This window comes from Toxotes jaculatrix, chromosome 23 (genome assembly GCF_017976425.1).
Source record: "Toxotes jaculatrix isolate fToxJac2 chromosome 23, fToxJac2.pri, whole genome shotgun sequence".
Lineage (NCBI taxonomy): Eukaryota > Metazoa > Chordata > Actinopteri > Toxotidae > Toxotes > Toxotes jaculatrix.
In genome coordinates, this window is record NC_054416.1 from 2,242,783 (window position 1) to 2,531,140 (window position 288,358).

Sequence of the window (288,358 nt, forward strand, 5' to 3'; positions counted from 1 at the left end):
GATCGGGGAACGAAATTTGATCGGGCACTCGAAACTGCTCGATTTCCTCCTCATTGATGTGGATCGCCATTTGTAAACAGTTTTTAGACTTTTTAAATTCCACGGATTCTGGGTTAAAGTTTCCTAGAGCAGTAGATCTATTTTGATCTTTTTCATTTCCACCCTTCACGCCCTAAGAAGTGCGAACTACTCGTGTGAAAAGCTGAACCCTGATCAGGACTATTCCAGATGGAATTAGAGAAATATGACCTAAAATCTACTCTGAGATTAACTGTCACATTCACCTCTGTAACAATAAACATAACTTTTTATTTACTTACGGAGATGCTATGTTCCTGTGTCAGAGCCAGAAAAATATCTATTAAAATGAATATTTCATCTGATCTTGAGGAATTTTTAAGACATTTGTTTTATTTATATATATTTCATTTTTTATTTATTGCATAACCAATAATCCAATTAAAAGGGAATAATAAATATTATCGTGCACCTAAACTGCCAGTTACTTACATGTATGTACAACATTTAAAGAAATTTCTTATTTTCTTACATTTTCAACATTGTTTTCGAAGGTCTTGTAAAATAAGTGATCACTCTTGATGGACACACAGAGACCTTTTTTTTGTTAAAGTATTCAGATTTTTTCGAGATGTTTCTCTCGAAATAAAACATCTCTGAAGAAACGTATGATGTCCACAACTTACTGCAGAGTGTAAAGTTTTTGATTTGTTTTATTCAAACTGTGGATTTTGAAAGGTCAACAAGAGCTGGGAGATGACTGCAACTGAAAGGACGAACAAAGGTGTGTGTTAAAACGTCTGACGCACACGGGGCTGCTCTCAAACACAGGTCTGCACACACACACACTCAGGCTTTGTCTAATAAAGTTATCTAACGTCACATTCCAGTAAGTCGAGGGGTACTCTAGTAAAAATCCTGCTTTATCATTACCGTGTGTCTGAGGGAGGCAGCGAGACAGAAAAAGAAAGACAAGAAGGGAAGAAGAAGAGAGCCAGAAAGAAAGCAGGAGGGACATGAAGGCAGAAGACACATAAAGAAGAAATGGGAGCTTCTGCATGTTTGAGAGAAACAGGAGCCTCACTGATTGAGTAATGCTCCAGACCACCTATGAAATCTACACTTAGAGTAACTGAAAACTCACGGAACAGTGAGACCACATAGCTGACGGTGTTTAGGCCCATTTATTACTGATGAGACACAACATTTCCCTTTGAGTAAGCACCGCAGGAAGTTAGACACACAGCTCTTAATCACCGCCTGTGACTTTATTTAATTTGCACGACTCGACAAACTCTCATGTTCAATTTACAGTTTTCAAAAAGCTGAGACAGGTCTCCGGCTCTGACGACCTTTCCATGGAGGAGAGTGACAGCTCAAAACAACCATCTAAAACAGGGCTGCAACTCATGATAATATTCTATAGGTGTGTTTTTTTAATTATTAATCCATTTGTTGTCAAAAAACAGCTAAAAGTGCCTCATAAGTTTTTCCAGAGTCTAAGACGACAAAGTCAAATGTCCTGCTTTGTTTGATAAACAGTCTAAAACCCTGAGACATTCAGTGCACAGTGATTTAAACTCTGGAAAATGCTCTAATGCAAACTCAGCTGTCAGAAACAAATTCCTAATAATCCTTTAATTCTTCATAGGTCAGTTACCAAATACCTTAAACTTCCTTGAAAAGCAGAAAACCTGAAATTTAAAACTCTGGGAAAAAAACTCCTTAAATTCTTTAATACTGGGAACCCTGCTGGCACCAACATGCCCAGGGTTAGGGGTTCAATTCTCTGTTTAGCTCGCCGGACACCAACACTGCCAGGTTTACAGATTCCCATGCTTCTCAGTGAGGGCCACCCATGCTAAAGGCACATCTACCATGTCAGTGCTTAGAATTAAGGTGCTCATCAAACACTCATGTTATTTTAGGATTATTTATTCGCTAAATGGACACTGAAATGGGCACAGCAGGAAAAAGCTCAGCCTCCGGGGGGCTTTCAGAGATCCACAAATACTTTCCTGTGACAGTCAGAATGGGCTGCTTAAGATCAAAATTGCTTTGTGTGCATGCATGACGCTTAATAAGTCTAACATCTGTGGGCGTACATATCTGGCTATTTAAGAGAGAGAGAGACCTCTACATGCAACGCACACACACACACACACACACACACACACACACACAGCAAAAAGGGGGGGTCCTGTTACGAGCAGCGCATGCCTCCGATCGGCCCATAAATTCATGTCAGGCTGGAAATAGACCTGTAAATATAGAAGGGCCTGGTCGTGGAGGTGGGAACGAGAGAAGGGCAGTGTCGTACCATCTTCACTCTGTGCCTGATAACCCTGCCTCACACTCTGAATAACCCTTTACCACCTCATATCCACTTGGCCGGGACACTGGGGGGGGGGGGGGGGGGGGGTGAGAGGGAGAAAAGGGCAGGTTCCCACCGCTGGGACTACTGCCGCTGCCTCTCCTGACCTAGGTTATATCCACCTTTTCAATTATCAATTAACCTGCCGATTACTTGATTAAATCATTTGGTCTGATCGAAGCTTGACAGATCCCAAAGTTCTTCTTTTGTCTGACCAAACCCCAAAATCACAGAAAAGGAGTTTTCTTTTCCTTTCTCCTCTGACCAGGAGCATGAGAACAACTAACTCCATAACAAAAGAGAAAAAAAGCAGTTTGAAAAAGGTGCTTTATCCACACATGGTTTGTGAGGGTTCTCTGGCATCAGCACAAGTAGGTCTAGCGTCGGTGTGAAGAGAAAAAAGAAAAACACAAAGCAGACATCACTGGGTCTGAGTCACTGACTAGTCACTGTCTATGATAAGAAAAGCCTGCAGCAGAGGGACGTTACCCACACCATAAATGTGCATCTACGTAGAGACACGCTGCCCTTTCCAAACCATTACTCACACTTTCTCAGCTGGACTCTTTCAAAAACAAGTGAAAACATAAAAATCTCAAAATCAAAGCAATTTGTTTCCTCACAACTTTACCTGATCAAAAGGAACAAACACCTGCGGCTCAGCTAACAGAAACACCGGTTTGTTGCAGCAGATATCCGGTTTTATCAGTGATTACAGCGGGACTGCTAAAAGTGATTATTCTCATTATTGATCAATCTGTCAGCTACTTTTACGCTTAATCTCTAAATCACTAAGCCTTAAAAATATCAGTAGACAGTTAAAAATGCCCATCATATGTTCCCAAAACCCAGATTAACACCTTCAAATAACTTGATTTAATGACATTTGGAGATACTCTTTAGAAAATAATACAAACCTAAGAAAATAATTTTGAGAAGCGAGAAAAGCAGAAAATGTTCAGCATGTTTCCTTAAAAAATGACTTACATGTCAAATCACTTGTCAAATTTCTTGACCAATTTTATGATAACTAATCGATTAATAAACTAATTGTTTCAGCTCTTGATAAAGAAAAACCCTGGCTAAAATTCCCTCAATTATGCATCACAACAGTAAAGAAATTCAACATTATAAACCATTTAACACTGAAGCACATGCAACATCACGGCAACCTAGATCAAACACAAGCTGAAACTAACCAACAGGGAAATAACAGAAATAATTAGCATTCACAGGACTAATAAATACTGGTAATTAATAAGCTGAGCCTTTAGAGCTAAAACAATTAGTCAATATAATGGATAAAAACTTAACCTACTGTTTTTATGATAATAAATAGCCATTTTCCAGCTTTTTAAACATGAAGATTTGCTGCTTTTCTTTGTCATATATGAGACTAAACTGATTATAATAAAACCAGGAATTTAAATACACCATCCTGAGCTCCAGGAATCTGCAACAGGCATTTTTCTGTATGTTTTGACAATTTATAGACTATACAATTAATTACTGATCACAGAAATAATCTGCATCTGTTTTATCCATAATGAAAACAATCATTAGTCGCAGCCCGCAAACTTCAACAGAAAGTTGATTTAGTTTCTTCAAAGAGCTTTGAATTATGTTCACACATTATTTTAGGAGTTTTAGGAGTTGAGGTTATTTCCTTTACACACCTGACTCATGTTTTATTTCATATTTACACCAACGTTTCATGCACAAAATTTCCTTGACAGCTGGACAGAAAGCTCATCTCTCCCTCCTTCCCTCCCTCCTTCCCTCTCTCCTCCGGGTCAAGGATCCAGGTGTGCCTCTATCAGTTCAACACCGCAGCTGAGAGGAAGTGCATTCCTGAGTGATGATGATGCGTTTCCTCTCGGCCCCGCTGTGTGCCTTGACATGCCGCCGCCGCAATTACAGCGCCACATCAAAGGCTGCCTGCCATGACTCAGTGCGCACAAACACACGCACACACCTACACACCTAGATGCACTGTAAACATACACCATCAGACACAGAACACGCACAGGCCACGACTGATCATGGTCCCATAGTCCGTGTGTGTGTGTGTGTGTGTATGGGTATGGATTAACATTTCTGAACACTGCATGAACCAACACTTCACACACACACACATTGCACACAAATGCTTAATGAACCTGCTGGCAGCGGCTGAAAACAAAAGTACACACAGACAGACGGACAAACACACACAATAGGATGTGCTTGAGTGCTTTGAGTGTCAGTTGATCTCCTGTGCTCGCAGGCACACATTCAGCACTGCAGCTTTACCACACACACACACACACACACACACACACACACACACACACACACACACACACACACCAGCTCTTTCATCTCCGTTCAGCGCCACGATAAACAAATGAGTCAGTCGGCGCTCGCAGAGAATCCTGACTCATGCACACACACATGCAGCGAGAAAAGAGACGATTCGGGGAGGAAGCGAGGGAAAGAGAATATAAGAGAAAACGAGTGGGTGAATGAGAGACGGAGATGATCAAAGAGGAAGTGAAAAGACTGAAGACGGAGTCAAAACATCCTCTTTTCGTGCTCTTGATCCTCGTGCATGCTGTCTGCGACTCTGACCGTAGACCTAACTCAGCACTGTCAATATCGCACCGTCTCTCACAAGCACACACTTGTCTGTGTCATCCTGTAGTCCACGTACACAAAGAGCTTGGTCTCATTTAAAGCTCACCAGTGTAACACCGGAGCTGAAATTATTTGTCAAATAATCTTATTACAAACTGATTAATTGAGAGAATGAAATGATAATTTTTATTTTAATTTAATTGTTATCATTTAATAATGTCAAGTAATATTACAAGTAATTTTTGTTACGTGGCAAACTAAATTAGCACAGAGTGAACTAACACTGACTGAAAGAAAGTTAATAGATAATTTTTTTTATAAAGAGAAAACTAAGAGCTTCACTGAACTACTGGCAGGTTACAGCACCGTAAGGTGTTTCATGTGTTTTGCCATCATACTAGCTGCTCCTGTTGGGACTGGATTTCTTCTATGTTTTGTATAAATAAATACATTTTTTCAAAGGTGCACAAAAGTGTCTCAGGTAACAGCCTTACAACAGAAAAAAAAAAAGAGTCTAAACACACAAACACCCACACATCAGTACACCCTGACTACAGTACATGCTGACACAAAGAAAACAGCGGCACATGCTCAGACAGGCACAGAGAGACACCACCAGCTACAAAGACAGGAAGTCAGGGCCACACTTGGGTGATTCAGTCCACACTTGACCTCAGATAAACCTCTGTTCATTCAGCAAGCTAATCGTCTACTAGTCTGCTGGCACACAACACGCACACAGACCTCAAGATGAACCGCATATTGGTGCCACTTCCTGTACCAGCACTGTTATAGCCCAGACTTCAGCTCCCTGGACAGATGCCTTCAAAGAACGCGGCTGGCTGCTCAACGCGCCTGAACGCAGCCTTGTCAAGATCACAGAGACTTGATCCAAAATAGATTCACTAGAAGAGCTGCAAATTGATATTATGTGTCTAATAATAGCATACAGCACTTAGGGTTATTTTGGATTTCAGTGTGAAGAAAAAAATATCCCTAACACTTATTCTCTTTTACTCACACATGAAAGCTCATTCTCATGCACGCACACAAAGCAGGAAAATGTTTTTCCATACACCAAGTGGCTGCTGTGGCTGTGTAAAAGATTTTTCCAAAGTAGAAAAGAGCCTTTAAACAATGGCTGTCAGAGGCAGGCAAACAAAATTTAGTTTCCCAACCTGACACACAAATACACAATCATACATTTGTATTAACTCACCCTTGGTTGTTGTGGTGACTCCATCAGATTTGGTGAAGTCTATACTGGCGTAGGCGCCGTTCTCTGGCAGAGGCACTGTCCCCACCGCTGCTGAGCCCCCGTTGCTGCTACCAGCTCCCGATGTTATGGCTCCCACATTACTCGCATCGTCTCTCAGCTCCAAGGCAATGTAGTTGAGGCCGTTCTGGTAGCCCACAGACATGTTTCTGCACATTCTACCGGCTCCGACCCCCGAGGATGAGGAGGACGCTGAGGCCCCAGAGGCAGTGCCCATTTCCATGGCTCTTGCTGGAGCGTGGTGAGCCGGTGAATCCCCAAGACCCTCCACAGACATCCACACACTGTCAAAAGATGCTGAGCTGGCCCATCTGGAAGCCTGACCTTCCGTCAGGTAAGACCCATTGGGCGCTGTGGGGTTCGCCAATGTGGGGTGGGTGGCTGAAGATGAGGCGCCAAGTCCTCCTCCAGAAGGAGTTGAATTAGAGGAGGAAGTGGAGGAGAATGTCTCCGAGCTGTGCCTCCTCCTGCCTTGGGGGTCAGCTCGAACCACCTTTGGCTCCAGTTGCTGTGTTGGCACCCTACCTGGGCTCGACGAAGGGAGGGGCGGGGAAATGGATGAAGGGGAGGCTGAGGGAGCATGACCGTAACGTCCCTCAATTACACAGAGATGCTGCAGCATGGCTGTGGGGCTTGTTTGCGTCCTCTCACCTCTGCTGAGGTTAAATGTCATGTCCGTATAGTCATCCCCCATTGACCTCCAGTGACTTCCGGCAGGGACTCCAGGGGAGGCCAGCGCCCCAGGATTGCTAGCCAGGGGTCTGATATAGCTGGGTGGGTTCCATGGGGCAACAAGGCTGGGCCTGGGTGACTGGTTCTTACCCAGACATCCAGCACTGTCCTGCTGGTCTGCCTCTACCTCCACACTCATATAGTCCTGGTGAGTTTGGGGCTGTGGAGGAGAGTGACGGTGGTCACTGGATCCCAAAGAAGGCGTTTCATCTTGAGCAGAGAGAGGGTAGGCGGGGGGCTGTTGTTGGTGGGGGTAGTGATCGCCAAACTCAATGTTAATATATTCTCCGGGACTGGAAGGCCCTTCAGATGAGCTACCAGTGACGGGGACTGAGGCCGAGGTGCCTGCAGGCGCTGTGGAGGGCTCACTAACCCGCAGTGGGCCGTGGAAACTCCTTCTACCTAATGGGAGGCGGTTAGGCCTCACAACGCGTCTGTCAGCCATTGCTGCAGTTGTATGATGAGCTCCATAAGGCGGTGGTGGATGAGAGGGGGTGGAGGTGCTACTCCCTCCCCCACCCCTCTTCTCTGGTGTTGACACTGAAGCTGCAGCAACTGATGAATAGACTGGTTTGGCAGGAGAACTCATAGGAACATATTCCCCATACTCTTTCTCATCCCTCTCTCTGGTGGGGGCCTTGTAGGAGCGAGGGAGGGAGAAATAAGGGCTGTAAGACTTTGGGGTGTTCTCAGGTGTGCCAGGTGTATAATAACCACTACTCCCTTCATTAGAGAGCTTGCGCCCCCCACTGCTACTGTACGACATGTCCATATATTCCCCATTTTCAGGTCTCTCTGCTATACTGTCACTCCCACTGGCACCTGCCAAGCTGGAGGTACTGTGAGGGCTGGGAGAGGCCTGCACCGGGGAGGGGGAGCTGCCACTGCCCCCTGGGAGCATCATCATATAACCGTGGGAGTCTGTGGAGGATTGAGATTGGAGCTGGGGATGGGCTGAACGGGCACCTAAAGCTGGACTGTGAAACTGAGGGGAATGGGAGATGTGATGGGAGTAAGAACTGGGTTGCATAGGCATGTAGTCGGGGGGAGTGTCCCGTGGTGACGCAGCCACGCCACACATCATGGGCATGTAGCCGCTGTCTTCCTTGGCAGAGGAGGATGATAGGGAAGGGCGCTCACCACTGGCCTCCGTCCGGGAGAGCGTGGAGGGGCGACTCTGCTGGCTGTGCTCGGAGCAGGAGCTGTAGTCAGAGCGAAGCGAGGAAGAGGAGGAGGACGGCCCACCACGGAGCAGCCCACTGCCAAATGGTAACACGACATCTGACCCCTCGTCCAATGAAAAGTTGGTCTGGGTCATTTTCTGGTAAACTGCCACTCCAGAGCCACCAGTTGCACCCCCAGCAGGTCTGGAGAAAGAATGTGTCCTCCTCCTCAGCGATGATGATGAAGAAAAGCGTTCATCCTCTGTTGTTGATGTGCTCTCATCCCGTGGTGTGTCACCTCCACTGTTGTTTCCAGACCCCCCACTGGTGCCAAAGACCTCTCGGTTCCAGCCCATGGCCATGTAATCATTTAAACAGTTCTCCTCTCTGATTGGTGGGGTGTTGCCAAGGGAGTCTGGTGTGTTACTCCGCACCCGGAAGTACCGGAAATCACCAGGGCTGGAGCCATATTCATCTGAGGAGTTGAAGCCGCCATCAGACGGCGAGCCGCATATCGAGGCGCTTGAAGGGCGGGTTAGTGTGTCAGAGACGGAGCCGTGGCCGCTGCTGGAGGAGACGCTCACAGGACTTGTGGTGGAGGGGAAGTGGGAGACTGGGAGAGAGGCGGAGCGGGCATGGTAGGTGGATGATGACCCCTGGATGGCTCTGACATAGCGCCCGCCACTGGTGCTCGTGCCAGCATTTCCTGTGGCGACGCCACTACCACTGCTGCCTGCACCACCCTCCTGACGACCATGATGGGCCCGTGCTGAGTTAAGGTGAACCAGACTTCCTGTGGCGGAGCGGAACGGCCGGTTCATCGTTCCTTCGCCCTCACTGGATGTACGGAAGCGATAACCACTAGCCCCAGAGCTCTTACTTGATGGTGGCGTGCCAACGACCGACTCCGTTCTCGACCGCCGCTGCAGTCCAGTCTGACTCGGTGGCAGGTTGCCCAGGTGGCGCCGTGTCGTGATAAATGGCATGGGGTTTGAGCCCGATGACTGGCTCTTACTCCTGGGCCGAAACTCAGCAAAAGCTTTTAGGGCTTTCATTGTCTCCAGGATGGTCTCGTGCATGTTCTGGGCCACAACAGAATCATCCACTTGCATCCATATCTCCCCGGGCCCAATCGAGGAGGAGCGACCCACCTCAATGAAAAAGAAGCTTTCTGAATGTCCACAACGCCTGATATTCATCAGCTGAAGGTTAACACAGGGGGTTTCAGAGTTCAACTTAACGAGGTGAATGGTTTTAGTTGAGAGGCATAGCCGGTAAACACCAGTGAGGTTTTTAGTTTGACCCAGTCCTTTAGGTTTCACATTCACCTGCCACACCTCTTTAAAGACAGTACCAGGGGTGACTGTACCATATCCATCATCTAAATCATCAGAATCCAAGTGCCCTTTTTTGCCCTCACTCATCAACTCGCTGACAGCTACGTACCAGTCCTCTTGCTCCTGCTCGTTTTCAGCCACAATGGCAAAATACTCGTCCTTAGTGTAAAGAGCAATGAGGTGTTTGTTTTTGGAGTCCGCCCTTTTGTTTACAGTGAAGCACTGGTAGAGGTAAATAACCCTTTTCGGGGGAGAAGGGGCGACCGCTCCGCCGCTGGCGACGGCCGCGGCAGCAGAGCGCAGGCTGTTCCTGAATTTCTTCTCGCTGTCGTAGTACTCCAGGCGGCTCGGCCCGAGGTGGCTGGCAGCCCGGAGCACGAAAAACCTCTTGTGTCCGTGTTTTTGCTTTCTTAAATAGCCACATTTTCGAATATCATCCACAACGTCCGAGGTATTGGCGACGTTCACAGCCGCGTATACATGGCTGCTGCTAGCGGCGGAGGAAGCGGCGTGGTCCTCCGCCGTGTGTACCTGGCTGAGAGAGGAGGAGGAGGAGGAGGCTTTCCTGCCCGGGGACTCTGCGATGTTTTCCCCGGAAAGATGCTGCTGCTGCGGTGCCAGTTGGTAGTGATGGTGCTGCTGTTGATCCTTTGGCGGTTGATGGTGGCCGAGGTGGTGATGGTGGTTGGAAGGCGGCAAATGTTGATGGAAACGAGAGCCTCCTCCTCCTCCTCCTGCTCCGCCGCCGCCGATATTAATTAACGGGGAAGGGGGTTCCCCGACCGAGCCGTCTCCGTTTGCGGTGGCGGCCGCAGATTTCGTCCCCATGTCCCTCTGCTGCGTCTCCACCATCAACATTGCTGCCTTGCCTTCCTGGTAATTCGTGAAATTTGCCATCAGAGAGTACAATCAAAGGTCACTTTACTAGCAAGCTAATCCGAGTGGACCTAGACCCCATTCTTGTTTTGGGAGACGAGCTCCCGAGTCCGGCTAGGCCAGCTAATGTTGACTCGCACGGCTCAGATTTGCAATCCTCACAGACCGGCTTTGTTACTCCTCCGAAAAACAAAACGAGCCCCTTTGCCCTTTTAGCAGCGAGGCAGGTATTCCAGTGCGGGCTTGTTTTTCACGAAATGAAGCCTACCGTGTGCAACATGACCACGCTCAGCCGTGTTTCTATAATCGGGAGGATCCGGCTAGCTCTGTTAGCAATCCGCTCGCCTCTCCGCCTGTACACATCTCTACGGGCCAGAGCACAAACAACACATGACCCCCTGCGTCACCAAACGGGAGGAACAAAGAGTCAAACACGGGCTCTGATTCGCCTATCAGTTTAACTGACATCCTCTGACAGGCGTGTGGACCAATCGTGGCCGGATATTAGTGCTTTGCGTCAATAGCTCTGATCAATCACATTGCAATGAGTTTTTACTGGTTAAAAATAGGCGGTGACTTTGTTGGGCATATCTGGAGTCTGTTGTTAGGTTTTCCAGCAACTGTTTAGACGTAGAAAACTGTTCCCAGACCTGTAGACAAGCCAAAGTGCCGCCCAGAGTCTTCTCCCTGTCGCTGTGGGCAGACACAAGACTTGGGTCAAGTTTTATATTTTGTCCTTTTATTTTAGACCTTATTATTAAACCTTATTCAAACCGAAAAGGCAATTTTATATGAACCATTGCCCTGGCATCAAATCTTCTGTAATTTCTACTCTCAAAATGACCCATTTCAGACACTGACCCACAGTCCAGATACACTTCTAGGTCTTTATCAATGCTGGAAATGCATTTATTTAAGTACTGTAGTTAAGTACAAATGTGAGGAACTTGTATTTAACGTGAGTATTTCCATTTCATGCTGCATTACACCAATTCCACTTCAGTGGCAAATATTGTACTTTACATACAACAATGTTTATCTGACAACTGTAGGTAAGCAAAACATAATCAAATGCAAAAAAAGGAAGAAAAACAAAATAAATGAGAGACAGGAAATAAAATAGATGTTTAAAATGACTAAAATTAACAGTAAATAAATAACAAATTAAACTTTAGGCTTGTAAAATATTTAAAATTTTTGTGTAACCCTGCAGGGAGTACTTCAGTGTGATTTACACCACATATCTAGATTAATCTCTAAACAATGTATACATGTAAAACCTTATTCTGCAAAGTAACTAAAAGCCATTTTGTCAGACACACATAGAAAAAAACAAGGTTTTGAAATGCTGAGAAGTAAAAGTTGCACAAGAAAATTACAAGAAGTACCTCAAGATTGTCCAATTGTCCATGAGCATGTGCGCTTTTTTTCTTTTCGTTTCTTCATCAGACACCGCATCCTGTACTCTACCCTGCTAATTAACAAATGATTATCATCCCTGTTCCGCTCATTGTAGATACCTGTAGATTAAAGCTTGTTTAGTGTCTTCAGATCTTTTCCTCATACATATACGCTTACACAAAGTGATGCTAGGAGCTCTCCATTCTCTGGACCTCTTTCCTGCAGGGCCTGAGGTTTACTAAAACACATTGCTGCTCTAGTCATGTGAGAACCCACTGGTGATTTTGGGCTCTGGCCAACTACAGTGTCAGCAAGGGTCAAGCCAGCAGGGGTGACCTCACACAGCCTTCATCCTCTGTGCCTAAAGCTAAAACCAAACTCGGCTTTGGCACAGGTGGCGAATTCAGATCAAATCCAGGTTTGTTTACTCCAATGCCATATATGGCATCTGCCGTCCAGCTCACTTGGACTCCCTCTAATCCCTGAGAATGATATTAACTTTTTTTTTCTTACCTCAGAGCAGCTACATGCAGCACTAAATGCTTATTAAAAGAAAATGCTTGCGCGACAGCGGTGATTCAAGACCCCGCTGAGTTTTCCATGGGAACCTAGATAGAGTAATCGAGGAAGACTCCCCCCTTTGCCCTGGGGAGGTATCTGTGATCTTCCACGCTGCAGAGAATGCCACGCTCGGCTTTCAGAGCCTCTACTACAGTTTGCATGCAACAATTTGTTGGACCCTTTTATCCCCAAACACCTTTCAGTATCATGAGTGGTATCATGTGTAGAGCAGCTGGCAATCATACCCTTAGTTTTACCCATGGAGCTATGCTGGGCCACCTGTCTGTGTCTGCCTGTGAATCTGTCACTGTAAACGAGAAAGACCTAAAAAGTCATTTATGGTTATTGCCAATATACTTCTGCCCATGCATGCTGTGTATAATTAGAACCCTTCACAGTTATACAAACAAAGGTTTTCTCTGAATTTTGGGGAACTGTGTTTTTTTGCTTTTTGTCATATTTCATGGCTTTCCTCTGCAGATGGAGTTTTCAGTTGTTCAAGTTCACATTGAGGACTTCTCGTCCATGTTGGTTTAAAAGTTGAGACAGAAAGTTCACTCTTGACCTTGACCCTGGTCCAGAAGCGTTGCCCTTCTACTCCACTGCATTTCATCTTCATACATAGCTAGAAAGCTACCTGACTATATCCATGATAAACAGCAATACAACAATGGACAAACATTTTGTTGACAAGTGTTGGCAACATCTTCACAGCCGTATGGAGCTGGTATTTATGTGGATTTTGCAGAGAATCATGCTACAGTTTAAAGAACCTTTTGCCATAAAAGGTCGAAATGGTGTCATGATCCATTAACCCTCTTGTATTGGCCCGTTTCTCTCCATCGCTCTTTCACCCCTTTAACCTCTCGCTACGGAAAAAGCGGGACAGCATTGTGACAGCCGGAATACCAGCCTCCAATCTCTCTTACAATGACGGCTAGCTACCAGTCGAGCCGATGGGCAACCCAATTCTTCCCGGGGGAAATATCAGCTGCTTTTCAAAGGAAGCCTGGTTCTGCTAACCTCCGTCTGGCGTGAGACCAGTCAAACGTTCGAAATCCCCTCAACCTTTCATCCTTTCATCTGCAAACTCTGCTGCTGAACTCATGTAGCCTCCAACCTTTTACCCTGTTTCTGTCTCACTTTTGATATTTAATGGAGAAGCATTTCAGATTCTGCAGAAATCTGAAAGCTTACCCCTAAAATTCTCCAGAATCCCAACTTTTTGCCTTCCTCAAGGTTGAAATAGGAAATATAAAAATTGATGATGAGGTACTGCATATGTATAGCCGTGGGTGTGCGTCAGTCTTGGTGCCAGTCAAACTAGTAGCCACAGTCTATGCTTAATGATGCAAATTTGGCCTGTGCTTTCACATCAGGTTATTTATTTGGTTGATGTGCACTGGTGCTTTGGATAATGACTGACGTCAGTTGTCTGGGTCTGCAGACACACAGGAGGGACTTTAGCTACTGTAATATGGACTGATATTTTCATGACCAAGCAGCCTGGAACTCCAACTGAATTAAAAATCTAATATAATACGAAGGCAGGAAGAACGTGATACCAACACCTTATTGAAATAAAAGATGATAATGTGAGCTGCTTTCTCTGGTGTGAACTGAGCAAATGAAACAGCCGTTGCAGGTTAACAGTTTAGTTCGACGTGGAATAATTTAGTCAATGTTTTGTAGTTTGTACTTTCCTTGAAAATAAGTGGATAGGGCGCCATGTTAACCTGGGAGGTTTTGCTGCTTGTAATGTTAATTTGTGTTGTATTGTGCTTCTACCTTACACTCAGGCTCAATTCTTTGTAGTCATCTTCTCTCCTCCTCTCCTGATTGGGAGTTACCGTGGCACAGCACCCTCTGCTGGTCTGGATACGGCCTTACAGCAAACCCTCTGCTGCTATTGTACTTGCAACAAAGGAGCTGAGCCAACAAAGCTGAAACACACACACAGGAAACACAAAGGAAAGCATGCTTCCCTTTGTTACAGACTCGGCCTGTTATTTCAGAACAAGCACAGTTGCGACATTGCTGCTGTTGACATTGCAATTTAAACAGACGCACACAGACAGTTTATTTACACAACTGAAAACAAATTGTTCAAATCTGTGCACGTTCAAAAACACTCAGCCCTACTCTATTTGTGATCAGTATTACTGAAACAAATATAGTTTCAAGACTAACTTTGGCCTCTGTACTGTATCTGATACTGGGTGCACATCATGGAGTGTATATAAAGATCCCCAGACACAGTCCATTGTGCACATTCAGCTGTATTTTCTGTTAATATTATTACTATTTACCAAATACCAGTACCCTTATTGTGTTCAGAAGCACTTGTGTAAAAGTTGTAATCAATGAACTGAACTTCTCGTTTTTCTTGCAGTAAATATGTTGAAATGTAAACTTTCAGTCTGTTTTGTGGTTGTTTAAGCAACCAAAAAAAAGTTGTTTGTAGGGAAAATGTTATTTCCTTCCTGTTTTCAGTGTCTGCTAAGAAGAAAAAAAGAACATGTTGTTACGCTCACAAGAACAAGCTCTAACAACATGAAAACAAATTCAAAAAATATGAATTTTGCAAGTCAGTCTGCCGCTGCCAATTGTTACTTGAAACTCATCAAGTCTTTGATTATTTTAAAGGACTTATAGACATCTGCGTATAGGTGCATAGCCTGCAATGAAAGGGGTCACATCATAAATCTGAGAGGGCATACGATGATCAGTCGGATGAGAGAGAATCTTTTCTTCCACACATTGTAATTACCTTATGATTTCTATTTTCCTGTGAAATACTAAATAGTTTTAGCCTTTCAGACCTAGAAAATTATTTAAACTAAATAATTGGAGAAGGAAAAATCACTTTGGTTGAACTGCACACGACTTACAGACACATTAAACCAGGGCACACAGACACACTGATTCATTTTAAGGGGAGACAGTGCTACAACGCTCTCATACCTGTGTGAGTAAGATAAGATAAGATAAGATAAAAATACTTTATTGATCCCAAACTGGGAAATTCAACTGTTATAGCAGCCGTGTACAGGTAATAAACACAATAGTACAATGGTAACAAGTACAAAAAATAAGGAGATTTGCCCTACATAAATCTGCAGTAAAAAAGCTAAATAAAGCTAAGTATAAGTAACAGTCAGCGGTAACAATAAGTTAAGTTTGTGAAACCAGAGTACAAATGTACAAAGTAGTACAATGAATTCTCCAGAATGTGCATAGTAAGAGTGTACGGAGTCCATTTGGACAAATGTCTTTACAGTCAAGCTGCCTACTCGTTTATGGATTACGAACACACACACACACACACACACACACACACACACACAGGATCAGCGGGGATAATCCTCCAGAGCCTGCAGGAAGCAGTTTGTTCTGTAGCTTGAACAAACTGAGTTTATTCTGTGTTGAACGACTAGAGGGCGCTGTGGGATTATTTTAAAATAAGCTTCTCAGTTGCACTAAAAAGCAGTAAGGTGAGGGGGAACCTAACCTTAAATGCCAAATAAAAGTCTTTGCACTGTATTCAGGCTTTATTGAAATGTTTGTTCGGCAGGTTTGGTTACAAAAATAAAGCAGGCTCAATGCTGCTATCGACAGGAAAATCGAAAACCTGATTATTCTTTACTTACTTTTAAGGATTATTTTCTATTATGAGAACAAAATTAAACTGTAAACTCTAATATAAACTCTTATAACTGTCTGATTCTGAAATTTAATAAACATATAAAGTAATATGTACAACAACACAGGTCTGTAAAAGACAATAAAACATTAAAACCGAGCTATAAGATGGAAAACTGCACGTCGAGAGGATGAACCCTCCTGGATAAAATCTGGTATCATACAGTATTTAAATGCATACACCTAAAGAAAAACACTGACAATTATCCAATTCCCTCTCTATTTAACAACATACATTTCTATTTCTTTTTGCCTACATAAAAAACTCTCTGCTCAAGTGACAGATTAGAACTTGTCTTTTTCCATCCTGGACAAAGACATGAAGCACAGCAGGCAGACCAGATTTAAAGAAAAAACTTCTGTATGTCAAGTTTGTGATGATACAATAAAATGACAGAGAAAGAATTTCCTTCCTGCTGTGGGATGGAAAAAAAGATGAGATTTGGTCATGAGAAAGTAAAATAGCAAAACCATCTCCCACTATCTGCACTATTATTAGCCTTTAATTACCCACTGATGTTTATTCAGTTACACACTTTCACATCTGGCAGCATGTCAGCCCAAACTGAGGAGCTGAAGAGAAACCCTGAGTACTGCGTTTAGTGAACTGAGATTTTCATTTTGTGTAGTGAAACCTTTATGGGAAACTGTCACTGGTTTAACCTCAAAAAGGAAGAATTCACCACAAAGCTATTCATAATTCAGGGACATCGGTGTTCACTGTTTAAATAAAGGCAAAAATGTCCAAAAAAAAAAAAACAACAACAAAAGAAGGTAATTATTTTTGTTTAGAGTAGATTTTTCATTCTCACACCGTGGCTCAACAAACAGGATGGAGAACAAAGAGAAGGTGAAAGCAAAAGATCTTTTCTTACCCTCCTCCCTCTCACCTCTCTGTTTAATCTCCTCCTCAATTTCCTTCCCTCCTCTCCTGTTTCCTCGCACCCTCTTTTCCTCACCTCTGTCTCCTCCTCTCCTCTCCTCAGCCGGAGAAACAGGGAAGCGAAGGAGGAGGAAATGAACGAGAGATTAGCTCCGTTCCTCGGCTGCTGACGGGCAGTTTCTGTAGATCCCTGCTTTGCTGAGTCACCACCTCACAGCCTCTGCACAAAGTTCCACACAGGACTTCATCTCCTCAACACAAGCTGTTAATACACACAGACACACACATACACACGGTGACTGCTTTTAATCCGAACTAACACTTTCACTCGCCCCTTTCTGCTCCTGTTAACTTCTCTCAGTGGATCATCACTAGCAGAGAGTTTTGTAAGGAAACATCTGGATGATGTTCCACAAAAATACTGAAGCTACACTTCAGACCTTGGTCTGATGTTTATCACTACTTTTTCTCCAACGTGATGGGGCAGACTTTGCACTGTCAGCCAGGACTAGTGAAAATCCAATGAGAGGTCCTGTCCAGGTAAATGTACGAGTTACAGGTCAGCGTCAGTGGTGCAACATCATGACGTTCTCTTCGTCTTCGGGCGCGTAGAGCTGAGTCACGACGCGGACGTGAGAGATCTTCTTCACCGCCTTGTGAAACACCTGCTTCATGTCCTTTGACTCACTTGTTGCGATGCTGATTCGCGTGCTGAAAGGATGGAGGGGAAAGAGAATGAGGGGGAAGAAGGAAGGAGGAGGGGAGGAAAGATGGACAGAACATTAACGCAAGATGGGAAAGGAGAACTGCTAACCTACAACACAAGAAGAAAGGATTCATTAGGGGAATAGCTCGACATTTTTGGGAAATACACTGAATAGCTTTCTTGCTGAGAGATGAGAAGACTGACATCAGTCTTGTGTCTTTCTTGTGTCAGTGTTTCCCCGGTGTACAGTCAATTTAGAGTTAGGTCTAGCAGGTCAGGAAATCTATAGCTGAGAAAACTCTAGAAGCAACTCACTACAAACACTGGAGAGCAAGTCTGGACAGCTAATCACAAGGAAGCTTTGGTGCTAGCTACCTGTTAGACAAGACACCACGCTGAAGAAAAGCCTCTTTTATATTCAAAACCATTGGGATGAACATGTACACCCGATGAAGATCCTCTTAACTTAACATTTTTAATGCCGCAGCAGAGGAAAGTGTTGCACCTGTTCATCAAAGTGGACTTTTTAAAGATTTAAAGAAACACTACGACATTTTAGACTTTCCATTGCAGCCCAGGTTAACCGGTGTCGGCACGTCGCTGCTCATTTTGGTAAAATTCTCACTTCCTGTGGTTTTGAAGGTGCGTCACTGAATCCAAAGACCTTTTACTGCAAACAGAAAGTCTAAAAATCAAGTGTATGATCAACTGAAACATTCTCATGAAAACAGATTTTTGAGGTTTTCGAGCGACAGCAGCGACGTGGCGAGCAGTCGACATGTGACTATGTTTTTTTTAAACTTGTAAAGTAGAAGAACTGAGTTTTGTAAGTGACAATTCAAGACGGTGATTTTCCCCCCTCTGATGGAAAGAGATGTTTTTTATTTTATGGACAATATCCCCACATCCCTCGCTTGGACTGTCTCTAGATGTCGCTGGTTTATTCTTCAGAATAATTTATTTATTCTTCAGAACCTACAGCAAGAAGCTGCTGGTCAGAAACTAGTTCTGTTAAACCAGTAAAAATGACGTCTTTTACAGGTTAAAACTACAATCTTTTTTAATTTAGCTAAAATCTAAAGATTCTGACATTTAGCACATGAAAGTTACCACATGAAAGCAGATAAACTCTGTCATTTCTAATAATTAAAAAAAGAAGTTAAAACATAATGTTATTAGTTTAAAGAGAAAGCCATAGCACCAGAACCCTGTGTCTGACCCGCTGCTTCTTTCTGTGGCCTCCTAAACTCTGAGTGAGTCGTGTTCAAGGTGCAACGAAATGCGAACAAACTGCAGTGACATCTCGAGACAGTCTTTGCTAACAAGTCCCCAAACTATGTTTGCCAAAGGACGAGTCATGTTGCCAACCAAGCCAGTAATGTTATACATTTTTTATAATGCATAACATTACCTCAGTTTTTCTTCTTTGCAAGTTGTTCCTGTTGTTGTTTCTCGGCTTTCCGTTTCTTGTACTGGGCTATCTCGGCCATCTGCAGCCCGTGGGCCATTTGCCTGTTGGGACGAAGTAAACAGCATGAACACAGCACGCACACACACACACACGCACGCACACACACACAAACACACACACTCATGAGTCCTGCAATGGTTCGGCTGCCGGCTCTCTGCAAACTATCGACTAGATCAGATTGTAGATCTTTCTTTCTACCAGCTGGGAATGAAAGAGAGCTGAATGGCTGTTAAAGGTTCCAGGTTCACTTTCATTCATCAGTTTGTTGTTAATAAACGATTAGCTTAGTAAAAACTACAGTGACATTGTTAGATGAAAGCGACCAGTGCAGGACTCAGAACTTAGACACTGCTGGGTGAAGAAAATTGAGGCCAAAGGGGAATATGGAATAAAAAAAGAGCAACAAAGGAGAAGGACAAAGGACGGTCACTCCTACCCGGACTTGAGCTCTGGAGGAACAGGCAGAGGTTTGGTAAATCCCTCTCTCCCTACAAGCCAGTAGGTCTCCTCTATTCCTTTCCCCTGAGAAAAAGAGGAAGAAAGATATTGAGATACTATATTTTGCTGTTACCTGATTGTGTTGTTCAAATCTTGTACCAGATAAAGGTTTGTACCTTGATTTCTGCCCTGCCTCTTAATTCTAGTTTGTAGCCGAGATTTAGGTCCCGCAGGACCTTCACTGTACTCTGGTGGACGTGGATCCTGTAGGCTTTCACAGTGAAACACGAGAAGGTGATGTTATCACACTGATCGCTTTATTTTCCCAAAAGTCAAAACCCCCTAAGAATTGTAGTTGCTGATTGTTTTAGCTTGAAAACGTTTTCTGGTTTTAGCATCAGTGTGATGAAGTACTCTTCCTCGTCCAGCCCAGAGTAAGCCCAGTAATCCCAGCCCGGCTGTGTTTTCCAAAAACAGATGCACGATACATTTTTCAGTTCTGTTTTTTGTTGATCTGTAACTTACGCAATCCTCCGGACTCCATTCGAGAGGCAGTGTTCACTGTGTCTCCAAACAGACAGTAGCGAGGCATGGTCAGACCCACCACACCTGCCACGCACGGACCTACAACAGACACACACACACAAACACAAACAAACAAACAAACACTCAAATGTAAATGTAGTTGTTGTAGTTTTACAGCATTTTCAAGGTGATAGTACACATGTACCCATACTTTACTAAGGCTAATCATCATCTGTCACCTGTGTGCAGTCCTATACGTATCCTGACAGGAACATCAGGCATGTGTCTCATTTTGAAAGTTCCCACAGCGCTCAGGATGTCGAGAGCCATGTTCGCTATTTCTGCAGCATGGCGGTTGCCATTAGGGACGGGGACACCAGATGCCACCATGTAAGCGTCGCCGATCGTCTCCACCTAAAGAAGGACATAACAGAATTAGCAACAAAGAGATTTAATGTGTGAGGATGTCATATAACAGAACTGAACAGAAGACAGAGGTTAGGAGCACCTTGTAGACATCGTGGTTTCCTATGATGGCGTCAAACAGCGTGTAGAGGTCGTTGAGCAGGTCGACGACCTCGATGGGTTCGCTGTTGGCTGAGATGGTGGTGAATCCGACGATGTCGCTGAAATAAAGCGACACGTGGTCAAAATACTCTGGTTTAACTGTCCCGCCCACCTTCAAGGCCTCTGCCACAGATCTGAAGGGAAGAAGAAGAACACAAGTATGAACCATGTAAAGTGTCTTTAATTAAATTACATTTGAGACTATTCTGTACTGCACTGTGATTATTTTGTACAGTTTCATCTGTTTTATTCCATTTTAGTTCGTGTGTGTCTGTGCGTGTTTAAATTTGTGCATTTATGTGGGTGTGTTTTGTACGAGTGTGTTCACATTAACTCACGGAGGCAGCATCTGTGTCAGCAGCTTCTCCGTCTTCTGCTTCTCGATCTCCAGCTCCTCTGTCCGCTCTCGGATCAGCTCCTCCAGGTTAGACGAGTACTGCTCCAGCATCCGCAGCATGGAGTCTATGATGTTGGTCTTCTTCCCCTTGTTGATGTTCTTAAACTGAGATAAGAAGAGATGAGACAAAAGTACAGAGGACAAGAAATAAGAAGCAGTTGATTAACCAAGTATGAGTACATAATTCCCTGATAACTACAGTAATTATGACATAAAAGTTCCATAAAACGGTTCCTTGTAGAAGCTGACAAGCTGTCAGTTTTTGAACCACTGCGTGAATCACCTACAATCAACCAGCGCTACCTGGTCAAAGATGTCTTCAAAGCTGGGCCTCTTGTCCGGTTGTTCGGTCCAGCACTGTTTCATCAGCTGGATGCACTCTAACGGAGCATAGTCCGGACTGACCACCGGCCGGAACAGAGGAGGAGGCTTACAGAGCTTCTCTACAATTTCTGAAACACAGAGAAACATCAGCTGTTGTGTTGTTGTCGCCATGAGTGAAAACATCTGCTCTTTAGGAGGCAGTTTGGATTTTACTTTTCAAAATTTATTCTGTCTGAATTTTCTGTCTGCCTGCATCGGTGTGTAAAAATTCCTGGACAGATTAAATTTGTAGTGAAATGTAACAGCAATTGTAAAATTAAGAAAAACTGTAGTGCACATCTATCGTCCTGCATTTTCAGGTTCGGGAGGTGATTGTCTTGCCTGCAGCAGAGAGGTCCATCATGCAGAACGGCGGCCCTCTGATCACCACCTCCTGCATGATGATGGCAAAGCTGAACACGTCACCGGGCAGAGTCCCGTGATGCCCCGGCTGCCCAGTCCTCAGGATTTCTGGAGCCGTCCACAGCAGCTCTGGAACACACAGAACTGTTAATGCTTCTGTAATGGCAACCTGCATAAACTGTCTCCACTGGGACAAACTGAGTGTGACCCTGGTTCATAATCTGATCTGTTCTCTCACCTTCTGCAGGTGGTTCAACATAAGGGAACCTCTGAGACTCCAGAACCTCATTGTAGCCGTAATCCGTGACCTTCAGGACAAAGCGGCCGTCCACCACACAGTTACGGGACTTCAGACGAGTGTGCGATATGCCGCGGTGGTGGAGGTATTTCATACCCTGAGAAAGAAAAACAAACAGGTTGGTTTGTTTTCAGTGGTCCAGCAGTCTCCTGGGTCAGCTGCACAAGGGCAATATTTTACATATTTTTACAACATCAGTTAGCAGCTACACTGGAACTCTTTGGTAAACCATGCAGGATTCAAATGTCACACGTCACTGCAATCTAGTTTATATTAACCTTAATCAGATCCAGCAGCAGAGAGGATTTGAACATCCAGTCGAGTTTGACGTCTTCGTTCAGCAGCAGGTCCTCCAAGCTGCCCCTGGAGCAAAACTCGGTCACGATGGCGAACACGCCACAGTCGTGAAAGAAGCCCAGGAAGGGGTTGACATTCTCATGACGCATGTCCTTCATCTGCAAATAAAAAACACTTTGTTGACTTAACACAATTGTTCAAACTAAAAATGACACGATGAGACTTTGTCTCACAACGACATCACATACCAGTTCAAACACATCGCTGGTTTTGGGGGTGATTCTGCTGAACGTCCCATCAGGAAGCCTCTTCAGCCACGCCCAATCACCCTGTAGGAGAGAAACACCCACCAACCAAACATAAGCAGTTACACTAATCTTGTTTCTTTTCAAGATACTAAACTGACGCTGCCACATGGACATTTTCATTTGAGTGATAATATTTGTGCTACAAGTATTAAACTGGCTCGCATCACCTCATAAATGACAACATTGGTGTTCTCATAGGTGGCCGGGGACTGGGTGGAGACCGGTGAGGCAAGGCTGCGGTCTGACACGCTCCTCATGCCGCTGGCTCTGCTGTCGGACAGACTCAGCTTCTGTACAGAGTTAAGTGTCAAATCAGTTTTGTAGTTTCAAATAGTTGACTGTAACTTCAGTATCTGATGTAACGGTTGAAGAAATGTTTAAAACTACAAAGTAATATTGATTTATTGAATTAATAAAATATCAATACATAAAATTTGCAACAACTTCTTGTTGTGTAGTTTTTTTTTTTTTTTAATGGATACAAGTTGGACTCTAACAAGTTGTCAAACAGAGGCTGACCTTGTTGCTAAGTGACGGGTTTATGAATGTGACATCTGCCAGAGTCAGCAAGATCTTGTTCGGACCCCTGACCAGTCGAATCTGATTGATGCGTCGCCTAGGCAACAAGAGACAAGGAGGAGACAGATAGGAATAAGTGACAAACTAACAGCTGTAGGACAGAAACAGCTTTATATGAGATAAATCGTAAGAACAAGACTTTTCAGGTCAAACAATACGACTTTGCTGATTTTGTACCTGATGCAGTAAATCAGTGCCACAGCAAAAACACAGAAAGCGATGGCCCCGAGAAACATGCTGATGGTCATGAACAGATCCACACCTGGAAGAGAAAAAGAAGAGTTTTGACTGAAAACATTGAAGTGAAGTATAACTAACCCTATCTAGACAAGATGCATTTAGCTGAACATTTATACACACTGACATAAACAAGCTAAGGGAGTGTGTATGCAGGAATATGTTTATCTGTAGAGATTACCCATAAAAGCAAATCAGAGTATATATTTGTGCGTGCGTGTGTGTGTGTGTGTGTGTGTCCTTACCCCCTGAGCACATGACTCCAGGAGTAAACCAGCAGGAAGAGTCCTTCCTGGGTCCGTAGCCTCGAGGGAAGTGGATGTCTCGACCCAGGAAGTGCACCATGCCGACTTCCATGTCGATCCTGTCACCAGTCAATATGATCACTATTAGAAGTTATTAATGAAACTCAGAACTTAACAAAAATGCACTTATCTGTTTGAGTGTCCACTCCAAAACTTATTTGACCCCCCTCACCTGCCTATATGAATATTATATTACTCAGTGTTCTCTTGTTTCTCACTCCAGTCTCCTCATGTACCTGTACACTGGCTTCAGCTCCCAGGAGAGTCCGTCTGTGTCCAGTATGAGGTAGTCCAACAGAGCTGCTCCAGAGCCGTTGGTTTTGATTGGGTGGCTGAAGCCCTGCAACATTAGTACAATATGTAGGTGGAACTGCCCTTTTATCATGAGCATTTTTATTTTGCCAGGAACCTTAAAGTTGTGAGTCTGGACAATCACTCTCAGTACCTGAAAGGCCAGGTTGCGGGTGTGTCTTGCCAGATTTCCGCCAGACATCCACTCCCCAGACTGCCGAACACGATGCACCGCGTGAGCCATGAAGACGACAGAGTTGTAGATGGTCCCGAACAGAGGAGACACCTGCAGGACACAGATTTGAGGTCAAACTGTTGTATTCAGGGGCATCTCAGCAGCACACACTTCTAATGAAAAAACATCTTTTCCAGACTCCTTGGTTCCATGCATCACCTGCTGTGGCTTCAGCGTCCTTGCCACCTCCCCCCTCTCCATGGCCTCTCTGTAGGCCTCGTAGAACGACGTCTGTGGTGAGTTGATGGTGACGGTCAGCACGGCGTCGTAGGCCCGCAGCAGTTTGCTGTTGCTCTTCAGAGCCGGGTAGGAGACGTTGCGGTGGGGAAGGCTGTAGAGCAAGGTGTCATAGGGCACAAAGACCAGGGAGCCATCGATCATCTGCATGTCGTAGGCAGTCTCCAACAGCAGCTTCTGGGCTCCACCACCGATCAGCGCCGAGTGCATGCAGAGGATCACAACTGGAACGGGACATGACATTAACATTTTGTCATTGTCTTAAAACCCAAGAAATAAAAGACATATAAAAAAAGTATATGGTAAAAAATCGATACGTGGATACACGTTGTAAATCCTCTTCTGTGGTAAATCAGTACGCACCCCGTATTTCTCTCATCTTGCGAACTTTGGCCAGGGTTCGCCTGATGCCGTGAGGTGTGTTCTCCATAAAACTGACCAGTCTGACTGGCAGACCGTGGCTTCTCAAGGAGTCAGCAACCTGACCAGGGCAGAGACAACACATGTACCGACCAGATGAAATCCATGAACTCAACAAAATAGAGCAAATGCACAAAATCGTAACATTTTGTGCACCTTTCCCCTAAATTTCTTATTTAAAAAATGATAATTTGTTTTGGCTTCATCATTAGGTATTTTAGCTGGCAGGAGCTGTTGTTTGCAGTATAAGAATAGTGAAAAACAAAGCAAATTCACACCTTCGTGGCCGTCTCCACCCAAATGTCTTCTGAGGAAGAGATGATGCCGATGTGGGCCCACCTGAAGTAGTTCATGACGCTGAGCAGCACCCAAGTGGGCCTTGCCATGGAGCGGGCAAAGGTCGGGTGGCTCCGGACATCGTCCAACTCGTAGCCAACACAACCCCAAGGAAACAACGCCTAGAAGAGGAAACAAGACAAAAATGGACATGTCAAAGCAGGAAAAGACAGGAAAAATAATTATATCATGGCACTTCTAATGTGTTTGCACAAATCTACACAGCCTCTAAAATCACCTACTTTGTTCCAGCCTTTGCTTAGCATTGAAGCAGCATCACAGTAGCTGGGGTTGGCTGGTCCAGTGTACCCTGAGGCCTTGGTGTGGAAACCCACAAAAGCCTCCAGCGCCCTTGATGTCTCACATGGCTCCTGAAGAGAGAGGACCAGTAAATCACAGTTAAATGAATGAGTGAAATTACTTTTGTACATCACCACACATAATGCAGATGAATGCGATGAGGCGTGTACCTGCAGCACAGCATAGTCGAATGTTGCAGCATAGGTCAGCGAGGGGTCCTTGTTGATGCGGTTGACGGCGAGCTGTGCCGCCACACTGGGAAGGGCCTTGGCAAACAGAGGGTCACATCCCCACGGTCCCACCACCCCAACCCGAAACCAGGCTCCTTCAGCTGGGCAAGGCAGTAAACACACGGAGGCCAGGAGAACCAAGAGGAACCTCAGGGGGCCACGGAGGGATGGATGGAGTGGAGGAGAGAAGGGAAGAGGTGAGGGAGGATGAGGAAGGTGGGGTAAAGTAAGGGAGGTTTTGTCTGGAGTCTCAGGCCATGTTTGAGGTATGGAGATGAAGGCACGGTGCTGTTGTTGCATCTCAAGGCTCCCAGCCTCAAGAGCTCACAAGGACCTGGAGGAAGAAGGTCTGACGGTGATGATGCTGCTTCCCTAGGAAAACAAGGGATTTGGAGAAAAGTGATGGAAATTATAAATGGAAATATGAAGAAATGTTGTACCACAACATCTGCTGTATCCACTTTACACTTCTTTTACTTAGCTTTTTCTTGTCTTTGTTTCACCCCTTTTGTTCAGTTTTCTCATGTTAATTTTATACTTCAGTACACGTAACTTGTTTGCATTTTAATTTAAATTTAAACCACACAAACAGTGCTATCATTTTCATTATTATTACCATGTTTATTTTATTAAAGGTTTCCTACCATGCATGGATGAGATGGACAGATCTTGCTCCTTCTGCACGAAAGCTCCACGGTGAAAATCAGTTTCATCACTTTCCCTTTTGTTCACATCCAATGAAGAAATCCCTGAAAAGCGTCTTCACATTCTGGAGCCAGCACAGTGCCACTGCATTGTGAAAACACATACATGTAACGCAGCTGGTGGCGAATCTCAGGAGGGTTTACAGCTCATCCTTGCGTATGTGTGTGTGTGTGAGATGACCTAGAACAATTGTGTGACCTGTCAATTCAGATTATATTAAATCCAATCAGGACCTTTGCAGCTGTAAGCCACACTGACCGAGCAGGGAAAGTGAAAATGATTAATATTAACATCGTTAACATCACAGCAGAAGCCTTGCAGCCTAATAACAGAACAGTAGTAGTTGTATGTAGAGGATGATCCATAGTACTCAGACTATCTCAGACTCAGCAGCTCAGACTTTTTCAAAATGCAAACAGTACAGTGTCTCTCTGAAAGCTAGAGGGCAGCACAACACAGAAACACCACCCTGCTGCTTCGTTCAGTTTCCTGCACAGAAAACTGTCCTGTGGTGTGTGTGGTGGAGTGTTCTGGAAAAAAACAAAGGATTCTGCTTGAACCCAAATGGGGCCTACATGGAGCAGATTTTGGATTCCTCTGCTCTCTCTCACTGAGTCCTACTACTTCAGCTTAGAGGTGATAAAAACTTACAAGGCGTTGCACAATGTGGCAGAGCTAACTGCACATTTCTGCAGGGTAAACATCACTGCTCCGGCCTTTTCATGTAGCTGATGGATTCATGTTGATAATCTCATTCACTATTTTGCCCTTTTTCTCAGACTCACCTTCTCTTTTGCTCTGATTCAAACACACAGTTTAACTAGTTTTTCCCCAAATGTTTTCTGAGCATCTGCATGAGACTAAACTTCTGTGTGATTCTTGTTGTCATCAGTGAAACTAAAGACAACTTTCTAAAATGTTATGTATCCCATTTTATATCTTCTACCATACTTTCTCTCTATGAACCTGACTCTACCAACATTATGTCAAAACCAAGACAAATCAGTCCAGATGTGAAGTCCTGATCCTGCCAGATGAACCCTCTGACTCTATTACTGTAACACTGCAGCACACATTGAAATGCATGCTGCCTCAACACCCTTTAACACTCTGATATTTCACTTTTTAAAATGATCTGTATATATAAATTTAAAAAATATATAAATTATATATATAATTATCTATTTATTTTCTATCATTTGTGAACATTGTTTTTAAGTAAACAGAAAGGCCTAATTTATTTGAAATGTCTTTTTTCCAGATCTACACAGGTAGCACTAACACTGACAGCATCAGACAGGTAACAGAAAATAAGCCAGGCTCCACTGCAAGTCTACAGCAGAGTTCACCCACAGGTGACTGTGCCATCCAACCGCGCTACTTATATCCAGGTGTTGACAGTGTCTGCCATAAGCAGCTCTTTGAATTGAATTTCTTTTCTGAATGGCACTTATCTTTATGAAACAGCCACTTAGCAGTCACTGATGAAGGGCCCCTCGGTCTCAAGACTGACCGGCACCGCAGTGTGCAGAGGTGGAGGGGGCTGGAGGGAGCTGGAGGGGGCTGACGAGGCCCCGAACAGGACAAAACAAGTTTCCACATTCCATCAATGAAGTGAAAATTTATCCTAACAACTAATCACATTAAACTACTCTGTATGGGAGATTTAAAGACGCAGAAATCTGAATTTAGTAAACTGATATTTTCCAGGACAATTCTGAAATTACAAACTTGTGGCTGGTGAAACTCACTTAATCGCAGTCAATTCCACATTGACATGTGTTGAAATATCCATTCAGTGCCTTTCTTTTCCTTTGCCATCCCCACCTCAGTCAGTCTAAAAATTTTCCTTATCTGATGTGGTCTGCAATTTGACCACACATCAAAGGAGGGACGATGAAAAGTCAGAAATGCACAGAACAAAAAACAAGAATGAATAGGATAAAAGAAAAAAACGGCCCTGCCACCCAGAAACAACCACACACAGCCTGAACTTATTTTAAAACATTAAAAAAAAAAAGTTTAAGAACATGTTGAAGTAACAGAGGTCACATGAGCAGCCCAAAGTCGAGCCTCATCAAATGACTTTTGTCATGTCGGTTTAGCGAACTTCTGTCACCCTCTCTCAAAGAATTTCCTCTTTCCTGTGGGATGTGTTTGCAGTGTTGATAAATCAGTAAGCGTGACTCATCCCCTGACTCCTTTCTGCCTCCCATCTGCCTGTTTATCTTGGACAGGCAGAAAGACAGAGGCGTGTCGAACTAATAGTGTCGCTGGAAAAGACACATTTATGAGCGGTAAACTCCCAAACTAGCTGAAAAACATGCACTTTTAAGAGTTTCTTTCTCCGATGCACACGGCTTCTGTCTTTCATTCCTCTTTTTGTGATGCTTGACTTTCTTTGGCTTATGAAGCTGTATCACTCCATCAGATAGTGTCCAGGAGGCAGCGAGCATAAATGGCTGGTGGTTGCTGTTTATTTGTTATGGCAACTAGAGGATCTGTAGCTGCACTGAACATAATTCAACATTTACTCTTATGGGAAACACATAGACAAAGCACTGGCATATGTTATAATCTAAACTGACTTATCTGATGGATCTTTTTGATGTGACTGTGTTGAAGAGAAATAACATCTCCTGCTTTGGGAATCGTATGATGTAAAGATGGTTTATGCTTAAGAATTACCTGCATTGCTTTCAGGTTTTTTTCCCCCCCGATAATCTCCATAGAAAAAAAAGAAGCTTAGATTAGCTTAAAATCTAGAGACAGGGAGAAACCATGCAAAAGCCGAAGAGTCAGGCTAGCTGTTTCCCCTTGCTCACGGTCTTTGAGCTAACCTAGCTAACGGGCTGCATAGTTAGGACACATACTTGAGAATGGTATTGAAGTTTTTGTTTTTGCTGACCCCAGATGTAAAATATTGTTAAAAGATAACACTGAAGCTAAATATTTTCACATGGAGGCTTGAAAACATCAGCTACATTATGTCAGAGAACTTTCCTCGTTTTTCACATTAAAACTCTTAAAGAGAATATGAATGTTCGTGAGATGCAGGTGGTCTAAATCTAAATGGTGGCTGAAGCAGACAGTTATCCACCAGCTATTTCACATGCTTCGATAATCGATTGATCAGCCTCATATTTGCATTCAAGAACAACATCGGAGTTGTTCATCTTGAAACCGCTCCAGTGAGTTGGTACAGAACAGAATTTGTGGTGATGAATCGGGGTATTTTAAAAAATCATTAGCTTATCTTGAAAACATGATGCAAGCCAAGAAGAAGGAGTGTGACGCGGTGGGAAATAAACTGTCCGGGAAGAAACGGATACGAACAAAATATAGTAACCAAACTACAGCATTAGAAAAAGACCAGAATTTCCCCTTCAACCACTGTGGGAAACAGTCATGGGCAAGGTCAGGTAAATACATGGTTTGAATGTCCTGCTAAGTCTCAGGAAATGCTGAAGGAAGAGGGCAAGAGTGAGAAAAAGGGCAGTCAGGAAGAGGGGCGGGAGGCTAAATGAGCAGCCCACTGGGAGCTTTGGAGCCAAAAATAGAGACAGAACTCAGATATTGTTCATGCATTAACTCTACGTTTTCAGCCATTTAGATAGAGGCAGGACAAAATTCATAAACAAAGATCAAGACTATGACAATAATTAATGTGTAAGCAGGTGCAAATGAGAATCAGTGAGCAGTGATGTTCTTGATTTTAATCATGAAAAAGCAGCGATGGCCTTTTCACAGTGACATTTAGCTGCTGAACATTTACGATCTTGTCTCGTGCTGAAAGCTGACGTGGTCGTTAGTTTTAGGTTTGGACAAACAAGCTGATAATGCTCCTGTTTCCATGTTATTCTGTCTCATTTTTATCTGTCTGACTTAGTCTCCCTTCAACGCCTGCTATCTCCTCTCTTTCCCCATCCTCCCTTTTTCTGTCAGCTGTCTCTGTCTCTTTACAGATTATTTTTTCAGTCTCTTTTCTTAGATTTAGTCTTGCGTCCTCCTGGAACAGTCCTCTCCTTCCTTTGTGTCTTGCTCTCTGTCTCAGTTTAGGTCTTGACTTCATCCCAGACGGGACCTTAACTTCCTGCCGCATACTACAGATAACAGAATGCGGCATTAACACACACACACACACACATGCATGCATGCACACACAGCTGGTTTATGTCCTCTACACTGCTGCTGATGATGAAGAGCTTTCCCATAGTGGACACCAGAACAAGAACACCCACATACTTGTGCTTGGTTGCTTTGGGTGGGGGGTGGAGGGGGTGTAGCTGCTGATAAGATGACTGATATCACTTACCTTAGTCTGGTTCGCTCTCTTCACTCTGCTCTCTTTCTGCTTTATCTTTAGCATGTTAGTTAAAGTGCTAGCTGAAGTTAGATGGATTCTTCATTTTTCTGGGGGTCAACAACAAACAACAACATTTTACCTACAGCGGCTACATGCACAGGATGCAAAGTTAGGTCAAAATGCACAAATAAGTACAGATTTGTCTCTAATGTCAAAAACCCTCAGCTATGCTGATGACATGAGATTATATTTTATACAGCGACCAAGGTCTGGAGTTTAGCTTTAAGTAGCGCCTTTGTTATTCCAGCGAGATCAAAGAAAGAGTCTGTTTATGTCCAGAGTCACAGACTCAACAGACTAAACAAGTCAGAGAAGTTGGCACATCAAGAGCGTAACGGGGGATTTTTACCATTTCTTGCTTGTTTGTATTCTTCAGTATTGGACAGCTTTCCCATTTGGGACACAAAAGATTATGCCAAGCATGCTCATAAAAACACTGCATGGAAAAGGGCAGATATCAATGAACACCTTATTTTTGGTTCTCATTGTTTGCACATCTCCTCACAGATGAAGCAAAGCGTCCACGTGCCAACAGCTGGCGGTAACATGCTTTAAATCGAACACTAAATTCTCTGAAAGCCACATAAAACAACAGTGTGGGGAACAGAGGGGGTAAAGTCGATGGTACATACTGGACTGGAGTGGAAAAAATTCACATATGGTGCTTCTTCTGTGACACACGCTGGGAACTCCAAGGAAGACCCAGTGTACTTTATCTCACCTGGAAAGATGAATGACTTCCATATGCTACTGGTCCACTGACGGGGTGTGTTTGTGTGTGTCTGTGTTTCCATAGACTTCAGTAATGTGGAAACAATTGTAACTCTAGCCTAAATACTCCCTTGCTCATATTTCTATACAAGCACCACAGTGCCAACTCAAACTAATATTAAAGAACATTTAGCAGTTCGACTTTGACAGATTTATTTTTGCTGTGATTTTTTTTTATGATCGTCTGGTCACAAAGGTCAGCTCTCGTCCTCTGTGTGTAGTATAGTACTGTGTATAACAAAGGACTTGTGATATGTTGTTTAAAACTACACTTTTTATTATTTCATTCCTTAAAATTAAAAACTAATTATGGCTTCTTTCACACTTCGCCAAAGTCCTGACTGCAAAGAAACCAAACAATCCAGCTCACTTTAATCAGTGATTGGTGTTTTCCTGGGTTATGTTTACATAAATATGGTGACTTTGATGAATTTGGCTTGATGAAGGTATAATGACTGAAACTAAGTTACTTTAGCGAGTACATGTAATCAGCAGTGTGCAGTCAAGGGTGTTTGATCCTACACGCCTGTCTGTAAGACTTTATGGTGTGCATAAACAATTTCCGACTTAAACTCAGTTCCCTCTGAGTTTAAGACAGAAATCTTAGCTTTGTGATTAAATATCTGCATGGACCTAAGTGTGCAGAGCTGTGCCTTCTCAAGATATGATGTTTTTGGCCTTCTTGCACCTCAACACGGCGATCCTCTCAAAAACACCCCTGTCTAGGCAACTGGAGTGAACTGCGTGACATACTGTTGGGCAAGATTATGTTGAAGAAATGAGTATTTAATATTAATTTCAGTATTATTTTGATGTTTTCTTACTTCTAGAACAGAACCCATAAATTAGCTTCAGCTTTCTTAGTCCTTACCGAAAAAGGGAACATTTCGTTAAGGCTCCATTTTCTAAATCTAGCCTCATAAATGTCACATTAGCTCTTCATCTATCAAATAAACTCACATTTAAAGCATGTTACAAGATTACTGGCTTCAAGGGAAAAAGGGAGGATTTCATCGTTCATTTGAGAACGTTGGAACACTTGTTCCAGTGGCACACAGGAAAGAGGTCTTTAAGAGCGACGTGGTGTGTGTGTGTGTGTGTGTTGTTGTAGAAGTAGTAGAAGTATGTTTGTGGGAAGTAAAGTTGTGTCTCAAAAGAAAACACAAGAGGAAATTGGACTTAAAGTAGCTAAGTAGCTGAAAATAATGAGAAACCTCATTTTCTCCCCCCACACACACACATTTACTTTTTCGTGCACACGTTATTTTTGTCTTTATCAAATACCATCACAGAGCAACACGACTGGCTTCGTCTCATCTTTTTTTCCAGACTCTGATGGAGCCCTGCTGCTTTTTAAAGGTCAGAGGGCAAAAGGTCACGAGTTGGGGTCAGCAGACATTTTGTGTGTGTGTGTGTGTGTGTGTGTGTGTGTGTGTGTGTGTGTGTGTGTGTGTATAGAAGGGTTAGAGTGGTGGTTCAGTGACCAAGAAAGAAATTCCAGATGCTGAGGAATTTATCTTTACTGGGAATTTTGTGTGTGTGTCAGTGAGAGGAGAGGTCATGAGAACAGCAGAAAACACACACACACACACACACACACACACACACACACACACACACACACACACACACACACACACACACATCCCAACTTCCCTTTACATACTTGAATCAGTTCTTTACCAACAGCACAGACCATATCTTACACTTACATGGATTCAGTGGATTCGTTAGCAGTTTTGGGTTTTGACCCATGAACAGAACTGGACTAAGACTCTGTTTCTGACAACTATTCAAGCTCAGCAGTGTTTCTAGACAAAGACAAGAAGCTGCAACTCGCCCAGAAATTTCTTCTTGTCAGGAAGAAAAAGCCTGCGGGGCAACATTAGCTCCACACAATGTTAAAACCAATAGAAAAGAAATATTCTCCAGACTGTGAACCATTAAAGGAGAAGTCACACCTTCAGTTTGGATTCTTCGGGCTGAGCTATAGTGGAAAACTTTACTTTGTCACAGTTACAAGCAAACAAGGGCTTGTAAACGAGAGTCACATGGATTCTCAAATATGTCGTTTAGTGGACAGAGTTTTGCCACGTGTGAGTACAAAGATATTGGTGATGAATTTAGGGCTTTAAAACAAATGTGTTGAGAGTTTCTGTAACTTTAGGAACACATTAATGAACTGGAACACATGGAACAGCTGCACTGTATGGAAGTCTGTGGCCACCAGTATTAAAATGAAATCATGTCACCAAATTTTAACGTGATTTTCCATTTGCGTGCGCATGATGTGTGACAAAGTGTTTGTTCACTGGACTGTTGAGGGAATAATGGAGTTATTCTCTGGACGGCACTGAAAAACATTTGTCAATTAAAGTTTCTTTCTGTTTTTATTTTTGAAGTATTTATGCATTCTCAAACACAAAGTGAAATTCAGTAAAATGGAAACAAAAGTGATTTTACATTTTTCATTTTATCGCACATCATGCAACGGAAAATAAATCTCAGTCTGACTGCATTTTCTTATTGGCAGCCATAGAATTCCATTTATATATCAGGAGTTGCCGCTTGCTTTGTTTTGTTACACCAGGCTTCACTTCCAGCTGTCAAATGTCAGCATTTGTCTCAGTGTACAGCCTCTAGTACTTTCATCTTACGGTCATTTCCTGTTTTGGTTCCGACTGTTCTGCAACAGAGAGGACAAAAGCTCACATTTCATTTATTTGATGTCAGTAATGCTCAGAGATGGATATCTGATCTGATATTTCACAAGAATGAACCTGAATTGTACAAAAAAAAAGTCCACATCTTTTGAGTATCATTTAGTTTCATAAAGAAAGACAAAAGACAAATGAACAAGAAACAAATCGGGTCTGAAATGAGAGACTCCATATTTCACAACAAGTCTTTAGCAACACCTGCTTTTTCTTTTCTTGACTGACTCAATAATTCTTTATTGATTTGATTTATTTTCAGCCTCAAGAAAAGTGAGACGTGAATTGTGTCAGTGTTGGTTTGATTTCTGTATGAACTGGGCTCCTAATCTGTTCAGAGGTTTACAGTGACCCTGTCAGTGACGTCTGCTGACACACTCAATATCCATCATGGTAAACATGCTGTTTGTCTAGCAGGCTTTGACGTGTCCCCTGTGAGCAGCATCCTTGTTGTACTGTACTCGTAAGAGGTCGTGTTGACCGTGACTCTCGTCCAAAACACAGAGAAGAGCTCAGCTGCCAGAAAGCTCCATTTGGTCTTTGTCTTTATTCATCCACCTGAAGACAACTACTTGTGCTCTTTGATCACTGCAGAGAAGTTCATCTGTGCGTTTTCATGACGTTAATGCCACGAGCTCCTCTTGTACTTTTTCTTCATCCTTCCACGAAAGAGAGTCCAGGACTTTTATTTTGTGAGGAATCTCTCGGATCAGAGAGTCCTGTGATCAGAGAGTGGTGGCTGATTTGACCTTCGAGGAGAGGACCTGTCTGAACCTCCTCTTCAGCTCCTGCATGTTGGGAGACTTGGGTCTGGCCAGGTGAAGGCCTCCTCTCCTTTTCTCCCCGTTACCTCCTCCTAGCGCTCGGATCACCTGGTATAAGGTCAAATCACTACATTTTAGTCAGAATAATAATCCGTACCAACTCAATTTCTGAAATACTACTACAATAATGCTTTGTTTACATTATTATGGATGTCATAACTGCAGAGTTATAGGATAATTCTCAGGGGGTTGCTCACTACAGGCGATACCTTTCACATTACACACAGTCACTGGCTCTGTTGGCTGTGCGAATAAAAATTCATGCAGCTTTAAAGCACCTCATTAGTTAAAACATGCTGACATTTAACAGAGCGAAGGTTTGAGAATCTGCTCCCTTAAATACCAGAAAGGAAACAGACAATCTAAACATACCCAAATATAATGAGCCTGTTTCTCCCACAGAAAAACAAATACACAGAACAGCTCACTGTGAGCTGGTGCACCTCTTTTTTGTCTTAAAAGACTTTCTATAAAATGTTTATGTTATTCAAACACAGCTAAAACCATCAAACTCTTCACTGGCAAACTAAAGAACCAATTAACAACAACAACCATAAGTCCCACCTCCTGACAGAGATGAAGGAAGGCAGCGTGGACGCCTTCATGGTTCTCTCTGGCCGAGGCCTCAAAGTAAACTCCTCCTGTGAGCAGAGACAGTGTTCAGATCGGGACTTATCTTCCAGACAGCTCTCAGCATTCCTTGTTCATTAGGCAGCATGCAGGGTATAGTTCAGACGTGCTTCTTATTTTTTTATATAACCATTATAATCTGTCTATGTGCTCAGAGAATTAATCAACATGTATTTACAATGTGGGGAATTCTGTCAGCTGCATTTACAGCAGTTCTCTGGTCAAATATCTGTAAGACAACAGAACGTTTTCAGCCTTGAGCCTTTGGAAAGTGAGGACAGATGAGTGGTAACTGATTGGGTTTGTTCCAGTAAAGTTCTGTCCAGTCTGGTCTTAAACTGCTAATTCAGAGCAAAACACCTGTGACAGCACTGTCCAAAACAGCTGCGTACTTAGTGATCACGTTTTAAGAAACATGTTTACATGAGTGCACAATCACACAACATATGGTTAGAAGAAGAAGAAAAAGAAGAAGAAGAAGAAGAAGAAGAAGAAGAAGAGGAAGGAGAAACAGGACGAGGACGTCCCACCTAACGAGGCTGCTAACGTCTCGCCTTCGTCTGCAGGCACCTGTCGGGCACGGAGCAGGTCGCTCTTGTTGCCAACCTGCAGATTACAGATTACAGAGTAGATTACATTATAGGGATTAGGGTTAGTGGACTCTTATTGTCTGTCCCAGACAGGAGAGAGAGACTTGGACACTGCTCAACGTTAAACCAGTTTGTCTGAATAGTCTAGACATTTAAAGATGAGTTAATCACATTAAATCCAAATAAACTGATTAAAGCTGAACAAAATTAAACCAGTTCTTCCCAAATTTAGCTTAAACTGGATTGTAATTTTTTGAGACTGGAAACTGACCAGTATAACAGGTATGTTTCCAGAGGGGTGTATGCGTCTGACGTGTTGGTAGAGTGGTTGGATGGTCCGGTAGCTATTGTGGTCTGTGATGGAGAAAACCAGCACGTAACCGTCTGCCCAGTAGATCGACCTGGAAATCCAGTTGTTTTACAGTTATTAAAAGAAATGAGTTAAGTACATCGGGTTTAACTAAACTTCCTGTTCAAGAAGTTTCATAAGTCTGACCTGTTGATCTGCTCCTGGCAGTACAGGCCCTCAGCATCATCCTGCAAAAACAGACATACACAGTGAGGGATTTAAAAGGATTTTACTATTAAAATGTTCCCTCTGCGACCATGCCAGACACCAGAATTTCAGTTTTAAACATCACCAGCTCTGTCATTATGAACACTCTTGTCTGTCGCAGCCGCACTTTTTGAGTTTCACAGAAAAAAAATCTCTCCAGCTGCAGCTTTTTAAAAATCTTCCAGAAGCTCGGGAACTTCTCGACCTCTCTGCTCTGCACACGTGACACCTCCCGCCTCCACACGCCAATTATTTCTTTCTAATCTGTGGAAGCCGGCCACTATCATCCTCCATCCTGCCAGGAGGGACTTCCTCACCCTCCGTTATCTTCCCCAGTGTAGGAAATGAGCAGCTCTGAGGCCTGGTTTGGTAAACAAACTGCTGGTGTCAAGCAGGGTGAGCTGTGTGGCACCATGCACTCATTATACTCATTATGAGCGCGGAGATGGTCACTTCCTCTTACTTCAAATGCATTCCTGAAATTGCTTTGAGATAAAAATGGACGTTTTTTTTTTTTTTTACTGCCTCCGAGGTCTTTGTTTCAACTTTTAGATATAAAGCAGCAATGACGGGGCACAGGCGCCTCTGCTTTATGAAATTTTTCACCCTATTAAAGATGCAAATTTGAAAAACATTTTAAAACCCACTCTCAGTGAAAAACTTATGCAGCTTTTCTGTTCGTACTGCACATGAAAACTCTGGGATGGAAACATGGCTGCGAGTTACCTGGAGAGCGACACAGGGAGTATCCTGGATCTGAAGTGACACTTCCTCCCCATCCAGTGTGACCTTTCTGGAGTAGAGCGCTCCTGGGGAGAACGAAAGAGACAGGTGGATGGATGAATGAGTGAATGGATGAATGGGTCAATAGTGGGATTTCTCTAGAGCAGAGGGGTTTTGCAGAGGGAAGTCAGTCAGTAAATGCATTTATGTTTTTTTCCAGGTTAGTTTGCTGAAACTCACCAGTGTTTGCTTCATAATCCCCAATGAACCTCTTGGTCAGGAACCTGACTATCAGAGCTGAGAAGAAACAAGAAAACTCTGAATCAGAGATGAAGAAAGTGAAGTTAAAGAGTGTGACAGCGAGTGGGAGGAAATACCAAACCGGAGGAGTAACATGATCACATTTCTCTAAATAATCAGTGTCATCTTGGGGATTGTTTAGAGAAAAGAGACTGTGCACGACAGAGTTTTCAGAGTTGTACTGCAGAGTGTATGATAAACAGAAAATTTATTAGAAAACTAACCTCTCTGTAACCTACTGACCTATTTAACGCTTGAACATTTGGTTCTGGCAAGTGTTCCTGGAATTTCCCTTTTCCCTGACAAATAACTTGTTGACTTTGAACACTTTCATAACCGAGGGATGAGCTAAACAAACGGGCCAAAAGTCTGAACTGAGCGAATGATTCACCAATACTCACAATCTGATGTTGCAATCCTTCATGCGTCATCTCATATTGGTAAATGATTGTCTAATCTATCACTCTGTTTTTGGGTTTTGGATTCTGGACATTGTTTTATTCCAGCTCTTGCAGATTTTTGTCAGCACCGTTAGTTTAATCAGAGCTGTGGCTTTTCTTCCCGCCTTGTTCCCATCAGCGTGTGCTTGTTCCCACTCCAGTAATTAAGTGCTGCACTTTCATAAAGCTGTGGTACTCACTGATACACACAGAGACAGTTAAAACAAAAACGATGGTCAAAGTCGGAGCAGCAAATGACAACATTTCTACAGTTTTAGTCTGTGGTACGTGTCAGGCTCCAATAATGATCCAGTGATGATTTATACCTGCAGGTGTGTCCTCAGCAGCTCTACACACACTTTAATAACTCCCTGAAGTTTACTATAAATTATAAATCCCTCACTTACCACCAGTCAAACAACTTAGCCATTGTGAGCTACACATTCACTGATGTGTTTAGTCTATCTTTGAAAATAGTGACAGCCGCTATAATACTTTCTGACCCACTGGACTTCTTTTTACTTTTTTTTCCACACACAAGTGCACATGAACGCTTTCTAAAAACCCTCATTTCCTGTTTTTAAAATCAAAACAGAAAGAATCCTTCCTTTTATTTTATTATTATATATTTCTTTTAGCTTTCAAAGTTTTCACACTGCCGCATGGTGACCACCTCCCCCCTTTCCAAAAATAAGAGCTTAATCTCAATGGGATCTTTCTGTTGGTTATATTTAGTGGTGAAAAGTAACTATTTACATTAATTCACCAATAATAACAATGGTAATGTAAAACTATAATACATTAAACTTTTTATGCTAAGAAATATTTTATAATGACAATATGTTGAATACAACTTGTCTCCCCCTGCCGTCCACGATGGATGATTCATCTCCATCATTTTTACTGTTCTACTTTAAACACACATCTGTATCTCCACCTGTACTGTGCAGGCGTATCACAATCCTCACAATAACAAGCTGCATGATGAGGAGTTTAGTCTGCGGTTATTATCATGTATGAAATCCCAGCCACCATTTTTCCATTTTCGCAAAGCAACACATCAGTTTCAGCACTTGTGAAGAAAAAAATCCTTCGTTCATTTAAATTTTAGTGATTAAAGCGTAAATCCTTGCGTCCGTACCGGTTTTCCCGACGTTGCTCGCTCCCAGCACCACAATCTTCACCGTCTTGTTGGGCACGCAGTCCAGCAGGGGATACTCCGGTATGGGGACCAGCAGAAAGTTGCCAGACCCGCTGCTGTTCATGGTTCCCGGAGCAGGGTCGCCAGTCAACCGCATTTAGCTCCCCTCTGCCCTCAGATCCGCGCTGCTCTGTGTGGGAAAAAAACACTGCCCTGCAGCAAACACCCTCCGCCCCGAGGAACAGAAATCACTCCAATGTTCCCATAATGTTCCTGCAGGCACCGCGTGGAGAGCTTAATTATCCCGAGCTATCCGGTGGTTTATTCTTGGCCACAGAGCTGCCCAAAATTCAATGTAAAAATCACTGTCGAAAAATAGAAGTTTTTCCTTTGAGATCAAATATTCCCAAATATTTTCCAAGAATCCCTCGAGTTTTCTTCCACTTAGTGCTGGGAAAAGGTTTTAACCCGTCTGTGGACCTTTCATCGGTGAGAAGCTTTATCACGGCGCTGCTTTTAAAGTATTAATGATGAAAAAGAAAAGTGTTCCGGTCCGCACTGATCCCAGGCGCCTCTGACTGCGGAAAGAGCGCAAAGACACAGAGAGGGAGGGATGTAGACTTTGAACCATCCCCTCTAATATTCCCATGAGACCAGTCTAAATTGGGATCCTCTTTCCAGGCCGGACTCAGACACCATTAACCTTGTCTGTACCAAAAAAACAAGGAAATTACTCTATACATGTACAATAATACATGTACTAAACATATTGGTCATAATAGACCAATCTGTGGCTGTATGTGCCAAAAAAAGCTCCACAACTGTCCATGATGCCGAGGCGCCTTTTCTATTTTCATTATTTTCACTGTAGTTTCATTTACAATTACAGTTTCCACACAGCAGAGAAAGGATCAATGAGAAGCATCAGCTCATCTGTGCAGGCTCACACCTGCCAGAAAAACAGAAAAACATGATTCAATGTGAAAAAAAGGTCATGGAAAGTCAGAATTGTGACTTTAGATAAGAGATAAGAGACACATCAGCAGGCCCGTTATCTGAGCACTGTCAAACAGCCTGATGATTAGTTTCACTCTGCTTGTTATGTGTGGACTATGTGTTGCTCTTAATAACTCATCCGGGTGGTGCTCGTATTTTTTTAACCTCTGAGCCTCCTTTTCTTCCGTGAGCCTCTCAGCTGCCGAGCCCAGCGCAGACAGACTGTCCGAATTTCACCGATCACTTGTTTTAGTTCGTGGTGTAAAACTGGAAATGACTCATGCGACAGAGGAGGTCCCGTAGCGTCAGCGACACAAAGCACCGCCCGCCGATTCTATCCCCATATGAAGAATCGAATCGACTGACGCTCCCTCACGGCTTACAGACTGGACCACAGGAAGATGCTTAAAGTTACACAGAAATATCCCAAGTAATACCGGAAGCCACATGATTTTACCTTCGAAATAAAGTATGCCTTTTTGTATAGTCATAATTACATAATTTAGTACTCGAGTTATTCTTTGTCACTCTTTGTTGTTCTTGTAAACAACAGCAACATTTGAGTTATCCACGTTCAACAAAATAATTACATTATAAATGAACTTACAGAATACTTTTAGTTTGCACCTCATATTTCATCACGTTAACACTAATATCGTTTTATTATATAACTGTATTTTATTCACTTGTCATGATTTTTTTTTCTTTGAAATATTTTGTCCACCCCATTCAAATCAATTGGATTCAGTAATTATTACTAAGTAAGTTATTATTATTATCCTTATTACTAACCGTTGTAGTAGTGATATTGGTATTGTCGTTTGTTGTTTGTATTTATTTTGAAAATCAAGATCGGAAGTGTTTCGTGCCGTCCCATTTAAATTGACAGTAGTAACTAACAGGGGCAGAAGGCTCTCCCGGAACTCTGCAGCCGCATCGGCTCTCACAATTTCAGCATCGGGGTTCGGTCCACCATGGCGGCTTACGGATGGAAATACTGATGACAGTCCGAAAGATCGCCTCGATTTGTACGATGGTAAGGAGCTGAGATTCGGCTGTGTGGCCGGTGTTCGTGCGCCGCGGCTCTGTCCGGTGCCCCGGCTAGTGAGTGAGCCAGGACGCTAAGCTAGCTGCGCTGCTAGTTACATGATAATAACACGGAAAGTTGTAAGGCGTAGCCTGTTAACGGTGGCTCTATGTGTACTGTGGATTAATTTAATAAGAGGTGGTTAATATGCGCAACCCAAGCTTGTTTGACAGTTTATTAGCAGGCTCATAGTTTGTTTATGCGAGAAGGGCAGGACTGACCAGCGGGCGAAAACTAGCTAGCTTAGCCTGCTAGCCAAACGGTCTGTTTTGGACAAAGTTGTTTACCCAGTGGTGGTCCAGATGAAAACCCCAGCTCGGATCCTTGGAACATATTACCGCTACTTTTCTTTTTAATATCCCTGTTATACATAAAAGGAGAGTGAATAGCCGAAGATCCGTATGGTCAGCGAATGTAAACACCTCAGCCAGCTGACATCGCTCTCTCTTCATGTGTAACTGATGGAGACATTCAGCGTTTCCCGTCATGGGATACACCCTGAATGTTTCCTCTGGACGGACACTTAGCTAATTTTGGTTCTCAAAATTTGCAGCACACGCTTTGTACTTGAATAAACCCCGTGTAGTGTGGAGCATTTGTGAGGTAGATCAGATGAGAGAGGGATCACTCATGGGTGAGAGTTTGGTGCCTGAATGATTTTCTCCTTATATCCTGTCACCTTTGGATCAGTTAACCGTGAAATACCCTTGCTATTAGTTATCCTTTAACAAGCAGTGCTCTTAAAGAATTACGTCTTCAGCTCCTGCAGTTTTTTTTGCTCCTAAATAGCTTTTTTTTGAAGGCTTTGATAATCTGATACTGTATTGATCCTTGCACAGAAATTCAGCAAAGTCAGAGGTCAGGGTCAGCCACAAAACAGCAGCCCCGGAGCACCTTACTCAGAGACACCTCGCGCTTGTTAACAGCGGGGCTTTAGGACAGATTCTCCAGTTGATAGACAGCAACCTGTTTGGCAGGTTGTTGCAGAAAGGTCAAGGGTGTAAAGGTCAAACACTGTAACTCTGCCACAATTGCTCTCATTGCAGTTAATGTGACAGCTCTCTGCCTTTGTTTATTTGGCCGTGTAGCTAAGTCACAGAGGCAGACCCGGGAGCTTAAAGCTAGAAGATTAACTTCTGACTGTAACTTATCCTGCTTCTACCCACTGCACCTTTCAGAGCTGACAGACGGCTCGGCAGATGCCACCGAGGAGTCTGCTGCAGTCTTTTTTAATTTGTTGGCCGCTGCTGCTTCTGCTGCTGGTGTGTGCGTCTGTGTGTGTTTCTGTGTGTGCTCGCTGAAAGCAGTAATCTCTTACTTAGTCAGTGCGTCTGGCACATGCACGGTGTGAAAGACCACACACCGGGCCATGCAACCCTTTTCAGTGTGGAGGCCAGCAGCATTTACCCGCACCAACTAGACAAATACTAACAAGGCTCAACATTAGCTGGGGCTGGCAGGTTTGTTCAGTCTGTTTGCCACTTTGGCAGCCGACCAGTTTCTGCCCGGAAGGTATTTGCTTTTTCTGAAAATCAATTTGGCTGGTGAAACCATGAAAGTCACTGTTAGGGCTGTGCAAACCGGCATTGGGCAGTACTGATACCATAATATGGCAGGCTTTTTGGGATGGCTGTTGATGCTTTCAAGGAAGAAAAATGTAGGAAACAGTAATAATGTGGACAAGATGACTAATGTGGTCGAGATGTCAGTTGTTCATTTGTCTCAGAGCATCTTCTGATCATATTATTTAAATGTAATGCACCATTCAGACAAGGAGAATAAAATGTGTAAGGTACAGATGGCCCCTGAGTTAAATCAGAATCTTTCCACTTAAAAGTCGAGATTAAAACATTTGTCAAAACATTTAACATTGATGCAGTTAAGACTTTTGACTTATTTAGTTGAATGAGAAAAGGGATTTGGAGAAAAATGTTTGTTTTTCTTCAAAGCACAAAGTATGTTTTTGGTATTTACACTGAAACATTTCAAACTCTGTTGAAAATAGGGTGGACAAGACGCTGATGTAAGACAGCAAACGCTTTTCTTCATAACATCCTCTAGACTGAGAGTCATGATTAATAAACATTATGCAGTCACAAAACAGAACAGTCACTTAACCCTGCCGTCTGTAATTGAGTTTCCACTGAGGCTGGTGTCTAAACAGTTTTTCAAGCTGCCCTGCACAGAGTTCACTTCACTTTCATTTCCATCAATTCAGGAAACGGAGTCATTTCGAAGTTGCCACTTCAGACCAGTGCTGAAAACACAAATGAATTAAAGCCTTTATTCACAGCCCACACCGAACAAATCTTTCCCCCTGTTTCCAGACACATATTTGTCTTCCTGCCTGTTTGTTTTTCTGACATGACAAAGCTTGTTTTTGTGTGCACTGGCTTTGTTTACAACCCTGTGCTGTTTGGAGGCCGTGTTTGTTAGATAAATAACTGCAGCCAGGCCTTTGCCTGCTCGCCTCATGTTGACTCAACACGGACTGCAGTGTGATGATGAGTAACAACGGCGTGGCTCCACTTGTGCAGTCAATCACCCTTGAAGGAAAAGCTGCATCATCGTTATCATCCTGATCATCTCTCCCCTCTTCTCTCTGTTTCTCCCTCTTCTGCCATAATGTAAAATCTGATTTATAGAAACTCAGAATGAAGGAAAGGGTTTTATGATGAAAGGTATCTTTTAAAACACTGAAGTTACAAGTGCATACACATACAAACAATGTTTTGCTTTTACAAACTTATGCCGATCTCTGTTTTGAATTTGTATTTGTGTATTTGTAGCCTCACTCCTGATTTGATTTGTGCATAAATTCTGTTTAGACATTCTCAATTTTGTTTCTTTCTACTCTTCTGCACAAATCTGACTTTTTTTCCCACATTTGTTTACAAAAGGTAATTTACAACAACAGGTGTTTCAGTTTATGTTTTATAAGCTGAAGTTCTTATTGACCTTGATTCGAGCCTGGTTTTCCTGACTCGTTTTGGCATCAGCATATTTTTACATATCTTCTCTGGTTGGTCTTTGAAATCCAGACGTTTCAACCAGTGTAAACATGAGATGTTGTTTGACATGTTCAGGCAATAAATAAGAAAGTGAACAGAAACTTCTTCACAAATAAAAGCACACTCCATGCTCCCTCACGTGCCCTCGTATCATAAAATGTTTGGAAACTCAACTCAGTTCACAGCTGAGTCATGGAAGGAAATTTGGGAAGTTTGGGCACAATTGGGTTGCATGGAAAAAAAACAGGAAGTTGCCTTTTAATAACAAATACACCATTCACATGTCAAAACATCTGGATACATCTGGCGTAATCTGGCTCCTTCACAGTAACACGGGCCTGGTATAAATAATGTTTGGCACTACATTCCTCGGCTATATTGTCGACCTACGTAGCTGAGCACTTTTTATTTCACGTGTTGTCCTGTATCATAATTTACTTCTTGTAAGTTTTGTTGACAAAGCTGCAAAAATCCTATATACAATTCACACACACACACAGACACACACAACGGTCACATCAGACAAGTGAAGGCGAATAATAATAAAGAACTCAGTCACTCTGATAAAACTTGGTGAACAATAATCAAAAGTCTGCAAAACAAAGATGTTTTTTAATTATTGTAAAAAAAAATATCAAATAGAAAAAAGTAATGAGACTAACACTGCAGAGAAAATCAGCGTGCACTTAGAAACAGAGGATATGAAGCAGGAAAAACAGCTGCAGCAAACAGATGGTTGACGGTCCAGCAGAGCAGAGAGAAAATGGAGCAGGAGAACCAGAAAACAATGTAGAGGAAATGAAGGACAAAGGAGGTTTTTCGAATGGATAATTTTGTTATCCATCAGTAAACCTCGGGATAATGAACATCAAATAAAGGACGGAAATGTTTATTTTACTGTAGTATGTAATCATACGGACATTTCTCTTTTTTCGAGTGTTTTTAACCACAAAGGAGAATTTAAATGACTGAATGTGTCTCTTTCCTTCTTCTCCTCCAGGGCGCCAATGCCTCTGCCTTGGAAAAGGAGATTGGACCGGAACAGTTTCCCGTTAATGAACACTACTTCGGATTGGTCAATGTAAGTGTCAGTCAATCACAGAAAGCTACAAACCATGTATTAATGCTACTGTTGTTCAAATTCCTACATAAGCTCTAAGTGTGGCTTTAACAAAGAGCAGAAACAAGCACAGACACATGAATCCAGTCTCCACTCAGTCCTGTTCTGTGTTCCTTTGTCTCTTCTCTTCTAGTTTGGCAACACCTGCTACTGTAACTCAGTGCTGCAAGCTCTGTATTTCTGTCGACCGTTCAGGGAGAAGGTGTTGGCATACAAGGTAAGTGATGAGAGAGACGCCGTAGCTGTAACAGCCAGCAGTATACCTCTCCACAGGTTTGTACGGTGGACTCATTGCTCACGCTAAAAGAATGCACTGAAATACCCCACAGTACCACACTGGGCCGACTGTAAGGCAGTATTTTTTCTGGATGTTGGTTTTAAAATGTGGGCCGTGTAGTTTTCATCACAGCAGATGTTGCCTTTGAATGGAGCACATACTGGTACATGTGAGGTTACTGAGTTCCTCTGTGTCTTTTAAAGCCTGACGGCTCTAAAAGTGTTAAAAGTTAAAGTAAGGTTTATTAGAGCCAGAGTTTTATTTTCAGCCGTTGGTTCTATCGGTTACTCTATCAGTCACTCACCAGGGTAATTGCTGAGCTGTAAGAGCAAGAAGCATCTGTAAAATTAGGTCCAATGGGGCAACAACAACAAGCAAACAATTATACAAATGGTAAACAAGCCAGCAGTTTAGCCAGAAGTAAAACTGAAAGCGAGTGCTGTCAGTGACCTGTTTTTACCCGTGTGGCAGCATTACAAGACCTCAGCAATTAAGTTGGCATGCACACTTATATGATAACTGATAAAAACGATGGTTGCACCAACAAAAATAACATCAAAGTTATAATAAACTGCACTTTCATTAGTTTAAATATGTTCTGATGGCTCATGTAACACATCCTGAGGAAGGCAGGGCCCGAAACGTCTGCGTGTGGTGGACTGTAGCTAATGATTTATTTAAAATGAAAAATGTAAGAGGGAATTTTGTGAGTGCTCGCCCTGTATATGAATTCAGTGGCTCCTGTGATGTGTTTTCCCGCCACGAGGAAATAAATTCCTGAAGACAAAGCATCTCCTTACTGCAGAAACCGACAAGGATCAAATCATCTGTCAGGCAGCTGTGAATTACTGCTGTCACTACATGTCATGAGAAGCAGCTCAGACAGACGGTCTGAAAAACGCTCACCATCTTCACACTGTCTTCAAGAGCCTGACAGGAGAGTGTGTGAGACAATGAGGACTTCAAAACCTCCTTTAACCGTAAACTGTCAAACATTTATACATTCATAGGTCATCAGCATCATCTCCTCTTTCTCTCCAGGTGCAGCCACGTCGGAAGGAGTCCCTCCTCACCTGTCTGGCTGACCTGTTCAACAGCATCGCCACGCAGAAGAAGAAAGTCGGAGTCATCCCTCCCAAGAAATTCATCTCACGGCTGAGAAAAGAGAATGGTAGTGACACAAAGTGATGATGAACAACAACAAAAAGCTGTTGTGGTTGTTTTATTGCATCATAAGGAGAGTGAAAACTACTGAAACCCAAAAGTTTAAAACTAAGATGACTAAGATTTTCGATTGTTTTTTTTTTTTTGTAGGCGTTGTCAGTTTTGATTTCACAGCTCTGACAAAACTGTGCAGCTGTTGCTTATCAGAAACTTAAATGCATGACTTCCTGTATTTTTCTTAGAAAAAAAAACATCCATCCAACACCAGGTGTTGAGAAATGTGAAGTCTGAAAAGTTCTTTCATCGGTTATTTGTTTAAACCAATTTCCTTTCGCCATGGAGCAACACAGCTGAGATAACCGATTGGCGAGGGAGAAAGGGATGAGAAGAAGAAGAAAAAAGATGGAGCTGGGTGTGGGGTTGTCTCAGCTGAGGAAATAAAACTGTCAGCCAAATCCTGGAGTGGAAAGAGTGAAAAGAAGAGGCGGTCTTAATTGGCTCATTTTGCCTCGGCAACATGTGCTGATGTTTATTTTCTGTTCTGCCTTTCTTCAACCCTTCTTCCTTCCTATTTCTTTTTTTATGTCCTTCTCTATATTCCTCTTTCTACTTCTCTCTGTATATTTTTACTTTTTCTTTTACTGCATTTCTGTCTCTACACATATTCCTAACTTTCTACCTCTGTCCCTCTCAGAGCTGTTTGACAACTACATGCAGCAGGACGCCCACGAATTCCTCAACTACCTCCTCAACACCATCGCAGACCTGCTCCAGGAGGAGAAGAGCCAGGAGCGACAGCAGAATGGAAAACTGGTGCAGAACGGAGGAGGAGGGGGAGGTGGAGGAGGAGGAGGAGGAGGAGGAAGTGCAGGAGGAGGGGGAGGAAGTGAGGGAGGAGGAGAAGGTGAAGGGGGAAAGGAGACACAACAGACTTGGGTCCATGAGATCTTCCAGGGAACACTGACCAATGAGACACGCTGCCTGAACTGTGAAGCTGTAAGTGTCTGAAGTCTGCTAAAGCTCCGACTGGTTTCAGAATAGTGGCATCTTATACTTTTCCATCCAAAATCTCATTTAACCACGAGTAACATAAATAAAAGAGCAAATACAAAATGTTTGGTTGAGGCATTTTTAACACAAATTTAAAGGCTTGTAAGCAGTGCATGACCAGATGAGACTTGGCCTTGAGTGTCTTTATTTACGATCCAGGTGAGCAGTAAAGACGAGGACTTCTTGGATCTGTCAGTGGATGTGGAGCAGAACACCTCCATCACTCACTGTCTTAGGTAACGTGGACACTTGTGGATCACCTGTGAAAAGAGAAATTCACTTTTTATACTCACTTAATATATAAAGACAATGAATATTACATCAGGACCATTGAGTCTTGAATGGTTCATAATCAATTTCATCTCAAGAGTGTGTTAAAATTGGAGAGTTACAGATTATAGATGTGGGTTTATGTTAATAAATATGTGTGTGTGTGTCTTCTGAACAGGGGCTTCAGCAACACAGAGACATTGTGTAGTGAATACAAGTACTACTGTGAGCAGTGTCGCAGCAAACAGGAAGCCCAGAAAAGGTGGGTGACCTCAGCTACTTTTTATTTCCTGCCGTGCAGATTTAGTATCTGACGCTTCCCCCTCCACCTCGTAATCGTCAAAGGAGATGCTCGAACACTAAAAGGCTTTTGTATTTCTGTCTGTCAGGAGTTCTATCAAAACGATAGATACACCAACATGTTAAACCTGAGGATCAGCACTGAGCTGCTGCAGTATGACAACAATGATGTGAGCCTCACTCGCTGTCCTGTGTCCGTGCATGAAGGACTGCCAGAGCTTACTGACATAATAGTGTCGTAGCGACAGTGTCCGCAATATCACTTTGATTCTAAATGGAAACCGGAGGTTTCAGACGGTGATCAGAATCCTTGAAACGCGGCTGCACAAAACTTAGAGGCTCACTTTTAAAGCACCTGCCTCAGTCACATGGAAACCTGAGCAGATTTTCAGCCGTTTTGAAAATAGTTGCTCTGAGCTGTGAGGACCTGTCGTCTAAAATACCACTTTGTCTCTACATAGTTGTGTAGAAATGTTTCTAACTGCTCTCACGCAGCTAAATGCGAAGCACAACAGCTTGTTTTTCTAAGCAGACAAATACAGTTTGTACCATTAGAAAGTACCCCTGAAACCACATCTGATGTTACTACAGCAACCAGTCAGGGTCTTCCTGTTGTGTTCTCAGAAGTTCATCATAGGTGTTTAAAGTTGTTCTCGGCCAAGGCGTCTGATATTAACCCCCGCAGAGCGGTCTCAGAACCGCTGGACGTAGAACTTCGTCTGCAGTTTTACAAGAAAAACACTGCTGAAGCTTCAAAGCGTCTGCTCACGAGTGCAGCTGCGCGTGTTTTTAACCGTACTTCGTCTTGGAGCGCCTGATAAGTGCATCAGGTAGCATCCATTAGCTTGAAAGGGCCGTGCTGTCACCAGCGACTGCACCTCGCATTAACACTGAGCAGAATGCTGCGAGAGCGTGAGCCAAATTAGGAGGAGCACAAAGCGTCCAAGAACACACTCCTTGTCCCTGGTAGGGGGTCTGGAACAGTAACGGCGTCAGTGTGGAAAGCTTTTAGTCCTCTGAGTTCTTGTCAGGGACAAGTCACCCTTGCATTGTCTTTGTGTGACTTTACTTCCCTCCTAGTGTTTTTCCACTGACCTTTCATAAGCAGTTCTCTTTTATTTTAGTCTTTGAGTTTTCAGTTTTCTTTGTGATTTAAAACTGAGTCTTTCTACTTTGTGTCGAGACCAGACACAAACAATTCACTTCAGAGATCATTTCAGTTTCGGTTGTTCTGGCATTCATCATATCACTCAGCGCTTTTTTTTTCAGCTTGAAAGAATAAATATCAATGCCACCAAAGCCCCAGGAACGCCATTTAAAACCACTTCAAACCATTAAAACCCTCTCTGTCTCTGTGTCTGTGTCAGGATGAGGGTAAAGAAGCTGCCGATGATCCTCGCCCTGCATCTGAAGCGCTTTAAGTACATGGACCAGCTGCACCGCTACACCAAACTGTCCTATCGCGTTGTCTTCCCCCTGGAGCTCCGCCTCTTCAACACATCCGGGGACGCCACCAACCCCGACCGCATGTACGACTTGGTGGCTGTCGTTGTACACTGTGGCAGGTTGGTCCCTGATATTTTTAACTAGACATTTTAGAGGACCGCTGTGTAGGATTTCGTGGGATCTGTTGGCAGAAATGGAATAAAACATTCATAATTATGTTTTAATTGTATATAATCACCTGAAACTAAGAATTGTTGAGTGTAATGATGATGATAATGATGCTTTTAGAGCAATTAGTTTGTGTTTTTCACCTGTACCACCTCAACAGTAACATTCAGCATCTAAGTTTAAATTACTACTTGAGGATTAAATGTGTCTCCCTTTTGTTCTACCTGTCTGTCTCTGCCCTGCAGTGGTCCCAACCGTGGACACTACATCACCATCGTCAAGAGCCACGGCTTCTGGCTGCTGTTTGACGACGACATCGTAGAGGTAAGAAAGATTTTCTCCGGTTTTATTTATTTATTTTTAAACAAGCACATCCTCAAGGAGCCTTGAAAATTTATTCTGTGACGATTTTTCACATACACGTGCTTTTCCTGGGTTTAATTTAAAATATCTTGGAGTAAAAGGTCAGATTGGGACACCTAGTGTGAAGTACAAACTCCCCATCAGCTGTCTCACCTCTCCACACGGTCTCATCCTAACCAGACAGGAATTTCAAACAGCCGTCCTTCCAGACTTGGTGTAGATCCTGGCGCTCCGAATGTTGTGTCTGGATTTCCTACGATGGGCCGACCTAGATACCTTTCCTAAATAACGAGGAGTTATTAGAATCGGCTTTAGAGATCAGGATACGATTAGAGAAATAGAAGGGTGCGTGAAAGCGTCCGTAGGGGAGAGAGGGAAGGAGATGATGGGAAAGAAAACAGCAAGAAGAAAACGTGGACACCTGCTTTACATTACAGGATTAGATTGAAGACCTGTGGACGAGCTCTCGAATGAGAATAATGTTTACCCGCTCTTTCCTCGTCGTATTTGTCTTCATTTCATCTCTCCAGCTTGCTCTTGATCCCTCTTTCCCTCTCAGCCTTTCTTCTCGTGTTCACCATGTACCTACGAGATTTTTCTTTTTAACTGACACATCATTAATCCCAGTTATACAGTTATAAACTACGGGGCTCTTAGACCAGGAAGACCTGGATGGCACATTGTGTTCTTAAGGTTAAAAATATGACAGAGTTGTGATCTGTCAGCTCCAGCCCTCATTCTTCTTCCTTTAATTTTTCCCGGCTGCATGCAGGTGATGCTGATACGGAGACCTGTGAAAGCGTTTGGTTATTTATAACTTCAGTCTTTCACTCACATATTTTGGTCGTCATGAAATTGCTACTCTGCTGATCCCCTGCAGCTTCTGTTACAAAACCATCTGCTTTCCTCTCTGATGTGGAGACAGATGAGAACATGGCAGCCTTCAGAGAAACAACGCGGTCTGACATCCTTCCAGCACGGTTTCCCGGCTCCGCTCTCAGCACGCTGCCATCCGCGCCGCGGCTGACACGACAGCAGTCCAAACATGCAACAGTTTGCAAAGCGATAGTTACGGTGATGCGACAGATTCACCAGCATCTCCATCCCTGCAACAGATTATAAGTATACAAATTAAAAGCATAGCTTTATTAGTGCACAGTGTTTGCCCAAAGCGTGTCGTAGCTCTTTAGTCACTGGCAGGCGACCGCAGCTGTACGTGGCCAAAGCCTCGGCATGCTGCTGTGTTTCAGCTGCAGCCAAGTAACATTTCACTTTGTTATTTTTTCTTTCTTTGAGCCAAAAGGGACAACATGCCGCAGCAATCACGCTATCAGCAGTTAACTGACTGTGCTGTCTAAGCTGCGTAGTTGTTTTCTTTTGTTTCACGTTTTTTTTTTTTTTTTTTTGTGTGGCTGCAGACGCAAACATTATTTTCCATATATGTTAAATTGTATTCCTGTCTATAGTGAACTGAAATTGCGCTGACCAGTTCCAGCTCAGTGATGGTTCTGGTTTGGCCAAACCAAACATCAGATCTATACACCGGAGGTGTTTCTTTGGAAACGTTTGCCCAATTAAAATAGTTTATTTTACTTTAAATGTGCCCTCGCAGCGAGAGACGTCAGCCCGCCGTTTGAATACAGTCAGAGCCGCTCAGTCACAGTCACGACGGACTGATGTGTAAAACTGATCTCGCACCAGCAGTGTATTTTCCCACTATGATGGGAAGGAAGCCTGCTGGAACATCTGGTCCAGTGGACAGAAACTGGCTGAGTTCTGGAAGATTCCGCTGAGTTTGCAGAGCTCAAACACTAACTTATCATTTTTATTGGTTTGTGTAGATTTACTCACCCTGCCTGCTTCACTGCTTTCTACTCGAGCTTCCACTCTTCTCTCTTCTAAGTTATGTCCGTCTGGTTTTGTTGTTTATCTCGTGAAGTTGTGGCCAGTTCTCTTTCACCTCCAAATCGAACGTATGTTTCTCAGAATTCGTTTTCAGACCCATTTTCTCCCCCTATGGACAGAAAACTGCTGCATGACATAAGACACAGTTGTTAGGGCAGAGACCTGAGGCATTCACCACTTACTTGTCAGCATATTCAATTTTAAATGGAGATTTGGTAACTAATAAAAAACAAAAGCCTCAGTGAAACAGTTGCATAACAAAGTTCAACCCCACACCATTGAATTGAAAGGAAGGATTTTTATGTTGTGCTAAGAAAGACATCGTGAGAGACGTGCCATCTTTATACGCAGGTTTACCAAAGGTTAGGGACTAAAACGTCTTGGAAACTGAAAGTGTTTTTTGTTTGTGTATGTGGAGAATTTGTGGAACCTAATGTCCAAAAACATTTTGGAGATATGACCTAATAATAACATTTGTTTCTCAGGGGCTCTCAGAGCTAATCTCTGTTTGAGTGTCAGAAACAAAACAAAACAAAAAAAAACATCAGAGAAATAACAACTGTGTCCAAGAACGTCTCTCAAACCAGTCCAGTTTTGGTAAAAGTCTTTTTTTTTGACTCCCAGTTAATCAGGTTAGTCACAGAAAGATTCCAGGCAGAATGTGATTTACTGCAGCTGAATCAGAGTTTGACAATATTTTTAGATTAAAAATGGAAGGAAAAAAAATCTGTTTTCCTAAGAAGTGAGACATAGTGGGACACAGACGTGACGTTCTATAATCTACTGTACCTTGATTTAAGGAAGTGTTTAAAATTCTGGGAAGAACCCTGCAGTTCTGTATGAGAACCCAACCTCTGTCTTCTTTTCTTGTAGAAAATTGATGCGCAGGCGATCGAGGAGTTCTACGGTCTGACATCAGACATTTCCAAGAACTCTGAGTCGGGATACATCCTGTTCTACCAGTCCAGAGACTGAACCAGCCAGCGGTAAATCCCCAACAGACTGTCACTCACTCGGCAGAGGGGGAGGGGCTTATGGCTGCCACCGGCTCCGCCAAGTACGCTCACATAAGTATCCAGGCTTTATTCCCTGTAGGCGGAGCTTTGCACTGGAGCGCCACTCGGATAGGTTGAGATGTGTGCAGGTCGCATGCCAGCCTCCTGGATTACGACCGTTCAAATCTTCTGAGTCCACACTGCAACAAGGCACCTTACGAAACAAGATGGCTGATTCTGTAACACTCGCTTTGCACTGTGGCATCAGCTGGGAAGACCGAGTAACGCCAATCCAAGAGGCTGACATCGCCGTGTGCGCAGTGGTCCATTTGAGGTAAAAGCAGTCGGGGACTGTCGCCGTGATGCAGAGTGACCAATCAGCTGTTTCGGAGGAGACACATAAGTAACCAGAGGACGCCAGTCCTCCTTGCCATGGTTACCAGTGGTTCCATCAGTCTTCTTTAGTGTGCATATGATACCGTGCTAAATTAGCTTTCCATTTACGATCACCTCGAAAAATCTCCCCCTGTACATCTTTCTCTGGAGACAGAGGTCGACTAATAACTGACAGCACTGTTAGAAGTCCCTCCCACCACCGCGAACCCACTGACACTACCTTTAACAATCCAATAGCTTGAGCGTCTACTCTGAGCACAGCGCAGTGAGATGAAGTGGTGCTAATAACAGTGTTATCGGCAGGAGCTGAAATGAAAACCAGCCACTGGAGAGATGTTGATGCATCGGAAAAGTTTGTCTCTGATGGATAAGTAGGGCTCATTATTTTCAGTTTTTACTTCAAAAAAAAAAAAAAGTGAATTTCTAAAAAAAAGCAAGTGAAAAAGTGACCAAAATAAAATTAGCTTTATCTGCAATTTAACCATTTACTGTTTTCTTAAGTATTTAAAGGATTTATCTGCAGCTCATTCAAAGGTTTTGCCTATTTTTTGCTTCACTTTCTGTTATCAGGGATATTTTCTCAGCATGTTTTTAAGGCTGAAAGTGGTAAAAACCTAAAACAATGAGCCTTTAAAATCACTGACAATCCTGTTTTTAGCTTTAAAAAAAACTCGAGTTGGCTAAGCAGTGAAAGTGGCTGGTGAAAGTTTTAGTTTTTGGGCTAGCGGTGTGTCGTGCCATTACCGGCCATGTTTTAGTGCCACAGTGGAAAAAGTCCACAAGGGAAGACATTAAACCAAGAGCGTTCAGGTGTTTCAACAGCATAAGCTAACTTCTTCAAGCGAGCTTTTTGTGGTTTTGACAGCAAGCACAGTCTCCTTTGCAGTTTGCTTTTCAAGGTTTTTGTGGTTTTAACATTTGATTTTTTTTTTTTAAATGCCAGATGCACATTTGTACCATTTTAAAGGGACACACAAAGAGACAAATACTTTTTCCTTCTTTTAAGTCAGTTCTGACTTTCAAACCGTCACACTACATAAAACCTGTCTAAATGTTTATGTTCAGTGTGTCTGTCCTTTGGTTCCCCTTTTTAAAGCTTTATTTATGAACAGCAAACTTTAACACCTCTGGACACACACCGTGCTGCAGCTGGTACAGTTCACCACAGAATATCAGCCACCAATCACGCGCTGGCAAATTGCGACTCTGGCTTAAGTGTTTCTCCTGCAGCTGCAGCTCTGGCAGGCAGTCTGACCTTTTACATAACATGTTTTTCACTCCAGAATCTTGAATTGAAGCCCTCAGCAACGCTGAGTGACGCTAGCGGTCTGCTGATGTGGAACTCGTCCACAGTCAATCGACGGCATGGGATATTTAATGCAGTAAGACGGCCTCTGTCTGTGTTTGTCCCAGCAGTTTAAAATGGCTTCCTCTCCTCAGTATCTCTTAAAATCTAACTTAGCACAATAGGGAAGATTTCATGTTAAAGGGTTATGTCAATCAAATATTAGAATATTGTTCAGATCAGAAATGTCAGATGACAGTTGTTGGTCACTGTTACCATCATAGATGAGCTGATTTGAACCAGCTAAGAAATTGAATGTGTCCAATAGAGCTTTAATTATCTTATTTTTTTGATTGTATATTTAATCAAATGTTAGAAAATATTGGAAAATGTCCATCGCTTTTCCAAAACCCCAAATTATTCAGTTCACAGTGATATAAAACTGAGAAAAGCAACACGTCCTACAGTCGGAGGTTTTGTTTTGTTAGTTTTTTATTGAACTTAGTTGACAGATAATTTGTTTCAGCTCTAGTCTTCAAATTAATGTGCAAAGAGTTCAGCTCATTTCTTCAATGAGTAAACAGTTTAATTATTGCTTACAGGTTTTAATTTTGCTGAGGTCGAGGAGAGACAGGGGCCGTTTTAAATCCTTTTACTTGTTCTCCCTAAGTTGAACCTGCTGATCGGCAACAACCTCATGTTTTTTTTGTTTAACGCACAAACAAACCAAATGTAGGGTTTTTTTTTTTGGTTTAGTCTTGTTTTTTTATTTTGAAGTATGTTTTACACTGCCGAGCTCATGAGGCTCCACCCGACCAGGCTGTCTCGGATTAACAAGCAAGCTCACCCTGTCACTTCTCTCTTAACAGAGCTGCAGCAGATGGAGAGTGAATGGAAACACACTCTCTGTAGCCTTTAAGGTGTTTATATTCTACAGTAGGTGAGTGGCCTGGGCAGTGGGTCAAGTATTATCTGAATGTTAAAATGTACAGTAAAGTAAAACTGGGGCTGCTGCTTGACCTGTAAAAAAACATTGTTTGGAATTTGGGTGCGTCTCAATAGTCTCGAGTCGCTCTCTCTCCTTCAAAGACGAGAGCATTTTCAGTGACGTTCATTTTTCACATGCACAGAATCAGAGTAAATTCAACCACATTCACATCTCGACTTAAAGCCGACAGTTAAAATCTGCTCAGTGCCAGTGCAAGTAGCTGAACGTCTCACTGTGCTCACAGTTTTCAAAACAGAAGGAGAGGAGGCGACTTGAGGTGACACTTCCCAACCACTTCACTTCATTCACTGGGTGGAGGCTTCAAAGTCAACACTATTTCCTTTTCCTGTCCATGCTGCTCTTTAACTCAACTAGTCTACACGAAAGGGTGATGCTGTGAGATGTTTTTTTTGGGTTGATCCACTTTGTTTCCATCAGTTCTACAATTTTTGGACGTCAGAAAACAAGAGTTTCTGGTTGCAAATGACTTGAAACGCAGGTTATATCCAGGCACCGACAGAATCTGTGGATTCTAAACTTTTTGCTTTCACATGCTCCAAATGATGTGTTTATATTTTAAGCATTTTAGGGGAAATGTCCTTCACTCATAGCGTACATGAGCAAAAACAAGCACAAAAGGCATCATTTGGTAGATGAAAGTCCACAGATCCAGTTTGGAGCTGGTTATGAATCTGTGTTAGTGAAGTGCAGTTCAGGTCGTCAGTGCCCAAAATTCTAATGTGTTGGTTGAAAATTTTTACCAAACAAAGCTTTGGAAACTCAAGTTGAAACAAGGCTCTTTTTTATTTAAATAGTATTAATATTATTATTATTAATGTTTATGTTAACTTCTTTTTCTTAGATGTTTCACTTGTTTTTGATACTTTACTAATTTTAATAGTCTACCATTCTCGTGTAGGCAGCTCTGGATATTTTGAGGATTTATTTTGGTTCAATTTTCGGGAGAATGTGATGAGAGATGTTGATGTGTACATAAATACAGATGTTATTATTGGAATATAAATAATTGCTTGCTTGAAAATAATCAGCAGACCTAGATCAAAAATGTTAGCGGACGTTACGTCTCTAAAGTACTTTCATTCTGGTAGTGAATCAATATGCCTGGTGCTTAAAAAGTAATAAGCCCCACCCGTCTGGCATCACAGGCAGCACAAACCAAACAGCCCCAAATAAATCAGCTCACATGTAATCTGGCTGGTCACAGAAAAACAGTTTCATTAGGATCATTTTAAACAAGATGAGAAATTCTCACAAGAAGCTGCTGTGGAAAAAGTAACAGACCAAAAACTGTCGTGCATTGCTGTTAAAGGAAAAATCCACTAAACTACATGAATACAAGAAAAAAAAATAAAAAAATAAAATAAAATAACAGACATTGGCAGATGGATTTTTCCTTTAACAGTTTTCAGTTTTTGTGTCGTGAAATGTTGCTCCTGGGCTTTGGTCGTCCACATCACTCCCCCTTTTAAGACTCACCAAGAATGTAAATGTATTGAACCCATTATGTGATGGGCAAGAAGGGGACTCAGTGTGTCATTAACATTGTGTGTTGTAACTAGTGTGCGATGTGACAGCAGCCTCACAGACACAAACAGCTCAGCCTCAAGTTTCCAGGAAAAATCTGAATATTTTGCATCTTTGTGAGGCTGAATTCAAATTTTAAGAAAATGAGGTTTAGATATAATTTCCAATAACATAAAAAACACAGGAATCTGGTTTGAATTCATATTGAGCCCTTGAGCACTGAAATGCAACCGGCTGCGGTAAAAAAATATCAAGCTGGTTCAGTTTTTTCTGAAACTTCTGCTCCTATCTGCTCTAGTTTTTTTTTTTCCATCTGGGTTTTTGTGGCGAATCTTTAACTGGCCATGAATAGTTCAAAACTGCAAATTCTGAGTTTCCTTCATTTTAGCTACAAACAGATCCGAGTGACACAGACTTGAATCCTTCTGCTCTGTGCTGAGTCTGTTTGTGGGGCTGCGGCTGCTGCACATACTGCTGTCTGAAGTTCATTCTGAATGCATGTAGATGCAGTGAAGTTTGGGAATGACGGCTGGTTCTGATGGTGTCCAAACTGTTTGAAATAAAACACAAACCGGGTTTGAAGATGGAATTATCTGGACTGTCTCGTGTCTGTCTCTGCTACTGCTTCCTCTCTATCCACTGCAGTGTTTAAATAAGCAAAGGATGTTTGAGTAGGTCATCAACAATATTTGAAGAAATGTGAATTCAAATTATCATTAGGGCCAAAAAGAAACACAAACAGTTTTTTTAGGGGGGGAAAAAATTACCTGCTATTTGTCGTTTCCTACCTTAAAGTTTTGGGGATGTTACAGTTCGGCTGCTGTCTGTCGGCTTCCTTTCTCCGTTCCTGCCAAAATAATTCAGATTTAACATGAGTACACAGAACATGCACAACTGCACAGCATTGATATGCCATTATAACTCATGGTAACACACTGAATCAGCTGCATATACACTATAAACTAAACTATAGCTTGTTTCACAGCATAATGAAGAAAGTTATCGAATTTTATTTTTATCTTCAGCCATATGAAAAAAAAAATATTACTAAAATTAAACAAATATAGAGAATTAAAGGGATATCATCCAAAAAAGTTTGGGAATCTCTCTGGTAATTAAAGTTACCAGAGATATTAACTTACTGATGCAGTTTTCAGTTTCCTGCTGGAAGAAAAGTTATGTGAAAATACACTGTGGGGGAAAAAAACACATTGATGATTTTTTTTAATGTGCAGTGAAAGTCCAAACAAACTGTGCAGCCTCTGAACAGAAGTTGAGAGCAGACTGAGAAAGCTTTCTGTGCGTATTTGGTGTGAGATCATCTTCCCCTGCAGGGTTTTTTGTCTTCTGACTCACATTATTGCTTTTCAGATGCTTGCGGTGCTGCCAAAAGTATGACCAGAAGTCCCAGAAACAGATTGTCTTGTTTGTATTGAACATTTAACCCTCTTCTCTCCCATCAGATTCCACAATAACCAAAGACACACAGAGAGTCTGACATTTAATTCTCTGCAGGTGGGTGGTACATTCTCCGGTTTAGGTCTTAAACACACCTTGACGGGTTTTACAATGATATAGAAAAAGAGTTACCAACAAAAAAAAAAAAAATCTTGTTTTCTCTACAACGAATCCAAAAGAAAAGAAGATACATTCACCTGCCGAGGTGAAGGACACACTCTGTACAGCTTCTGTGTTTGTGGTGAAGAAATACAACGTTAGGATGCAGGAAAATCTCTGTGCAACAACAGGAAACATCACAGGTTTCTACTACAAAGAGGCCGGAGACAAACGTCTGTACAGTTCCTAGCTGTTTGGCACTATTCCCTATCTAATACACTTATCAATACACTTGACCGAGGTTATATGAGCCTGTAGGTGGTAGCAACATGAGCTGATGTGGTGAATGTCTCCCTCTTGTGGTTAAAGGAAGGTAACACTTCTGAAAGCTGAATTCCTGCTGGAAGGGACTGAGTCTTACTCTAAAGTCCACACCGAGCTTTCCAAGATGCTTCTGAAGTCAAAGCTCTGCAACACTTTCATACGTCTGCGCAAGGACCTAAAGTTTGCTTTGTGCAATGAAGAACGTGTGATACCTTTTTAAAACAGAAGTTAAAGGCGACAGTTCATCGACATTTAGGTCAAACCAGGCATTATTTGGTTGAAAATCTATCTTTAGACATCCAGGTAGCATATGACCTTTGTTTCAACAGCATTTCAATTACTGCTTCACCCAAAAAAAAATATAGTCACCAGCATGCTTCTGAAACATTTACATTTGACATAGACCAGTGGTTCCCAGCCTGAGGGTCAGGACCCGTCCACATGGTTGCGAGACGATTAGCTTGATGGGAAATATGGTACAAAGGACTGAGACTGAAAGGTCATGCTCAACCTTGGTACCAGAAACTACAATATCTTTCAACATATGAAATCACATTATCTATGGATGTAGGATCCAACCTCTAAAAATCTGAGGTTAGATGTCATGTATGGAGACCCACAGTGCTCAATATCAAATAAATAAGATGTATGGATGAATAAATACAGACAAAATGTACAACCATGAAATCTGATCATAGATGCTTTCATTAAGAAACCTGGGACTCTACCGAAAAACTGAAAACGACAGTATTATCCCACAGTTTGGCCACTGAACATACTTTATCTGCAGTTATTCATATTATTGGACACTTTGGGTCTTCATGGATGTCAGATGTTTTGAATCTTTGCAATCATTCTTGCTAATCATGGATAAAGAGCTTATTGAGAGCTTATTGAACATTACAGGAAAAACAACAAAAACCAAAGGGAGTCTGGTGTGGTCTCATTACAGATAACGGGTTAGTAGGGCCCATGCAGTTAGTTACGCAGTTCTAGGTAGTAAAGACGAAGTTTTATGTAAACTTATGAATACATCATGTACACATTATATACATTGCAATTATTACTGCATCCACTTCCAGATAATCTCAGACAGATTTGTCTTTTTTTCCTTTGTTTACTTTTACGTCCGTGTCTCTGTCTGAGAAAGTTGTGCTTAGTTTTCATCTTCAACATTAATCCCAAAAAAAAAAAAAAAAAAAAAATGTATTTGACATTTCATTCTTCTTTTGTTGGTTTCCTTCCTGCTTTCTTTGCCCAAACCACACATTCACACATATGCTGCATTCAAGAGGTGCCGGAAAAGTGGGAAATTCCAACAAGAAAAATTTGCAATAAAAGAGTCAGAAATTCAAGTAGAAAATTTTGGATTTATAATCCTAGAAATACACTTAACCTTTGCTTGTTAAATCAACAGACGTCTCTGTAAACGTAACAGGAACTTTGACCAATTTTTCCTGGGGATTTCTGACCTCTGACAGCAAGTTACACACATTCACACACACTCTTTCCCTTCATGTTCCTCCTCTTATCGGCCTTCATCATACCATCGTCTCTGAGCCTGACCCTTTCCCAGTGAAGAAGTCCCAGAAGTTGGCGGCAGGCGACGATTTGCTCTCCTCCTGTGGCGTCTGTCTCACCCAGATGCTGCTCTCGGTCGACCCACTCAGACTGGAGCAACTGCCACTGCCGCCACCACCGCCCAGAGAGAAGCTCAATGCCGAACCCAGCGGGCCCCTGCGGTCCTGGGGGTCGGGGTCATGACCGTGGAGTCTGGAGGTGGAAGATGAGGGCTGGGCCAGGCTGAGCAGGTTGTGGTGGGAGTGGAACTGACGCATGTGGCGGATGGATTTACCTGGAGGGACATCACCTGGAGGAACGAGACAGACAGTGTTCAAACCTGCACCCTGGTGTGTTTTTAAACTGTGTTTAAGTGCCAATGAGCAAACCACTAAACCGCTGCAGAACAGAGGATGTAAAAGTGCAGGTGTTTGTTCCTTTAGTTTAAAATCAGATATTACAAAGAAAATGTAAATGTTAAAAACTGTCATTTAAAGCAACAACTTCACATCTGTCACAGCTAGGTGGTGCTGTTGCAGCATTTATCATCACAACACAAACTCAAAGAGCTCCTGCACAGTCTCCTGTACTGCACAGTCCACGCTCTGCAGCATACAGACAAATTTTATTGGTAAAAAACAGAAAGGACCTTGGTGAAGATGATCTGTTTGAGTCAGTGTGCACTTTACAGCTGCCTGTCATGTAAATGACACTGCAGGAGCCTGGAGAACCTGCCGGCCACAACATGTAACCCCAGTAAAATAAGCACCATATCTCGTCTCCTGTCGCTTCCTGTTCTGGTTCAGTTTGAGCACGTTGAGGAAGACCTCGCTGGTCAGGCTGCCTTCACCGCCGCTACCATCGGGTGGGAAGAGAGGCGAGGGGGGCTCAAGCGGGGACAGACTCCCGCTGGAGGCCCCCACAGAGTCCAGAGACGCCCCGGTGTCCCTACGACCCCCCGAATCACTACTGCTCTCCGCCGTGCTGCTGAGAGAGACGGGAACCACAGTTTGTCACAACAAGACAGAAGATCTGATTCTTATGGGACTGTATCAATGGGCTGGTTGCCATGGTTACCTGAGCTTCCTGCGTAGCAGGTAGTCAATGATGTCTGGGTCGGTCTGGATCAGGCTCATCAGGACCTCCTGCTGCACCTCTGCAGATACCTGCAGAAGCAGAAACACACAAATATTTTATCAGCTCAGATATAAAATCCTTTACATTTCAAATTATATAATATATAATAAATGAAACTTCTCTTAAACATGTTCTGTACCGTGAAGAGCCTCCTGTAGTTCTGTATGAGCACCAGAGTGACGCTGATGATCGCAGTGCTGTCCTCGATCCCCATCGCGTGAGGACTCACATCTCCTCCGCTTTCCCGCTGCAGCAGGTTTGGCCCAAAGATCACCGCCAGGTTCGCAGCCGTCATCTTGTTACCGGGGATCTGGAAGGGCAGAGGGAAGGAGGAGAGGAGATGAGGAAGGAAGGTTCAGGTGGAGGGATGGAACAATTAAAAAACCATCAATATGGTCCTTTAAAGGGACATTCCAGCAATTTAATATAGCACTTCCATTAAGGTACGGGACAGAGTATGCTCCGGTGTCATACCTCCTGATCGTTGGTCCCTATGGTGTCCTGGGCGAAGCTCTGCACGGTGTGTAACAAGGTGAGGAGGCGCAGCAGAGTGTCGCAGTTACAGGGAGGCAGCAGGTAGAGGAGGTGCTGCAGGTACTGAAGCTGGTCAGCTCCTCTCAACACTGCAGACGGCACAGAGGAGGACGAGCACATTTACTGACCAACGAATGCAGATTTAAAACATAAACATAAATTTTTTATTCTGTGTATAAAACATATGTGCTGCAGTGGGACGTGTGTGTGTGAGCGTACGATGGGTGTGCAGGAAGGCCGGGTAGAGCTCTCTGGGCAGCAGAGGATCAGGCATGTCCCTCAGAAACTCTTTGAGCAGCGCTGCTACGTCATGGACGCTGTGCTCCTCGTCCAGCTGGACGTCCACGCCCATGTCAAAGTCCTCCCGCAGCTGAAGAGCACGCACGCACACACAAACAAAAACAGATACATAGGAAAACCCAAACACGCACACAAACACACACTGAGGTCAAATAAAGGACACTTTTCCCTGATGGACAAGATTTCTCAAAAACAGGATATCACACATCATCAGCTTGTCACTTGGAGATTATTTTTATATTCGATGGTGCAGTGAAGAGTGACAGGAAACACAGGACAGTGAATCAGTGGAAGAGTCACACTAAATGTCATGAACTACACCGGCTGGGATCCTCCACACATCATCATCTTTAGCCCGGCGTGTACACGGAGAGGTGAACTTTGACTTTTCATTGGTTATGGCCAACGTACAGAGAAACTAAATCTTGTCAGCAACAAAATGTTTTGTCAGTTGAGAAACAAAAATCAAAAACTATTATTTTTAAGATAAAGTGACAAAAAAATAAACTGGACCAGAAGAGAAAGTGTCCTCACCTGTCTCACTCTCTTCTTAGAGCTTCCAACTCGGAAAATTCCCACAGTCTGAAGACCTGGGGAGACAAAATCCTCCACAGCATCAAGTACAAGTTTCAAGATTTAATGTAAATCCATTATCTTCTGAATCTGTAGCTTCTAGTTTTAAGGGTTTGTTTCATTTGGGGACTCCACATAGCGCAAGTGAAACCAGGCCCGTGTCTCACCGTAGGTCTCGATGTGACTGCAGCATCTCTCCAGCACCCGGGGCACCTGTCTATAGATGGGGTTGAGGCTGAGCTTGGTCTGTGTCCTCCCCTCCGACGAGCCGCTGCCGGGTGACTTCTTCAGCTCCAGCTCAGCAGGGTGGGAGAGCTGCAGCGCCTCCAGCAGACGAGACTGACTCTCCACAAGGTCGGCGATAGAGTCCACCGACAAACCCCCCTGCAGAGCGGAGAGGGAAGGTGAGACAGAGGACGGACACAACGAAATGTACTGTGTCTGTCTGGTTTACTTCATGATCCACACGCATACAGTCACACAATACAATACAGAATAAAATACAGTAAATGAATTGTCTCAGTCTCATGTCTATTTGACCTGTGGATTTATTAAGGCCCTGATGAGGGATGAGGACATGGTGAGATGCTGAAAATATGAATTTCAAAAATGGACAAAAAAGGGTTGGAAAAAAGTTTATTGTTGTTGATCAACACGGCAGGAGAGAAGGAAAAGAAATACATAAAGAGGAGTGCTGATGGCAGAAAATGGAAAGAACATTTTGAGACGGATGGCAGGAGAAGAGGTCAGAAGAACAGAGGAGACAGTTTTTATTCCTCATCCTGACTTTGCCATCCAATAAATATCCGAGGAGCTGAAAACGAATCCCACAGAAATATAAAACACCTGTCTATGACCTGCAGACGACTTCTGGAGGAACGCCAGGTGTCTGAGGAATTTCCAGCAGCAACCGAACAGCGTGTGTGTGTGTGTTGTTAGATATGTAAACGGTGAGCTGCCGACAGCTGTAAGAGGGTGAGTCAGAGCCCCATTTAGCTCGAGACGGATGGGAAAACTCCGTCTTTCCCTCTCCTTTCTCACCATCCTCTCACCCACCAGCCCTCCTCTACCACCAGTGAGTAACCACCTGTGTAGGAACATGCATCAATATAAACAATTTCATCAGATATAAAGCAGTTTCATCAGTTCCTGTTGCTCATGTAAAAGCATGAGGTGGATTTATTTTGTCTTACACATATGTGAAGTTTGGATTTCATTTTCATTCTTTTAACATTTAAGAGACTAAACTGCGTTTTGATGCATCAGTACAGTACAGTAAGATGTTCACGCTCAGGCAGGACAGTGTGTGCAGTGTTTACTTCAGGGACCGACTCTTATGAGCTGTACTTGATGGCTGGTTCAGGTTCGATTACCACGCTCTGTGGCTGTAATGATACTCATCACAAGCTTAACGTAACAACTGTTTCCAGATCAGTGCGGAGAGGATTGCAGGGTGTGATGGTCTCAAGCGGAGACAGAACACACGGAAAAGCAAACACACACACACACACACACACACACAACACCAACACAGCATTTTTCGTACAAACACACGACTGTGGAAACAAATAGAGGAATTGGTTGTGAAAATGTTTACAGCTGGAGTTGCAGTCAGAGATTAGCAGCACTGCGGAGGCCTTCATTACAGGACAACCACACACACAGACACACACATACACACTATTGTCATCTTATATTACACTAATAACACACACCAGAGTCAGAAAATGTCACTTATATAAAACTTTATGTATGTAAAATTTAAAAATGCTTCTAACAAACAGAGTTGTCTTTTTTGGAGATGTGTGTGTGTGTGTATTCAGTCAGACTGCTGTCTCACCCTCCTCTGTCCTCGGCCGGTGTTATCCAGAAACGTGGGGGACAGTGGTTTGTTCTGAGTGTCAAAAATTGGCGCTGGTGCCACCGAGTTTGCGGAAGGCGATCCGGGACCCCCGCCTGTGATCGACGAGGAGCTGACCAGTGGCTTATTCCCGTTGAAGAACTGCCGCTTCTCGGCCCGGAAGCGCAGGATGCTGGCCTCCAGGTCCAGACAGTCGCGCCTGCTCTCCTTCAGGGCGTCCTGCTGCCGCTTGTAGGCCCGGTCGTTGGCGATGACCTGGGAGATGGGGATGCCAAACGCCTTGGGAGCTGATTCTGAGGGAGGAGAGGATGGAACAGCAGGAAAGAGGAGTTTTACAGAAAGATAAATGTTTCAGAGAAGGTTTGGAGACAAAATGTGGGCCCATCAGGCTTCCATTACAACTTCAACTGGGTAGGACTTTAAACAGCACGAGGAGGAAAACAGTGGGTGGGTAGAAATCTCTCTACAACATCTATGAAAGATTTGAATGTCAAGGCATGAGTGGTAGCTTTAGAAAGAAACTCTTGCCCTGGAGTTGAACCCCAGTATAGTGGAAGGATGTCTATATTTGATCAGTTATTCACTGGAAGAAAGAATACACCAAAATACCACAAAATATATCAGGAAAAAAGCTGATAAAACTGAGAAAATGACATAAAAACACAGCGTGTTACTGTTGGATTCCAACACCAAAGGACTTAACAGAGCTGTCTTGTCTTAGTAAACGAGCAGAAATCTGGAGAAGCCAGTTCTTATTAATCTGGCTTAATGTGACAGTCCCAAGAGTCGTCACGGCAAACTTTTCCCTGATATGGTGGAGAGACTGAAAATCCCTCAAAGGATGATTCATACAGGGAAAAATACACTTATTCTGTGTTTTAATTTCTCTGTGCATGAGGATCTTTGTTTAGATCCACATCTATTTAATGAGAAATATGTATAATTTTCTTTGCAGTTCACACCCACAGGACATAAGACCATACAGGTATACATCCTGAACTACTTATCAGCAGGTCTGTGCTTAAACTGGCTGCAAATAAATGGATGGAAATGGTGTCAGCGTTATGTATCTAAAGTCTGTTTTAAGTGTTAAATATTATCTAAATGTGTCCAATATCACATCTGTCATGGAAAATACTGACTTTTCCCCTTTTCCTCACTTAACTAAATCTTCATGTGGACACTTAAGAGCCGAGCAAAGTTTTCATAATTCTTAAATGTTTTTGAAAAATTGTCAAAATTTTGAAATAGCACTTATCAGAACAAGCACTTTTCCAATAAAAACACTTTTTGTAAATAAATTAATTTCTTTCTGGCCAGACTGAAGCTGTAAATCAGCGGCGGCAGCAGAACTGAAGCCCTGAGAGAGTCTCGTTTTATTTGCAGAACACATTCCTGTCAGCTGATAGCATCCGAACTCCAAACAGGAAGATGATTCCACTTCCATCTTCAGGGTGAGACTGTTTGTCCGCTGAGAAATCATGGATGAAGTGGAATTACAAACACAAAATTTATTTATTATAAATAATATAAAAATAAGTCACAATAATCATTTGTGTTCAACTAGCATAAAGCACAGTATCAGGATAAATGGAGTGGGATTAGTGATATTGAGGAATCTGATTAGATTGATGTCTGTCTATATTTGATGATGAAATGAATGCGCAGCCTCATTAACTTGTGAACGCGGCGATTGCACAGAGATTAAAGGTTCAAGTAGACGAGCGGTATAAGAATAGACAGAATGGATGGAGAGAGCAGGTAAGTGAGGGATCAACAGGAAATCCTGTTAGAGCCGCCACAGCCACAAACCAGACATCACACTCAGACTGATACAGGCTTACTGCAACGCCAGGGATACGGGCTGCAGGCGCATAAAACATGAGCGGGGTCGCTGTCATCTTTCATGATCAGCAGCTCAGCGAAAACCGCAAATCCTTCGCTCTGCTGCATCACATGAACACAACAGTTTAACACACACTCTGATGTGGCACACCGCTCAGTAAAAATCCAGTTAGAGAGGTGAATTAAGGGTATTAACAACAACAACAACAAAAACAAAAACAACGGCTTGGATTAAAGAGCGACAAAGCAACAACTCAAACTCAGAGAACTGATATAATGGCACAAAGAAATTTACCTGCAAAGGTGTGCACACTGCTGGCTCATACAGTTCTGTAAAACCACAGATCATGTTTGATGGCACTGTTTTCACAGTCATTTCAGATTTAATTTTTTACTTTTGAGTCTTCATGATGTACAAAACATGATGGTGGTGTTTTGTTTTGATCATCCTCAAAGTGGAACTTGCTAAAAGAAAGAGATTTCATGGATGAGGATGTCTGCAGTCTTGAACCCTGATCGTCCAGTTGAAGGACAAACTCCAATGACGGACACATCTTGCCAAACCTGAATGTAAAGTGACTCTGCACCTAAAATACTCAGGACGGTATAAAAGGCTGGAGCTTACTCTGCATGTGTCACTCACAGGCCAGGAAACAGGAAACACTCGGCACATTAATCCGGCTGCATCTAAACTTACACGCTCACATTCAAAGAACCCTGAACACACACGACTGTTTGAATGAAAACGGGCGACACACACGTGCACAGTCACACCTGGTGAGAAGAGACCGAAGCAGGTCAGACAGCCGTGGCAGACTGGCAGGACGCCCTGCAAAGCCTTAAATATACGGGATGGACTCATCTTGAAATAACTCTCAGGTTGTGTGAGGAGTATATTCAACGCTTACACAGCAACATGAATGTGCCATTCTGGACTTTTTTCACCATCAAAATCATTTGGATAATTGGACGACTTTGCTCAATAAAATCTCCCTGTTGACAAGCTGGTGTCAGTGAATCCCCACATCCATAAAAAGCTGCTAAATAATGTTCTTTTAATTCAGAGGAATGAAAACACAAACTATGAAGAAAAAAACATTTCCTTAAATAGTAAAGTGGGATTTCAGCACCAAATCTCAGTTCAAGATTTAGATTTACTTCTCAAACATCTGTCGGGCAGAACGAGTAAACTGTCCTAATACTTTTGTTCTCCAACCATTTCATCATTAGTTGATTTGTGGCTGATCGGACCGACCCTCAGCCACGTGTGCCTCCATCAGGTGCCAGGCTCACAGATAAGCTCCTTAACAGGTGCCGTGCTGGCCAGGTGCCAGCTAGCATTAGCTTGTAGCGGCAGGCATAAGTTCGCTAAGAGTCACTGACTTGAAGGAAAGCAACAAGTGAAGAGAGACCGTGAAGCTACACATGATGCATGCCAAACTACATGTTATTGTCTGGCAACTATTAGGATACAGATTTGTTTTGTGTTGTAATTGTTTCAGTATGGTGACTAGATTTATCTCTTATCAACCTCACCAGCTGCTGACACACGGTAATTGTCCTGCTTGCACTTACACTTTAGCAGAATGGACTTTGTCTCAAAGCTGTTTGAATGAATGGATTTTTCCTAACACACCAAAAAAACACACACAACGTCCTGCGCCGTCATTGATTAATGTGTCCTCCAGACCATCTTTCATGGCCCCGTTTGATCAGTGAGCCTGTGCTTCCTCCTCAGGCCTGACGTCTGTTGGCAGGAACAACCGAGCTGACCAGTCCTCCATTCTGCTGCCTCCTGACATTTGGCCACGTTTGTGGGCATCAAATGCCAACTATGACAGTGTCAGCTGGAGGCGTGTGCTTGTTTAAATAGCCGAGGATTTAATGGCTGGCTGTGACAGATTGGAAGTGCTGGAAAACGCCCCTCAGAATCGGGACATCACAGACATCTGAGAGATCTGAGGCTTTACATCTACAGTTATACAAAGGCTGAATAACGCGTCAGCAGTTTTTGTTAATGCTCTTCTCATAGTTTGACAAATACAACTTTCCATACAACGTTCTGATAATCTTTTATTGCCTTTTGTCACATTTGGGGCTCCGTAGCGGTTTTGCAGCTTAGGGGAATTTGGATTTTTAAAATCCTGTCTCTGAAGCTGCATGTTACACATACATGTCCTGAGTTAACGATGAAACAAATGCTAGAAGTCAGACAGGAAGACAGCTGCATGTGTTCAGGACTTTCACTGCTTCCCTCCTTCAGATTTTCTGTACCTCAGGTCGTTGTCTGTTACTGGAAGACTGAAGGAGATATATTTAGATGCTGCTCAGCACTCACTTCTATTTTTCTTTCACCACAACAGCAGCTGGATGATAATATTGCTCCTCGGGGGCTTAGTGAATTAAAAAAAACAAAAAAACAAAACTGTGTTTAGTTAACACAGTCTGTCCTCTGTGTAAACCCCTGTCAAACAAATGCAAACACAGGAGCAGATAATAGGAAACTCAAGTAACTTAGACAGGCTTCAAAACTTCTCTATCAAATTTACACAACTGCTGTCACCTTTAGTGTGTGTGCAACACCATCAATACCACTGAGGAGACACCACATCATCTTTGAGATGTGAGAGTAATCCAGCTACATGCAATCGGCTACCTGCCGACCCCTGAACGCCACACAGTCATGCTTCCAGTAGTGGAGGAGTGGAGCCAGCAGGAGTGCTGCCAGGTCCCAATGTTCTGTGTTTTGATTAGCTAAGTCCTGTGTGTAAGAGGCTGGAGGCAGGATTTACAGACCTGCACAGACATCCTGGGAATGTGTGCGCGAGTGTGTGTGTTGTGTGTTTTGGCTCGTATCTTGGCCCGCTGTGATAATCACCTGAGAATAGAGAACATCTCTTTATGAGGGGTAGGGGTCACATTGGCAGATGATTGGCCACGGGGCTTACAGAGAGAGACGAAGAAGAAGAAGAAGAAGGGGGGAGGTAAAGAAAGCAAAGGAAGGAGATGAAATATAAAGAGAGCCTATAAAATATCTTTAGAACGATTCGCTGAAGTCCAAATTGATGTCAAAAGCTGAAACTACAGGAAAAGTTTGGCATTTTTGCCCAAAAAGACTTTAGTTAGGATTATGCCTAAAACGTTGAACCCGAGAGACCATGAAGCCTCTGAGATATTTGCCCACCTTATTTGGTTGGTAACCAAAGTTTGTTGGTATCACTGCGATACAGCAGATCATGTCAGAGATGGATTATACAAAATACTAATCAGTCACTTCAGATGAAAACACTTTCTCTGATAAAAAATGATTCAAGAGTCACTTTGAACAACGTCACTGTTGTTAATAAAATATTATTATCTGCTGGTTTCTTCCAGTAATCACAGCTCCGTGTTCCCGTAGACAAACTCTACCTAAGGACTTGTTTTTGCGTTCGTATGGTGACACAGCGTGACCGTCAGAGAGCCTGGCGAGTTTATGTTATAACAACGCAGGAACGCAAGAAGCAAAGACAATGAAACACAAGCTCGACTGAGTGAACCCTGCATGAGTCAGTGCACAGTTCTGAGCCTCTTGTGCTTTTATAAACACAGTATTTCAAGTATGTGGGACCATTAGTGGGAAAAGCCACTGGACGTCAGTGGTGGTGAAGCTGTTTCAATGGACAGAAGGGACTTTGTGTTTGATGATGATATTTACTGCAGCAAACACTGAGCTGTGGGCGTCGGGTCACAGAGGGGATTCGTAGGAAAACACACAGACACATCCACAGATTATCAGAGGAGACAAAAACTGTGGCCACCACAAAAAACTGTTTGTCTTTAACCGCATGTCTGTGTTTACGTTGAACTCACCTCGCTCTTTCTTTTCCTTTGAAAAGGAGTCAAACTTCCTGCGTAGAGATTTTCTCCGTTTGCGTATTTCTGTGAGGAAAAAGAAAAAGTCAGCATCAGTAAATTGGTCGGTGGTTCTCAAGTATGTGCACGTCTGAACAATGAAGACTGTGTACTGTCTGGCTTCTGATGTCTGATGTCCGTACAGACTGTATCTGTGTGTGTCACCACTAATGAAGGATCACTACACAAACACTCATCTACACATGAATGAAACTTCATTCAACTCGCTTTTTGTTTTATCAGCTCTAAATTAATAAACTCAATCATCTCTTCTCTCTCACACACTCACACTCACACACACTCACACACACACACACACACACACACACACACAGCCAATTCAGACAGCCGCCATTACGATCTTTTTCCCGTTCCTCTCTCTTTCAGTTGTTATCTTTGGCTCCTGAGTGCTTGTACCTCTTCCTCAGTTCTAAGAATAGAGTGGACCATTTCAATAGACGAGACCTTATTGTTTGTTTTAATAGCCCCTTTGCTTAATGGCTGTACTGCTCCCGACGTGCGTGTGTGTGGGTTTATTTGTGCATGTCATGTATGTCTATGAGAAAAATCCAGAGAGAAAGAAGCACAAAAGGGCCTCAAATGTAGGAAGAGAGAGAGGCATCAGGCATTATTATTTCTGTATCACAGGCTGCTGGTGTGGCTCTCATGATGTTACTTAGCTTTTGTAATTTAAGCAGAAGAGTCCGTATGCTGAACTATAATAAGTCAATTTAATTTCACTGCTGAGATCTTGTGCATTTCCACGTCCTCATTGTTCATTTGTTTTTCTAAATTCCTGCAGACCACTGGAACAACAGTGAAGCTGCAGTAAACCCATGCCTACGTGCTGGTGGTTGATGCAGTGCCCTGTGAGAGGGCATTGGTTGCAGCATCTCTGTGTGTGTCTGTTTTTACAGCGTGTGTTTTGTTTCCACCTGGGCCGTCTCTTTTACGAGCTCTACATCCTCCCCCTCTCGCCGGGTTTACGTAGAAGCAGCCATTGTTTGGGTTAGTAAAGCTGCTGTTTAGAAATCACTAACTCAAGGTTGGATCTTTTGCCTATTAAGGATTGAGCGGAGTTTCATACATCGCAAATTGTGCCTTATGAAATATTTGTGATTCAACTAAAGTTGGAAATTCTTCTCTGTTTTTTGTCCTTAATGAAAGGGAAAATCAGCAAATTAAAAAAAAAAAGCAGGGAAAGGAGAAGGAGCAAGTCTCGGTGCTCGTGTGTGTGTGTGCCGTCGGGATAAAGGGGTCATATTCCCATGACTGCAGGAAATTAAAGTTTATTTCCAAAGCGCTCGGCCCCTCCCACCACACACACGCCACCTCCAGCTAAGGCTGATCTCCTACCGACGACTGTGTGTGTGTGTGTGTGTGTGTGTGTGTGTGTGTGTGTGTGGTGTGTGTGTGTGTGTGTGTGTGTCTGCGCACATGTATGATCTCAATGTATGATTACATAATGCACATTCACAGAGAAGTAAGATGTCAGGCCAAGACAAATACAGAGAGGGAAAACAGACCAGGGCTTCCAAGTATAATAGACTCAGATATTTTCTGCATCATTATTTGTTGTTGGCAAAAAGTTTCAGTTAAATCACCGACCGATAACAAATCAAACAAATCTGGCAACCAGTCACCTGAATCCAGCACTCTCCATCCAGCTTTTCTTTTTTTTCTGCTCTCTGCTTTGTCCAAAGCCTAAACATTTCCAATTTATAATGACATAGAATTGAAAAGGGAAAAGAAGGAGAAGGAACAGGTGGAAAGGAAAACAGACAAAGTGATAATGGCATGAAGACAGAGAGAAGATCAGAGGAAGGAGAGAGTGAGTTGGTCCCTGTAGAGCAGCGATTCAGAGAATGGGGCATGAGAATGAACTCCCGACCACACCAAATAAGAGCAAATCTGTCTCACAGCGACTGACACATTTCACAAAGAATTCACCGAACTTTGCCAGGAAAACTAACAAACACACGCTCATGCACACGCACACTCAAATGCCAGCGCATGGGACCATGCATGTACAGCGATGTAAAGACTGAACTTTGTTGTGCCTGTGCAAACAAAGTGGACAGGTTTTATGGCACTGATTCCTCTTTCAGCTGAAGCAGCGAGAGGCAAAGCAAGTGAGCAAGAAGAGAGAGGAGGAGATGAAGAGGAAGAGAGGCTGAAAGATGGTAAAGAAATGATGGAGGTGAAATAAGAGGAGCGCTGGGAAAAGTCAAAGAAACAGAAAATGGAGAAGAAGAAACCCAGTGGAGACAAAGCAACAGAAACCCAAAACGAAGGGCGGGAGAGTGGCGGGAGGTGATGCTGAGACCAAGACAGGCCGGGTGGACCGGAGAGATTTCACCCCAGGGGAGAAACCGAGGAGGAATATTCCCACACTTACTTACAGAGCACTTTGTGTGCGAGCCAGACAGAAGCAACTGTCTGTTCCTGAGCTAATGTCTGAAGTATAATTAAAAAGTACTCGTGAAAATAAATATATTTACTGCAGCAGTCGCCTTTACTTTGGTTGTTCCTGCTTCATCCTCGTTGGAGTTAAAGCAGGAACCTTTGGGGAAGTTGTAGTGTATAAGAAGTTACCTAATTATACAGTATACTGTTTGGGGTTTGACCTTCAGAATAAAGTACAACATTCCCTTCATGTACCAGTATTCCTTGTATACTTTATGGTGTATTTGTATCGGAGGAACTGTTAGTTCACTCACTTATTTCTTTTGTTTGGAAAACAAACAGCAGTTTGTGGTTTTATAAACTAAACTCTCCAGACCACAATTATCTGCCTCCACATGTGCTCCCATCACCCAACAACTTCACCTCTAATAGAAATAATGAGAATGTTTGAGTGTTTGTTTTGTTTACAAGCTCCACATCCTCCCTCCCTGACCGGGTTTACGTGGGCTGAAGCCATTCTCTCGGTCAGTGACGCTGGTGGTTTCCAAAAAAACTAATTCAAGGCTTGGTCTTTTTCCATTAGAGAACACATGGCATCCAACACAGACCAGACTGGTCCATTTGGAATATTTGGTGGTAAGAAGTTTTAGTCCATCATTTTTGTACAATGCCTGATTCAGAGCAAACGTTATGTAGAGAAAGACGTTATACAGAGATCCTGACTAACTGCTTGACTCTTCCATGGAAATCCATTTAAAACTAGGCTCCTGAAAACACCTGAACAGGTGGAATCACAGAGCATTAAACAGGAAGTGATTTACTTATTTTCCCATGAATTTGACTGTTAAATCAAACCCTGACCTGGTGGGGAAAAAAAAGCTTTATCTGTAAAGATTAAAAATGAGGGAAAAGATTTCCCAAGGGTGCTGAGAGCAGGGACGAGTGGAGTCTCACAGGATGTATGTTGTTCTGTAGAATGGAAACATATTATCATGTCTATAAGATAAAGCTGAGTTTCCCATATGTAGTTTTGGACATGTTCTAAATGTGTTTTGTCGATGCAAACATCAAGTTTCATTTACAAGAAAACTCCACGGAGTGCCTTCAAGAAGCCCTTTGGAACAGGCTTTGAGAAAAGATGTAAAAAGCAAAGTGGTTGTTTCCGTTCTTGGAAGTTTTGATCCTGGGGGAATCCAAGCCCCCGCATGCTGATGTGGTAAAATCGAGCTTCACTGCTTTTGGTGACCGTTTGTAAACTGGGCCCGATTAAGCAACATGGTCAGAGTAGAGCAGGTCCAGGGTTAATTACCCTGAGAGAGAACAACATTATGGGAGAGAGTAGCTGAGTTTGAGAAAAGCAGATCACATACCAGCTGGTCTCATAGGAGAAAGGCTACTGACAGATCCTCCACACACACACACAAGCACACTCACACACCACTTCTACAATCAGCTGTGTTTGTTTCTTAGCAACAGCCTCAACACTCTGTGATCCCCCTGACCTCGGAGATCCCTCCAGCCCCAATAAACACGGGAGAAAACCTCCCAGTCTGCAGCCCGCGAGGTGTTTGAAAGATTTACGGTCGATCTCACTTTATTGGCTGGATTTAGTACTTCAGAGTTCACGTAGATAAGACGATTGCACATAAACAACTTTTCAAAGCGGGAAGTCCAGAGGCAAGAAGAGGAATGGCTGTGCAAGTAAACATAAGCAGGGGAAAAGTGTGGAGGTATTTCCCACTGTTATCTGAGATTAATCAAACATACAGTTCTGATGTAGCTCGTCATTCTGCTGTTAGTGGCAGAAAACTAGCTTGCTCAACTGTAACGCTTAAGAAAAGCACGCTGATTTTCTGTGGGAGCCTGTAAAACAAGATTCATCACCCAAGTGGGAGTTTAGTCCTCTAAAGTTCTCTAAACCAGAAACAATTTGGAGGCAGAGATACCTGTACGTGCACCCTGTCCATTTGAACACATCACATCACATACACACAGATCGTATCACTCATTTGGACGTAACACTTGATTTGCAAGATAAAGAAAGTCTACCTTGTACAAAATGTGGCAGACATCCACGACGGCCCTCATTACTTTCTGGCGTGGTGAAATTTAATATTCAAGTTTCTCACAATATGATGCCAGGTGCTGCCTGGCACTGAGACAGGAATCGGGTCCACTGACTCCTCTACTTGCATTTTAGGATCTGAAATGTGTGTTGTCAGCTTTTCAGACAGATCTGCTGTGGTGCTCAACAAGTTGTTTCCTGGCTGGAAGAGCGAGCAACCAAGCAGAGCTTTGCAAAAAGAAAAAAAACAGGCACAGGTGGTGTGTGTCATCTTAGAGAAACAACAGTGCTGACTGTATCACTGAATGTAAAGTGAACTGTTCTTAGCAGAAAGACACTGTTGTTCCTTAAATTAGCTAAAGAGAGAAAAAAAACCCTGTTCTTTTAGTTCTTAGCACAATTTTCCCCATGAGATTATTTTTGTGTCCATAACAGGCAAAGACAGCCAAGATCACCAGAAAGAGGAGCTGAAACACACTGGTCATGTGTGTAATCAGCTTAAAATGACCTTCACTTGCACTCAGTTGCAAAATAGTTTTTCCTAGTAGTTTTATCTGGTTTAAATCCGGTGAACTAGCCTTATATTTTTACGGGGAAGAGATGTCTTGAGCCTCACCAAGATGAAAAACGGTCAACACTGAACTGAACTCAGGGATCTGTCAGTAGAATTTGAGATACAGAGCGAGACGTGTGGATGAATGAACCAATCATGCAGCATCCTTCGCCCTTTTCTTATCATAACTGACAACTTGGAAAATTTACACTTGTACAGAATGTTTTCTTTGACTGAGCACACAGGCTTATGCCCAGTGTCTTCCTGCTTCACACCCATTCCTCAGATTCACTCACAGACTGGTGAACGGTTGACCTCGCTCGAGGGCAGTTCAACCTCAGTTTGTAAGGGAGTGGGCTCACCCAATCAAATCTTTCTAACTGGCGCCAGATTGACCATGTCATCCCAAACCAAAGACAAGCCACTGGTCTCGACCCCACGACCTTTGAAGGCATAGTAGCATTTTTTCTACAGATTGTGTTTACTCTGATCTCAGACCAAGCATTTTTCAAAGCCTCTCAAAAGTTTTAAGAGTAAATTCACACTGAATTAAAGTCAGTGACAATCTTAGTTGCATGCTCTAACACCCAGGATTTGAATGTTAACCGAGTTATGTTGTAAAGATCTCAAACACAGACCTCTGTTCTGAGCTGTGGTCAGAAGAACCAGCTTAAGAAACACCACTGATGTCATTCTCGTACCTCTTGGGATGCTGATCTTGAAGTCCAGGTCCCGCTCCTCCAGGTGATATAAGGCCACTTCCTGTAATCTGGCTCGCTCCAGCTCCGACAGGCTCTGGATGGGCACCGGCTGCAACCGCACGCTCTGACCCAGCATGGTCGCCCACGTGTGGTCCCCCTGCCGAGAGGCGAGAGTGGGGGGTTAACGAGGAAAGAATGTAGAGGTTCAAAGGTAGACGGAGGATCGGGAAAGACCTGCGACAGCACACGTCATTAATCACAACCACCAGCTATCCTTTTATCTGTGTACAACAAATTTTCTGCTCCCTCTGACAATTAAACCAAAACCAAACTTCAAAGACAAAGTGGAACATGGCATTGGCTGTAATCATGAACATTATCAACCAACCATCAAGTTCTTAAAGGAACAAAACCCTTAAAAGGCAAAAACCTCGAAAATTCATTTACTAACAGTGAGTCACGAGCACTCAGCTCTGTCACTGCTTTTGTTATATATTATATAGTTTACTTGGCGTATCACAGATTTATGATGACTTCTCTGGCTCTGTGGTTCTGTGAAATCCTTTTTATCACTGACTTAAACACTGCCACGCAAACACACTCACAAGTTGTTAGAACAGAGCTATTGTTAGTGCATTAAATCATTTAGATATTCCCTGATATTCCCTTCTTTCTGTAATGATCCAGATTTAAAATCAGGGTTAATTTGATACATACAGGGATGAGACAGGGTGAAGAAAGATGGAGACAGAATAAGAGAGACTGGGGGAAAAAAAAAAATCTAAACTGATTATGAGGCGTGGTAAAAAAGCGAGGGAGTAGACGCAGAGTGTTTGGTGGAGAGATGCAGCGACCACAGGTTAACGAGGTCCAGATAAACACACTCCGGATCTGAGGTCCGTGCCTCACGACCTTCAAGCTATCAGACAAAAATGTGTTTTTAATGTATGTGTGTAGTGGCTTGTGTGATGAACGCTCTGCATGTTCCCATTGAGAAACAAAGTCTGAGGGATTTTGCACAAAAGCATGTAAATCAAGCAGCTACTAAATCCACAGTGAGCTTTACACTTGTCACGTGTTTTTGTTTTGTTTTTAATTTTTTCTTGAGTAAAATCTCAATCTGAAAAGTACTAAAGCTGTCAAATACATGTAGAGGAATAAAACGTACCATATTTCCCAAAGAAATGTTGTGGAGTAGAAGAATAAAATGGAAATACGCAATTACAAGTGTCTCAGATTTGTACTTAAGCACAGTACAGGAGTTAATGTGCTTAGTTTCTTTCCACCACTGACTTTCAGTGCAAACATACAAACCTAAAGGTAAAAACTATTCAGTATCATTGTCCTCCCGACAGGACAGTGAGTACAAACTCATGCTGTGCTGCCAAACATTGCTCAACCCCACAGACATGTCAGGCTGAAGCTGGAAGAAACACAGCATCAGATATTCACTCTGGATGAACTGATGCAGGGGGACTGATCACTCACACACAATGACACAATGACAACAACTGTGGCGTCTGTCTTCACGCACTCCTCATGACCAGTAAACAGAGCTTGGTGTGTAAAATGAGTTTCTCGTTGTGTATAGTAAGTTAAAGCACAGCGGCGACACACACACACACTTTATACTAAAGTCTCCTGCTTTTGGCTCTGAGCCCTAATGGAACTTTTCCAGACTATAAGAACGACATGTATGAGTTCTCATACTAATCTGTGTTCCCTGTATGGCCTCAGCACTTAAAGAAAAATGCACCATTGCAGCAGAATGTACTGTAGTTTTACATAAACAATCAGCCTCAAGCTTCAACTCGAGCCTTTAAAAGCCTCCAATTACAGGAACCTTTCATCACTACTTCTATGACCGCCTCGCTGCGTATGCCGCCTCTGCCTATGTGGACGTATACTTCTTCCACATGTGTGTGACCGTCTCATGTGCGAGCCGGCCTCAGCCCACACAGCACAGCGTGATTGGGGTAAAATTGCTTTGGCCTTAATGCTTAACGTAACCAGACAGACAGACTGTGGTGAGGCTGGATAAAAGCCTCACTGACGCTTTCTAAAAACAGGTCACATACATTGTCTCAAAGTGACATGGTTCAGTGGAGAACAGCACTATGGGAAAGCTGGTTTGGTGTTTTAAATACCATGGGTTAGAACTGACATTTAGGAAAAGCATCATGACTCACGGTCAGTCTTTCTTAGAGAAAGTGAACGTATGCATCAGCTCGTATATTTTCTCTTTCTGTGACAGATGTACATTTTCATGTGTGTAACAGAATGAAACACTCAGAACCGCACAGACTTGGTTTGTTGACATCTAGAATAATCTGACTCATCGTCAGTCTGTTCATCATCGCTGAGTCACACCCTAAAACAGATGCACACTAATTCTTGTATCATTAGATGGTTTTATTATTTTCGTAACTAACTGCTCATCAACTATTCGGGAAGCACAAGCAGGCGCTTCTGGCCTTTCATGTTCTCCAGCGTCTACCCTCTGTCACAAGATCTAAAGTCCACACGGTGAATTTAAAGTATCTCCTGTTCTCTGTCTGTCATCATGTACAGGTTCTTCTACCCAGGCTCAGTTTTATTGCAGCAACTCAGATTCTACTTTCATGAAAAAAAAAAAAGTCCTCTGACACTGAGATGTACACTGGATTTTATATATTCTGCGTCATCAGCTACACCCTCCAGCTTCAAGTGACTTTTTCTTAAATTGTCCTATTCTATTTTACCCATTCCCACAATATTCTGGTTCACCTTCTTTAACCTAACAACCCAGACAAATATTCTTGAGGAGGCTTCAGGGCGTCTGCCATGAACTCCTGATTTCACATGCAAAACAGAAACAGCAGCCATCAGCTCAAAAAAATATGAGATTTACAGTAAAGGCCTGTGATCTCCCAGAACTTACTGATTTCACACATGTAAGACTATTCAACTGATTCTCTGTGATCGCATTATATACATTCAGTCATTTGTGCCGATTCACTCCGTTTCAGATGGAACTGATTCATTTTACTTATGTGTGGATAATCTGCTATGTCCAGTCTTGTTTGGCTCCTTTGTTCTGTTTGTTTTTGTGGTGAAAACATTTCAACACACTGTTATTTAATACTGTAATAAACCAGGACTCTGATTCTGATGTAAACCAACAAAGACCTCATGTGGTTTGAGGCAGTGTAAACACAAAGGTGCTTCGTACTGTGAAGGAAAACCAAATATAATTTTTTTTTGTCAAGAACCGATCAACAACTCCACAAAATCAGTGATGCGTTTGAGATGTGAAATGTTTTTGACCACACTGATGGTTCCTCAGAGTTTAGGGTCCATCTGACACTCTCACTCTCAGAGAGTCTGAGTTCAGATCCCCCTCCCTCTCTACATTTTCTGTGTGTGGAATTGTGTGGCTTTCGTCAATTCCAGGATTTAGGAAGGGACACAATTCAAACCACATGACAGACAAACCACACAGGATGGCAGAGGAAAAGCGAAAACAATGACCCAAAACTACACCTCCCCAAAACATGTGCATGCAAACACAAACAAACACAAAAGACAATTCTATTTAAGACCTCAAGCTAACGACTTCATTACTGTGTTCACTGATGTGTCATTTAAGCACAACCACAGAACAGGATCCTCCTGAGGGCCTGGTCATCCCAGAAGGTAGCACAGAAATAAATTAACACAGAGTTATGGAGTGGTTTCCGTCAGTCCAGTCAGAGGTAAGTTCTGCAGAACTCATTTCACTCTCATCTCTTCAGAAAATGAGAATAAGATGAGTTCTGGATGGAACCAGGTCACTGCTTTTGTAGTGAGAACGGGCTAAAAATGCAATAAAATGAGTTTTTGTGATTACATGCATATTTGTGTGCACTTGTACCCCTCACCTGATGAAGTGATAAAGTAAAAGACATGTGCTCTGATAGCTAACAGATGCCTCTTTTTTTTTTTTTTTTTTTTTTTTACCTTCCAGTCTCTTCTTCTCTCTTTCCCATCACATCTCACTCACTCTTATGCTGTTTTTAAATCTCTCTCTTCTCTCAAATCCCTGCCTTCCCCTCTCCAGTTCTGTTTCTCCCTCCCCTCCACCTCTCTCCGTCAGGCAGCTCTTAATGCGACTGAGTATATTCGTCTCTTTTCATCATTAACCTCAGCCTTTCATCCTCGTCCCCTACGTCTGGGCAAAACAGTGCAAATCAGACGAATTGGTACGCCCCCTCGTTCTCTCTCATCAGCAAAGGATGATGAGGTTGTTTATTTTCTCTGAATTACTGGAAAGTTTTAATTGTTGCCATTGACATTAACATAATAACTGCACTTTCTCATTTATGATTGTGAGGACTTCACTGTTCCACACCAACTAAAAACAATAAAAACATATTGCATCGCAACATCTGGTACATAAACACTTTAAATGAAACTTTTCATGTTGTTGCTGCTTTGGTTAATTTTCTTCTGTAAGAAATCTCTAAATTTCCTGGTGCGAGGTCAAACTGAAGACTGTGGTCATCTCTGGTTGGATGTGTTCTCTTCATTCTGCCCTGAAGGCTTTGCTGCTTCATTGGCGAGGGACAATAAAGTTTAGTGCCGGCCTACATTAAACTGAAAATACATCACTAGTGCGTAAACTGAGCTGCTTCTTCCTCATGCTTCAGTACTTAGGATGTACTCCAGAGCTGCCTGCTCTTATTCAGGAATATATAAGAGCAGTGGCGTGGCATAGAGTACAAAAGAAGAAAGCTTGCACATATACAATACATATATAGTGCACATTATTTCCACCACACAAGCATGATACTAGAAAAAAATGATAAACTGACTTTGAAAGTTAAAGTTCAGAGACGTCACGGTGTGAAAAGAATTAATTTCAAACATTAATCATCATCCTTGAAAACACAACCATAGCCTTTCACAAGATGGACACATAAATAATGTCCTCACTTCAGCTCAGTGATTCTTTCTAATGAGAGAACATTATCTTCACATTATTCTGCTCCACACTGTGTTTTCATTAAATTAATCAGGGGCTGCGGCTGAGCTCATTAGGATGCTCTCGAAAACACTTCACAACTGAGCCTCAAACACATTAGTATGCAAAAGGTCCTTACTCATTCACGCCAGCACTGACAAGAAAGCACATACACACACACACACACACACACACACACACACACACACACACACACACACACACACACACACACACACACACACACACAGACAGGCAGCACTAATAGGCCCCTTGGCAGTGCTAAAGATTTCAGGCTAAGCCACACAGGTCTTACGTCGACACAGCAGCCCTATTGTGTCACTTCTGACCAAACTGGCATTGTACGCACACACACACACACACACACACACACACACACCCGAGCACGTATATATGCACACACACACGAACACACAAGCACAGTTTTTTGGGTATCACACAGACTCTCTGCTGTCTGGAATTCAAAGTTAACTGAGTGGACAAATAATGATCGAAGTTAATTAGTGGGATGATGACAAATGCTTATGTTTGTGCAAGTGTGGTGTGTTTTAGCGAGTGAGTGTGTGTGTGTGTGTGTGTGATTGCTTGTATATGCATTTGTGTTTAAGCTCCATATTAAGAATGTTATGTTATTATTAAAAGCAGGGAAGCAACAAAATTGGACAAAATATAGTTTCATTTAAACTTACACTGGTTGTTTTCTCTCAGGACACAAACAATTTCCAAAATTTTGTTTAGCTACAAATGTTGTAAAATATTGTTGTGAACCTGGAGTTAGTGCAAACCACCTGTTATCTGTAAACAATACAAAATATCTGCTATTTCACGAGTGTACAACAAGATTTTTCATAGATTTTCCTTTTGTAAGAAAGCTTGGCCTCATTCTGGAGGAATTAATTGGGTAACCTTGTTTACCATCTTAAAAAAAAACAAATCGTGTTTACAGAGCGAGAATCTGTCTAATTTTAGCTCCAATGAGTTTTAAACCAGCTGTTCTCAAAATAGAGGTGGGGTTCTTTTTTTTTGCATAAATCACTCATTCATCTAATTTCTGACACTGAATGAGACAGAAAAGTCTGTAAGCATTAAAGTCACACAGAAGACAGACAGCATGCTGAGCTGAGACACACACACAAAGTCTGGGTGTCACTTACTCTCAATTAAGATCCCCTGCAAACAGTCCCTGCAGATTTCTCAGCCCCGTTTATCCAGACTTTGGTGAGACACATAAATGCATCTCAACAATGAGCTGAATAGCTTTCAAAGTAGCAAGTGAGTGAGATGGAGACAGACTGTAAAAGATAGAGAGAGCGAGAAGGGGAAGGTTGGGGAGGGCTGGGAAGTGAGTTAGATTAGGAGAGGAGGAGGAGAAGGAGGAGGAGGAGGAGGAGGAGCAGGAGGAGCGTCGCTTACTGACTTGACTTCCAGGAGCCGAGAACATAAACACAAGAGAGAAGGGAGGAGAGAAAGAAAGGAGGGAAAAGGGAGGGGAAGCTGGATGGAGGAGGAAACAGGAAAGAGGGAGGTGGATGAGAGGAGAGAGGGTGGAACATGAGGAAGTATAGAGCAACAGAAGGAGGGAAGGATGGAGGGAAGCAATGAGAGAGGAAATTCAGGACGGAGAGAACAGGGATATGAACAAGGAACGAGGGAGTTAAGGAGGTGGGGAGGGGGGTGGAAAGAAAATAGATATGACATGAAAAACCTAAGCAAAGGGTCATGAAGAAAATGAAAGAAGAAAAGAAGGGAAAACAAACAAGGTGTATGAGGGAAGGAAGGAAAGAACAAGTTAGGGAGCAAGAAAAGTATCAAATACAGGAGATAAGAAAGGAAGAGTTAGGATGTTAGGAAATTATGAATGTTAGTAAAGAAGAAAAAAGAAGGGAGAGAAGGAAGAACAAGAGGGAAGGGAGGAGGAAGGGAAGGGAAGAAAGGAGAAAGAGGAAGGGAGAAGAGGAATGAGATGGGGAGCAACAAAAGGAGCTAATAAATGATGGGAGGAGGTGGAAAGTGAGTGAGAGTAAAGGGTGTAGGGTGTGAGAAAAGGACGGAAAGAAGGAAGCTAATAAGGAAAGAAAAGGCAGGTAAAGGGCAGGAGAGAAAGAGGGAATAGAGGAAGAGAGAAGGAGCAATAGAGGAGGAGAAGGAGGGAGAGAATGTGAGCGGGTGGAGGATTACGATGGGATAAAAGCTCTATAAAAAGGACAGAGGAGAGTGACGCTCAGAGAGAGAGAGAAAAAAACAACAGGAGTGGCAGAGGAGAGGAGGAAGTGAAGAAAAAAGGTGTTTAATTGGAAGAAAAGAAAGGAATGAGGGGGAAAGGAGGAGGAGGAGGAGGAGTCTACCAACTGAGCTCTGGACTTCTTTCTATTCTTGTGTTTTCATGTTGCTACTCAGCTAGAAAGCAGAGCTGCTATCATGATATTCCAACTTGATTTTAAAGCTACTGGAGCCAAGATCTGATTCACTCGTCCACCATGATGGATGGATGGATGGATGGATGGAGGGATGGATGCTGTTACTCAGCAGCTGGATAATTCTGGAGTCTGAGTGTTTGAGTGTTATGTTAATCAATTAATTGACAAAATGCTGCAGGAAAATTCCAGCCTGCACAATTCCTTCCCACAGCTGTGCAGAGGCCTATGTGTGTGTGTGTGTGTGTGTGTGTGTGTGTGTGTGTGTGTGTGTGTGTGTGTGTGTGTGTGTGTGCGTGTGAGAGAGACGGAACACGCCTGGAAAATGTCCGTCAGCACTCCAGCTGTGTGGCCCGAAACAACAGCAGCTAAAATGGATGACACTGCGACCTTTTGACCTCTGGGGGTCAACTCCAACAGAGTTCAGATTTCATGACCCTGATCATATAATAAGGATAGAGAAGCTGTTTCTTTATTTATTGTAAGTCGCTTTAAGACAACACAGCTGCAGCACAGGGGAAGCTTCACAAATAAACATAGCGCTGGAGACACAGAGAGAATGAAGACTAAACAAAAACAAAGCGACATAAAATTAAACTGTAAAAGAAAGATTCCTGTCATCCTGACATCCTGTCATTCTGGATCTTTTTGGAGCTGAAATCAGAAAAACATTTGGGTGTAAACTGAAAATGATGCAAACTTTGGTCTTAGCTTTTATTCTGACATCGCACTTCCACAGGATGTTTTAACAGATTTGTCACCGGTGGACATTTCCATGATGAGTTTTCTCTTGCCTGCACTTTGAATGAGATTCTAATGGTTGAGACATATCTGTTGTAAATTCAGTGCGTCACACCTTTAATCACCTACTGTATGAACATGGTCACTGAGAGAAATGTGCTTATTACAGTAGAAATAATCTTGACCTTTGACCCCTGGCCTGTCCTTTTCCATTGATCTCACAGATATCATACGCCTGTCGGTGTGTCAGCTCATTCTCCGTCTCCTCTTCCGGTTTCTTTCTATCGTCTTTGATCTCGCCAACATCCTGTAACGGTGCCATACATTTCCAGGTCAAAGGTCATGTGTTGAGTTGCACGGTTGCATGTCTCATGTCCTCAAGCTCATGTGCTGACTCTGACTGTCAGCTTAAAAAACAGGATGGATGATGAACAGGCAACACACACCCACAGTAATAGACACTGCTGACGCAGGATGTCCATGTCAGGACACTGTGTTAACTTCACTGACTACACTGCCACCTACAGTCTAAACAACATATAACAAGATTAAGGGATTCATTCATTAAAACATCAACTAAAACAGACAACAGATGCACAGAGAAACAAACGAGTCATTATTCTTTGTTTTCGAGTTAGTCTAAAACAACACTGTATCTGCAGCATATCAGACTTCTCAGGGCTGAAGAACAGCAGCCTGGAGTTAAGCTTCGTGACAGTGCATTTTTCAGATAATCCAATCTTTTTTTTTTTTTTTAAAGCCTAAAAGGCAGAAGGACTTTCTCATGTACTCCTTCACCTTGTCAGCAAAACAGAAAAAAACATGGTCCCAGCTCCTTTTCCAGCAGGTTTAAATGAGTCTGGATAAGAAGTAGAGTTTAAGCACAAACTGTAAAACTGGAGTGCTCATAGACCTGAAGCGAAACTTAGACGTGCACTCAAGAGTGCGAGTAAACATCATTAAATTTGATGCAGTTTGATATTCCCAAAGGCCGAGAGGACAGAGTTCAATCTAGAACTATCAATCCAGATTGTGTTTATGTGGGCACAAAGAAGTTGCACAACAAAGCGCACAAAGTTGTCAGACGACTCCTTAACCGACTGACGTCCACACCTGCAGTTAATAACACCTGTAAAATTACCGACCTACAAGCTACTCATTACAGTAACAGGAGTAGATGTAATTACTTGCACTCTTTTTACACCAGCTCCTGACTGGATGTGTGCATGACAGTGAAGCTGTTGCACACACACACACACATACGATGATATTTATAGCAGCAGAACACACCTGGGGCAGTAGTAAATGTGGTGCTTTTGAATATAAAGTTACCCGCACTGAGGGTTGTGGATCACTGTTCCCATGCTGCTACGTGACTGAGCATCCAGCCAAGTTCTGCTGTATGCATGATGAAGCACATACAAAAACACGCTCGCTGAGCAGCTAAGGACTTCACTTACTCTGCACTTCATTTTGTTTATTTCCTCCGAGTGATCATTTATTTCACTGATTTAAAAAAAAATAAATAAATAAAAATCCCATATCATGTAATGGCTTGCAGCAGCCAGGTCCGAGTACACAGCTAATATCCGATTTCCCATAATTCATCTGATAGTGGTTACTTAGAGATGAAAAGCATTACTCATTCACCTTTATGCTTTATTCCTGCAGAAGGACCAGACTGGAGAGGACGCAGAGTCCTTCTTTATCAGCAGATAGTTAGAAGCATGAAAAGGTTATGAGATAAGGAACCACTGTCCCCTCAGTGACAGCCAGACTGGGTGAGTCAGAGTTATATGACTGCATTTACCATGTACAGGATGACCAGAGAGCATTTCACAGATCAGCAGATACCTGATCAGCTCTGTCTCTCTATCTATGGGTTAGCAGTGGCTCCCTTGCTGGCAACTGTTTTTTTACATGCGGTTTCTACTGAAATTAAACATATCTGATTCATAAAAACTTTTGTATGTAAACAGATGTTAAAGATCAGATTCTGGTCTTAACTCAGTTTTGACCAAATATGCATTTATAGCACCTCCGTGGCAGCTCCATGATGGTCCCATTTACATTTTCTGTTTCTCCAGCTCGTTACCAGTGTAGAGCCGTTTGTCTTTCCATCATCTTTTGGTGTCTTTTTCTCAGAGGATTTGAAAAAAAGGAAAAAGAGGAAATGCCAGCGCAGACAGAGGAAACAAGATTCCAGCGAGGACATCGATAAGTGTTTCTCACTCTGTCTCTCTCTTCTCTAAACAGGACGTTCATGACCACACCCATCGTCACAATCATCATCACCATCGCTGTCTGACAGCTTCCAGCCTCCTCTCCTAGTTCCTGCTGCCGTGGTGCTGAGTGCACTGCAATGATTCCATGACTTCCTGCTGAAAACAAACCATGATTTCGTCTGATGATGATGATGTCAGCCGAACACTTTTTCTCTGATCACTTCCTCTCGTGTTCTTGCTTTACAACTCAAACTGTGTTCATATCACATCAGTCAAGATATTCTCTCCTTAACATGATCACAGAACAAGGACCAGAGAGACAGAGATAAGAAAACGAGGCGAACACAGAGTATGTATAAAACTCATGTAAATAAAATCCCAAACTGTAAAAAGGCGATTCATGTTTTCTGCCTCCTGCAGTTTAAAAGACAGGTTGTTATCACGTCTCTCAGGAGTCTTTACTCGTAAAATCAACGCTGCACGTCGACAGAATAAAGACATGATCTTATTTTGAAGAACACTTTGGGGAATCTGGCTCAGGGAAAAAATATATCAAAGCAGTCACACTCTCATACTGTTCTCCCCGAAAGAAAAGGCACATAATCATAACGTTATGTTTCCTTTCTGTGTTTTAATTCAACATAATAATGAACGTGTTCATCAAAATCATGTTCTTGCAGATGCATAGCTGTTTATTGACACACAGCAGAAACAGAATATACTGTTTCTCTGTGTGTCTGTACAATATGTGCCTGCCTGCAAATTTGGATTGGCCCCATGTATCGGACATCTTGAACAGATTCCTGTTCCCTCTGATACTCAGATGATGCATCTGTATGCATTCGTCTTTGCCGGAGCATGTCCTCCCAAAGAAAACACAACAGCATCAGCCATTTCTCCAAACACTTAAAAATCTCTGGTTTTTGTGTTTTGTCATGAAACAAAGTGAAAGTAGCTCGACTTTGATTTAGAGCCTGTGGAGGAAAATCAAAACAAGGATCCACAACAGACTGAAAATCCAAGTGTCACGTGATTTCTGCTGAAGCATTTAGCCAACTTTTAGTTTGAGATGTTAGATTATGACCCTGACCAGGACACAAAGCAACTGATTCACTGCCGGAACGTCACAAACCAGATGCTATTTTATCTTTATTAGATAATCGTCAAAATTCCACACTGACCTTTCTTACAAAATTAGCCGGATTTTTGCTTTTAAATGCTTTTTTTTTTTTTTTTTTTAAGAAAAAAATCAGATTACAGGAAGAATGTCTCACTTCAAAATGATTATTGCAAGGTCACTGCTGTGCATTTCAGAGGAAATACTTGCATTATGTAATTTAAAAGAACCAGCCTGTTTTAAACATCAAGGTAAAAAAGTGTGGCTTGTTGACATGAAACGGAGCCATTAATCAGCGGCAGGTTCGTTTGTTCTCTTGTCACTAGACGAGGTTTTACATCTTCTTTTTTGCTCACCGTGGTGAAGCCCCTCAGAGGAAACAGAGAAATGATCCAATCGCCATCTGCTTTTATGGCTGTACAACATACGTTTGTTGTTGTGGAGATGCACTGTAGCATGACAGCGTATAACGCTACGTTTTATTTCTGTCAGACAGCATTTACTCCCTGTAAGTTCATATGAGGCATTTGTTTTTTACCCGCTTTGATCCTCTGTGCTTTTCCTAGCTTGTTTTATTTATTGCGACAGTGATACAAACCAGAGGAGAGGTTGGGGGGGGGGAGAAGGGAAAAAGCAGAGAGGACAGCACAAACAAGCAGCATGTTCATGTGTTTTTAGGAAACACTGCTGCATGTAAAACAGCTTCTCTTTCATCAGTGTCTTCAGACCTGCAAACCCCAAATCCAGGGGAAGGGAACTCATTTCTTTGGCTTTCACTCGTAGCAGAAGCCTCTTTCACTGAACAGACATCAGATAATAATAATCTATAGGAATCGATACGCTAATTAGGACTGAGATCAAAATGTACAGAGAAAATATAACATGCCGCCTTTTATCAAATGCTATTTGCATGATGTAAAAATTTGTGTACTGGCCCTTTACAATACCAACCAACACAAAGGACAGACTGACCTTTGAACTCCAGAAATACCACAGTAATACAGAGCTGATCAGATTATAGGAGGCTGAAGAGAGCTGCACACACACACGCACACACACACGTCAACAATGCATATAACCCTGTCTTTGACAAACATAAAGGCTGTGCTCACAAATCCCAAACACACACTTGACCTGATTTATAACTGTCAATCTTTCTCTGAACAACTTACAAAAAAACAAACACATATACACATATGCCCGCACATATACACACACTTAAACACCCACCACACTTACTCACAGAGGAGAGATGAGGAGAGAGAGAGAAATGAAGGAAAATCTCTGAAATCTCCAATTATGAGCTTAAATTATGTCCAATTAAAATCATAGTTAGGACGGACACGGCTGTATCGTCCACATTTCTCTATCTGATGGACGGTTTAGACACACAGACACAACAGGGGATTATATAACGGTAGAGTATAAGCATCAGCCAAGTTTTTAACTATCTGCAATTTTCATATCTTTCTACACTGTCTCCCTAAATTACTATAAAACTATGATCGCCCACAGAGAAAGCGTTCCATGTGATTAGATACCACTCATAACAAAGATGAGGCTGTGAGGTGAAAGGAAGTGTCATGGTGGTGACAGCTCTGATCCTACCAACCCCGGACATGAGCATCCATCTTAGGATGAAAGCCGTGCTGGGATGTGGGCACCGTTCTGGGGCAGGGATTCCTCCACAGGGAATAGCCAGGAAATGTGGAAAATGCCAGCGAGGGCTTTGATGATGGAGCCCCGCTGTCTCTGACAAGGAGAATGACGTATCCTGTGTCCTCCGAGCTGACACTGCCACGTGATATCAATTAATGAAATTCACTGTTTTGTTTTTGACTTGTCTCATCTCCCTTCTTTTCTTTCACTAGGTTATTTACTCAGGTGCTGCCAGTGATTTACAATGTTTTCCAGATGCCTTTTAACATATGCAAAAACTAACTTCTGCACTGACTCTAAATACAACAACTTCTCATTCCGTCTCTCAGAGGGAATTCGTGGAAAGTACCACTCTTGTCCGCTCTCCATCTTTGACAAGTTGCCTACTGCTTGTGTAACACCAGTCAAATTAAAAAGTGGATTTTGAATAGACAACTTTAACGCGGAACGACTGAGGCCAGACCAAATCTTCTTAAAACCAAGAAAACTGCTCCCAGTACAGTTTAGTGAGCACAGCTTACTAAAGGCAGGATTTAAACACATGATTTACAAACAGCTCGAGCCTCTCAAACGTCTCTTACTATACCGGAGCTTTCCTGGGCCAACATTCATGGTGGATTTCGTCAGTGATCATAGAGATGGATCTTACTGATGAAGACTAAGTAAATTAACCCTGAGTTGTATATTTTTTTTCCGTTGTCAAACACATGACTTACACATCTGTTTTATACATTTGGCTTCAGACGGTAATGCAGGTCTGTGGCACAGAGGCATAAGCTATGTCACATAGAAAACCTGGAAGATTGAGGGTTTTTGTCTCTTTAAGGAATTTGTTGATGATTAAAAGATAAAATAATGTCAATCTTATACTTTAGGAATGTTATTAGACAATTCTGCCAAATTAAAGATTCTGTTCAATGCCAACAATTTTTTCCCCAATGTATTCAAGGGCACCTCAGCCTTACTGCTCCCCAGGTGATGCTTCTGGCTGAGGGCCCGAAGCGACATGGCTAAACTACTGTCAGGGAGCGTCAGAGACAGCCTGCCGTGTGAGCTGAGGTCTAGAACGATCCTCCAGCCTCAGATGTCAGTAAATCAGGCACACGCTGACGTTTGTTGTCGGCCAGCAGAAGATCCATCACGAAGTCTAAACGCTGACACGTGCACAGAGTTGGCAGGGCCGATGCAGAGGGGTGTACACATGAAGATGGATATATGTGAACAGACAGAATGACAGTGTCTCTCTTCACTTCTCTGTTTTTCCTTGTGGGAGTTAAGTAAAAGTAGGTCTGGTTCTCTAACGACTGGATTTCTGACTCACTACACACAATATAAACACAAAGATAGAGCAGAAGAGTGAGAGAGGAGGAGGAGGGAAAAAAGATGGAAACACTTTCCTCATTTTCCACTGTTTTCTTTCCTGCTCCTCGCCTCAGATTTACATGGAGACTAAACACTCTGAGGGTTCAGAAGTGGGAATCCTGCGGTTTTCCTGTCATAATTCAATAAAGGTCTTACGAGGACAGTGGTAAGCTCTTCACGCTCGCAGGAATGCATGCAGAAATCACCTCTACAGACGTGCAAACGTGGTTCTGTTGCCAGGGTTTTATCTAAGTGGCCGTGTCGTGCATCCACAAACACATGCATGCACAAGTTAAAAATACGCACAACACAGATGTTATCCATCGTTTCCGGAGAAGAGAATGATTAGTGTCTCTTCAGCTACTGATCAACAAACTGATTGACCATTTCCCCAACTCTACGTTCAACTTCCACTTTTACAGTCAAGTCAGTTTCATTTAAAGAGACCAATATTACAAATTTGCCTTTACATCCTGAACAACATACAATCCACTTTATTCTTAGACCCTAGATTTGGACAAGCAAAGGAACTTTGCACACAAATAGAGAAGAACGTCTTTTTAAAAACATTCCATTATAAATCATGGTGATAATTTAGACCCTTAAACAGCTGGGAACTGCTCAGGAGTCAGTAGCGTATCTACAGAAGCATCTGTGGGATAAACTCAAAATGAATGACATGTCATCGTGTCATCCAGCTCAACAGTGTGGCTCATGGATGAGTTTTTTAATAGTTTAATTGGAAAACGATGGATCTCTGTGGCACAGAGGAATATGCTGCACAGACAATGCTTGCTAGCAGGATCAGTTCATTTGGGAGTTTTATTGTTAATAAACCAAGAATCTGTGAAACGATAATCTGCTTTTCTTACAGGTCAGGACGCCAAAGCATGCCACAGTCCTCGCTCTGTCAGGCTGCCACATGGCAAGGAGCATCACCAGTGTGAATCCTGAGACTAACTCTCAACTAATCTCTCTGTTCTCCATGTGGTGAGAAAATCCTCTGAGTAAACAAGCTGAAAGAATAATAATCATAAAAGCTTTAACAGTCCTTTCAGAGCACAGAATATCCTTCACATATTAAACACACACAAAATCCTTTCTTATTCTGCTTAACACGCTAAGACCACAAAAATGAGTGAAAGTTTCGGTTTAGATCTCGCAAACATTTTATTTATTTCCAATTTGCAAGAAGAGTAAATACAGATTGAACACATGCAGTGATCACAAAGATTCTGCAGTTACAACTCAGCCAGAGCCCAGTGCGTACAGCAACATGGCAGCTCATATCATATCCACAATGATCAATGATAACCCATTTCTGTCATAAAAATGATATTGGCTGATAGGTCAACATCATTTGCAACTACTCATTGCCACCAATACATGACCACCAGCAGTAAATTGTGGAAGAACACAGATTTCACAGATTAAACTACTCAATAATAGCTAACACTGACTTCATGACCAAATAACGTTCTTTCAGGGGTAAGATCATTAACAGAACAAATGACTGTTTCTCTGTGTTCTGCAGTGAAGACTGAACCTGCAGCTGGAAGTACCCACTGAATGCTGGTTATATAACTCCAAGCACGACTGATGGGAGATTAAAGACTGTTTATGAGGACACCCTGAAGGCACTGGCACTCACTCACAGACCACTCATGCAGCCACACGCATGCACACATGGATGACTGCATACACCAGATGCAGAGAAGCACCTTGAAGGCATCACCGGAGAGAGGAACAGAGTGTGGAGCGGAGAGAACTGATTAGTACAAAAGTTAAAACACAATTACTGTTTTTCTATCGTCAGCAGTGAGAAATTATGGGAAACTGGGTGGAGGGTAACACTGCTGGAAATCAAACCCACACATCTGACTTTGGACTAAAGATAAAAGTGTGCAAAAAAAAAAAAAAAAGGAGCTCAATCTTCATTTTCAGATATCACAGATGATCCTGAAAAGTTTATTAAAACCTGTACTGAAGAAGTCATGCCAGGAAACAGACGCCAGTAAATGTATGAACTAAAACAAACTGCTGTCACTATTAATTTATAGCCATCACGATAATCAATGATTATCTCTGGTGAAAACATTAATGAACTGCCGTCCACAGTAAAGGTAGCCATTTTTCAGTGAAATTAATTCATGAGGTCGACGTGTTCCTGGAGTTTTTCTGTGCTCTGATTTAAACAGCCCTCATCCGTCTTCAATAAGGACAATAAAGAACAACACCTGCCTGATGCTTTAACCCATAAATCTAACCTGGTCAAGAAAAACAAGAAGTCAACCAGACAAAAACACTGAATACTTATTTACCACAGAATTCAAAACTGCCTTAAAACTCAGCCACAATCAACTTATCAAGTGTTTGGATCAGAAAACGTTTTCTCTGCGAGGGCAATCGAAACCAACCACCAACACATTTCACGGAAAATGAGTTAGTGATTGCAAAATGTGAAATTGTGTGAATGCATGGAGAGAAAGACAGCAAACTCTGGAAACACTGAGCACAATGATGAGTTACTGGTTTAAAAAAGTTAGCTATGACTTTCCCAAACCTCAGGAGAAAAGCGAATATTCTCCTGTCAAGAAACACAAATTTATTGAAGGTGTTATGGGAGTTTGAAACTGTTACTTGTTAAAATTTCGCTATCATACATTTTCTACATTGTTTACTTGCTGCTCAAAATAAAACTCAAATTTCGTGGAGTCTTACCTTAGCAAGACCGACTTTCATTGTGCCCAGGTATAGAGAATAACAGTCCTTCGTGCTTCTTTTGGTTGAATTCAGCTCTTAGAGACAGTGTTATGGTAAAAAGTAGATACGGACAGTTCACTCCCCTGGGTGTATTTTTCTATCTGAGACAGTTGGAAACCTGAGATGAACTGGAGGTGACACCGGAGAAGAGGTGGAGGCTGTGGTGGGAGCCTGGGGTCACAAACGAATACAACATCTCTCAACGGGTCACACTCTCATGTTTCTTCTCAGCCGTCATCACTGATGACCCACCCTCCCTATCATCCTCTAAATCTTCCACCTCGCCCACTTCATGCCTTCAGCTGCATCTTCCCCTCTTCTCCTCAGTGACACATGGTGCTCATTATTAAACGCAGCATCCAAGACATTAGGCAATATCCTCAGCAGCAGCAGCACCAGCAGAAGGAATCATTGCACACAAACGCATAATTCCACACAGACTGCAGATCATTTGATTTGTTAAGATACTTTTCCCAGTACGTATGAGCTCAGTACAAACCTCACGCAAAATCAGACACATCAGATACTTTGGCAAACACGTCACACAGCAACAAAGGTAAAAACATTTGTGAGAAAACTCCTACCTGAAACATTTACTCATGCAAGAGGAGCATTTTTTATACTGGCTTATAAAAACTCTTAATTTTCACTGTGATAAAGTCAAACACATGCAAACCTTAATGTGAACAGATTAAACCAAAACTCTTACCAGAATCACCGCTGCTCTTCGGGGGAGTCCAGACTTCAAACTGAGATATCATGTGGTTATTTGAATATATAAAACATTAGAGAGGGACAGGAAATGTGGTGCGACTGTTGTCATATCAGCCTGCTCTCTTATCGTCTGTGCCTGTTTCTGAACATTAATCGAACTCATTCAGGAAAGACTTGTGTGGTGGCGTTTAATCCGAGACGATGATGGTGGCTGTGGTGTAGTATCTGGAGCTGGAGACACCTGTGTGCAGGTGCAGCTAGTTGGATTGATTGAGGATGATGCTGATCACTGATTGGCTGCTGTGTTACTGAATTAGACATGTGGTGGTGTTAGGCTTACTTGATTGGCTGAAGTGAAGCAGGAGGGCTTTAAACTGATTGGACACTGAAGGAGGCGGGGAGCTACTGTTGAATTAAAGGGTCAGTTCATCTAAATCATAGGAAAAATAATGATAATGAGGATGTGATAAAATAATAAAGGTGGGGTTTTAAGTTCCTGACCTTGGAAACAACAAAGCTTTATTTTTTTTTTTGATGCTTTATTTCTGATTTTCATCTTAGAACAGATAATCTGACTAAAATAGTTGCATTTGTTATGTAGTCAACAACAATAACAACAAAAGACCACCACTCTTCACCCTCCCTCACACTGACACACAAGAGCTAAAAATTTTAAAGCACAAACTCTTCTCCTCCATTTTCAGGGGGTGGAGGCAGAAATCACAGATTCCTCAAAACCTCAAAATCAGGCTTAACTTAGCCCATGAGATTACTTCTGATTTTAGAGCCGCTCGGCTACTGACCAAGGTTCAGATCAGTCTTCAAACTTCAGCCGCTGTGCAAAGCAGTGACCACAGCTGGACAGACTGCTAGAACATCATACATCCTTTACCTTTAAATCACTCACTTGACATTTAATCACCTCACTTTGTCAACAACAACAATATGAAAGCCTACGCCAGCAGCTTAACGGGCTGCTGCATCGTGTGCAGAGGTCAAAGCCACAGCTTCCAGTCCATGAATACGACCCAAGACGGTAGATACTTGGAACTTTAATGGGATTTGGCTCCTTCATGGAGCAAAATAGCATTTCAGACTCAGATTCATAAATCAAAAAGACAAGCAAGAAATGTGATTGAGACAAGCTGCACAAAACCGTGACAGAGGAAGCGGTGGAGCGAGAGAGAGAGAGAGAGAGAGAGAGAGAGAGAGAGAGAGAGAGAGAGAGAGAGAGAGAGAGAGAGGTTCTGCTGAGAGCGAAACAGGAGATGACAGATGGGCAGATGCAGAAATAATAGTTTGAGAGAAAAGTGATGCAGCTGTCTGGTAATGTCTGAGAGGAAGGAGCAGGAGGGAGATACAGAGAGAGGGAGAGTTAATATGTGCTACTAACTTTAAGATTTAGTTGGACTTGGTTTTGTCATTTGTGGCCAATTGATGCTCCAGAGCAGATGGCAGAGGCTTTCAATCCCCTTTCTTAAAGAAGTGACCACGTCATTGCACTTGTCGGCACTTACACATGCACAAGCACGTACTTCATGCATCTGCACTCAGTTCTCTGTAAAACCTTTGCCAAATTAGAGCTTTTTTTTTTTTTTTTAAATAAAAATCTAATTATCTCTGCAGGTAATTCACAAAGCAGAGACAAATGACTGAAGCCCTTTCCAGCATCCACAGCGTCCATTAAGATGACAGCATTTGAATATTTTCCTGTCAAAGCTTCGGTCGTAGTGTTTGTTACATAACGGAGAACAGGTCAGTTAAATGCACAAAGGCATGTGGCTTAGCAGAACCTGCCTTTAACCGTCTCGTTCATTTTTATAGGGTTTTACTAGGTGAAAGCTTGAGGCTTGAATGTTTTCATGAGTCATGAGTCCAACTGTGTAAACAACAAATTCTCTGAGCTCTCTGAATGCATGCAGACCACAAAAATGACATGAGAGTTATAATTTTCTAATCAAAGCTGTGTTTAGGACAACTTTCAGATAGCTGAGACCAAGTCCTGTCAAAACAGTCTAACAATAAAATGCTCAGGATATACGTACAGTATGGATATGCAAAGTCAAAAGTTAAAAATAGCTTTGGTAACCAGAAGTCATGTCTGGAGGGTAAAGTCTTATTTCCAGCAGGTCTCAGTTCAAGACTCAGCTCTACGTCTCTGTGACTCAGCTGTGACTCAAATGCAAATCTAGAACCAAAACCAAAGGGCTTCCCTCTACAGCTGCTCAACAGTCGTACAGTTCAATGGTAGAAGAACCAGAGGGAGGATGTATGTGCTGACAGCAGCAGAAAACAGACGACACTGTTTCACCATGAGCAGAGCACAGTGGTAAATATGGTACATTTAAGTCAGAAACTGGAGCAGAAGCAGATGATTTGATGTGTTGAGCGTCATGGCTGGATGATATCTTAAAAATCAAAGTCTGGGCATGCTGATTCGCGATCTGCCACTTAAGCAGGAAACAGCAGCTGAGTAAAAAAAATAAATAAATAAATAAAGAGGATCTTTTGAATGTGTGTGCTGACTCACACATCTAAGAGCATCATCAAACCCCTATGACACAACACGGAGGATTTACAAGAATTAGAATCAAACATTTCAATAAGATACGAGTCCTAATCTAATCTTAAAACACAGATCACACATCACAAGTGTTGCAACACTGATTAACCTTTAAGCTGCCCGACACAAACGCACACTTAAACTTACTGAACCCTAATGCACACTGCAAGTATAGACAGGAGCAGCCGTGCTTCACAAACAGTAACCAGCACATGTAAAGTGTTATGTTTCAGTGTAATGTTGTATCCACCTTCCTGCAAAGCTCACACACTTCACACATTTATGTTTCAGGTTTCAACACTAGTGCATGAGGTGAGAAGAACAACAACACAAACCTTGACATTTCATTTAACTACCGTCGCCACTGAACACACAGCCTGCAAACTTTCAGACCCGTTCTTGGTTATTTCAGTGCATTTAAAACTACGTAAGATTCGAAGTCAAAATGCAAACACAACACTGAAATTTGTCACCACAGTTTCACACATCATTCACAGACACGGAGCAACTTTTGAAGTTGTGTTTCTGCTCCATTAATAATGTTAATCTACACAAAGTCAGCTCACATTACAGTGAGGTTTAACAGGCCACGGCGTGAAGGCAATGTTTAGTATCAGCTATCATTATCCAACTACATATGAGCTATAACATGTCTGCATGGTAAGTATACAACATCAGCTAAAATAATGAAGAAATACTAAGAGGAAAAGTTTATAGGAAGCAGTATAAATACAATAAAATGACTTATTATCACGACTTACTGCAGGTATAATAAGAACAGATTCGTTTCAAGCACCTGGAAAGAAATAATCAAGATAAACCGTCTGCACACGAGATATCTCCCTTCTAATAAATGCATGTGGATCAAAGCTGAAACTTTCCAGTGCCACACTTAGCTTAGTCTAAAGATGTTTCCCAGTAAACCTATCTCCTCTAATTAACCTGAGGCATTACCAAGAATTAGTAATATATCCATATATACTTGAAGCATAAACGGTTGAGGAGAAGGAGAAGAATCACAAGCTTCTTCCTTCTTATGTGCAATCAGAATTTATTATTGTTCCGTTCTATAATACTGTATAACTTATTTCCACGAGTTTGGTGGATAGATAAGCACCAAGCCAAGGAACAGCTGATTGGGTTTTTTGGTTTTCTTGGATTTCTGCCGTCGGATGATGATTATTTTTAACCACAAGTATGAAACTAACAGAGGTGGAGCCTTAATTCCGAATCCAAAGGGGGCATTTACAACATTCGCAGCTAAAGTAAGAAGTGATTTGACTTTTTAATTTTCAGGAATGATGGTTTTGGGTGTAACGGCAAAGTCTGAGATTTATTCTTAGGCATAATTTAGGATTACTGAGACATCCAGCTCCAGCTGAGTTTGATGATATAAAAGCATGGGTGTTAAAAGAACTACAGAGCACCTGTGACTGAACAGTTATTCGTTTAATCTCTGATCTCTTTCTCTCTCTCTCTTTCGTCTGTCACACATTAAACTTACATCTTTTTATGGGTAAAGTGCACAAAGTTCTAACGGACAGTTTCCACAGCATCATTTCACTGATAAATTTGTAGCCTGTCAGCAAATTCCACATAAAATGAGAGAAATGGAGATGTAGTGGTTACACAGCAACAAGAAACACTATACAAAAACACACTCAGGCGCATGCAAAGACATAAGCACACACACACACACACACACACACACACACACACACGTGCACGCAGGACCATGTGTTACCCACCACATAGTAGAAATGCATGTCTGGTCGCACAGGTCGATCTCCTATGTGCACAGCTGGAAGTGTGGATGTGAACAGCGTCGGTCCATCCAGCAGGATCATTAGTCAGGACTCTGTGTGTGTAGGTGTGTGTGTTTGTGTGCGTGTGTGTGTGTGCCCTTCCTCGCCCTCACAGGTACTCCAAACAGCCAAGATCTTTACGAAAGCCACAGCGTTAAAAATCCTCTTCGTCTTCTTCTCTGACTCTTTCTCCTCCTCTCTGCTGCTTCCCTTCTTTCTAATGTTGCTGCTTCTTCTCTCTTCTCTCCTACTTCTTCTCTCTGTACTTGACGTTACTCCTCCTCCCCCCTGCTCTGCTCTCCCCCTCTCCCTCCTTCCCACATGACTTCAGTCCCTCGTCCCTCCCTTTTTCTGTTTTGGTTCCACTTCCTCTCATTTTTCTTGCCCTTCCAGAGCAATTTAATCTTCTTTTTTCTGTCCTTTGCTTCATGACACTGAAACTTTTCTTTCTTCCTCTTCATCATCAGTGTCTCTTTGTTTGTTTTTCCTCTCATCTTCCCCTTTTATTGTTTGTTTTCTAAACATATGAGTTGAGAAACATGAAACGCACCTTCAGGATGAGAAGAAGCCAATTTCTCGTCTCACTCTTTCTGTCTTTTGGTCTCTCGCTGTTGATTGCAGATTGCTGTCAGCTCTTCCTGTGCTAGCAGCCACCGCTGTGTGGTTCTGTGTGTCATGAATGTGCATGTGTGTGTGTGTGTGTGCGTGTGTGTCATAGATAACATGGCGTGCTTTCCACTGTCAGAAACAGGAAGAGTGGAGCTTGGTAGTTTGGCCCTGATGAGAGAGCCTTCCCCTTTCTGTGTGTGTGTGTGTGTGTCTGTGTGTGTGTGTGTGTGTGTGTGTGTGTGTGTGTGTGTGTGTGTGTGTGTGTGTATGTAATATTTGTGAGTGTGTTTGTGTTCGTAGAGGAGATTGTGTATGCATGTGAGCCAGTGGAGAGAGAGAAAAATGTAATTAAACTCAAGCATTTTATTATGAAGCTGTTACACTAATCACTCTGCTGAACAAGCCTTTACACACACACACACACACACACACACACACACACACACACACCACCTTTAAAGCGCTTACAGTTCATGACCTTTACTAATATCTAACATGTAAAGAGATTTCAGTCTGTTTATGGCACATTATCTGTATTAGAGGTCCATTCATGTTCATTAAAATATGATGTTATCATCACTGTGATGGTCCAGCGTATATTTGGTCTCTGTTATTTTTTCTAAGACTCCAAAGCCGCTCAGCACCAACACCACATCTTCTCATTTCATCTTTAAAGAGCAACTTAACAGCAGCTGAAAATGCTGTTTCTGCTGACCCCCAGTGGTTTAACTGGTGCAGTTCAAAGATCTCAAAACAGGTTTCACCTGATCGGTTACAGTTCGATAAAATTTCACATATTTTCATATCAGTGCATTTCCCTCAAACTCTGCAGAAGGTCACACTGACATCCTTCATCCAGTAGATGGCTCCAGAGCCCAACAAGAAAATAGTGAAAAGACATGGAGCAAGAGATACTGTGTGTGTGTGTGTGTGTGTGTGTGTGTGTGTGTGTGTGTGTGTGTGTGTGTGTGTGTGTGTGTGTGTGTGTGTGTGAATTGGAAGGATGCAATTAACAGGGAGGATGTCATTACAGAGCTGGAACATGAAACAGCCTTGACAGACCACCTGAGTCCACACCACTCATACACAAGCATTTATAGACACACTGCTGCACTTGTGCAGAGCCCCATGAGCCATAATGCATTTCCAGCCTTTAACCTCTGACCTAAACCTAATTCCACTCGAACCCTAAAACCACATCTCAGCCCTTAAATGGCTCTTTAAAGAAGTGAAACTCCGATTGGTCCTCGCAAAGACAGAAACACAACCACACACACACAAAGCGAGAGATCCCAGAGAAGACTGGGGCAGGTAATTACACGAGTTTGTTTTGGAGTGAACCACTGTCTCACTGCGTCTCGGAGATGAGCAGAGCTAATTATGAAAACAGCCATTTCCCCTACAGCAAGAACAGCGCACACATTTTTAATGGAGACACAACTGAAGACTCATCCCAGGCTGGGAAACCTGCACGCTCACTGATGCTTCTGAATGAAAACCATGTGCCGCATTGATCTGCATTCACACACTAAAGGAACATTTCACCCACAGATCCTCCAAAACTACTTTTGTATATTATCAGTCTCCAAACTGGTGATATGATTGTATATAATGTAAAACCCAGCGTAGGTCAGCTCAGCAGAAAACAGCACGATTCAAAATTTCCAGATTTGTACAAAAGGACGTCAAGATTTTATATTTAACACACTATTTAAGTATGTAAATAATGATTAAGCTTTGGATCGAGAGGCTTTAGTTGCCGTCTCATGCCTCAATGCGTCAACAGAAACACCCAATTAACAATAGTGTGGTTGCCTCTCCAGGGAAACTCATTAATACCAATTCAGAAAGCAACCTTGAAGACATGTAGGGCAGACAGCACAAACAAAACACGGGAAAGCAAACAAACAAAGCATTTTTTTTTAAGCAAGAAAAATAATTTATTTATAATGATATAATAATTTCATCACATTGGCATTGGCATAGCTGCAGAGGGAAGCGTTTGTGTGTGACGCCACCTCGCAGCTACAGATCACACCATTGGATGGGGCAGGGAAACAGAGGTTATTCAATACATACACGGAATATTCCTTTAAATATGTCTTTTTCAATGAGGAATAACAAAAATAGAATAATTCCAATAACTTTGTCTGTCTCTCTTTCTCTGTGTCTCTCTAATTATCATCTCTGTGTCTTTATACGCTGCCTGTACAGTCCCCAACTGTGGGGTTTAAATTGGGCTTGGAGGGGGTTTGTTTTACTTTGCTTGGAGTGGCAGGAGGGTGGGGTTTACCGCCACAGGACATCAGTGTCTGAGATGGGCAGCATGCCTACTCCATGGTACCCCTGCGATGTACAAACACAGTAAACCTCATCCCTGTGGCACTCCTAAAAGAAACACAAGATGCTCTTTGGCCCAAATCTGCAGCCACTCTCTCTCTCTCTCTCTGTTGCTTTTCACCCTCGTTCACTCTCTCATAAAGCTGGACCACACAATTAAAAAGTTAGTAACCGATGCAACCCTGGGTTCCTAACGAGTAGAAACCTGGGACACAATAATTTTCCGCAAATTTCCGCAAATTTCATGTTTCATTCTCTTAATCTTACCATGAACCTTTGCTTCAAAGGTTCAGTTGTAAAAATGTATTTAGAAGCTTTTGTGCCATTGTGGTAGATTTAAGTAGTAAAATAATAGCTTTAACTTCTGTAGTGGTGATTTTTATTATTGACAGATTATATTTGTACGAGCTTCCAAATACTGGGATGACTCATAGTTGAATTTGTTTTGGAGTCTAAAGTCTGAGGGGATGTTTGATTTGTTTATGCTGCTCCGGCATTTGGTCTCATTGTAGTAGCTCTATTCATTATTCTTTACAAATGACTGTCGACACACTGTCCACACAAACTTAGCTTTGTTTAGCTTATTCACATAAACTGTGATCTTTCTGTTGGCTTTAGAGAAAACGAGCACTGCCAAGTCTCCAACTTAACTTCTAACTTTCCTACATGGCTTGTATTTGTGTCTCTTAGCAACAGGTTGCTATTTGGCTGCTTGCATCTGCAGAGACTGACTGTACTATTAAACCAAATTAATTAAGGAATGATTGCAGCACTCTGTCCTTTCTTGCTTTCCCATACTTTTTTATCAGTGAACAGTGAAGAAAAAGAGAGAGTGAGAGAGAGGGAAAAGCTTTTAACGTGATTACTCTTGTGAGTCACACGACAGCTGAGAGGATGGGAGAGAGAAGGTGAAGGAAAAGATGATGGAATACGTCTAAATTTCAGCGTGGTAATCCCCACATTCAGCAGAATCAAACCTCTGCCCCGCAACCTGATTTCCCCTCCTCCGGCTCTTCCCTCCTAAAGACGGGATAATGGATTAAATATTCAATATATTCCTCTTGTCAGCTCTCTTTTCACACTTTATAGAAATGTCATTTTCAATATAATATACTGTCAGCATATTTAAGAAATTGGTAATTTAGTTTCTTGGAGGCAAAGTTGCTCTGTCTGCAGGAATAATCTGATTGGTTGTTAATCCCCCGATGGGTGGAACTAAGGAACAAGATTTTCCCATGATACAAACGGGAAGAAGTGAGGGATAACATATTTCTCCCGTTAACAGTGAATTTGTTGTTGCCTTTCAGAAGAACTAAAAAGCTGCAAAAATATGGCACAGAGTTGGCAGTAAGGGTCTCTGGCCCCGCCCATTAATGATTAACCAACCAATGAGATTATTTCTGCCTCTTTAGCCGCTCAGCGTCTCAGAAATATTAGTAAAAATTGCAAAAAAGAAATACTCGTATCCCTACAAAAGGGATTGCACCCTTTTTTACTAGTGTACCCATGTTTCTTTGTTTGTACCTCTCCTTACCTAGATATCCGCCATCTGTCTACATCAGAACAAATAAAACAACACTATGGTTTGTTGATCCTGACCACGCTGAAAGTGAAACATCATGTCTGATAATCTACCCTTTCACGATATTTTCAGATGCATTTGTGTGTCTGGTTTACACACCACATATGAGTTTTTAACAAGAAACTGTTCCTGTCAGTTTTGGGGAAACAACACATCTGTTCTCTCCTCCTGTCTGTACTTGTGTCTTTCTTCTCTGTTCCCACTCTGTTCCCGTAGTTCAAACAAGATCTGTGGGTTTAGCTTGAATAATTGTCTTGTGGTGGCCCTCTCTTCCTCCCTTCCACACTTCCCGCCTTCACATATCTGATCTCAGATATGTGATTTCTCCGAGGGAAAAATATCACTTTACTGTCTTTGTATACCTGTATGTGAATGCTGATTTGGGCAACTGTTTATTTGCTCCCTTTTACATGTTTACTGTTGTTAAGTCCCGATTTAGCAAAGGTTGTGTTTGTGTGTGTACTACCAAGGCAGCTGAAATAAAAAAATAATAATTATAAAATAAAATAAAAACACACTAGGCGCTGCAGCAACACGCCCATAATTCAGTATACAAGGCAAACAAACACAGAGTTTTATAGGTTTATCTTTTTTTCATTCACTAAATATTTAAAACAAGCGTCACTTGACTAGTCATCATAAATGGTTATAATTTATGCATTTTTAAAATTCGGATCTTTTTTTTTCAGGATGATGGAATACCTGAAGGACTGTTGTAGGATGTGTGTCATGGAGTTTTTTAAAATTCTCCTGTTGTTGTGTGCATGTCCATCCAATAGGGGGAGCTCTGACTCAATAGCACCGAGGGATAGTTTGCCGCCTGGGATTCAGGAGATGAAAGGTTCCCTCCTCCCTCTACATGGTCCATTCATGCAGGGGATAAGTCAGGTGTTAGAGCTGAACCGCTGCTAATCCAAAGTGATCGGACCGTCCACACGGTGATCCAGAACTGAGGCTCGGTCCAGGATCAAAGAGCACGGGGCGTTTCGTTCAGTCCAAAATCAAGGTCCTTTATGCAAAAACACATTCAAACTCTGCCTACTTCTACGTTTGAGCACAGATCCTATCCATTCATTCATTCATCCATTCATTCACCCATGTTAATTCCATCTTCCACGGATACCGTAAAGGAAGGAAAAGAAAAAGTATAAAAACTCTATGAACAAGAAAGAGAGAAGGCAGAAGGTAAGCACTGATAGAAAGATGTTTTATGCACTCTCAAGCTAAGCACAGCATCTATTTTCTTAACAGTCATTCATTGACATTCATCCGGTGTCGTGTCGTCTGCCGAGCTCAGATGCATAGACTGAATGCAGAGAGAGAGGTGAAGAGGAGGGAGAGCGAGAAGAGAGAGGGGAGGGACAAACAAAGGTTAACGGAAAACGAGAGTGGGTCAAGGAGGGAGGAGAGGATAGAGAGAAGGTTAAAAAGAGGAAGGAAGAGGATGGTAGAGATTGCGAAAGGGATAAAGAGGTGGTGCTATGTACAAAAACAGACAGAGGTTGCAGTATATATGAGAAAAAAAGAGAAGGAGAGCGTGTGCCAAAAGAGAGGTTGCAGGAGAGAGAAAGAGCGATGATGCTATATGCAGAGAGGCAGATGGAGAGTGTGCTCCAGCAGTGATGAAAGGAGGAGGAGAAGAGGAGCGAGTGGCGAGGAGGAGGAGGGCGGTGCACCGCCACCTCCCCCCCCCGAGACAAAAGAGACGGAGAGTGAAAATGTGCATGGAGGAGGGCAACACAAACAGAAACTATTCTGCCCCTGTGACGTCACTCTGCAACACTGCGGACAGACAGACGGACGGATGGACAGACTCCCAGGTCTCTGGTCAGAGCTGTAGAGGCTAATGTCCCTCACTCCAGAATTCCAGAATCCTTTGGGTTCTGGAAGGCTTTTGACTCTGTAATCCACTCGTTCTCGAATCCTCTTGACTCCGGAATCCTTTTGGTTCCAGGTCACCTTTGGGCTCTGGAATCTTTATGGTGCCATAATGCGCGGATGAAGGGGAGGGCTGCTTAGGTTGTTCTGATCGAATCCCAAGAAAGGTGCGGGTACTGGGTGATGATGCACACGCAAACACACATTCACACACAAATAGTATGTGTGTGAGTCCAAATACACAAACACACATAGTGAGGACGCACACAAATATGCCAAATACATGAAGAGGCACATGTACATGCACCCTCGCTCTGTTTTCTCTCTCTTTCTTCCACTGTGTTCTTGGCACTTTCCTCTATACACACACGAACACACACCGACAAGTGCAAACAGACATACTTTTGCACCGCTAGGTCCCCTCTGGTCTGTTTGTAGTTTGTATTTGTCCTTTGGTCCCGTCACCAGAGACCAAAATGAATAGACACCCTGTTTAATAACCAGGCCTGCTTCATGCTCTCCGTACAGAAACTCCACAGGCGTGATTTCATCTGCGCACACATTCGTACGAACACACACAGTTGTGTAGATAGGTCTGTTCCACTTGTCTTCCATGGCATTACTCCTTACTCAGTGTGTGTTTTCCCTCCATGGTGTGGGCAGTTTGTAGTTCAAGCTGTTTGCTGCTCTGTACACTATTTTAGTCTTGCCTGCAAATGATTTTCGTTGATAGATGCGTAACATTTACCTTTGTACATGATACATACAGTACAATCCAACTGAAAATGTACAGTATATGGCCATCAAGCATGTGTAGGAAAAAAATATATGCAAAAAAAAAACTGACTGAAACAAAGACTGAAAAAATAATGACTGACGAGCGTCTCAAGAACAAAATGTAGCGATGCAAAGGCTGCGTTGTGTAAACGACCTCCAACGCCGAAGAAAAAAAAGTGCTTGTGTTCCAAAATGTTGTCTATTTGCTGGGTGTCTCTGTGGAATGTTTCGTGAAGGTCCACATTCATGTTCATAGCATGAGCAAAAGAATCTGTGCGTCATGCCTCATCTTTGGTGGCAAAAAGCCCCCATGTGGTTTCTCTTTGTCAATCCTCCACTTCCTCTGCTCAAACCAGAATGTTCTGTCCTTTTAAAATGACAGTGCTGATGCCTGCTATGGAACTGCATTTACCATAGAAGAAGAAGACAGAACCATGATGTCCAAGGTTTAGGGAATATTCACTTCCTCAGGTGCCTCATCACACCATTAATAATTTACCCTTCAGTTCATGTAGGTCTGCAGGTGTCGGTGCTGTAGGGTTTTGGTTCGTAGATGAATCATTTGAAAGTCTCACATCTTCTGTATCTTACTCCATCTATTTCTTGGATTAATTTGATTACTGATCCTCTGGTATTGGATCAGTATAACTGGTTACATGTTCAGATACATTAACCATTGTCATCATCAGGGACTTGTGTTGCCGTCATCCAGAGGGAGCCAGGAATAAAGCTATCCACTGTATAACCTCACATTCCCAGCATCTGCTCCACCCACTCATTGATCCATCCAGCCTCCACACTGAAAAAATTCCCAATCAGGAAAACGTGGTGCAGTGTTGAGGCAAGACCTTAGAGCCTCCACCTATTTTTTCGAAAATATCGTGAGAACAAACCTTGTTCTCTACAGCTTTCTCACTTTCCTGGAGGGACCAGTTTGACAGGGAACAACAGCGCTCCAACCATGGGAGGGACCATTTTGTCCAAAAGTGTACTCCAATTTAATTGGACAGTGCAAATGGTCAATCAGTAGTTGGAGCGATCTGTTTTGACATGTTGGATGGCCCCGTCTGAAGTGGGTGGCACGTTGTAGAATTGGTTGGTAGCTTTGTTGACAGCAAACGGACCTGGTTAACATCTGTTAACGATACTCCTGTTCATTGATCGTTGGGTTTGCTGTTCCCGGGTGCTGCCTCGCCTCCCTCGGCGGTCGTCGATGTGGTGGTTGAGAACTCTGTGACCCGTCGTGCCAGAGGATTTGTGCTTTTGAGAAGCTCCATGGCAGAAACTCTGGCCCCTCCACTGGAAGACTTGCTGCCTTTCTTCTGAAGCAGGGCCATGAAGTTCTCATTGCGGGAGCTTGACCTCTGACTGCTGCCTAAGGTCAGGTTTCGGAGGTCGCTACCGCTGGTGCTGTGCTTCACCGGGGATACCAGGCTCTGGCGGCTGCCAAAGGAGTCAGATGGCTCCTTACGCCCCAGAACCTTTCGCTTGGATCTGAAGAGAATAGAAGAGAAGAGAATGGGAAGATAAAGAAGCAAGTTTAAATTCTCCATTATTTGCAGCTGTTTCAATTCATTATTTCAAATTTACTCCTCAAGCCAGATGAGTCATACTTAGATTGACATCTCTCCTTTTAGAGAATGAAAATCTAAAACGTGTGACTACAGAAGGGATTCCATCCTTTCTTGTACGAGATGAAAACATTGACTCCCGTTCTCCTCACCCTTTCTTCTCCGCCTTTCAAACTATTTTCAGCATCATGCGAGGTAAAATCATGAACACTTGTTGCTTAGAGACTAGCTTTCTTGTGATTCTCTGTGTGTGCTTGCATCCGTGTGTGTGTGTGTACACGTGTGTGTGTGTGTGTGTGCAAGAAATTCTGAAAAAAGGACAAATAAGAGCCGCTGGTCGTGCAGTAACCCACTGTACATGTAGCCGTTGCTAGGGAACCTCATGCTCTGTCCGCCTCACACCTTTTCAACAAGACAATGCGTCTTTCGTCACATGACCTGGGTTATAATAAGCTGGCAGGCTAGCTCGGTGATGGCTTTACTGTCACAGCAGACAAGGCTGTAATGCACTTCTTAACCTTTCCAACAACCTTTTGAGAAAAGGCACCTTCTATAATATCATTGTTTGTTAATGCCATAATGTAGCACTGTAGTGTATTGGATATACAGACAGGCGACAAATTAAAGGAAAAACCAACATAAAGAGCCTTATTAAGGTGATTCATTTGTTAGGTTTTCCCCCTACTTTCTCACCTGTCTGCATGTGTGTGCGTGTTCAAACCTGTGTATAATAGTGAACAGGTCTTCAGTGGTGTGTGTCGTAGGTGTGCTGGCCAACAAGTCATCATCTGTTTCCTCTGCGATGTGGAGTACTGTCTTCTCACAGGAGTCATCTGAAATCATATCAAAACGTCATATTAAAACGACGTCCTCTGTAAATGGAACATGTTAGTTCATACACTGTTTTTGTGTCTTGCCAAATATGTCCTATCTGAACACTGATGCTGGCTTTGTGGTTGTTTTACCAAAGCCAATATTCATATTGAAATTAAAGTAAATGTGACTCAGTTACATCCAGAATCGGGTAATAATGAGATAATAATGATAAATGTCATCTTCACTGTTACAAACAGTGGGAACCATTGTGTTTTGATTTGGTCCAATTTTAGAGTGATTGGACTTGATTTGCTTCAAAACCCGAGAAATCTCCTCTGGCAGAATCAGGAGGTTACGAATCAACACAGCAGGGAAGGATCCTAATCAAATGTAGCAGCTCTGACAAGCTATCATTAAACACATGGATATGAAGTGACTACTCCACATGATTGAGTAGCCATTGGAGCACATACCTGCCCCAATCCTAGTGTTGGCCATCTTCCCTTCCAGTTCTGTGAGAGAGGAGTCCTGCAGAGATGACTGAAGTGACGACTCTTTTGAACTCTCCTCGTCTGTTCCCAAGTGGTTCTCATCTTGCTCTGGCATATCTGGAACATCAGGAGCACTGGGAATATCATCTGGTGGGAACGTTCCAACAGGAGACCGAAGGCCCACAGGGCTGTCAGTCTGCGGCGTCTGTCGATCCGTGTTGCCATTACTGGATGAGTGGACTGACGTGGGAAGAAGCAGAACATTTGGCTTCTTGGGGACTGGAGGTGGAACCTAGAAAGGAGTCAGAATGTTTTTAACATCAACTCAGCACAGCAATAATTCTGAGACATGAGTAGAATCACTTAAAAGTCAGGACATCAGTGACTGACAAACTCTACTGTACTTTTACATTGTGTGGCACCAGGTTGTACTTAAAGAACTTAACCACAGGGATAAAAATGAAGCGCTTTCTGAGTGAGATCTTTCTCACCTTGGGCTTCTTTTTGTCTGACAGCTCTGCCAGACATGAGATTGTCATTCTTGAGGGGAGTGTCTTGCTCTTGTCCTGGAGCTCTGGGGCCTCCTGGTTGCTGCAGGGAGAAGGGAGTGAGCCTCCGTCCTCGGGACCAAGCCGGATTTCAGGGTCTGCCTCAAATTCAGGCTCTAAAGTTGGGTCCTCCAGAAGAGGCTGCGGGTCAGGGAGGGGCGGGAGATCAAAGAGAGACTGGGAGTGGGGGAGGAATGGATGATCATATGCTGTTTGCGGGGTGGTGGTGGAATTTGAATCTGGGACAACAGTAGGATTTGTGGAAGTTTGCGGTGGTGGTTTTTTGGGTTTGGGTTTTTTCATGACTTTGTAGATGTTGCCCAGAGGCACAGGCCGGTCCACGGGTGAGGCAGGAGGTGAGTCGAGGGCGAGGGGGGAAGTGGAGGAGGGGGAAGGAGACTTGAGGAGGAGGTTTATGGGCCGCTTGGGCAAGGGGGGCTTGACAGCAACAGGTGGTCTGGGTTTTGGTAGAGTGGGTGGGGGGCTGGGCACTTCACTTAAGTCTCGGCCATGCTGTTCTTCTTCGATGGTGTCAGACGCACCATCAGGGCAGTCCTCTAGGTCACCACGAGAGACAGAGCGAAGCCTAACAGTCTTGAGCTCATTCTGGGTAACCACAGGCAAGGCCTGTGAAGAGCTGGGGCTGATTTTTCCTGGTTTTGCAGCTGTCGATGTGTCAGAATGCCGTCTGCTGGCCTTTTGCTTTGGCTTGATAGAGGACAGCTCCAGGTGTGCATTCCCAGGCATCTCAAAGGACAATCTAGATCTCGCGGCTGGGTCCTTGGGTGATGGTAGTGATGATTTCCTTTCTGGGATCTTTGGGCGCATCTTACACCCTGATGATGACAATGTCCCCTGACTTGCCACTTGATTGAGTGGGACAGTTGGGGTGGGAGTCTCTGACTGGCTGGAGTAGCCACTTGATGGGGACATAAGTCCTGGGGGTTTGAAGGGTGAGGATGCCTTGACATCAGTTTCCATGGAGATCTGCGAGGGTGAGGTGGCTCTGGAGGTGGAGGGAGAGTCAAGAAGGGACTCGGAGCTGCCTCTGACTTTCATACATTCAATCACTGTGGTACCCGTTGCTGTGCTGGAGCCTGACAGAGACCTGGAGAAGAGAAGAGAAGAGAAGAGAAGAGAAGAGAAGAGAAGAGAAGAGAAGAGAAGAAAACTCAGTGCATTTCTAGTCTCTACTTAACAAACTTCAAGAATACTTAATAGCCAATACTTGCCGCTAACATAAAGTGGAGTTTTCTTTTCTACCTGTAGGGGTCATTCTTCCACTCCCCCAGCTGCCAGTGAGTAGGGAAGGTCAGCTCTGTCTCTCCCTCCCTCTCTGGTGCCTGAACCTCCAAGCTTGGAGGTCCGTCGCAGCCTCTGTGGCCCAGCTCCCTCTCACTAACACTGGGTTTAGAGGAGCTGGACGAGCTGGGCAGGAGAAAATCAGGCTGGAAGTCTGGGAAGTGGTCTCTGGGGATGTGCAGGCTCTTTGGCCGACCATCCCGGTAAAGTCCACCTTCATGGTGGATTCTTCCCTCAGCTTCTCCAAGGTTCTTCATTAGAGAGACGCTCCTCACAGGAGGTGGTGGCTTGCGCTTGGATTTCTTAAGTGAGATGGAGCGAGAGCGTAGGCGCAAGCGTCCATCGGCGCTGTAGTCTGAAGCTGTGACAGAGATTGTATCGGTGGTACTGGCGCTGTCTTCGGAGCTCCCTCGAGGGTAGAGGAGGGCATAGTTCTCACCCAAACCCAGGAAGTGGTGATGCTGTTGTTGGTGGTCTGTTATTGCCAACGCATTCCCGTTCCCTGACATGATGTTCCCATCTGGCTGGCCTATACCACCTTCTGTAAAGCAGAAGGAACCAGAATCCGTGGGCGTGGAAAGGGAACGTTCCCGGAACTTGAAGGCGTTCTGTGCTGCTATGGAACGTGCTGAACGCTCCCTCCCTCTCCCTGCCTCGGCAACTCCCCCTCCTCCTCCTCTCCCTCCGTCCGCGGCAGCTCCTTCTGTCTCACTCCGCTTCCCCATCATCGCCGCTGATAGTGAAGTCCCCAGCATGATATTCCCTCCTCTCCCGGAAGTTTCTGTCACAGACGTGAATGAACTGGAATGTGAGCTCATCGACTGTCCCGAGCTCACCAGCATCACCCCGTCCTGAGTCCCTCCTCCTGCATTACCGATGATGCTGTGCTGTTTGGGAGGAACTGCTGGGCCTTTGTTCATGCTGTAGTTGTAAGGCTCGTTCCACGCTCCAGGAGAAAATGTGGAGCCCTTTGGTCCATTCCAGGAAGCGGTGGGTGTGTTTGAGCACAGCAGCCCAGAGTGGTCCATAGTGCCTAGGTGACGTCGGTTTGGGGCACGCTGCTCTACAGTATTATCTGTGCAAAAGAGAGTGGGAAGAAGAGTGTGTGCTTACAATGTGAGGGGTTCATAACTGTGCAGATTATATACTATTTTTAACAGCACTTAGTTTTCAGTTTTCATCCTGTCTACAGTGAATTACGGTTCAACATAAGGTTATAAAACGTTTGGAAAGGGTCACGGGCATGGAACAAATTAGAGAAATATATGCGCATCTTCATTCTTGATACAAAATCAATGGAAATGTCAGATACATGTTTAGATGCTCTGCTTTGTATCACCCATCTGCATTTAAGGCCTTATTCGGGTTAAACTGTTTACTTGAACCTTTCATTCCCCCCGACTGCGTATCCCTGTTGCAACAAATAAACCAATTAGGCATGAAGAGATCCTGGCTGCCGGCAACACTGTCCTTCACTGAGCGAAACAGGTTACAGTAAATACCAGGGAAAGAAATTATTCACCCTACATTCATCTCTTGTTGAATTCAAAATTTGTTAGGTGAAAAGCAGAAAGAGAAACGATCAAGGTGTTTTCAAAGTGATCCCTTTTAATGTGGGATTAAGCCAAGTAGTAGTAGTATGAACATACCCAGTTTAATCTAACCATGATACATTTATGTGACTGAGACAAAAAAAAACACAAAATGAATGATTTAATAAATAAAATAACATGATCTTTTCACCTCGGTCACTAAAAACTTTGATTTAAAATTGCAGAGAAGCATAAAAAGTCCCAGCGTCACCTCTGCCTTCTCCAACAAAAAGCACAAAACGATCCCCATCAAACTTCTCCAAACACCTTCTGCAATAAATCAATGTGTTTCTGTAGCCAAAAAAAGTTCAAGGTTTCTAACAACACCACCTGAGATTGAGCTGGCAGTGGGTGAGTAGTTAGTGAGAAGAGAAATTTAGTTTTGAGGAGACCTGCTCTTGGTGGTTCACAAGAAAAAAAACATGAGGGGGGTAAGAGCTTCTCTTAATGGTCACACACACACCTGCAGGAAAGGTTGTGTCGAGGTCAGAGTGTGTCTTCCTCAGGGGGAGGTTCTGGTGGGGGGTGTCGGTGATGGGCTCCAGGGAGTGGGGCTGGTGGGGGAAGGGGTCTCCTGGAGAGGGGGACGGGGACGGGGAGTGCTGGAGGAGGTCGACGCCGTGGAATTTCACTCCTCCTCCTTCACCTGGAGCAGAAGAACAAGAACAGGGAGGTCAGAGGGAGGAAGGGAAGACTAATTCTACCTGACATGCAGTAAATTCAATAAAACACTAAATCCAATCATGTTGCTGACATTGCAACAAAGCATTAGATTATGACTCTGTATAGATAGAGATGTGTAGAGAAAAATTTAATTTCATGAGCATCAGCTGATTTGAACTTGTTCTTGAAATGGTGCATTTTCAACTCACATCTCTTAAGACAGTGAAAACAAATACGATTTAGCATTTTCCTGAAACTCAATGCATTTAGCCAGTTTGCAGCTACAAGGCTGAACAGCCTCGCCTTCCTTTTCCTGTCACTATAAACCTTCATGTTTATGTTTTACACTGCTGCTGAGAAACCTGCTGTTCTGTTGTACTTCCTGTCCTTCTGATGTCTTGTCTGGGCAGACAGTAATCCAATGAGTCATCGGAGGCAGCAGGTACCCACTTGATTACCTCAATGACATGCGGTGCAGTCTCTCACCCATCTGCATAACTCAGTCAGGCTTCTATTAAGCCATCAGCCATGTTTTATGGCCACAGTCATACCGGATGCAGTCTACTGCTAAAAATGATCTCCTACAATAAAACGATGGCAGTCTGTTTTCCTCAGTGAGTGAAGACTGGGATGTTAAATCAGACAGATGGAAAACACAAACACGCAAAAATCAATGAGTCAAAACAGAAAATGAATCAAATGGAGCTGAATTGACAAAAAAAAAAAAGTGCAGCAGCATTACACAGCCAGTGCCAAAACAAACGGAGTTAAAGGAACAATACAGTATTTATCAAACAACCACTGCCAGTGATGGGTGTTGGTAATCACTCGAAACGCAGAGCTCCTGCCTTTTGTTTCCTCATGAATCAAGCATCACGTTGTCAAATCCAACAACTGCTTGTTTTGCAGACGATAAACCGAAGTGACAAATTAAAAACCAAAGACAAACAGTGAAGAAAACATAAAGTCTCAGGTAGATTCTCTGTCTGTGCTTCTGTTTCCTTATCCATCTTTCTGTTGCTTCTTCAGGGCTTTATAGTCACACATGACTCCATCCCGCCCTCCTTCCATTTTGTTTCTTGTTGTGTCCCTATTGCAGCGTTGTGTATTAATTATACATCCAAGCACCGAACAACACAGAATTACAAATGTTTGAGCTATCCGAGAGACCAAAGAGCAAGGTAATAGCAGACAGATGAGACGTGATAATATTCCCTGTGCGAAACATTTGCCGAATAAACAACTAATTAAGCTAAATGATGCAGTTTTAGGCTATTTTTCCAGAGCGAGTCTCTGAGACAGAGTTTGAGAAGCAGAATGTTGAGCCTGTCTCATTACATCTTGTTTTGCTGTTGTTCATCGAACTGAATGGTCAAATCCCAAACTCGTTTATATAAGTAGAAAAAGGTTCAAATGTTTGTGTCTCTTTCTAATTGTTTGGCATCTCTTTGTGGTTGTTTTGTGTCTCTTTGCATTTGTTTTTCATGTTTCTGCAGCTGTTTTTTTGGTAGTAATTTTGTGTCTGTGGTTGCTTTGTGTCTCATTGTGGAAGATTTGCATCACATTGTAACTGTTTCATGAGTCTCTGTAGCTATCTTGCATCTTTTGATTGACTTGTTTGATTATTTGACTGGCAAACACGAAATATGCACAGTTACTTCAAAGAGAGGCTCTGGGCCGGGGGCCCTCTGGGCCTGTACCCAGCAGGCCCGTTCAGTAATCCATCCTTGCCTGTGGTGACACTAATTGGTCCCTTTAATAATCCTGTAACTTTCCCCCAGCTATGTTAAGGGTTAATGAATAGTTTCAGACAGTAAACAGTGAAAATTGTCTGTATTGGAAGAAAATGCTCCAATAAAAACGTTGATGCAGTGATTTGATTTCAACTTTCCCAAATCAACAATCTTTTGAAAATGTGAGTAGTTTCACAGTTAACGTGCTTCATGTGATCTTCAGGTAGAAAAATCATCTGCATGTCTGTGTTAAAAACTTAAGTAAACGATATTTCAGAACGTGTTTAGAGCATTCTTCACACTTCATGCTTTAGTTTGAACCTAAACATGCAGAAGTCTTTTCAACTGCAAATCACCAAATGAATGATCAAAGCCGGGGCAGGGGGAGCTGGAGTGCAGAAAAGAAATGATGGAAGCCAGAAATCTAATTTCCTGGCTAGATAATCATTAAATCGCTGATTTAACTGAGAACCTGTCAACCCTGGCTGATGAATCATGGTCATTTTATTTTATCAGAAAGGAAAAAAAAATCTTTTCTGGTCTCTTTAAAAATTTGGGGACCTTTCCAAATGTCTGTCTGCTTCACTCACTGAATACCTGCCTCTGTTTTTGTCTTTTTATCTCTCTGTCTCTCTAACAGTCTACTCACCTCAGTCATTCATCCTGTGTCTCTTCTTCCAATGATCTGCCTGTTTAGCTCATTCACTGAGTGCCATTCACTGGTCATTCCCCTCCGTGCATGAATAAATAAGAGTGTTTGGGCTGAAGCATCCAAAGCCAACCAGCAGAGACGAAGCAGTGACTCAGCCATTGTGCTGGGCTAAATATAACTTTCTTCCTAAATATGACAATATTAGAGCTCACAGTCTTAACCCAGCAAACACGTAACACTCGAACATGCATACAGTCACCTCACCTCCAATCAAGCTGCTGTTTCTGAGGTTGTGAGTCTGTGTTACTCCTGCAGCCATAAATAATGGACACTATTTCAACTATCAGCAGCCTTCACCAGAGAGACAAGATGATGATTCATTCATCATAATGTCTTTCCTGTCCTAAAACACATATGTAACAGGTTTAATACCTGATTCCCCACGAAGACACCAAAATGAAACCTCACTTCTGACCATGGAAACAGCAGCTGACAAATGTTTTATAGTGGGGATGAAGGCAGTGCGATTCAGTCTAAAGCTCCAGAACAAGCGAGTAAGTGGATCTTGAGAGGAGACTGATTTGTCAGCTGCTGTTTCCACAAACACATTCTGGAGCTTCATTCACGCAAGTTTTCAGGTTAAGTGCAAGGCTGCCTTATCAAGCGGCACAGTGTGGAGCCAATGGGATTTGCTGGAATGCAGCAAAGTTCCGCCCCCCTGTGAGATTCCTGGTAGACTGAGGAGTTCAAGGTAAACTGAGAGGATTAGACCGTCTGCAGCTCAGCAGCATGAATGCCGGTCTGTCTCTCTGCTAAACCCAACAACTCACAAGTTGTTTGCCTCTTTCACTGACTCTCAGCGCACTACATTCAGAAGTGCATTCACAAAACGCCTCGTTTATTGTTTAACTTAAAAATAAAACAATGCTAAACACTGCACATTGATTCCAACTGATTAAACACATTGAATGTGAAAATGTGCACATGCGATCTGATGCTCTGCAAAATTCACCGTCGACTTGTGTGGTTCACTGTCACTGAATGTCTGTTTTCAATAAGGAAAGACATTTGGTGGCTGTATACAGTTGTGTCTGCCTATTTTCCTGTTTGTGCTCACAATGTCACAAAAAGCTCATGTCTCAGTTTACGACTACGCAATTTACATTTACAAGAAACCCACTCACAGAGTCCCTCTGCCTTTCTGCAGATGTATCCTGGACCAGTTTACATTTAGATGAGGAATCAACAAGGGCTCTTTAAGTGACGTAATAACATGCCTGTAAAGTTAAAAATAAAAAAGGTAATTTAATATACAGATTGAACCATTTCTTACCCTGTCAGCCTGTCTGTCTGTCTGTCTGTCTGCCCTCAGCCTGTCTGTCTCTCACTGCTTACACTACTTCAGTCATTCATGAGAACTGTAGGAGCGAGATGTGCAGGGACGGAGAGACAGACGTGGGAAGCGGAAGGAGGTTGGGAGGAGGGAACTGTGACAAAATGTTCTCTCATTATGCTTCATTCATTATTCTTTCATCCTGTATCCCCCCATCCTCCTTTTCTCTCCTGTCTTTCCTCAATCTGCATTTCCCCTCTTTCTTCGTCTTCCTCGTCACCTCTTTTCTATTCTTTCCTTCCAGCAGGCTTCAGTTTCACTCACTCACACGCACTTCCTCTCTTTTCCTTCACTGCTGCTTTTTTTCCCCCTCTCTCTTCTTTTTAGGGAGGAGAGAGGAAGAGTGGCGAGTTACCATGGCAACAGCAAGCTGGCTGCAAGCTACCTGTACGCTGGCTTGCAGAGCGAGAGAGAGAGAGAGAGAGAGAGAGGGAGAGATGGAGTGAAAGAGAGGCAGAAGGATGAGAGACTGGGTGTCACGGTAACAAGCTGAATAAGTCTGGTGATTTAGTTTTTTTTTTCTTTTCAACCAATCTCATGAAAAGACCAAAATAAACAATGAATGCATCAACTAACAAGTATTTTCTGTGCAGTCAAAGCCTGATATGTGATACATCCTGTTCCTTTGTCCCATTGTCGTCCAGAAACTATTAAAAACATCAGTGAGCCACGCGATTGCACTGGGTGCCATGATAATTCATTATCATTAACAAAGACATTTCTCCCTAAAAAAAAACAACCCTATAGGTCGTCTGTGTAAGCACATTATTATGACCCATTCTTACATTTTACTGTTAGGTGACCTCTTGTGGTGATAGTAGTTATTACGGGAGCAAAGGAGGAAGTCAGGTTCACTCAATCGCCACATACACCGACCTGCTGCTTTAAAGAAAAAAAACAAAAAACTATCCACAGCTGAAAATAGTCCACAACAGATGCATCCTTCTCTCCTGTTTGGGTAATGTTTGCTAAAAGCTACAGTGCCCAGCTGTTTTACTAAGACTTTTCTAGAAATTAAACTAAATATATTTAGATTCATTTCCTGTCTGCAGCTGAGAGCCGCAGACAGGAAGGTAGGAAGTCGGAAAGACTTTCGCTTTCAGTCTTTTCAAGGGATTTGTTGTCAGTTAGAAATAACCAGAATAACATCAGTCGTTCTCCCTCCATGTGTTTTTCTGTCTAAAAGAAGGGAATACCCACCAAGTACAACACCACAGGCATGCATCATTATACCTGACCTTCTACTCCTCGACACAGTGGGTGAGGAGGGCGACGGAGGGAGAGTGAGAAAGACAGACAAAGAGGGAGAGAGGAGGAGAAAGAGAAAGAAAGAGAAAGAAAGAGAGAGAGAGAGAGAGAGAGAGAGAGAGAGAGAGAGAGAGAGAGAGAGAGAGAGAGAGAGAGATTTAACTATAAATGGATATGCGTGAGGAGAAGGAGGGGAGAGGCATCCAGTGACAAAGCAGTTGCTATGCCAAAAACCAGGAGGACCACACACACATGCATGCACACATGCACATTCACACACACACACACAAAGACAAACACACACACACACACATTTGCACGCAAAGTAAACAAGGAGGAGGCTTGGTTGAGACGAGTGGAAGCAGTAGTGTCAGAACGATGTTGCTGAGGATGACCACAGCATACTAACAGCTCTGACAGCACGCACACATACACACACACACACACACATACACACTGCCAGAGATGGGCGAGGGCGATGGCGAATGTGATCATAAGAAGAAAATGTTCTTGACGTCAGATCTTGTTTCTCCCTTAAAGCTCAAACTCGTGTCAAGTGGGAATCTGTGTGTGTGAAAGCAATGTGTGTGTGTCCACATCATCCAGAGTCACCTGTGAGTTATGACTTCTGGCGTGAATATGCAAACTGTTCGAACAACACCAGGAACCTGCATGCAGAGAATAAAATGCTGAAGAAAATTCTGTTGTCTTGTTGATAACATTGTGTGTGTTCGGGCAACAGGAGCAATCTAACGGCTGCTATATGATGATTAATTTCCAATAGGTTCTCATCTTGGGGGATAAGCGATTAAACTTCGGATAATTTGTCAGTGAAATTTCATATTGAGGCCATAAATTGTAATAAAGCAAAGTAACGCCTGGAGGCAGCTGGCTGCAGCCAACATGCCACCAAAAAGCACCTCACCTTCCCCCTGACAGCCCGCTATAATTATCCCTGAACAAACCCCTTTCTTCACTTTCACTCCTACTCACTCACTGATCATGTGACAGCGCTGCAAGTAACAATTATTTTCCTGATTGGTTAGTCTGGTGGTTATTTTTTTAATAACCTGATGATGAATTCTTTAGTCAGAAAATGGTGGAAAACACGCAACACAAGGTCCTAGCATCAAAGGCGATGTCTTCAAACTGCCTGTTTTGTCTAACAATCAAAAACACAAAGATATTTAATGTCCAATGATGTAAAACAGAAAAGGAAAACACCTCTCACACCTGAGAAGCTAGAATCAGAGAATGTTTGACATAAATGACTGAACCACTTATCAAAATCTTGTTTTTTTTCTGTCAGTCATTTAATCAACTAATCACTTGAACACTATTTTGAAATATTACTATCCAGACAGTTTTAGCATGCGAGCATCTTGCATTTTGATTGGATAATCACCAACACTTCACAGGCAGGATGCCAGCCGCCTCTGTTTACATGTACCCATTTAAATACAGCAAACTCTTTTACTATTTTGATGGCTCAGGATCAGTCTGGTCCAGGCGATGAAACATTCATGAATTCCCGGAGAGACTGTAGTAGTGTAAGTCCAAAAATGTCTAAGGCAAGATCTAAGAAATATTCTGCTATTTATACTGATTTTGTTCCCTGCAGCGAAACCTCAATAACGTCCTGGAGGATCAGCTGGATAAGAAGGACACGTTTGCATCAGCACCTTGTGAATGTGGCCATTATTACAGAAAACAGTGAGGTTATATCCTCATACAAACAGTATGCACAGCAATCATACCCTTAAGAGTTTTGTTGTTTAGGTATCGTACCTGTGATGTCGAGTGGTATGAAGTGAGCCGGTGTGCGTCTCCCCAGGTGCCAGCGGGGTTTCTCTGCGACAGGTGGTCCGGTGTTGGCAGACGTGGCGGTGCTGCTGCTGCTGTTGTTACTACTCCAGCCCAGAGGGGGGCGATCTGAGCCGCAGGGGGACGGGGATGGGGAGGGAGACGGGTCAGTCACTGACCTCAGTCCAAACACCGAGGAGGTGGTTTCATCTTCGTAGAGCTGTTTGGAGGCCGGCTAGAGGAAGAAGAAAGGGAAGAACGGTTGTGTTTGACATGGTGAGCAATCTGATCCAGCAGAGATAAGAGAGAATAACAAAAATAAAATGTTTTGTCCTGTTTAAGCTACAAGTAAGAGGAACAACAAAGGTGATGAGGAAAACACAGCAAAGAAGCAGAGGAAGAGGAAGTGAAAAGGAAAGGCAGAAATATGGGAAATGTCTGCTTAGATCTGATTAGCCGGCAGGGACAGAGGCTGACAAGCAGCAGAGACACTGTTGGTTCAGTCTCTGGCGTCAGCTGGAAGGTGTAATCCCAGCTGGGAGGGAAATGGCATCTTTCAGCTGCCTGGTATTAAATCTGAGATATCAGCCGTCACTGCCAAATTGCCCTTGAGCAAGGCACTGACACCCAAAACGCTTCGGGGCTGCTGCAATGCAGGAAACACACCAGTCTATCCATTCTGATGAAATCCATGCGAGAAACATGTGTACGCATTGTGGAAATTCAAATCTCGTGGGGATCTGCCAAAGTCTAATTGAAATTAGCCCAAACAGAGAGAAAGGCATTAACTTAACAGAGCGGTTTAACAGCTTGCCGAAGGAATGGTGTGTCAATATAGAGGAAATGTGCAGCCATCTTGCAGTAAAATCACTGTGGGGGTCCATCAAGCAGCCATAATGACACAGTTCAGGGAAACTGCCTGAGAACTATGAGCAGCAGAGGCAGAGACGGGAAAGAGCGAAAACAGAGAAGAACTCGCTGTAAAGAATGAATCCGTTTCACACATCGGGTTCAGTTTGGATCATTATACAAACAGCAATAAGTCAATTACACTGATATTCTCCAAGTCCCTAAAATCCATGTTTATATTCTCTCTTACCTTCAAATAAACCTCAGTCACTGACGCCTCTGTTTGCTATTTAGATTTCTTTTTTATTTTTATCACATTTTAATTATATTTCCATCTGGAAGAAACGAAATCATTTGGCATTTGTTTATGAAAACCTGCTGAGAGTGTGAAAAGGATGATGACTAATTCTGACAAATTTGATTGAGGGGGTGGGACATACTGTACAATAGTTTGTGGATAATTCGGCTTCAGTCTTTTATGAAAAAGGGATGATAACAAAAGCAATGAGGCATTTTGTCACAACACAAAATTTAGCTGAAACAGTGTTAGTGACACTTAAACAGTAATTTGTTAGCTACTAGGGGAAAGAATGATGTTACTGCATTGTGTTAGTAATTAAAGGCTGAAGCTAAAGTGCTTTCACAATAAAGGTGAAGCCAACACTAAACATGACTGACACAAATCTCACTTTGACCTTCAAGTTATAATCCTTAAGATTTCAGCCCTGGTTGAGTTGGAGACGGTGATATAGTGACACATGAACCCAGACAGAGGACGGCTGGTTGACAAAAAAATAATAAATGAGACGAAGGATGTGGATTTAAATTTCCCCCAAAACAATTTTGTTGTGACTGACAGAAATAGTTCAGCAGCGAGCAGTTCACTCTGCACCAAAATGAGGCGGGTAACATGCAGTGGGTCTGACATCTGGTTCACTAAGCTCAGAAGAAAAATAAAGTCTTGAGCAAGTTTAGAAATAAAGTGTATGGGAGAAATAGAGAGTGGAGGAGAGTAAAAATAGCGGTGGGATGGAGTGAGTTGGCGAGGGTTTAGTGGAAATGTGACGTCTGGTCTCTTGCTGTTCAGGGAGAAAAGTGGAGGTGGTTTCAAGAAATCACTACAAGAGCTGGACAAGTGTGTGTTTCTGTGTGTTGCTACCAGTGGGAAAGGACATTTATGATCAAGTAAAGAAGGTGGAAATTATTCTGTGTGTGTGCGTGTGTGTGGTCACTTGTAACCGAAGCGTGGCTTCAAATAATCGTATATGAAACTTGAACGTGTGTGTTTGTTTACCAGTGAGATGACATTTGGTGTGAGGGAGCCTTATGATCAAATAAGACAGGTGTAAACATGAGCATGCATGTGTGTGTGTATCGTCTGTGTGTCTCTGTATGTGTGTGTTTGTGTGCGTTTGTACCAGGAAGATGAAGTCAGGTCTCTTGTTGTTGAGGGAGATCGGCGATCGGCTGAGCGAGGTGGACGTGTCGTCGGAGCTCTGCGAGGACGGATGCCGGAAAGTCTGACCGGTCAGCTTGGTGTCGTACAACTGCTCCTCAAAGTCTGCACACGCAAGGACACACACATTCACACAAACACACGCACACAAAGCATGCAACAACACACAAACATACAAGAAAAAAAGAATTAGCCTTTAAGTTAATGTCAGTGTCTTTCTGCAGCACAAAAACCCACACATGCACACAGCAATGAAAGTGCACTGACACAGACACACAACCCAAACTCACACACCAGATATCTTATTTGCATAGTGGAGATCTGGTGTATCTGCTGCTTTGCATCACCCTGCAGTTTCCCTCCTGTGACTCCTGGTGCAGCTTCTGCTCTGGGACCTTAAAGGAGTTTGTTTTTTAATCCTCTTGCGAGCTCTGGAGCTTTCTCTGCTCTCATTCATTCCTCTTCAGCTCTTTCTCTTGTCTTTCTCTCTGTCGTTTCCTTCTTTCTTTCCCTCGTCTTGGAGTTTTTCTCTCACTCTTCCTCTTGATATCTGCCTGATTCTCCCTCTCTGGCAGCTTAGACGACTCTCCCTCAGGCCATTGTAAACAGATTCCTAACCCCCACCTCCTCTTCTTTCTCCTGCTGCACACACACACACACACACACACACACACACACACACACACACACACACACACACACACACACACACACACACACACACACACACACACACACACACACACTCACAACACACTCCCCCTCACAACCCCTCAGCCAATCCTTTACCCCAAATCACCCTCCCTACCCACTCCCCTCTCTCCACTCATTGCTAAACCCCTCTGACACACACACAAACACACACACGCACACAGACACACACACACTCCCAGCACCATCCCGCTGACAGCTTTAGTGGAACAACAGTGAGGTATAGAGTTTTGGGTTGAACTTGCTCTTCAGGACAATATGGATTCTTTCTTGGTGATGTATGGTTGCCTAGTGACACAAGGGGGTGGGTGACAACAACAACCTCACCCACTCAGAGAGGGGTTAACAGAAACGTCTAATGGTGCAATATGGTCATAAATGGGAACTTTAACAGAACCAGAAAGCATAAACTAGACTATGCTACATTAGGAAAAATATATGTGAGGAAACGGAAGAATAAGTGAACCTCAGTCCTGCTGATTTTTCTTGCCTTAACTTTAGTGACTGCTGGACTTTCTGCAGTATTCACAGGGTGAAGGCATCTGCTTTTGAACTCAGTGAGCTGCAGTAGCTTTGAGACTCTGCTGCACAGCCTTCAAGCCCGGTAAACACATTCAAACACGTAGGTAGTTTACAGAAAGTTTGGCAGGTGTCAGGTTTGACTGGGTGCAGGCAACGTGGGAGTGTTTTTGAGTAATGAATATAGAGTCATGAATAGAAATTAATATACAGCAGCAACACCGCAAAATACAAAAAGATCATTTTTGTTTTTACATGAGGGTAGGCAGTCCACCCACCCACAGATTTTCTGCACTTTTTAATGGCATTTCGGATCATTGCTGTTGACATCTTCCCTCTGATAAACTAAAAAGTGCCAGCAGGAGGAAAACATCTATACGACCTCGCTCGTTCTGAACGCAATTATGCCTCTAAACTTGAGAGAAAACAGAGGACAGTTTTTGCACACACCAAAACTTTCCCGACCTTAAGCATGGATTAAGATGATGTACTCATTTATGTCAGTCTTCGTCTTCAGCTGTGCATTTTGGGGGTAATTCAGTGGCGTTTGAAAGCGTTTTTTAAACTCAAGGATGGTAGACGTTGTTTCACCGAGAGACGCAAACCTTCAACTAAACTGAAACCATGACAATGGAAAACTGCAAAAACAAAGTTTTCATGAGACGAGGTTTACACGTCGTAGGCTGCTCCTTGCTTTTTGTCCCCAAAGTGACACTGTAAACAGTTTTCCACCACATGTTGACAGTTAGGTTTTATTCTCTTCTGCTTTATGTGGGTAATACAAACAGCGACGGGGAGAAAATGAGGAATTTGAGGACACAAAAAGAAAGGAAAAGAGAGAGAGATCCAACAGCAGGAGAAGGATGAGACAAGATTCAGACAAGCCATGAGCTGCTTGGGCGGCGAAGATGCCGCCGAGGGTTCTGATGGTTTGAATGCAATTTCTTCTAAATTTAGAAAAGGTTAAAAAAGTTTTCCATGGCAGAGGATCTGACTGAGCAACCTGCCCTCTCTAAGCCCGAGGCTAACGTTCCTGTGCAAACTCTAACCAGTTTAATCTGGCTGGAATTAATGCTCCCACATGGGAACTTTCTCATTAATCCCAATGAGCATCATGCACACTGCTGCTAACTCAAAAACAGTTAGTGTGACTGTGCTACAACATGACTCATGTTAGTTGTTGTGCTGTGCTGAGGCTGCTGTGTGTATACTTGCTGTTCTTTTTTAAAGGTCTAACATTTTCACCATTTTTAATTATAACTAGTGACATGAATTTATTAATTATTATTTTGGGTTGCCAGGTTGTGAAAAATCTTCCACTTCTTTATCCTCCTGCATCAGGTGGATCCACTGACCATCTCTGGCCTTTATGTTACTTAAGATGTTTAACATTTGAAAATATTATTTTATCAACAGCGAATTTAAGTTGCAAATATTTTTTCTAATCAAAAGTTTGAGGAAGGGGAAAACTGTGTGCATCAACTTCTCTCTTTGAAACACAACTACTCTGTTAGCAATTAAAGTTTGTACATGAATATTAATGATGACAGGATAAACTGAGAACTTGTTTGTTTGCTGCATTTGCCAGTTCCTTGGGAAACTATTAGATGTTTCACTTTGTACGCGCTTGCTTTAAGAAGATAAGTCCCTGGCTATTTGTATTCATAGAGGCATATTACACACCCGGTGCTCGTGATAGAGAACTGTCTATTTTGCAGTGTTAAAAATAATTGATTAAAAACTGCCTGACTGCTGCATGCAAAAACAGCAGGATCAGCCCGGAGAGTAAACACTGAGCAGAAGCCAAAACTCGTATCATCCAGACTGCAGCGGCCCAAAGAAGTGAGGTGTCAGCAAGAGTCCGAAAACACAGGGGGAGCAAAGACTGATAAAGAGTGAGAGAGATAAAGACCACTATGATGCAGAGGAGGAAAAGGACATAGGACGAGAAAATGAAGAAGAGGCACAGGTGGAAGAGGATGAGGCAAAGGAGGAAGTAGAGGAAGAAAATGAGGATAAAAGAAGCACAAGAAACTTTTCAAGAAGCAGAGGGAAAAAGAAGAGGGCTCAAAAAGGAGATTCAGAAGAGGAGAAAAAGGATGAAGAAAAGGAAGCACATGAAATTAGGGAAGAAACAGAAATCAAGAAGCTAAATTAGATAAAGAGACGAATGGATGTAGATGCAGAACAAGGTAAAGTCAAAGCAGTTGAAGGAGAAATGTTGGAGAAAAGGAAAAGAAGAATTGAGACGAGACCAAAACAGACAAAGTGGGTGGAGAGAAGAAGAGGATGGAAGAGGAGGAGGAAGGGAATTCACACACCATAGAGCCAGGGAGGCCCAATCTGTCGACACTAACAGCACAAACAGGGGAGGAGATGCAGGGTTGGCTCAGGACCGAAAGGTGGGTGATTGGAAGATAAAAATAGCACCCAACATGTTTCTGATTAATCTCACGTCCAAAAGTGTTGAGGCTTAACTTGTTCCTGCAGCATGAACGATGGGTTAGTAGTCAGTTTGCTGTTTGATATACATGATGCTTAAGATAAAAAAAATAATAACTGAAAAATATATGTAATAAGAAGAGACTGCTTTGCTGCTTAAACTTTTACTTTAAGTACATGTTCTGATAATACTTACTTATTACTTACTTACTTTTTATACTGTAGAATGGCAAATTTTACTTACCTGATGGTTCTGGATACTTCCCAAGTTACCGTGCAGATTGATACCAATCTAAAAACACTTAGAGTTAAAAGTTTGGAAACAGCCACTATGGTCTGTGCACTGACCGTCACAATTTGAGCCCAACAAGCAGCAGCACTACAGCAGAAAGAGAGGGAAGGTAAAGAGTTGTAGATCCATGCTTCAGATAGCAGCCAGGCTCCAATGACTGCAGCTCGGCTACATGACTGCAGGGTACTGTGGTGGCAAAATGAGGGAGGGGGAGGAGGGATGCTATTGGTGTTCAGGGTGTAAAGGTATGCTGGTCACTCCCACTAATACACACACACACACTCAGCAGTTAAGGATACCCCACCCCCTTCCTCTGTCCAGACAAGCAGGCCAAGCACTCATGCATCACTAACCTGTGTATTGTGTGTGTTTGCGTGCGTGCGTGTGTGTGTGTGTGCGCATGTGTACCCCTCATTCAGGTGTTTATGTGCATGTGCTGTGCATGTTCCTCTATTGTATGTTAAACTCCGATCACATGTGCATGATCATTTGTGCAAATCAGCTAACTTTTAACAACTCAGATGTGTATGTACATGCACAAATCAGGATCTTTGTGTGTGTGTGTGTGTGTTTGCGAGTGTACAGTGCACCCATTCACAGATAAACCCAACCATCCTTGACAATATGCGCCCCAGTCGTGTCAAATTTGGGTCACCCTTTCTTTTCCCCTCCAGCAAGACGAAGGGGGGAAGACAGAAATTAACAATACCCCTCTTTCACCGCAGCCTGAGCGTTTGTTTGTCTGTGTACACTATGTGCGCGCCGCCACGGATGTGTGTATGCACCGGGATTCGTGTCATGTCTTCGTCCTTCGCCATGATTTAACATGCACAATTGATCAATCCATTACAGGGAACAGGGGCTGGTGTTTGTGAGAGTGTGTGTACCATGAAAGTGGATGGTTGTGACCTAGAAGGACACACTTGGCGGTTCACAGCCTAGTTTATGCTGGTCATGAGAAACCGCGAGGAGGATTGTGATCCAGTTATTAGATCCTCTTTGTACAGGCACAGATTCTGGCTCTCGTTCCTGTCAGCTATCCAAGGAATATTTGCAGATGACTGCTTGATGTTTTTTATAGCAAAGTGCACAGAGTGAAAACAATCTCTAATGGGGGAAAATCGCTTTTGTAGTGCGTTCAAACTTAAGTAGGTAAGTTCAACTTTTGTTTTTGATTCATTAATTTGAACTAAAGACGCACTGCAAGTGGTGTGTTTAACCTGCCATGGCAGCTATCCAGATGGGCGGTGGTTGCAGAAATTATAGTATGAAATCTCATCTTTGTTACACTCAGCTCTCCAAGCTTCAGAAACTGCAGATGTCTCTCAGAAAACACAAAACCCCACATTTTAACATCATCTCCTAATTGGTTGAGACTGACTCATAATTTATTCTTTTTTCTTGCTTCGTCCAGTCCTGATTTATTTCTTCCAGGCTCATACTTGTTCCCAGACTTTTGTGTTCAAGAACCCTGTCTCATCTCATTCCGCAGAATCAGCCTGACCTTGTCCTGCTCAGAACAAGTATCTTTACTTACAGCAGTTTGGGAAAATGGCTGTTCGGTTCCATACTGTATAATCCTCTGTCACGGCTTCCAGTAAGGGGCTTCTGTAGGTTAAGTGCTTTGCTCAAGAACACCCTGACCACATTTGTCAGGGGTTTTGAACCCTCCACAGATTCAGTCTGGTGACTTTCCATCGTGAGTCAGCTCCTCTCCTTAAGGCTGCTGTCACCTCAGCCCTGTGCTTGATCAGAACCAGGTTCATTTGAGGTTTTGGCAGGTTGGCTTAAATGCAAATGCCACTGAATCGTAGCATTTAAGTGTGTCACCCTTCAGCCTGTATTTGAAAAACTTCTCTAAAAGACCCCTGAGGAAAGAAGCAAGACAGACAAGTTTGTCTTGCTTGATTCACTGCAATGTCACTCCAACGAAAAACTCAGCAGACAGAATTGGAAAAAAGACAAAGAGAGTGAGCCAAACTGACTCTTTTGATGAAGAGAAAGGCAATATTTTGTGGTTCAGAACCAAACAGACAACCAGCACATAAAAGGTCACTCAGTAATAAAAGTTCAAACTATCTATAAATCCTCTGAAAAGGGCTCCCTTCACTGTCAAAGGTACAGCTCTAGGCTGTATTTCAGTGTGACAACAAGGACTCGTCTGAGCTTTCTGTTCCTGAGCCAAACCTTTGCTCAAAGCCTGCTTTAATTTGAGTTAACAAACTAAAATCGAAATGAAATTTAATAAAAAAACATTTTTTCAGTCTATTTAATTCAATATGAAGAAATCGAGGGTGTGCATTTAAAAGGGTTTGAGTCATTGAGATCTTTAAAAACTGTCCACCCCAGCAAGTAATCTGAACCACACAGCTACATCAGTTCTGTCTGATGATACAACAAAGGGTTCAAAATCTTTAATAATGTCAGTTATTCAACAGCAATTAATTTATTAGAGCTGAAAGTCACAAGACTGGAATTAAATTCTGCTGGTGAGATTCTGAAACGGAAACAAACACTGTTTTCCCACATCAGCATTCTCCACTTGATCAGTGCTGCACCTGTTCAGTAATGTATATTGACCACAGCAAAACCTTATCCAGCTGCACACATCACGGCGAGCATCGACTCAGACCTCCTCTGACACAATTAAAGGCCAGCTGTGACATTTTATAGTCAAGTTAGCAAAGACAGGGAAACTTTATCGGACCGTTTGCATCGGAGCTGGCATTGACTCGGACCTTCTGTGACACAATTAAAGGGTTACTGTGACATTTCGAAGTTCAGTTGGTTAAATTACAACACGCTGCACTGTCTGCGGTGAGGAAAGGTTGCAGCATCGACACTTTAAGTACAGAGGAGAGTGCCGCTATGTGAGATATGATCTTTGATGGTGCGACTGCTAATTCATGTCCTGTCGTCTCATTCCAGCCTTGACTTCTGAATAAAATAAGTGACTTGAAAACAGAGCAGACAAACTCTTATCTAATGCTAAGAATTACAGACTGGAATACAATAAAATGTATTCCAGTCTGAAGAGTGACACAAGTGTTTTAAGAGGGTATGTAAGAGCTGGTATCGCAGAAAGAAAGATAATCTGTCCTCAGCCTAATGTCACAGTTCACTATATGGCCAAAAACTATTTTTTAATAACAGTTTGCTTCCAATTTTATGGCAACAGAAAGTCCTTTTTGTTCAACATGTCAAAGTCAGGTCCGTGTAGAAATGGTTTTCCCAGTGACTGGCCTGCACGGAGCCCTGACCTCAACCTCATCCATCACCTTTGGGTTTAACCGGAACGTCGACTGCGAGCCAGACCATATCACCCACCATCAGTGCTGGATCTCGCTAATGCTTTTGTAGCTGAATGGGAGTAAATCCCTGCAGCCAGGTTCTAAAATCTGGTGAAAAGCCTCTATTCAGAAGAGTGGAGGCTGTTACAGCAGCAGATTAACGCCCATGGTTCTGAAATGAGATATTCAAAAATCCCATACCACACTACTTCTGCCCATGTAGTGTATCTACAAATCACATAAATACCTACAACAAGCTTCTCTCTTTCAAATGTGGGTTTATGTAATGGATATCACACACTGACACCCTGTTATCGCAGGCCCTCTGGCTACACTGTGACCAGAAGCAGTTTAGATGACAGCTAAGTGCTGTTGTCCAACACTGAGCGTGTCGATGTGTGCACACATTTCAAAAACCCCTTCGCCAATCAAACGCTCTGAAGTGGATCTCAGATCGCTCTCCTCCTCATTTACTCCACATGTATCTGCACCGACGAAATCTGATCAGACAGATTAGGCTAGTCCCATCCAGCACTGCTGGCCATGGTACGCAAAAACAGGGATACTAATGTGCACATTAGCACTGCTTGCAGCACTAATAGAAGTTTACATGATTTCTTGATATTGAAGCTCAGATTTTACTTCCCTGTATTTTGCTTGATTCTCTTTGCATGACACTTCAGAGGAAGAAGTGCAGCAGTAGTGATCAAAAAAAAAAAAAAACTCCTCTCATCCTTCATCTTCCCAGAAACTCTCCTCTAATCTTACAAACTACTGCTTGCCCAACACTCCTCCCCCACCTTCTGTTTCGTGACGAGCGAACAAAATAAAACATTAAACTCTCCAAGCTGGAGAAAGCAGGAAAACATGTGACACCACACTATCAGGGAGGTGTCAGTTCGCTCCCAAATTCATTCTGCAGCAGGACAATGAGCCCAAACATACAAAGTCATAAAACAGCTGTCTTCGGAGATATGTGCTGGTAGCATCTTTCTTCTGTTCACAGTGTCTTGAAAATATTGCACACACAGCAGTGTCTTCTAATCCCATGTAGGATGATCCAAATTCTTGGCATTCCTCGAAAAAAAAAAATCACCTAACTATAGCTGAATAAATTTTTTTTTACCTACCAAATTCACCAGTCCACCGATGTAGAACATTATGTTGCTATAAATCATGAATTTAAATCAGCGTAGTTTGACAACAGTGTTTCCACAGGGTTGTCATGCCATCGTTACAGATTGAATCTCGAGCTGCCAAATCTAAACCAAAATAAAAGTGTCTTATTTGGGAAAGAGGCCAACAGGAGCTGCCAGGAGAGCTTCACATCCACTCCGGCACAGATTTACCAATGAAGTCATACAAAAGGCCCACATCAATGGGAAATTTCATCAGTCTTATGTTAATGGAAGAGCAAAACACTCAAACCTAACAGACAGTGCTTAAACAGCAGAATTAAGTCCAACTGGGGCTGAAGACATAAACGTGCTTTTTTGTGGAATACATCCTGTATATGATTCAAAACAACAGTTATAAGATTGTAAAACTGAAATTAGTGAAATTACCGTGTGATTTAGAACAAAACACAGTTACCTACACTAAAGAGAATGTCACTGAAATATGCTGAGTGTAGAGGAGGTGGTGGTACAGTACAGATATTCGAGTGTTGCTTAATGGATTGCCATAAAATTACAGAGCAAGTATGTGCAAATAGCCAATCTCTGACTCTGTAATGGATGACACAAGCTAAACTTCAAACACAAAGTTCACTTTTAATGTGAAGGAAAAATATGAATATTTTCGCTGTTGATTAAAGGAATGCAATAAAAAATACACAATGCAAACGTGTCTGCTGTGTATCTTAGCAAATAACACGGTAAATCTGTGCACAGAGGAGGGAAAACTTTTCATAAATACACAGGGTTGAGTGCAGAGGAGAAGCAGAGTCAGTTAAGTGATAATAAGAAATCTTCCCATTATCAACCTGTGGAGAATACAATATATCTGGAGTGCAATGCTGAGCTTTAAATATATAATATATTACTGCCACTGAGCAGGACATGAATATTTTAACACAGCAACTGAAAAACTTGAACAAAATGTGCACATCTCATTGTTGCAAATCTAAATGGAAGGAGTGATGCTCCACTGTAATGCAGACTGTTGATGGGAACAGATAATATGGAAATGTAGTTATTAAATAAAAGTGAGAATGTGGAGAGTCTCACTATGTCATGACATCACTGAGCTTGGTTAGATGCAGGGTATTGAGCTTATGGCAGTAATGTAAAGTATTGTATAATGCTAACAGGCTAGCCAAGGCTAATGGTTATGTCAATGGCCGAGAGGACTATAAAATATTGCATGACACTGCAGAAACTGTGAAACTTTTATTTATGGACTCCAACCAGTTTCTTGACCAGGGGTCCATTTCACCAAATTTTCTCAAAAATCACTTCCTTTTCTTTTTTTTTTTCCACTTTTTATACCAACACCAAATTTGCTACCCACTCGAGCTGGCAAGAACCCTGCAGGACTCAAAGTTTATCTGCAAATTGAGATGGAAAATCATGTGTGAAAGATGATGCTGCTGCCACCATTTGTGTAAGCAGATCGGAAATGTGAAACGGGCAGAGAGGCAAAGATTCCAAACGTCTACTATTCACCAGAAACAGGCCAGAAAAACAAAATCATTATTATTTGTCTGGTGCATGTGGAAGATCAAAAGCCAGCGGAATCAGACCAACCCTCAGAAAGGAAAAACAACAGCATCATTGTTTTTCAAATTCTTAAATACGACATATAACTACGTTTACCTGATAAGAACTTGAGCAACAGTTTTAATTACGACTCTTATCTTTTTTCCACTTTTTCCACTGTTTTTCTCCACTATTGTGCCTTTTTTAAAGGCAATGAGGAGGAAAGAAAGTATTTTATCATTTAGTTTGGAGGATTTGTTGAATATTAAGTGTCAAAATCAGAATGGACGTTACTCACAAAATTAAAACTGAAGGTTTCCATGTTAAATCAAATTTGCTCATTAAAGTAAATTTGCGCACATAGGAATCCAATCAGGAGTAAAACAGACGCCAAACAGTCCATCGTATGAAATCCCAGTGTGCTAATCATGCTAAGGCGGGGTGCTGATGATGAGAGGGAACACTGGTCCGGATTTCACCGTTGCCCACTTAACAGCAACAGTGAAATAAATCTTGCACAAATCTCGCTGCCACAGGGAGCTGCGTCTCGGCAGAAAACGCCGAAGATCCGTCTAACACCGGCGAGCGACAGCCAGCTTCATAAATATGGAGGGCAGAGTGTTGAAGAGCGGGAAAGAGTATGAATATTTTACTGAGCTGAGGCCAGTGGGAGACTGATGGTGAGGTTGGCCAGAGAGGGAGTACAGCTGGTTGCTTCAGTGTTATATAACACACACTCAAATAGATGGACACAAACAACACGAACGGACGCCGGCACACAAACCGAGAACATACAGACGAACACACGCAAGGACATACTGTTCGGTGAGAAGGAGGCCCAACAGCACACACACAGGCAGCGATGAACACATGTACACACAACGAGACACAAACGAACACAGACGACAGAAAAGATGAATGGCCACACACACACACATATTCTGTCTCTCTCTCACACTCGTTGCTGTTGTCCACCCACGACTGTATTCATCCATCTTATTTTCATCATACACAAGATGCCAGCATGTCTGAGACAATAACTGGCTTAATACACACATAAATAGACACACACACACACACACACACACACACACACGCAGTATTAAGACATAACAGGAGAAGAGACAGAGAGATGTAGGAGGCGACACGTTGTATTGCATTATCTGTAACTGCACACACGAACACCTCCTGAATCAGTGCAGCGCAATTCACGAACTACTACATTTTATTGTTTGTTTTGAAAAGATTAAAACCAGCTATTAATTAATCTAACTAACAAATGCTGCCTCAGAGTAGTCGAAGCCTGATATATCTGATCCCTCTGTGCCATGAAACTCCACTGGGCTGGAAAACATGGTGAAAAAAAGTTTTAATCCACATTTAATTTTAAAGCTCAATTTTATCAATTTAACAACTTTTTTCTGCCAGGCTCTCATCATGATGAACATTTTAAAAAAACATAGGTTATCCCAATGAGCTATGGATTGTCTTTACCAGATGCCTCACTGACATGGAGCATGTACAGTACATCCACTTTTATATTTAGCTTCAGAGCAGACAGCACAGAAAGGGAAAGTTTGCTTACTAATTCATCTGCTCCACTGCAAACTAGCATTAGCTACCCCATAACAAAAACAGGAGCAGAGTGGAATCTGCACACTTTTAAGTGGATGTATTCATCCGCAGCTGAAAACAGTCCCCAACAAATTTATCTATTTTCTCCTGTTTGAGAAATGTTTAGTAGAAACTACAGTGCCCAGCTGTTTTAGTGGATGATGGAGTTGTTTTTCAAAGTGAAACTACATATTTGTGACTGATCTTTAAAGCTTTACAGTAGTAACAAACAAATCAGGGGCTAAATGTCAAAGCCAGGCAGGTAAGTCAGTGAATTACGACACACCGACAATTTAAACATGTAAACCATAAAATGGTTGGTAATGGTAATGTTTTAAGACATCCATTCAGCGGTTCATTCCCTCCCTGAGGTGTTTGTTCAAGGTTATCATGCTGCCATTCAGCTCGCCCCGTGTTCATTCAGCTAAAAACCCACTCTGATTGTTTTAATGGAAAGGCCGGGCAAAGGGTAAGACAGCATGAGTCACACAGAGAGAAAGAGAGAGAGAGAGAAAGAGAGAGAGAGAGAGAGAGAGAGAGAGAGAGAGAAGCAACTGACAGAGAGGAAAATGGAGAGAAGCAGTGGTACCTGAGAACAAATGGAAATCCTTGCTCCCTTGAGTATTAATTTACATACACACACACGCACAGACACACACACACAGGTTGAATACAACATACAGAAGAGCATCTTCCGTAAACAAGAGATTAATACAAAAATGAGAATCATAACATTCCTCCTTAAAAAGCAAAAGCAAGGCAGAGTTACAACTATTGACTGCTACCTTAAATGTAAACACACTTTAGTTGGTGCGAATGCCTATTTCTACACACACACACACACACACTGCAGAAATATAAACACACACACACACACTCCCAATACCATTTATCAACAGTGTTCATGATGTGAACCAAAATCACAAATACTACCTTAGATAACAACGCTGCAAGGTGAATCCAACACACACCATCAGCAGTGTTCCTACGAGCTAACACACACCCTACAGCACAATATAAACACAAGACAGCAAGGGAAATCTAACACACACACCCTCTCACACAGCATATCTGCATGATAACACACACACACACACATTTAAAGCAGCCGACACACACCCATATGAACGCAGTCCAACGCCACACACACATGTAAACACTTTCCCACCCCTCTCCGCTTCTCCCTCCACGTCTTTCCCACCCACTCGAAACACAGCACACACTTTCACCCACGTACACACACACACACACACACACTCCATCCATCCAATCCCCCTCTCTTCCTCTCCATCCATCCTTACCTTGCAGCAGGCTCTGGAGGTTGAGCTGCGCCTGCTGGTGCAGCTCCTCGACACACTCCGGCCTGCTCCACGAGCCGAACACGTTCACGCTCTGTTGCCATGGAGACCTGAAGTGGGCCGCGCCGCTGCTGCTGCTGCCTCCTCCGCCGCTGCTGCTGTGGTTGCCATCGCCGTGGCTGCTGCTGCTGCCGCCGCGCCTGCCGCTCTCCGCCTCTAGACCGCTTGTGGCTGGAGGAAGAGGGAGGAAAGAGAGGAGAGGGAGGAGGGAAAAATGTTGAGAGGAAGTGATGGATGGAGGGAGAAAAAAGGAGGGGGGAGGAGGAAGTGAAATAAGGAGGGAAATAAGATTATTGAGAGTGAAGTGGGAAGGAAAAGGAGAAAAATAGAAGATAGAAAGGGAGGAAAAAGCAAAAGAGAAGAAAGGAAAGAAGGAAGAAAAGGAAGATGATAGGGACGAGAAATAGATGAAGGTGGATGGGGAGAAAGGGGGAGAGAGGAGATGAAAGAAGAAAGGTAGAGAGAAAGGGGAACAAATGACAGGGACAAAAGAGACGAATGATTATAAGAGCAAGATAGAGAGAAAAGCACAAAGAGTAAATGGAGAAAAGAGAAGAAGAAAGGTACAGAAAGAGAAAGAAGAGGGATAGAGGAGGAGAAGTAAGGGATGGAGGGAGGAGAAAGAGAGAGACAGACAGAGGGAAAAATCACAGATAAATAAAAATGTATGAATTTGCATAACTAATACCCAGAGACGTAGATTACATAACACAGTGTGTTGTCAGGGAGAACAAGGACCGAGGAAGGAAGGAGGGAAGGAGGGAGGGATAGAGGGTGAAAAAATGAAAGGGGGATTAGGGAGAAAATGATGGAGGGATGGGCAAGAAGAGAGGTAGAGAACAGATTTGGATGGGAAACAGAGAGGGAGCGCTTAATTAGGAGGGAAAAGGAGTAGGGCGGTCACGGGAGGAGATAGAGAGGGAGGAGAGCGGGAGAAGGAGGGATTAGGGCAGGGAGGTATGAGAGAAAAAAGAGACAAAGAGGGATTGTGGCATTACGGAGAGAAAGAAGAACAAGAGTGGGAGGAGGAGGGAAAGAGGGATGACATTTAAAGGGAGGGGAACAGAGGAATGAAGGCAGGAAGGAGGGAGTTTGTATGATTTGAGTAAAGAAAAGAAAAGGAGGAGAAAAGGGCTGAAAAAAAGGAAGGAAACGTCGGCCCCTGTCACTATCAAACCTCCAACACAAACAGACAATCAAAACAAATCATCCGATGCGATCGCAAATGGCCATTCAACGTCGACATGAATGAGGCGTCGCCTTGAATCAGTGCTGATGAAATAATTTGACACATCCAGCAGCTGATAAAACATGACTAACAAACACAGGAAATCCCAAAAGTGACAGCAGCCGCTGCCCAGCTGAGCAGCTAGGCTTTAAAAAGAAACACACACGAACTTCTTGAGATATCACAGATAGCCCACTCACCAAACTTAATGTTGATACTGGACAATTATGTAAATTCACTGATTAGGTTTACCAAGTGTCTTGAGTTCACCTAGTAGAGCAGATTTAATAAAAAAAATTAAAAAAAAAACAATAAACAGGGACAACAGGCTTAATTACATGCCCATTACCAGCAGCTTCATTTTATTTTTCTTTGCACAAGCTAAAAATGGAAGTACGCCAACAAAAGCTGTCTTACAGCAAACCACAGGGGACACATCAGCTCAACTGTAGAAACAAACAGCAAAACTCTCAAACGTTCAATGCCACTGTTTTTTCAAATCATCATTCTGACTGAAACAGAGCAAAGTAGGAAGGTCTTTGTCTCTCTGTGCTTCACAGAGATATGTGTCCATACCAGACTGACACTGAAGCACCGACTGCTGCTCTGTAAACTGCTTTAGTTAAGCTCCTCACCTAAACACCAAATATCCTAAATATAAATGTCGACTCCAACATGTGTGTGGGAAGTATCTCTGAGGGGAATGCACAGAAACTATTTCTCGATTTGAAGCACTGTTGAAAAAGCGGTTAAAATTTAAAGAACACTCGGTTCCCTGCAGACGGACGCACAGACAGTTGTTCTGCAGTGAATCCACCGGCACTGTCACGTCTTGTTTGCTCTGAAGCAGCCGTCTCCACTCACAAAACCCACCGTACTGTATGGAATCACAATTTCACCCTCCCAGCTACCGGCTTCATCGTCGTAAGCTGCTTTCACACAATCGGCTCCCACCAGAGAAAACTACTGTTTATGATACAGAAGTGCACGTCAGTTAGCATCAGCTGCAGAGAGGAGAACTGAGGCGATCATGCATGATTTATAACACACTGTAGAAGAGGCATATATTCTCACCCTGGAGTTTTACTTTTATCCATGTCAAGTCTACCACTCTTTCTTTTTGCATTGTTTCTTCCTGAAGCTAGTCTGTGTTTACTGGATGTATGCATTGTGTTGTGGCTCTTGCTGCAAGCTAAATATCCCATTAGGGAACTTGAGTTTGAAGTGCAGGCTCACCCAGCAGATTATAATCCTTTTTTTTCCCCCATTTTTCACTCCGCAGTATTTCAACCAGCATTTTAAACTTTCGCACAAACCCACCAACTGTACTGCGTGTGCTGTGACTATTTATCTAAGTCCTGCAAGCAAACATCCTCCAACATGTGGTCAAAAAAAACTTTTAGCTGTTGTCTGCAATTGACAATATACTGACATATATACGAACAAAATTAAACTTGGTTATTTGATCAGTTAATCTGTAAAGAGGTGCGTTCTGCATACTGATTCTGAATACCCTGTCAATGTTAGATCTGGTGCAAATCCAAAGAGGGTGAAACCCCCAAAAACTGAAGGCAGTATCATGATTTTGGCAACTGGAACACAAACTTTAAAATATATATGGAATAAAATGAGAACTAATTCAGTCACAGACTGATGTTATGTTACAATGTAAGACAGGTGATGTGAGGTGGAGTGCTCACTGCACACATCTTTTCAAAATCCTTCCTTTTCTCATTATTTACAATAAAAAAGGATGCACTCTCAAGATCGCTCAGGGCCGAGTAAGTACCTAAACAAGGGACTGAAAAAATAAGATGTCTCAGCCTCAGTAAGAGAAAAGCACTTCAGGTTTTCTACAGCTACATCGAAACAGTAGAAGCTCAGGTCTACAGGACAGTGGTTATTTTTAACACAGGCAAAATGTCAAGACATACTCAGTGTTAATTATCCAAGAATCTCTAAATGCTGAAACAATAAATCAGGTCTGGGATTTGAGCACAAAAAAAACTTGTCCTTCCTTGGGTTGGAGGACATACAGCTACTGTGCCTTCACAGCTGCTAACACAAACATTGGATTTTTGAAGATGTGGGACTATAGCAAGTTAAATATATGATATAGCGTGGGTGAGTGTGCCTGTGTGTGTTTGTGAGAGTTAGGTAATACGTGCTAAAGTCACACAAGCCTCAGGAGTTTCTGAAAATGTGGCACAAACTACTGTAAATACATGATCTAAAGAGAGAGAGAGGGAGGGAGAGAGAGGGAGAGAGCATTAACTACCTTTGCTGCCATCATACCTTTGAGACATCACTGCTACTGTAACTGTGTGCTAAGGATTTCTCACTGTTCTCACTGCACATCAACACAGCAAGGAGTCGTCATTTTGTCTACCTAACAAGGTTTTTCACAGACTGGAAGCCTCCAAGGATTCAGGTTCAAGTCCAAAGCACAACACAGCTGCTTCAATGCAGTGCTACAGCATAAAGTGCCATTAAAACTGCTGTGGCAAAGCTGGATGTCAACAGGATCATAAAGCTGTTGGTCAACAAAATAAAATGACCAGCGTGTGGATTGCTGGTTGCAGTAGTTCTTTGTATTACTCTACCTTGACAGTGAGTTTCTCCTCGTCGGCTGTGACAGCTACAAGACATTAGAAGAAGACAACCTGTCACCTGATTGAAGACCATGAAAGAGACAGCCTGTCATAAGACCACAAAAGAACGCAACCTGTCACCTCACAAGACAAAAATACAAAGTACAGAGGTCCCGTTATGACAATCAGGGAGCAGGTTCTGAAGAAATGCGTTGCTTTTCAGTGACGTATTGACAGAAAACAGGAGGCTACTTCACAACATTATATCAGGCAGGAAAACATCAGTTTGGCTGAGCAATTTTTTGAACTGAGAAACAGTCTAATGAAGACAACCGGCTATGCTGGCTGGCAAACGCCCTGTATAAGAGTGATGAAGGATAAAGCCAAAGTAATTATTGCTGTTTTTAAAGACAGACACAACAGTGTTTTTGTTGTGTTTTCACAGTCATTGTATCCGAGGAAAATTCTGACCCCAGCAGGCTTTCAAACCCGAGAGCTGATGGCACAGATTGTTTTGGCGGGTACAAGAGACAGAGGAGTCCTCAGGGAAACTTGTTTCCTTGGCAGTTAACAATTAATTCTTGATTAAAAGTTGAGCAGGAGTCAAACACACGGCGTCTCACAGTCTCCACAGAGCACATTCAGTCCTCCTCAGCGGAGACGTCACTCTTCTCCCTTCCTCCCTTATATAACCACGGTGTCACGAAAAGGAAAGAAGATGGAGGGATTGGATGGAGGAGAGACACAAGCCTCTGGGCATCACTGGGCAGATTTAGGAAAAAGAGAAGCTCGATCTCCACACTCCTTTTGAGGAAAGAGAAAAGATGGTTCTGGAGAGAAGTGCATTCCAGTGACAGGATGGATCAGTGCAGAAAAAGTTGGAACAGTAAAGTTTACTATTAGAAAGTCAACATTCACTGAAGCGCTGTAGAGCTGCACAGCTACATGTTTATCAAAAGGGGTCATTGACAGATGCATATTTTAAATTTGTAAATAAATTATGAAGTGGAAAGATTTGTCTCAGTGCTGTACATTTATTTGAATGCAGCCTATAGAGAGTCAAAGTCACACCCTTTCATACTAAGCTTCTGTCACTTGTTCACTGTTCATCAAAGTCCAGTGAACTGTTGTAATCTAGCCTGGCGTGTATGACCTGGATGACACAGCAGAACTGTTGTAAGATCTCCAAACTCAAATTATCTGCATCTGGCGGAGTCGGGAGCCACGCGGGGCTCGAAGCTGACAGCAACCTTGCAGCATAAACACTGGGGTGCTGTCGCTCAAGTGCAAAGGGACGAGCACGAATCATTACTGGTGTCACTGGCAAACTTCAGCCTGGTGACTGGTACAGAGTGTGTACCCACTGACCTCCTCCACCATCAACCCTGACCAAGAGAGAGAGAGAGAGAGAGAGACACTGAGGAAAACAGAGAGGTGAGAGGGTGGGTGAAACACCCAGCGTTACTTCCAGCTTACACACACAAAACACCAGAGTGATATTTTCACTGCGCCCACTCTCACAACAGAGAGAGAGAGATGGCACAGACACACACACAAACACACACACACAAGCAGAAAAAACTTCTCTATCTCCAACACATTCGGGTGTGAAAAAGTTTGACAGTCTGTACTGTACAGTATCCATACAACACACACGCTCCTGTACACATACAGACAAATGCAGGAACTAGAGAAAAAGTTTCACAATACACCCACAATATACTGATACACACACAGTCACAAACAGACAGATGCATTAGCGAGGTGTTGTGTGAAGTTATATTTTCTCTAAGGCCTATTACTAATTCATTCCCCTCTGTGTGCGTTGGAGTGTCAGCAGGGACGACACAGATTTAGACAAGCTGTTATCACCGGACACACACACGCACTCATTCTCACACACACATTCGCGGATGAATGGGTAAACACCAGTTGTGCATTGCTCATATTTTATCATTTGATCGCCCACACACTGGCACAGATTTCATGTATGCATGATAAAAATACATCTGTGTGTCTTTCACACTCTCATGAGGAAATGTAGTGTGGTTGATAGGCCTGGGGCTTGTGCTATACACCAAGTACTGACCTGTGTGTGTGTGTGTGTGCATTTGTGAATGACAGGCTTATGAGCCACTGTTAGCATTAGCTCCGTGCTCAGCAGACTCGTTTATGTCCGCCTTAAATAACACTGTCACTGCACACTGAAAAGCTTGGCTGAAGCAAAGTGCGGGTGTGTGTGTGTGTGTGTGTGCAGGCCTTGTGTTTTCTCCCAGTTAATAAAAGCCGTGCAGTAAACCAGATTTACCGTATACACCGAGACCCAAACCGAACATTAGCCATCCTTCTGGGTGTCGTTATCGAAATGAACCAGGCTTCCTGAGTGGCGACATTATCCATACTGACCTTTGTTGTTACTCAATTCTAACAGCAAAGGTCAGCGTAGATAATATAAGTGACCTCTCAGTGTCTTTGCTATCAAGGTAATAAAGCACCAGAGCTTATAACAGTCTGAAAATACAGAAAACACCTGCTGAAAACAAATCCTACAGGTTTAAATAAGGCTGGGTATTGATCCTCAGTCCTTAATACTCTCCAAAGTATTGAAAACTGTTGAGTACTAAGGAATACTTTTTCAGATTCATACTTTTTTTCACTCTGCTTCTCTTGGGTCTCCTGGAGCTGAAAACTTCCCCTCTTTGGCTAGTGAGCTTCTTAAAGATCCAGATCAGTGGATCAGTAAAGGACTCAATTAAGTCAAACTTGTAGCAGACTGAACGACACCAAAAGAGCACGCGATGACCTTTTGGACGCTGCCGATCTGAATCCGAGTCACACCGCTGAATTAAGTTGTACCATTTACCATTTTTCGTGACTCTGCCCGTGCCAGAGAGGCCCCCTCACCCTGGTGGCTAAATGAGCAATTAGCTGAGTGTGAATCAGAGGTGTTGCGGCAGCAAAGGTACACAGGAAGCCGGGGGTTACTTACTGCTGTGATGGACCAGTGATGACGCATGGTGAGTCAAGACAGGACAAGTGTTGAGGAGTGTGTCAGATTAGATTTGTGATGCTTATTGGCAAGACAACATATAAATTTTACCACTAATACTCCGTTTACACAGATCTGGATGTGAATAATTACATCTGATCACAAGCATTTGCACTTACAGGCCTGAGATTTACATTAATTTGAATACTAAGGGACTTGCATTCAGCTTAAAAGTTACAAGGCTCTGTTTTATCTTTCAGTTAAACAAAGCCAAAAATCTTATGAAGCTCCAAATATGATCCGATTTCATAAACACCTCTTACAATTTATCAAAAGTCAACTTTATTGTGGAAGTTCTCCTGGATTTGGCAGATGTCTGTGCATCTCGGGGATATATGATCTAACCGAAACTATTAATGCTAGCCTCTTCCTCACTCCTCCTTCTGCCTTGGTGGGTAAGTTTTAGTTTATAGCAAACTCCTCTGTCATATTCAGTACTGCTGACACTTTAAAGAGCTGGCTGGTTATAAGGCCCTGCAAATCACCTACTAACGCTTATAGTTTCCCACAGGGGACAGTCCCATTCAGGCATCCCTGTTTGGAAATTCAAAGAGCAGAAAGTGAAATGAAAAAATGGGTTAAACAAATCACCAAGGCCACTTTTTAATTTCATGGGCATTCAACTTAAAAAAAAAAGTACATGTTCCCCCTGAGTGCACATTAACTTTTAACCATGCAGGAAGCGTGGGACATTTCTTGGTGAAATATGAAGAAAACTGTGTGAACATATTCTTTAAAGACCTCGTGTAAGTGAAATTCCTACGAAGAGGGTGTTTGTGAGGATTTGGAGTCCCAGCTGTGGTTGATGACCATATCTGAGATTTTTAAGGAAGCTGTGGGAGAACAAGATGAAGGCCGTTAATTAATGTGCCAACTGGTCTGGACGCAGGCGTAAATGTTCCCTCATAACAAGTCAGATTTTATCTAAGTGGCTAAATTAGGAGAAAATTGAGCGTGTGCATGTATTCTCGTGTTATACATCTGATTCACTTAGAAGAGCCATGTGCGTGTGTGTTTATGGGTGTGTTTGTGTATGCATGCATGCATGCATGTGCAGCCCATGACTGCTGCAGCCTGCTCTCTTGTCATGGCTCAGTGCTGCCCTCTGCAGGGGAAGCAGGCACAAAGCACAGACAATGCCAGGAAGGAAACCACAAACTGCATCAATTATTTATGAGTTTCCGTGAAGAGGCAGCACAAGTTCTATTAAATTATTTTCCTATTTCTGTTCCTACAGTTCTTGAGTTTCATCTTTGGCACAAAGTAGGAAAAGAACCATCAGAGATGAAACTACACTTGGACGAAAGCATAGAAAAATCCCAGTTTATTACTAATGGAACTTGAATGCAGACTCTTCATGTTTATTCCAATATTACAGTGCTTACACACAACTACTGCTGCATCTAGTTTTTATGAGCTTTGCCTGACAAACCAGAAGTATAAATAATATAATACATCATCATACATCTAGATAAATAAATGTTTTCTGAGTATCTTATTACATTTACCGTGAATATCACCAGAAATCTGGCAGCATAAATCTGATTTTACAGTTGTGTCAGCTTGAGGCAAAAAGAACAATACTTTATTATTAAAGACTTTTAAATGCTGTGAAGACTTTAATTGTAAATAATTCATGTCACCCTGATAAACATTTTGAGAGACAGCTTATTAAGGCACGGCTGTGCCTCTGACATCTCGTGCAGCCGACGACAAATGCAATCACACAAATACAGCTCCTAAATCAATACGCACACATTCACTAAAAGGGTGTATATTCCTCAGCTCTACAGTGAGACCTGGCTGTCTGCAGCGATTAGACCCTGGAAGTAATTTATAGTGACACAAGCCACAATTCATCCTCGCCCTCCCTCCTTTCACTCGCTTTTCCTCCCTCTCCCTCTTCCTCTAAATCACTTTCCTTCTTACTTCCTCTCTCTTTCCATGTCTCGCTTGATTTCATCTGTTATTCCCTGAATCACACAGAGTTCCTCCTTTCCACTTTTCCTTATTCTCACTCGACCATTTCCTTCCCTTCTCTCTGTGTTATCACTCATTCATTCCTCAGAGCGTCTTCCTTCTTCTGTCATATCTCCTTCATTACACACACACACAAAAAAAAACGAGGAACAAGCGAGAGGGTGGAGTAATGGAATTGGGTGTAATGAGGAGGTGTGTGTGTGCGTGTGTGTGTTTATGTGTTTGTGTGTGATCACAGGACTAATCCACCTGGCTCAGTCAACATGGTGAATAAGCTCGACTGAACTGTGCACAAACAAAACAGTCAACACACCAAATGGCTATTTTGTGTGTGTATGTATACACAGTATGTGTGTACATGTGCATGTGTGTTAGTGTATTGTGCATCCTTGTGTATTCAAGTAAGTGTGTGTGTGTATATGCAAATGTGTGATCCAAAAAAGACACATCCCTAAATGCACATATGATTTCATCCTATCTGCAGGGTAAGTGTGTACCTCCGTGTGTGTGTGTGTGTGAGAGAGAGTGTGTGTGTGTCAGTCGGGGCCTAATTGAAGAGCTGGATGCGTTCAGCCATGTTTGCTAACAGGAACAAAGATCCAATTTTATGCTAATTACTGACGCAGAGATTTGCGTCACTTTGATTGTGATGGTTAGTCGGACAAGGAGATAGTTAACATGACTCACTACTGGGAACGTACACACACACACACACACAATGGCTTCGTCTCCAAAAAACCACAACATGGAGACCATCCCTGTATTTTTGGAATTAATAACCGTTATTTTCAATACACACTGCTCTTATTATGCCACAGTTGCCATAGATACAGCCGAATCAGCCTGGCGGGAAATTGCAGTGATGCATGTGATTCACACACAGAAACAGGTGCACATACACACAGTGACACAAGCATGAATTACTAAGCATTTCAGTCATATTCAACACACTCAGTCACATGTTACAGCTACAGATGTGTATTTGATTTATGGGTTATGTCTAATACGTAGAAATTGCTGCTTTGCAGGCAACAAAACTACACATTTAAATCTCGTTCCTGCTGCGTTTCAGCTGGTGTGATTAACACAGGGAGACTGCAGTTCTGTGATCTTACTTGAAAATATCTTTCTGATCAGAGTCATTGATGTGCACCGACATACTGAGTGCAGCTGATCAATATCAAACTTTAAAGTCTGTTTTGGGTTAAGGTGTCCAGCTGGTGACTGTCAAACTCCCCATGTTATCAGAACCTTCAACATTTGACTTTACCAGTTTCCAGAAACTATATATATATAATTTTTTTTTTATAATATACGCCTCATATAAAAGATGAATATAATATTTTTCAAGGTAGAGGACATGCAAATTTGAAATCTCAGTCAAGCTCATCCCAAAACTCAACAACTGCTGTTCCCTTGAGCAAGGCATTTAAGCTGTGAGGGGACCTATTTAATAGATGCAGTTGCACTTAGCTGCTCCCAGCAGTGAAAAAGTGCAACTATATAAATGCAAAAAAGGCTGTTGTGTGTTCCACATATGCATAATGTTCCTGCATGAATAACACTTTAAATACAGGCTGCTACAGTAAACAAATCCAGGCTGGTTAAATTTGCCTATATGCCAGGAATATGGTGGAGAATATCTAATACCCAGTGACCTAATATGCAATACTGCCAATGAGTGAGTCACTTTCATTAAAAAAATACTGCTGAGTTTCAATCAGCAGTAAGATCCATCTTAAAAGAGGAAAAGGTTAAAATGCTGTTTCCCAAAGCAGGATTCCTAATCTTTGATGTCATTCGTTTTCTGTAGCCGCATCTCTGGTTGTGTACAAGCATCTAACTTCATGTTGTCTGAGCTTCCCGACCCAAATATGAGCTTTATCTTAATTTGTGCTCATCTCCAAACTACAAAATCCCTTCAGATCCCCTTAAAACTCTCCTTCAGTGATAATCTCTCATCATTTAAGTCAAAATGAGGTCAGCAGCAGCCCGGCTCACGGATACTTCGGGCTTCACAGGCATGTAAAACTGTTTGAAGGTGCTAAGTGAAGTATTTTACAACAACAGCACAAAAAAAAAAGAAAACGGCCCCTGTTTTTCTTCAGAGATGATATTTATATCATCTCTTATATCATTTATATCTGTCTCAACCCGAGTCAGTTACCATCAGTAAGACTAAACTGCTCAACCTCTCCTGAAAAAACAGAACAAAAAGAAAATATGATGTGGTGATAATTTTGTTTTTGTAAAATGAAAACACAAAGTGTTGTTTTCTTTATTTTAACTCATAGCAAACACAAAACCTTGGACTGATCAAACAATCTGAACTCAGCTCCACCTTCTAGCTGGTTTTGGAGCTTTCTACCGTATCGCACAGTCTTCATCAGCTGACGGAGATGAGAGTGGAGCAGAAGCTGTGAAACTGAAGTCACACCTCACTCTCACACTCACACCCACCATGTTAACTTCAACACACTCCGCTAAGTCACGTTCAGATTCTTATGATGAACTGTGGTGTCGCTTTTCTGACCACAGCTGTAAATTCAGACACACACACACACACACACAGTCAGTGATTATTTATCACAGTGATGGATAACACGTACTCACACACACTGCAGATATCACTGGGCAGGACCCACAAGGCTGACTCAGCAGCTTCTGCCAGAGGTCAGGAAGTTTGTATGCATTTGTGCGTCTGTATGTGTGTGAGTGTGAGTGTGTGTGTGCGCACATGAGAAACAGGGGGAGAGTCTGTATATCTGTGTATGTGTCCCTTCTCTCGCCCCAGAGTAAAAGACTTCAGCAAACAGACAGGAAGTGATGTTACAGGTCTTTCAAGGTCGATGGTGCGCACACACGCACACACACACACACACACACACACACACACACACACACACACACACACACACACACACACACACACACACACACACACACACACACACACACACACACACTCCCTCATTCACAGTCTCTTCTCTGCCAAGGTCCCTCTCTGTGACCTTTTGACCCCATCAGGGGAGGTCAGTGCACACTCGTCCTGCTTTGTCCCATCAATCATCCTATATCGCTTTACCTCACACACACACAAACACACACACACTGACCCTGTGGCATATACACATGCTCTGCTGCTGTATGCACTGGGACACAGATGGCCCAAGGTGTGCTGTACATACACACGCACTCAGAACAGCTGTCAACACTAATCTAAGCAGAAAACATCTGCAAAATTAACCCTGCTACACAAACTTTCAAAATAAAACTTTAAAAAGACGACAACGAGATGGAGCGGGAGACACAGAGGACAGAATCCAGAAGCACTTTGAAGTAAATCCTGTTTCCCACTGAGACTGTTTCTCCTAAATGCAACAAGATAAAACAAGGAAACACATAACGCGGCGCAGCACACACGGAGCAGCCTGCCAAGCCATACGGCAGAGCGTGTCTTTGCTTTTTTAACTCGGCACGACCGCGATACACGATGTCGCTTTAACATTTTATGCTGAACAACACTTGTGCTGATTTTAATATTTTATGCTGAAAACTGCAACAACCGGCATCGAGGACTAGTGACAGTGCTTTAACAGGAAGAGACATTACGTGCTTTTATTTTGGCCTTCCGCTGTGCAACAAACTGTGATCTTGCTCCTGCTGCAATATTTAATTTCAACAGATCACTCCCACTTTAAGCCTCTTCTGTGCCACACTCAGAGGTGTGATTACAGCTACAGTTTGTTTTCTTTGTAAGAACAATGGTGGAAGTGTTTACGCTGTGGGCACTTTTGTGTTTAGTCTGAGTTTTGACTTTTGATAAACTTCCCACCAGGTCAGAGATGAAGTGGTTGATTTTTGTTTCCAGCAGCGGCAAACAGCTGGATAACAGATGTGGACGCTCATTCATTCATACCTCTGACCCTGTGTGACAAGACAGAGGGACAACAATTTTTATATTAACAAGGGATCATATACTGATGTCACAGTTACTGTAGTTACCAATTAAATTAACTGTTATAATAATAATAATGATAATAATTTCTTTTCCTCTGGAGCTCCAGATCCAGAGCTGTACTTCCTGTCCAGCCCACTTTGACCGCAGGCCTCATCTGTCAGAATGGACTACAATCCCCAGTGGAACCTTATCACCAGCTGCCAGGCCCTCAGATTTGTTTTGGCACCACTTCCTGTAGTTCCAGTCTGCTTTGACAGAGTTAACCTCGTCTGACAGCAAACTACAGGCCCCACTGGCACCGGGCGACCGATACCAGCTCCCACTATGACTCACATCCCACAAAAATGGACGTAAAGAATGTTTTCTTTTCATCACGCCTCTCGTTCAGGCTTATTCCCACACTGTGTCCGTGCATGTGTGTGTCTGGTGCTCTCGGTGGTTTGATGTTGCCCAGACCACCTCCCACGACACCACTGGCCCTTGAGGGCTGCTACTCGGTCAGATTACTTCCACGAGCCACTGTCTCTGAGGAGAATTTGACAGGAAACAGCACTAAATCCATTTCCTGTTCTCTTCCTTTTCACCAGACAGACAGGTCTAATAAACGCAAAGAGCACAGACGAAACCCCGGTGCTGTGCAGTGATCTGATCTTCGCCATTTCCAGTCTTTATGCTAAGCTAGGCTAATCACAGCTGGCTCCAGCTTCACATATATCCTGCAGACACGAGAGTGGTATTTATGCTCTCACTCAGTATAAAAGCAAATGTCTGCTGCTTAATCGATGACAAAAAAAAAAAAAGAAAAACAACTGAAAAACAGAGACTGTTGTGGAAAGACGTGGTAGGTTTAGGAGAAACACACTGAACACACACACACAAGCTTGTATAGAGCCGAAATGCTTCAGGGAAAGTCACTCGCAGGTCAGAGCCATCATTTACATCCTTATTTAATTTAGATTCACCAACACACACACACACACATGCACACGCACACACACACACACACACATTGGTATGTAAACTTTACAGGCAAGTCACCAGAAATACAAATGTCATGCTCGTGTCAGGTCGGGGGGCAGGTGTAAATTTATTACCTGCCTCTACTGTCCACCTTATTACCTCTGAACAAATCACCCTCTCTTTCTATTGTTTCTTCTGTAGCCATCTGTCCTTCTCACTGCCTCAGACGATCTGCAGGGCAAGTACAGAAACTTTGCTCTTGTTTGTTCAAACTAAATGAAAAACCCAGACTGTTAATGTTTCCTCCCGGCTCATATTCACCACCGTCAAACAGGTATCTAACAGGTATCTGCCACCTCTGTACACAAAGTCTGCAGAAGATGTGAAATTAAAAAAATTATAAAAAATATAACCTGCTTTCATTTCATCTTCTTCTTCACCTCCTTTTATTCTGCTCAATCCTCAGGCTCACACCCGTCATTCTATCCATCAGCGGGCCGACCCGACGATCGAGGCGCTGCATTTAGCAGCTCATCTGCATGAAAATTCAATGAGGCTCGACTTCTTTCCCTTTCATTTTCATATTAAATTGGGAAGCGGAGGGGGAGTGTGAGAGACATAGGAACATAATCAGAGAGAGAGAGGGAGATAATGAGATATGTGCATGTGTGTGAGTGTACTATCATGAACCTGAGCGTGATATATAAGTATGTGAAATACTGTATGTATGTGTGCTATGAACATAGGACTGTGTGTGTGAGTGTGTGTGTCAGTTTTCCATACTGGAGTGTAAAATGGTGGAAAGCAGAAGCTGTGTGCAGCTGCGTGTGTGTGTGTGTGTGTGTGTATTGGATATTATAATAATTGCCCTATTGGAAACCATTGTAGCTGAGCACAAAACCACACTGTGACCAAGCCAGAGTCAAAATGCACTTTCAGCAACATAGTCAAACCAATGTGTGTGTGTGTGAGAGAGCATAGAGCAAGAGACACACACCCACATATGACCTCGTTTGACCTTGTGGCACCTTAACAGCCATGTGTAAAGACTTTTCGAGGGGAGAAAGGACAAGCAAAGTGCAGAGCGCGGACTCCTCGACACACAAAGAGCCTTTCAGAGGTAATGACACACACAAACACACACTCACACACATGACCACATGCTAAGCTGCCTGTCTGTCTCATGTAAGCGTGACCATACGTTTCATCGCTCATTCAACCAGCAGATTTGCTCCATTTCTCACACCCTTTTTTTGTGCTGCGCTCATTTAAAACTCACTGTGCTGCCAAATGTTATCCCACAGAACTTTATTTAAATGCTGGGTGATATCCCGAAATATTTCAGTCTGACATTTGGGAAAATGCGTATCAAATAATGCACCAGTCATAAGCAGTCTGGAGTTTGAATCAGATCAAACATCACACTGCTTCAATGAAGAGTTGGAAAAATAATTCTGTGAATTTTTTCCGACCATAAAGCTTCTAATGGAGAAAATGAAAGACGAATTTAAGATTTTAAAACTTTTGAAAGAGAGTAAAGTTAACAAGGTACTTTTGTTTGTTGTTCCCTGTGTTCTCATGCTGTTCTGCAACATGGTGATGCTTTTCCTTTTCTAACGACCTGTGAAAATTCTCCTGCTTCTCAGAACTGTGAAATGTTTCATGCCAGGCCTCAACACACACATTCAGATTAAGCATCAGATGCTTCTGCAAGGTTCAAAAACAGAATATTTTAGTGATATGTTGCTTCAAAATGCCAAAAGACACCAAAGCCATGTCCATAAAAAATGCATGTACAGCTGCATGTGGAAATATAGAAACGATGCAAATATTTATGTAACATGTTACATGGTCACATTACCCTCACTAATGTCAAGTGGAGCATTCCCGAGCTTTTCTTATCGTGAGAAGAAGCCGTTCTCTTCGTTCCAGTACCACTCCGCTCCCTGCTCCAACTTCTCTAAACCCTGATTCCTTCCGCATGAATCCCTCACATCCACTCCAAAAAACAAAATATTCCCAGTGTCTCTTACCTGGCCTGGCCCAGAAAACTTCCATGTCTTTGCTCCTAAACTCTGCCCGGCACAGAAACTATCACACACGTAAACTCGGAGGGAAAAGTTGAGAGAGGGAAAGAGGAGGAGAGGAAGGAGGAGGAGAGGCCAGCTGCCTACAGAGGTAAACCCAGTGACTCATTCAGGCTGCGGCTACGAGTGTGTCAGCAGGCAAAAATGAGAAGGGGGAAAAAGATACGGAGGGAAAAGAAAGAATGAAAGGCAAGAAGGAAAGAAACTGTTTTCTCTCATGGTGCAAGAGGAGAGAAAGGGAGGAAACTGATGGTGCCGGGTGTTGTGACTTCCCCCTTCTTTTTTCTCTTTTCCTCTCGCCTCTAAAACACTTCCCCTGCTCCTTAGCCTCAGTGGGAATAGGTTTGCTACCAAATCTAAAGTTTGTGTACCTTTTACTGTCTGCCCTGTTCAGCCCACGTCTCCAGTGTTTAATTAGGAACCACATATTAGCAATTATTCTCATCAGTAACACTCTATTAAAGTACTAAATCCAACCAATATCTGGCCCAAAGACTAATATCTAGATTCAAATATTTTCTGTTTCCTTTCCTTCGCTCCGTCATGTCTATTGTCAGAGCAGCCCGGCTCGTTTCCTTCCTCTCCTCAACAGCTACTTCCTGAAAACACTGGAGGTGACAAGAGCGACCAACAGCACTCGCACAGTGTGTTTATGTATCCATTCTGTATGTGAGCCTGTGTGAGGTCGGTGTGTTACGGTCGATTTAATTCCAACTCAAATGTTACACATGCAACACTCCTGCAAGTAAACACTAAACAACACACTCAATGTGTTCACCAGGCTCAAATGGTGACTCTAAGTAATTCATGCACTTGGAGTTTGAGCAGGTTTTCGACTTGCTGAACATCTCTGCAAGCAAGCAAGACACAACGGGAGGAATGTATACAATGAAAGCCACACAGTGCACTGCAGTGAGAGTGAAAAAAAAGAAAAAAAGACCAGACACTGGGAAGAATTAAATCAACAAAGTCAGTGACAAGTGTTATTAATATCTGATATCTGGAAGCTGCAGCAGCCTAAATGTTGGAGAAGCCAGCCTGGGACTGTGAGGGGGGCTGAGTTTGCAGATCTTCACCACAGAGCACGCAGATGATTAATGCTCTTTTCACCTTTAAATACAACAGCTGAGGTTCTTCTCAGCAAGGCATTAACTCCTGACAGCACCAGAGAAGCCGCTCAGTCACCATTAAGACTACGGCTGCACTCAGTAGCCCCTATGAAACTGGATTTAAAGCACAGCGGTGCAGAAAAATAATAGTTCTGGAGGAGAAGAGAGGCTGCACGGTGAGTCTTCCTGGGCTAAAGGAAGGTTAAAAAAATGTCTCACCTGGTTTCATGAATTTTTGAGACCTGTGAGACAACAAAGAGACTCTGAAGGTGTTATACAGCCGGCACAAGAGCAAACTGGCCAGACCGAGTGTTGCTATGCAACCAAAATAAAGTAATGGATTACATAAAGCTTATAGTAATGTGATTACAAACATTAAAACTGTGACCTGGAGTTAAAACAAAGGGAGGATTTATGTGATTACTGATTAGATTTTTGAATTTCCATTTTCTGATAATAAGCCAAACATTTGTTTGCGGTGACAGAAATCGTACCTGGTGATTGGTCGATGTGAATGTAACCCTCTGAGCTTTATGTCCTGTGACTCAGCAACAGTGACCATTGATTTTTCTCCAAATAAAAAGGAGCCAGAGCGGTTTCAGTGTCATGAAAGAAAGGATGGAAGAAAGAAATAAGATGCAGGGGGCAGTGAACGTGTGACCTCTATGTCCACCGTGTCTGTAAAACACAGCTTGTGTAGGTTTAGCGCAGTCAGGTGATGAATGTATGAAAGGCTAAATACGTCTGTGAACAATTCACTGGTATGTGCAGGTATTTGGGACTTGCAAACTATGTAAATTAACAACATCCTCATAACAATAAACTGCAGATTAGTTGGAAATAAATGTAATTTCTATGGGGAAACAGGTTTGTGTGATCATAAAACAGATCATTAAGTTTCTTTTCTTTTTTATAACTTTTTAATTTACTTTTCATTCAGCGTCTTCTTAAAGTGAACGAGGCAACGTTAGTGTTTGTTGTGAAAGTCCAACAGTCCGACTGATTTTTACCACCCGTGTGAAAATGCAACTCAAGGCGTTAGTTTTATCTTAAAGCAGCATCTGCTCTTGATTATCTCCATCTAACACACCATTTATTTTGATGCTGTAGAAGAGGGATAAAAGCTAACAACAGACTGCAGTAACATGGTATTTGCAATTTAGAAGAAATAAGCGGTCGGGACAACTTTAGTCGAGTCTGCGACAAAGTCATGATCAGATCTGAAACAAAAAAAAGAAAAAAACAATGTCCATTAAATAGTGTATTCGTCATGTCATCGGTTTCCATTTGACACACCTTTCACATGTGAGACTGGTCAGCAGGACACATGAGGCATCGCAGCATGCGACACGCCCCACCATGCGGCACACAGATCAGTAGGCGACACACACACAGTCTGTTAATGAATGGACAGACCAGTGGATGCATCCACAGACGCACACAAACACACAGAAGCACACACGTGCTTGTTGGTCACTGGCAGAACGCCGACCAGCATTCAATTGACCTGCTTTAACACCTGTATGGTTGCCATGGTAACAGCAGCCTCAGTCACACGCTCCCAGGCGCAGTTTCCTGTCTCCTCCCATTTCTCCTCCTCTCCTACTTCTTCTTCTTCTTCTTCTCTCCTCTCTTCTGCTTTCTTTGTCTCTCTCCTGTTTCTGTCTCTCTACACCGGCCATTGCTCTCTCTCTCTCTCTCTCCATTTATTCGCTCTACGTCTCTCTCTCATCGCATATCTTGCCTCAGATCTCTCAATCACTTTCTCTAAATCCTCCTTTCTCGCCTCCATCCAATTATCTCTACACACACCCCTTGTTTCTTTCCCTCCCTCTCTTTCTATCTATCCATCCCTCTCTCTCTCTTTCACTCTTGCTGCAGGGTGCTGGCTGTGCTGAAAATGACATCATCGATCTGAAAATATATGAATGAACATGTTTCGTGTGTGTGTGTGCTCGTGTGTGTATGGTCAGTCATGCCTTTTAACATGAGCGAGCGAATGGAAGCAGAGCGAATAACGACAGAGGAGAAGAAAAGTAGTGAAAAAAAATTCACGTTCTTTCGTTTTTTTGAGCACGAAAACTGGAACAAAGGAAGAGTGTTGTCGGGTGATCACTAGGACAACAGTTGCATAGCAGCAGAAGAGCACAGCAACACAGGCATCATATAGAAAACCTACATCCAGCACATATGTTCATGTGTGTCGGTGTATGTTTAATTTTCATAAGGAATAGTGATCCGGCAACAGCCAGAAATGAACCTGAGAGAAGGGGGAAAAGAAGAGTGACAATGAATTCGAAACACAAGGACGGAGGAGGGAGGGCGGGAGAGGGTTTTACATCCAAGAGATGTAAAACTACACATTTGCTCCCTGGAGAATCATGAGCTCGTCGCCTCGTACGACCTGCATTATGTGCAAAAGTGAGAGGGCAGGAGGGAACCGAGGCAAACTTCAGTGAACAAAACACTGAAGCTGAGGCATCTTGTTAAATAGATACCGTTAAGCAATTAAATTAAAACACTTTTCCTTATTCTTTCCATTCATTCCCACAAGCCCCAAACTAAACAGCAAACTGGGTCATCTGTCGTTACTCTGCACACTCACCCATGTGTGCGTCTCCTGATCTGACATCTCTTTCAGCAGGACGACATTGACCGTCCCCTTATGGCAAACATATGACTGTTTATCTGCCAAAGATGGTGGCATAAAGCAGAAGGTGAAGATCCTAACTCAAGGTCCACTTCCTGCCTTTCTCTGGAGCTTTCAAAGATGCAACACAGTCTTCATTCTGCCTGGTTAAGCTCCTGAAGCTTGCGTCTCGGTTGTTAGAACAACACTGGGTAGGAGGAGCAGTGAGAAACTTTCAACCATTCACTCTGGCCAGAGGCAATAATTGTTATTCACAAAAGCCACAAGAGGTTCTTGCAGGTAAACGTCATCACAGGCTGTTGTCGCTGTGAAAAACGCACTTCCTCCTTTCACCTATTAAGCATCAATTACGCCTCTTGTCCCTGACCTTATCATCATTATATCACTGTTAACGGTACATTGCAGTGTCTGGTACATGATGCAGCACCTGGTGACAGTAACGTGTCTGTCGCTGTTGCCTGATAAATGCTGATTAAAGTCAAGGTCAAACATATCGGGAAGCGTCTTGTGCTGATTATTGCACCACAGCAGGTGTGTGCAGGCTAGCTCGCTGTCGGGTTGTGTTAAAGCTTACATACATACTGCACTGCACACACACACACACACTGTTGTCCTGGGGGATATGCACATAATGTGTGTGGACATAGAAAAGGAGTGAGCATATGGGTATGTTTACTCTCGGTCGTCACTGTGTGCACGGTGCAGCTCTGCATCATGACTCAAACACTATGCATGTGTGTCTTTAATGCAACATGCTCATCTTTCTCCCTCCTCCCAGTCCTTCATCACGCCTGTCGTTCATCTCCAAAAATCGCTCATCAGCCTATTTTTTCATGTCCTCTGATTTCCTCTCTTCCTTTCCTTTTACCCCTCCTCGCTCCTCCTTCTTCCCCACACTCCTCTTCCTCTTCTCCTCCTTTATCGTCCGACGAGGAAGCGAGTAAGAGGGGCAGATTTACAAGGGCTGTCATCTCTCGTTTCCCTTCCCCTCTCTCTCTCGTACACTATCTCTACCTCGCTCTCTCTCTCGCTCACCCTTAGAGATAATTAAAGAGCCCACTCGTAATCCCATCCAGCCGTGCAGGACGAGGCAGTGCAGCCGAGCAATCACACGCACACCAACACACACACACAAGCACGTGTATGCACGAGACTGCAGCATGTGGCAAAATGTGTGAAACATAAAACCATAATATTTTCACACACACGCAGCAGCAGTAAACCAAAAGCAAAAAGTGTACAGGACACACGCACACTCGCCAAGAGGCAAAGACCAATTGACCTAGTTCATTCAAACCTGGCAACCCAGACGAAGGGAAAGATGACGGGAGAAGAAGATGGATGGATGATGGAGAGGCAAAAAGAGGGAAGCATGGGTGTGAAACACCAGGATATGTACACATTTCGGATGGAGGGATGCAGAACTAGACAGGTAAATCAGTAACAAAAGAAATAAATGAATGAAGGCTCGCCAAAGAAGGTGTGAAATAAATGAAGAATGGATGGATGGATGGATGGATGGCAGGGTGAAAAGAGGGACACATGGACAAAAGACAGCTAAATATTAGTTATTTTAGATGCAGAAACTGGGAGATAAATGGATGAAACAATGGACTGGATGCAAAAACAATAGCAGATCAACAGACAGATGAATAAAGGCTTCACAAGTTAAGTGTGCATGTGTGTAGAATGGATGGATGGATGTATGGTCAAAAAGAAGTATGGACAGATGGGTGAAAAGAGGGATGCATGGACATGAGACACCTTAACATGACATTTTGAGGATGGAGGGATGGAGAAATTTGGAAATACATGGACAGAAGAATGGACTGGACGGAAAAGCCGAGAGACAGATCATTAGACAGAACAATGGGTAACTGAATGAGAGCTTGACACGTAAGGTGTATATTTCTATGGAGGAAAAGAAGGATGGATGGATAGGTGGATGAGTGACAGAGTGAAAAGAGGATTGCATTGCATAGGTTAATTAAATGTTGGGTTGCCAAGTGCATGTGAGTATGGGATGGAGGGTGGAAAAGAGGGATGCATGGACGTGAGACACCTGAATACGAGACATTTCTGATGCAGAAACTGAAAGAATAATGGATGGAAAACCAGTACGGATAGATAGATCGAGTGTGGCCAGCTGAGATGTGAGTATAAACGAATGATGGATCGAGGATGAACAATCAGTACGTGGATGGACGGACAGAGGGATGAAAAGACTAAAAGAAGAAAATCACAAAAAAATACAATGAAAACACAATAAATAGGAAGATAAAGTACCTGTTGCCGATTTGGGTCTGTGTCTTCCCTTGGGCCGTCGTTGGGAATTGCCCATACTATTCTTCCTGTCCCAAAACATCACCGCCTCATTCCACCAACACACACACACACTGACTGACTGACTGACTGAGAGAGGCTGACGAGGTGTGTGCGTCTCGTGTGTTAAAGCATGTGAGTGTGCAAGATGAGCGACAGCCGAGAAGCGTAAGTGTGTGTGTGTGTGTGTGTGTGTGTGTGTGAGGGAGGGCAGAGCGTCACACCATCACTGAAGCCGCCTGCGTCCCACAGTGTGTGACTGCGTGTCTATGTGTGTGTGTGAAGCTCGGCATGTGATTGCGGCTGAGGGCGAACGAGAGAGTGAGTGACAGAAGATGAGGAAGAGAGAAATAGAAGAGAGTGTGTGTGTGTCCTACGCTACGTGTGTGTGAGAGCTCGCCTGAGTGCACCGCGCTACGTGAGCTGTTGACAAAGCAAGCTGTGTGCCGGTGTGTGGGTGTGCATGTGTGTGTGTGTGTGTGAGAACATGAGTGTGCAAGCAAGCATGTGTGTGTGTGAGTGAGAAAGAAAGAGAGAGATGAGGGAAAAGAGTGTGTGAACCTCTACACATTTCACTGAAAGGTTTGGCTGTTGCCGGTGAGCATGTGAATATATTTCTGTGTGTGTGTGTGTGTGTGTGTGTGTGTGCGTGTGTATGTGTGTGTGGTTGGGAGAGAGGAAGAGAGAGAGGGAGAGAGAGAGAGCATCCGTTGTGTTGATTAGCTCCCAGCCAGTCGCATCCAGCCGCTGCTGTTCAATTCATAAAGAGCCAGGCAGAAAGCAGCCAATCAGAAGCCAGAGAGAGGAGAGAGAGAGAGAGAGAGAGAGAGAGAGAGAGAGAGAGAGAGAGAGAGAGATGGGTGGAATGAAGGAGGCAGAGCGAGAAATAGAGCAATAGATTGGCTGACGATCATCGGTGTGACTGGAAAACAGAGGAGACGTACACTATGTGGCCAAAAGTATGCGGACGCCCCTATCTGCATGTCTGACCCAAGTAACCATTTGATCGTTAAGAAAAACACCCTTAAAATTAGACAAACCACATGTTCAGCAATCAGTGGGTGCAATGTTCACGTGTCCACATATTTTTGGCCATGTGTGTTAACCACAAAGACAGAGAGAAACAGAGGGACAGAGAAAGACCACAGAAGAGCAAGAAAGGTGGAACGAGAAAGGTGGAACGTGTACTGACAGACAGAGAGATGAATAAATGAAGATGGTGAGACTGGGTGGGTTCAAACAGAGGGAGAGAAATTGAAAGTGAAGTGAGAGGCTCAGGGAATGAGATTGAGAGGGTGAAAGAGTGAGACAGAGAGAGAAGTGGGGTGAATACACAATGAGAAGAGGGGAGGCCTGTTGATGATTTCTACCTCCTCTACCACTCAATCCCTCTTTTTTATTCCTCCTTTTCTCCCTCCCTTACCCTCTTCCTTCCCCTTCTTGTCTTCCTGCCGTTTCATGCATTGCTGAAGCCAGTTTCTAATGCATGGAATACCCAACAGCTGCAGAGGTTACTCAAGGTCACACCGAAACCCACACACTGCCGTTAAAGGGTTGATTGAATGTCTCTGTCTCTGTCTCAAAAATGTAGAGGGTCTAACCCACGATGTTCATCCTCTCTCAGAAAGAGAAAAAAAAACTACATGGAAAAATTCACAGTGGAAATCTAAACGCCTCCTGTAAATCATGTCCATTTGGAAAAAGTAAAACAACAATTTCCCACCAAGGCCTTGTCTTTGATAGTGGCCATAATAAAATAGCTTAGTTTCTTCTGTTGCTTTTCCAGTTTAGGTTTGCTGGTTTGTTTGGTGCATCCCCATTAGATCCTGTTATCCAGCTACTGTTCCCAGGCTCCATATACAAATATGCACTGTGACACTGAAACTCATGTGTTAGAAGATGGATTTGTTGTTAGATTATTGTTATTTTCTAATATGAATTAATTTTGTTTTCTGGACGACTTTACAGTGAGAGAGAACCTGCTGCCATCATAAATCTGTTCCTCCTCCTCCTCTTTTTCACTGCTGCATCTCACATCCTGAAAAACAGCTGATAGGAAAAAAAAGTGCTGGATGTTCTGCAGAGCTCTGAAAAAGATCTCACATCCACACAACCATATTTAGTGATCTAATCTGGAGGTCAAGTCAACAGCTATTTTAAGACAATGTCCGATAATCGTTTCTGTGGAGAGAATTGACTTTTTTTTTGCAAATATTTGCAGATTAATCAGTGCTTAAGGCGGTGACAGGCGGGTGTTTTGTGTATATAGCAACTGCAAAGTGATAAGTGTTGCCACATGCTGTGTTATTATAAATAACTTACATGGGAAAAATTTTGAATTCACTGTTCACTTATACTTGCAAAGTACTCCCAGCAGCACTCTTAGTCTACCACAGTACCTGGAAGCGAAGTCATGTTTGACCAAGTGAGTTTAGCAGGTTTTCCTTTCCGCCCCAGCGCCATCGTAACAAACACGATGTATCTAACAAATCAAAATTAAGCCTTGTCTGATTGCAATTCCGATATGTCAGCCCCTCGTACAAATCCAGTTTGTTCACATTTATTTCTCTGGTAATACACTGATAGCATCAAGCACGAGGAAATGGAGATGAGATTCCAGGGCAATGACTTCCGTCTGTTTTCTTCCAGTTTAACAAGGATCGACTCTGCTCTGCGGTTTCATTGGGATGTTTACGTGTGTCCTTCTGCCAAAAGCTGCAGTAACAGCCTGAGCAGTGAAACTGAGAAAAATGACTTCACAGCTCATCTCCTTTCCCCAGAAGATTATCCTTCACTTTATTAGCATCATTATGGTTTTAGGGTGTGTCGGTTGTTTCTTGCAGGATAGATGATGTCTGTGTCTTTCTGTTCTTGCTTTTTGCAGGGTCGGTACTACAGTTAAGGACTTACCCTTACAATTTGGTACAGTTTGCTATATTCACCATCTTAGTATGGCTGGTTAGCATGTTAACATTGGCTAATTAGATGACGCTACTGAGAAGGTCCTAAGTTCTGCAGGTATTTAGTCATAAACAAAAGTATTTTGGTTCATCAGTTCATCCAAAGTTCATTTTAATCTAAATTATCCCCAACGGTTGTTGAGACATCTCACTCAAAACCACTAATGTCTGAAGAAACCATCTTCCCTTTTTTCTTTTGCTATGAGGAACAGCGCTTCATGTTCTCTGGCATATGAGAAACATATTTGCACAGTGAAATCTGCTGGGATTCCCATTATAAATATCCTTAAACCATCAGTAATCCAGGTTCATCCCTGAGCCTCCCACAAAGATCGCTTTTAGCTTTTGCCTATATTCGATCATGCCGCTTACGTAATGGTGTCGAGGCCCGGAGGGGGAGCAGAGCGCTGTTGGAGACCAAGCTGTTCCCTTTCTTGCTGATTTGTCGTTCTGTCAGCCATTTTTCAGAACATCTCGTTAAGTCGACGACATCGATTGCACACAAGCGGCTACATCTTGTCAGCTATCACTGTGAATAACTGGGACGTTTGCTCTCGTTCTCCCTGTTTTAGATTCTGTCTTATGCTGACAGCTCATTTTATCACATTCTGTCTGCTTTCTTTGTACCACTTTGTCTTTTTACTATTTCAGCCTCTTGCTCTGCGCTTGAGTCTCCTTTTATCTCCATCTCCCTCTTTCTGTCTCTGTCTGTCCCAGAAAAGCCAAACAAGGTGAGAAAATTTCACATTCCCACTCTTGTTTTTTCTTTCTCTCTGTCTCTCGCCTTCTTTTTCATGCCATATTCACATGAGAATGACCAGAAGAATCTGTTTTCCACCTCATCATCACTTCAGCTCTCACACAAAAGTTCACCTGAGGATGACAAGAAAACCGACTTTCTCATTCGCTGTCCAAATCTCACCCAAGCAGCCATAATATTTACTGTCCTCTTATCTCCTTTTTATAATCATGGCCCGACCTTGAACTAACACACTAACAATGCATGCCAAGCCAAATGTTCTCATAACAAGCTTGTGGCTGATTTGCAAGAAACGAAGGATCAAAACATCACATAAAAAAAAGGTCTCCCTCCTTTTCTAACAGCAGAACTCAAGCTTTGTTTACCTCTGTCGAGGTTTGTTCAAAAGGTATTTCCCCTTCAAAGAGCTGCTGCTAGGAAAGAAAAACGACACCAGAAATTATTTACCTGTTTGTCCGGTTCAAACAAATGAAAGGGGGAAGCATTGCAGAAATGCTTTTGCTCCCTTTGTGTTTCAGCTGCACAGACGTAGTAACAAGGTGTAGACTCTCGCGTAGCTGGCCTTATCTTTCAAAGGGGCTTGAAAATAAATCTGGTTTTAGAGTACACAGTGATTCCCCCAAGTAAATTAAACATTGTTTTATGCCCTCGATTCAGCTGCTGCAAGGTTTGGAAACCTCACTGAGGTGTTGGGGTTATTCAAGGGCAATTTTTTTTAAAGGAGACCCCATGCTGAGGCTGGAAAGATATCTTTAAGTTTCTTATCATGAGGCACACCTCTGACGATTAAAAGATGCACAAGGAAACATCACATGTTGACAGAAAGAGGTAAGTGAATTCTGATAACTTCATCCTCCCAGAAATCATCCAACAAGACCATCAGGAACCACATTTCCTCTTAGTGGCTGTGAGGACACAGATGCAGTTCAGCCAAAGTTTGTTAATCCAGATTTGGATTTGGGTTTTGCCCTTAATTTTCAACGAATCTTCAGTATGTCAAATAAGGAGGATGAGAAAATTACTCATTCCAGCCTGGTTTGAGATTTAAATCCAGGTCACACCAGAAAGTGTCACAACGAGGGTCCTCTGCTCGAAACCAAGCTAGTGGACGATACAACGAAGGTGATGAGCTGTCATTCTCTCCTCATTTACCAGTTTTGGTTGGATGTCAGGCTACACAGTCTAAACACCAGCAACAGTTGTTCATCACTTCAAAATCTCTTCTGTGATTCAGGTAATTGAAGATCAGTTGGATTGGAGATCAGTTGACCCAGTTCAAAAGGAAACTCATAAAGTAAACACTTATAAACAAGATAAAGAAGTTAACACATAAAACTGTAAAATACCCACGAAGCCATAAACCCTCCATTATCACGAACCGGCCAATTATCACAGCACAAAGTCTGCAACGGCATCAGGCATTTTTAAAACTACAAACAAGACTCACAATAAAACTTGCTGCATTTAAGAACATTCAAACACACACAGACACATGGACACGGACTGGTACAGTACCTTACAACAGATTAGGCAGCAGGTCTGGACTGAAGCTTGTTTTGTGATGACTGCAACAAGTGAACTCTGAGTCCCTCTGGGTCCAAGAGAGTACAATCAAAATGAGAGGGAAGGAGGGAGGGAGGGAGGGGTGGAGAGAGACAGAGGGGGAGGGATGGACGGATTTGTGGGCAGAGAAACAAACAGAGAAAGAGGCAAGGACAAAAAAAAAAAAACAGGGGAGGTGGAGCAACACTGACGGAGAATAAGAATATAAGTCAAGTCTACAAACCCTCTGCAACGGATGAAAGAAAGGAGGATGAGGAGGAGGAGAAAGAGGAGAGAAGGGGAGGAAAAATATGAGAAAGTCAGCATGAGGGTGAAAATATGAGGAAAAGGACGAGGAGATTTCCACAAATAGCAAATATTTGGCAAACGTGCGCGCACACACACACAAATTCTGACCACTCCAGCAGAGCAGACATCTGGCCCAGAGTGGATTATGGGTAATTAACTGCTCTTTAATGATTCCCGCTGAGCGAGGACTCTGACAGGACGAACACAGATTACACTCTGATACACAAAAACGTGTTTGTGTGTTTTTGTATCTATGTGAATGTGTGTTCATGCCCTTAGAGAGCAAACCAGGGGAATAACTGAGATTACACTGTGATCCACCACGGGGACTGCCCTGGACACACACACACACACACACACACACACACACACACACACACATTCAAAAACACTCACATTTACTTTATTTTTTAAATGAACCCAGTCAGACTCGTCATGTGAGCAATGAACAGCTGTGCGCATTCGAGTGGCAGCTGTGTGTCTGTGTGTGTGTGTGTGTCTGTGTGTCTGTGTGTATGAGTGTGTGTGTGCAAGTTTGTATGCGTGTGAACGACTTAATCCACAGGATTCCCGGGCTTGTCCATTTGTCCAGTGACCCAAGGCCACTACAGATTGTATCGACCCCGAACACTGTCAACAGCAACAAGGACTGAGGTTATGATAGAGGGATCGACTGAGGGAGAGAGGACACACCTGAGGGACGTCTGCAATGTGTGTGTGTGTGTGTGTGTGTGTGTGTGTGTCCATAAAGAGTGTAAGGGATCACTGAATAGTTAAGGGTGGTCAGGACCCCACATCGAATCCCCTAACCCGCAAATGTGTCACAGGACAGCTGCTATAAAAAGGAATAAGCACATTTTAAATTCATTGAAGCCATCCCATTAGACCGGATGAGTTCAAATCAGCACCATAGTGGTGATTAAAACTTTAATAAGTCTCCATTAAAATCCCTGTCACAGAAAAAGTGTCCACTTAACTGAAGAAACACTTAAATTTGCTTAAAACCAAAAAGTGTATTTTACATCACAGGTTTTCTATGAAAGACACATTTTTAATGATTGGAAGAAGAGATAAATGCCACAGCTGGGAGAAGCAGAAAAACTATCACCAAGCTGAAGAAATGGCAGAGACTTCAATTCTCTCCGGAGCTGTATCCTCATGGGAGCTCTGTCTTCACCAATTTTTAGAAACTGAAGGCATGACAGAACCAAGCTGCTGAAATCATCAACAATTCCCTGAAGTAGAACAAGATATGTGACGTCCCCTGGTGATCTCAGTCCTGCTCGTACTGTGCTCAAGAGACAGAGAAACAGCTATCGAGAGGAAAAGACTGGCAAAGTGTGACAAAGGGACAGAATACTGTATGAGACAGACACACTTGATCTACGATTTACAAGACTGATGCTGGAATAATGAGTCAGAACTGTATTTTATTTTGGATAAACTTGAAAAATAAGAGAAGAATGGGATATACTGAAGCTGTAATGCTCATTTCAGTCAGAAAACTTTGTCCGTTTTTAACCCTTTGAATTTTTAGTGTTTACACTGTGTCTTCTATTGTCCTCATTGTGTGTAACGTTCTATTTTCCCACCTTATGAGGGAACTCGGTTTTCAGTGACTCTCCTATTGCAGTTTTAAAGTCATTCATCTTCTCTTGGCTGTAGAGGCATCTTCAGCCCTACCTCCTGTGGTCAGTCATCACTTAACAGTCCAAGTACAACATATTGTCCCAACATCTTTCTCTTTATCGGCTTATTCTGACAGGGAGATGTGAGTCCACCACTGTCACCTGCAGTTTAAAGCTCCTATTAATCCCTCCATGTAAGCAAGTTTGCATTAATACACGTGCGTGTGTGTTTATGTGCGCTGTAGGGGGCATTTAATCTGCTAATCCACCCCCCACAGAGCCAGATTACTGTTAGAAGTTTGATAAGAAAACGTGGGCGGCATTAAAAATATATTAGTGTTCCTCTGCTCACCACAGTCTGAACCAGACAAATCCTTTATCGCACGAGACAACACAGCTTTTCACTGATGGATTATGTTACATAAAATGACACGATATGATCTAATGTGATTCATGTGTTATAGTAGCTTAGTGAAAAGCCTTTAACTTTAAAGTGCCAGGATTTCAAAGCTTCGATTTGAACTGAAAGTTTTAAATCTCTAATCCATGACAATAGCCAGAGAACCTTAGAACCTTTCACAGAACCTCATCAAAGCCCACTGAAAAGATGACAAACATAAATACAGCAGTTGCTTGACTGTGCTTGGATAAGCCATAACACGGTGACACTGATGCTCTGTGCTTGCTTTCACCATCTGTATGAATATGATGTGGTAGTACTGACATCCTGCTGTCAGAACTCTGGATGATTAAGTCCTCAGAATTCAATTAACTCCCTCTTTTTACCATGTGGTGCTGCTAGTGAGCAAAGTTGTCACTGTTCAGCTTTAGCTTCAGCTTTAACCCAACAGTTATTAGCAGTGAACAAATTCTTCATTTCTAAAAAAAAATAAAAGACATAGGTAAATAAAAAAAACTGTTTGGAATTTGAAAATGGAATCAAACCCTTCAATTATTACCAGAAGTTAAAAAAACATCAGCTGTTGTCAGAATGTGGTCTGGGAGAGTGGGGTTACATAAGGAAATTTCTGACTCAGAACCCCAATCTAGTTATATAACTCTGGTTTGGGACAGATAATGTGGTGGTGGTGGTGGTGATGATGGTGGTGTGTGTGTGTGTGTGGAGGGGGGACCATGGGGGAATGATTTCAGCGGGGTGAGGAGGACCAAATGGGGCAAATTTTGGATCCATATCTCTCCATCTTTCTCCATTTCTTTCTCTCCCCTCTTTCCTTCCTCCATTTCTCCCATGGCATCTCCTTCTTTCCTTCTTGTCCTCCTTTCCTCATCCACCCCTTCACTCATCCTTCGAGGTCTTTATTCAGTTCCTTATACTTTTCTTGCTGTCATTCCCTGAGATCCAGCCGCCATCACTGAACTAGTACTCTGCTCCTGTACAGTTGAGACAGAATGATAAATTAATGGTCAAGATGTCCTGACTTTTAGTCCCTTATATGACTCAAGCTCCAAAAGCTCTTGTCTCTTCCCACAGTCACACTCGATAGCGTCTTTCAAACTCCACACCCCCAGTTTGCACTCCAGGCCTTCTGTTAAAAATTAGCTCTCTCAAAGATCAAGCAATGACCCTAATGACATCCAGAGACACAGAAGACATTATACAACTGCTTGCGTGGCATGTCCCCGCAATGCACTTTTACTTGGACTCAAATGTTGTTGTTCGTTAGCTGACACTGCCTCTAAAAGACACCTCTACTCAAATGACGACGGCGCTCTTTTAAACGCTGCCATTTCGAGGAGCAACTCTGGGACAAGTGTCTGTTTGCAACTGCATCATAATCATAAAGTGATTATGTTTTAACTCCATATTTCTGCACATTATTGGCTATGAAGAAGGTAGGAATCAGTTCAAAATGTAAGGTATGCTTTGGAAAATCTTTGGTTGTGTGTGGTTAACGTGCGAAAACATGCAACAATAACAGTATGATCCTTTAAGGACATTTGATTTGCTCTATTATGGGTAGCACTCGCGTGTTTGTGTTCCCCACGGGGCGTAAGTGAAAATAAACTGTGCTATCTGAGCAGCAGAGTTGAGCACAGTAGTTTCTCCTACAAACACCTGGGCATTTAACGTTGTGTTGTGCTCCCTTGCGTTGCTGATACGTGTAGTTTAAATCTGCAGCACGGTCCAACAGCACATTTGTTTCCCCTGGAGACTGAGGTCAGTTGGAGCCAATAGACAAATTCTATTATTATTTTTTCAATCTCTAATGCACTGATGACTGTTACGCAACAGGAGATCCCTGTTTGGTACAACTGTCATCCTGTTCTGAAAAAAAAAGCGACACTGTCCAGATTGTTACCAATATGCTCCACGACTGTGAGCCAGACGCTTCACTCAGGATTTCAATCTGCATTTATAAAAACAATGCTGACTTCAGCTGGTAGTATCAGATCTCCGACATGTTTTATTTGGCTGATATCAGCTCGTGTCTTCTAATAAACGGCGGAGGGTTCCTTGGGTTAAATTAACAGGCTGCAGAGCATGTTCATTCCTCTGTTAACAGCATAAAACAAGAACATGAGCTCACAGCAGGCCAAGCACAATGTGCAGCGAGCAAGAAAAAGCAATATACTGTTAAAAACAGTTGGGCGTTAGTGAATACCGACCTGCGTTTCTCAGACACTAAACTGAAAGCAGTGAAATAAAATGAAAATTAACGACAACTGTCAGCAAGTCCTCCAAAATCCAAGCGCAACAAAACATGCCACCACAGGGCCCTGTTAGTTCAGCAGGAGAAAATGTGTTACAACAACACACACATAAATACTACAGATCCATACATACGCACACAGGCAGACAAACACTCCACTTTCCTCCTCCTCCCGCTCCACATTGTTGTGCTAAGGGAGGATTAGGCCTACCCAGTGTTTTGGTATTTAGTTCTGCTCTATTATGCTCTTTAATTTCATTTGCCTCCTGCAGTCTTACCCCGTAGTCCCGTAATCAAATAATAATCAGTGTTGTTGGTTGGTGGTTAAACATTTAGCTCCCCTCAAAGCCAAAGAACAATACAAATACACGGAGAAAGCAGCGAAATGTGTTCCAAGATGCGATGAGGCCAAGTCTGCGGTGGCGTCTGTACCAGGTCACTTTTGTTTATTTCAGGGATTTTGTTACAAAATGAGATGTGCAGCATTTGTAAAAAATTGCACAGCAATTTGTACCAAATGCTACAGAAACGAAAAATCTTTTATCGAGATGCTGAGAGACGAAGTTCAGGGGGTTATTTTGAACTGCCCAAAAATCAACGCAGGATTGGAACCGAATCTTTCTCATAGTTTCTTTAAGTCACGGTATGAACAGATAATTTTAGGGTTAAAACCATTTGAGACGTTGGAATAACAAACATTTCACAAAGGATCTGAAGCTCATTCTGCAAGGAAACCTCAAGCCCTTTACTGCAGTTGCTGGTAAAAACTGGAATGCACAAATTACAAAAAGGTTTTTCTTGTCAAGAATTTATTTTAAAGTCATAAACTTGGTTTAAAAAAAAAGGGTAATTTTCTAGATGTGAACAACGTTTGATTCCCAAACCTACTGCCTGCAACAGAGGAGCATGAGCACAATTTAAGTTACTGTTCTGGATCATCAGGGCACAACTTTGATGATGTTTGGGAATCAGATGAATATTTCTGTTTCTGTTGGATAAAAACTTTCAAACTAAAACGGAAAACTTCCGTTACGAGAAAGTCACCAAAACCGAACTTGGGCTTTCACCACAGTATGTCACATCATTTCAAGCCTCTAAAATATACTCCTTAAAGTTCACTGTGATCATCCCAGCGACAACAATAACACATGTTATCATCACTGTGAGACGCTCTTCTGCTGCTGGTTGATGTCATCCCCACAGGCGCAGAGGAGAAGCGTGGGAAACAACATCACACTTGGCGTAATTTGTTAAAAGCATTCTGCTGTGATGTGTAATCTGACCGGGCTGCCCGAGGAGACTGAGGCCAAATCTGTATCCAAGCCTGAAGAAAAAAAGAAGATCGGGTCTGTTGTGTAATGTTCACTTTAAGAGTTTGGCTTGAAAACGAAATATCAGACGGTTGTCTGTTTTCTGGACTGACAGCAGCCTGGTAACAACTCCACAGATTTCATCAGACCCGATTCAAATATTGCTAAATCCACTTCTGACATTACCTTTCTCTGACTGAGACTTCAAACCCGTCAGAAGGCTGTGGCTGATATGCTGAATATTAATGTGCGTAAATGTAAACACTCTCACTCTTAAGTCCCGGGCCGTGGCTCCGTCGGGCAGGGTGAGCGTACTCTGATCTGCCGTCCGCGGTGCCAGAGCTGTTCGGCTCTCACACATTCCTCCAGACCAGAGAAAATCGGTTAATCCCTAGAGAGCAGATAACCTAATACTGCTGGACACGCTGCGGTCAGACACCAGGGACAAGAAGTTCTCCACTGAACTCCAGAACTAAAGGAGATGAAGACTTCCAAAACACTGCATATTCACTGTAGAAAACAGTGACACCACGCAGCCTCTACTCAGTTTACAATTTCACCAACACTTTTTTTTATGTTATTTCAAATGTATTTAAAAAGTTCTCTGAGACCATTTTCTCCACATAGTGGAAGTAGTCTCATTTTATACATAAGTACTTCAGGGGTCATGAACACTTCTGAAACTTTCTAAGTAAATAATGAAATTGCTACAAGGAAAAGCTGTAGGATAATTAGTGATTGTCAAACTTATGAAGGAGTGTGGGGGTGGGGGGTTGGTGTCACAGACATAAATGCTGCTACAAGTCTGAGAGTAATTTTCTCTCTCAATGGAGGTTTCCAATGGGGGGAAAAATGAGTTTAGTCAGGGATGAAGCTTAATCCCTGGCTGTGAAATTGGCCCCTAATCTCTCTGGGAGGTACTGAGACACACTGATGGGACACAAATCTACACTTAAATAACAAAATACCTTCAAGAACTGGAAAAAAAAAAAAGAAAGAATGGGGCATGCTAGAGAACCAGCAGGCTAAATCGCTTGGTATGTACAAATGGCATGATAATTACAAGCTTAACATGTGACTGTTATCACAAGTTAACGGCAAAGACCAGAGTGCCTGAGGAATTACACGTGGAGGAAAAACTCACAACTTACTCCTGTGTCATTAATACCAAAGGAGTATTCAAGCGCTGTGTAGTCATTGTGTATCGAATGTCAAGTGACGTGTGTGCAAAAATGCGTTTTTCCTGTTTTGCAGATGTGTTGGCTCATAAAACCCAATAAAGCAGCCACATGTAAATGGCCACAGAATTCAGAGCAGCTCTCAGCACAGTGTGGAGCAAATTCTCTAACTTCACATACAAATTTAAACCTTTAAACCTCTGCTGTCACTGCTCCTGGAGTACATGAACATGACCTTAGCTGTTTGTTAGGGAGCCACTGATGAATTTATGATGACATTTAGTTTGTGTCAGGTTATTGTAATTTGCTCAAACATCCAAATCAAAGTAATGTAATGTATTTTGTCTTTCTCTGTGAGGATGTACAGCATCACATGAAGCCGCCTCAGCCAGTATGCATGTGAACTACATGTGAGGTCTTGCTGTGTGTGAATCAGCGTGTATCAGTACGTGTTACTTGTTGATACGTCGCTGCAGCTCTGAATTTATTCTTCTCAGTGAATAAAGTGACTCTGATCAGGTGGTTTTTCCTGCAGCAGAAGGATTTTCGATTTTGTCAGGGAAACCAGAGACCAAACGGTTTCCTGAACTCTGAAGCAACTTACAGAGACAGAGAGATCTGACGCCGTTCTCCGCTGGGATTCCTGGTTTAGCTCCAAACAGCAGCCTTTTCACGTACGTACATTGTGGAATACACACACTTACACAGACACACACACACACACTGAGTTCTACACGTAGGCAGTGTTGTACAACCGTGCAAACACGGCCGATGATAAGAAGCAAATTTTGTAGCAGTGTAAAAGACAAATCTGTGTGTTTGATGGGTGGAGTGAACATACAAGGTGTGTGTGCACCACTGTGAGCATGACTACAAGTCAACAGTCTTCACTGTTCAGCACAGCCTGACAGAGGTAAAAGAGAGCTGATGTTAAACATACGCATGCATCAGCTCAGAATATCTCCCAGGGTTATATTTCTACATTTGTTTACATGCTCTTCTTTCTCTGTTTGTGTTTTTCTTTCTCACACACACTTTTTTCTCTGTTGCTAATAGATGAGACATAAACAGTGTTTCTATTCTCAGGCTCAGACCAGGGTTGACATTAACTATACATTTTACTTGGCCTGAACCTGACACAGTCCAAACCAGCCCGAGCTAAAACCAATGTCTGTCCAGACCCAAACTCAACCCAAGCCTGAAATCTACCTGATACCAATCCTTGCACGATCTTAGTCTGACCCGTGCCAAACCCCAGACTCCTAACTGGACACAAGCCTGACCCAAACCCATTTCCTAGCCTGACCAGAGTCTGACCCAAACCATAGTCCAAGTCCTCAAAATGCAAAAAACTTCCCAAACAGAGTCTGATGTGGTTATTCCACTCAGGTGGCTGGTTTGGTCAACAAACACAGAGCAACCCAACATCTTTTAACCATGACTGTGATCTTTCTCCAAACTTATCCAAGAAGTTTCAGAGTCAAAGAACAAAATTAAAAATGAAGAGATTCATGTTAGTGGCTTAACAGAGACAGACAGGTAGGTAGGTGAACAGCAAGAGAGAGGGTTGTAATGCTAAAGCACACCTCCCCCACATCCCTCCCTCACCCTCTTTACCCTCCCACATACCTGAGTGCAGTTCAACTCGACCGTCCTGCAGACAAATACAAACAAAACAAAAGCACTGATAAAACAGAAAGGGACAGTAAATGCACCGTCTTCCCCTCCAGATAGCAAATGGAGGGAAAAGGGAGGAGTGTTAGGGTGGGAGGGGAGTGATGGATTGACTCTGTGTGTGTGTGTGTCCCTCTTCTTCTGCATGGCTAACTCAAGCCAGACTTTTTCTGCTCCCCGGGGGGATGAGGGGTCTGAAGGAGGAGGAGGACTACTGCACCCTCTCTCCCTCTCTCTCTCTCTCTCTCTTTCACTGTCCTCATTTTACTCCTTTGTCGCTCTATCATCACTTCGCCCCCCCCCCCCCCCCCCCCCCCCCACCCCCGTCACCATGTCCTGACGTTACTCCCTACGAGCTCTCCCACTCTCTCTGCTTATCCTCACATCACCCCTCTCTGACATTATTAAATAACATCTTCCGTCATTTCATCTCTTCCATCTTTCTTCATCTCTCTCTCTCTCTCTCTCTCCTTTCAGAGCTCGATTTCTCTTCCTCAAATCAAAACAAATCACGTAGCGTTGCACCGGCATGACAGCAAAGAAGCCAAAGATATCCAGAGCAGTACTGAGCACATGACTCCATCACACACTTCTGGATTCTTATCTGCATTTGAACTGTTAACTTTTCTATCTAATTTAAGAAAAACATGTCATGACACTTTTTTCTTTGATAGAGGATAAGTATAAGATGCAGTTTATCATTTTTTAGGTCCGGTCATCGTTTCTATTGTTTATGATACTATTGCACAATTAAGCCAACACTGGGCAACACTGTCTGAAACTGTCTTTCATCTCAGTGAATGTGTAACTATTCCACCATTGGCTCAGCAGGAACATTGACTCTCGACCCACCTAAGTACAATGTTCTAACAAACTGAAACAAAAGCCAAAAGTACAAAAATTAGACCCAAGTTGTCATAAACCAGAATTACACACTGCACAGCCACAAAGAGTCGGCCTTTCTGCTGAGAATAATGAGATTTGTGATTTCTTCCATTTTACCCTTGGAATATGTGAAAGTTTACTGCCAAATAAGCACTTCTTTCCTTTTCTTTTTTTCAATTTCTTTACTTTTTTCTTTCTAATTTCCTCTCAGTCCTTCCGTCTCTGTCCTCTGGGTATTTCTGTCTCCTTTGCTGTGCTGGCGAGTTCTCACAGTCTCCAAACAGGGTCAAATAATACCCCACCTGGTTTAATAAGATGTCCTTAAAAGACAAATATACTGGCTCTCTCTGTCGTTCTCAGAGCTCCTGTCGCAGGAGCCATTTTCTGGACAATATTGTGAGCGGATTAAGGAGGTTGGAGGTGAGGAAGGGAGGGAGGGGGGTAGAGAAGAAGAGGAGAAAAAAGAGGAGGAAGAGACTCTTGGCAATAAATAAGTCCCTCGCTCTGAAATCCTCCCCTAACTCCAAATTTGCAGAGTTAGTGAAGCCGCGGTCGCTGAGAACAGAGACGCTGCTGCTTTACATAAAGCAAACACATCCCATGATTCCTGTTATTGTCCACACAGCAGTGGCACTGCTTTGCAAAAAAGAAAAAAAAAAGTAACATGGGAAGATGTAAATGAGATGGAGAAGGCTGATTAAAGAAAGATCACTGAGACGCGGAGCGGGAGAGATTGCGAGCAATGGGAGACTCTCGTGCAATTTTTCATCTTCACAATCATGAAAAACCAGTGATTTTATATCCGGTGATGTGATGCAGCCGCAGCTGCCGCCGTCCATCCCTTCAGTGACTCCTCTCGGTGTGACAAAAACAAACCCTGCCCTCCCTCTCTCCTCCAGACACAAGAGTCTGCAGAAAATGAGATCTGACATGTTTAAGTTGAAACAGATGAGCGTTAGAAGGGGAAGGGGGTGGAGAGGAGGGAAGAGAGGGAGGGGGAGAGAAGTTAACCGTCCATTATAGCAGCTTCTGTATATACGTTTGGTGCAGATGTGACCAGAGGAGAGGAACAACACGGAGATGAAGACAGAGATGGGAGGAGAGGGAGGCCGTTTGTTTTCTTCTCATCAGAGGAAGACGGAAAGTGACGGGGTGAGGAGGTGGGAGAGAGCAGAGCAGAGAAAATCTGTCCAATCAATGTAGCATCTCGTAAATACAGACTTGTATTGCATGCTATTTTCAGTCTGGTGCAAAGCAGCTCATTCACAATTTCCTCTTCACTTTTTACCACCAGAAGCATCTTCTGAGCCATTACAGACTCAGGAGGAGACTGTTTACTGTAAAACTGTTGAGTTTAGCATCTTCTTGCAACAGTAAACAAAAAAAAAGGAAAAAGTTGTTGATTTCAGATCTAAATTCAGTGTCCCAACCAGAGGACACTGTTGTAGACACCACATATTTTTAAAGTCCTTTGAATCCTTATACACTAAAGGGATATTGTTTTCCTTATATCTTCCTTGTATCTCCAGTCTTTCTTACTACCACAGGTAAGTTAAAGAGAGTCGAAACATAAACTTGGGAAAAGAGCAGGACTGAGGAACGAATGGAGTTTAAAAAAAAGGAGCAACATGAAGGTTTGGAGGAATAATACGTCTGTGTTTCCCTCCTCTGGATGGATTAACACTGCTCACACAGAGAGAGAGAGAGAGAGAGGGAGTTACTGATGATCCCAGTCGATAAGTGTAATTCAGTAATGTCAGTGCAACGTACCAGTCCTGAGGTCTGAGCCACTGAATCCAATTAAAATACCACCTTACTACCATTAACGTCACTTTACTCTGAACTGATGTGGTAGAGAAACTTTTTTTTGTTTAAATCAGTAAATCAGTCTGTGTTTCATTCTGGTTCAGTCCAGGTTCTCTCCTCCTTCTTACTTTGCTCATACTTTTTTTTACTATTTTCTTTCCCTTCAATACTTCCCTTTCATCTGAAACAGTTCATCCATTAATCACTCGCTCAACAATCGCCAACGTCTTAGTCGTTTAATCAAGCAAAAATACAGAATGTTCCTCAGTCCCACTTTTTCAGATTATAGGATGTTCTGCTTTTCTGTGTTTTAATGATTTTAAACTAAATAACTCTGAGTTTTAACCTGCTGATACAGTAAAACAAGATATTGGGATTTATCACCTCAGGCTCTCATAACTCGTTATTGGCATTTTCCCCTATTTTTTCTCTCTATCTCATTTCTTTCATCATTCAGTCATACATAATTTCTCTCTCCTCTTCCTCTTCCTTTCTTTTCACGTCTTCTTACTGTCTTTCTTATCTTCCTATCCGTCCCATTTTTGCAATTTCTTATTCTCTACCATTTTCCGAGTTCTTCTTCTTCTTCTTCTTCTTCTTCCAGTTTCTTTCGTGCCACAGAAACATTTCTCACTCTGGGTTTTTCATAACTCAATTTCATATCTTTTATTTTATTCTATTTTTGTTTTTATTTCACTTTGTGGTCTCTTCTCCTGCTGGGAGCCTCTCATACTCTAATTCCCCCCTGCTCTCCCCTCTCTCTCTCTCTCTCTCTCTCTCTCTCTCTCTCTCTCTCTCTCTCTCTCTCTCTCTCTCTCTCTCTAAGCCACAGCCCACTCCCTCCCTCGTCATTATCCCCTTCTCCCTGTAAACACTTTGATGCCTGGAAGACACACACACACACACAACACACACACTTACATATAAACACACATACACTGCCCAGAAAACCATCACTGACTCACTACCCGCAAACACACACACCCACACTCACACAGCCCTGACTCTGTGAGTTTGTTATGGTCTTCCAAAGCTCCATCCCACAGTAGATAATGAAGCTGGTGCAGCCAGAATGTAATCCCTAAAAGGAGTGGAAAGAAGGAAGAGACCAGCTCCCCTCTGTCGGGGCCTTCCTCTCTTTCTGTTTGCATCTATTTATTCCATTTCTGTGTCTCAGACGCTCTGGTTTCTGTCTTTCATATCGCCCGAAATTGCTCCTGCAGCTCCTGGACAGCTGCTTTCTGGGGCCGCGGCTGGAAAGAGAGAGCAGAGGACGATTTGAACGAGAGAAAACGTGTCACACAGCAGCCCACAGCTCCAAATTCAGGCCACGTTCATGTTCTTACTTTAGCTGATGTGCTGCTGTTGAAAAGATCTGCAATTCCTGGATGTTCAGAGCTTTTCAGACATTTTAGAAACTATTTGTGCAGATTTTTTTTTTCTTACTACTGGATTCAGAAAATCTGCTGTGAAAGTGACAGTTTGAGTCTCCAGTGAGTCAGAGAGGAAATTGAACCTCTCACCCTGATGCTGCATTCAACGAAGCAATCATCAAGCCATTTTTCACAGAGCTCAGTCAAACACACTCAGCCAGAGTGTGTTTGGCTGAAGGAAGCCAGACAAAGCTGCCTATCAACGGCTCATTGATTTTAAAGTTTCCGACTGATCCTGCCCGGTGACTGACAAGCTGTCCATGCATCAAGGCCCAGTCAGGTAATCACACCCTCTGCCTGCAAACAAGTGGAAACCAACAGGTTGGTCTGCACTCACCTCGTCCAATAATAAGAATTTGATATGATGCCATTACAAGAAGAATGACATCAGAATCAGTTTTTAAAATCAAACCTATCAAACATATCTGAGAGTAACATATCCCCAGGATGCCATTATGTTAAAATGGCCAGAAAAACCTTCAGCCCTCGTGTCTCTGCTGGAGAACCACAAACTCAGAGTGTGGCCCTCGAAACATTCAGATTCCGCGTGGCAAACCAAAAAAGACTTTAAAATATATATCACACACTGAGGTGAGAGCTGTCTTCAAAGTGCAAAGCAGAGGGTGAGGGAGAGAGAGACAGAGGGAGGGAGGCAGGGAGAGACTGAGAGGGAGAGAGAGGAAGAAAGAGAGGGAGAGCAAAGAGAAGTGGAGGAGACAAAGAAGATGATTAGAGCGATGGTCGTGACATCAGATGTAAACAAGTTAAGGGAGGAAAATGTGCATCATATTCTCTCTCTCTCTCTCTCTTTCTCTCTCTCTCTCTCTCTCTCTCTCTCACACACACACACACACAATCCTCAGTAAGGAATATATGGTAAAGCGGCAGATTTACACCAATAACTGAGCTCTACCACCTCCTAGTGGCCATGACAAGAACTGAAACTGAAACCTTGCTTGGCACAAAACATTGTACTGTGGTTTTATAGAACTTAGAAATTTGGCTTATTATTATTTTCTGTGACATTTAGATTTTAACAAATGAGCTGACGGATGAAATAAAATTAATTTAATGGCACAGTAAATCAGTGATATTGAAAATGAACTGCAAAAAACAAAATACAGATCTGATGTTGTATTGATGATTTCATCGAGCTTATTGGGTGATAAAAGACAAAATATTAAATATGTTGAAACAAAAACAAAATTATGGGATTCACATTTAAAATATAATTTAAAGCAATACATATAAGAATACAACTATGGCCATAAAGAGGTTGCGTTTTTATGGTAGTCATTTTGCGTAGTCGTTTTGTGTCTTTCAGTCCGGGGGGCCTTTTACCTGTCTGTGCTCAGGGGCCCATTTTCTGATAAGCCAGCAGACTGATTATAAAGAGACTGCAGACAGCAAGGAAAATGAAGTGAGGAGATAAAGTGATGGAGAGAGTGGCAGAGTAAGAGGCAAATAATAGAGAGATAATGAGGCTGATAATGCAAAAAAAAATAAAAAAGGAGGTGAAGAGAGATGGTGAGGAAAGAAGCGGAGGGAAAAGGAGGGAGGGAGGAGAGAGAAACAAAATAGAGCAGACGACTACATCGCTTTGGTTTTATTTTTTCGGGTGCGGCGCCAAATTTCTAGAAAGAGTTGTAGAGTAAAATCCCCCCCGAGGCTCCACGGCTTCCCACCACTTCCTGATAAAAAATATGTTGTCAGGCAAAAGAGGCCGGACTCAAACAGTCACAGACCTGCGATTTAGCTGGCACTGCTCGGCAACAGAACTCAGTCCAAAGAAGTGTTAAAAAAAAAAAAAAAAAAAAAGAATCACTAGAGACAGAAACCAACTTCAAAACTGATCAAAACGAGCCACAAACACACAGAAAGACTCTTCACTGTAAGACATTAGAATCCGATGCTTTTGATTCACAGACACTGCTGTAAGAGCAGAGAGGTGGATAAACTGAGAGTTAACCACCTCTCTGCTTTACACATCCACCCCACCTTCATCCCCTTGACCTCTGTGCAGAATACGGATGTCACACTTCTGTGTTGGAAAGAACATAAGTCTATAAAACACAAGAAGACGAGATTATTCCTGGATCTATTTGACCTGACTTAGTGTTAAAGACCTTGTGGCCCAATTTCCAGGGTTTGGTGACGCTATTGCCTCCTAAAACATAAAGACGTCCTCTCTCTAGCTCACACTGCAGCTGGACGAAACAAGGGATGACAGAAGAGAGAGAGATGCACTTTAAATCATTTGCATGTGAAATAGACTGGCACTTAGATCAAAAACTAGAGCTGGAAGGAGGTATAAACACACACACACAGTCTCGTCAGTGTGTGTGGTGACAGCAGCAGCCCTGTGTGAGCAGAGAAGCATGTGAGGCTGATTACAGAATATTTACTGCTGAGTCTGTCGAGGCAACAAGAGAGTGAGATATGATAAAGACAGAGTAGAGAAGATGGATGGAAGTACGGAGAAAAGAAGGAAGAAAAATTAGGGATTGTGGGAAGGAAATAAGAGCAACACGCTGCCGCCATAAAAAAAAAAAAAAAAAAACGAGATCAAAGACAGATCCATTACAAACCTGGACAGATTCTCAGCAGAGCGTTTTCACCTTCACAACAAGAAGCCACAACAAAAACAAAACGCTTCCTTCAGAGGTGTCAGACAGACAGAGAGACAGACAGACAGACAGACAGTGAGACAGAGAGACAGACAGACAGACAGAGAGACAGAGAGACAGACAGAGAGACAGACAGACAGACAGAGAGACAGACAGAAAGCTAAGACATCACAGAAGCCTAACAGAGGTGTAGACACGCTGACGGCGCAGCAGACAGGTACAGAGCCAGGACAACGAGTCTGGAAAAAAAAGAAATAATAAAGGGGAAAATGTTGAAACGGTAACGTGCGTTAAGTTGCTGTTGAGGTTTACTCAACAAAAGCACACATTTTTACATTACATTAAAAGAAAAAAAATTAACCAGCATTACTTTTCCTTTAAAATGCATTTGCTGTAGTCGTATATAAACATAGTTCATTTATAGCTAAATAAAACACAAATGAACAAACAGTCAGTGCAGTTTTGAACATTAAACCATGAATGACCTTGACTGTGAGCCGAAAAGTGCACTGTCAGGCAGAGCACATAAACAACACACAAGTCTGTCATTGTCAGCCAGGCTGGTAGTATTAGTCACACACACACACACACACACATGCACACACCCACACACATGCAGGAAGTAACTTCCAGATAGGCAGCATTCCCCAAACCTGTCCCATGAGTCACAAGTATGAATTTTATACACACAAACAATACACACACGCACACACACACACACACACACAGACTAATAGAGAGGCTGATGAATGATGCATTCCTTAACAGAGGGCATCGCACTACACAAACACTCATTTTCTTCTACACCCACCCAGTTCATCTCTTCCTCTCTTCCTCCTTCCTTTTTTACTTTAATCTGTTTTCCTGAGTACGCTTTTATTTTTTTTTTTTTATCTAACTCACTCCTTTTTGGACAGACCTCCCTCCCTCCCTCCCTCTGTCATAGTACTAATCATTTGCTTGTTAGTTATACTTCTGCCTTCTTTCCATCCATCCATCCATCCATTTCCATTTCTTTTCACTCCTTAGCATTAAGACTGGAAACAGCTCTGTAGTTATACCTACATGTACCTCTAAGTTTCACATAATAACTTATTATATCTCATTTAGTCCATACCCAGAAACAGCCAGGCTAGCTGTTTCCCCCTGTTTCCAGTCTTTATGCTAAGCTAAGCTAATCGCCTCCAGGCTGTGGCTCTGCACTTAACGAGAGCAGCATCAACCATCTCATTTGCAGGAAAGCAAATTAGCATATTTCCCCAAATAAAAACAATGTCTTTAAATCAAATCAGTTTCTCAGTGACTGGAAATAAGTCATCAAACTTTTTCCAGATGAAACTGAAGTGTTTCAGTTTTTCTCCTGATTCACAGTCCATACATCCATCTTTATTCTCTCGTTTCCATTTGCATCCTTTCTTTTTATCTCATCTCCTCTCGGCTCGTCTCTCTCGTCTTCTCTTTGTGTTTTCACACCTCTCTGCCCTCCCTTTCTCCTTCTTTGTTCCACTAATTCACTGTGTTTCTATCTTTCTGCCTTTCATCTTTTCTCTGTTTGCCCTCTCTCCTCTCTCGGTCTCTCTCTGTCTGTCGATCACAAACCGGCTTCTGTCATCGCTCTACAATTTGCAGAATGAGACAGAGGGAGGGAAGACTGAGGAGTGAAACAAGACACAGCAAAAAAAAAAAAACAAGACTGGAAAAGACAGAAAGCTGTGACAGAGGAGGACAAGCACAAGGAGAGTGACAGTTTGACGAACAAGATGAATCTGACAGCTGAAAAGAGAAAGAAACACTGCTGGGGAAAAAAAACCTCTGCCTGAGGGACAGAGGAGGAAATTTAACTCACAATCTTGTACAAGCCAATCTGTTCTGATGCAAACACTCAAATTCTTTCATTTAGAGACACTTCCTGTCCTAGAAATGTCTGCATAAACAACCACAGGATCACGAAAAAAGGATAAGATATTTATCTTAGGATGCTCCTCAGGAAACACAAGAAAGCAGGTCAAACAAAGTCTGAGTCTAATGTGACCTTAATGTAAAGTATAAAGTAAATGCAAATTAGCATACAAGTAATTTTTTTTTAACTCAAGTTAAACAAAAAACACATTTTACATCAAGATCATCTTAAACATTACCAAAGATTATTTAAAAAAAAAACTTATATTAAGTTATTTCTTCTGCGTAAGTGAGACAAATATATTCAAGCGCAGCTGCCTGGGGTGAACCGGAGGCCGGTGGAAAACGCTCTGAAATTAACTAAATCTGCTGAATCACATAAAAAACGCAGCTGAGGGAAACACATTTTAATTAACACAAGAGTGTTTCTCCTGCTGCTGAACAACAGACTGAAGATGAGACTGTCGCTATCTGGGCCAGCAGCTGCCTGCAGGCTGGAGACATCGAGGTGTCCGTGAGCAAGGCATTTAAAGTTGTATTACACCCAATATTTATCTTTTTTTAAATCAAACCATTCATCTTGGCTGTAAATTTGTATTTGGCCGAGGGTTCGTGCTCAGTTTTGACAGCTTTTATTTACCTGTTTTCAACCACACAGTGAAAATAATATCAATTAAACAACTGATTAAATGACTCAGAAAATAAATCAGTACAATGAAAATGTTGTTCAGACCTAATCTGCACTGTAACAGCGTTTCCCATCATATTCCTCCTCCTTCCATCTCCTGTGTGGTTTACGTTTTCATGGCTGAATAAACTTTTATGTTTGTGTCAAAACCAACTTGGTGCATAAGTCACATCCAAATTAGCACTAATTGGAAGCTGTGTACGGAAGTGTGTGTGTGTGTTTCAGAGTAAAGTCACAGGAGGTGCAGCTTTTCCAGCAATCCCACTGCTGTCACATGACAAGAGGGAAGTTAATGAGCGAGAGAGAGAGAGAGAGAGAGAGAGAGAGAGAGAGAGAGAGAGAGAGAGAGAGAGAGAGAGAGAGGGAAAGAAACTTGAGGATACGCGTCGTCGTATGCTCAGGTGCAGATAACCAACCGACAGAAACTGGCTCCTCTTTCAGTGTTTGGTCCCATCAGAGAAATAAAGTGTGACTCTGATACCACAATACTGAGCCAGCAGTCTAAATGTCAGGCCTGTTTCCTTCTACTTCACTGCTTCCAGCTCTAGACCCCCCCCAGGCCAAGTGTGTGCATGTGAGTGTGTGTCCAGTGTGAACAGGAAGTACGATTACAGCAAGAAAAACCTTTTCCACTGTTCACATGGGCACCTGACTATTGTTTTACGACAGAATTGAAAAACTAAGAACCTTTCTCATGAGGGTTCAACATCATTTATGGCAGCTCATTCTAATATTAGCAGCCAATCCATCGTCAGTTGCTTTTTCTCTGCTGCTGCCAATATTTTAATATTTCAATATGCTGACAGATGCAGGGAAACACCTCTTACGCTCAATTATCTGCAGGCATCAAAACCTGCAGATCATTTGAAAAGGCTTTGCTCCAGATGCCTGAGGTCGACTTAAAAATTTAAACATCTTCACACAGTATTTCGCTAAAACTAAAGTTGAGACCAGTCGAACAGCTTGAAAGAGTCAGACAGGCCTTCCCGGGTTTCACAGAACCTACAGTTTTCACGTGTGAAAATCAAGACCTTTCTGATATAAACATAAATCGCTGGACTGGAATTGCTATGCTGAAAACTGAGCGCTCTCTTTGGTGAAGCTGAACTTGACCTCGCTGCATTTGTCAGCAGGTCGGGTTCATTCTTGGCCTTACAAAAGCATTATGGTGCAACATCCTGTGAGGACATGTCTCCCCCCACTTCATCCGGGCTCTTTAACAACAGAATTTTTAGAAAACATGGACAAACAAGTCCATTTAAAACTTTCGGGCACGTTTAAATGTCAGCGTGTGAGACGGCGGCTTCTTTGGGAGCTGTTCCAGTCAGACACACAAAAGATCCGACAGAGAGGAAGATGGAGAGCTGATCTGATGAGTCAGGCTCATCTCCCTCTTCTTTCTCTTTAAAATATTTCAGGAAATTTCCTTCAGGGCAACAAACATTTCTAGGTGCATTATGAACTGTCGGCAAGCCGACTGTCTGAGTGCCCCTGTCTGGCCCTGCCATGTGAGCTGGGCAGAACAGCAGACCCTCCTTTAGCCTGAGGCTGGCTGGCATGAACAAACACCAGCTTGTTGTATTTCCCTTTCACGCAGCAGAGCAGGACTTTATATCCCCAGAAAACCTCACGGTCAAAAGATATTCACTCACTTTTCCTTCTCAAAAAGAAAAACAAAAAACAAATGCTTTAAATGCAGTGACTCCTTAACTTTAGATTAAACCTACAACATGCAAGCTCAGGAAAGTGAGACAGCACTGGCACGAGATCAGAAAAACACTCTGTTCCTCCCACCTCCTTCCAGCTTCATCAGACTAGACCCAGACTTGTCACTGCATTATGACTGGCTGCTGTTATCGGCTAACATTTGAGAGCGAGCGAGTCAACATTTACTGTTTCAAGTAAGGAAGCAGAATCCTGCTATGAGCAAACACGAATCTTTAAAATGCTGGTTCCAAAATGTCAAAGAAAGTAAATATGACTTTGTTTGCTCACAGGGAAACTGTAAAAGGTGAGCGATTTTAATATGTAAAGCACTTCTCTTATTGGTGAAGAAGAACAGCACTCACTGATAAGCTTAACAAGAGATTATAAGTGCACTGCTGCCAGGCCACATTTACTTACATACGGCTTTAACACGTTTTATAGAATCAAAGCTACCAGTGAAGTTCTTCATGTCTGACCACAACCACACGCAGCAAACCACCAGGAAAATAAGACGTACAATGCACTTGGCAGACGCTGAAAACAGCTAAATAACAAGAGCAACAGATGTTTGATAGCATAATGATTCAAACCAGCATTAGTGTGTGATTGTGTGTGTGTGTGTGTGTGTCACCGCTGTGGGCTGCAGAGATCAGCGGAGGCTTGTGGTTTGGGTAATGTGTCCACATAGATTTGTTCCCAGCTTGAACACGAGACCTCTTCAGCAGCTTTTACACTCATTTGTTTGGAATGAGTCAAGCATCCACATATGAAAGACATCTGTTTATCTTGGCTCCACATGCAGAGTAAACGGTATTACCAGTCATACAGGATTGTTTTGTGTGAGTTCATCATTACTTTTAGTTTCTGTGTGGAAGGTACGACTGTGTGAAGTGATTTTTTTAAAAGCTGAAACAACCAAATATATGATTAATTTGTCCTGGTCATCGGAGCTGAGTGCACGTACCCCCTACAGTTTAGACCCTTCAAAATTTTCCAACTGTCCTGTTGCTTTTTTTGGAAACTGGTGCTGTGAACAAAACCAATGTCTTCATCTCTCTGCTTCTGTTCATCTGACTCACACTTCAAAATAAAAGCTCTCCCTCTTGATCCACATGTCCAGTGATATTTTGCGGAATAGTTGTATCAGTAAAGCAACACATGTGTTTAGTGATCATTTTCACAGCTGTGCACACCTGAAACAATCAGTGAAACAGCAAAGTGCTGCTGAAGTAGTAAAACAAACAAAGCCAGTCTCTCCAGGAAAGACAGGTGACACAGGTAACCCACCGGTAAGATCCAGTAAACAACAGGCAGTGAATGAAAAAACACAACCCTCTTTCCAGAGCTAAGAACAAACATGCAAACAGCAACGTACGATTTGGGGAAAACACAACATCCCCAAAATTCAGCTTTTTATCAACATGTTGGACAAAATGTTTATCGTAAACACAACTCACAGCTGCAGATACCTCAGTTCATACTAAATATGTCTGTTTCTTTCTTTATGAATATAAACATTTTCTACATTATAACTGAAATCACCTTCATCACGGCCTCATCTGTCTGTCACACAGTCTTTAAAACCTACACACACACACACACACACACACACACACACACACACACAACATACAGTATTGATGCGCTGACTGGTCACTTGACAACACACTTGAGATGATGAGACAAATGCGGCAAATCAGGAAGGCACAGAAACATGCAGCCAAATGGGCACATGCTCAGGACCCAGACACACACACACACACACACACACACACACACACACTGTACCTTTAAAGAAATGCACTCTGAAGGAGGAGGTGTCCGTCTTCTCCTCTTCCTCATCGTCCCCCGTCCTCCCCTGTGCTGGCGAACGCCTCCTTTTCCAACGCATCTATCTATCTATCTATCTATCTATCTATCTATCTATCTCCTTCTTTGTTGGTTTTTTCTGTCCACTTGTTTGGCCACTCGCTGCACTCCCCTGTTCTCCTCCTTTGCTATCTCATCTCTCTCCCTCCTCACCCCTTTGATTACACTTTCTCTCCCTCACTGTCACTGCCCTCTCCCTCTCTCTCCCTCTCTCTCTCTCTCTCTCTCACGTGGTCTCTTTCTAGCAATAAAACCAGCAACAGTGACAGTTCACATGATAACCCACAGTGTGTGTGTGTGTGCGTGTGTGTGTGTGTGTGTGTGTGTGTGTGTGTGTGTGTGTGTGTGTGTGTGTGTGTGTGTGTGTGTTTCCTTGGCTCTGTGGACAAATTTTTGTTTGAAACCATCACTGTGAGGACATTTTGCTCGGTCCCCCAAAATTTCAAAGGGCTGTTTGTGTTGAGGGTAGATGTCCAAATGTTATGTGTGTGTTTGGTTTGCAGCATTACTTTGTTTTATATAAGTATAAATTTGTGTGTGTGTGTGTGTGTGTGTGTGTGTGTGTGTGTGTGTGTGTGTGTGTGTGTGTGTGTGCCCCTCCTTGCCACGCTGCAGTTAGTTCTGCTGCGTCAGCCCTGCTCACACACACACACAAATACACACACAAACAAAATATACACACACAAACAAGAAGCAACACACATAGCAACAGATGCTACACACACACACACACACACACCTACGTGCACTGCTGACTCTTCAAATACCACGAACATTGATTTTCATGTTGTTCACAGTAAATCCAGCGTTTCTATTTTGTCCAGTTATCAATAGCTTCTGTCACACTGCTGTCTTACTTAACTCACTGTATTCTAGTGCTGGTTAATGTGTGTGTGTGTTTATGTAACTCTTATTTGTTATAATTTAATGTAACTGGCTAATTTTCTTTGTGTAATTCAGTAATCGAGCTGAGTCGAGCTCAAAAGTTTCTGTTATTGAGTTTATGTTCAACTTTATGAAAGAAGATGATGAACAATCAATAAACCCGGAAATAATGAAAAAGTTGGTGTGAATTTCTCTGATGTCTACTTATCATTTGTTTAAATAAAGTTTAGAAGGTTAAAGGTTAAACTGCATCCTAACCTGAAAACTAGTGAAGCAACTTTAAAGGTCACTGAAGTGAAATCGGCAGCACACAGAGTGAGAGGAGCATCTGCAGCAAAACAAGTAAATAAACTGTGTGAGAGTGTGACAGGGCAGAGTGCCTGCTTCACACAGGGCACTAATGAACCCAGAGGGCACACAGAGGACACGCAGCAACACACATGCACAAAAACACAGACACACAAAGAAGTACTAATAAGCTGCACAGGCCACTAAGGAGGACTAGTTTTTCGACTAATCACACCAACCTGAGCTGATAAAACACAATTAAAGAACAAAAGCCTGTTCAACACTGGTTTGGAAAAAAGCACCTGATGCACAGACGCAGGTGGATGTTTGAGTCCTCGTAACCATAGAAACCTGATCTCTCGGTCGATGGGCCACCGGAGGAGCACTCAGAGCAGACGACGAACACATGAGGAATTAATGACAAACAATTTATAATATTTGCTTTTATTTAATAAGCATGTGTTTGATTGTGCAGGACAAAACTTTGGACCGTCCCACAAGACTCAGGCTGTCAGGTCACATACAGACTCTTTGCTAGCTGCTTTGTTCAGAACTCAGACAACAGAAACACAACATCAGACCAAACACTGAAGCAACACCGCCATTCAGATGACGCATGACTCATTAATGGCACTGAATAATACCAGGGTGTGAACTGAAGACATCGCAAGTCTGAGACTTGTTTACAAACACACACACTGTTTATTCACACCATGTCCAAACCGCAGAGCCTCGTGTCTGCCAGGTAGCGGGGCTGGTGGCAGCAGGCATGGCCACACAACAACACACACACAAACACGGAGAGAGAGAACTCATCAGGGTGTCCAGGTCCATGTGTTCAGAACGCTGCGTTCTGTTGTTAAATGCCTCCTCTACTAAGACTCACTCCTGCAGCCTCCTCACCACAGCACTTTGCCAGTAAGTACTTTTGTTTTCTGCGACAGCGCTGAATACAGCCCAGCCTCACCTCCTGTAAACTCTCTGATCCAGAAAAGCAAAAACTGAACTCCTAACTAAACTCACTTCTTTGGTCATTTTAGAAAACCTTTACTTTGAAGTTTGAGCTCAGTGGGAGGATGTCGCTGTTGAGTCCAAGTACAACGAACACGCAGAGGTCCAGTGCTGGACTTCAAATAAATAAGGTTAATATATAGACATTTTACATGTATATAAGGTTCTCAGATATTTTTCTTGTGCTTTTCTTTTTGTTGTAAGTTCTCTCTTCACCAAAGGTTCTCAGCTTTATCAAAGTATCTGATCTAATCACACAATTTATATAGAAGTATGAACATCACAGTGTCCTTTCCTCCCTGTTACTGATGTAACACACTTGTAAATAAAGATGCACACACACACACACATATACACACACACTTATGAACTAACTAAAATCCCTTTTACTCTCTTCTTCTCTGCATGTGAGCCAGGTAACTCCCTGCACGATGAAGTGATATTCCTCTCTTCCTCTCTCCCATTCTCAAATTCAAGCCATACACACACACACACACACAAGAACACACACACTCCCCTCTGTCCGTCATCTGGAAGTGATTGTGTCTACCATTACAGCATGCCTTGGCCGACGTAAAGCGTGTTGGTGTTGACAGCCAGCCTTTTGTCCATAACAGCCCTCAGAGAAAAGCTGAGCTCTGCACAGAAACACATTGATAAAACCAGCTCGCACTGCAACACACACACACACACACACACACACACACACACACACACACACACACACACACACACACACACACACACACACACACACACACACACACACACACACACACAGCAGTCTGTTAACTCACTCATACCCAGAACAACTATCACTGTCACTGATATAAGCTCAAAATACTCACAACTTACCCACACACACTGAAACTTTTCCAGATGCACAGACAGAGAAAAGGAACGTGGGTAATTTAGTCCTTGTCCGAGTACTTGTCTGAATTTGTCTTCTGTGTCCATTGACAGTGAGACAGAATTCAATAACACACACGTGCACACACACACAAACATCCTCCTCAGTCTGTGTGTACCCTGGAGTTGTGTTTACACACCGCTGCCATCATAGACTCTACGTCTGCCCTTTGAACAATATGCCTCCATTGAGACTCCATCTATTTCTCTCATACCCTCACACACACACACACACACACACACACACACACACACACACACACACACAAGCACCATCTAAACCTGTTTCCCCTTCCTCTTCTCTCTCCCTCCATGATAGGAATCTCCAGGAGACAGTACACTCGTGCCCTCATGCCTTATCCTCATGTTAGCACTACAGAGAGATGGACAATGTGTGTGTGCAGCAGAGAGCAAGAAGGTGAGACACACACACACACAAACACACAGAAAAGGAGAGAGGAGGTCTTGTAAGAATTGGAGAGGAAAACTGCAGCATCTGCACTCACACATAAAAAGACTTGTAGGAAAGGTCTCTGGACTCAGAGGAGAGGGGGCTGCTCTGCACATGTACAGTATTCATTACACACACAGACACACACACACACACACACACACACAGGGCCTCTTCCTGCATTATATCACTGCTGTTACTCAATCTCCTGGACTCTCGTGGTATTTGTTATTTTTCACACTGTGGAGAAATCGAAGGATTTTGGAATCTTTCCGACAAGCTAATCGCTCTTTCTCTGCTGCTCTTCTTCTGCAGAAAGAAAAAAAGAAATCATCTTTATCTAACTTTTTACTCCTCCGGTCTTTTAATTCTCGCAGCGTCGGCTCATTTTCACAGCTTCTTCTTTCACACATTCTGAGAATCACAGCTTTGAGACATTCTTCAGTTTATTGTGGTCATTTTCAAAAAGAATGCTCTGCTGCAAAAACAGTCCAGGTGCAAAATATGGCAGAATTTATGAAGGGAATCTTAAAAATATGGATTCACTTTAAAACATTCTGGCAGCTCAACAGTGCAATAAATCCTTTAAAAAAATTCACTGTAAGGGCCTAAGGATCAAAAATAGTCCATTTGTTTTAACTTAGGCAGACAACTGTTCAAGCTATAAACTAAGTTCTTCTTCCACCTCTGACAGAAACTGACTAACTCTGCTGGATCTTTGCAAACACATGAACAGAGATGGATTATAACTGTACGACAAACACACAACACAGCATGTTGTATAGTAAAAAGAGGTCAGGACAGAGTCCATTTCAAATTAGATCTTGCTCATTTCCAATTACAGCAAAGGTCACAGACATTTCTGTGTTGGCCTCTGGCTGAAGTTTCAGAACACACTGACTGAGATTGAACCAAACTAAAATTTAACAGTACATAGGTTCAGTTTATAAGTTCGGAGACTTTTCCTCACACAAGAACTGACAAACATCAAACAAAGAAAATTCAAACTGGAAAATTATCTCCGAAGCAGTCGTCAGTCTCTCCTCCTTTTGATCTTCCCATCCTTCCTCTAAGTCCCTCCTGTTTTCTTATCTCTCCACTTCTTAGTCATCTTCTTTCCCTTCTTCTCTTTGCTCCCTCTCTCCCTCCTCCTCCACTCATTTCATCTCTTCTTTTCTAGTTTTACTCCCATTTTCTTCCTTCCTCCTATTCGTCCTCATACTTTACATTTGTTCATAGTCCCAGACAGTGCTCTCCACAGGACGACCATGAGACTACGAGCTCAGCAAAGTGTGTGTGTGTGTGTGTGTGTGTGTGTGTGTGTGTGTGTGTGTGTGTGTGTGTGTGTGTGTGTGTGTGTGTGACTCATTTCACAGACACTTTCACACCAGTGCTGATATTAGAAAAAGAAAAACGACACAACATAGTTCACAGCTGGACAACCAGAGGGCAAGAGACACTGGGAGACAAGACATTAAAACACACACACACACATACACACATACACAAACACATACACATACACCCACACACACACTGATTGTATTTCAGGGAGGTCTACAATAGTATACAATAGCTTTGGGTGGTTGCCACGGCAACGTGTCCAACCAAAAACAGTGGCAGGGACGGAGGGAAGTATGATTTAAATAAAGACAGAAAAGTTTTATCCCTTTAGCTGTAAGAACACTGTGTGTGTGTGTGTGTGCACGCGTGTATGCGCCTGTGTGCGTGCGTGTGTGTGAAAGGGAAAGGGCCGGGATCTCCGCCAAGACAGGAAGTTGTTAGCAGGTTTTCTTCTTCAACATTTCTTTTTTTTTTTTTACCTGAAACTGCAAGTCGCTCTGGAGAACAACAGCACTTTCTATAGTTCATTTTCCTTATTTTTACACACACACACACACACACACACACACACACACACACACACAGAGTCCACTCTGTCTCTGTAAGTAATTAATGGCCATGCTGACCAGAGAAACCACTAAGGGGCCCAGAGCTCCACCTCCACCTAAACCCAGCTTTACTAACAAATGATACACAGACACACATACACGCACACATGCACTCACACTGCAGACACACACACTTTCACTCTGAACACATAAAGCAGGGGAAATACAGCTCCAACAGAAACATTAAACGCAGTACATCTACCATGGTTTCCCATTGACCTTGAAAACACACTCACACACACTTAGTTACACACACACACACACACAGTGTGTGTACAGTGATTTATTTTACAGACTCACACAACTCTCTCCAGCGACCATATGGGAATGTGATGATAGAGAGAAAACAGGAGATTGATGTGTCACTTTGGATCAAACTGATGTTTGTGTCTGAACAGAGAAGAAACAACTAAAATTCACATTAAGCTTTTAAACCTGTGCGACTTCTCATTCTCTGCCATCCAGGTTTGATTTTCCAGCAACATACTGGATTTAAAATATCTAAACACATTACAACCTGAGGAAAAAGGAACGGGCTTTGACCAGGTGACTCTTTCAGGTATCTTTTATGTCATATCTGGTTAAATCTCTTCAGCAGAACAGGATAGAGGAAAAGAAAGTTTCAGATACGCGGAACATTAAAAAGAGGGCAGCATCTCAGTTTATACAGCCTTCTTGTTTCAGGAAGACATTATTTTTATAATGAATAATTCCACTTGGTTTTTAAGAGTCTGCAAATGAGCTTAGCTTCTGGAGATATGGCAGCTCTGAATATTAAATTTCACTAAAATCTAAATCAGATTATTAAAAAATAAAAGCCTTTCTCCTGCAGTGTGCTGGAGTGGTGGCGGGAAGTTTCTGTGTGCTGCTGCTGCTGCCCTCTGAATCACTGCCAGTAGGAAGAGAGATGGAGGGGGAGGAGGAGAAGTGAACATTTTGACACTGAAAAGATTTCGAGTCCACAGCCTGCATCTGTGGAAAAAACCTGTGATTTTAGAGATCAAAAAAATGAAAGCCGAGATGTCGAAAGTCATCCATCGCCACTGAACGCATCGATGTGTGGGTCAGAGCCTGAATTTATCTCTAAGCATCGGCTCAAAACAAGTTTCCAAAGCTGTTTTTAGGAGGATTTTTTTTTGCCTCATGCGTGTCACTGTTTGGAAAAGAATGTAGATGTGTTGAGGATGGAGAGAGAAGGAAAAGAAGTAAGAAAGGAGGAGAAGGGGAATTACTGAGGGGCCAGCGGGGAGGAATACTGAGTCATGGGGTTGAGGTCCACCCGTGGGAACAGGGGAGGAGAGAGGGCGGAGAGGGGGAGGAGGAGGGGAATAAGAGAAAGAGAAAACGGGGGGAGTTAGAGTCTTTTTCTCATCTCCTCATCAACCATTTGATTTTCATAACAGGCTTTGGAAGGAAATGAGTAGCACAGAGTGAAAGAAAGCATCAGGTGATCACGACCATCACAGGCTGCAGGAAAAACAAATACTCTTATACTTCATATCTGTATCTGGTGAAGTTTCTTTTTTACTCCACGGGTAAATATGGTTTTGAATCATACTCATAAAAACAGCTGCAAAAGTCTCTGGAAAACTTTGAAGAGACTCTGCCAATACGTTTTCCTTAAACAAACAAGCGGCGTCCCTGATACTGCTTTTTTTTAAATTACACACAGTTACTTTACTTCTTTAACTTTACCCTCAAACTCCTCTGCAGCCTCATTTTAGATTGATCTACAGAAAATGAATCAAAAACAATCCAAACATTTGGATAAGTGACCTATCAGGTGAAACGACCGATCATTTGTTGCTTCCATCTTGTCAAATGTGAGGATTTACTGTCCCTGAACACTGATGTCATAGCAGGTGCGCTGTCTTTGACAGCTCAGGGAAAACACCTGCTGTGATATCACCGACTGGGATTCGTCCAGAAGTGAAAAGTGTTTATAGCCTCAAACCGCAGAGCAGCTTTCTTTCCCGTGGATTTACCCTTTAAAACAAACTCACCATCTACAACCATTTAACTGGACTGGCACGGTCACACCAAGCAGGAAACACTGTGGTGCAACAAACTTCAGCAGAATCAGCCTGTAAAATCAGTTTTGAGTCAACGGAAGAATGTGGTCTCCCAGAGAATTAAGTTGGAAAAAGGCAGCAAAAGAAAACACCAGACTTTGGTTCCCATTCACATACTTGGGATATTCCTGCACTACTTAGGGTCAACAGAAGCCGACAGAAAATGGCAGGAAATGAAGGCAGTGTGAGAAACAGAAAGCTGCAGAGGACAAATTCCTCAAGTCCAGGCCCTTCTGAGTGACAGCTTCCAAAGGAAAGGGGGGACACACACTCTGCAAACACACGCTCATGACATCAAGCTTTCCAAAGAGACGACTGACATCCTCTTCCCCTGTATCAGTTTGACTCTACCCCCTCCACCTCAGGAAGAGGAAACCGGCTTCGATCCCTTCGGCCTTTCACCGTGTCGAGGCCCTGGAAGCGGCTCAGGAGACCTGACTCCTGTACAAACTCTAAACCGGGTGGAAAAAATCCCCTCATCCAGGCCTGGAACATGTGTTTCACCGTGGCCTTCCTTATGCAACTCTGACCGAGTTTGACTTTTTTGGCAGGTGGAGGGGGAGTGAGGTGTGGGGGGGTGGGGGGTGGGGTGTTGTCAGCGGTTGTTATTGGAGGAAAAGCACACATCCTCGAATGAGGGAAAAGAATGCAACTTTTTCTCATCCTCCAACTGCTTAACCACAGAGGTGCGAGTGACTGTCAACCAAACGACTACAAAGAGACACAAAACAACCAAAAGCAGACACACAATGACTACAAAGAGATGTGGCTGTGTGGTTTGTAGTTGTTTTGTGTCTCTTTTAAACCATCAATTATGCTTCTTTAGAGAATTATGCACACATTTTCTTTTTCCATTTCATCTCGACTCAGAGATGTTGAATAATTGAATCTATCTGACCCTTTTCTGACTCTGAGCCACATGTGACTCTGCTTCCTGCATCATTTTACCCAGTTCAGCTCCTCATCTGATTCATCAACAAATATTATAATGTGTTAATTCTTCTTTTATTTATAAATGCGAGGCTGCGAGGGCCAAAAAGGCTTTCTGTTGCTTCAACAATACACAGCGGAGGGCTGAGTTAAGCCACGGTGATCCCCGTGTGGTGACTGGATTTTAGAGGAAAGTGGCTGAAAATATTAAACAAAGTCTGAGCTTTAAAATTCAGCAACGGAGGAAAAGCCAAATGTTTATATCTTGTTTTTCTTTGGGTAAAAGGCAGATCAATGTTTTCCATCTTCGCTGAGACAGTAGGAGGCAAGGAAGACAGAGAGAGAGAGAGAGAGAGAGAGAGAGAGAAAACGAGGCGGTGGAGAGAGGATGATGATGAGAGATGAAGGCCCAGGCCGGCTCTATTGATTACTTAGCCGTGTGCTTCTGCCCACATGTTAGTGATACAGTAAGAGCCCACTCAGATTTTAGAAAGGAGAGAAGAAGAGTGAGGATCTTTGCATCTCACACAGATGAACACAAATGATTCTTTTCTCTCTTTCTCGCACACACACACAGATACACACACACAGACGCACACAGATACACACAGATGCACACAGATGCACACATGGGTGAGTTCACTCTCTGTAAAGTAAACTAGATGGCGAGCTACATTTTGTTTTTATCTTTCTTCCTCTCCTCTTTCCAGCTCTGCATCTGGTCTGTGTTTAGAGGGACTTTCTCTCTTATCATACTGTACGTGCTCTCTCTCTCACACACACACACACACACACACGCACACACACACACACACACACACACACACACACACACTGCTGACAGCCTCGTAAACTCATCCTCACAGTCGGCGTACTTTATTCATGTGCTCACTCTTGAGCTGTAAACAAAGAGAAAACCGACTTGTGATAGGTTTGTGCAAAGTTTGCAGAGTAAAGCAAGCTGGCAGCCGTGGTTAAAATCTCCCATCATGCATCTGGGCTGCTTCTCATGCATGGGAACTGTTGTCAGAGAGAGGTGCATGTGTCCTGCTGACGCTGACATTAAAAGGTAGAGCTGAACTGTGTCAGTGCATCCACTCTAACACGAGGAGCATCACTACATATTGCATTCTGAGACAAGCAGGTATGAGTTAAGTTGTCCATTCTCCAGCCCTCTACAGTCAAACTCTGCACACACACCATTCAAACGTCCAAATGAAGCAACAATAAGCCAAACCCTCATCTTCTTAACTCTGCACACAGACGCTTTGACCAGCTACAGTTCACTTTAACTCCAAACCCGAGTGTTAAAGTCAACAGAGACTAAAGAAAACATGTGACACGAGCAGGAGCCGATGCAGTGAAGGAGGCGACGGGGACAAAGTGGCAGGTAGAGACGCAAAACTCTGAAACATGCATGACATCTCTGCATTTACACCAAGTTCACATTCCACTCTCTACGCCCACAACGTGCTGCCTTCAGGAGCATCGTGTAAACCTGCACATCCCAGAGCTGAAGTCACGGAGAGTCACTGGTCAGAAAAGGTGTAAAACTTTGCATAAAACCTTCCTGTTGTCTCACCGAGTTTGACACTGCAACAAATTACTGACAACATCTGATCTTGCATCAGTTATTGGCGTGCTTACATGCTCTCCACCCCCTTGAATTTCACATCTTGGCAATTAACTCTGGTTTTATATAAAAACTTTTCCCAGTAGAATTGAATCACTTTACTGCATCATTTCAAAGTAAACTCTGCTGTTTTTTCCTGCAGCAGCTGAAGGCAGGACACCTCTCTGCCAGCTGACAATAACCAAGCTCTCACTTACTCACACCCTGAACAGGTCCTCATGTTCTGATGGGCCGTGAACAGAGTAGTGATGACCCCGCAGTGACTCATGAACAAAAATCTCTTCAAAAAAACATAAATCTCTCCAGAAAAGCAGGAGAGATATGGTTCCATAAAGTTTGACACCACTGATCTGACTCCACCAGAGTCAAAAAGCTGCTTCAACTCTGCGCCTGCGAGATGTGTAAAGTGACACCAGGTGTGTTTCTTTGAGTGTGTGTGCGTGTGTGTGTGTGTGTGTATGTGTTTTAACTGAAACAGGTTTTTAATTTCCTCTTACTTCTCGGCGGAGGCTTGCTGACCAGCTCTGCGACGTGCCTCTGCAACCGGACCACTCTGCCCTCCAGCGCGCCGGACCGGTGGCAGATGGACACCAGCTCTCCCTCCAGCTCCTCCAGGATGCTCACCGAGTGCCGGGACAGATCCGAGAGCTGCCGGAGCACCGAGCACAGGGTGAAGCCGCACACGTCCGCCAGGTCCCCGAAAATCTCCGCCTGGCGCTGCTGCGGACGCGCCTCCAGCAGCCTCCTGCCGTCGGCCTTGCACACATCTTTCGGAAGTATCGTCCGCTTGCAAAAAGGCATGATTTCTCTCCGCCAAAAAGATAACAAACTCCGTGCGTTGTCAAGTTATATTCCTGTGGTCCTTCTCCCTCCGGTTGGCGCACAGACACATGCTACGGATCCTCCGGGAGGAAAAACTCCGCTGCTGTTGGAGAGGCTTGGAGCGAGTTGCGCGTCGTGCGCCCTCATTGTTTTTGACTGGGAACGAGCTTTTCTCTGTTTTTCGGTGTGGAGGAGAGACTCAGCTGCTGTGACGACTGGTGTCAAAGTGGTCAGAGTGTAACAAACAAAACGTCCGGTTTAAACTTTCAAAATCAAAGCCCGGATTAAAGCTTTTCTTTCCAGAAGTCAAAACTAAGTGTCAAAATAGATTTTGTGATTAAGTAGTTGATCTAACTGTCGTCGTTATTTTTAGTATATGTCTACACTAATATAAAAGCTAATATACTATACAAATCTGAAGTGAAACTTGATGATATTCTAACCACGTTGGCCCTGCCACAGAAAACATGGGGGTGTCCAAACTGTTCCACAAAGGGCTGTGTGGCTGCAGGTTTTTGTTCCAACCAATGAGGAGCACACAGTTTGACCAATCAGCTGTCTGAAGACTGAGATCAGTTGATTAAATGAGTCAAGTCTGGTGTGCTGGTGCAAAAACCTGCAGCCACACGGGCCTTTGTGGAACAGTTTGGACACCCCTGGCTTACAACCGATTGGTTTCTGAGTTTAGAAATACCTTTTGAATGTATTTCCGTTGGTTTTATTATTTTGCACTCTGAAAATCTCAAATAACAAGAAACAAAATAAAATTTTAAAAAATCAAGTCATGACTAAACCAGAAGTAACTTTTATGGCTATCATGGTTTTTAATTTCACACAATTTTATGAAATGAATGCACCTTTTTATACTGCACCGGCTGCTTTTAATGGCACTTCTTGTGTAATTTTTCACCCTGGCATTTACGCCCCTTTTCGTGCTTTTATTTTGAAGCTAAATAGACCGAAGTCACATCTTATTTCGTCCGACTTGACGCGACGACAGGGGGAGCAACAGTCTGGTGTTTCCCGAGAAGGAAACCTGTCTGGAGGAAGAAGAGAGATGAGATGAAAGAGGAGAGGAGAAAAAAGACGAAGAGGAAGAGGAGGAAGAGGAGAAAGGGAAAAAGAGGAGGGAAGGGTGAGAGGAGGAGAGACTGAGGGTGTAAGACAGGGGATGGATGAAATGTTCAGGAGTCCTTCATGCACCACTGCGCGTAACTGTGCGCGCCCACGTGTGGATATGCGTGTGCATGTGTGGGTTGGTGAAAGACAAATTAAGAGAGTGGAAACTCCTGTCCGCAAACGCTTGTGTTCGTTTTGTCTGGGGCTGTTTATCACAGTTTGTTTCCCCTAAGATCCAATTAAGAGAAACTTAATGCTACAGTTTACATTAGTGTTTGAGACAATGCAGTGTTTCCAACTTTGTGACAACAGTTTGTGTTTGTGCCTTTCCTCTGTTTGAACACAACAAAGCCCTTATACACAAAGGCAGCTCCATAAAGAAATGGTTTTTCCACTTCAGTGTCAAAGACCTGGACTGGTCTGCACAGAGCCCTGACCTCAGCCCCATCCAGCACCTATGGGAGGCACTGGAACACAAACTGTGAGCCAGGCCCGATCACCCGACATTAGTGCTGGACCTCGCTAGTGCTTTTGTGCCTGAACACGGAGCAAATCCCCACAGCCATGTTCCAAAGTCTGGTGGAAAGCCTGAAAGCAGAAGAGCTGGTGCTGACACGTACAGGCATATAAAGGTGGAAATGTTCATGTGTCCACATACTTTTGGCTAAGTATCTTTTTAATTTTATTTTCTGTTAGTCTTATGTATGTTCTTGTTTCATTTGTTGTGTTTTTAATCATATACTGGCTTTTGTATCAATTACTTTTGGCCATAAAGGCGAATAAAGCATATTTAAGTTTGAACATCAGAGAGACAGAAAACGAAAGGCCTCAGAAATGTTTCAAACACGTCAGCAGAAGCTTCATGCTGTAAAAATGAGGTCAATTTAAACAACTGGGTCTGGAAATGAGGAGACGAAGAAGAACCAGGGGACACAAATTCCTGAGCGAGAGAAGAAATGAACCAAGACAACATGGAGCTCTGCAGCCTCTCTCTCTTTCTTTCTCTCACTTTAGAAACTGAATGCAGGTCCAGGCCTCCACTCTAGGCACATATTTCCAGATGGGGACACTAGTGCCTGAATCCATAACACAAAACTAAGATCACAGATTTGGCTCACTGTAGCTAACTACAAGTTCAAGATTAATCTCAGTCTGAGAAGAGATGGTGTATCGACAGTCCTCAGCTTAAATGCTGTGTTTTTTGCTTGAAGTTTGGTTGAAGTTTTTTAAATAGAAAATATTGATTTAAAAAATGTATTCATCAAAAATCAAGCTGTTAAAACTTAAGGTCAAAATCAAAACAAGTTCAAGACTGAGATCAGAGTCGGTCACTTAGTTAATTTCCCTGCTAAATTCAAGCTGACATTTAGTAACATGATCTGAACGTGTCACTTACATGTCTGTCGTCATTTTCACGTGACACCAGTTTCCCACGAGTCTGAACCGAGATCAGAGCAACCACTGTCAGAATCAGAGCAAATCACTCATCAGATCCATTACATAACACAGTCACAAGATCATTATTAGATATCACTGAGCATGGCAGAGTCTTCACTGAACTCCTCCTCAGGTTTCTGTTTTCCTGCTTTTTTTCACCGTCCCTGAACACAACCCGGATCGGAGCCAAATCTGCCTGGTCAACCAACATTACCATCTTCTCTGAGTGGATTGTTTTTTTCCCTCCCCACAAAGTGACAACAAGTGCACAGAGGAGAAGAGTCACGTGGCAGAAGTGGTCAGAGTATCTCTTTAAGGAATCACATCACAGCAGGAGCCTCTCAGGCACATGACGTGGCCCCCTGGACTCTGAGGAGCAGGGTGGAGAAGCTCTAGCCTCCCTCTCTGGAGCAGTTTGAATCCTCTTGCTTCGCAACTGTTTTCCCCAGCAAGCTGCTCACATCTCCTGCTGTAAATCGTACTATTACCACTTGTCCTCTGTTCACCTCCTATCGTGCGTTTGATTCCAGAATGAGATTTGAAGAATCTAATAGTTACTCTGGTTAATTAAGTACTTGTTTTAGTATGTTTCTCCTTTGTGTTTTGAAGACCTTTTACCCGCACACTAATGGTCCTGACATATTAAGTATTTAACATTAATCACCTATAATTATGCAGCTTGTTCCTTTTTCTGTTTTCATGCACCCATACACTCATACGAATGTACCAGTAATATTGAATTACATGTTAAGACAAGGTCACTGACCTGTTTATCATGTTTCTGTAGCTCTTTAGGACAATACACATTGAATATGGATTAGATATTGAACCACATGCCACAAACAATATCTGTTCAATCCTCTGCCTCCTTTGTTTTTGTGTTTAACACAGTCAGGGTTTATGACCTTTGACCTTTTGTTCTCTCGGTTGTTCGTAACATTGATCGAGTCCAGTGAAATGGGTCTCTCCCGTCCTTTCTGGGTTATTCAAATGAAGAAGTGTCACAAGTTCAATATGACTGTGAGCAGTTTTTCTTACGGATTTTCACTCCTCAAACTGTTTTAATTTGAATTATTTAAGAGGTAAAACTACATCCAATATTTAACAAGAAGAAAACAAATAGTGAGGAGAACTCTTGAAAGAAATAAACCATTTTGTGCAGCAGAAATACTGTATGTCTAATTCTCATCACACAAACCCTCAGATTTATCAGCCTAATTTATCTCATGCTGAAAGAAATGATTCAACACTTGATATCTGTGTGATCATTTTGTCGATGGAGACATTAAATCACCACCATAATGTATTTCCTTCTTTCAAGACAAACAGTGAACCCGTCCAGCTGCACAGGTCTTCTCCTGCTTGTCCTCGGGCTGATTTTACTGCAGTGACGTCCCAGCTCGCCTCTCTACAACACTTTCCAGGATTCTCCACTTTCTGTGAAAACTCCTCGTTCCTCTTCTCGAGGTTCGTGAACGTCGCCCTCCTTCCTCCTCCCTCTCCCTCCTACCTCACCCCCCCCCCCCCCCCCAAAAAAAAGCACATCTGGTCCTCAGAGCGCCCCCCGGGCCCCCTTTAGCAACCCCTCCCAGACGTGAACTTGGCCTACCTAAATGTTTTTGTTCATGCAGTCTGTGTCTGTCTTATGGAGAGGGGGATGGAGAGCGAGAAACGAGGAGGAATTTCAACATAAACTGCCTTTTATTGACACAATTTAACGAAAACATCAACATGAGAAACTTATGAGAGACAGAAGAGAGGGATTGTGTGTGTGTGTGTGTGTGTGTGTGTGTGTGTGTGTGTGTGTGTGACATCAAGAATGTATATAAAGTGCAAGAGATTGGAGAACGAGAGGAGAAGCGGATGGGAGTGGTCACATTACATCATCTGTACAGTTACTAAGGCCTCACACTAATCATATCAGCGCTGTCACTTATCCAATCAGTTGCCATGACAACCAGCATGTCAGCAAGTCAATCAACCAACCAGCTAGTCAACCGAATCAACCAGATAGTGTAAACCAGCCGTCAAAACCCCGCCTCCGGGCCGGCGACCTCCACTGTCAACGAGCCAGTCGTCCAATCAGCCGACAGGGAGTCAGGCAGTCAATCACATGGAAGCAATTGATTAGAAACAGCTGTCCTCACCCACTCTCCCTCCCTGCCTCCCTCCTCCTCCACCTCCTCAGATGACTGAGTTCATTGTTTTAGCAGCTCAGCCCACTTTTCTGTACTCACACAGGGAGCACGCTCCAAATTTACCTCCATTACTTTGTCCACTTGGACTCGCTCCTTCGCTCTGTCTCACTTTTGTTTCACTATTTTCATTCTGCATGTAACCAGATTTGGTCTGTCTCACATCCAGAATTTGATTGATGCTTCGGTATGATTACTTCTGTGTGCGGTACTCTGCCAAGTCTCATCTTGGCCATTTTGTTGCGCAGATGATGTGTTATTCTGCAAAAATGATGAATAAAGTTGAACTTGAACTTGATCTTGGGCGTAAACTTAAGTGCAAAACCCACGGTTTGACTCCTGGCTGGGGTCACACTGTCTGTTGCATGTCATAACCCCTCTCTATGTCCCCCTGTCAATCATCAGTAAACAGGGAGTCACTGCGGCATCGTCTCTTAACCCCACCTCTGACCTGCTCACAAGTCTAAGTCGTACAACTGAAAACATTCAGTATTTAGGACTTAAGATCCTGTGATAGACTCACATGGAGGTAAATGTTTTGACTAAGTCTATGTGAAAGATCAAAAACATGAAGGCTGCCTCTATGTGTGAGGTCCAGTGAAACTTTCATCACTGTGGAACCTTCAGAAACGTCTCTGGAGATACTTGCAAGACAAAATCAGTTTGACTTTTCTCCAGACATTCATTAAGGAAGCGTTTAGATGTGCTACCTGCTAATAAGCTTCTTGTATGATGTTTCCAACAGGCGGAGGAGACCTGGTGCAGGATGAATGTGTAAAGGACATGTCTGAAGACTGAATGCCTGTCGTTTTCGTCCGTCTGTGCAGACTTCCTGCTCTGTGTTTAATCCCCTGTAAGATAATTCAACATATTACTGTTCTGTTCTGTGACTGGATGTTTTTTTCTCCATACTTCCTCTGCAGCTCACATTTCTTTTGCTTTTTTCACCATCCAGCCAAACGCACTTCAAAGCCTCAGTGTGACTGTGCAGTGCGAGTGTGTGTGTCTGTGTGTGAATCAAATGTGATTGTTGCTCTGCTCACAAGGGGATGCAGAGCAGGACCGGAGCAAAGCATGCGTCTGGCGAGTCTCATATTTCAAATGTTCAAAGACTGTGTTTGTGCATGTGTGTGTGTGCATACATGTGTGTGTGTACTTATTTGTTTACAAGCACTGGTCCCAGGCCTATAAAAAATGGGGACAACGCTGCCACTTTCGATTTGTTACTAAACAACAAACCAAGTGCAGAAATCTGTCGTTTCATTTTGTCGCCTTACCTCAAAATACAAATCTGCCAACACTGCAGCCTCACGGCATGTAAAGGTCAAAGTTCATCATCACGTTGATGAGACTCAGACTACCTGCTTTCTCACGCTAAATCTAAATATTGTGCCCAAGGCGAGTTTGATTTAACTGTTTTTACCTTTTTAAAATGCAGCAGATTCACTGTCCTCACTCCTCTCTGCCAAAGATGATGGATTACTGTACTGTTCAGAGTGTCAGAGAGCAGACGGTCATGGGAGTGAGCCATGCCCCTCTACACACACCGACACACACTCTCCTGCTGTGTGTGCTGTTATAGTATGTGTCATGTGTCGGAGAGGCGGGGCTGGAAATGGAACTCGCGGGTGTTGGTAACGTACATCTCTTGCTCTTTTAGGTAAAAACACACACACACACACACAAACAGGTGAACCTGAGGGCCAGAGGAGGATACATAACACACACACACACACACACACACACACAGGGGTGGTGTGTGCCAGGCCAGGTTTCTGCAGCGCAGAGCAGGCTGTATCTCAGCAGTCACCATATGGACTAGTACTGAAGTCAGAACACAGAGAGGTGGAGGGATGGATGGATGGATGGATGAGGAAGAGAGAGAGGGGTGATCTGGAGGGAATGATAGAGGGATGAATTGAAAGATGAAGGGAGAAAGGAAGGAGGGATGATGTTGGAATTAGGTATAGGGAAGGATGGGAAAGAGGGAAAAGGATACAAATCAGGTATGGAGTGGTGTGATGAAGAATGGAGAGAAAGATGGAGGATATTCACAGAAAGAGGGAATTAAAATAAAAAGAGGGAGGGCGAGCAGGGAAGATTAGGTAGGGATTGGTGCAAAGAAGGATGGAGGGAGGATGAAGTATGGAAGATATTTTGGGAAGGATGAAAGTTGGAAACAGGATGATGGCAGGTGGCAACAAAAGAGGTAGGAAGAACTGACAATGAGAAAAAATATTTAGAGAAGGAGGGAAGGAATTAATGTAGGAAATGGAGGAGGGATCTGGGGAGAAAGAGTGATGAAAACTGGAGAAAGAGTGGAGGATAGAAGGAGAGAAAAAGAAAGAAACTGGCAAAAAGGATATTTAACAAAGGATGACAGGAATCAAGGTAGGAAAGGAAGGAAGGAAGGACAGGGAGGTTGGAATGGAGGATGGATGTAGGAAAAGAGGACGGGATCAAAAGAATGGAGAGTTGGAAAAAGGAGGAGGAGAGGGATTAGCAGTATAAACAGATGGATCGTGCATGATGGGATGGAAAGAGAGCAGAGAGGACGGAGGGAGGGAGGATGGGCTGCCTCCAGGTTAAAGATGGAGGGATCACTGGGAGGACTGGTTAGAAGAATAGAGCTTCAGTCACTGGTTAAGTTGTTTAGACACCAGCCAGAGAGCTCATGCACCAGTGGGACCTACAGAATTAAAGGGACAGTTCGTCATAGCGCAGACATTTTTACTTCAGACACGGATGTTACTCATGTTACTAACTGCAGTAAATGCTCTGCTTCAGTCTCTGAATCGAGACCATCACAACTTCTTACCACTGCGCTTTCTCAGCCTGTAAAATAAATTAATTACCCATAAAAGTCTATACACAGGAAGCTTTGTTAGCAAGTAGAAAGGACACATGGACGAGCTGAGTGTTTGGTAAATAACAGTTTATTTGAAAAACAGGTGGTCTGTTTTGTGGCCAGTTTAGCTGCTGCCCTGCTTGGCGGCCAGCCTCTTGTCTCTCTCCTCGGCGATGGTCAGACGGATTCCCTTTCCTCTGGGCAGGGACACCCACGGCTTGTTGCCCTGCAGATGGGAGACAAATATATATTTATTCTGGAGACAAGGCTGTAATCTGCAACAGTAGTACACATTTTAGCGTGCGGGAAGTTAAACACCGTAGTACAAAAGGAGAAAAGCTCAACTCTTGATTGTGCTAACATTTATCTGACCGCCAGCACTTCAGCACGGAGCCGTCATCAAGGTGAAGAAGAGCGCAGGACTGAGGCTGATGAGAAAATGTCACGCAGCAGAAGGACGACTGCGCCGCTGACAGATCCTGTCACATCAGTGACCTAATAAATGTCAGGCCGCAGAGAGCAGCTGTCCGACGTTTTACTACCAACACTGTCCACAGGCCAGATGCTCGTAATCACCGAACACGCTCGACTCGATGGGACAGAGTGCGGCACACAAGGCTTTTTAGTTTTTCACTGAATATCTACCTCTTCTTTCTGTGAGGGTGACGAGATGTGTGTGGGGGGGTTTTCAATGAGAGGGTCTTATCAAGGAGCTCAGAACTTCTTAGAGGAATTAATGGTTTATTTTCATCGCTGATCAAAACCAAAGATTGTCATCCTTGCTCCAACATTTTTAGTCACAGAATTTCTTCTCTTCTGCATGAAGAGTTTTTGTCCCAGCTACAGAAACCGAGACAACTCAAAACATTCGGAAACGGGTGAATTCAGCCCTGTGGGTGTGATGGAGTTTAGTTCTTTATTCCCCCGTGTCTGAATATTTCTACAATCCTCACCTTGCCAATGACGAAGATGTTGGAGAGCCTGGTAGCGAAGCTGTTGCCTGTGCTATCCTTGACGTGCACCACGTCGAAGGAGCCGGGGTGACGCTCCCTGTTGGTGATCACACCGATACGCCCCAAGTTAGCACCACCAGTCACCATGCACAGGTTACCTGCAGGGAGAATAAACATCAGATTAGAGGGAGAAGAAAAAAAAACATCAAGTACATACATCAAGTTAGGTGAAGGCGAGTTGAACCTACCAGTATCAAACTTGATAAAGTCTGTGATCTTGCTGGTATCCAGGTCGATGCGGACGGTGTCGTTGACCTTGATGAGGGGGTCAGGGTAGCGGATGGTGCGGGCGTCGTGGGTCACCAGGTGGGGGATTCCCTTGGTGCCAATGATGATCTTCTTGACCTTGCACAGCTTGTACTGCGGAGGAAGAGGAGAGCTGGATTAGGAAACATCCATCTGCATGTGCATAATTCAAGGAGCAGTTAAAGACATGAATCGGTGATAAATTATCTAAATTTAAATTACAGCCACTCGCAGCCTCATGACGAAAACGAACTTTATAAATATCTCACAACACAATACATGTATGTTTTCCAGTCTTTTTCATTTTGGTCAGCTGTCCCAGACTCTCCCATCTGTGGCTGTACTTCATCTCACAGTTGAGGATTTTAACCAGATTTGACCAAGATTTTTGGAGATTAAACCAGTTTGAAGCACCATCCGCTGCAACAGCTGATCTTCAAATTTGCCCAGAGGCAAAGGACCAAATCCTTAAAACCCATCTCGCATGCCGATTACGCCAGATAAGCCTGCAAAGAGTCAGCTAGATCTCAAAACCCAGCCACTAAAGCAAACTTCCTGCTCTGGGTCATGTAGCAAGAACTGGCCATCACTGACAAAGCTGCTTTTAATCTTAATTATGACCTCCAACTTCCTCCTTTGGCCACTTATCCTTCCCTTCTGTCAGCATTATTGAACAACTAAAAGATTATTGATTACTGAACTGAAAGATTTCAGATATAAGACAAAGATACTTAAGGAATCTTAAACACCTTTGTTGCTCATCCTCCTCCTCTTGTTTCCTTTCATCTGTGTATCTGTGTTATACCTTCTTGTTTCATGGTGGTAACTGTTTTGACGTTACCAAAGCAAGGAGTTGTCGGTTCTCTTAAAATTAGGATCGACGATGGACAACTTAAGGCTAAACACAGGTTAAAAGCCTGTTTCCGGGTCTTACCTTGGCCTCCTCAGCGGTGATGCGGTGGACAGTGAAACGTCCCTTCACATCGTAAATCAGGCGGAAGTGCTCGCCAGTCTTCTCGATGCTGATCACATCTGGATAAACACAAACATCGACAGTCTTAGCATCAAAAGTCTGTTCTTTAAAGCATAAATGGTACAGACACTGGAGTTTAACAAGAGTAGACTTCAATTTCATTGCAACAGAAACTGGCCAGAGAGGCAGAATGTTCATTGTGTATTTATATAAATAGGACACTGTCATTCCGCTGTGAAGACTTCCCCTGGATTTGGAAATTAAAATACCACACCTCCATATGAGGCCGTTGGCCAGCGCTGATGTGGAGAGGAAACTAACTGGGTGACAAGTCTGGAGGAGGCGTGACTTTCATACTCTGGACAACAAAAACACTTTGAAGACCTTAGAGCCAATTCTGAAAAAAATGTTGTGATTGAGCAGATTAAGTGTTGTAAGATTTAAATTTCTAACGAGGTGGAGAATACACAAAGAACACGGTCTCTGTTTGTGTCAGTGGGAAATTCAACCCCCGCGTTTTCCACAATTTATAAGTGACAGCACTAACATCTGTGATGTTTTGACAGCGAAGATATTTTGTTTGTTTGTTTTTTTGGTTCACAATTTCTCGTAATTTCTGATCGAGCTAAGTGGAGCAGCTGGTGTTGACTCATTTGTTCTGTGATGAGGCCAAATAATCACCAGTCCTCTTCCAAACAGCTATACCTCATTAAAAAAAACAAAAAACATTTATATATGAATCAAATCGACTTTGTTCCCACAGTATCTCAGAGAGCACATCTTCCCAAATGACTAGCTGCACACCAGCCTTGTCCATTGTGGCATTTTTTCATTGACAAAGTCCATCACACATCAAAAGAGACAGCAAAAGCTTGACTTACCCAACAACCGACTAGAGGAAAGTGTCAGCTCTGACAACCAAGACTGAAGGAACACAGACAGCTAATATGAAGACTAAAGAGTCTGTTCCTGAACATACTCACTTAAAGTGACAGCTGATGTGCCTGCCATGTTCAAATTTTGACAAATTACGGTTTTCAAGCCTCCTCTGGGGAGGGACGTCTTCTCCAAAGAAAAGCTCATGACAAGCTGAGCGAGGCAAAACAAAATCTCAAAATATATCAACTTAATCTCAAAGTCACACTTTGCTTCCACTTCACATCAGTCACATCACAACTGGCTGTTCGGGAGCGGATTGTTGATATTTAAGTGTTGTAGCTGGAGCTCAGAACTTCTTAGAGGAATAGGTTGTGTAGTTTCAGCTCATTGCTGATCAAACACACAAATTCATCACTGCTCCTTCTGCCTCCTAACTGACACATCTGAGCATCAACACAACAACCACCTGCAGGTTGCACAGATCCACTTTAAGTTATAAAAACACTTCCTGCAAATTCTTAAATACACAGACTAACTAACTACTCTTACTAAACACTAAATCTCTTGAGTTAAAAGTTAACTCACCCATGAATCCAGCAGGGTAAGTGACGTCGGTGCGGACCTTGCCATCGATCTTGATGAACCTCTGCATGCAGATCTTCTTCACCTCATCCCCTGTCAGGGCATACTTGAGGCGGTTCCTCAGGAAGATGATGAGGGGCAGGCACTCCCTCAGCTTGTGGGGACCGGTGGAAGGACGAGGAGCCTGAGATGGAGGAGGAGAGAGACGTCAAAATGTGTTTAAAGACAATGTCTAAATCAAAGATCTGAAATCTGATATTAACTTTATTAAATAGAAAGTAGCACTATTTCTTTTAGTTGCAAATTCTGAAAGCATGCTAGGAGTTGGGCTTCGCCAGGACCACGCATGGCCCTACACTGCATCTCTAGAAGAGCTGCAGTAATTAACTGATCAATCACTCGTAGAAAAAAACAAAACAACAGGTAACCCTATAATTTACACCATTTTAGACAAAAAAAGTGTATTGACATTTCAGCAAACAAAACTTTTGAGATATCAACTTGGATTCTGTGAAACTGTGCTAAACAACTTACATACAAAGTGTGCTGCACAATAATTAACAGTAATTGTTTTACAAATGGCAAATCTAAGGATGGAAAACCTACCTCTTGATAAAAGCTTTAATGAGTCAAAGCAACAGATGGTTATAGTAACTCAATGGGGGATTTATCTTTATGAATAACTGATGCTTTGCCTTGTGAACCCAATGTGCTGTAAACACGTGAGGCACAAAACTGAGGCTGACGCAGACATTCAGAAAAATCAAGAGCATATTTCGGTGTCTTTTCACTGCTTTTGCAGCGTACCGTTTTGCCTTTAACCCTTCCATACCAACCTTTAAACGTTACAGTTAAGAAGAGACAATACCAAACATAACCTAATGTAAAAAACTGTGGTGGAACCAGTACTTACGAAAACTCCGGTGAGCTTGTCCAGCATCCAGTGCTTTGGCGCTGCGACGCGCTTGAGGTGCTTCTTCGGTCCTCTTGCCTGGAGAGAGAGACACCAAACCCGGTCAACAACGGGGCAGGAAACAGCCAGCAGTGATCCGAGAAAAGAACAAGAACCACTGCTGGAAAATATCGCTGCTCACGATGCATAAGTCCCCCGACTTAAAAGGGGACATCCTCAGCCAGTAATGTTAGCATGGTACGCTATCGCCGGCTGCGGCCTAGCTAAGCTATACCTATCGCCCACTAACGTGTTTAACACTTTAACTCAGTGTAACTCTAGATCCAAAATGCAGAAAAAACACCTCGTTTTGTGCACAAAAAGCGACATTTCAACAGGCTAACTTCAAAGCTTTATCACGTTAATTTAGCGAGCTAACATCGATAGCCACATTCAGGCTAACGAGCCGTGAGCGATACAAGTGGCGTCAAGTGATTACAAATCATCGATAAATAGCAACAATCGGTGTTTCTGGTCACAATATAGACATGTATCGTTTAATAAGAAGTGGAATTTTACACTTGGACATATACGTGTGCGGTAACACAACAGCAAAAAGCGATGTTTAGTGATTATTTCAGTGAAGAATAGTGAGGAGAAACAGCTCACCATGTTGGAGTCTGCGGGGAAAAGGACCTCCTGGCTTCCGGTAATGAATGATAAGGCCGGCTACGGCAGACTGGGAGGGACAAAAGTGTTGAAAGTCGCATTTACATACGGACACGTTTGATTTCTATGGTTTTCAAGCACCTTTACCTTTTTCTCCTTTACTGGCATTAAGGAACAACTACAAGCTCTTTGTATCACAAATTCATAATAAACAAAACATGAATACGACATAAAATCAACAACTCCAAGCTACAGGGAGTTACAATCACATCATTTTCATGAAACTAACTTCATCCCCTGGGGGACATCAATGTCTGTACAAAATTTCATAGCAATCTGTTTTATTAAACAGGGCCATATTTTTTGCAGAAGAGTGACTGACTCTTGTGACACAGTACACACAATAACCCATAATGAAAACACGATCCAGACCTGATTTAAAGGATTTAAATATTGCACATTCCCTCCATTTACCCCGCTGCTAGTGCATCTTTTGACTCCCTCCCCGTCTCTCACTCCTTGATTCAGACTTTGTCTCTTCAGGAAATGCCAGTGTTGCAGGCAGATCTCAGTCCTGTTTACACTTGTGGAGATAAAACTCCTCCTGGGTCTGAGTCTTCCTCTGCCAAATGATACCAACTGATGCACACATGCCGTCTCTCTCTGAAGGCAACTCTGCTTCCTCCAGGCTGCAGAAACTAATCCCAATACTCGGGACAAACCTGGAGTCTATTTATACACAATAAAAATGCTCCCTTGTGTATATTCACACATTTATCTTTGGTGACCCACTTTATTTTCTTATTTTCTTTCCTTGAGCCATAAATCTTCAGAGTGTGCACAAGTCTGTTTTTCAGTGCAGTGATGTGAGTGTTTCCAGCAGAATCAACCCACTAACCTACATTTTATTCAGACCACTTTTACATTTTGCAAAAACTTGGTAGAGCTCCACAACATGGCCCGTGGCCAGCAGCAAGATGGGGACCCATCAACGTTTTCCTCCACTTTAATTTCCTGACCCACTTCTTTAAAAACATACTGGACCCTCAATCCACAGCCCAGGAAGTTTTAACTGAGGATTAAACACAGATTTGTGGAGTCATATTACAAACGCTGACAGAATAAAGAGGCAACATTTGTTTAAACTTGCTGTCTGAAGGACACAGTATTGTTTAATACAGATGTAGAGGGTAATGAAGACCAGCTGATGGCAGTAATGAAATGAGTATGCATGGTTTAAGCTGTTTCACCAATACACACACACACACACACACACACTGTGGACACTACAAAGTGCTTTTCCCGCTTTTTATACCCAAAATGGCAGATTGTTAGGACACACAACCATGATTTATTTGTCATCCTTAATTATCAACATCCCCGTCTGTGTTTTGTTTGTTATTGCGTGCAACTGTTGCTACAGCCATATCAGTTCTTTGCTCGTTGTCACATATCTATCCAGCTAACCTTCATTTATCCAAGAAATCACTTGAAATACATTTAACAAGATGCATTTTTATCAGAGAGACATAGCCAGAATGTCAGTGTAGAGTGGTTAATGCAGAGCCACATAAAGAAAGTCTGTCAGAAGCAGGGATTACACTTTGGTATAAAGTCTTTCAGAAATTCCTCATCTGTCTTTTAAGAGACTGATTAGTTCCAACAGGGTTTCCCTTTGCCTTTCCATAGTGTCCATGTTCTTTCATTTGCATGAATTACGTAATGTGGGGCCATTTAATGAGGACTGTTTCTGCTCTGTGCCAATTGTGTTAGCTAACATCAACACCAGAGGGCAGCACTGTAGCATCGTACTGTTGAGTTCATGTGAAAGTCTGACACTTCCTCATAAGTGAATTGGAGAGTCAACACTATCACATGCCAGCAGATGGAAGCATAATGATTTTGCAAATGCTTTAAAAAGAAAAAGCAGAATTTAGGTTTGTGATTAACAGTGATTACTAACAATCACATAACCTGATTGTTATGTTGAAATGTTTAACTTTTATATTAACTAAAAAGGCCTGTGAGTGGTGCAACTGTGTAGAAATCAGTGGATGCTGATCCATATATGTGGTGTGTGTCTGCTGTTTTGATGACAAATATTCACTCCATCGCAGATTTCACTTTCTTTATTTTTCCCCAAACTTCAGAGCCGTAACAAAAATACAAGCATTTTTCAATATGATCTCAGTCATTTACATATTCATATAGATGTACAAGTGAGAGCCGGTGAGCAAAAGTGCTTTAAAAATCATCTTTGAATAATATAATTTTTTCATCATTAAGAAAAAAAAAACAAAGAAAGAAAGAAACTGCAAGTAGAACCAAAAAGCAAGCAAAAATAAAACACAAAATAAGGCTTTGATCTACATGTTTACAGGTAAATATGATGAAAAACAAGGAATAAACCAGTGAAGAGTCTACTCCAATTTCACAAGTAGACCTGGCAGCAGAACAGTGGCTGAACATTTTCATTACTGTGGCGAAGAAACCTTGTAACAGGGACCTTTTAACAAATACATCACCACTTGTGTCGAAGGTTTTCACAGTCCTTGATGTGTTAGAACATTTTTCATGACCCTGAAGCCCAGGGGCGACAGCCAAGTGTGCAACAAATCACTGCTGTCATGTGGAAACTGTAAATTTACTTCATTAGAGCTGTAAGGACCATGAGGGGTTTACATGGCTCCAGATCTCAGGGAGAAAACCCAACTCAACATATTCTGGCATATACCAAGCAAACCACAGCCAAAGTGAGGAATATTCTGCATGGATCTAAGTCTCTGTCATTAGAAACCAAATAGCTGTGAGGTATATTTTGGTTCATAAGGTCTGTCCCGGGGTTAATCTGCAATATCAGGGGTCAAGGAAAAAGAGGAAATGAAAGCCCTCGGAAGATTCAAACATCTCGACCAGGCAACTTCTCAGGGGGAGAGGAGGGGAGAGGAAGGGAGAGGAGGGGAGGGGGGCGTCCATGTAGTTCACACAGCAAATAACAACATTCACTCAGCTGGGATTAAGGCCGGACTGCAAAACAACACAGACACAAAAAATAGGGACTTTAAAACAATGTTTAGCAGATGGAAACAAACACGAGACTGTCTTCGATCTGAAGAATGTTATTTTGACCCACTTAGGCGACGAGACAGAGGAAGAGAAGAATCAGCGTGTCTGTCTGTCGGATTTGGAAGTGATGAGAAGCGTCTTTATTTCTTTCTTTGCTGCCCACTGCACCGGTAAAGTGACTGTTATAAAGGAAATACCCAGCAAATCCCTTTAAAAAAAATTATTCTGTCACTCCTTCAGCGGGTTTTCATTAATCACTGCTTCTCACATTTGTGCTCATTGACTGTAACTGAGACCCTCATCAACATCACAAACAGGTATTGTGCAGTGTGTATGTGTGTGTGTGTGAGTGTAGGTGTAGGACAATAGTTGAAAAGGACTTGAGAAGCATGTGTGCACTCCTGAGGAAGTGAAGCTGTGTTTTTGTGTGTAAGCTGATCTTTTTATATCTGAATAAACTAACAGGGCCCAGCGTGTGTTCTGTTCCTCTGTCAGTGGTCTTCATGTGGACGGATTACCTGCTGATCATAGTTTCCCCTTTAACACATTATTCCATTTTGCATACGGGCTTTCACTCTGTCTCTTTTTCACTATCTGTTTTCACACAGACACACAAACAACCCCAGTACCCTGTGAAGTCTGTGTGTAACTGAACAAGTGCCTGTTTCATGGCTGCTACTCCCATTTCCCTGCTGTAACACCATCCCCTCGCTCCTGTGTGTGTGTGATGTGTTTATTTCCATGCCTTTGTATGTCTGCATATAGTTTGTTTTAGCCCGTAGGTGCTTGCATGAACTTAAATGCACATGCAGGTGTTTTGTTGCAAGCTCATGTATGTATGCATACAGGTGTGTTATTTCGTGTGTGTGGTCCAAGAGCAGACTCACAATGCCCAGGATGACTGACACGCTGGGCTGAGGTGAAAGGCCTTTGTTCCCGCCGCGCAGTTTGAGCCCCCCCAACCATCTCTCCTTACCACAACAGATATAGGTCAGAGCCCCCATCCTGACTACATCCATCCACAGCAGGACGCTGCACAGTAAAGCACCTAATGCGGAGGGTCGGGTGTCAATTTAACCCCCTCATGGGATTTTTTTCAGCCATTAAACTCTGCAGCAGCGAGGAACAGCACCTGGTAGATGGAGAGTTGACTCTATCAACTAAAAACGGTTGAGTCTGGGATAAATTGTGAACCAAATTGGTGACCACATCTGGCAGCATCAAAAAGCTTGTGTTAATGTAATGTTTCTAGAAATCTGTACCATAGTTATGTATATAAATGGCGAATCGTGATTTAGGGAGAACAAATTTACAGAGCATGTAACTGAACAGTTAAATGAATAAGTTTATTATTTGTTTTTAGATCATTTAAATAAACAGATGTTTAAGGTGGGAGGAGGGACCTCATTCACCCCTATTTCCTGGTTAAAGCTGTGATTCATGGGTGATATATTCACATATATATTCACGTTTTTGGATGTTCTGTGCGTGATAAGTTCACACCACAGGCACATGTGATTTTCAGACACACACACGTGAAATCTAAGCTGTGAAATGTAACATGTATGTGAAAACATGTCCACACATCACATGTAAAACAACTCTAACATTTGACCAAACTGTCCTAACTCTGTAAGTCCTCAACTTACTTTTCCACAGCCTCAACCATATCACATGGTCTTCGGCAGCAGATGGGACTTTGCTCAGTTGTCACAGAGATGGATTTGACATGTGAGCTCAGCAGCTGTTATGATATAATCCAACCCTTTCAGGACTTTTCATCTGTGTTAGCTTAAAAGTTCATTTGTATGATGCAGGTGAGAGCTCTACACAAAGCCTGAGTAGGGATGGAAATCACGAGCCGGTTCCAACAGAGAACCAGTTCCAAACTGTCTGAAGTTCCTTTTATCAGTGGTGGAGAGGCAGAAATGGTCCAAGGGTGATGATGGTGCTGGTTGTAATGTAATGTCCGTTACTGAGGGTAAATGTCCTGTCTTACAGGAACATTAGCAGCACGCAGGCAGGCTTAGCAGATTTCTTTCTTTGACTCAGGAAACCTAAATGAAAACAGCCGTTAACAGTGGAGCTGTTGCACACCTGAGTCACCCACATGCCTTTTTCCTACTCTGTTCCTGCACTGTGTTCAGATAATAAATTGCATGTTATCTGCATGCTTAAGTATCTTCAATGAAAAGATCACATCTGAGAGGTTTAACTTTAACCCTCGTTGGTCCCATTTAAACCTTCCTAACGCCTGCTCCGGTGTGGACCTGCATCTGGACAAAGACTGCCCTACAAGGTGTGCAAACACCAGGCTCCAGACCCACTGACAGCACACACAAGGCTTCCTTATCAGCAGCATGGAAGTGTGGTGATAGACAATTTTGTCAGGGTTGAACAGACTGTTTAGGCATAAACATGAAAGTGGCAGAACAGGAAAAACAAAAAGCAGAGGACGTGCATTTATCTGTTTTTCTCTTTCAGTTTATGTCCACACATGTTGACAAAACCTTGTATCCTCAATGTACAAGGAAGTGCTATCCAGACTCTTTGACACCAGTTTGACACGACCACCGAGGTCAGTGTTTCTTACAGGTCAGAAAACAAAACATGTACATGTAGTGGCAACTCACATGACCATAAGGCCTCGATCGCTTTTAATGAGGCTGCGCTTCAGGGCAAGAAACAATTTACTCCATTCAGGTCCCATGCTCCGAAAGACTCCTCGACTCTTGATCTAATTCATTATGTTCAGAAAAGTAGAACCGATAGTAGATGTGCTACAGAAGCCTTCCTTGTCCAAGAGACCTGATGGATATCAGCCACTGTCTTAAATAACATGTTCTATGAATACAGCTGGTTGAACTAAATTCAAACAAGAAAAGAAAGAAAGAAAAAGAAGTACATTGAGATAACCAGTTCTCAGACAATCCGTTTCTTTGTGTAGCCGAGAGACGGGAGTCTCTTTCCCGTGAGACCAGAGTCTAATATTGTCCATTAAGAAAACAGGAAACATAGTGTTTGTCATCCTTCACGAATCTCCCATAAAGTCATGTTTCCCATTTTCATTTTCCTTAAGTTCTAACATGATCGAGAGAGGACAACGCTGAGAAAAGAAGGGGGGGCCAAGTCCAACAGGTGTGTCTTTGTCATCTGCACTGTTTGTTTCCAAGAGACTGACTCAAGCATCTCTGCCAAACCTTCTCATATTAAATCACCTGGTTTTGATTAAGCCTGCAAGAGAGGGAGTGATGGAGGAAACAGGACAGGAGCAATAAGGTTTCTAAGACTCCTTGTTTCTTTTCATACTCTGCTTATGCTTCTGTTTTTCTTCCTTAAATGAAAAGGAAACATAAAAATTAGAGCGGGATGAGGCAAAACAAAAGAATTCTTAATCCTATTAGGCTGGGGCTCAGCCGCCAGTTTCATCCTAGACAAGAAAAATAAACTGACTGAACGAAATGAAAAACAGGTTACGCTCTCTCTCACCTCTGTTAAAAACACAACAAAAATTCAAAAGCAAGCTATCTTTTTCTTCACCGATCCCTCTGTCTGCCTGTAGAGAGTATGAAAGCATAATAGAAACAAGTGTATGTCTCTAATCTCCTTCTTTTTAATCACTCAGTGTCTCTTCTGTTTCCTCATTTTATCAGCCAAGAAAGGAGGAAGGATAAAAATAAAACAGGGGAGAAAAAGTCTTCTCTCTCTTTGTCAAGCAATTCCACTGCTTTTCTTCTAGTAGGTCAGCATCCAGCCGGCACGTCTGACATGAAATCAAACTCGTTCTGACCCAGCCAGAGCTCGGGCAGCTCGTTAGCTCGGTCCAAGCCCAGCTCCACCACCAGGGACATGAGAACCTCCTCGTCCACAGGGTCAAAGTCGATAATTCCACTTGCACCGGAGCCCTGGTTCCCCATGCTGATTCCAACTCCCATCCCACCTCCTCCAAGGCCTCCAGATGGCCCCAGGAGCTGGTTTCCAGTGCCAAGAGGTGAGGCTCCGAAGCCCCTTTGAGCTCCACCGGGTGCTGGGTGTCCAGCAGACGCACTGGTGAGGTTCTGGTAGTGCGAGTTGAGCTTCTGCAGCTGCATGCTGGCGATGAGATGAGGCCCCGTCTGGAGGCAGAAGGGCTGAGGTTTCGAGAGCGGAGCCGTCGACAGCGTCGACACCGGCGTGGAGGTGGGGCCAGCGGATGGGGAGAAGGGCACGACGGAGGTTTTTGAGGAAGGGTAGTGGAGCAGGGAGGAGAGAGGAGAGGAGGAGGAAGACAGGTCCTTCATCGCAGCGTGGGCGTTTCCAGGGAACAGCAGTGAGGTCATCACCAGGAAAACCCCAAACCTGCAGGAAGAAAAGGGAGATGTTATGCAATGTCATCAAACTGGGACATGAGGAGGAAGAGATAAGCTCGTTAGCTGAACAGAGGCCTGCTCCGATGGCAGGTGACATCATCCAGGCTGCATGTCATTAAAGACGGGATTTACTGGGAGAGATCTCTAAAGCGACTCCGCGTAAACCAACAGATGCTAAAGCCAGACCTGCAGACCGGCACCAGCAGCAGGGAATTATTAATTATTGTCTGCATGGTCTGTGCTGCAGAACCAACTCATTTAAAGGAGCAGTTTGACATTTTCAGAAACACATTGTTTTCTTGCTGAGATTTAGTTGAGATCTCTCATGAAGCAAGAGTGAGCAGGTGATTAGCTTAGCTTAGCATCAAGACTGGAAGCAGGAATTGTGCATTTCCCACCTACCCTGACCTACCAGAGAAAATGTTCTGAGTTAGAAGACGAGGATAGTAACTTAAGTGGTCATTAAAAAGTGTTTCCTGACAAACACGCGTCTGTTTCGGACCTCGACAACAAAAGCATTGTTGACTTAAGAGCAGCTTTATTCATGTTCTTATGACCCGGTAAATCACTGAAGTCAGATCCGTCTGGGAAACGCACAACGAGGCGACCCTGGTGCCTGGTTGGCCGCATGACTCCGTGTGTTTAAGACTGATTTTGTGAAAGCTGTGTGTGTGTGTCTGTGTCTGTGTGTGTGTGTATTCGCTTGATGTCTGCTTTTCCTCTTGACCTATTGAGCAGCAAATTAACCATGAAAAGGCCATGGGGAGAAAACTTGCAGGTACCAACAGGGTTAGAGAGTGTTTATAGGGCTATGTGTGTGTGTGTGTGTGTGCGTGTGTGTGTGTGTGTGTGTGTGTGTGAGAAATTAGTTCACAACACAACAGAGCCTTTGAGGATTTCAAAGAGTGATTGGGTCACATTGCAGGGTAAATACATATGGGCCCTGAGAACAGAGCATAAGTCTGACTGTGTGTGTGTGTGTGTGAATGGGAGAAAGTGTGTGTTGTATAAAGCGTGACAGCGAGAGAATGTCATTGAGATGTGTGTGGAGGTAAAAAGGGTGAGTGAAACACAGCGTGTGTGTTTTTTAGTGTGTGTGTGTGTGTGTGAGACTCAAAAAGACTCCTAGAGGCTCATGTTAAAGTCCCTGAGCTGGTTTATATTACACACAGTTCAAACAGCATGTGTGGATTAACACACACACACACACACACACACTCACACACACTCACACACACATCATGCGGCTATCCTTTGAGTAAGTTAATCGCTTAATAATATGTACCGATCCTGTGCCCCTTCCCTCTCTCTCTCACACACACACACACATTTGTACTTCTATCTCTCTGAGGACCCTCGTTCACATAATGCCTTCCCTTACCCCTCACCCCAACCTTAACCCTCGCAACTAAATGACGAACCCAAACCCTTATCCTAACCCTAACCCTAACCTTAAGCTAAGTCTAACCTGGACCCTAAAACCAAGTCTTAACCCTCAAACAGTCCTTCGAGTGTCAGATAGTGAGGACTGGCCAAAACGTCCTCACTCTCCAAGGTCTAAAACTCAAATTGGCCCTCACAAAGATAGACGTACAAGTACACACAATCACACGCGCGCACACAGAGCCCCTCCTCCCAGCGCTGGCTCTTATTTAGCGAGAACATAATTGCTACAGGCAGGCATGCAGCTGCACTCGACTGATAGAGTTAACACACACACAAAGATACCAAACAGCTGTCAATGGCAGTCTGTGTGTGTGTGTGTGTGTTCATTATTCATTGACTGATTACTGTCAGGGCCAGGCTGCACATGGTGTCTGTGCTCAACAGCTTTCCACCACACTGAGTCCAGGAGACACAAACAAAAAACACCACATGGAGCCCTCATGTGCACGCACTCGTTTCTCCGGCTCAACTGCAGCCTTTTAAGATCGCTTTTTTCCTGAACACAACATACGAACAGACATTTTACATCTTAACGCTGTGCCTCTTAAAGGTGGTTTTGCAAAGCGTCAAGTACCGAAAGCTGCCATCAAATGCCTGTTTAATACTATAAATACTTGTTTACTCATTATTGGATGACAAGGTTCAAGATTTAAATCTAAATTTGATCCAGATTTTACCATGTCATTAAGGCAAAGTTCTTGTACAGCTGTTTATATTTAGACAACATTCAGCATTTGGGAAGTTTGGCTTCTTTTGAAGAAAAAGATGTTCATATTTCGTAAAATAAGATGTTGAAAGAGGATTGTTTTGGTATCTAAATTTGGTTTCAGTTGGGTTAAATCATCACAGACCTCAGAGTTTAACTGATCAGGAATTATGTGTATTGAAGTTGTTTCCTCCAGGGAGGAACCAATGTGCTTCAAAATGTACCACTCTTTGATTTAATTTTTTGATTATAAAGCTTTTTAAGTGCAAATTTCACAATTTTCAAATGGTACGTGCCATTTTAATGACTTTAAACCACATTTCTCATTCGAACTATGCCAGTGCAAGAGCCCAGTGGACCTTTGAGTGAAACACCCCAGAGTTTTATTCAGTGTTTGTCCTCAAATGCTCCAGTTGAGAATTTCAGCCTTTAAAATTGAGTAAATTTGACTTTTATAAGAACTCAGGACACATAAAAATAATTCAGGATGTCAAGAAGTGAGAAATCTTTTCCCTCACGTGCATCTAACAGCTTGCTTGGCTAAAGACTAAAAATCTACTGTCTGCCTCTGAAATGAGGATAAACTGGAGTCAGAAAAAAACAGTTTGCTGCTCTTCATACAGGAAGGACGCTGTATGAAACGGCTGGAGGACTGCCAATATTTTTCCTGTTCACAGCTGACCTGAGTCATTGTGTTCTTCCACCACTTTTATGAGATTGTGAAATCGGCCCTGGCTTAGTTTCCCTGTAAATGATTTCATTAGCAGTCTAGGCTGCTGTCTTGGCCGTCGACTGGTCTGCATTTATTTTAATTATTAAGCAATGAAAGTCTGCTCTCTCTGCCAGATTGGTAGCTCTTACAGACAACAACAATGCAGCTCTAAAATAGCTCAAGTGTTTGTCATAGAAATATTGTTATGGCTAATTATTTACTCGACTTTTCAAACAACAATCCAAAAACCCCAAACTACAATGAGAAGCCATTACAACTAATGATGAACAAGCATCATTTTAAGTCCTTTTAAAGCAAATCTTTTAAAATAGTTTGTCACTTCCAGTTTCAATAAAGTCACTAAACTTACTGTTAAGTCCTCACTATGGCTGCCAGGGGAACAGTCCAGGAACAATGAAGTCACTAACTATACCCTCACTATGTACTGACTACAATAAACTTACACTAGTTCCTAAAGGAATATCTGAGGAACATCAGAGGGAACATTAGTGCACAACCAAAGCTTCAACTGTCATCAGCTGTCCCATGACAACTGGGAAAACTCGTATCTGCTGAAGAAGATCATGCGATACAATCAAAAGCTCCAGCAACAGCTACTAAATGGACCTTTCTGTGAGAATATTTTGTCAACAAAGGTGATATAACTTCAAAAAAGTACAAGAAGTTCACTTAAAACCAATGGCTCATTATCATGTTACACAATATTATATTATATTATAGGAATCGCATCAGAAAAGCTTAAAATTATAGGAATAGCTTTGAGATTTGTCAATTGGCAGCACACACACACACACACACACACACACACCAAGAGAGGTTTCAATTACACAATTAAAGTGTGACAAGCAAATTGAAACGTCAGTCTGTCTCTGTCCCTTTCACACACACACACACACACACACACCATATGCTGTCCCAGCATGACGCATTCACCACTTGTTTTAATTGCCTCCAACATCCATACTCTAGACAGTTAATGAGAAGCCAATTTAGAGGGAAAACTTTTGTTCCCTGAAGTTTTTGTCAGTTTCATCTTGTAAAACTCGGCTGTTTTTGGGTGGAAAAGTTTCCAGTTACTTTTACAAACTCAAGTTAATAATCTTGTGTCTCAATTTTATCAATAGAAGGTGAACAGAAGCAGGAATCTTCAGCAGCAAACAAGCCTTAAAAACTGGTTGTACTTGCAGGAAAAAAAATGCAGTAATGTCTGCCATTCATTTCTACAATAAAGATAATTTCAGGTTGGTATAAAAAGGCGTGTAAACCGAGGAGAAAATGTAAATTTGACACAAGCCTTCACTGCAAAACCCCTCCAGCTCGAGGAAGAAAACGCTTGACCTCGTTTAAAATGTTATGTAAACACTTGAGGAGGCAAAGAGAGGAGCCCGAAAAACTTCCAACAGACAGATTTACCGCAGAAACGCACACTGACACCGTTTTAAAAACACACCTCAGCGGAGGAAACACAACCAGGAGGAAATGAGAGAAACGGACCAACCTGTGAGAAAAGCTCTGTGCAGCCTGACAGCAGCAGAAACGTGCAGCAAAAGTAGATTTTAACACTCGAGTCCGGCAGGTCCACGGTGTCTGAATGTCTCTGTGTATGTAAAAATAAAAGCCAGTAAAGTGCAGATGGTGCTGGATTTGGAGAATCAGAGGCTGAAGTCCGGAGGAGTAACCTGCGCTGGCAGAGCGACGCTCTGACTGACTGACTGACTGCAGAGGCTCTGGAGGGTCTGTCCGCTCCTCAATGAGCTTGTTACTGAATAAAAAGCATTTTGTGCCGCTCTCTCTCTTCACTGACCAGCCCGGTGAGAGTGTGTGTGTGTGTGTGTGTGACAGGCTGTCATCCAAAAACCAGGAACTGGACTTCCAGAGGACCTGGATGGAGGCGGGGTGCCCAGATCTGGGCTGGGCCAGTGAGATTTTGGAAGATGGTAGATGTGAATCAAATTATTATTTTGAACAGAGTAAATTGTTGTGTTGGTCTGAAGTTCGCTGCCCTGCTTTAAAAACAAAAACACCCGATCATGCACAACAATACTCAGACAGGCTGTGGCATTCAAACCATGGCTGATGCCCACACCTTTGAGCCACCGGCAGCAGCAGCAGTATGGGCAGGTCGGGTCCGTGGATTCCTGCTGCTGACGGTGTGTTTTAAAAGCTTAACATATCCCTGTGACTTTGTGTGAAGATGAAGAAGATGAATGTCCAGCAGGTTTTTATTTTCCCACAGGACACAGGCGTTTCTACTAATATCAACAATGGCTCTGATGCATTCAAGTGCTCCAGTAAAGGAATGACAGACCTGCACAGTCCCAGGACCCTGACACTGAAGCAGCTAAATGGAACTCAGCAGCCTGGGCTTTTCCTGCTGTGACAGGTCAAAATGTCCGCGCTGTCTGGATGAATCCGGGTTCCGGGGTTTTGAAGCTGCCGTCCACAGGGCAGATGTTGCTCACTCTGAACTAAACACCATCAGGAATCAAATGGACCATTTCAGACCACTCTGTCTTTGTCTCTGTCACTCACCCAGAGAGAGAGAGAGAGACTCACATGTCTGTGGATGATTTGCATGACTACATGTTCTCACTTGTGGAGATGTCTTCATGTCCTTAGAGACACTGATGAATATCTGCTGAATAATTCATTATAGCAGGCTGGTCGGCTTGTGGGACATAAGAAATAACGTTTGCAGTGTTTGTGCACGGTGCTTTGGTGATTTTGTGTCACATAAACATTTAAATGATCACTTTGTAAATCTAAAGTGAGTCTGAGTAAAAGCCGATCAGTGAATTCACGCAGACGAGCAGACTGAACATCCTCAACATCCTCAACCACAAATATATCGACTCTGTCTTTGTTTACATCTATTCAAAATCATCACAACCACTTGAAACTCTTTATTGGCCTTATGAAATGTTCCCTGTTACTGGCTTTTTATTTTATTGTTCTCTTATTTGGTGTAATCAGTCACACAGTTCGGTTTGGTTGGGTTTTATTCTCTCATGAAACATTTTTGCAAAAATATGCACAAAACACAAAACAAAGAACACAGCACAGATTCAACAACATAAAACCAGCACATTTATATGGGAAGACTAAAAGAATACAAAAAGATAATAAAACAGCCAAAATGTGGCACAAAAATGAAGCCTGTCACAAGATAAAAACACCAAATTTCCCCAAATTTAAAACTTTTAACTTTAACTGATGAATTTCCAGCCTGCACCTCTGTTCTCTGTTCTTTCCTGCTACAACAAATCAATTTCCTCTTGGCGATCAACCAACATAATCTTATTTTTCTTCATTTTCCACTCTAGACCACGCTGCTCCAGTATTATTGGAGGTAAAAGCTCATTTTAAATCTTCTTTTTCTGCTTAAGTTCAAGCACTAGAGGTGACCACAGGCTGTCTGTGGTCACAGGATAGGCCTGTTGGACTGTTTAAATGTTTAAAAGTTTGTCCTGTGCCACCTGGAGTAGTTTAAACTCAACACCAGACCTGCTGAAAACCAGATTCTCTTCTCTTCTGGGTCAATTTATCCTATTTTATTCATAAGGGACAAACAAAGGCTGTTTGGGAAAAAGAAAAATCGCTGAAAGTGATGTGAAAGTGTTGTTGGGGAACCAATTCATCCAAAAAAGAAAAGGAAAACTTCTGTCCCTCCCCCCACCTCCTGCTTAAAAAAAAAGAACAAGTCCATTCCCCATTCACCATTCATCTCAACAGTCTGTGGAGGGAGGACGTCATTACGCGCCAACAACATGCAATGACGCGGTCAAGTGCCACGCGCTCAGCTTCTCTTCCGTTAAGCAGATAAAAGGAGGCATCTGTCTTTATTGTGCGAGTAAATCCCCTCCGCCATTGACCGCAGACACTTCACATGTTGATGAGGAGGAGGACGTATAGACGGAGGCCCCCGCTGCTTTGTTCCCCTCGGGGAGACGTTATGCAAATCAAACAAACCGTTTGTGATTTCCATCTCTGCAGACAAATAATCATAGTATGTTGGTCAAACTGCCAGCATAGAAACTGGACTTTTGTTCAGAGGTTGGTGGATTTGGATGAAAAGGTGATAAATCTTGCATGGGCTTCCCGATATTTCAGAGATACCGCACATCTGAAAACGGGTTCTTTTTTTTCTTCCCCAGAATAGATACGATCTGCACGGGTTTGGAATATTCCCAAAATCTTAGCATGCTTTACAGCACTTATGCTAATGTTTAGCACAACTGGCAAATCAAAACGAACCACAGAAAAACAGAACAGGAAGGACAGGCCTAAACAGCAAGGGTCAGATGAGACTGTATTCAAAGCACTGGCTGAGTTGTGGAGGGGTCAGGTGCTGATTTGCATAAAAGTCGTTGGGAAAGTTTTTGTTTTTTCATAGAGCAATAAAAGTTTGTTCAATACAAACCAGAGCAAGAAGAAAATGTTGTCAACAAGAGCCTGTAGATCACAATGAAAACACTTAACGTTTAAAGTTATGACCTTTCTGGGTCTTTATGATCAACCTGCCTTGTTTAATGAACTGACCTGCCTTCACTTAAACAGAATAAAAAGCTTTTATTCCTAAGTATCATGCAGAAGTTTAACAAACCTGCTGGAGCCTCCCAGGCTAACAGAAAAACAGGCCTGGATATAAAGGCACTTTACACCTCACCACTTTGTGACTGAGCCAAACTAAATCCAAAACCATATATTCCAACACTGCCTTCCATTTTCGTATTGGAAAAACTAAATCTACATGCGTCTAAAGGAAGAAAATGTGTGCCAAAGACAAATTACAGCTCAATACCGGCATAGGAAACCTCTGTCTTCACTGTGATGTGGAAGAATGTTTTTCCTTTACAGAATCTGTTGCATCACACGGCTGGTTTATGTGGGATTTTTTAATGACAGAAAATCTCCATAGTCTTGTCCCTAGTAATTTAAATTCCATGCAAACAGGACTGCAAATGGACGAAAGTTATGTAACACATACTGCATACTGATTTGTTCCCTGGGGGAAAAAAAAAAAAGCTTCTGATATTGTCATGTCTGATGCTCTGCTCTGCCATTGGTGTCGTTTCAGTTAGATGGGACAGAAACATTAGCCTGTCTAGGTGTGCAGACGTGTCAAAGTAGGCAAGATTTTACTTTTCTCTCCATCTCCTATTTTCCATTCTTCATCAAATTACTCCGTGCAACATCACGAATATCTGTAACTTCCCTTTTTCCTCCAGTCGAAGGTTTTCTTATCTCAACCGAGTATCTAAGGCTAGAGGGCGCTGTTTTCCTCATAGACTGTAAAGCCCTTCAAGGCCAGCTTTTGGTTTGTGATTTTGGACTGTATCAGTAACACTGACTTGACTGGATGCCTTTGAGGAGACTGTCCAAAAGTGTTCCATGATCCCCATCTGTATGATTCTTCGCTTCGCTGTGGCTCCAGTGTGCTCGCAGTGTCTTTGGTGGGACTGATGACATGGGAAAGTTTTGGTATTAAAAACACATATAACAACAAAACATTGGAGACATGAACCCAACAGCTCCATCGCTTTACACGCTTTTTTGCTATTTTTTAGAATGAGCCATTTTCAGTTTTGCTTGGCTACATTCCCAACCCTAAACAACCAAAGACTCAGTTTCCTCCTACAATAAGATCACATGGGTCACGACAGAACCTGATCCCGACTTTTGCTTTTTGTGAAAACGCAATCCAGGGATTCCAGCGGTGCCCTGAATCCTCCGGGGGCCCCCCCGAGTTTTTCTAATTTGACTCCGCTGAGCAAAGAAAACTACATAAACACACACAAGTCTCTCACATTGCTCATGTGTACAGCCCCTGCTCAGTATCGTGTAAAACCCCTTCTTCAACCTCCCCCTAGTTTATGAGATAGAATTTCAATCGTCTCTCCTTTTCCAAACTCGTAAACGGTGTAATGAGTTTCATTTGTTTCGGCTACGTTGGGCTCAAACCGCCGAGGTGACCGCAGCAGTGTTCATAAAGATCACAGGGAATCCTCTCGCACACACTCACACACACACGCACACACTCATAGCTCACTTCTGTTCAGCACATGCCAGCTCAGAGTGGTGACTCCTACATTTGGTGTGAATTTCCAGGCCATTAATTTGGGGAACATCACTTCTAAAGGAAACTGCCCGACATTTGTGGTTCCTCTTTCAAACGCTCTCCATTAAAGCCTCTATTAACCAGCCCACACTGCATAAATCACAGCTTAAAACGCAGCAGAGACACATGACAACAACATGCTCTCCTGTCTTTTATTTCAACAAACGGCCGTGGCACGTACATCAAAACAACACTCCAACGGTAACAAAAAAAAAAGTCATCCTGTGAAAACAAATACACAAACATAAAAAAAAAGTTTACATTACCTTCTTTACAATATGATAGATAAACGTTATGCAAATATTACTACACCAGATTTCATGTTTATCTCCAGTGGGTTTGAAAATTTTGGTCAAATGACACTGAGTTTACATTTTTGTGAAAAGTGTTGACACATACATATACTGACAATTTACCAAACACCTTCACTGAGAAGAAACCTTTAAAACTGTTTGTAATTCTTTGACACTAAGTTAAAAAATATTTATTTTTTCGCAGGTAAAGATGCAGTCAAACATTACTGTCTGATTCCTTGACATTTAATGATGCTAACACTGAATCTTCTCTTGTTTTATTTTCCCCCACGTTAAAATCCCACATGCACCTCAGCTTTATTAGAGGGATTTGGAGATTTTGGTCACTGTTCGGTTTGATGTGCAGCGGCTGGAGCTGTGCAATGGGACAGGGAGGGATTAAACAAGGTTTTGCTGTTCTCCAAACTTCGGCAGACATGGAAATAATCTGATCCACTTTGCATCTACGTTCAGAGAAGTTTGGGAATCTTAACGGCCGAATTTGGCTGCAGTCTTTGCTATCTGACTTTTAAACTTAGCATTAATTCATTCTCAGTACATGTATTTGCATATTATCTGTGATCATGGTTGGTTTTAAAGGGAACTACAGAGGAGATCATGTTTATCTTTAATAAAAGCCATTTTTTGTTCTCTGACCTGAAATAAATTGATCTTACTTACATCTCTAGTCATGCAAAACCACTTTAGGATTGCTGTTTCTGCCTAAATCCCCCTTTAAAGTTCATGTAATCTTGGTTATTGTCTGTCTGTGAAAAAAGACCTTTGTCCAGATGTTTAATTTGCAGATTTTGCCCAGGGGTCAAAACAATGTGGCTGAGCAAATCAACTTCAAATCTGTTACCGGCTATTTTCCAAACTTTTCCAGACCATTTGTTTGTAAACTTTCCAAGTTTCTCTGGACATTTCACATATTTTTCAGGACTTTCTGGACCTGATCAGAAACCCACGGGGTTTTTACAAGTATAATGGGGCGTTTGGGGAACGTGGCTGTTTCGCTTTATGTCTGTTTTAGTGCTTATCTGTCCTCAGGGGGTTAGAATCACAGCAGCACCGGGGTGAACGTGAAACTGGACACCTGAAAAATCTGTTTTTAACATTAAGTTTAAAATGTGCGACTGATAGGACGCACACAAACGCATCCCCTGACACCAAAAACTGGAGCTGCACTGACTGTAAAATCTTGCTGTAATTCAGTTTTACATAACCACAGTGAACATACCGTAAACTCTCTCATTCACACAAACACACATAACTGTTCAAAAAAAAAAAAAGGATTAAAAACAGTGAGCATTGTACAGCGACCACAGCTCCCCCCTCCCCCTTATTAAACTGTTTTCTCCTGGAAACACTCAGCTAATGTTTTCCAAAACCTTCTCTCGCTCTCTTTTCCCTGCCTTCATCCCTCCCTCGTTCGCTCCGTGCCTCGGGGCCGAAGGGGTCCACTCCATATTGTCTTCATTAAAGCCGTCGAGCATCGACCTGGTTTGGAAACATGGTGTGTGTGCATGTGTGTGCGTGTGTGTGTGTGTGTGTGTGTGGAGGAGGCTGAGGCTGCCGGCTCCTAAACCACATTCTTTAAATTCCCTGTAAACAAGAGAAAGAGAGAGCAGGGAGGGGAGGGTGGAACATACATGTAACAACACACATACATATACCAACACACACACACACACACACACACACACACACACACACACACACGCACAGGGAGGACAGAGAGGGGTCAAATTCATCACATTAAGTGGGATTAAAAAAAACAAAAAAAAGTAAAATACACATTTTTGGCAGCAGGAGAAACCAAACCAAAGATGGAAGCAGTATGGAGGAGAGACACACACACACACACACACACACACACACACACACACACACACACACACACACACACACACACACACACACACACACACACACACACACACACACACACACACACACACACACACACACACTTGTGCCAGGGAAAATGCAAAATAACATCTGGCTGAGGTAAGGCCTGTCGCTCCTGAGGAAATACAAGCATGCAAAACTGGAATCGGTATGGAAATGACAATGTTAAGCAACACTGCAAGTTCATTTGCATGAGGACACAGATTGGTTTCCATGTCTGACACACACTCACACACACACACTCACACACACTCGCACACACAGTGCAGTCTAGGTTGTCGGTTTACTTTATATGTTACACTGCAAACAATGCCGCTTTGCTTGTCTATTGTTATGTTAAATGGCCTGATTGTGAAAAATAAACATGTCGTACACACACACACACACACACACACACCCTCAGTGGATGAGTAATTGCCCTGACAAACGTGGCCCTTCACTGACGTAGTGAGGGAGGATGTCCTGTTGCTTGGCCATTGTGGAGCTGTCAGTGGAGTCCTGTCACGTTCTGCCTGCACTGACAACAACACCAGCAGCAGCAGCTTTATCGAGGACCACACTGAAAATAAAACTGCTTTTAATACGTCCATGTGTTTTCCCTCAGAGTCCTGATCTGCCTCCATCTCTGCCTCCGTCTCTCTATTTGTGTCTCGCAGACCCCAGTGTATGACAGACTGAACACAGCATCGTGGTTTTTGAGACTTCCCCTTTCCTACATCACATAATTTGTTAAACTTTGTCCACCACAAACTCAGCGATTACTGGAAATCACAATCACAAAAGCAGTTCTAGCTACAGCTGAGTGATATATTCTTCATACATATCATTTAAAGACCACGTTCCACAGCTGAGGACAGATACTGGCTGAGTCTCTGGAGTCACGGTGGCAGACAATGCATATTTTCTTTCCACTGTGACAAGAGGAAAATCATGATGTGAGCTAAAAACAGGAAAACTATTAGAAAAGAGGAAGAGTGGTCACAGATGGACCCTCAGGGACAGATGGACCCTCAGGGACACCGACAGAAAAGAAGCTAACAGGATATTTGCTTCACAATATTACAGAACTGATTAAAATATTAACTACCAGTGTTTCATTAACTGTTTAGGACAAACCTGTTAGCTTATGCAATATTATCTCTTTCTCTCCTTCTTCCTCTTTCTCATCCCCCTCTTCTTACGCATTTTCTGCTGGTTTCATGCTTTTCTGTGTTTTATTTAATTATAAATGGAATATTTTGTTGTTTTTGACTGGTGGTCGGACGATACAAGCAACATAAAGACGCCCTGGGCTCTGGAAAGTTTCCATTTTTCCTTATTTTCTGACAAACGATTCATCTAGAAATACGACAAAGAAAGAACGAGCGGCAGACTCGATGCTCTTTTTCATTTTTTGCCGTCAGCTCTCCCTCTGTATCCATCCCTCTGTTTCGCTTTGCTTTCCAGATGTAGACGGTAAATTCAGCTAAAGTGAGGAGTGACCATGGGGGCCTCTGATATTTACTACCTGCAAACATTAATCTATCACTGTGTCTGCAGGTGGGTATTGTACTGTACCTGTGTGTGTGTGTGTGTGTGTGTGTGTGTGTGTGTGTGTGTGTGTGTGTGCAATTCTTAGGTGGTATTTTTGAAGTAATTCTCTGGTTCAAGTTTGAATGTGTACATATCTCTTCTGTGAGTGTGAACTGCTTCGTGCTCTGGGTGTGTATCTTTGCGTGAATGTGTATTATTATATTTTGTGAGTGTGTGTGTGTGTGTGTGTGTGTGTGTGTGTGTGTGTGTGTGTGTGTGTGTGTGTGTGTGTGTGTGAGACATGACATGAGCATCTTGTCAGCACAGGGAAGAATTAACGAGCATGAGTAGCAGGATGTAAAGATGCTGCAATATTTCCCTGCTGACACAGACAGATAATATAAGATGCAGTCACATAGAAACGCTGGCAGTTTACACACACACACACACACACACACACACACACACACACACACACACACACACACACACACACACACACACACACACACACACACACACACACACACATGACATTTAACACACACACAAGCCGCCCCCGGGGAAATCACGCTACCAGAGTCTCGTAAACACAGAACGGTGAATACAAAAACAGTCAAGACAGCTGCTGCCGCCTCCGACAATCACCCAATAAAAAATCAAATCTTAATTAATACAGATGCTAAACTGAGTGTGTATGTATAAGAGAGACACAACAGGAAACACTGAGCAATTCCCCAAAAAAAGAAATTATTATTTCAGTAAACGTTAATCGTTTACAGAAAATGTCCAAACGGGGCAGTTTATGTTTCTGGTGTCTGTAACAGAAACATGAAACTATATGCACGCCTTGCATCATTTCCTGTTGGTATAAAATGGTATTATATACTGTGTATGATGTATGTGTTCAGTTAAACATATGGGTTAGAGACATAACATAACACATGCTGAATGAAATTTAAAAAAAAAAAGAAAAGAGAAAGGATCTTTGGGATCACCACTCTAAGATTCAAATCTTTACAGTCCATTCGTGCCAGCAGACAGAACAGATGTGGGCACACACACAAACACACACACACACACGCCAACACGCTAACACACACGCAAACATACAAGCTCACACAGCACAGTTTCTCAGGGAAACCAATGTTTATAAGCAGCACAGCTTCCAAAACCAGAGAAACACTTATCCACCCCAATGATGTCATGTGGATATGTTTGCTGAGAAGTGTGTGTGTGTGTCTGCGTTATGGTCTATCCTTATTCTGTGTTCGTGTGTATGCATTAGTTGAGTCTGCAGACATGTAGATCTTTTTTTAATCAGAGACAGAGACAAAAAGTCATGCACGTTTGCTCTAAAACCTAAAATAATAACACGCTCGCTGCTTGTTGAGGTTTCGGTGTCTCGCTTGCTGTGTGGTAAAGCGGTTTGTGACAGAACTGATTATGTGAAAAGTTGTTTCTGACTTGACGGAGAGAAGACGTTGGACGACACAGAGAGACATAAAGAAAAGGCAGAAAGAAAGAGAGGGGACAGAAAACAGACAGGCTGAAACCAGGGCTGAAACGTCAGTGGGAGAAAGAGAAGAAAGAAAAAAGAGAAGTGAGCAAAAATCCTGTGGATTCACATGTTGAGCAAAAGGGGAAAAATGAAAAAGAAAAACTGAAAAAAAAAAAGGTTGACTCATATGGAATCATCTTGGTCCAACTGCAAATACAAGCCCGGATGATCGATCTGTAATGATAAAGGTGTACACTCACACTTGCCTGAACGAACCGTTAACGATCCCTGAGCAAAGGGAAGAAAGGGAACAACAGATCTGATAAACGTCAGGAGAGGCAGATGGGACGCAGCGGCCAAACGCACATTTTCCCCGTTTCTCTCCATCTTTGGCCTGTCTGTATTTCATTTCTCCTCCCTTTCATTCTCTCCATCCATCCGTTCATCCATCCGTTCCCTCCGTCGCCCCTAATAAAAGCCGTATGACTGGAAACCAGCGATACTTTCAGCCCCTCCGGTTGTGATGATTTAATGCGAGCCAACAGACCAAATGAATTTCAGCAAACAAACTCCTGTTCCCCTGATTTGATGTGACCTGGACTCTTTCAGAGCGGAGAACTTAATGCTGTTTGGATGAACCGCTCCAACATCCAACATAGTTTTTTGTCATTTGCTGCAGCACGATGACCTGTGCTGTTTGAACTCATGAAGTTTCAGTTGCTAATTGATACCATGTCCCGTTTAATGTGGATAAAATCTGAGAACACGGTTTGCCCTCCACTCTGGATTTCCATTAACGGCTGTCCACCACCAAAATGGAGCTTTTCAAACCTCCAAAAAGATGTATACTCAAAAAGATCATGGTTGGATCAAACAGATTATTATTTTACTGCTCTATCATCGCATTTTATCACTGCAGATATAATCACTGTTCTATACTCATCTCACAATACGCTTTTTGTGTGTGTTTGTCTGGATTAAATCACAAAATAATTCATCACAGAGCTTTAACCTAAAGGCTAAGTGACATAACAAGTCGATCTGTCTGGGAAGAACAAGCTCTTGCTCCTCAACAACTACCGCTGCGCTGCTTTTGAGCAAGGCAGCGATTCCCAGTTTCTGCAGAAACAGGGTGTTGTTGCTGGAAAAAAAAAAGTGCTGAGTCCAAATTTCCTGGATGAGAAAAAAAGATTTAAATAGTTTACTGGAGACCTAAACACTGCTTTAAATTTGGAATGAGCTGAGCTGAAAACAACTTTAATGCACCGTTTGATGTCGTTGAAGACAAAGCCCGTCTTGACTTTTGTGGTTTGGAGGAAATAAATTCCACCTCTAGCTTTCAATGGTGTTTAGCTATATAACTATACAGTTTTCAACATAAAACATAAAACTATTTTTCTTCCTTTAAATGTTTTCCTTTTCAATCAATCAGTAACACACACTCACACACACACAGAACGGATAACAGCTATTTCAAATACAACTTTTCACTAACAGAGAGAAGCGAGGGAGGGTTTCCTTTTGGTCTGTGGTTAACACTTCTACACCCCGGAACCTCGAAAGTCTTGGCTATGCACAGTTTGATGTTTGGAAAATGAACTCGGCTTGTAGACATGTTACTCGGTTGTGTTCTTTTTGTGGCGAGTTCCTGACCTCACCTCCAATAATTCTCCCGCTGCTCAACTCTTCGCCTAAGTTTCACCCTGCCGGAGGATCTCTCCTGGGTGCTGCGGGCTGTCAGCGCTGAGACCAAAGGCCCAGCGCTGGGGCTTAACCACATGGCTGCAGACACCCTCGCACTCACAGATGAATATACAAACATAAAGGAATATATAGAAAGAGAAAGATGCAAAAATAAAAAATACCACATGTATCAAGACCCGGACTCAGTCTGAGAAGGTTGTGGGTAAAAGAGTGGGGTCAATAGTATGTTCCCAGACACAAAAGGATGTTAAGAGCCACAGGGAGGGGAAAAACAGAAGAACAAGTCATACTTTCATCCCACACAGAGACGTATAGAAACAAGAGCAGAACATGAAACCACACATAAAAAGAGCCGTGCAGAGACAAAAGGGCTTTAGGTGAGTGAGGGTTCAGGGACATCTGTTTACCCACCACACCCTCAACCCCACCAACAGACACACCTGTGCATCCACCCAAACACAGAGACATCACACACACACACACACACACACACACACACACACACACACACACACACCCAGAGACACACACCTTTGATGGTGCTGATGACCTGGTCCAGGTGTTTGGTGTCGTTGCGGTCTGGTCGACAGCTTGGGCTGATCTCCAGCGAGTAGTCGGGTCCGTAATCTGTAAAAAACTAATACACAAACACACACAGATCACATTACAAGAATTACAATGATTTTAAAATGACGTTTCTTTTCTCGTTTTCTTATTTACAGTCAAACCTTCATCCCTCACATCTGCACGCAGTCACTGCATTTCACTGCAGCAGAGAGCCAAAGTACACTCTCTCCTCTTTGTCTCTTTTTTAGAGAATGCAGCTGCTTTCCTGGAAAAATTCGGGCTCCGTTTGGACTTTGAAGAACTGGACTGTAAAACTGACTGGTGATGAATATTTACAAAGGCTTTCAGGGATCATTTATTTAAATAAAGAAAAAAAAAAAGAAATGCATCCAAGACAGTGAAAAGCATCAAAGACTATCTTCCAAATATTGAGCTACACACTTATTTTCTTACCTAAACCAACATATCTATCTTTCCCTCTTTCTCATTGCTTTTATTTACACATACTGTGTGTTATATAAATTAATTTATTAAATATTTTGTGTAGATGTAGTAATAAAAACAGTTTTCGCCTCTTCTTCACTGAAACAGATTTGAAAAGTGAAAATAAAAGGAAAAAAGTCAGCATGCTAACGCGCAGGTTTAATGTTCACCATGTTCATGTTACTTTAGCATGGGAGCTAGAGTTAATGAGCTATGGCTACTGGGTATGTCAGGCTTGCAGGTGTTCAGTCATGAAACAAAATATTGGGCAAATTCAAATTTTGACCTGATGGTGGCTCCTAATAAAAAGTTAAGGGATTACCAAAGTCAAATTGGTAATCCCTTAAACAAATATGAGCCTCATCGTGGTACTAAAGGAAAAGTCAGGGGATCAACAATCCCCTTGGGATTCATCCTCTGGGGACCAGGAACATCTGTACAAAATTTCATGGCAGTCGGTCTAATGCTTGTTGATATATTTCAGTTTTGACCAAAGTGGCGGTGGACAGACCGACTCTGCCGTCCCAAGAGCCAGAACAAAAAAACAAAGAGTTCTCAGATGGACACATGTTCCTTATATTTTCTGAACTTGGTGTGTTGTCTAGGAGTTGCATTAACACAAACAAATGTATGAGACAGTCTCGTCTGGTTCGTCTGCAGAAAGAAAATGTAATGCAGAACACAGAAGAGGAACCACAAACCAATCCAACTTCCACTAAGACAGCCTGGGCCTCACCGACATGAACCAAAAAAAAAAAAGAAAAAAGCCTGAGATGATTTCAGCAAATACCAAAGGCTCCTGGCATTTCATGCAGCGTCGGACTGACTCCCTGAAAACAAAACCAGCCAACATAAAAAAAAGAAAAACAGGTGGAAATCCAGAGAGAGGGTTCAACCAGAAGTTAAAACCAGAGCACGTCAGTTGAAAAAATGCATTTCCAGGGAATCTGTCGGGCCGTGACTCAGTGCCATGAGAGCAAAACAAACTCAGGGGCCAGGTTTGACCACAAGTGCGTCAGTCCATTTGCAGCGACTGTTGTGAAAGCCTTGGACTCTGAAGACTCAGCAGAACACACAGAGCAAGCCAAGGTGAGCGGGGCCTAAAACAAAAGAATCATATTCCTCCATACATACCACACACACGCAAAGTTCTTCTCTGAAATAAGATGCTCAGGATTTGTCCGTTTGAAATCACCAGTCCAAAAAGATTTACAAGGAAACAGAGAAAAGCACCGACTTGTTTCACCACTTAAACTGACTGACCTGACTGATCTTCTCATCTGGCTCTGAGATGATGATGATGATGATGATGACAGCAAACCACACACAGATATCCCCCAAAATGTCCGACTGCTCCTGTAAGTTGGCGACCTGACTCAGCCAACATGCTGTAATGATTTCTACGCCGAGGACACGGCCATTTTAAAGACTGGGATATCTTGTTTTAAATTGAAACTCTTTAGTGGATTAGATTGGTGTCATTAGAGAGGACTTCAGAAGGTCTGCTGGCAACACACACACACGCACACACACACACACACACACACACACACACAGGCCTGAGCAGATGTACACACACAGCTGAGCTCAGCCAACATGAAGTAGGAGTATACTTTTGTTTACTTGAAAGACAAAGACTACTCTGTCCTCGTTTAATAGCCCGGTGTGTATGATTATGTGAGTCAGAGAAAGGGAATTTATGCGAGCGTGTGCAGCAGAGATGTACACAGCTTAAGGATCAGTACCAGCTCCGACGCTAATAACTGTTAGTGTAGAAAAGAGCTAGCAGCTTCTCATTTCAGCTGGTGCTACGCGTCGCTGTCGTACATCATATCAGCTGTCACTAATTAACGTTAGTTCTGTGAGTAACTTCACGACAGGCCCACGTTAAACTCGGCTGAACCGTCTCGACTCGTGAACCGAGTGTTTCTTTGGTTCCAACAGAGTGATTTCATTCACATCATCTCAATAATTTAGGCTCATAAACTTTATATTTTTGAACCACGGCCTTCAGTGTTTGGATCAAGAAGCTCTTAAAAAATAAGTTGTGTGAGAATAAGCAGTTTACAGCTGAGTTATTTCAGTGTGTCAGGCACAAATCAATCAATCAATATAAGTATAAGCATTACAGCAGACTCTGTATCAGACGATGAGCGTGTACATATATGTGTGTGTTTGTGTGCATGTCCGTGGGTATTTGCATACAAAGGTAAGGCCCTGTTTTAATATATGTGTGTGTGTGTGTGTGTGTGTGTGTCTGTTTCCAATTAAGGCCGATGAGTTTCTGTGTCTTACCTCCGGTCTCAACTGAGCTCAACATGAGAGCAGTTTTTTAACACACACACACACACACACACACATATGCACACAGGCAATGTATTCCCATGAACCCGGTGCTCTGCCTCCTGCTATCCAGGACACACACACACAAATATGAACACACACACACACATACACAAATCATACACACAGTCTCCTGCTGCCTGCTTGTTTGGCTTGGATGACCATGGGGAGAAGAGAGAGGGAGAAAGCGAGGAAGAGGCGCGGACACTCCTAAAAGAAACACTCATCTTCTTATAAGATCTCTAATATTAGTCCCAACACTTTGCAGACAGCTGCAGAGTGAGAGAAGAAGGAATGAAGCGATGCTGTGGAGCAGGCACATGAACGAGAGAAAACGAAGCGCGCGGTCCAGTGACGCAGCACATCTACATCACCTGGACAAGGTCAAGAGACAGAAAATACCCACTGACTGGCTCCAGTGTCTCTGGCAGAGACACACAGGGAGATAAATAATGGAAGGTCCCTGCTTATTTACCATGGTGCTTAACATGGACCCTCTGCCCATCACTCACTGTTCATACGAGCTCGTTTGTGTGAGAACCGTTGGCCTCGACCCAGAGAAAGCTCGATGAGTCCACGTCTTTTACTGCTAATGTTTTAAAAACAGCCGTAAAAATAAAGTTTTGTGAACACTATTAGAAAAGATGCTTATCATTATTTGTTTGTACTCTTATAAGTGAATTGTTTTGTACTGTTGGTACAGTTTGTTTGTCTGTTGAAAAGTGAGATTTAGAAAACATCATTTTTAACCCCGGGTAAACAAAACTACGCTCTATCCTCATTTATTCAATTCCACTGTACAGTTAAAAGACAAAACATGTACACATATTTGTGAGAAAGTCTGAGTGTGTGTTCATGTGCACGAGTCCATCTGTGGACGGTAATGTGTGTGTGGGTGTGTGTGTGTGTGAGTGTGTTTGTTTTTACAGCGATCAGCAGGATCTCCAGCTATGAAGGATGCCGAGCTGCACAGCGGAGGGGAAAACGTCTCGGAAAACAAATGGACTCTGTCTGCTATCGAGCTGCTATCTAATAAATGTTTTCAACAAGGAAAGAAAAACGGCCCGATGCCCAGATCGCAGTCACATAATGCACGTACACCTCTCTCTCTGCATCTGGACTCTCTCTCACCCTCCCCGACTTTTCATCAATCCATCTTTTCCAGAATCATCAGTCACTTTTCCTTTTAAGGCACGGTACCCCCACAATTAAGAAGATTCTGTCTTCTTCCTGAGGTGGCCCCAGGAATAACTGAGAACTTATAGCAATGAATTGGTTAAAATTAAAAAATATTAGTATTATAAATACCAGACCAGTGAGTTTATAAAAACATAAAAACATCTTCTTGCCTAGTAGGAAAATTAAAATTAAGATAAAGTGAATGATGAGTCCGACTTCTAGGATCAAGCCTGTCCATGAACTTGAAACACAAACACATTAAAAGATAAGTGCATAAGAGACATGACTCCCTGAAGGGAAATCAAACAGGAAACTAACTCTTTGAGCTCATTGTTGGTACATCCCAACATTCACCAGCCACTTTCCCTGACACAATCATCTCAGATATTCTACAGCAGCAGAATTCTGAATGGAAGAGAATGAGAATCATGTAACACTCAGCTTCTTCACGGCACATTTGTCTGTGCCATATTGTAAACAGACAAATTTCTCCAGGTCTGAACACACACGCTCTACGCCAGTGATGTTTCCGGTGATTGAGCCCGTGACTCTGGGAGCCGACACATCCCTGACGGCAGCGAGGGGCAGGACAGGAAGTGGCTGCAGACAGGAAAAGAGGAAGTAAAGAGGCGGGACGCTTCCCTGCTGCCAATCTGGGACCAGAGACGTCCTCCCTTCCTGTGTGGCTCTGAGACAGACACACATTTGTATCTACTTCTGTTGGGTTAACACGAGGCTGGGGAATTTAAGCAAGCTATTGGGCAATGCAGATGATGCATCTTGGCTGTAGCCGATCAGTTTGTGTGTTCTACCTGTCCACATTTCTGAAAAACAGTGCAGATACAAAATCAATTTAGTTTGATAATCAGGCGAGCAACTGGACTAAAGGTCAGAGGAAAATGATGGTAGCTCTTCAACGCCAAAATCCATAGTCGCCAACTGGCAAATGTGACAGCACATTAAAAGATTATGGACCCAAGGCCTTGCACTCCCAGTATCATAGGGTTCAAACCTACAAATGAACACAGTCACATGTCACAGGCCTTTCTCTCTGTCCTCATTTTGTGCCATTCGTGGCTGTTTTCTTATACAAGATAATGAAACACATCTTCACAGGAGTGTGTTTCAGATCTACGTTTACCATTAAAGTTGCTGGTATAGGAAAGGAAGCCTTTTGGGTGATTTCTGCTGAAATCACTTTAAGTTGCCCTGGATTAAGGCTGATCTTAACAGAATTTCAATAGTGTCCACTTTTAAAATTCAGATTTATTTAGGTTGTGTTTCAGGTTCCAAAAGTTGTAAAAATTACTATGTAAGGGCTAAAAATCAAAGACTGACATTTAAAGAACTAAACTCATGTTTTACTTCTGAAAAAGAAGAGATAAAAGAGTTGTTAAAGGTTCACTAGGAATCCTTGTATTTTACCCTTCTGAAACCAGACTGAAGGGGTTGCTGGAATCCAAACCTTGCTCTGCTCCGCAAATCAAGCAAATCCAGGTGTCAATTTCCATTAAAGAATATTTTTGGCATATACGATATGTGCTTTATGGGCACACAGTGGAGACAGGAAGGAGAAGAGCGACAGAAGGAGGGGAAGGTACAGTATGTGACAAAGGATATGAGCTGGATTCACACCAGCAATGTTGTGAGTACATGGTATGTGTGTTTTCCCACTGAGGCAGCCGGGCAGCCGCAGGAAGTTTGGATCTGAGGTTTGTTTTTATCAAACCACAGCGCGACTGGGAGGAACTCAGCTGCTGGGAAAATTACCAAAAACAGAATGAGAGGAGAGGAGGGGTTCGGAGCGGCTGAATTATTAAAGAAAGGCACATGGACAGCTCCTGCTGTTTACCAAACACTTTGTTATTAAACATAACAGCTGCATGGCTAAGTGTCTCCCATCTACATTAGCTTATATTATATTAGAAGTGTAGAATATAGTATCACAGAGAAGAACAGCAAACATTAAAAATAAAAGTTCTTGTTAAATTATTATTTTTTCTTTCTAAAACAAAGTCCAACCGATGCCAGTCCAATCAGAGACACTAACTAACCTTTGACCTCTGTAGCTATTCTTAGCAGACCTCATATTGTCGCACTCTGATTCACATGCAGATCGGCCACACCGCTGTCACACAATGGGGGGTCAAACACGTATCAGTGAACCTCTAACAAACAATACAAGTCAGTGGGGAGGGTTAATGACTGTCGACCTGGCTGCTTGATTTCTAGTTCAAACTACAAAAGGCACTTTTACTTGTGTTTTTATAAGATGTAGCAGTATCGCGGGGTCATTGTGTGGGTTATCTGCTGTGTAATATTTTGTCTGGTAATCAGGGAATATTGCAGCACTATTGTTGATGTGACTGGCCAACTCTGACTGATGGCTGTGTTTTCAGAGCTACTATTTTTAGCCATTTTGCCAAGCACGCGCAAAAAAACTGAGACACTCACTCATGGATACTGAGAAAAAACAGATAAGGTTGATTTCATTAAAAATAAACTCTTAACAAAATATTTTGAACTAAATTAAACCAAAACAAAACTGTCTGAAGTGCCTGTTTTTGGATATTCAGAGTATTATTTATTATTTCAGTTTGACGTACATGTGTCAGTTAAGGACACATTTGAAAAGCAGTAGCACAGGGAAAACAAACAAAAATTTATTTGACTTCTTTTTCATAAATGAAAACACTTCACTTATACAACTTTCAGACTGATAGTTCGACAGCTATTTCCTCCACTTTTACAGTAATTTATCATACAGCTGAAACACAAAATGTTATAAAACAGGCCAGTGCATTATCTGACTGTAATGAATGTGTGTATTCATGTGGTCTTGTCTACAGTACAGCACAAGGATGGACACACACACTCACACACACTCACAGTCACACAGAGGGGTACAAAGGTAGTTTTTGTTCCCCATGTCGCTGGAACTTCAGCTTTGCTTGGTCATCATGGATAAATGCCCCTCTTATCGAGCACAACGGGCACAGACAGGGAAACGCACACACACAGACACACACACACACACATCTGTGGTAATTTTCTACTGAAGTAGAAGATTAAAAATAGATCTATAATACCCACTAAATTATAAAAAGAAGCCTATAAACACATCTATACTTATTAAAAAAAGCTGGTAGGGCGTTTGTTTGCAATATTTTTGATTTGAAGAATAAACTTATGTGTGTGTGTGTGTGTGTGTGTGTGTGTCCTCGTCTTCATCATCTGTAGCAGCTGCCCGCACTGATAGTAGCTTTGTTTTCAGTGAGTGCTACTTAATGAGGTCAAAGGCTATTTAGGGCCACTGGATGCTGACGAGGAGAAACAAGAGGTACCTTCATCATGGTCGCAACACACACACACACACACACACACACACACACACACACACACACACACACACACACACACACACACACACACACACACACACACACACACACACACACACACACACACACACACAGCTATTCATTACATTTGACCAAGACAAGGTCCAAAAATCAGTTGCTGAGAGAAAGAGACTCTTTGTGTGTGTGTGTGTGTGTGTGTGTGTGTGTGTGTGTGTGTGTGTGTGTGTGTGTGTGTGTGTGTGTGTGTGTGTGTGTGTGTGTGAGTATAGCAGCAGGAAAGACAGGTTTCTATTTGGAGAGAGGACGGGTTTATTTGATTTACCAGTTAGCATCATGAAAAATATGAGCGCGAGTGGTCACATGTCGTTTCTTTCACAGACATAAACTACTGGGGCGTCTTCAGTCTGTCCACGCACATCTACGTAGATCCATTTGTTTACATCCACACTACGACCTAATTACTGTGAATAACCAGATTAAGCTCCAGTTAAAGTGTTTACACAGTTCACAGTGACCTGGTTTTTGCAATAAGTCAGAGGTCTACATGTTGGCTTTGATAATCCTGTTAACGGCGGCCTACAGGAAGCGTCTTAACAGTCTGTTAATTTCTATGTTGATGAGTGGATTCATTTCATTCATTAGTTTTATCTTTGCTTTGTTTCTTTGGTTCTTCCTCTCCTTTAATAATGTGAAATATGATAAATTAAAATTCAGAGAGAGGAGCCTGTGTTAGATGAGGCAGACGGAGAGGAATTGTCAACACTACTTCCCTCCTCTTTTCACATGCACACAGTCTAACTCACCTGGAGACAAACCCCTTTATTGAGAAGCAGGCGGCCATCTTTGATTAGTTGGAGTGACTCAGCAGACGGTGAACACAAGGGGTTGTGTTTGTGTTTTTATGTGTGTGCGTGTGTGTGGTTTTTTTTGTGACAGTGCAATGAATGAGCACACTTGTGCTCATGTGGGAATATGTAAATGTGTGTGACTATGCCCACAACAGCGAGAGAATGTGTGTGTGTGTGTTGTCATACCTCGTGGTCTGGTATCTCAGAAGAAAGAGTCTTTCCCAGCACCGCGGCCGTCAGGTAAGTCCAGCACCGAGCTGTATTAGCCAGGTTATAACCTCCTGGTGAGAGAGGGGAAGAAGGGAGAGAAGTTAGGAGAACTCCATTATTATGTGGTTACATGCTGTATATACGTCAGAGGCTGACCGTTCCTGAAATTCAAACCTCAGTTAAATACCCCCAAAGTTCTCAGCGTTTATTTTAAATTGAATTGCATGGAACTGCTTTATTTCAACAAATCACTTAGATGGATAAATAAACAGGAGCACTGCAAGTCAAGAGAAAGACATGAACTGAAAAAGAAGAATATATGGGGGAAAAAAAGAGTTGAAATAGAGAGAAAAATAAGTGATTTCATATTGAAACAGAAAGGGTGAAGAATGAAGAGGAGTAATATCAAGAGACTGACAAGAACAGAAAAAGAGAGGATATAACGAAGAGAAAGTATGTAGGACAGAGAGGGAGGGAGAGAAAGGAAGAGAGGTGGGATTGTAGTTGAGTAAAATGGCTTCATTGTGTCGTATAATTAGTAGCTATCATCTGGCCAAGGGCTGAGGGGTCTGGAACAGAGCATGGTGTGTGTGTGTGTGTGTGTGCGTGTGTAAGTGTGTGCGCGTGTGTGTGTACAGTATGTGTGTCTGTAATTGCGCACAAGTGAGTAAATCACTGAGACTGAAAGCAAATACAAACATACAAAGGACACGGCACATTATCTACCTTTCATTGGGAGTATTTTAATACACCAAGTACAGGTGCATATACATTCATACACAGGGACACACACACACACAATTCACACGTGCATACACACAAACACATGGACCTACATCTAAGCGTTCACACACACAAAAACATTAAAAAAACATAACATCAGCCAGAATAATAAACACACACATGTGGCGTACCTCCTCCTAGGAGCAGTGTAGGTAGCTGCCATTGCAGGACATACTGCAGACACTTGCCCACCCCCACTGGGGTCATGTTAAAGGAGCACATGGGGTCGCCCGCCATCGTGTCGGCACCCAGCTGCATGACCACCGCCTCCGGGTTAAACTGCGCCCGCACTTCCTGCATCACGCTGCAAAACAGGACAGTAGCGAACGTTGACACTGTTACACACTGGTGACACAGACCAATAACAGCATTCAGGTAGTGTCTGATGAATGATGAATGATAAAACACAGCATAATGCTATCAAGTTTCATCAAGATCTGACCAGCTGTGGCTTATGTTTTAAAATCCACCGTCGACACTGTCTACAATCTGTTCCACCAAGCTAAGATGCAGTAATCCAGCAGAAATGGTCGCTGCATCTCAGTTCTACCCAGGGCTGTCCTCTTTTGTACAAATGTAGATTTTATGGTTTCAGAAATTACCAACATACAAAAAAATCCCACAATGTCACAGACGATACTTACTGCCACTGATTACAACTTAAATTGGGAAACCCTGGTGAAACTGCTGAATATTTTGAGGTTTTCTGGATAACTGTAACTGCAAACAAAAGGTTCTTAACATTGATTTTCACTTTTAGCAACAGGTTTACATTTTTGAGTGTTCAGTCTAAGAGAAAATCCTTGAACTGGAAAATCCTAAGACCAAGGCCTGTCACTGGAGGGAGTGCCCTGCTGAAGTGTCCCTGAGCAAAACCCTGAAACTGCTCCAGCTCCAGGGTTAGTGCTCTGAAACTGACCCAGCACTTTGACTTCCAGGGAGGGGGGAGGAAAAACTGAATTTCTCCTCAGGGAATCCTTGAGGAAAACATTACTTAGAAGTTGCCTCTGCATGTGTGTCTGTGTGTGTGTGTATGTATGTACCTGGTGAAAATCTGGTAGTATCTGTCATCCTTGATCCCGTCCTCCAGCGGGACATTCACAGCATACCAGCGGCCTTTACCCAGCCCCGTATCACACAGGTCACCCGTACCTAAATGTACACACACTTATCTTACTCAGTATCTTATCACAATGCAGATTATCACATTAAAACATACTGCATCTTAAACATCTGCGAGGACTGACCTGGGAAGAATCCAGGGGAGAACTTGTGCAGAGAGACGGTCATGACTTTGGATGTGAAGCTGAAGGCATCTTCCACACCTGCAGAGAGGAGGAGGAAAAACGATCACACTCTCATAATGAATCAAAAGAGATAAATGTGTGACATCTGGAGGCTTCATGATGATCCTTTTAAACCTGCACACCTACACTGCGAATGCTCTGGGGATCTGCAGGTTTTCAGAAAGGTAAACTCACTGAACTGAATTTCAGCCTGATAATAAATATGATAAACAAAATGAACCACTGCCTGGGAACCAAACTTTGCTTAGAAGACAATAAAATTTTAGTCGTATGCTTTGTTTAGTTTACTGTTATGTGTGTACCATCTCCATGATGCAGGTCAACGTCCACATAGAGGACTCGCTCATATTTCTCTCTTAGTCTGAGGATTCCCAGCACAGCGTCGTTCACGTAACAGAAACCTGACGCCTCATCCCTGGAGGAGAAAGAGAGAAAAAGATAGAAAAAGAAATGAGAATGTAATGTTGTGGAATTCTGACTTTCACCTAAATAAACTAAGTTTTTTTATATTTGACAGATGAGATAGATGAGCCAACAGCGTCTTACTTCTTAGCGTGGTGCCAACCCCCTGCCCAGTTGATGGCCACTTCACACTTTTGGTCCAGCAGACACTGGGCTGCGGTCAGTGTAGCGCCCCCTACTGCTGCTGCATAGTCAAATATCCCCTCCACCACCGGACAGTCATAACCTGGAGGGTGGGGATGAAGGGCAAAACTGAAAACATTACATCTACATTCCCTCGAAAATAAATAAACAGGGATATCAATCATCTCATCAAAAAAAGTAAATTATAGTTATTCCTCCTTAATTTTCTGGGAAATATTTTAGCCTGTGATTGAAACTTTTTTGTTTGCACAGACAGCACTCATCAAGGCTAATTCATGCCTTCACAGAAGAGGCTATAGAAAAGTGATGGGGGAAGAATGAAAAACGAGACAAAGAAAGAGAAAATTAAGGAAAAAAAGGAAGGGACGACAGAAATGAGGGAGGTGAATTGTTGTGATTGATGGAAAACAATGGAGTGTGGCGGAAAAGAAGATGGAGAGAGATGGCAGACAGAGAGAGAGAGAGAGAGAGAGAGAGAGAGAGAGAGAGAGAGAGAGGTCAGCCTGGGAAAAGGTGGAGCATTTTGCTTTATAACATGATGAAATGATGGAGCAGAGAGAGAGGTGTGCAGAATTCAAAAGGAGGAAGAGCAAAGGATGAGGGATGAGTTGAGGATATTAAGAAGAGCAAGGGTGGAACAGGGTGAGGGAAAGGAGTGAGAAGAAAGCTAGAGATAGGGAATGAGTCCAGGAAATAAAAACAAGGAGGAGTCTTCTAAAGTTAGATATGTAAACCTTGGAGAAGGATGAACTTAGAGCCCGGTAAACATCCAAAACCAACAAACCATGGTGGGATCTTTTCAACTGCGTCTCATTTGGTGTAGGTTCAGTTGGGATGAGGCAGAGACATCTCTGATCAGATTTTATAAAATGTATTGCTGTCTCAACCAAAGCTAAACGACTCTGAGAAGGGGGGCAGCAAAGTCTCATGCTGATAATATTTTTAATTAATGTTTTTAAATCCAGTGTTACACTGCCCTCTGCTGCCAACAAACAAGCACTGCATATGAAGTCTAAACACTTCCCCAGCCCACATTCCACTTTCATCCCTCTAATTTTTTTTTTTTAATACGCCACATTTGAATCTACAATAAACACCTGCTTATCACAAATTTACATCAAAATATGTCTGTATGTAAACAAGTGTATCTACTTAGATGTGAGTGGAAACACTAATTGGACTTAATTTAGCAAGGAAGACGCCCCAGTGGTTTATGTTTGTGAAAGAAACAGCATGTGACCACTCGCACTCATATTTTTCATGATGCCACCTGGTAAATCAAATAAACCCATCCTCTCTCCAAATAGAAACCTGTCTTTCTTGCTGCTATACTCACACACACTCACACACACAACACAGGAAGAGTCTTGTTCTCTCAGCAACTGATTTTTGGACCTTGTCTTGGTCAAAGAATAAGACAGCTCACCCAACACTATTTTAAGACACTTAAATCTGAATGCCTGCCTCTCAAATAATGAAACATGTCTGTAAGTGTTCTCTAGTAATCTAACTTTGGCTGTAGTTCATGACTTTGACAACACTTAATCAAACATGTAACATACAGGCCTAGGTAGGTAGATTTTAAATTGACACAGTGGATTTATTGCATGAAAATGGACAGAATTATCAGATTCCAGTGATAATATATAAAGTTACTGTGGCCAGTAAAAGCCATTCTTGGCGTTTCTCACCCAGGCCATAGTCAGCTGACTGGGGGTCATCGTTGTCGCCATCCTGGCTGATTTTATGAAGATGCTCCAGGTAGGAATCTGTGTGGAACTTGGCCATTTCCTCGATGGTGGCCGCATGAGGCTTCACAATACTGAAGATGAGACAAAAATATAAATATTAATGGTGCAACCAATTTCCACAATAATCTGCCGTATATACAGCGACAGAGAAACTCAGTCTTCTGACTGGTTTATTCACTGAGCTCTCAGATAAAATACTGCATGTGAATACACAGGAGAGTCATGGTCTCTCTATGACCTGGAGATGTTAGTAGTCACTAGTTTTGTGACTGTGATAAGACTTAAGAGCAAAACTTTTAAGCCTTAGATTTAAGGTAAAATAATAATAAAGCCATTTTCTCAGCCATTTCCTGAAAATGGCCCAGATTTCCTGACGCCTGGTAGTCTTTGTGAAACAAACAGCTTCTGTGCAGCATGTGAACCTGTACTGTTCTCTGATAAAATGCATTTTAATCTCGCATTTAGCACCATCTAGGTTAGAAAACCCAACAACAACTCACCTCATATGTCCCAGCAGCCCATAGGCTTCTATCAGTGAGTGGACCATACTCGCCTGGAAATGGAAAACAATAGAAACCAGAGGTTAAACGCGCTGTGGCCGATTAGAGATGAATTCAAATGTGGAGACCAGCTTCAGTAACGATCCTCATTCAGTCAAACTCACCCGGTTTGGGACTTTGGATAAAGTATCGCAAGTCTCGATGTAGTCCGAACTGTAAACATAGGCGACTCTCCGCTTACTGCAGCTGTCCTCATCACTGTCTCCGCTGCGACTCATTTACGGCGAATAAAACACAAATGATTTCACTGAAACTGAAGCGAAAACAAATTCACAGTGAAGCGATGCGAGCGGAGCCCTGTTCTCAAGTCTGGTGTTACACCGTCAACATCCCGCCTTCCAGGGCAAAGTCTGTTCAACGCTGATCTCCACCAAGATGGAGATAATAGAATGTGGAATAAATGTTTATACTGTAGTACGAGTGTATCTGGTTTTAAATAAAGACACTTCTGGGATTTATTAACGGGGAAAACAGAGAGCTGCTGCTAACAGACACACAACATCGAATCAAACGTTCCGCCGAGCGGAGGTTTTTAACGAACGGAGCATGAAGAGAGGAGCATTCTGGGATTTCTAGTAGTCTATTCTTTAAAGGAGCCAAAAAAATCAACTGGTGATAAATTAATTGTTAGGAATACAAGAAAATATGGTTTTTTTTAATATATATATATAATTTTGAGTTGAACATATCCAGTAAAACCAACATTTAAGAGATTTAGACAAACTGAATGTTCTTGTATTTTTTGTGGATTAGCAAACGTCAGTTTCCTCTATTTGTGTCTATCAGTGTTTGATTTCGCGAAAAATACATACATAGAATTATGGAAAAGTGGCAAATGCCAATCAAAAAAAAAAAAAAAAAAAAAAATCCAAAAATTAATGCTATTCGCTAGAAGGCACCAGAAACACCTGACTTGTACCGGTTACAAGTTACTCAGTTAAATGCAAATGATAAAATGTCATTATTTTATTTATGCTAGATTGTATTCAGGGCTAAATCATGCTGCTGGATAATTCACTGGTAAAAAACAGTCTATGTGCTTTATATGTCGGTGTATGGGTGTTTTCTGTTGTTTTGTTGTTGTTTTGCTTCCTGGTTTCATTTGACATTATTTGCTTCAGGCTGTTCAAATATTCCTGCAAAGCAGAGCAAATTTAAATTTCCTAAACATATGCTCACAACGTAGATTTATTGCTTTCATCCTTAACTAAAATTCTGCCATTGCTCTGTCATACCGTACAAACTCCATACAGTGAGTTCCCCTAGTGCCAAGTTAATTTCAACGAAGAATAGTTTTCCCGGTTTAAAAATTCAAAATAAAATACAGTTTACAGCCTTGTTGCCTTCAGTTAGTGGTATTGTGTTTCTCTTCCTTTGTGTTAATGCTTATATTTGTCCTTTTTTCAATGTGTGATAAAACTAATTTAAAAATGCAGCTGTATGTCCCCGAGTTTACGATAAACTGTTGCAGGGAAACAACATATCTTTTTGTTTTCAGCTCATTCATGCATTTCTTAAATTTTCTCAGCCTGTAAATTGTCAGATTCTGTTTCCCGCCTTTCTTTTGTGCAGCAGGTGGTGTAAAGGCCTTTGTTCAGGATTGTGAAGATCTAAGACAGAGATGTTGATGCCTGTCCTTTGTTTGTTTTGGACTGTTTGTGGACATTCATTTATTAAGTCTATGTCTCTTGTAAGTGGGCATTCAGTCACATTTGTCTGTCCTCATCAATCCTCATCAATTACGTAGGAAAATGAGACAAAATAAGTTTTCACTTTCACACTGTAATTTTGTCATAAAAAGCAAGCCGTGAACTGACTGCTTTTATTTTGAAGGCATGGCCTCCGCTCTTCCTTTTTTGTGTCGGTTACCTGTGACTAGCTTACCGCAGCTTCAGGTTACAACACTTGCAGGGTCTTCGGTTCAGTCGGTCGCTGCCGCCGTTAAGCTGTTTTTGTGACAGCCAGGCAGCCGCTTCTCTGGTCGCCTTGAACGCTGCCTTCCTTTTCGGCCTTCCTGCACTGAAAAGCGGCGGAGAAATGACTTTAGTGTCGAGGATTTAACGAGTTTGTACTGTTGAACCGAACCGAGCCGCTAACTTGTCACCATGAGAAGCAGGAGCAACTCGGGCGTTAAACTGGACAACTATGCCCGGATGGTGCACCAAACTATCCTGAAACACCAAGTAAGTGTTTGATTCTGCTTTTCCGATCTGTTTATTTCGTCGAACAGTTAAACAAAGCCAGCTTGTCAACGAAAACAGTCACAGCAGCAGACAGGTTATGTTAACGTTTCCATTAGGAGTCAGTACTCAGATGTTTTCATTGCATGCAGGAGGAGAAGTAAACTGATATTTCGCAAGTCATCAGTGCTCTTTCAAACACACACCGTACACATGTTACACACGCTCATTAGCTGAGTGTGTGCGGTAGCTGCTAAGTGTACATCTGCACTGAATATAATGATGTTATAAAGTTTTGTTTGTGGTTTTTAAAATACTTTTTTTGTGCATATGTGATTGTTATAATACCCTCCACCCTCCTCCTGGGAAGGATTTCCACATGATTTTGGTACCTGCCGGGATTTGCCACCAACACCCCCACTGAGGTCAGGGAAGCTCACTAGTGTCTGAAATATAACTGTATGCATCAGTGGTTGTTGATGGGTGTCCAGATCAACCCTTAATGGTAAAGGCCATTAATTTAGATCAATGATAGCAGCCCAGAGGCTGGGTTAGGTCGCAGGACTTGTGCTTTCTGTAAAGCCTATTTTACATGTGACTTTTGTGTCTCACTTTTAATGAAGAAACGAAGGTGGAAGACTTGACAAGGTCGAACATGTCGGCTGTGCATTTGTGCAACTTGGCCCAGACGGAGCTTTGACAGCTTTGTGACATTTCTCATTGTTAGTGATGAAACACAGCTTGATGTTGAAATGATCCACCGCTTCAGTGTTTAGCTGTAAAAAAAAAAAAAAAAAAAAAAAAGACAATGTATGACTTAAACAATCCCCCTGTACCTTACATATGGTCCAGCTACACAGAGAATATGGTTTATCTGACCTGATGTGAAATGAGAACATAAATGCCAGCTGTAACCTTTGACCTTTCTGTGTGTCTCCCAGGATCCAGTGACGGGTCTTCTGCCAGGCAGCACAGATCAGCCGGACGCCTGGGTCAGAGACAATGTTTACAGCATCGTGTCGGTGTGGGCTCTCAGTCTTGCCTACAGGAAGAACGCAGACAGGGATGAAGACAAGGCCAAGGCCTACGAACTGGAGCAGGTAGGTGTGTGTCTGTGTTTGGCCTATGAACAAGAACAACGTGGGATTAAGGTTGAGTGTTAATGCTTTTATTCCTGGTTGTATTGTTTTTGGTTCCTGTATCAAAAAGTACACAACGGATTTGAATGCATGAATCCATGGTTACAGAGGGTGCAGCTCCTTTCTTTCTGCTGATAAAAACCCCATTTGTGTCTCATGTTTCTCTGCCTGGACACCAGGAAGGGTGTGTTGATAATGCTGACATTTAATCATCTTCCTCTCTTTCTCTCACTCTAGAGTGTGGTAAAGCTAATGAGAGGTGTCCTTCAGTGTATTATGAGGCAGGTATGTCATGTCACAGTTATATTTTCTTCTCCAACACACGTTTTTTTTTTGTGCCGTGCTTTCCTCGTTACTCGTTTTGAGACAAGTCTTTCCCTCTATACCTGTCTCTCTCTCTCTTTCTGTCTTACACCCACAAACACACAGAGGACAGGATCAGAAGTAAACACAGGAGTTGGACAATTTCCAAACAATAACATTAAATAGAGATTAAGCCCTGCTGATGCCTCGTTTTAAGCCTCAGATAAATCCTACTGATAGAAATTCCTGCTTTTTTTCAGTGTTTTGTCCTTTTGTTGGACAGTTTATTATTGAATGATTTGATCTTGGTAGTCTTGTTGTCTTCAAGTCCTTTGACAGCTCTCTCTGCTCTTGCCACCTTCCTTTGCCGCCGCCCCCCCTCACCTCAGCTGGATAAAGTGGAGAAGTTTAAATACAGCAGAAGTACCTCAGACTCTCTCCATGCCAAGTACAACACCAGGACCTGTGCTATAGTGGTTGGAGACGACCAGTGGGGTCACCTGCAGGTCGACGCCACCTCACTATTCCTGTTCTTCCTCGCTCAGATGACCGCATCCGGTAAACATGCGACAAAGAGCCATTATTTATTTTAATTGTTGCACTTGAGGAAAAACCTGGACCCCATTCACACTTTGAATTAGCATGCAGACTATGTCCAGTTGAGATTCACAGAAACACATTGCTTGGTTTATACAGGGTTTAAATGGGGTCTTAAGATGCTTTTCCAGTTGTGAAGTGGGGAGAAAAGCAGCTAATTCCAGTTAAATATCCGAGACGTGTGTTCCAGGTCTTCATATTGTCTACACCCAAGATGAGGTGGACGTAATTCAGAATCTCATGTTCTACATCGAGGCAGCTTACAAAGTGGCAGTAAGTGCTCATGCGTTCACACTCAGCTGAGGTAGGATGAGGAGGAAAGAGAAGACTTTAGGAAAGCATTAACATTGTCGTCTGTTTCTCTGATTCCCCACAGGATTATGGGATGTGGGAAAGAGGAGACAAAACCAACCAGGGCATCACTGAGATCAATGCCAGCTCTATAGGAATGGCCAAGGTTAATATATACACACAGAAATACAGTAAAAACATACTGTACCAACAGCCTCAGGAGAACAGTGGGAAGCAGGTGTGAGGAAGAGGAACTGCCTGACTGAGAGCAGAGCCTCCCAGCACAGAGGCAGAACAGGTGCTCCAGTAAAAATCTCTGGCACGGTGCAAGGTGTTTAGTCACTGCAACGGCCTTTAGACTGACCTTTATACAACCCAGGCTCTCCAAAATGAGTCAGGATCAGATGGGAGCACTTTGTTTTGGTGCTTAAAGTGTACACAGCAGCACCAGCACGTCCTGACTTCAGTATGGATAAACGTAATCCTGCTGCCAGATAAATTCTTTAGATTATCAGATGTGTTTTTAGCTAAATGAAAACATGCTTTTGAGGTTATTGGGAAGGTTTTTGGCAGAGCTTTGTCTCATTCCATAAGAAAATCCACATGCGTAAAATACAAGGAAACGTAGAAATCCCTGATAAACATTGTAGTTATGAAGTTTTTACTTAATGCGGTTCTCGCTCTCAGTGCCTGACCCAGTGCTGTCCTTGGTCGGCAGTGAACAGGAGGTATCAGGTTCTCTGTGGTCTTCCAAGAATGGCCTCTGGCTCAGAAATAACACAGTACTCTCAGTACTCAACCCACTGAACACACACACACACACACACACATATTTATACAGACACACAGTTTAATTTAAGACTTTGGAAACAGGCACCATTGCTGGATGCTCCCTGCTCCATCACTTACTTGTAGTTTTTAGTGTTTAAAAAGGAATTGAATGTAACACACACACACAATGCTGTGTGCTTCGGTCTACAGTATGTGTAATCTAAGACATTATATTACAGCACACTCCACTGTTGTCTTGTTTTTAATGAGGTTCATGTGACTGCTGTGTGTCCTCCAGGCAGCTCTGGAGGCGTTAGATGACCTCAACCTGTTCGGAGCGAAAGGGGGGCCGGGATCTGTGGTCCACGCCTTCGCTGATGACATACAGCACTGCCAGGTACACACACACACACACACACACACAAATATATATCATATATATCAAAACCAGTACCAGCATCTTTAGATTCGGATTTATCCCCCACTCTTTCTCTCTCCGTCATCAGTCCATCCTGACCTCAATGTTACCCAGGGCATCGATCTCGAAAGAGGTGGATGCCGGAGTCCTGTCCATCATCTCCTACCCTGCTTTTGCTGTTGAGGACATCAGCATAGTCAACATGACTAAGGAGGAGATCATCTCTAAACTCCAGGTGGCGAGACGTTCATTGAAGTGGGAAAGATTTAGAAGCTTGACACCAACATGGTCAGGAGGTCAATGTTTAAAAGTCAAGAGGCAGCAGCTTGGTTACAGCTGCAGCTGAGGATTTTTTCCAGTATTGATTTTTTTTTTTTTTCAAATAAGTGGCGTAGTGTTTTAGTTTTGAAAATGTTTGAAAAATAACTCGCTAGAGCACAAGGTGATATTTCCACGGTGACCAAAATGTCTCCTATTTTGACAGAATGAAGTGTATTTTCAACATATACTGTGCAGTTACAAGATTACTCAAGACATTTTGTCCTTTCTCTGTCTTTTCAGGGTCGATACGGCTGCTGCAGGTTTCTCAGAGACGGACACAAAACACCTAAAGAGGTAAACGTCCTGTAAAAGGGGGATGCAGCCTCTGTTTGTCCCTGTGTTTTAGCTTCCGTTAGATAACCCATTTAACTGATCTTTTTCAGATAAGCTGTCATCAGAAATGTTCCTACACGGTGTCTGCATGTTGCTCTGTTTTAATGCTTTCATCATAAAAAGCAGCAGATGCTGGGCAGATTGGGGATTATACTCTTTGAGGAGCTGCCAAGCCTCAGCGTTAAGCCAGGACAGTACATGAGCCATTCAAGGAAAATTGTGACGATTGCTTAAAGGTTTAAGCTCTCTACTTCTTTCAGTCCTTTTCTTCCTCTTTGGTTTTTGACTCCAGTAGTTCTGAGCCAGGTGCAGCTAGCGGTCACACAGGGCTGAGTGTGGCTGCCCTGGCTGTTGGAGCTGTGTGTCATGGTCAGCGTTGCTCAGCTCTTACGTAATGGGAAGTTGGATGAGGTCATTTAGTTCATGGACTGTAGAAACAAGTCTGCACTTTCTCTTTGGATGGGTTTTCAGTGAACTGACGAGCTGAACTTTGTAAAACCTTTTCTTAAAAGCTTCATGTGAACGATCAGTCTGTGTTTTTGGAAGGAGACAAAGTTAAAAGGAATCATAAAAAAATCCAGTAGCCAGTAGCACATAGTTCTTTCTGTCTGTTTTTCTCCAGGATCCAAACAGACTTTACTACGAGTCTGCGGAGCTGAAGCTGTTTGAGAACATCGAGTGTGAGTGGCCACTGTTCTGGACCTACCTCATTCTGGATGGCATTTTTATCAACAGCCCTGAACAGGTAATTTCCACCTGTATGGGTGTTTCCAATCATCTATAGTGTGTGTATACAGTATGTATACACACCTCTTATCCCCTGTGGACATTAACATGGTCAATATTTGTGTTAATTCTTCCAGGTGCAGGAATACCAGGAGGCTCTGGAGGGAATCCTGATCAAACAGAAAGACGGGATACGACTGGTCCCAGAGCTCTACAGTGTCCCCGCAGATAAGGTAATGACTTCAGGGGACGGTCTAGACATTCTTAATCACACAGCTGTTAATGGGTGTAAAGTGTTTGCTACAATCAGCTGCCATCAGTGTTGTTTGTAATGTTTAACATGGTTTTATTCTGTTGTGTGTTCATGCGTACGATCAGGTGGAGCAGGAGTACGTGAGCCCTCACTCTGTGGAGAGGGTCCCTATGGGCAAATGTCCTCTGAAATGGGCACAGTCTCTGTACATCTTGGGAAACCTTTTGGCTGAGGTGAGCCATTATTTCAGTAACTAACACTTAAAAACATGGAAGAATATTCTGATCTATACCTGAGAGCTCTGTAATCATCAGTGATCTTTGCCACTACAGTGAAATTATTAGCTACCAACGGAACTAATCTGGATCAAAGGATTAAAAGAGAAATAATAGAGTTTTTCAGCTGTGTCATTTTAATTTGCTGTGTTTTGTTGGCAGATTTTATTTTATTTCTTTTTACAGATTTTTGTGGGCTCAGACCTTTTTCAATCTCTGTCTTATTTTTCAGGGTTTTCTCGCCCCCGGTGAGATCGACCCTCTTAACCGGCGTTTCTCTACCATCCCTAAGCCTGATGTGGTCGTACAGGGTGAGGCATCAGGAAGCATGATGAGGCATTAGTGGTGAAACTTCTGGCCACTGACCACACTGGTCTGAAGTCCAGGGATTAAGCGGCCATTTGTTTTTATTGATTTTTATGCGTGTTAAAAACCTCCTCTCTCCTCTTGCAGTGTCGATTCTCGCAGAGACCGAAGAGATTAAAGAGCTGCTGTTAAAGAACGGCATAGAGGTGGAGACAGTGGCTGACATCCATCCCATCCACGTGCAGCCCTCTAGAGTCCTCAGCCACATTTACGCCAGGCTCGGTACAACTTCAGACAAGATTTTATTTTTTATCACTGCAGCTCTCGTGCCATTGAGGGGTGATGTTGCTTGGACCAATAGCAGTTGCAGCTAATTTTATGACATCTAATTGATTTGCAGGATTTGCTTATATCAGTGCTGTGGAATTTAGATTTTTTTTGGTTAATAACTTAGTAAAAAATACTCAACTCTCCGAACCACCACTCACCTTTACTTTCTCTTTCCCTGATCTGTCCCAGGGCGAAACCCGAGGCTGGGTCTGACCGGGCGACCCTACAGGAGAATCGGAGTGCTGGGAACCTCCAAGTTCTACATCATCAGGAACACCATCTTTTCATTCACACCTCAGGTCAGTAAGAAAGTCAGATTTCAGAGTAATGCTTCTCTTATAAGAATAGGATATAAAATTTAAATGAAAAATGTAATGAGGTGAGTTATGATTTATAAAGACCACTCTGGTTTTTGAATGGTGTTAGATATAATACCCAAGCTTTTTATGTTCCTTAGTATTTCATTAAAATTCACTGGTCTTTACATGTTCCTGGTGAAACTGGATGAAAATATAAAGCCCTGATTTTCTGTAACTATCCCCCCAGTTCATCGACCACCAGCAGTTCTACTTGGCACTGGACAACAAGATGATCGTGGAGATGTTGAGGACAGAAATCGCCTACCTCTCATCCAGATGGAGGATGACTGGACGGCCCACCGTCACCTTTCCCATTTCACAGACTATGCTGAGTGAGTTTGGAACCTGAATATATGAATATTGAAATTCTATGTTTGTGCTTAGCAGAGTGTGTGAGTTCCTTGTGTTATGTCTCTGTGTGTTTCAGCTGAAGACCACACGAACCTGGACCCTGCAGTCTTGGCTACACTGAAGAAGTTACAGGATGGATACTTTGGAGGAGCGAGGTGAATTTTACTGAGGATACTGAGGTCGAGTCTCATGACACACAAAAAAATAAATGTAAATAAATATAATCCTCGTCCTCCTCCTCTCTAGGATCCAGACGGGGAAGCTGTCAGAGTTCTTCACCACTTCCTGTTTCGCTCATCTCAGTTTCCTGGACGGTAAGGGTCCTGGCAGCATGGGCCACCACAGCGAAGAGTATGATGATGATGAGGGTGGCAGCGATGGATACGTGCATGAGTTGCATTGTGATGATGGTAAGAATAAAAAAACAGCTTGATGGAATGGTAACACCCACTGTGGCAAAAAAAAATATTTTAATAAACAGACTTTACACCACCAGGTGGTGTGTTTGTTGTCCATCGTTGGTTTGACCATTCCTGGTGGTATGTATTCCTAAAGTACGTGCACAGTCGTAGTCTGTAGTCATACACAGGCAAAGTAGTGGTGTTTTACCTGTATGTGCTGTTAATACCACGGTTAAACTCAAAATGACACAGGACATTTAAAGAAAAAACCTTTTTCCATCGTCGGTATATGTCACAGTATGTAAATGTGTCAGATTTACCATAAAAAAACAGATTTCAGTAAAATAAAGTGTTGGGATGTTGTTTAATTCTTTCTCTTCCATTAACACTTCCCATTCTCAGAGATCTCACCACAAAGTCTAATATGAAACTAACGTGGTCTTTTTGTCAAACACCATTAATAACAGCTTCCTGCTTTATCCTCATGTCACATCATCACTGATCCGGGACCTCTACACCTCGTCCCCGTCCCCGTCCTCATCGTCTGATATTGGAAAGTTAAGCTTAGAGTCTCAGCCTTGGGGTCAGACATGATCGAGACATTCCTTACAGAGACATACAGTTGTTGTTTTGATATAAAAAAAAAAAAAAAATTAAACTTATAATTATTTGTTTATTCAATTTAAAGCTCCTTCAGCGCTCTGCAGAAACAGAGTACATCAGAGATTTAGGATTTTGGTGTGAAAAAGTTGAGAAGCACTGCTTTGCTTGTTTTTGCTTGTTGGTATAAAAGACTTGTTCAGAAATGTTGCATTGAAATGACTGATAACCACAACTTTATGGATTATAGAGTCCTAACAAGGCTGTGTGTCATTCACTGTGCACGCCTGGCTTCATTTAATATACACACATTTTGTAAAATGGCTTGTTTGACAACTACTGTCTGTTACTGGATGTATGTGCATGCACCAGTGTCTACAGATGATCCTCATATTCACATTTCACAAACATTTTGGTTGTGAATAATAAGCTTATGTTGGTTTTATGGTTTTATGGCTGCTATGACATTTGTTGGCCTAGTTTACGTGGTTTGGTTTAAACGATAGGGTTCTTTGACTTTTTAAGGTGTCCTCTACCCGTCCTTTTGTCCACTTCTCCAGAGGCTGACGACCTCGCTCAGTACCTGGATCACCTGTTGGCCCATTCTGCCCCCAAGAAGCCCAAACAGCAGGTCGGGGGTTTGGGCAGGTTCAAGGCTGTTGCCACCAAAACAAAGGAGATGGTGTCTCTGATGAACAAGGCTCAGGACCTTAACGTACACAGTGAGTGGATCCACGTTCTGGGATCATCTTGACAAAATAAGATACACCGATAAGACACCGATACAGCTTCTGAAGTAACGCTCACTGAGACCAGACTACTCTTTGTTTTGTTTTGTGTCCAGATGTCAACATGTACCTGCCAAACAAACTGTTTCGCTCTCCTCAGTCGTCACTAAACCTGAACCTCCCAGACTCCTCTGGACACCAAGAAGCTCCGGTGTGTTTTTGTGTCCTTTCCACTGTTCTTCTGCTGTTCTTCTTTCATCTGCAGACTTTACACCATCTTTAACCCGCCACCTCTTTCCTCCAGGTGCCAGAAGTGGCAGTCACAACAGAGAGCGGCATCCCCAGAGACACAAGCGGAGCCATCGATTACAACGCTCTGGTCCAGCTGCTAAAGGACACACAAAGTCTCCAGGACCAGGCTGATATACTCTACATCCTCTTCAAAGACAAGTGAGACACAGAATTTTATAGAGCTGTATTGTTCCTGTGGTCTCAGACCAAGAAAATAAGTGAAATTCAGGCTTTTCCTGGCAACTCTGACCATGTAGCCTTCATTAGACTCCCTGTGTTTGTTTATGTCCGTCTCTTTAACAGGGGCATGGACTGGGACACCCGTCTGCACGGTAAAGGCTCCACCGTGCAGTCTCTTCTGACTGACCTTTATGAAAAGGCTGGTGAACTCAGACACTGGGGCCTCATCAGGATGATCTCTGGCATGCTGAGGAAGAAGGTGGAGGAGCTCGACTCGGTACGGCGCACACTCATGTTATCAGAGACGCAGTTATAAATAAAACAGTGACTCAGCAGGTTTTCCTTCTGCTGTAGTTAAGGAAACCAATTCATTTTCTAATTTAATTTTCATTTTTCTTTGATCTTTCTGAACTATTTTAATTTTTATCTGCATACGTTTCCCTCTCATCTCACATATTCCAGAGCTCTTTTCTGATTGGTTGTGATCTCTCTCTCTCTCTCTCACTGTAGGCCTGCTCTGATTTGCTGGCGCACCAGAAGCACCTGACCGTGGGTCTACCTCCTGAACCCAGAGAGAAAACCATCACCGCTCCCATACCTCCAGACCAGCTGGCTGCTCTCATCGACGAGGCCAGCGACAACAACATCAGCGTGGCCATACTCACTCAGGTGAGTCATATCTGTCGCCATCATCTGTGAATTTTCCCCGCTTGTCTTCCTCCTTCATCTTCTCTCCCTCCCTTCTTTGTCCTCCGTACTTCAGGAGATCATGGTGTACCTGGCTATGAGCATAAGGACTCAGCACAGTCTGTTCAGTGAGATGTTCAGGCTCCGTATCGGTCTCATCATCCAGGTCATGGCCACCGAACTGGCCCAGTCGCTCAACTGCTCAGGTGAGACAGGAAGAACATGATGTTTTAAAATAATTCACCAGTCTATATATTAGATATTCAGTTTACTGCCATGGCAGAGTATGAAAACGTGTGTGTGTCTGTGTGTGTGTCTGTGTGTGTGTGTGTGTGTGTGTGTGTGTGTGTGTGTCTGTGTGTGTGTGTGTAGGAGAGGAGGCCACAGAGAGTCTGATGAGTTTGAGTCCGTCTGAACTGAAGAATCTGCTCCACCACATCCTCAGCGGGAAGGAGTTTGGAGTCCAGCGCAGCAGTCAGTCTCCCAGTCCAGTCCTCTGTGTTTCACACACAGCAACAAAACACTGTATTCTCTGTCTCCCTTACAGCCAATCATATTCAGTTCTGTCAGTTGTCTTTTTGTTTTTATTTCCTCTTCCTCAGTGCGAGAGATGGACGCCGGAGTCAGTCCTGCCATCTCCATCCACCATCTGGGCAACGTTGGCGCCACCAAGAGCGAGAGAGCAGGCATCAGCAAACTGAAGAGCGACATGAAGATGGTAGGATTCCCGAGAAACAGATACTTTAAAGTCAACTTTAAAGTGAGACTGAGGATAAAAAAACTGAGATTAAGGGACGAGAGGATCTTATTTTGCAAACATTGTGCTTTATGGCGGACTGGTTTTTGTGTTTTTGCAGCTGGAACACAGGTTGTCTTTGACGGATCCCTTTAAGGTGATGATGACTGAAACATGTGGAATCAGATTAGGATCTAATTCAGCGTGATGATGAAAATAATTTGCGGAGAATTGTGGAAATAATTAAGAAAAACATTTGAGCCACTAATTCGAGGGGCTTGAGATGGAACGGATGGATTTTGTGCCTGAAATGATCAGGAGTGTGAAATTAATTATCTCGTTGTGGTCGACGTATCGTCAGTTATAAATCACCAGAGCAGCTGATTTATTTATGACTTGGTTTTTGTGTTGCAGGCGGAGCACAGGTTGTCCTTGACGGATCCATTTAAGGTGATGATCACATGAAGGAATATTAACCATCGCAGTATTATATCTGTTTCCTCTTTCTCTTTTTTAATGATAAGTTATTAGTAAATGATTATGCCAGAGTCAAAGTCCAGAATATGCTGTAGGTGTTAATTCACCTTCCATGTAAACATCACCAATCAGATCGATCAGGAAACAAACAGGAGTTTTTTTTATCCTCAATAGCAAATAATTGAATATGATTATTTATGTCATCATCACTTCAGGAGAACAAGTGCATGTATGGGAAAAAAGAAGTGACATGGAGTCTGGTAAACGTTCTGGAGATGACTGTGATGCAGCTGAAAGCTCAGGTGGAGAACAAACTGTCGAGCTCAGCATCATAATGCTGCTTGTTTTGTCTTTGTTTTGATTCAGGACCCCAGGCTGTCTGTAGCAGATCCAGTTATGGAGGTGATGATGGTGTTAAGAGGAGTTAATTCACCTTGCCGTGGAGTTGTGAACTGAAGATTTAATGATGATATTAATGACATTAACTGGCTTTGCTTTGGAAAAGGAATACGGCTTTGCTAATGTGAAAGTTAGCAGTGTTTGATTTTTTTGCGATTCATTGTGTTTCCTCTGTTGCAGATGGACCGCAGGGTGTCTTTGACTGGCTCAGTTAAGGTGATGATGATGAAATTCATAAATAAGAGCTGAGAGGCAGAAGTGAGGGAGAGTTAGATGCTGAGATTCGACTGAATTAGCAGTTTTCATCAGATAAAGTAATAGAATTGTAATTAAGTCTTAATTTTATTCTGATGCAGATGCAGAGGGATCACAGTTTGTCTTTGCCAGAGCTGATCAAAGTGATGATGGTGATGATGATGGTGTTGGTGTTGGTGGAGGTGTCAGTTTTTATCCATTAATTTATTTCTGCTAATGAAAAGGGTCGAGGCTTTTTTAATTATTCGGGTGTGAACAGGTTTTGCAGGAAGTTAAATCAAAGTGGATTTTTTCTTTCTCCGTTTCAGTTCGACCAGTCACTGACTTCCCCTCGTAAGGTGACAACGATAACGACATTTAACTTGGTTTCCTGGGTGTTAATTCATCAACTAAAAGTCATGAAGTAGATCGTTTGAGCGATTAACCCTCTGCTGCCTTGTGTTTCTGTCGTTAATTATCATTTACTGCTCCTCAGCTGTTACATGATGATGAAGTTTGGTTTAAGTTTCACTTGTATGTGCAGGGTTTAGAGCCATCTCATGCTGTTTTGTGGAAACTTGCTCAGCGGGGAATTAATCAGCGTGTTTACCTTTAATCTGCTGTTTTCTAAACTCATTTCTATCGTTTCCCATCTTGATTCATGCATGTTGAGACTCTCGATGTAGGAGGAAGCCAGAATCCACCGGCTTTGGTTTTGTTAAGCTGTCATCTCTGTTTGGATCCATCGCTTCTGCTTTTATTTACTGCCAAACTGTGTTTTTCATTTTGTGCACCTTTTTTCTTTTTTTGTTTTTCCCTCTTTCTCTCCCCTCTTTTTCTTTTTCGGCTGCGTCTCAGAGCATGCGATCGCAGTCACTGGACATAGAAAACATCGAATCCGGGGTAAAGATTTGTCTATTAATCAGATATTTATGACATTTTCTAATTCAGTTCATTACAAGTCCGTAACGTCATCGAGTCAATAGGTCAGATTTGGATAAGTGCCCGATTGTGATGTGCCTCAAAACAGGAAGAGGGCGCTGTTCTTTCAGAATAAAACACAGCTACAGTGAGTCCTTTCTGTTGTGATGATTCAGAGGTACAGGCTGCCGTCAATAGAATCTCTGGACATCCCTGAGAGTATTCCAGTCGCCAAGGACACCAGACACGGCCAGTGGCTGCGCAGGAGGCGTCTGGACGGCGCTCTGAACCGAGTCCCCATCGGGTTCTACCAGAAAGTCTGGAAGATCCTGCAGAAGGTCAGTCCATGCCCTGAACGACACGCTGAGTTTGATGTTTGGGTTTTAATGAACAACTTCTCCACAGTTATGTCCAAACTCTGGATGTTAATCTTACATCTTAATAAAAAAAAAAAAAGATTCTCTGTCACCAAATTGAATTATCCATTGTATGTTAAACAAACATAAACTGAGTGAGTTTGAACTTCTGGGCCTGTAATACACATTTACTTCAATGTACTAACATATAAACATGTTGCCCTCCAGTGCCACGGTCTCTCCATAGAGGGATTTGTCCTTCCTTCTTCTACCACAAGAGAGGTAAGAGCTCTGTGCTAATAAAAAAAAGAAGGTGAGTGTAAACGTTTTAGTAAGAGATGGTAAAGACTTAACAGATCTAGGTATGTATAAGAATCTTGGTATTTGTTTTAACATCTCTTTTCCTTCTTCATCCTCCCTTTTTTCTCTTCATTCCTCTCTCCAGATGACACCTGGCGAGATCAAATTCTCCGTCCATGTGGAGACGGTTTTGAACCGCGTCCCTCAGCCTGAGTACCGTCAGCTGCTGGTGGAGGCCATCCTGGTCCTCACCATGCTGGCCGACGTGGACATCCAGAGCATCGGCTCCATCATCCATGTAGAGAAGATCGTCCACCTCGCTAATGACATGTTCTACAAGGATCAGGTCGGCGTGATTCTGAAATCCAGCGTTAGTATTTATGTGATCAGGTAAAGCAGGATGTTCCTCTTTCCCTCTCCTCCAGATGGACCTGGGAGCAGAGGAGCACATCCTGGAGAAGGACCCGTCCACCGGAATCTGCAAGCTGCTGTACGACAGCGCCCCCAGCGGTCGCTTCGGGAGCATGACCTACCTCACCAAGGCTGTGGCGGTGTACGTGCAGGACTTGCTGCCCAGCGGGTCGTGTGCTGTGCAGTGAGAGGACGCCACGGCAAAACCAGAATAGGCATGAAACCACTCGATCAAAATGGTTAAAGCTGAAACAGTTTTTACTTTAAAACAATGATAAATAAACACAGATAGGATCAGTTTTATATCGTCAGTGTGTGTTGATCAGTGAGGTTTGAGATATTTGTTACAGTATGTTTTATTGTCAACATGTGGGAAATACACTTATCTGCTTTCTCTCCCAGAGTTAGAGGAGGAGGAAGACTAGCTGTTTCCTTCCAATCTCAGTCTTTGTGCTAAGCTAAGCTAACTGGCTGCTAACTGTAGCTTCATATTACCTGCACAGACATCAGAGTGGTATTGAAGAAGCTTATTTTCACTAAATGTCAGACTGTTCCTTTAGATTAACGGCAAAACAAAAGTTCATAGATAGGATCTAATGTGTACTGTCAGCAATTGCATGGACTTTCAGACAGGCATCGACAGTGTTCAGCGTCTTGATCTCCATGGCAACACACATCAACATGTATTTCAGATCTTACTTGCTGTGTGATGTACAAAGTAATGATAAAAAATAGATTATTTACTATTTATTTTATGGTTCTTAACAATAACAGCTACAACATAAAAATCTAAAATCGATGACGTGTGTCAGAGAGGACACAGGTCTGTGTATGTGTGTGTGTGTGTGTGTGTGTGTGTGTGTGTGTGTGTGTGTGTGTGTGTGTGTGTGTGTGTGTGTGTGTGTGTGTGTGTGTGTGAGTGAGTGTGAGTGAAGCTACAGGAATGCTGTTTAATTCTAACTATGCAGAAATATCAGACGTGCTTGTGCAGTGCCTTATTTTTCAGACGCAGCTTGTATTTGTTGGAAATGAGAGTTGTTAGCATGTAGTGTGCTGAAGATACTGTTCTGTCGCAGTGACTTTTGAAAGCAATGCAGTGATTTCCTCTGCAGTAAGTCCCCTTAATGCGTGTAATTCAGATTTCTGTCCTCTTAAGAAGGGAAGTGCCTTAATTTACGGATTATCATGGGTTAAATTTTAATTTTGTTTGTTTATTTTAGTATAATCACAGTAAAACTAACGTCTGTTTACTCACATCTGTTGTTTTACATTATTTTGGACTCATTTCACCTTTAACTGTTTTGCTGTACAGGTGCTTTAAAGGTTCACTGAGAGAAAAATGTGAATGAATTGAAGGGAATTCAAGAACAAACAGGATTATATGTTTTTAGGTTGAGACATTGCTGAGAAAGGGGCTGGTTAAATGTTCAATAACAGAATTATTTTGTGGTCTTTGAAGATGTGAGCGCCACACTCCACAAACAGTAATGGCAGAATGAGAGTGAGTGATGTCTGTGTTGTTAGATAAAAATATCCACTGAACAAACTGGTTGTTGTTTTTTGTTTTGTTTTGTTTTTGAATCTAATTCTGTAATAAAAAAAGAGACAAAAATGTTTTTGAACATTTATTTTCTTTAGGCTCTTCAACATCTGTTCAGCAGTGAATAGATCCAGCGAGCTCAGGTGCTGTTATGATTTAAGCGCTAGCAGGACTTCTCAATCTTACTGGATTAAAGAAGACTGCGTGAAAAGGTTGAAAGCTCCAGAAGGAGCTTGTGCTACATTAGTTGGAAGTTATCACTAATTTATTTGTCCATCTAAATTTGACAGTAGTTGTTCTATTACATGTAAACAGCTGTTGTTGTGTGTGTGTTTGTTTGTTTTGTTTTCAGAACCCCTGGTCTCAAATCATGCTACAGTATAACACTACTGAATCATACATACATGAATCATACATACAATATAACACTTCCACGACAATCTGTCGTGGAAGTGTTATATTGGCTGTTCTGTTTTCTTCCTGTGGCTGCCGTGGTCCAGTTTTCTTGCAGAGATTGTGAAGTTTAATCTTTTCTCAGACTATTTCTGCTGTTTTCCTCCTCAGTGTGAAGCGACGGAGCAGGAGCTTTGGTTAAAGCCACTGAGCAAAAAAGAGAGATGTGTTCCAGCACAAAGAGCAGCTGAACACTGTGGATGTGTTTTGAACTGACATTTAAGCTCAGACAGGGACTTTGGCTGGAAGTTTTTTTTTATTATTATTATTTATTTGTTCTCGGGAGAAAACTGTCAAATTGAAACATCGCTCGACTCCGGAGAACGTGCCCTTTTCAACTTCATTCTCCAAACCAAAGTTGAAAACAGAAGGAAAATGTGACTCAAGACCTGAAACAGCTAAAACTCAATGTTAAATTGCCATTTTATGCACAGTGACTTCTTAAAAGTTGGTTGATTTTCCCTCTGACTCAGGTACATTTTTGAAAATCAGAGGAATCACTTACATAAATTTAGTGAAGAAACACTGAATAGAGACCAAAAACAGAGCTAAAATAAGTAAAAACAAAATATTCAGTCAGAAAAAAGTGAATATATCATGTTAAACTTTGAATGATGGTGTTTAAAGTTCAAAGTTTAGCTAACTAGACAGAAATACATGACCTGGGTTATCTGGAAGAAAGCAAACAGACAGGGATAAACACAGACAGGCTCGGTATAGCCCTGAAAATATTGACCTGTGACACGGAACATATATGAAAACACGTGAACACACACGTACAAACATGTCATCTGTCTGTCACTAAAAAATGAACCTGAATAAAGTTTAATCCGCCTGATCAAATAAACTACAATAGAAATTGCTCAGTTGTTGGATTGAAAAATGATTGAAATGTAAAACACATGACCCAGTTTGCTGCAGTCAGCAGAGCGCTGACAGTAAAAGCCTGTTGTAAATCTAACAGTAACACTGGCCGGTCGACAGAAAACAGTGGTGGTGAACAGCTTTTCTTTTTTCTCTCACTTTGTTTAGTTGCTCAGTTTCAGCTCGTACAGCAAATCAGTGATCAATTAAGACAAGTGAAAGCAGATGTGTCTGACGCCTAATCTTTTTTTTTAGCCTCAGGCACAGCTTTGTCTGTCAGTCCTTCCCTTTGGTACAGAAAACTTGACAAAAAATTCCATTAAGTTTGGCAGAAACATTTCTGACTTTTGTGATTACCAAGAGGTTTGCGCTGTGTGGGAGAGCATGTTTGTACCTTTAGCAGTTTTTTTTTTCTTCAGTTACTTTTAAAAAAAACATTTGTTGCTTCTCAAATGTGACGACTTGATGCTTTTCTCTGTCATATCTGGTTGTGAACTAAATATTTGAGTAAGGAGGAGAAGAGAAAACGCAAAATAAAAGCACAGTTTCCCAAAACGGACATGAAAGCAGAGGAAAGGTTGAGCTATTTCATAATGGGATACAGCCGACGTCCAGCGGCACCCTACCTGCCTGTCTCTGCTGCTGTGTTTCCACCTGATGTCAAATATCATCATCCCCATGCATCTATGAAAAAACCAACACACACGTCAGCACACAGTGACATGTGGCAGTGAACTGGCCAGTGCAAAGTGTAAAGAACAGTGAGTGCAAGTCGAGAGTCCCAGACGACTCCTGCTCAGACACCATTTGATGGATGGTGATGTGGAGGAAGAGGCCGAGTTCATCATCAGGCTGCAGGAGCAGGAACCTTTCACAACATCATGTGAAGGAACAGTAAATACATTTTTAAAGCTGCACTGACAAAGAGTTGCAAAGTAGGAAGGACAGATTTCAACGTTTTATTTAAATAATATCCTTAATGCTGCATAACTCCCAGTGTTTTGTCCCACATTTTGCTGAGTTAGTAGCTATAAAATATATAAAAACTGTAATATTTACTGAAATGTTGTGTGCATCCTTCAGAAGACACCGTTCCTCTTGACTCCACATGATTTCCAGCCATCCCTTAGTTTGGTCCTCTCACACACTTGGCTTATCTCTGTCGTTGTGAAAGACTGAATGTCTGAATGCCAGCAGCTGTTTGACCTTTGAACTCTGGCAGCAGATTTGTTGGCCCATGAGTCACAGTGCTATCTGAGTTGTCTCATTATCTCGCTGCAGATGTATTAAAGGAGTCACAGGAGTTTCACATTAGTGCTGGTGTTTGCTGCAGCCAAGCAGGAATCAATATGTCATCCACACAATGTGCGAACATCCCCGAGGAATCTGCTGAGCAAGCTTCTCAGCGGATTCGTGCAGGCCGTGTTTCAAGAAAACCTTTGTGTTAAAGTTTGGAAAAATTTTTCCAACAATCATATCGCAGACGTGGCTTATTTGTTAAGTGTCCTTTGAAGGAGGTTAAGAAAAGAAAGAACTAGAAAAGCACGACCAGCAGTGGCTTATTGTAAAGGTCTAAGGTTTATTTACTCCCATATGAGTAATATTTGGTAAAAACTACAATTCCCTGCTTGAATTTCATGTGTGAACATTAATGCAGCAAAGCCGAAGTAAAATGTAGATGTAGGTGATACTTTATTAAAACCAGTTATCTGCTTTAATTAATTAGCTTAAAACCAAAATTAAAAATGACCAACAAAGGCATTAAATATTTTTTTCTCATGCTTTTATTCAAGCTCCTCCATCTCACTACGTGTAAGGAATACAGTACATACAGTACATACAGTACACAGTACCAAGATAATTTGGGTTTAAAAGTGCAATCCTACTTGAACATTTCTCAAACGCTGAGTGTAAAAAAATATCAGCAACCACCTGCTCTGTGCATCAAGTAAACGATGCAGGTGAGTCGAAGCGAAGTCTGTCGTCCCTTATCGATTTGAAGAGATGGATGTGCAAAAAAAAGAAAAGAAAAAAAACAATATTTGTACAGTCGCCCAGGATATGTGTTAAATTTGTTATTGGTTACAGATTTAAGATTGTCTGAGCAGATTTCTAAAAGTTCCCACTGAAAAAGTTTAAAAACTCCAGACAGATGATTGATTTTACTAAAACAAGCCACTGAAATATGATGAACAAATTCAGATTTTTACAAAATACTTCAGAAAAGAATGTAAGTGGGTACATTTTTAACATTTAAAAAAAGGGTAAAATAAATAAAAGACCAGAGAATCATTGGATTACACAAAATCAATTTGCATGCATTTCAGATATTGTGAATAATGTTTGTGTTTCATGTGTTTGTAGTTCAGTTATTCTGTACTCGGCTGAGGAATTTGTGTCTTAACAAACTTTAAATATAACTTTTACTAGCATAAAACTAAAATAAAAAATTGAAGATGTTAGAATGTGAAGGGTGCTCAAGCATTGCTTCTATGTAACCTCTGCTCCTTCTCTTTTCTCTGCTTTTACCACAGGACCATTTTCTTTTACGCCTTTTTTCCTACTTTCTTTTTCCTCTTAAACCCTTTGTGCCTCTGACAGTCGACTGCAATCCCATCAGATGTCAAGTATATTTTTTTTACGGTGTCTGTTGAGATTTTGTAAAGCTCGATGATTAATACCAGTGACTCAGGCATTACTGAAAGTTCTGGACGTCAAAACACACTGTGTGCTCTGCAGGCCCCAACTGCAAGTGTGTTCAAAGGCTAAAAGTCAGCGCCACATCATTTGCTTGTTCTCAAACTGATCTCAGTTTTCAGTTTGATCTGTGACTCATTTCTGAAAATATTGGTCTTTACAACATTGTTGGTGTTTCTGCTTTTTACCAATAGATGTTGATACAAGTGTAAGAGCAGCCAATATCGCATCTCTCCGACAGTACCTCAGCAAACTGAACCAAACGACTCCTCTTGGTAAAAAGGGAAGAGTATGTGTTTCCATTCAGCTCGTTATCAGTGCAATGGCAAGACTTTCACAGCACACAGCTGAGTGATAACCTATCGAGCACAACACAAGACAGTTATGACAATATCTGGAAAAATGTAAAGGTCAGGAGCTTCTGAGAGGCACACCACAACAATACAGACTCTCATTGCCTAAAAATAAAAGAAAATATTTGTCATGAAGGGACCAGTTATATCCAGTTCAGTCACGAAGATGTAGAAATTAGATTTCTGGAGACAGCTTTGTTTTAAATTGTGTTAATAACAGTTTTTAAAACAAGCCGAGTCGCGCAGACATCAGACTCCACTGTATTTCTGGAGGACAGTTGAAGGCTGTGGTAACTGGCAGAACAGAGCCTCTGAGATTCTTTTGTTTTCATTCTGAATCACAGCTCTGAGCTTTGAGATCAGGGCTGAAAGATTTTGGTCCACAGGAGTAGAAATACAAGCGTTTTTAGTTGTTTGCACTCATGTTTAAAACCTTTCTCACTGCTCAAATATCAAGTACAAAGGCTAAATGACTCTCCTCTTACATTTTTGCGTTTTACCCCACTGCCTCAGTCCACCTCCTCTTAGCTTAATTTAAGTGATATTCCTCATTTTTGCCTTTTAAAATGTCTCAGGTGGAGCAGTGAAAACCCCCCTTGTCAGAATATATCATCAGAAACAAATTGGCCCATATAAATACAAAACTCAGATTAAAAAAATAATGGCTGGATAAGTTCATGTCCCAGTCATCAGAACCCCTCATAACGATGTTTATGGCTATACGCTCATGTAAACACGCTGGTTGTGTCAGAGGACGTCTAGTAGTTGACGGGTTCTGTGGGGGAACGCTGGCTGGTGGAGCAGTGTCCCGCCCTAAATACAGAGAGACAAGAACAGAAATGCAGAAAACTCAGTGAGACAGGGTTCAGTGTTCTAATGAGGAGGCTGAACTATCACAGATCAGCGTTTTGGTACCTGCAGAGTCCTGTGGAGCACTCGTAGTTGTTTTGGCAGTAAGCTCCGAATGGTTTACTGTTCATGATTCTCCACAGTGGGGTCATGCGAGCTATCCTCCTCAGTGTGTGGACGGCGTGTTCCCCCCTTGAATCTGCCCTCTGGTCAGACCTGGACTGCACCTGAGAGGCCAGCGGACCTGCACACACCTGGTTCACACAGACAGACAGACAGACAGGTAGAGGAAGTGTGCATCAGAGAGGAACCAAGCAGGAAACAAGGAAAACAATAATAATAATAATAATTACAATAACTCTCCATAAGTCGACTCTAAGTGTCCCTGTGGGACACATGAGTGCATGCTGAGTCAGAGTGGTGAGATGATACTTCGGCTAATGTGCTGGAGGCACATGAAGCTTCAAATTTAGATATTACTGTGTTTAACAGTGTACTGACTCAATTTAGAAGCACACATTGTAAACCAACCATCTCATTTCCATGGTGAAACAATGTGTAAAACAATAACAGCTCTACTGGCGAAAATAATCTTAACTCAATGTCCATTTAGTAACTTTTTTTCTGGGGTTTTCAACCACATTTCACAGTCATCATTCACTAATAAGTGACTTTGATTTAATATTTTTTATCAGACTACTGTTTCTAAGATCAAGAATGAACTTTTACCCTCAGATATCACCAGTTACACCAGTTACACCAGTTCCCTGTTTCTTTTTTTCTTCTTCGTGTCTAAAACACAAAACACCCTGCTCAATTTTCATTCGCTGATTTGTTTGAAATAAATTCTTCTTTTAACATCCATCATTTATATGTCCAACCATCCTCTGATCTAAGATCAGACACACTCATCCGTATTTCGTGACCGCATCTATTTCTTCAAGTCAAGACTGTCCACTCACCTGCTGAGCCAGCATTAACAGCACCATGCACAGTGCTACTGCTGCTTTCCTGTGGCTGAAGACGTGTTTCTCCTGCATCTCTGTGGTGGAGTTCAATGTCCTCCGGTGTTTGACGATGAGACTTTTTTTTTTTCCCTCTAAGTGACCGACTGCTCTTCAGTCTTGAGGAAATCTGACCCGGCAGGGTTTCTGATCTCTTCAGATCTGCTTCAGGAACCTCCTGAAGACTCAACCAGTCCCACTAATGAGTCTGGAGGTTGTGTGAAGTCAGGTTTTGATCAGAGTTTGCTGGAAGTCTCTTCAAGTCAGTCAGTGAACTCAGCTGTGGCACCGGCAAAGAAGGCTGGGCTCCCCTTTATATAGACAGGCCACGATCCCAGGAGAGAAAAGGCAAGAGGGAGGGAGAGATAGAGCGAGAGAGTCACAGTCCACGCTGTCGTCCTCCCCTCGCTCCCTCTCTCCCTCTTCATCTCTCTTTTCTGCTCCAAATGTGGCATTACGTGTTTGCATAGAACCAGTCATTTCCTTAAATGAGGCCATACAACCCACTGAGTCCTACTGTCCCTCACACACACGCACACACACACATAGAAAGACACACTTTCTCTTCTTCTTTAACATACATGTAGATAACGTGAGCACAGGTGGACCAGACACAGCACACGTGATCGCAGCATAAAGGAGCAGCTGGGTAAAAGGGGTTTAAAGAGACAAAGAGGTCACTGAACATATACGTGTGTGTGTGTGTGTTTGTGTGTGTGTGTTTGTGTTTCCCACAGTGTGTGTGTGAATGAACTTGCAGTAAGATAAGGCTTTTATCAGTCTGCAGAGTCTGTGTGCTGCAATACTCTCTTTGAATACCGATGCCCCTGACCTGACGCAATCTTACAGCCCGGCTTATACAATGTGGGCAGCACGCACACAGGAAGGCAGCAGGTGTGGTTTACATAAGCAGGTACGCCGTACACAAGACCCCGGCACGTGACTGATGTGTGCTCCATATAAAAGCACACAGCCGCACATAAAAGGCTGTAGCTAAAGCTGAGGAGCACAAGGCAAATCTGGACTCATGTGATAGATCATCGGCTCTCAGTCGTCCATCAGTCACTGCCGTGGGAAACAACCACTGTGAGGCACGAAGCTCACACTCTGTTCAGATTTAGTTTTATCCAAATTATTGCATTTAGGTTTTCCAGGGCAAATCAGGGAAACCTGGAAGAGACAAGGAGGTTTTGGCCCAGAGACACTGGTTGTTATGTTAAAGACAGGCTCGCGACAAAAGTATTTTTAAACTGTTGTCTAAATTTAAGAGCGAGGGAGAAAGAGGAGAGTTAAAGTACAGGAACAAGGGCGGATGTCATGGAAAATTCCTGCGCTGATTCCTGTAAGGTTGTTCATCACTGAAAGGCCCCCGGGAGGAGCATTAGACTGACAGGAATCCTGCGCCACACAAACTCAGAACATCTGCATCATTCATTATCGCTGAGCATGACTCAGCAGAGTGCGCCTGATGGGCTGAAAGTGAGACGAGACACTGAGCTTTGATTACTGTGAATTATAACTGTGGAGCAGATGAGGGTGGACTTTCACCAGTGCTGCCACTTAAGCTCCAATTTCCAGCTTTTCCACAAACGTTTTCTTGACTCTCATACTGTGAGGACAAGTCCAACTTCCACTATCCAGATGTTTCAGATCTGTGATATTTGGATATTTTCTGTGTATTCATAAAACACACAAACCATGATTGGACACTTGTTGATCGGCTTTTTAAAGCCTGCTAGAGCAGATGATCTTCACATCATGTTTATTTTGTATTTAGGCAAAACAACAAATTTATGTCAGACAACTTTTCAGTCCATTAGGGTTACAGAGCTCACTGCCTGGAGCATTGTCCGAGGAGATGAGCTCTTGATATGCTGAAGGTGCAGCCTGTGCGGACTGACTGCCAGTTTCCCAGCTAGCACATTCAGTCCACTGTACTCTGGTCAGGAAAAAAAAAAAATCTGTCCCTCTTTTGATGTCTGAACTTTAAACTTTGATTGCTATGAAGTAAGAGTGAATAATTTCCCTCGGACAAACTGATCGCTGGAAGGTTGCAGACACGGTCGGTCCTCATGTGGACTGTGCAGGGTGATGTTCACAGAAATGGGTTACCAAGAAAGACCTGTGAATGTAGACAGGCCTTGAGCCAATAATTCTCTGATAGTGTATGTGGTGACAGTTCACCTCTGGCAGCTCTTATCTCTTATTAAAAGTAATCATAGCATGTCCTCGCTAAATAGCTGGTGAGCTAGATTCAAGAAACACGTTTAACATCCAAATCAATACACAGATATTGTCTTTATTTATTCCCCCATCATACAGGAATCCATGTTTCATTTAGCTAAATTAAACACTGTGTAAGGTGCAGTCATTGTTTTCTGTCTGAAGGTGTTGATGATTGTCTTCATCTCTTTGTAGGACTCAGGGTTTACTTTCTTCTTCCCAGCTTTTCGTGTAACGTACATGTATTTATAGCCGTTTCTCAGTAAAGTGCTGCGTTAGCTCATTTGACTCAGGGGTTTTGTTGACTGTTCTGTTTTTGTGTGCTCTGGCTCTGACTTGTCTGCACTGATCACAGGTTCATGGGCTCATGGTGCAGAGGGGCCGCTGTCATTTGCTGCTTAGATACTTCATGGTTTTCACCATAGGGATTATTGAGCTTCACTAATTCTAGGAATAGGGTATGTATGAAAACAGTGACACAGCATACAGGAAATGCAAACACTGATGTCTGTTTGGCTGACTCATGTCATCATTTAACACACACACACTTTTTTTTTCCTGGCTCCCGTCTGATGTGATTAGCGACAGGTCACTGCTTCTCCGTGTTACACCTCCGAGTGTGACGTTTATGGGAATCTGTCTTGCTGAAATGTGCTTCTGTGTGTGTGGGAGTGTGTGTGTGTGTGTGTGTGTGATTTCAGGACATTACAACATCTGCCACAGAAGATTAGGATGAGAAGGACAAAACAACACACTCAGGCACACACACAGACACAATATCCCTTGAGGAAACAGACAGGGAGGTCCCGTAAAACCGAGGCTTTCCAGTCACTGGGTAATAAAATAAGTCTGTTACAGACCACCACTGCAGATCCTCAGGCACAATAAGAACAAGATACACAACTATTCCTGAATTAAACATAAATTTCTTATACATCTCCTCTTAAAATACAGTTTTACCTCAGTTCCAGTGATGTAACTGATTTTTTGTCTGCCTTCTGTGCATCTTCAGCCATAAATATCAGATTTTTTTGCACATACATTTATTCAGCTTACAGTAAAAAAAAAAAGTGAAGACAGATCGCTCCTACTTCTCTGTTCTTCCAGACAGATCCCCAGCATGAAAATGAGCCATTTACAGTGATTGTGTTAGAGGTTACATGGAACCATGTTACTGCCTAAAATCATTATAATTTTCTGTCTCAAAACAAATCCAAATTCCTTGGGTCACGATAAGGTGTGACCCACTTGGGTCACACCTTATCGTGACTTACATGCTCGTTTGTATCTATACTGGCATGACTGTGTGCGTTGTGCTTCAATCAACCCACATAGATATCCATGTTGGGGCGGGTGCGTCAGTAAACAGTGATGCAGGAATGGCTGCTCTGTGACCCACTTACAGTACCTGTTTAATACAGAGCAAAGGGCGTCTCATAGCACAGTGACACTGACCTTGTCCTTCATCAGCGAAATGATGGTTCACGATTTCCAGTGAAGTTTAAAGGCCCTGAGCATGTATTCAGAAATCACAGTTGCAATAAATTTATAATAGAACTTTGTATTATTCTTTTTTTTCAACGTTTCCTGCCTGGTTCAAAAAGTGGAAACAACATAAGTTATCTACACATTTATGTCAAAGGGCGAACTTTGATTGTTTATGTCCAGTTTGACCTTTTTTCCTTCATGTAAATCTCACATGACCTTCCTCAAAGGCTTCTCCTGATACTGAGGTCAAGGAGAAACACGAGGCAAACAAAAAAAAATTCAATGCAGAGTTCAGACAGATCACTGAGTGCAAACTAGTTGTATAACACACAATATCTACTGGGGAAAAAACATCTTTAACTTAGTGAACCACTGAGAAAACAAACCGGATTTTACTGGAGTTAAACTTTATCTGCTGATACAAACTTAGTCTTAGTGAATGCTGCCATCTCTTGGATGCTCTGCATTACTGCAACGTCTTCAGATGTTTGTTTGCTCCTCCATCTCGACCAACCTTGAGATTGAAAGTTCAATCTTGAATTTGGAAAAAGCAAATAATTCTAGTTTTTAATAAACAAAAACATCAAAACAGACAATTAAATAGGCTTTAGAAAACATGCAGTTTATTTTATTATTCATTTTCCCTCGTAATAAAAATTGCATTCTTTTCCACCACAATAATTTTGTTTTTCTCTAACATTCAACACTGTTACACTTCACAATCCTTCATTTGGTTTATTTCTATAAGACAGGCCAGTAGCAGCACATTTTTCAAGAACCCCATTATAAATATGTACAACATGCAAAACTGTAAACAGCAAAAACTTAACATCACAAGACCTCTACAGTTACATGCAACATGGTCGACCCCTCGTCCAATAAAAAACTTTTGAGCAGTGTCTAACATGGCCTCACGCAGAGGCATCGTGTTGTCCAGAAATGTTTCTTCTTTTACACGCTTTTTTTTTTTTGCTTTTTTTTTTTTTTTTGCTTTTAGAGAGCCCCGATGTGAACCAGATTATTTTTGAAAAGAAAGATCCGGAAAAAAAAAAAAAAGGGAATGAACACACAGATGGGCAGAAGAAAGAAAATATTCATTAGATGACTGTGGTTTGAGGCTGAAAATTGAAGATGAATGAATTGAAGATGTGTTCTACATGTGTTTGTCTTCAGTTTAATAATACAAACGAACCAGTGCTTACTCCTAAAGTTTTCTTAAGACGTGCCACTGATGTTTAGTCAAGTTTATCAAGTTACAGCAGACGTTTCATTTGTGAAGTGACCTGGAATTTAAGTTTAGCTTGTTTTAGTCAAATTACCACTTAAATTAAGTTTGTTAAGTCACTCCCCAACTTCCCCTTCAACTTCAGTAGAAAAATAACACTATAGTGACTGAATTTAGCAACCAGCACATTCACTTGCACAGTGTTTTCTACCACATTAGAATCACAGTACAATTATTCAACAATGATTAAATCAGAGAGTAGGGACTTCTTCCAGTCTGCGCAGCCCATAGTTCACATTCAGCAGCTGCCTTTTAAAGTGCTTTAACAGGGATGGTGAAGATCTGAAACCACAACAGCTTCCTCCTTCTAGTCTCGAGCTCATTGTGGTGAGCCGCCAAGCTGTAGATCAAACAAATGACCCAGCAAATTCGCCCCCTTCAGTCTCTTCTCTCAGTGCTAAGCGTATTAAAGTCTGATCCCGAGTCTTTAGCGACACGTGCATGACTCGGCCACCATGTCCTCCAGCTCCCTGTACTCCACCTTCTTCTTGTGCACAACCAGCACGCTCATGGGCATGTATTTATAAGGCACGCAGGATGGAGGAGGGACGTCCCCGACGCCCAGGTCGTTGATGACCGTTTGGATGATGGCGTGGTTGGGGGAGTGGTAGCCGTAGTGGAGAACCCTCGGGCAGTCGCCTTGACAGAACCGGGGGTTGTACACCGGCGGGGCGATGAAGTAGTGGCCCCAGCCGAGCTCATCGAAGGAGAGGCGGAACGAGTGGAGCTTGCAGCGGTTCTTGGGTATGCTGGTTTTGCGTTTGTAGTTGGGGATGTCAGAGATGATGGAGGCAGAGGGGGAGGTGGAGAAAGACGAGGAGGAGGAAGAAGAGGTAGGGGCGTTTTTCAGAGCGTCCAGCGAAGGATCCTTTGGCTCTGAAGATTGGGAGTCTTTGGAGCGACGGTGGCGGTGAACTGAAGGGTGCCACTGCCCTATTTGTTTCATGATGTCTTCCCCTTCAGCCCCTAACAAGTCCCCCATCCAGTCCTTCACTTCCCTCTCCTCCTCTAAGTACAGAAGAAGAGATGGGACTTCGAGGTGAGGTTCTTCTCTCTGTCTTCCTCGAAGACGAGTCCACCACCACCACCAGAGGCTGCTGTCCTCTTCAGCGAGCCCTGGTTCTGTGCACCAGTACTGTGCAGAGAGGGTCAAGCGCCCCCCCGCGCCCCAGTCCTTCCTCTGCAGGACGTGTCCGGTGATGTCTGTCTCTGTCCACTGCTGATGGGGCTCCAGGGTGACCAGGCTCTCCGGGCCGACCGAGGTGATCTGAGCTGTGCAGCGGGGCGGCTCATGGGCCTGGGTGCTGCTGGAAGTTGTGGAGGAGGAGGGAGACGACGAAGAGCGGAGATGGATGAAAGAGGCTCTGATCAGCTGCTCCGTGGGAAGAGTGTCAAGGTTGTACTGTACTGTGAAGGTGTAGTGGTGGTCTGAAGGAGAGATGCAGGAACAGAGGAAGAGAAAGCATGAAATGAGCACTGCAATTACTTAATTCTATTTTTCCAGACAAACCAGAAGCTTCAACATGAGCCTTTACCCACAGAATTCAACCACCAGCAGTTATACCAGCAACCAGAAAACAACCAACAGTCCTGCTATTTAAAGGCTGCTCTGCTGGGTGTTTGGCTGCCAGAATTTATTTTGGTTTTTAAACAATATAATAAAGAACAACAGGAAATCAGAAGTCAAAGTGTTTAAAGTCGATGTGTGACACAAACTAAATTAATGGAGCATTTTTGGACACGAGCGTGCAAATAAAGTTATCCCACTGATAACCACTGCCAGTATAGAAGATCAGATGCAGATATTTAGGTGATTAGTAAACTGGCTCTTTCACCTCTCGACGCTGGTAAGTGGTGCACCGACGACGCCGAGGGTCTCAGCAGGCGGACCGTGTTGGAGCCGAACTTTCGGTGCTGTTTGGGCCTGCCGTCCGGCTCGGCTGCGCTCCTGTACAAACTGAGCATGAACTGCACGTACTGGTCCGCTTTCTGCTCGTCCGTCAGCGGCCGGTGGTGCGCGCCTGTGTGCTTTGCGCTCTGATGACTCCGACGGCTGCGCCTCAGCGTGGGGTGATGAGAGGCCATTGTTCGCCCGGCAACGATTCCGGTGCAGGTGGACCACGACAGGAAGATAAAACAGGACAGGACGCAGACACGCAGTAAGCTGTGTTTAGTGCGGGTCGCCCTCATGTTGGTTATAACACCTCTGGTGCTAGTGAGCTCCACCAACGAGGGCATAACTGGCAACCATCCTCAGCACGGCCGAGGGCGCGATTTACAGGCTCGCCTGATCGCTGGCCATTTTGAACATGACAACCAACTTCCTGAAATTGACGGTGACCCCAATTAACCATTCGGCTGTGGTTGAGCCGCCCACAGGAGCGCGAGGAAGCCACGTGTTTAGTGCGTAAAGGTGCGTAAAAGTGGCACGACACCACCCTTTCTGTGTATTCATTTCACTTCAGCAGCTACATGGTTCTGCATGGAATAAGAAACCTGAAATGTTTTTGGTCCTATTTAATTAATCATTTTCATTTTCCAAGAGGACATTTTTCTCAAAACAATAGCAACAACAACAACAACAACAACAACAACAACAACAACAACAAAAACACAGTCAAACACATAAAAAAGATGTCATCTGTAAACGTAAATAGCTTTATGGAATTGTAACACCACGGCTGAAGTGCCTTGTTTGTAAATTTCAATAAATCACACACAGGCACACACATACATAAACACATCGGCGCCACCAGGTGGTAGAAGGACGCCACTGCACCAATTTCCACCAGGATGCATTCATTTTTCTGCAAATAAAAACTTACTCCATCATAATGATTTGAAATATCCTGTAGTCACATGAAAATTCTACACATTGTGGCTTTAAGGGAAAATGATAAGTGCTAATTTCCCCAAAAAACTACAAGATATTCGTAACACTACTCCGCTTCAGCCCTAAGAGTAATGTGTTACTGACTCTCTTTGTGTTTAGTACCATCTTGAATATTTTCATGCACTGTGGTGTAGTTTCTGTATTTGGACGACTCCCAGACTTTGGCTATTTTTGAAAAGTCTGGTTGCAGTTTTTTTTTTCTTTTTTGATATGTTGTTTGTTTGTACTTGGATAATTTGAAGCCTTTGGGATCACCCAGCTTCTGCTAAATGAATTGTTCTCAGCAGGGAGGAGTTGAACAAACAACATCCTGTTTCTGTTTTAACCTGAAATGTAAAACCTGCTAAAATGAGAAGAAATGAAAGAAACACGTGCTGGAGAAACCATTTCTTTTTTTCTTTTGTCAGTTAAACATGATCTCGCATGAAAGCAGCTCTCACCACCAAACCAAATATTACAGTTCAGAGAAAAAAAAACCTTAGAAGGAAAAAAAAGGTTGTCTGATCTGACCAGAACAAACTCCTCACCGTCTGGACCAAAACTGAGATGTCTGGGCATGTTTGCATCTGTCTCCCTTTCTCTTTGATTCTCTCTATCTGTCGCTCTTCACTTGTTCTTTCTCTCGACACAAGCAAGGATAGTCACTCGTTCACGCACTCAGTTAAGTGGCACTGCAGTGTGGTGGCATTCCACAACAGTGATTATCTCCAATCCCGATCTTTTCAGGCCGCAGAGAGAGTGTGGGAAAACTCCAAACTATGGTAGACCGAGAGAAAATGGCCAGAAGAGCTGCTGAGGCAGAAACACATTTTAAATGTTTATTACACCATTAGAGGCAGAAACAACTGTTTCAGCTTCAGCTTTAAAAACCAGAAATTCTGTAGCAAGTTCCACTTTGAGATTTGGGCTGAAGGACTGTGTGTATTATTTACATGTATAATGCTTAAATAAACTCACACGAATTGTGTTACTGCAGCTGATTATCGCTGGAGTGAAAATTAACAAAAATGGCAGTAGGTTTGTCTTATGTAACACTCTGAGAGCTTGTAATTGCTTGTTTAAATGTGTCTTAATATGGTGGTTAGACAAGCAGACTGGTATTGGATTGGTAAGACTTTAGAAATGCGTGGGACGTGACACCAAATGTTGTTGTTGGCCTGTAGGTCCATGTACTGTAGGTGCTCATGCTGCAGGTCTGCAAACCCTCAGTGTGGATGGACGACAGCTTGGACAATCTCTGCTTTTTTATTTTGCATTTTGTAATAGTCCTGATTCAGTTCTGGCTGCTTCGAATGACCAGAGGTGCTTGTGATCACAACTTTTGTGTAAAATGAACACAATGAACACCATCATCAGAAACACATGGGATAACAGATAATAGTTTTGCTTTACTATTTGTTTGCTTCAGATATGAGGATGAAACCTATAATGTTCACTTGGTCAGTGCCTAAAATGCAGCAGTTTCTTGGCTCTACTTGCCGCCCTGGCCTTCCCTAAAGCTCCCACAATACAGCGGTTGTTGCCCTGGTAGCCACGCCCCACAAGCGTTTCTTATTGGATGTTTGCAGCCAGAACCTCTCGACTATTGGCTGACCTTTCTATCAATCACATCCCGCCGTTCGAAAGGTGGGCGGGGTCTGCCTACCTCACTTTGGGAAAAGTTTTCCCAAAGTTTGCAGCTGCGTCAAAGCGGCGACAGTAACACCGGAAATTGGCTATCAAAGTAAAAGCGTTAAACTTTATTTTTTGTGGAAATGAGCGGGTCATTAGCTAAAGATATGACATTAAACAACTGGAAGCATTATGTGATCAAATACCGCGCGAGGTTTAAACCGTAAAACATCCCATCGTCCACTTTTCGTTCACGTTTCGATTAAAAAAAAAAATCTTCACCGGAAGTTGTAACAGACAACTTGGAACTTCACAAAGTTCGTCAAAGTTTCTGCCCTCCCCCTCCTCCGCTTACACTCCCTCCGTCCCTGCACACATCCATCCATCCGCTCGTTGTTGTCGTTACAGCGGTGATGGAGAAGCCGAGAAGCCGCTACCGGCGCCGCTAAGCTAGCACCGACTCAGCCCCGCTAACACACCGACAGAGGCAGAGAGAGAGAGAGACGGGCAGTGAGAGGGGAAGAAGAGTAAAATAACGGATAACGGAGGGAGAGGATGGAAACGGTCGAGCAGCTCGTCTCTTTCCACCACATTCAGGTCCAGTTGAGCGGGGGCGCGCCTTGGGGGTTCACGCTGAAAGGAGGACTGGAGCACGGCGAGCCGCTCATCATCACCAAAGTAAGTTCACCGCAGCAACTGTCAGTGCGAGCATTCATATATCTGTGCAAAATCTCAGTTACAGCGACTTAAACTGCAGTGTAACTTTAGTACCTGCACTCCACTGCATTTGACTGCCTCAGGTACAAGATACTTTACACATGTATGATGTTTGCATGCAACACATATGAAGAGTTGAGCATTAACTAACGATTATTTTCATTATTGATTAACCTGGCAGTATATTGTTTGATGAATCGTTTTGTCTGTATGTTTTGGTGTTAAACATTTCATGCTTCTAGTTTCTCCAAATGTGAGGATTTGCTTGTTTTTCTTTTAAAGTTTTTTTTTTTAAACAATATTGCTGTTTGGACAAAACAATCAAACATGGCCTCTGACTGTGATTTTGGTCTCTGGGTAGTTCTGATGGAATTTCTCACTGTTTTTAAACATTTTTACAAACCAAACAATCAATCGATTCATCAAGAAAATAATCAGGAGGTGAATCCACAAAGAAAATAACCAGCAACAGTAAAATCCTGCAATTATTCAGTGATATTAACATATATAACAGACACAGGAGTGTCTGTAGTTGGAGTGTGTTTATACTGCACTGTGTTAAATCCACGTAGTATCCTCTTAATGTTTCTGTGTATATTTACAGTTTTGGCTTCATCTTTTTATAGCATCACCCTCAAATTCACAATGGGAATCGTATTTTGAAAGGATGTGGTTGTTGCAACACTCCAGCTCCATCAAAACAACAGTTGTGGTCAGTTTGTAGACTTGTAAGACGGCTCCCTCATTCGTACGTGCCACTGCATTTAAACTTTTCAACTCAAAAAGTCTGTGCAAGCTGCTTTTCCTGCTCCCCTACTCTGCATTTACACTTTAGATTTGAAGCTTCACTCTTCCTCCTCCTCTTCTGCAGAGAATAAAAAGTTATTGCCCAAAGCTAAAGCAAATATCCGGCGCTGGTTGATGTTTGTCAGCTGTCACAGTCTATGAATAAAAAGCACTATATAATCTAATGCAGCGGTTGAGTCCTCGAGCTTGGAGGTCAAAGGGTTCCCACAGGGGTGCTAAAAGGGGTTCCCCGGGGGATCCCCCAACGAAACGAGGCTCTGTTCATCTTCCTGTTACTTCATTTGCTGGACGGTAAAGTGTTGACAGACGACTAAAACCTCTCCAGTGGGGTGGGCTGTCTGTGGGACGTGGGAATCCTTGAAATGAAAAGATTGTTGTGTTTTCTCTGTGCTTGTTTGTTGGAGTATGGGAGCTGTGGTCTGCTGTTACTTCAGGTTAGTCTGTCTTTTAGGTGTGTGTACCGTGGAAGTGTGAGGGCTTTGTCAGAGGTTTAGTGTGCGCTTACAGATTTTGACGTGACCTCGTCTTGTGCGATAAAGTCGCGGGGGCCGATGTTTCCTCCCGGCCTCTTCTCACGGTTTCACGCTGCGGGCGGAGAGCTGCTGGAAATAAGGAGGGTGTATCTTTTGAATTACTGCAAGTAATTATTGGTGTGTGTTCTGCTGGGGGTGGTCTCCCTGTGTGTGTGTGTGTGTTCAGTCCAGTGCATAAGTAGGCCGACTGACATACAGCCTCTGCTCCCTCCGTCTTTCCCTCGCTGTCTCTCGCCCACTCTGTTGAAAAGTCGCAGCAGCGGTGGTGTAAATGTTGGCCGGTGTGCGTCCATGTTCACCACAGCGGGGAATGGAAAAGCCTGGCTCAGTCATCTGGAAACACACACACACTAAGTCACACACAGTAACACAGCCCCTGGGAAAATGTGACTGGGACTGCGACAGGAGATAAAAATCAAACTGTGGTCTATGGCTGTTTTGTGTCCAGTGGCTAGTTAAAACTTACACACACACACACACATACACACACACGCATGCACACACACACACACAGAAACACAAACAGTAAAGTAGCTCAGGTGCTGAACAGGAACTGTGGCGCAGAAAAGTGTTTAATGATTAAGTGTTAAGTCCTTGAAGGAAAGAGGAGAAATAAAGGAACATGGAGAGAAGGTAAGCTGAGGTTTACGTGTGTGTGTGTGTGTGTGTGTGTGTGTGTGTGTGTGTGTGTGTGTGTGTGTGTGAAAGAGAAGAGTGTGTAGTGTGTTTTAAGTTTAGGGCGAGGGTGACAGAGAGTTTCCATCAGCCTCCAAACAGAGGTTTACAGTGATTGTATGGACCACAGCTGGATACAGTCATAATCCCCTGACTTCCAAGAGAGAGGGATGAGCGAATGAGTGTGTGTGTGTGTGTGTGATTGGTCAGATTAAAAAAAAAAACGTGGGCACATTTAGTGGCTAATTTTAAGGTAAGGAAAGATTTTATTGACTCCTGAGGGGAAATTCATATACCCGTCATTCCTGAAAATCACGCATGAACAAAATAAGACATCTGAAGACGTCTCCTTGGGACACGGTACGGTTTAAATATGAGGATCATGGTTCACATTCTCAGACGTCTCCCCAAGAAGACAGTTGCCAGTCAAGGTGCAAAGTAGGTGTGAATGTTGGATCGTCAGCTTTTGGAAAGTTACAGAAATTGTTCCTGAAGCTTTTCATGCGTCCGTCCATCTGTCAAGTGCTTCAGACGGAGTATAATTTTCCCTCACGCAAAGAAAATCAGACCCTGCTTTCCCCAGCTACTGCCTCCAACTCCTCATTGGGGATCCCAAGGAATTCCCAGGTCAGATGAGACATACATCCCCTCCAGCATGCTCTGGGTGTTCATGTTTTGGGGAGTGTGTTCGTGGCCTTTATGAGAGAGTGTACGCGGCTGGAGGGGGAAGGGTGGCCTACCCAGTCTGAGACAGCAGAGGGATATAAGCCATTTGGTCAACATTCCTCCAGGAGCATAACAAATTAGTACTGTGTGGTGTGTGTGTGTGTGTGTGTGTGTGTGTGTGTGTGAAAGGGTGTGGAGGCTGTGTGCATGTACATGTGTGTGCATTTCCCATACATGCAATTCTCCAAAGTGAGTGCTTGTTTTCCAGTCAGTGATCATCTGTGTGATGGCACAGTGAGTTTATCTATAAAGATAAATACAAGTAAACAAACATTAACTTTACATGCAAGTTTACAGCCTTAAAGACATGCAGACATATTTCAGGGTAATTTATCATTTAAAACACTACCAGTCTTCAGTCCCATGTGTTTCCTGACGTCTCGTATGTCTCTTGTGTCCTTTGTCAAAGGCGGTTGAGATGACTAAGTGGTGAGTTCCCTCCATTGTTGTGTTTGACAGAGCAGCTGCTGCTGAGCTGTCAGCTCACTTTCAAATGTGGTTTTATGATCTACTGCGAGCTCCCTGGTGATTTGTGCTGGGGACATGTTTCTGTGGCTCCTCGACAGTTTTTGGCTGCACCGTGGCATCTGATGTTAAGGCGGCGTTCACACGGGACGCTTCGGCATCCGACAAACCGATCCGACAGCTCTCACTGTGGTGTCGTTAAATTACATTTGGCTGATGAGATTGTATAGATTGTATAGTATTTTTAATCACGTTATAGAGACGAGGGGAGCAACATGTACGACTGATTTAATGACACACAAACAAGGCAGAAGTCTGAATAGACAGTACGTTTGTACAGCTTTCACTGCTGCTGATGCACGCAGCAGCCATCTTGGATTTTTGAGGTCGGGGTCGGCGAGGTGCCTCCGACTTTCCGGGTCAGAAATCTGACTTCAGGTCTCTGCAAATCTCTTTGATGTGAAGCCGAACTGGAGAAACCTGCTGAACAGAATTAGGGATTTTATTCCAAATTTTCAAGTGCCAGACAAATACTGAAGATCACAACAAAACCTTTAGCGTGTGAACAGTGCTGACATGTTAATTAACCTTCTGTTGGAAGTGGAATGGTGAGAGCCTCTTTTGGTCTTGTCTAAATATCAATTAAAAATCTCTACATGTGGATACGAAGCGTGTGTTGGATGCGTCTCCAGAAGAATTTGTTGTTTTCTGTTTGTGGTTGAACTTTTCTTCTTCCTCCTCTTACTCTGTCGGACATCGGGCCGTGTTTCTTGTGGGGAGCACTCCTTCAGAGTATGTTTCGGGAATTTGATTCTTCCAGAACAGGCAACAGAGATGAAGACGATAATCTTTCTCTCTCGTCCTGCTGTTGACAGCAACAGAAATCCCGGGATTTTGCAGAAGAATGTTTTGACATGTGGTTGAAGGTATGCAACCAACTGTCCTGAGTGGGTAAACAGCTCTGTGTGTGTGTGTGTATGTGTGTGTGTGTGTGTGTGTGTGTTATTCCCTACATTCCTGTAAAGGTAGCCTCCAGTAGCAATCTGCTCTGCGGGGGGTAGATGAGGATGCCATCAGATAGAGATGCTATTGTCCCTGCTGTGTGTGTCTGTGTGTGTGTGTGTTTCCGTGTCCTCTGCCCTGACTTGCTTTTCTAACTGTCCTAACTAACCAAAAACATGTGTTGTGCGGCAACATAGTGCACCGAAGTGCATATTGATGAGAGAGACAGAAAGAGTTCTGCATTTAGAGCAGGATGAAAAAGGAAAACTCACTTTGTTTCTGCTGATCATTTAATCAGAAGCCAAAACGCCACAAAACTCATTAGTTCCTGCTTCTCATTAGTATTTGCTGTTTTTCCTGAATCTTCTGTAACAGGACTGTTGTGTTGAATTGATTTTATGTTTTCAATTAAGTATTTCGTATAGAAAGTATCAGAAAAACCAACAGTCGAAACCTAAAGAGGCTCAGTTCGTGTTATTAAAAAAAAACTGCAAATGCTCTCGTTTGAGCAGCTGGAACCAGAGAACGTTTGTTTTGGGCCAAATCCAGCAAATTAAGTACCTGTCAGATCAAGTAACTTCATCCCATTAATCCAAAAATGATAGAAAAATCAGTTATTGCCATAAATCAGTCCCACATAGAGATTAATGAGCAACAATTCCCACAATTCTCTGGCCTTATAAATCCAAAGAATGATAAAGAACGTGTTGCAAAACATCTGTCCATAAACAGATTTCATTCTGTATGTTGTCTCTTTATATAAACTGTGTATGGTCATATAGCCCAGCAGTGTTTGGAGTTACAGCTGCATTAAACTGTCATCAAAAAGCAACGAGAGCCTGGCCAACTCCTGAGCACCAGACTGAGTTTTCAGTCCTCTGCGTCGTCGTCATCCAGTGTTAAGATGCTTTAAAACTTCCCACGAGGTGAAACAAACCTGTCTTATTCAATAAAACTCAAACATGAATGCAAGAAGAAATGCGTTCCGTTGGTATTTTAACAGAAGATCAGGCTGACACATGGGTTTGAACTGCACACTGCAGGTTGAGTGATGGAGGGAAAATACAGCGCGATCGCACAGTGTGTCGGTTTGCACTCCTGAGATCATGGGTGGATCAGTTGCAGAACGGTGTAGGTTGTGAATAGGTGAAGTTACAGACTCAGTGTGTGTGTGTCTGTGTGTGTGTGTGTGTGTTTGGGTGGGGTTGGAATGTCCCTATCTGTGATCTGTGGAGCCTTTAGCTGTTTCTTTTAGGCTATGTCTGGAGGCACACACACACACACACACTCACACTATAATAACAACCCCTCTTTGTGTAAGTACATCAGTATAGTGACCCTCAGACACACACAACATTGTTGTTATTGCAGTTGTGTGTGTGTGTGTGTGTGTAATGGAAAAAGAGAAGATGCTTTAGATACGTGGGAGATAAAAGTCGTACTTAAATCTTTTGTGTGTTTTTTGTGTTTGTGTGTGTGTGTGCGTGTTGCTGGGGGGTGAAGGAGTCCCTGACCCGAGGCTGCTGCAGTGGTTATTGTTTTTGTCCGACGTTCTGCGTTTGCCCCCCCCCCCCCTCCCTCACCCTCTCACCGGGGGGCAACACACTCACATGCACACGCACTTCAGCCGTGTTTGCTTTACTCACATTACACCAAACTGCATCTTTATGTGATGGAGAACAGTTTCTGAAGCTCCTGTTAGATTTTCTGTTCTGCTCATTTGCAAATTATCTGACTTTAAACAATCGATCGACCAGATGAGAAGATAATTGGATAATTGGTAGATGAAGCCACACTGCTGTAGTAATTTACTCTCAGTCCATGTTGTCCAGTGGGAATGCTGGAATCATTTTCTTTAATCCCACCTTGTTCCTGGTTTTCGGTTTCTCTCCATAACATTTTCCACCGACCGCACTGCAGCTATTACGTGTAACGCTTCGGCATTAGAAGCAGTTTCCGAGCTATTATGTTGGATTAAGAAGGGCTGTTAGAGGCATCATTTCTTTCTGTGCATCTGTGTTTATATGTTTACAGTTTATTGCAACGTGGCCGTGTCTCAAACCAAAGAATGTACCACACACACACACACACATTCCACCATGCAATGTGGTCCACTTTCGCAGCCACCCTGGCAAGTCGACTCCACAGCTTGAGGTCCAACATGACACAAAACTGTCTTTGTTTTCTGGATCTTCTTTTGTCGTCGTCCCTCTCGTCTGCCCTCGGTGGCATCTGACGCAAACACCCCACCCCCCTCGCCGATCCTTGTCAGGGGACGCGGGTTACTCTGCAGATGTTGTTAGGTGGGATTTTGCAAGTCATAACTTCCCTCACGTTCTCTGTGTGTTGGATGTGGGACGAATGGAACTTCTGAGTCGGGGAACCAAACTCTAAAAGGAGTTTTAGTTGAATTTGGGTTTTTGGGGTTTTTAAAGCTGCTGATAATCAATATTCAGTGTTGCATAAATAAATAGGATTTCGTGTCTTTGCCTGAATTTAATTCTTTACAAATAGCAAGACAGTGCATTAGAAAACTGATCTCCTTGGATCTTATTGATCCGTTTTTATCATGAAGAACAGGTTTGAACCACTGAGGGACGGAAACGTGCAGACGGTGCTGAGTTTGCTTTAGGGCTGGAGGGATGGTCGGGGTGTGATAGGGACGGATGGGAGAGTGAAATGTAGGAAAGATGGATGAACCGGGACAGACAGGGGGAAAGAAATGTAAGGAGCACGGAGGAAGAGGATGAATTAAGGAGGATAAAAAGGTGAATGAGAAGAAAGGCCAAGACAGGATGTATCGTGCATAAAAATATGGCAAACAGACACGGGCAGAAACGATTTGATTAACATAGAGAAGAGGGAGCGGGGGTTGTCTTCAGCTGCTTTAGCTGTAGACTGATAGATGGACAATAGATGGAGAGATAAAATCAGGACAGCCAGGGAAGAGTCCATGGTTTTAGATTCCTGGACACTCAGCTGCCAAACGGATGCTCTCCTGCCTCTTTGTCTGCTGAGAGCTGTCTGTGTTTTCCAGAGTGTGGACAGAATTTGAAACTCTTTCAGTGTTAAAAGCAGTGAGACAGAACAAATAACAGAAATAACAACAACAGCATCACTCATTTTAAACTAAATTAACGGAATAGGTTTTTAGGGGCCTTTAAAGCGAACAGAGTCCTGGAACGTCATAAAAGGATCCTGCCAGGTAGCTTTCCACATGCAGTGTGAGTTAGTTTGTCTGTGTTAATTGCAGAGTTGTTTATACTCTCTTGAATGTGATCATCAGTGTCAGCTCAAATCTGTCTGCAGCAGTGAAATTAACTGTGGTTGCTGATTTTTGTGGTCAGGTTTTATTTCACTTGGATAAACACTGACGACAGTTTTGCTGCGCACTCGTCGTAAAAGTGTTCATCAAGTTATTGTTAACTAATTATCGTGTTCATCTGGAACGATAAGGAAACCCCCCCTTTCTAAGCCTCACAGCGGGGGCTGGCAGTAGGTAACTGCGACTGACGGCGGGTACGACACTTTTAGGATGTTGAGGGCTGAGTTAAGCTCGGTCTCATCCAGTTTTTTTTTGTGATGTTATTATTGTTACTAAAATTTGGCCTCAGCTTTTCCGATGCGATACTTTATGGCTCTCCTAAAAATACTTGAATAGAAGCCCACAAAAAAAAAAAAAACATGATGGAGGGAAAGAGTTTGAAAGCTGGCGAAGCAGCTTTGATCTGACCGAAGTAAAAATATACACAATGCACTCACATAAACACACAAAACACATCCAGCCACGAAACCACAGCACAGACTGAGGTAAAGTCAGGGAGAGGCAGACTTTAGGTGAGAGGGTAAGGTCATGTAGTGCAGAGTTAATATTTCACCCGTATTTAAGAGTGTGTGGGAGATAAATGGACACACACGCACGCACACACTAACACAAAGTCTTTTTTTTTATGACATTGATGGATCAATTAGGCCGCTGACCTTTTAACCTTTGCTATTGTCAGCGCTGGTCACCGGATCTAATGGCTTCCATACTCCACCAGAAACACAGAGCCAGGGGTGTGTGTGTGTGTGTGTGTGTGTGTGTGTGTGTGTGTGTGTGTGTGTGTATTGTGTGTGTTTCTGTGAGCTTGCAGCCTCCACATGTCCTTACAAAACCTCTCAAAGCTGAACTGTTTTTATTTGTGTGCTTGACTCGTCCCCATATCAACCCTGAGAGCACCAGGCCATCCCCACAATGGGCTTTTTCCCTTTTGTTGTGTACATGTACACAAGTCCGTCCGTGCATGTGTGTGTCTGAGTGTACACATGTGTGTGTGTGTGTGTGTGACTGTCACTTAAGTGTATGAGTAAGGTTAAGTGTCACGGTTTGAGTGTCAGGTTTATGGTGGATTAGAAGCAGCCAGTGTTGTGAGTGAGGGGGTTATTGTTGTGGTGGATTATGGGAGTTGGAGGCCGGGTGTGTTTCATGATGTATAGATCTAAATGACGGCTGAGGGTTAAGGTTCGACAGGTCGGCGTTTCTTCAGGGTTGCGGGGTTAGCGCGCCGCCGCTGTGCTCCTTTGCTGAGGATTCTGGGTAGTGGAGCTTTGATGTGGC

General features: G+C 42.8%; 13 protein-coding genes, 1 long non-coding RNA gene and 2 other non-coding genes across 27 annotated transcripts in view; 3 read left to right on the plus strand and 13 right to left on the minus strand.

Moving 5' to 3' along the window:
* The window catches only part of LOC121176807 (insulin receptor substrate 2-B), a 20,305-nt gene extending 8,296 nt beyond the window's left edge, over positions 1-12,009 (minus strand). Inside the window, exons 1-2 of the mRNA XM_041030886.1 lie at positions 11,781-12,009; positions 6,228-11,085 (exon numbers count right to left, since the gene is read on the minus strand). Of these exons, the coding sequence (XP_040886820.1) occupies positions 6,228-10,413 (4,186 nt within the window). The 5' untranslated portion in view covers positions 10,414-11,085; positions 11,781-12,009. The remainder of the gene's footprint in view (positions 1-6,227; positions 11,086-11,780) is intronic.
* A 5,508-nt stretch (positions 12,010-17,517) lies between these two features.
* Positions 17,518-26,549, minus strand: gc2 (guanylyl cyclase 2). The gene is made up of 25 exons (XM_041031750.1): positions 26,487-26,549; positions 25,783-26,214; positions 25,555-25,683; positions 25,255-25,434; positions 24,920-25,037; positions 24,479-24,780; positions 24,239-24,370; positions 24,030-24,133; positions 23,734-23,852; positions 23,429-23,513; positions 23,192-23,288; positions 22,840-22,962; positions 22,613-22,693; positions 22,346-22,522; positions 22,008-22,164; positions 21,749-21,898; positions 21,347-21,495; positions 20,985-21,148; positions 20,588-20,780; positions 20,319-20,493; positions 20,080-20,178; positions 19,731-19,825; positions 19,553-19,638; positions 19,057-19,157; positions 17,518-17,650 (listed from the first exon to the last, which is right to left on the minus strand). Exons 2-24 carry the CDS (start codon positions 26,140-26,142, stop codon positions 19,058-19,060), a joined length of 3,375 nt encoding a protein of 1,124 aa, XP_040887684.1. The 5' UTR covers positions 26,143-26,214; positions 26,487-26,549; the 3' UTR covers positions 17,518-17,650; position 19,057.
* Positions 26,550-34,497: 7,948 nt separating this feature from the next.
* rasl11a (RAS-like, family 11, member A) lies at positions 34,498-40,408 on the minus strand. Its single transcript, XM_041031365.1, has 8 exons — positions 39,603-40,408; positions 37,962-38,018; positions 37,725-37,807; positions 36,939-36,979; positions 36,714-36,843; positions 36,383-36,458; positions 35,787-35,863; positions 34,498-35,270 (listed from the first exon to the last, which is right to left on the minus strand). Exons 1-8 carry the CDS (start codon positions 39,757-39,759, stop codon positions 35,124-35,126), a joined length of 768 nt encoding a protein of 255 aa, XP_040887299.1. The 5' UTR covers positions 39,760-40,408; the 3' UTR covers positions 34,498-35,123.
* Positions 40,409-41,505: 1,097 nt separating this feature from the next.
* Positions 41,506-57,926, plus strand: usp12b (ubiquitin specific peptidase 12b). The gene is made up of 10 exons (XM_041031077.1): positions 41,506-41,634; positions 45,697-45,777; positions 45,950-46,033; positions 47,135-47,264; positions 47,952-48,253; positions 48,467-48,543; positions 48,756-48,839; positions 50,245-50,442; positions 50,737-50,815; positions 53,633-57,926. The coding sequence occupies exons 1-10, from the start codon at positions 41,587-41,589 to the stop codon at positions 53,732-53,734; spliced, it is 1,185 nt and encodes a 394-aa protein (XP_040887011.1). The 5' UTR covers positions 41,506-41,586; the 3' UTR covers positions 53,735-57,926.
* On the minus strand, positions 50,918-51,955 carry LOC121176933. Its single transcript, XR_005893112.1, has 3 exons — positions 51,690-51,955; positions 51,342-51,439; positions 50,918-51,135 (listed from the first exon to the last, which is right to left on the minus strand). It is a non-coding gene; the product is annotated as an uncharacterized LOC121176933 (long non-coding RNA).
* A 1,303-nt stretch (positions 57,927-59,229) lies between the features above and the next one.
* On the minus strand, positions 59,230-100,234 carry arhgap36 (Rho GTPase activating protein 36). Of its 4 annotated transcripts, none has more exons than XM_041030850.1 (12): positions 100,194-100,234; positions 77,279-77,435; positions 71,512-71,580; positions 65,794-66,107; positions 64,121-64,337; positions 63,915-63,970; positions 63,300-63,450; positions 63,021-63,169; positions 62,686-62,856; positions 62,487-62,575; positions 62,179-62,396; positions 59,230-61,719 (listed from the first exon to the last, which is right to left on the minus strand). In XM_041030850.1, the coding sequence occupies exons 2-12, from the start codon at positions 77,412-77,414 to the stop codon at positions 61,391-61,393; spliced, it is 1,899 nt and encodes a 632-aa protein (XP_040886784.1). In that variant the 5' UTR covers positions 77,415-77,435; positions 100,194-100,234; the 3' UTR covers positions 59,230-61,390. The 4 variants fall into 4 exon arrangements, with proteins under 4 accessions (XP_040886784.1, XP_040886782.1, XP_040886781.1 ...); XM_041030848.1 differs by lacking the exon at positions 100,194-100,234 and adding an exon at positions 99,587-99,880 and having other exon boundaries at positions 59,231-61,719; positions 62,179-62,393; XM_041030847.1 differs by lacking the exon at positions 100,194-100,234 and adding an exon at positions 99,587-99,880 and having other exon boundaries at positions 59,231-61,719.
* On the minus strand, positions 88,385-195,838 carry nhsl2 (NHS-like 2). Of its 3 annotated transcripts, XR_005893064.1 has the most exons (12): positions 195,384-195,838; positions 135,815-136,042; positions 122,909-123,051; positions 120,627-120,876; positions 113,613-113,795; positions 111,519-112,632; positions 110,199-111,363; positions 109,690-109,999; positions 109,122-109,233; positions 106,683-108,323; positions 93,275-93,277; positions 88,385-88,397 (listed from the first exon to the last, which is right to left on the minus strand). XR_005893064.1 is itself a non-coding variant. In XM_041030845.1 (10 exons), the coding sequence occupies exons 1-10, from the start codon at positions 195,685-195,687 to the stop codon at positions 107,984-107,986; spliced, it is 4,149 nt and encodes a 1,382-aa protein (XP_040886779.1). In that variant the 5' UTR covers positions 195,688-195,838; the 3' UTR covers positions 102,178-107,983. The 3 variants fall into 3 exon arrangements, 2 of the variants coding, with proteins under 2 accessions (XP_040886779.1, XP_040886780.1); XM_041030845.1 differs by lacking the exons at positions 88,385-88,397; positions 93,275-93,277 and having other exon boundaries at positions 102,178-108,323; XM_041030846.1 differs by lacking the exons at positions 88,385-88,397; positions 93,275-93,277; positions 195,384-195,838 and adding an exon at positions 171,797-171,881 and having other exon boundaries at positions 102,178-108,323.
* Positions 195,839-203,377: 7,539 nt separating this feature from the next.
* Positions 203,378-208,631, minus strand: rps4x (ribosomal protein S4 X-linked). The gene is made up of 7 exons (XM_041031540.1): positions 208,562-208,631; positions 207,914-207,991; positions 207,004-207,184; positions 205,501-205,598; positions 204,509-204,680; positions 204,261-204,418; positions 203,378-203,533 (listed from the first exon to the last, which is right to left on the minus strand). The coding sequence occupies exons 1-7, from the start codon at positions 208,562-208,564 to the stop codon at positions 203,432-203,434; spliced, it is 792 nt and encodes a 263-aa protein (XP_040887474.1). The 5' UTR covers positions 208,565-208,631; the 3' UTR covers positions 203,378-203,431.
* On the minus strand, positions 204,018-204,090 carry LOC121177572. Its single transcript, XR_005893290.1, has one exon. It is a non-coding gene; the product is annotated as a small nucleolar RNA SNORD61 (small nucleolar RNA).
* LOC121177571 lies at positions 206,761-206,836 on the minus strand. The gene has a single exon (XR_005893289.1). It is a non-coding gene; the product is annotated as a small nucleolar RNA SNORD61 (small nucleolar RNA).
* Positions 208,632-210,705: 2,074 nt separating the features above from the next.
* On the minus strand, positions 210,706-220,639 carry cited1 (Cbp/p300-interacting transactivator, with Glu/Asp-rich carboxy-terminal domain, 1). Its single transcript, XM_041031765.1, has 2 exons — positions 220,360-220,639; positions 210,706-215,965 (listed from the first exon to the last, which is right to left on the minus strand). Exon 2 carries the CDS (start codon positions 215,944-215,946, stop codon positions 215,371-215,373), a length of 576 nt encoding a protein of 191 aa, XP_040887699.1. The 5' UTR covers positions 215,947-215,965; positions 220,360-220,639; the 3' UTR covers positions 210,706-215,370.
* Positions 220,640-225,123: 4,484 nt separating this feature from the next.
* On the minus strand, positions 225,124-246,204 carry hdac8 (histone deacetylase 8). The gene is made up of 11 exons (XM_041031846.1): positions 246,004-246,204; positions 245,840-245,892; positions 245,280-245,410; positions 243,529-243,670; positions 243,285-243,397; positions 242,923-243,000; positions 242,719-242,827; positions 241,807-241,979; positions 240,869-240,963; positions 232,432-232,537; positions 225,124-226,877 (listed from the first exon to the last, which is right to left on the minus strand). The coding sequence occupies exons 1-11, from the start codon at positions 246,115-246,117 to the stop codon at positions 226,855-226,857; spliced, it is 1,137 nt and encodes a 378-aa protein (XP_040887780.1). The 5' UTR covers positions 246,118-246,204; the 3' UTR covers positions 225,124-226,854.
* Positions 246,205-247,789: 1,585 nt separating this feature from the next.
* Positions 247,790-262,268, plus strand: phka1a (phosphorylase kinase, alpha 1a (muscle)). 7 transcript variants are annotated; one of them, XM_041031871.1, is made up of 36 exons: positions 247,790-248,082; positions 249,021-249,179; positions 249,456-249,503; positions 249,911-250,079; positions 250,309-250,391; positions 250,495-250,575; positions 251,479-251,577; positions 251,687-251,833; positions 252,160-252,213; positions 252,875-252,997; positions 253,116-253,211; positions 253,357-253,464; positions 253,739-253,817; positions 253,960-254,094; positions 254,332-254,441; positions 254,689-254,833; positions 254,929-255,007; positions 255,099-255,262; positions 256,414-256,575; positions 256,698-256,792; positions 256,886-257,031; positions 257,176-257,329; positions 257,563-257,721; positions 257,816-257,945; positions 258,112-258,213; positions 258,342-258,457; positions 258,890-258,925; positions 259,319-259,354; positions 259,532-259,567; positions 259,708-259,758; positions 259,915-259,944; positions 260,444-260,488; positions 260,683-260,844; positions 261,091-261,144; positions 261,308-261,508; positions 261,588-262,268. In XM_041031871.1, exons 1-36 carry the CDS (start codon positions 248,005-248,007, stop codon positions 261,759-261,761), a joined length of 3,846 nt encoding a protein of 1,281 aa, XP_040887805.1. In that variant the 5' UTR covers positions 247,790-248,004; the 3' UTR covers positions 261,762-262,268. The 7 variants fall into 7 exon arrangements, with proteins under 7 accessions (XP_040887805.1, XP_040887806.1, XP_040887807.1 ...); XM_041031875.1 differs by having other exon boundaries at positions 247,791-248,082; positions 255,099-255,166; XM_041031872.1 differs by lacking the exon at positions 259,915-259,944.
* A 4,309-nt stretch (positions 262,269-266,577) lies between these two features.
* Positions 266,578-269,607, minus strand: leap2 (liver-expressed antimicrobial peptide 2). Its single transcript, XM_041031878.1, has 3 exons — positions 269,292-269,607; positions 268,396-268,583; positions 266,578-268,293 (listed from the first exon to the last, which is right to left on the minus strand). The coding sequence occupies exons 1-3, from the start codon at positions 269,367-269,369 to the stop codon at positions 268,239-268,241; spliced, it is 321 nt and encodes a 106-aa protein (XP_040887812.1). The 5' UTR covers positions 269,370-269,607; the 3' UTR covers positions 266,578-268,238.
* A 4,377-nt stretch (positions 269,608-273,984) lies between these two features.
* On the minus strand, positions 273,985-276,610 carry bmp15 (bone morphogenetic protein 15). Its single transcript, XM_041031281.1, has 2 exons — positions 276,165-276,610; positions 273,985-275,757 (listed from the first exon to the last, which is right to left on the minus strand). The coding sequence occupies exons 1-2, from the start codon at positions 276,565-276,567 to the stop codon at positions 274,757-274,759; spliced, it is 1,404 nt and encodes a 467-aa protein (XP_040887215.1). The 5' UTR covers positions 276,568-276,610; the 3' UTR covers positions 273,985-274,756.
* Positions 276,611-279,350: 2,740 nt separating this feature from the next.
* shroom4 (shroom family member 4) overlaps positions 279,351-288,358 on the plus strand; it is a 49,994-nt gene continuing 40,986 nt past the window's right edge. Inside the window, exon 1 of the mRNA XM_041031083.1 lies at positions 279,351-279,511. Within this exon, the coding sequence (XP_040887017.1) occupies positions 279,389-279,511 (123 nt within the window). The 5' untranslated portion in view covers positions 279,351-279,388. The remainder of the gene's footprint in view (positions 279,512-288,358) is intronic.

Bases quoted from the DNA above. Each gene is read 5' to 3' on its own strand.
- hdac8 (XM_041031846.1), bottom strand. From the start codon at position 246,117: ATGAGTCGCAGCGGAGACAGTGATGAGGACAGCTGCAGTAAGCGGAGA. The intron at 245,411-245,839 runs GTGAGTTGTTGT...TCTCATCTTCAG, and splicing joins GGGCTGCTGGGACATATGAG to TATTGTGAAGCCTCATGCGG. The intron at 242,828-242,922 runs GTCAGTCCTCGC...GTGTACATTTAG, and splicing joins CTCCCCTGGATTCTTCCCAG to GTACGGGTGACCTGTGTGAT.
- phka1a (XM_041031871.1), top strand. From the start codon at position 248,005: ATGAGAAGCAGGAGCAACTCGGGCGTTAAACTGGACAACTATGCCCGG. The intron at 256,793-256,885 runs GTGTGTTTTTGT...TCTTTCCTCCAG, and splicing joins CTGGACACCAAGAAGCTCCG to GTGCCAGAAGTGGCAGTCAC. The intron at 257,946-258,111 runs GTGAGACAGGAA...GTGTGTGTGTAG, and splicing joins CCAGTCGCTCAACTGCTCAG to GAGAGGAGGCCACAGAGAGT.
- usp12b (XM_041031077.1), top strand. From the start codon at position 41,587: ATGGAAATACTGATGACAGTCCGAAAGATCGCCTCGATTTGTACGATG. The intron at 41,635-45,696 runs GTAAGGAGCTGA...CTTCTCCTCCAG, and splicing joins TCGCCTCGATTTGTACGATG to GGCGCCAATGCCTCTGCCTT. The intron at 48,254-48,466 runs GTAAGTGTCTGA...TTTACGATCCAG, and splicing joins GCTGCCTGAACTGTGAAGCT to GTGAGCAGTAAAGACGAGGA.
- cited1 (XM_041031765.1), bottom strand. From the start codon at position 215,946: ATGACCTCACTGCTGTTCCCTGGAAACGCCCACGCTGCGATGAAGGAC.
- nhsl2 (XM_041030845.1), bottom strand. From the start codon at position 195,687: ATGCCTTTTTGCAAGCGGACGATACTTCCGAAAGATGTGTGCAAGGCC. The intron at 120,877-122,908 runs GTACAAACGCAC...TTCTTCCTCTAG, and splicing joins GACCTGACTTCATCTTCCTG to CCGGCCTCCAAACAGCTCTA. The intron at 111,364-111,518 runs GTAGAAAAGAAA...TCTCTTCTCCAG, and splicing joins TGGAAGAATGACCCCTACAG to GTCTCTGTCAGGCTCCAGCA.
- bmp15 (XM_041031281.1), bottom strand. From the start codon at position 276,567: ATGCCCTCGTTGGTGGAGCTCACTAGCACCAGAGGTGTTATAACCAAC. The intron at 275,758-276,164 runs GTGAAAGAGCCA...TCTCTCCTTCAG, and splicing joins CCACTTACCAGCGTCGAGAG to ACCACCACTACACCTTCACA.
- rps4x (XM_041031540.1), bottom strand. The intron at 207,185-207,913 runs GTAAGTACTGGT...CCTCCATCTCAG, and splicing joins ACAAGCTCACCGGAGTTTTC to GCTCCTCGTCCTTCCACCGG. The intron at 203,534-204,260 runs GTGAGGATTGTA...TCCCATCTGCAG, and splicing joins ACATCTTCGTCATTGGCAAG to GGCAACAAGCCGTGGGTGTC.
- gc2 (XM_041031750.1), bottom strand. From the start codon at position 26,142: ATGCAACAACAGCACCGTGCCTTCATCTCCATACCTCAAACATGGCCT. The intron at 25,684-25,782 runs GTACACGCCTCA...CTCTCTCTTCAG, and splicing joins TCGACTATGCTGTGCTGCAG to GAGCCATGTGAGACATCAAG. The intron at 24,134-24,238 runs GTACTGAGAGTG...CTAATGTTGCAG, and splicing joins CCCGCAACCTGGCCTTTCAG to GGCTTCAGCCACCCAATCAA.
- leap2 (XM_041031878.1), bottom strand. From the start codon at position 269,369: ATGCAGGAGAAACACGTCTTCAGCCACAGGAAAGCAGCAGTAGCACTG. The intron at 268,584-269,291 runs GTGAGTGGACAG...TGTGTGAACCAG, and splicing joins TGTTAATGCTGGCTCAGCAG to GTGTGTGCAGGTCCGCTGGC. The intron at 268,294-268,395 runs GTACCAAAACGC...CTCTGTATTTAG, and splicing joins TGCTCCACAGGACTCTGCAG to GGCGGGACACTGCTCCACCA.
- rasl11a (XM_041031365.1), bottom strand. From the start codon at position 39,759: ATGCGGTTGACTGGCGACCCTGCTCCGGGAACCATGAACAGCAGCGGG. The intron at 36,844-36,938 runs GTCAGACTTATG...CTGGATTTCCAG, and splicing joins TGCCAGGAGCAGATCAACAG to GTCGATCTACTGGGCAGACG. The intron at 36,459-36,713 runs GTCAGTTTCCAG...TGTAATCTGCAG, and splicing joins GAAACATACCTGTTATACTG to GTTGGCAACAAGAGCGACCT.
- arhgap36 (XM_041030847.1), bottom strand. From the start codon at position 99,685: ATGATCCTGCTGGATGGACCGACGCTGTTCACATCCACACTTCCAGCT. The intron at 64,338-65,793 runs GTGAGACAGCAG...TCCGCTCTGCAG, and splicing joins CCGGCCGAGGACAGAGGAGG to GGGGGTTTGTCGGTGGACTC. The intron at 63,971-64,120 runs GTGAGACACGGG...TTGTCTCCCCAG, and splicing joins CAGTCACATCGAGACCTACG to GTCTTCAGACTGTGGGAATT.